General features: G+C 40.6%; 11 protein-coding genes and 4 long non-coding RNA genes across 23 annotated transcripts in view; 6 read left to right on the forward strand and 9 right to left on the reverse strand.

The window, feature by feature from the left end:
- Positions 1 to 18,196: 18,196 nt before the first annotated feature.
- On the forward strand, positions 18,197 to 125,722 carry LOC134224711 (transcriptional regulator ovo-like). Its single transcript, XM_062704241.1, is given in 10 exon segments — positions 18,197 to 19,140; positions 19,143 to 19,397; positions 117,738 to 118,258; positions 118,322 to 118,902; positions 123,397 to 123,616; positions 123,706 to 123,962; positions 124,020 to 124,181; positions 124,257 to 124,452; positions 124,599 to 124,685; positions 124,777 to 125,722. Coding segments are annotated over 10 exon segments (3,150 nt in total). The 5' UTR covers positions 18,197 to 18,461; the 3' UTR covers positions 124,969 to 125,722.
- A 13,388-nt stretch (positions 125,723 to 139,110) lies between these two features.
- LOC134227959 (zinc finger protein 436-like) lies at positions 139,111 to 141,169 on the reverse strand. Its single transcript, XM_062709675.1, has 3 exons — positions 140,912 to 141,169; positions 139,935 to 140,850; positions 139,111 to 139,443 (listed from the first exon to the last, which is right to left on the reverse strand). The coding sequence occupies exons 1-3, from the start codon at positions 141,020 to 141,022 to the stop codon at positions 139,145 to 139,147; spliced, it is 1,326 nt and encodes a 441-aa protein (XP_062565659.1). The 5' UTR covers positions 141,023 to 141,169; the 3' UTR covers positions 139,111 to 139,144.
- A 667-nt stretch (positions 141,170 to 141,836) lies between these two features.
- LOC134226154 (10 kDa heat shock protein, mitochondrial-like) lies at positions 141,837 to 143,441 on the forward strand. Its single transcript, XM_062706742.1, has 2 exons — positions 141,837 to 142,017; positions 142,502 to 143,441. The coding sequence occupies exons 1-2, from the start codon at positions 142,015 to 142,017 to the stop codon at positions 142,799 to 142,801; spliced, it is 303 nt and encodes a 100-aa protein (XP_062562726.1). The 5' UTR covers positions 141,837 to 142,014; the 3' UTR covers positions 142,802 to 143,441.
- Positions 143,442 to 156,945: 13,504 nt separating this feature from the next.
- On the reverse strand, positions 156,946 to 158,962 carry LOC134225379 (tyrosine--tRNA ligase, cytoplasmic-like). Its single transcript, XM_062705399.1, has 2 exons — positions 157,330 to 158,962; positions 156,946 to 157,262 (listed from the first exon to the last, which is right to left on the reverse strand). The coding sequence occupies exons 1-2, from the start codon at positions 158,773 to 158,775 to the stop codon at positions 157,134 to 157,136; spliced, it is 1,575 nt and encodes a 524-aa protein (XP_062561383.1). The 5' UTR covers positions 158,776 to 158,962; the 3' UTR covers positions 156,946 to 157,133.
- Positions 158,963 to 166,556: 7,594 nt separating this feature from the next.
- LOC134220367 (uncharacterized) lies at positions 166,557 to 167,027 on the reverse strand. Its single transcript, XR_009981876.1, has 3 exons — positions 166,978 to 167,027; positions 166,831 to 166,902; positions 166,557 to 166,761 (listed from the first exon to the last, which is right to left on the reverse strand). It is a non-coding gene; the product is annotated as an uncharacterized LOC134220367 (long non-coding RNA).
- A 3,765-nt stretch (positions 167,028 to 170,792) lies between these two features.
- LOC134219587 (uncharacterized) lies at positions 170,793 to 171,429 on the forward strand. The gene is made up of 3 exons (XR_009981615.1): positions 170,793 to 170,914; positions 170,973 to 171,051; positions 171,114 to 171,429. It is a non-coding gene; the product is annotated as an uncharacterized LOC134219587 (long non-coding RNA).
- Positions 171,430 to 171,508: 79 nt separating this feature from the next.
- Positions 171,509 to 176,518, forward strand: LOC134221566 (uncharacterized). The gene has a single exon (XM_062700757.1). It carries the CDS (start codon positions 171,509 to 171,511, stop codon positions 176,516 to 176,518), a length of 5,010 nt encoding a protein of 1,669 aa, XP_062556741.1.
- Positions 176,519 to 176,865: 347 nt separating this feature from the next.
- On the reverse strand, positions 176,866 to 179,752 carry LOC134226902 (regucalcin-like). Of its 4 annotated transcripts, none has more exons than XM_062708007.1 (4): positions 179,560 to 179,752; positions 177,814 to 177,979; positions 177,180 to 177,747; positions 176,866 to 177,114 (listed from the first exon to the last, which is right to left on the reverse strand). In XM_062708007.1, exons 1-4 carry the CDS (start codon positions 179,632 to 179,634, stop codon positions 176,916 to 176,918), a joined length of 1,008 nt encoding a protein of 335 aa, XP_062563991.1. In that variant the 5' UTR covers positions 179,635 to 179,752; the 3' UTR covers positions 176,866 to 176,915. The 4 variants fall into 4 exon arrangements, with proteins under 4 accessions (XP_062563991.1, XP_062563993.1, XP_062563992.1 ...); XM_062708009.1 differs by lacking the exon at positions 179,560 to 179,752 and adding an exon at positions 179,500 to 179,554; XM_062708008.1 differs by lacking the exon at positions 179,560 to 179,752 and adding an exon at positions 179,276 to 179,430.
- Positions 179,753 to 188,889: 9,137 nt separating this feature from the next.
- LOC134226896 (regucalcin-like) lies at positions 188,890 to 192,311 on the reverse strand. Of its 5 annotated transcripts, none has more exons than XM_062707991.1 (5): positions 192,199 to 192,311; positions 191,705 to 191,818; positions 190,695 to 190,860; positions 189,705 to 190,272; positions 188,890 to 189,191 (listed from the first exon to the last, which is right to left on the reverse strand). In XM_062707991.1, the coding sequence occupies exons 2-5, from the start codon at positions 191,771 to 191,773 to the stop codon at positions 188,993 to 188,995; spliced, it is 1,002 nt and encodes a 333-aa protein (XP_062563975.1). In that variant the 5' UTR covers positions 191,774 to 191,818; positions 192,199 to 192,311; the 3' UTR covers positions 188,890 to 188,992. The 5 variants fall into 5 exon arrangements, with proteins under 5 accessions (XP_062563975.1, XP_062563976.1, XP_062563978.1 ...); XM_062707992.1 differs by having other exon boundaries at positions 192,257 to 192,282; XM_062707994.1 differs by lacking the exon at positions 192,199 to 192,311 and having other exon boundaries at positions 191,666 to 191,803.
- Positions 192,312 to 210,031: 17,720 nt separating this feature from the next.
- Positions 210,032 to 211,900, reverse strand: LOC134220151 (uncharacterized). Its single transcript, XR_009981782.1, has 3 exons — positions 211,757 to 211,900; positions 210,953 to 211,698; positions 210,032 to 210,889 (listed from the first exon to the last, which is right to left on the reverse strand). It is a non-coding gene; the product is annotated as an uncharacterized LOC134220151 (long non-coding RNA).
- A 10,625-nt stretch (positions 211,901 to 222,525) lies between these two features.
- LOC134227724 (pre-rRNA 2'-O-ribose RNA methyltransferase FTSJ3-like) lies at positions 222,526 to 225,494 on the forward strand. The gene is made up of 3 exons (XM_062709378.1): positions 222,526 to 222,758; positions 222,816 to 225,057; positions 225,123 to 225,494. The coding sequence occupies exons 1-3, from the start codon at positions 222,692 to 222,694 to the stop codon at positions 225,364 to 225,366; spliced, it is 2,553 nt and encodes an 850-aa protein (XP_062565362.1). The 5' UTR covers positions 222,526 to 222,691; the 3' UTR covers positions 225,367 to 225,494.
- Positions 225,495 to 232,972: 7,478 nt separating this feature from the next.
- LOC134226210 (elongation factor-like GTPase 1) lies at positions 232,973 to 236,365 on the reverse strand. The gene is given in 6 exon segments (XM_062706824.1): positions 232,973 to 233,265; positions 233,318 to 233,704; positions 233,706 to 234,641; positions 234,746 to 235,404; positions 235,407 to 236,176; positions 236,255 to 236,365. Coding segments are annotated over 5 exon segments (2,937 nt in total). The 5' UTR covers positions 236,173 to 236,176; positions 236,255 to 236,365; the 3' UTR covers positions 232,973 to 233,076.
- A 3,438-nt stretch (positions 236,366 to 239,803) lies between these two features.
- LOC134219515 (uncharacterized) lies at positions 239,804 to 241,404 on the forward strand. Its single transcript, XM_062698261.1, has 2 exons — positions 239,804 to 240,435; positions 241,318 to 241,404. The coding sequence occupies exons 1-2, from the start codon at positions 239,893 to 239,895 to the stop codon at positions 241,333 to 241,335; spliced, it is 561 nt and encodes a 186-aa protein (XP_062554245.1). The 5' UTR covers positions 239,804 to 239,892; the 3' UTR covers positions 241,336 to 241,404.
- Positions 241,405 to 253,832: 12,428 nt separating this feature from the next.
- Positions 253,833 to 254,767, reverse strand: LOC134227989 (uncharacterized). The gene is made up of 3 exons (XR_009983813.1): positions 254,557 to 254,767; positions 254,020 to 254,132; positions 253,833 to 253,944 (listed from the first exon to the last, which is right to left on the reverse strand). It is a non-coding gene; the product is annotated as an uncharacterized LOC134227989 (long non-coding RNA).
- Positions 254,768 to 271,227: 16,460 nt separating this feature from the next.
- The window catches only part of LOC134220044 (uncharacterized), a 587,564-nt gene continuing 570,433 nt past the window's right edge, over positions 271,228 to 288,358 (reverse strand). For both annotated transcript variants that reach the window (XM_062698986.1, XM_062698987.1), the window contains 2 exons: positions 273,516 to 273,745; positions 271,228 to 273,370 (listed from right to left, as the gene is read on the reverse strand). In XM_062698986.1, coding sequence (XP_062554970.1) covers positions 273,141 to 273,370; positions 273,516 to 273,745 — 460 coding nt within the window. In that variant the 3' untranslated portion in view covers positions 271,228 to 273,140. The remainder of the gene's footprint in view (positions 273,371 to 273,515; positions 273,746 to 288,358) is intronic.

Consider the following 288,358-nt stretch of genomic DNA (forward strand, 5'->3'; position numbering starts at 1 on the left):
TGCTCCACGATGACTAACGGCGGCAGTTCATGGCTCTTCCTTTCCAATTTGCACGATGAACGATCTCGCACGGCGCCACACTGCAAATGGATCAGCAAAAGATGCCATTAGTGTGGTGTGGATTACAGTCAACCAAGACTGCGCGGCGCGCGGGAAATCGTTACGAATTGGAAATCCGATTACAATCTCTTCTGTACGAGTGAACCAGCATCTATCTGCCCTGTCAGGCATGAGATCTCTCACGCCCCCCAAAGGCTAGCAACAATTGGTGGCACCGGCAGAGCAGGTCACAATAGTGCTTAGTGCAACATTTCTACCGCGGATAGGAAGATGATCCACATCGGCTGAGGCCCCACTATACTCGATGTGACGGTAGCAATGACGACGGCGACAAAGAAAAGCGAAATCGGGTCAGCTCTACATATTTCTATTTTCTGTTGTTGCTGCTGTCGTTTCCATCACTGACTAGTTGGTTGGTTGGAAGTTGGGGTAAAGTGCTGCATTACTAATTTCAGTCACAAGTCGCGCACTCGTCGCGGTTTCGTCGTCACACTAACTGTACCAACGAAGCGAATCTAACTGAGCAGCTGCTGTGGGTCTGTGGACAACGACACTAGTATAGTAATAAAAAATACCAGGCGCCCAATCTGTTAGTCAAGAAACTCTTTCCTAGTGGGTTTATTGCCATAGTTGCAGTCGCCAGCCGGTAGCGTTGCCTACCGACCGGTGATGATGTTGATGGTGCCATACCAATTCGTATGCCGAGAAATGCAGCAAGGGTAACCTCGTTGTCATCACTGGAGCGTAGAGGAGAATTGCCCTTTGTTTCGTTCGCTGAGTTTCAACTGCGATCCGAGTCGCTGGGTTGGCAGGTTCGAAAGTGAAATCACTGGAGATGATCTTCGAACGAATTTATGTGTCCAAGATGAGCTAATCGGAGGTAACCTTGTTCTCGTTGCCGTTTTAAATACTTGAACATAAAGAAACATGGCGTAACTCAATATCGCATTAAATATGTCAACGTTTAAATTATTGAAATTCCACCACTTTTTTATAACTTGTCCGGCGAATGTAAAAATAAATTGCTACCAATAATAATTCATTTGTCCTCTTTTGTAAACGGCAGGATAAAGTCAACAAACAACAAATGATTTCCAAACTTGAAAACAATGTGGCAATGATCATCTGCCACGCATCCGATGCAATGCAACCTGATTTTTTATGATGTTATCCATAAAAATTAATTGCTTTTTCTATATTCAGATAAGAATACAGCCACTTGTTGGCTTTATTCCAATCTTATTTCCTTACAAATCATCGCAGTACGTTAAACAAACTAGGGCTGCGTTCTTCAGAAATACAACAATAATAAATTGCTTGGCTTAACATAATGAAGCAAGAACAATTTTTTATGTAATTTCTAAAAAATCTTTCCCTTTTGTACCAAGTGGTCGCAGGCGATACGGGATTCTCCTGCTATGGGGGTCTCATATACAAAAAACGGGAACTTCTGGAATAGAGTTAGTTTTGTTTTAAACTAGTAAAAACATTCTTGCTCAGTAGCTTCACAAATATTTCTACTAATTGATGTGCAATGGTTTCAGAGAGTATCTTCATGAGAACCGCACAAGGTATGCGTACTTCCATAATAAAATAGATCGACATGTCACTTTCCTTCACTTCCAAATTCATCACCATAAAAATTAGACCGAAACATGAGATATCACTCATCTAAGCGCGCGTTTAGCTTTATGATTGCTTCACGAAGTGATGGTCGATAGGTAATTATGAGCCAATCTTCTGCTATTTCATTGCGGCTCTGCTCGTCGGGTCGGTGCGATGCAACGCAGTTCCAAACAGACTGCTAGCTCCAACGACTCAATTTTACGAAGGAGGAAGCCGCCGCCGCCGCGACGACGATGACCGCCGCCGGCATGCGGTGCGTTGTGTATGGAAATCCAATTACCTTGTGCAACCCCGCGATCGGTTAATGAGTTTGATGGCCGAAACCCCCTCTCGGGTAATCACAGCAGACAGGCACGGTACGGCGGCACTGCGGTGTTCATGGGAGATATTGTTGTTGTTTTGGACGATGATAGAGGAGTTTGTGATTAGGATTCGATTGGGTTGTTTTATGATTCAAGCCACGTATGAATAATGGCCGTAGATCGTTACGTAGAAACTGCGTATATGGGCGGTAAATGCATTCGCAACGTTCATTTTAAGATTGAAGCGTCAAAAATCCTTCGCATTTCGATGCTATTCTTTGATTTCTCAAGAAATCATTTAATTCCATGATGATTGTAAAGATTACTGAGATTCAGAGAAAATTACTGCTATTCATTTATCTATTTTTTTTCTTACACATAGTGTTTACTTTCACAACGAAGATTGCTATCAGTGCATCTCCAGGCGAAAAAAAAAATATCATATTATAAGAAGTTAACAACACTTTTTTCTTTATTTATGTGTTTTTTCAATACTACATTAAGTTCAACATATCATTTAACAGTACTTAGCTCATTGCTCTTTTACAATATCAATGTCCATTATGTCGAATACCTCTCAAACGTTATCGACACACTTAATCTGATTTTTTTATTTAAAAAAAATCGTTTCCATCGTTAGGGTGTCTTATTTTCCGTGTAAATAACTAACTAATAACCTAAAATGATACCATTAAACCTTAAATTAAAATGTATAACGTTTTTGCATTTAATACTTACCTGGTTGGATACAGCGCAGCGTCGTTACACTTCTATCAAACGCGTTCTTAGGCGATCTATCCGATGTCATATTCGACATTTTTTGCCCACTCCTTCTTCCAACATTCATACTAAGTGACCAGCCCACAGTGTTTTCTAACCCAGGAATTCGTGATCGAAAATGTTTTGGCCATGAAAAGTTGATTTTAGAGGCTCAGTGACTTCAGAGAAAAGTTTCAGTATGTTAAGCCCCATATTTTGTAAAAAAAAAATTTTTGACTAATCCCCCTAAAAGTGAGATGGAAATTCCCTTTCCTCCAATTATAAAGATACATCATTGGTGTCTTCGAAAAAGTTGTAGAAAAAGTTTCTACGAGAAATTTTGCTATATAAACTTTATTTCTATCTGCTATAGAAGTCAAGATATGGGTCGTTATTTATGAACGACCACCAAAAAACAGGTTTTTCACAATACTTTCGTCAATATATTTTTTAGATTTTTCAAATGTTCTACAAAGATCTCCGTCGCGATAAAAAACATGAACCTTTCGAAGACAGTTTCTTCTTATTTTCAATATGGACGAAGTTATTGACGATTTTTTGTTCAAAAATGAGCATTTTGACATTAATTGCATACATGTAGGGGCAAAATGGGGCAGAATTTTAATTAGGAGAATGAACGTATAACTCATGCACTAACGGTTGCATTGCAACATATATGTGACTTAGCTTTCCGTAAGTACCGTATGGATATGTTTTCTTCTTCTTCTTCTTGTTATATAAAAAAAATGAATTGGTCTGTATTCCGCATAACTAAGAAACGGCTGGGTTCAAATGTCTTCATCACAATTTCCGATGGGCTTACATAATATTTTTTATGTAAAAGTCACGACTTAAACTGAAAAAATTTGAAAAATTCAAATTAGAATTTGTATGGGTATTTTGTATAGGCATATCACAACACGCATTCTCACCTACTGTGCAAGACAACGTCTGCCGGGTCATCTAGTTCATGATAATAACACTTACGCCAGACCTATGTCTTGCTTTAATGTCCAAATTTTGAAAATGATTATCGAATCGACGGATATTTTACAGAGAAATACCAATATATCGGTATATTAGTATTTCCAGAGAATTCTAAATGAAAAGAATTAAACTAAAATTTTTGGAACACTTTTCTGTTAACCTGTTTTGCAATATTGTGATGTTTTAGACGTAGCAAACCGGCTTTTTATTATTCCGGGATATTTCGAAAAGTAAATAGGTAAAACAAGTACCTTCGAATTGCTTTCATAAAATTATATTTAAACTTATGATGTTTGAGGCGTCGCTAACCATAGTTTCCATTCAATAAAGATTACTGATTTACCCGATACTGCATTTCCTCTCATCAGCATTCCTGGCTGTATGGTGAATTCTAAAATAATACAATTTGCCTAAATACATTGGGGTCGCTTTTCACGTGCCCTTTTGATTTTTTTTAAATACGCCTTGTTTCTTCCCGCGGACTTTGAAATTCATGTCAGTTCTGTAAAACATCCATCCATAATCATTTAGAAAATTTTGTATTTGGCTATATCATAGTTCTGGCGTAAGTGTAAAAACTAAAGATGACCCTGCAAACGTTGTCCTGCACAGTAGGCGAGAATGCGATCTACCTTTTTAAAATTTCCATACAAATTTTATTTTCAATTTTTCATATTTTTCCAATTTTGGTCGAGATTCTTACATGAGAAAATATTCTGTAAATCCGTCGGACATGTTGATAAACAAATTTGCTGAAGAAATGAAGAAAATCTATCCAGCCGTTTCTTAGTTATGCACAATACAGACCAATTCATTTTTTATATATAACAAGAAGAAGAAGAAAAAGATGTTCATACGGCACTTATGTCAAGCTATGTCACATATATGTTGCAATGCAACCATTAGAGCATGAGTTATACTTTCAATTACCTAAATAAAATTCTGCCCCATTTTGCCCCTACATGTATGCAGTTAATGTCAAAATGCTCATTTTTGAACAAAAAATCGTCAATAACTTCGTCAATATTGAAAATAAGAAGAAACTGTCTTCGAAAGGTTCATGTTTTTTATCGCGACGGACATCTTTGTAGAACATTTGAAAAATCTAAAAAATATATTGACGAAAGTATCGTGAAAACCCAGTTTTTGGTGGTCGTTCATAAATAACGACCCATATCTCAACTTCTATAGCAGATATAAATAAAGTTTATATAGCAAAATTTTTCGTAGAAACTTTTTCTACAACTTTCTCGAAAACACCAATGATGTATCTTCATAATTGAAGGAAAGAGAATTTCCATCTCACTTTTAGGGGGATTAGTCAAAAAAATTTTTTTTACAGAATATGGAGCTTAATATACTGAAACTTTTCTCCGAAGTCACTGAGACTCTAAAATTAACTTTTCATGGCCAAAACATTTTCGATCACGAATTCCTGGGTTAGAAAACACTGTGCAGCCCATCGAAGTTTGTAATATTTCATTAGATTTTACAACATTTTCTTCGTTGTATACTAGTGTTGTTGAAGACGAGCTACGAAGGATCTCATAACTATAAATGAGCTCGAAAAATATTTGGCTTTTGCTGTTGTGATTTGCACGTTAATTGATCGTATTTCTGTGGAGCGCGTTGGAACGATCAAAAGAGCGCGATCCTCTAGTATGCAAAAGCCACCGGGCGGGCGTCAGGAAGTATGGGTAGCACCGGTAGCAGCGGTTCCAGCGGAGAGAGCGATTCATTCAATGATTGACGACGCGTCGTCAACAGCAACAGCACTCAAGAGAAATTTCCACGCAATGTTCGGACCTTCTTTTGGTTGCTGTTAGTGATAAGAAAGGTGCATTGTGAAAAGAAAATTGATTCTTTTCAGGACAAAATGGTGTGGGTTGCGCTCCCCGGGGATCTGTGGCGGTACTAAAATAGTATTTTAAATGGTTGCGTCTTTGCGGAACATTATCGAGTGACTGTTGGCCAGCAGCAACAGTTAAGTGATTTTTTTACGAAAAGTTCGGACTAACGTTTGATTGCACTAACGTTTGGTTCTTTTCGGTTCTTTTCGGACTAACGTTTGGTTCTTTTCGGAATCTTTGTTTTACACAAGAAAATGTAGAGCCGAGACCAATTTTCTTCAAAATTCGAATCATAATCGGTAGAAAATCTTCGTTGGTAGTAGTGCAAGCGCTCGGCGGAAGGAGATGCTCCAAAAATGTATTCGCAAGGATGACGTCTCAAATCATCGAGTGGCTGACATTGCCATAAGTTTCAGTCAAGTGAAATTTTCGCTAGCTTCTGATTCAGGTTTTGTTGCTTTTTTGTGATTGGAAAGGCGCATTATGAAAAACCAATTGATTCATTTTAGAACCAAGAGAATGTTGAGTCGAAATAATTGTTTTTCAATGTGTAAATCATAATTGCTTGGCGACGGCAGAAATTTTCCGTCGGTTGCTGCTTTTAATTGGAAAGGCATATCGTTGAAAAAAAACATATTAATCCACCTAGCAGTGATGTCGCCTTTCTCGTGCGAATAAAAAAATAGTATTTTGGCCATAACTTCCGATCTCATAGTACAAACTGATCAATTTTCAATAGAAAACAATGTGATAGAAGTCTGCGTCGAATGCAACTTGTTGCGGGCAAATCGGTTGAGGATAAGTGCCCGAAAAATGAATGACACTTTTTTACGCGATTATTTCGTAAAAGAAAGTATTTTGGCCATAACGTCCGATCCCATAGTCCGATCTGGCCAATTTTCAATAGGAAACAATGGGAAAGAAGGGCGTCGAATGCAACTTCGAATGCAAATCGGTTGAGAATAAGTGTTGGTACGTGGGTGCGCGCACACACACACAGACATCACCTCAATTCGTTGAACTGAGTCGATCGGTATAAAACACTATGGGTCTCCGAGCCTTCTATAAAAAGTTTGTTTTTGGAGCGAACATATAGCCTTTACGTATACTTAGTATACGAGAAAGGCAAAACACATTTTGCACAAGGGAAGGTAACGATAACGATAACGAGTGGCTGATGTTGGCGTCAGTGACAGTCAGGTGAAATATTCTTTCAAGATTCAGATTTTGATTTGGTTGTTGTTAGTGATTGAAAAACCCAACTTAATTCACCGATACTGCCTTTCTCGCATTTAGCCAAGACACCAACCTTATATGACGCCAACACATTTCGATGTACTATTTTCTTTAAAACTTCTAAACGCAACGGTCGATCGTTTTCAAACTCATAGTGATCAACTAGGCTTTACCACCTTTCGAATGCAACTTGTTGCGAGAAAATCGGTTGAGGATTGCTATATGAAAAGTTGTCTAATATTTTTCTTAGCTTTTGTGCACACACATACACACACACACATACACACGGACAGACAGACAATTGCTCAGCTCGTCGAGCTGAGTCGATTGGTATATAACACTATGGGTCTCCGAGACTTATATAAAAAGTTCGTTTTTGGAGCAAAATGATAGCCTTTCGGTACAACTTTGTTGTACGAGAAAGGCAAAAAACATGATTGAGAATGAATCGGTTCTTTTCGAAGCCAACATTTTATACAATAGAAAGTTGATCCGAGGAGAATTTTCCTCAAAATGCAAACCACAATTACTTGATGACTGCTGTTTATTGCAACGATGGCATCGGTAAGGGTCACAGCTGCTTACCACCAGCTTTAGTAAACAATAAACAAATTGAATTGTACTTCTACTTTTTTTAACACGAGATGAATAAGCCAAGTTTTTTTTGCTTGATGGATCCATCGAAAGAGCGATTCTTCTTAGTATGCTGAGGCCACCGAGGGTGCATTGCGCTAAGTAATGCGATCGTGTTATCGCATATCAACCGAAGCACATAGAGTAACGCGTTGAATTGATTTTAAACACGGTTTTCGTCCTTAGGCTTTTGGAATAACTAAGCATAAAGCGATTAAACTCGTTGCAATTCATTTTTTAAATCGCTGAATTTGAAATATGCACTCAGAAGAAGTATCGTGAATGAACAAAATGATATTTCCAAAGAAATGCTATTTTCGAGATAATATCATTTTCGGAGAAATGTTATTTTCCGCGATATGCTGTTTTTGAGAAAATTTTCAATTTTGGGAATTGGTTTTCTGGAAATTGTACGTCATCTACACTCAACCAGAGATTGCAATATTTCTTGGAAGAATTTCTGAAGGAATTTCTTATAGATTTACAAGTGAAATTATGGAGCGAAATCGGAGAATTTCTGTCATAAATTTTTGAAGAAACTTCTGGTGGAATTTCGGGAGGAAATTCCGTATGTATTCTTGAAGGAACTCTTGAATACGTTCCAGAAGAAATGCCGGAGATTTTGCTGGAAGAATAGCCGAAGAAATGTCTAGAAATAAAACTTAGAAAGAAGTAAAAAATCTTCAAGGAATTTCCTCATGAATTCCCTAAAAAAAATTAGTGAGGGGTTTCTAGATAAAAAGGAATTACAATTACATGAGAAGGATTTTCGAACGATTTTCAAAAGGAATTTGTGGATAACTTCCCGGAGGAATTAAGAAGTTCCCAGGGGAGCTTCTAGAAGGATTTTAAGCAGAATTTATGACCCCGAAATGTTTCGAGTTGTTTTGAACTTTCATATGTATTATGGATCCTGGATACCCTAATAAGTTTTTGGGAATCTTTTAAATTTCAACCACCTATTTCTGAATATAATTGGATTGTAAAGTGCACATGTTAAGGCAATTTATTCCAGTCCCCGTTCATTATTACCATCATTTAGGAGGGGGCTACGCCTGTTATCGAACGACTAGTGGATTGTCCATAAAAAATTCTTGGGAAATTCCATTGGCCGAAAGCGACATACGGCCGAATTGGTAATTTGGCTGAAAAAGTCGTTTGCCCTAACAGGTCATTTGGCCGAAACGACCGTTTGACCGAAAAGGTCATCAGCTCTAAAATGCCGTTTGGTCGAAATAGTCGTTTGACAGAATGGGCTATTTGTCCGAAAATATCGTTTGGGCCAACAGGTCATACTGTCAAATGTCAATAACTTAACGGGTAATTTAGTCAAAAATATCCATCCGTTTGGCCTAATGACCCAAATTTCGTAACCTCTGTACTTTTTAAGTCGATACTAACCTTTAAGCCAAAAGTCATTTAACCATACCCATGAAGCCGAATTGAAGCAAACTGTTATCAGGTCGAAAATGGTTTGAAAGCGGCATATAGCTGAAAAAATCATTTTACCGAATAGATCATTTGACCAAAAATGCCGTTTGATAGGAATGGCCATTGATCATTTGGCCCGGAAATGTCCTTTCTGCAAACTATCCTTTCGTCCAAACAGCATTTTCTGTCAAATGGCCTATTCAGCTAAACGCCATTTTGGCAAAATGATAAATTCAGCCGGACGAAACTTTTCAAATAAGATTGCAAAAAGGACATTTTTGGGCCAAATGGCTCTTTCTGCCAAATGACAACCCAGAAGATCCCACAGCGCATAAGAATGCACGTTTAAAATCGTTTACCGATCCAAATTTCATCAAAATCGCATTGTGGTGCACAGATCATAAATATAATATTATAAATATAATATAATAAATTTTCCTGCACAGTAGGCTAGATTACGTGTTTATTCCAGTTTGTTTTGTTGACATCGCATATTCCAGCAAACAAACTCAAATGAAATCGGATTATCTGTCAAGCAGAGCTTGTTATCACAAATTATCTCGCAATGTATAACAAGCATTACCGTGCAACGTCGGATAAGAAATGTACATATGTCGTCTCCACTTTTGTACGTAAAAGGCGTTTTCGCGACTGGTATACGATTAAATTTGTGCACTTAGGCATCGCATAACAGAAAAACAATTCTGGGAATTCTTACCGAAAGACATTTTTGGTCAGATGATCTATTCGGTCAAATGACTTTTTCGGCCGAACGGCAATTGACCTGTTAGGGCAAACAACTTTTTACAAGTCCGGCCAAATGTTCCTTTTCGCTGTACGTCGCTTTCTAAACGAGTGGTTATTTTTGACAATGTTACCCGTTCAGTCATTGGCATTTGGTCGTATGACCAAATGTCCCATTCTGTCAAAAATCCTTTTCGGCTAAACGGCATTTTCGGCCAACGATCGTTTCGGCCAGACGACCTGTTAGGGTAAACGGCTTTTCGCCAAATTACCAGCTTGGCCGCCTGTCGCTTCCGGCCAATGGAATTTCCCAAGAATTTCTTATCGAAAATAGAAAGAATTTTCTGCAGAAATCCAAAAAACAAATTCTTCAAAATTCCAAGCAATTTTTTCGTTGTTTTTAAGCTGACTAGGCCAAACTAGCCGTCTAGTGATGAACTAATCCCTGCAAAAAAAAATCACTCTAATAAAGGATAAAAAAACTAGCGGTTTTAAACAATCTAGATTGAGGAAGTCAACGTTAAAGCATCCCTTTTACCAGTCACAATTTTCTGTGTAAATTTCAAAGAATGCTCAACAGAAACTCAATAGGAACTTTCTGTGGATATTCTGAATATTTTCCTGTAGAAATTTGGAACAGCTTCCCGTAAAACTCTGAAAAGATTCTCATGTAAATTCCAAACAATTTTCCTTGGTATATCCAAGGAGCTCCTCTTGGTGATTCCAAAGAGAAAATTGTAATTCACATGGAAAATGCGAAAATAATTTCCAAATAAATATTCTGGAAAAACTTGAAGAATTTTCTGATTTTCAAATAATGTTTAGGCCAAATTTGAGCCTAATTAATTTTAGAGAATCTCCCTAACAATAATAGAACACAACCTGCCGAAGCCGTCATTTCCTCTATTTTCTTATTTTTTTATTTCCATTAGGTATTCTCCGATGTAACCCTAATGCACGCACACGGATTTCCGGATTTTTTTTTAATCTTTCATTTATTTGGAAGGCTCATTTGCCGTGAAGGGTTACGGAGCCGGAATCAGGTTTACCAATACATTTCTTGATTCTTATACATAGTTTTAGTTTTGGGGAACCGAAAGACTCGCGGTTTAGTCGACGTTAGGGAATACAATCATACAGTAGGAAAGGAAAGGATTTTAGGGTACTTAAGTAATTACAATGCTGATGGATTTCCGGATGAACCGATAAGGTTGGCCAAGGTTGGATCTGGTGATATCCCCAGCAGCATAATCCAGACCGATTTGGTTGCAGCAACTCAAATGTGACTAAATTCGAGTACATATTTTACTTAGCTTATGGATCCTGTACACCTCCGGTAGTGCAAAGGGCCGACTTGAACGATCTCCATCCTGAGCGTTGCCCGGCTATCGCTTTAACCTGTTGCCAGGTTAGATTTCGGTCGACTTCTTTTATTTCTTTATTGAGGCTTCGCCGCCATGAGCCTCTGGGTCTGCCTCTGCTGCGATGTCCCGCTGGGTTCCAGTCTAATGCTTGTTTAAAGATTTTGTTTCCGCCCCTACGTAGAGTGTGGCCGACCCAGCCCCACTTCCGATCCCGAATATCTGTTGCTATCGGCCCGAATTATATACCGTAGTCAATGAATACCAAGTAAAGGGACTCTTGGAATTCGTTGATCTGCTCCAGAATGATGCGGAGCGTGACAATATGGTCCACACAGGATCTTCCGGCACGGAATCCGGCTTGCTGCCGCCGGAGAGTCGCATCGATCTTCTCCTGAATCCGGGCTAGGATAATTTTGCACAGAACTTTGAGAACGGTACACAGCAACATAATGCCTCGCCAGTTATCGCATACAGTCAGGTCACCCTTTTTGGGCAACTTCACTAAGATACCTTGCATCCAGTCGACCGGGAAAGTTGCGGTGTCCCAGATATTACGAAATAAACGATGCAGTAGTTGAGCGGATGGTCGACCCCTGGGGCTTTATTCGATTTCATGCTTTGGATGGCTGTTTGAATCTCTAGCAGTGATGGAGCTTCGGTATTGACGAGTGTTATACGTCGGATCCTAGGCAGATCATGCCGAGGTGGTGATGGCCTGGCTGGCACTTGAAAAAGTTGTTCGAAGTGCTCGAACCAGCGTTTCAGCTGGTCAGTTGGGTCGGTCAATAACTGATCATTCGCGTCTTTCACAGGCACCGTTGCATTCATCTTCGCCCCGCTTAAGCGTTGTGAGATATCCTAGAGGAGGCGAATGTCCCCGGTTGCGGCGGCTCTCTCTCCTTCGTCGGCCAGAGAGTCTCTTCGCTCCTCTATCTTTCTACAGGTCTCATCGGTGATCCATTGTTTTCTCTGGGTGCGTAGTTCGCCCAGATTGCTCTCGCTGGTGGTGATGAAGGCATTCTTGATGGCGGTCCATTGGTCTTCCACGCTGCCACCTTCCGGAATATCTGCAGTACGCTTCTCCAGTTCTCCAACGAAGGACCGTATCATCGTCGCATCTTCTAGTCGGCGTGTGTTGAATCGTCGTCCAACTCTTTCCTCCTGCCGACGAATACGCGCAATGCGCAGGCGTATTTCGCCGATGAGGAGGTGATGATCAGATGCGATATCGGCACTACGTTTATTCCGTACATCAAGTACATCTGTAAAGCCGTCACGGGAGACCCACGTGACCTTGTGAACCGGTCGATGAGGGAAGAGCGATCCCGCGATCACCATGTCGTTATTACCACAAAATTCTGCGAACAGCTCTCCGTTTTCGCTCATTTCTCCGAGACCATGGCGTCCCATAATGCGCTCATGGTTCGAGTTGTCGGATCCGATCTTCGCATTGAAGTCGCCCTAACAGATCTTGATATCACCCTTCGGAATTCTATCTACGACGGCATTGAGTTGACTGTAGAAGTTCTCTTTGTCTGACAGATCGGCAGCATCGGTTGGCGCTTAACATTGGATTATAGTAAGGTTTCGGACCCGTGTTCTAAATCTGGCAACGATTATCCTTTCACTTACAGGTTCCCATTTCATAAGCGCAGAGTGTGCCTGAGCGCTTAGTAGGAAGCCAACTCCGCGTTGCCGGGGAGCGTCTTCACCTCGTAAACCAGAGTATAGCAGAACTTGTCCCGACGGCGTTCTGTGTTCTCCAAAGTTTGGCCAACGGACTTCACTCAGTCTCAGGATCTCAAGCTTCATGCGGCGTGCCTCATTGGCAAGTTGTGCAAATTTACCCTGCTGGGCTAGGGTTAAAACGTTCCATGTTCCTATTCTTGTTCGTTGTTTCGCGCTAAGAGTCGTCGCCGTAAAATCAGTCCGTATTCTTTCATTATCAGATTCTCGAACAAATTGATGTTTCGGGAACAGTAGGTTGTTGGCCCAAGGTTCCCTATCCACCGGGATGGGGCTGCCATCTTAGGTATAGCTTCCGAGGAATAGCATTTCATACTCAGCCGCTGGATCCTTGGTGAACAGACGCTCGGTCAGTCGGGTCAATTTGTTTAAAGTCCCACCCAACACCAGGACTAGGCTAGTGCGCTTTGAGCGGCACACGGTCGCTTTGATAGGGCCTGCTTGGGGACACATGCAGCTTTTTATAGGAGTTCCACAGAGTCCACTGTCGAACCTCACCACATCCTAGACAGACCCCACAAGACGCACCCTCTCACTCTAGCTGATGTCAGAAGGACAACAGTGCCCAGGCTGCACTACCAGCTAAGTACGCAACCCTTAGCTGGCGGTCAATTGTCATCAGGTTCGGGACGGGAAAAGGGTATGTGTGTAGAAAGTGCAGATTACGAGTTCATGTATAAATGTGCTAGGCAAAAAATGTTAAGCATAAATCAAATTCCAGTCCCCCTAATCGTTTCTTAAAATAATTTATGCAGAACTATTATTCAGAAATTAACGTTGCTTTACTTTGCATTGCCTTATTTGGAACAAGTAATATTTCACATTGGAAGCAATTTGCAAGCTGAAAGTATATTTACGCACCGAGTTTTGTCTAACATCAGTGTTCGAAGAAATAAAAAAAAATGTTCCCACGGATTTATAACAAAAATATTTAGTTTAATATGTGTCGGCACGATAATTCTAGCCGAAGCGACGGAAAATCATTTCCAGTCATTATTTGTTTTCTTCCAGAATCCCATTTTCTGCCGTATGTTGTGTTGTGGATTCCGAGCCGGCCACCGTGTTTTGCTCAACGGTTGAACGGAATTGCTTTTTGAGCTTTGGTCATGATTCTTAGGACGACACTCCAAACAGACAGTATTTCAAATCCACTGCTTCTAATTTGAATCGCTAACGAGACTCTAACGCTAACCACCCATCCCACACTTATGACTTGCAACTTTGTAAAACTTCACTACAATCATCGAGGTCTCGTTTTCACATCTATTTTTAGCTGCCTAATTGTTCAAGGGATTTGCCACGAACAAGCCCAACGTATGAAAAAGTCCGATAGTTGAACTTAAAACTTTTTCTGAAAATCCATCATTTAATTTATCATTATACACATTAGAAGACAATTAATTAATTTAGGAGGCATAATAGATTTTTGAAAAACTTTTACTAAAAAGTTAAAAACCAAGCAAATCAGTCTCTAAAATACAATCTGTGAGAATACAAATAAAGAGCGTCATTATAAAAGATTTTTTTTGAAAACAAGACATTTCTGAATCGAAAGTATCCATCATACTTCAGATGAGCTCTAGTCCCGGTCTGCTGCTGAGTTTCTCCTACTGGCCTTCAAAAGCGGTAGCTTTTAAATAGGTAATTGTATACAGTTGAGCATGCCGCCTACGCGCACTGACCATAGATTCGGATCTGTTTATGATTGGACGTTCTCCTGTCTTCCGATCCCGTCTTTTCTTTTCGGTTTACTGAGTACCGGTAAATGCTTCAATAAATTACCGTGCAATGGGGGGAATAATTTGCCAATGAAAGGAAATTAAAGCAATTTAAGTCGAAATTAAGATTGCTTATAATTGATCTATAAATGAATCTTTTGTTTAAGAAACTGTGACATTTTTTTGGTATTCTGGCGAACAACTCATGCATACAATGCAGGTAATGAACAGTTTTTGTTTGTTTGAGAATTTTTTCATTCGCATGCGATTTAAAAATAGAGAAATTGTTTCATTGCAGACAAATTATTTTGTGTAAAACTGCTGATCTTCTTCTTCTTATTGGCATTACATTCCCCATTGGGACTTTACCGCCTCGTAGCTTAGTGTTCATTAAGCACTTCCACAGTTATTAACTGCGAGGTTTCTAAGCCAAATTATCATTTGTGCATTCGTAGATCATAAGGCTAACACGGTGATACTTTTATGACTAGGGAAGTCGAGAAAATCTCCATCACGAAAATTTCCTAGACCGAACCGGGAATCGAACCCAGCCACTTTCAGCATGGTCTTGCTTTGTAGCCGCGCATCTTACTGCATCAAGAAATCGAAAGATTTATTACCATTCCGTTTGTATTGTTTTCTTCCCCGAATTTGCAAGAAATGAATTTATGCTGCTTCGTAAACAAATAATTGAAACCGTATAATAGCATCAATTAGATGAGTTTCTGATTTGAGTTGTCTCTTGGCGTCAACGACATTCAATGACGACAATGGTTGAAAAAAAAAAAAACTTGGCATGACTCCCCATGATGAAGAAGCAGGAAGAAGTGTCAGTAAACGCATTCAAAGGTCGATCGAAGATCGCGACCCGGCGTGTGCGCGGTTGATGATCGATTCGTTGCCAGATGACAGTGAAGAGAAAACGATCGGTAGCGACGGGTGAATTGCGCTGATGTATTTATTTGATGGCGGTTGTTAATTACGCGAAGGATGAATGGTGCTTAACCAGCTTGGCACAAATAAAAAATTTACCCACGAACAGATATCTTAATGTTTCATTATTTTTAACATGCTGCTACATTTGCGATTAGTCTATTCAATGGCTACAGAACAGTTCTGTATTATTGATTTCAACTATTATCACGTGAGAAAAGCGTGCAATTTAAATGGGAGTTATCGACAATTCTCATTTCAGAATAAGCTTAATTATTCGTGTTCCACATTAACAGATAAAATGTCCGAACATGAGTATGAAGTATGGGTGGAACTTTGCAAATATTAGGGAACAATATGTCATACTTACATCGCAACATCGTTAGTTTATTAGCAAACAATAACTCACATCTCTGAGCAATAATGCGGCTTAGCCAGAAAGTGAGTCAAATGCATCCGGTCGTACCTAACCATATACAATCGGATTGAAACAATCATGCTAATCTCGGTGACTACACAACTAAATTCAATTGAATGAAACTTGAAAGTAATTATCGCAACAACGCGCAATCACCAGAACAAGCGCTTGCCGCAAACCAACGCATATCTTGTGGCGATACCAATCCCTCCCTTGTTGGCACAGCTCCTTCGATGCAGCGTAGGAGTATAATTGAATGGAATCATCTACTACGTACGTACCAACTATTAACGTCGTCTTCATTATGCGGTGTGAAGACCGCGCTGTTGTTGGCGCGTTCGTTCCTTAGAGGTTTTGTCCGTTTCCATTAGTCATCATCGCCGTTTCAAACTTCTACCGACGACGCAACCACTAACCTCCTAATGTGCGAAGCGGCCTGTTCTCAAGATAGGTTTGCGTTGGGAAGCCACGCTTCCAGCGACAGCACATTCAAATCAGCTGGCGGCATAACAGCTTCTAACACGACATAGAAGGGAAGAGGCGCTCCAGAAGCGACGCATCGTCGCCGTCTTGAAAAACTATGAGTAAGCGCAGTGTAGGGGAATAAGTCATGAAATCCAAATCATTTAAAAAATCCGAACTGCAAAAAATAAATACGTTACACATCATTTAAAACATAAAAAAGAGTTCTCTGGCAAAACCTTTCACAGTGTTTATTTTCTCACTTGGTATTATTTATTAGGTAGGGGAAATGACGGCTTTGGCAGGTTTGGTTCTATTATTGTCAGGAGGGTTTTTGTTGACCAAATTTTCTCTAATGTGCAACTACAATCTTGAAAACAAAATCGTTTCTGAAGAACCGCTAAGTCAGTCTTCGTTGTCTATGTGTTGTCCTTTATCCCCTATCGAAGAAAAGCTTCGTTATATAGGCACAGAACACACATGACTCCATTCTGAGCATTTGTTTTCACAGTTCGTCAAGCAGAAAATTAATGCCGCAACAACGACAGCGACAATGACGAGAAGAAGCAACACCGAGTTGCCATCAATCATCAATCGTATGCAGAATGCGAGCAAGTCGCAGTCGGTGAGCACTCAGTTTGCTCATTATTTCGCGAAAACAGAAGTGTTCTTCAGTAAATTGCACATTTTTTTTCTCTCTCCTGTATCGATTGTGAAAATAAACAAGGACTGGATGGAGAGGTCACATTGGTCGCAGTGAATTAAAATTATCACCTGGACAATGTTGATGACTCACCATACCCGCCAAAACTAACAAAGCTGACATATGTATGTCCAAAAACAACCTTTACTCAAGTGTCGCTCGTAACAAGGAAAAATATGCGGATGACGACCATCGGCTAGCAAGAGGATGACACACAGAATGAATTGATTATTTGGCTGTTAGATTTATTAGTCTTTCTGTACAAAACCGTCACTTTATGGGCTTTGGGTGAACACAACGGGGATGTGTCAAATGTGTGCCGGATTTATTGGCTTCCGTGATAGGTTGATGTGGTCATGTCAATCCTATCGTCACGCAGTTACGTCTGGATTAAAAGAAATCATTGTCCATTTATGACTATTCTGCTTATCTGTTTTAGTATATGGATATTGGATATGATAAATTTCGCAAATAAAGCCAATTTTAAACAAAAATTTGGAATATATTATTGGAAATACGATCGATTATTTCCGAGCTACAGGATTATTTTTTTTCGCGATTTTTGCTGATTTATAAGTAGATTCTTAGTCGTGTGCAGAAATAGAATTATGAGCGATTAGTTTCAACGTGTAAACATAATTTTTGACAACAAATTGTCTTGATTTCTATAAAATTTCACATTATGTTCGTCACGATTGTAATATAAGGCATTTTCTTTTTTTCCTTAAATTTTTCAATTCAATTTAGCCAAAATGTAATTTGTGTAAAATGGAATAATATCAACTCGTCTTACAGACTTGTAAGAACATTCGCTAAATAAGTTTATTTTTCAAATTTACTACGAATTTCAATCTAATTTCGATACTAAATTCTGATCCGATCAATTTGTGTCCATCACTATAACTATATTTTCACCATATTCGAGAGCCAGTTCCATCTGCATTTCACAGCTCAGCTAAAGCCCCAATCGTTAACATATGGTCATCACTCATCACTCTCAAGACTACATTTCGCAAACCGTCTACAATCCGACACCGCTAACCTCGATCACTGACGAGATCATCTTCACCGCTCTAGGCTTAGCGCAGCCCTCGACCGCGTGCAACGTGATCGCAGGCATTCCTCACTCGCTTCGTCGCGCTGCGATAATCACTCACGTCGTATTTTTGCATGTATTCACGTTCTGACTGACTGTTTCTAAAATGCAGTGCATACCTTTTCAAGTGTACATTATCTAGGTTCCAGGAGCACGCTGCAACAAATGGTGAAATATGACAAACACTAACAGATCGTGCAATTATTAGTGCGCCAGGAGTGCCAATTGTGTAAACAACAACCGTGATCACGTGTATTGTCGAATAATCATTATCCAAGTCGCAACGAAAAATAAAACAAACCGATTATTGATGAGTAATTATCCCCGTAGGCGAAAGAAGCTGCTCGACGGTGTCGACGCAGTAGTGGTGCAAGCGCGCGAGTGAATACTAATATGGTGACGACAATCAAGATCACCGGCGACGGAGTGTTTATCCAGTCCAATTCGTATCTGGCAAACGGCGGGGGCGGCGGCATCGGTGCACATCTCCACAGCCGCCAACAGTCAGCGTCGTCCGAACCGGGTGGCAATTCGTCCGGTAGCAATAGTAGTTCGCTATCCCGTGGTGGGGAATTCGGTGGACCGGGCAGTGATCACGGCAGCTCCTCGAGCGGTGCCCACGAGGATCATCAAATGAGTCGATCGTTTACAAATATTGTTAAAGACCGGGTGGATCGAGACAGAAATAACAACAATAGTTTGGATCCAAGAGTTGGTTTCAGTGATAGTAATAACAATTTTCCGAAAATTTCAAGAAGACGGTATCAATCGGAAGAAGTGCTCCCTCGGTTGCAAAAGTTCAGTGGAAGTTCGGATGGGTCGGATACAGTGGACGCTGCCGGTTCCACATATTATAACAGTAGTGCCGAATCGGATGATCAATTCACGATATCTTTTCTGAACACTCGCGGGCATAACGGTAAAAGTTTACTAAACCAAAAGTTCATAGTCTACAACAGCAAGAAACCAAGACAGTCCAGTATCCTAACGCAAAACGGTTACCATCACCCGGGCCAGTATCGGCAGTACCTGAATGGACGTCTCAAGCCGGCCTATTCAACGTCGGTTCTAACCTCCCTTCGTTGATAGCTGCCAGTATCGCCGAGAGTAGTCCGGATCGTCCGTCCACCGGGACGCCACCTCCAAGACTTACGGTCGCTAAGTCTACTTCGTACCTACAGCGGACGATATCGCCGGCTCCGTCCCCGTCGCTGTCCTCGCTGTCACCTTCTAGTGGATTTGCGTCGACTTCACCGACGCCGCCTTCGTCGGGATCGCTGCCCACGGCAGCAGCAGCATCACCGCCATCAGTCACCGACTTGTCATCGGGTCAGTAGGTTTTTGCTTTATTTATTTATTTACATTTTATTTACTTTATTGCATCTGAGGCACTACGTATTCTAATTAATTCACAATTTAATTTCGAAACCCAAGCACGCAGTACAGTTTGATTCGAGTTTATGGGAGCGTGATTTGTTTCCCCAAGATGTATCACAAAAGAATTATGCTAAAAATGTTTCTAGGCCAATGGTATTGATGATTTAAATCAACGCAAAACTCCCATCTTTTATTTTGTTGGGCAGAAAAATAGTTTTGTGGAAAATCAACTCAATAGCACCAAAGTATATCTTTGGTACAATCAACCTGATATTCCCAAAATGTTACTAAGGATTACCGCCGATTTCAAAATCTATAATTTGAAATTAACGAATCATTAAATTATCAATTCGTTTATTAACACGTCATTGAAAAACAAATAAATAATTTTAAGTTCACAAATTAACGAGAATAAACGAATCAACAATTAACACATTCAAAAATTAACAAATTAGAGAATTAACTAATAAAACAACGAAGTAACTAGCTATCTAATAAAGAATTGGCGTAATAACGAGTTACCCTCTCTAATAGAAAATTAAAATCTATTGCAGTTGTTTCTGGTTTTAAATTTTTTCAGCAGTGCGCCGCCCGCTTGTAAGCAAAAAGAATCGTCAAAAATGGTCTTTTATTGTTTTGTTTTATGGAAATTCTACCAATTTTAATATTTTGAATTATTTTCGAATCTATAATCCAAATCACAAATTCATAGATTCACACTTTCACTATTTTATGAATGAAAGATCTACACTGCAGTACAGAAAAAATACGTTTTAACCCTTTTTATGGTAATTATTACAAATTACCAAACTTTCAAAAATCCGATCACACTTCCAGGATTTCGAACGGAACTCTAGAAACTGATTTTGTATACAAAAGCTTCTCCTGTCGCTGGTGAGTTAATTTGTGCCCACTCACACAATCCAACCCCATTGATGGGAGCAGCGAATTCTATTTTTTCATTAAATTGGCCACAAATTGACCCAGTAGCGACGGAAGAAGCTTTTGTTTTCAAAAGCATTTTCGCCTTTTTGAAATTTTGGCGACAAAGTTTCCAAAATTCTTCTTTGGTACGCAATAATTTTCATGTACTTTTAATGACTTTGTACTTATTTATTTTTTTAGACTAAGGCTTTTAGACACTCAGCGCGGTCAATAGCAGTACGTTGCCAAACATGCAGGCTATGGAGGGTACGCAAATCTTTCTACAGCTAATCGATCCATTTTGCTTGCTGCGCACCTCGCCTTCTTGAGCCCGTCAAATCGGTTTTACAGGTGGCTTATTGGGCCGGCGCAAACCTCCTGTCTCGTCGGAGGGCCGTCATGTCAGGTCTGTTTCCCACCAAACACCAGGACAGGACTTAGACTAGTGCGCTTTGAGCGGCCGCTTTGAAGAGTCTGCTCTGCAGTTTTTAAAAATAATACCAAAAGTTTGCAAAATACTTCAGGCATAACATTAGGTATTTTAATAACAAGTGAATAATAAATTGTTATGCGGAAGTTCTTCCAGGAATTCCTCCGGAAGTTCCTACTGGAATTCCTCCGGAAGTTCCTCCAGGAATTAATCCAAGTATTCCTCCGGAAGTTCTTCCAGAAATTCCTCCAAAGGTTCTTCCAGGAATTCCCCCGGGAGTTCTTCCAGGAATTCCTCCAGAAATTCCTGTGGAAGTTCCTCCAGAAATTCCTTCGAAGTTCCTCGAGGAATTCCTCCGGAAGTTCCTCCAGGAATTCCTCCGAAAGTTCCTCTGGGAATTTCTCCGGGGATTCCTCCGGGAATTCTTACGGAAGTTCCTCCGGAAGTTTCCTCAGGAATTCCCCCGGAAGTTCCTCCAGGAATTCCCCCGGAAGTTCCTCCAGGAATTCCCCCGGAAGTTCCTCCAGGAATTCTTCCGGAAGTTTCCTCCAAGAATCCCTCCAGAAGTATCTTCAGTAATTCCTCCAGAGGCTCTCCAGTAATTCTTTCGGAAGTAACTCCAAGAATTCCTCCGGAAGCTCCTCCATGAAATCCTGCGAAAGTTCTTCCAGGAATTCCTCCGAAGGTTCTTCCAGGAATTCCTCCGGAAGTTCATCCAGGAATTCCTCCGGAAGTTCCTCCAGGAATTCCTCCGGAAGTTCCTCCAGATATTCCTCCGGAAGTTCCTCCAGGAATTCCTTCGAAGTTCCTCCAGAAATTCCTCCGGAAGTTCCTCCAGGAATTCCTCCGAAAGTTCCTCCAGGCATTCCTCCGGAAGTTCCTCCAGGAATTCCTCCGGAAGTTCCTCCAGGCATTCCTCCAGAAGTTCCACCCGGAATTCCTCCCGAAGTTCCTCCAGGAATTCCTCCGGAAATTCCTCCAGGAATTCCTCCGGAAGTTCCTCCAGGAATTCCTCCGGAAGTTCCTCCAGGAATTCCTCGGAAGTTCCTCCAGGAATTCCTCCGGAAGTTCCTCCAGGAATTCCTCCGAAGTTCCTCCAGGAATTCCTCCGGAAGTTCCTCCAGGAATTCCTCCGAAGTTCCTCCAGGAATTCCTCCGAAGTTCCTCCAGGAATTCCTCCGGAAGTTCCTCCAGGAATTCCTCCAAGCTCGTCCTGGAATTCCTCCGGAAGCTCCTCCAGGAATTCCTCCGAAGTTCCTCCAGGAATTCCTCCGAAGTTCCTCCAGGAATTCCTCCGAAGTTCCTCCAGGAATTCCTCCGGAAGTTCCTCCAGGAATTCCTCCGGAAGTTCCTCCAGGAATTCCTCCGGAAGTTCCTCCAGGAATTCCTCCGGAAGTTCCTCCAGGAATTCCTCCGAAGTTCCTCCAGGAATTCCTCCGGAAGTTCCTCCAGGAATTCCTCCGGAAGTTCCTCCAGGAATTCCTCGGAAGTTCCTCCAGGAATTCCTCCGGAAGTTCCTCCAGGAATTCCTCCGGAAGTTCCTCCAGGAATTCCTCCGGAAGTTCCTCCAGGAATTCCTCCGGAAGTTCCTCCAGGAATTCCTCCGAAGTTCCTCCAGGAATTCCTCCGGAAGTTCCTCCAGGAATTCCTCCGGAAGTTCCTCCAGGAATTCCTCCGAAGTTCCTCCAGAATTCCTCCGGAAGTTCCTCCAGGAATTCCTCCGGAAGTTCCTCCAGGAATTCCTCCGGAAGTTCCTCCAGGAATTCCTCCGGAAGTTCCTCCAGGAATTCCTCCGGAAGTTCCTCCAGGAATTCCTCCGGAAGTTCCTCCAGGAATTCCTCCGAAGTTCCTCCAGGAATTCCTCCGGAAGTTCCTCCAGGAATTCCTCCGAAGTTCCTCCAGGAATTCCTCCGGAAGTTCCTCCAGGAATTCCTCCGGAAGTTCCTCCAGGAATTCCTCCGGAAGTTCCTCCAGGAATTCCTCCGGAAGATCCCCCAGGAATTGCTCGTGAAGTCCCCCCAGGAATTCCCCCGGAAGTTCCTCCAGGAAGTTCCTCCGGTTCCTCCAGGAATTCCTCCGGAGGTTCCTCCAGGAATTCCTCCGGAGGTTCCTCCAGGAATTCCTCCGGAAGTTCCTCCAGGAATTCCTCTGCAAGTTCCTCCAGGAATTCGTCCGGGAGGTCCCCCAGAAATTCCTCCGGAAGTTCCTCCAGGAATTCCCCCGGAAGTTCCTCCAGGAATTCCCCCGGAAGTTCCTCCAGGAATTCCCCCGGAAGTTCCTCCAGGAATTCCCCCGGAAGTTCCTCCAAGAATCCCTCCAGAAGTATCTTCAGTAATTCCTCCAGAGGCTCTCCAGGAATTCTTTCGGAAGTACCTCCAAGAATTCCTCCGGAAGCTCCTCCATGAAATCTTGCGAAAGTTTCTCCAGGAATTTCTGCAGAAGTTTCTCCAGGAATTCCGCCGGAAGATCTTCCATGAATTTCCCCCGGAAGTTCCTCCAAGAATTCCTCCGGAAGTTCATCCAGGAATTCCTCCGGAAGTTCCTCCGGGAATTCCTCCGGAAGTTCCTCCGGGAATTCCTCCGGAAGTTCCTCCGGGAATTCCTCCGGAAGTTCCTCCGGGAATTCCTCCGGAAGTTCCTCCAGGAATTCTTCCGGAAGTTCCTCCAAGAATCCCTCCAGAAGTATCTTCAGTAATTCCTCCAGAGGCTCTCCAGTAATTATTTCGGAAGTACCTCCAAGAGTTCCTCCGGAAGCTCCTCCATGAAATCCTGCGAAAGTTCCTCCAGGAATTCCTCCAGAAGTTTCTCCAGGAATTCCGCCGGAAGATCTTCCATGAATTTCCCCCGGAATGTCCTCCAAGAATTCCTCCGGAGGTTGCTCCAAGAATTCCTCCAGGAATTCTTCCGAAAGTTCTTCCAGGAATCCCTCCAGAAATATCTTCAGTAATTCCTCCGAAAGTTCTCCAGTAATTCTTTCGGAAGTACCTCCAAGAATTCCTCCGGAAGCTCCTCCATGAAATCCTACGAAAGTTCCTCCAGGAATTCCTTCAGAAGTTTCTCCATGAATTCCGCCGGAAGATCATCCATGAATTTCACCGGAAGTTCATCCAAGAATTGTGCTAGAGGTTCCTCCGGAAGTTCCTACAGAAATTCCTCCAAAAGTTCATCCAGGAATTCCTCCGGAGGTTCTTCCGAGAATTCCTCCAAAAATTCCTCCAGGAATTCTTCCGGAAGTTCCTCCAGTAATTCCTCCAGAAGTTCCTCCGGAAATACCTCCAAGAATTCCTCCGGAAATACCTCCAAAAATTCCTCCGGAAGCTCCTCCATGATATCCTCCGAAAGTTCTTCCAGGAATTCTTCCGGAAGTTCCTCCAAGAATCCCTCCAGAAGTATCTTCAGTAATTCCTCCAGTAATTCTTTCGGAAGTACCGCCAAGAATTCTTCCGAGTGCTCCTCCATGAAATCCTACGAAAGTTCCTCCAGGAATTCCTCCAGAAGTTTCTCCAGGAATTCCGCCGGAAGATCTTCCATGAATTGTGCTAGAAGTTCCTCCGGAAGTTCCTGCAGGAATTCCTCCGAAAGTTCCTCCAGGAATTCCTCCGGAGGTTCTTCCGAGAATTCCTCCGGAGGTTCCTTCAAGGATTCCTTCAGGGATTCTTCCGGAAGTTCCTCCAGGAATTCCTCCGAAAGTTCCACCAGAAATTCCTCCGGAGGATCCTCCGGGAATTCTTTCGGATGTTCCTTTAAGAATTCATCAGGAGGTTTCTTGAAGAATTCTTCCGAAAATTCCTCCAGGAATTCTTCCGGAAGTTCCTCCAGGAATTCCTCCGGAATTTCCTCCAGAAGTTCCACCAGTAAATCCTCCGGAAATACCTCCAAGAAGCTCCTCTAGGAAATCCTCCGAAAGTTCTTCCAGGAATTCCTCCGGAAGTTTCCCCAGAAATTCCGCCGGAAGATCCTCCAGGAATGCCGTTGGAAGATCTTCCATGAATTTCACCGGAAGGTCATCCAAGAATTGTGCCGGAAGTTCCTCCAGGAATTCCACCGGAAGCTCCTCCGGGCATTCCATCGGAAGTTCCTCCAGGAATTCCGCCGGAAGTTCCTCCAGGCATTATCTGGAAGTTCCTTCAGGAATTCCTCTAGAAGCTCCTCCAGGAATTCCGTCGGAAATTCCTCCAGGCATTCTTTGGAAGTTCCCCCAGGAATTTTTCTAGAAATACCTCCAGAAATTGCACCGAAAGTTCCTCCACGAATTCCGGAAACCCAATGTAATCGTTCAAAAATTGATCTAGAATGCGGCATCGCAAACAATTCATTGCTTGCCATTTCGAGCTCCAAATTTAATCCGAGCCACGCAAGATTCGTTCTGCTAGTTCATTATAAACATTGGTGCCCTAGTATCATTAGCGGTAACAAAAAAACTTATCCAACAAAATACGTTGCCATGCCATTTGCCACATAACCGAAGACCCCGACCTATGAGAGCAAACCTGTTCTCTTTCAAACTGAAATCTTTTGTGCCCACTAACAATGCACATGTCTCGACGAGTCTCCAGGTCCGGTTCCGGCGTTGTTGCTTCATAATCCTTTTCGCGTGCGCTCGAAAGGCTGATTACTTTTATCTTTGATGTTTTTTTTCTCGCTTGCTATGAAAAAGCTCGGCGCGAGATCCCTATCCCGCCTGGTAACGCTTCCGCAACACTCATTTGGTTCGGTCAAAAAGAAAGCAACAGTAGTTCCAAAAGGAAAAGCTCACTCTAGTCTTGGGTGATGCTTCGTCGCGTTCCTCCGATACCTATTTCACTTTTGTTCAGCTAGACACTTACCTTACCTGCCTCAATACTGCCGTTGTAATCGAAAAACAAGGAACAGACGAGATGCAAAAGAGCAGCCTGAATATAAAACTCAACAGAGACTTGCTGTCTAATTCAACAAAGGTAACATGTGTTACATGCATTGGGGAGAGCGAAATAAATCGAACTATATGTGGATTGAACATTCACTGACGCAGGTAGCACAAGCAGAGTGATTTTATTAGGAAGTCATTAAATGATTTAGAGCGTTGTTTGCATTAGTTAATATACTAACGGATTGACTGATTGTGGTGAGTTGTAAAAAAGATAGTTTCGAAAAAAAATCATCAAGTTTGAGGAGTTTTATGAGTTAGGATTAGTCACGTTACTTATTTGAATCCCCAATGAGTGCATCTTAACCACACTCTTCTACATCGAATGAAGAGGTATGGAAATTGAACACTGCACCGCCACAAGCTTTGATATGATTGACCGAGAAAGGAAAATGCGCCCGGAACAATTCACGTTTTGTTTATGATCGGCGGAATCTGCTCCGATCCTAGAGATACATTCGAATCAATAGCAATTATTATTGCCGAACCACAAACAGATACATTGTAAAACACGGATGAATGTGTTGTATATGGTTATGGATCTTGTTTTGTAATTTCTTCGGATACTATTGAATGTTCACTCTTTCGTTGTCTCACGGTATGATCTAATCGATAATGGGTACTTTGAATGGGAAAGAGCTGACCTAATGATGGTTAATAGGTATGACAAATTGTGTCAGGTTGGAATGAGAATTGCCATATGAGAATAAGGTCATTAAAATTCATATCAATCGATCAGCCGTCTGTGTTATTAACATTGGCTGTACTTAGGAGAGCTCCATTAATTACGTAACGCAGAAATTGGTCATTTTCAACCCCGCTCCCCCCTACACTTTTTTATGAAACATCTGAAAATTCTGTATGGATCGTAACACTTCGCTCAACCCCCCTCCCCCCATGTTTTGAAGATGAACAAGTTGGGCGTTCACCATGTGTGAAAAAGCCATCTACTGCTCTTTTTTTCTAATTGAAAATTTTCCGGTTCCGAAAGCTTTATTGGCCCATTCATTTCATGTGTATTATTCGATACCAAAACAAGAATCGAAAAATAGCTCCGACTAACAAGCTATGATAAAACGTTTTGCTCCCGCTCATTTGCCATTGGGTATTAGTTTATTTTTGCCCAGATGTGTAAAATAAGTTGAAATGCATAATTAGCACTGCTGCCCCTCAAAGTCTGTCTCACGCGATATGCTAAATATCGAGAGTGTCTACAGGGATGAGAAATACGTTTGCGTGGCAGTTCGAATGTTGCGAAGTGTGACTTCAACGTATTCAATGGAAATTCGCAGGCAACAAACCACTAGATTGGATAATTCTAATTTTGTGACCAAATAATGTCGGACTTTTTCCAGTCAATTAATGAACACTAGTCGATTAATGGGGTCGTAAACTGCCATTGCAGCCCATGAGCATCACAATTTTCGAACAGGGCATAAATCGACAAATAAGTCACTCAATAAAATCTAAAAAAAAAAACAGGTAACGCTACCCATTTTCGATGTTTTCAATCCATGAAATTTGTTTACGCATCAATGTTCCAATAAAACCATTATTTTCATGGAACAACTCGGGTCGTTTGTTCTTTCCGAACTCTTATTACCGTCCCATCTGACTACGAAACGACTAATAAAACGTCAGATTCATTGCGTTCGCTTAGCAGCGTTCACCAGCAGCAATTTTCCCGGTTGTAAATCACTGGGAAAAACAAGACCGTTCGGCCATAATGAGCGAGAAGTTATTGGCTGCTGGAGTAAGCGCGTGTCTGCTTTCCGAACATAATAATAAGAACTATTTCGTCTACCAACGCGGAAGCTGTTGGCACGCGGCTTGTTATGGTAAGCAATGTGCAACAAAGGGCGTACATATGAGCGGTAGTGCAATACAACTTTGTTAGGAAAAGGGAAGCCGATTTTAGTACAACGAATGTGTAGATGATTGCATACCAGGTAGTGTGCGTGTATTTACCATAAAAAAATCCATAAATCGAAATTTTCTGCAAAGCCATTTTGCCGAAAGAGTCATTTGGCCGAACGCCATTTTGTCGAATAGTTGAAATACGTTTCCTTATTAAGTGTGTGAAGTGAGTTGTGGGAAGTGAGAAGTGCGAAGGGTTTGTAGTGGGGAGCAATAAGTGAGAAGTGACAACTGAGAAATGATTATTGTGAAGTTATTGGTAAGAAGTGAGATGTAATAGGTGAGGAGTGAGATGTGATAAGTGAGATAGCGAGTAGCAAGCAATACGAAGCAAGATCATGACTGAATGTAGAATAAACAAAGAAGAAGGAAGGAAAAAATAAGATAAAAGATAGAAGAAAGAAGAAGAAACGAGGAAGAAGGAAGAAATAAGGAAGAAGGGAAGAGGAAGAAAAAAGAAGGAAGAATAAAGCAGTTCTTTGTTCTCAGTTTACTTTTCTCTTTTCACTTTTTACTGCTCACTTCCTACTTCTTATTACTCACTATTAAATGGCGTTCGGCCAAATGGCGTGGATTCGTGGATTCTTTTTCGCAAATTTCATATCAATTTGTACATTTCGAAACATGTGCTGTGATTTTCGTACGGCTGAGTTACCGAATAATATGCAATTAATTCACTACTAGTGGCAGACGATGATGGAAGATTATCAGCGATATCACTTTATAGACGGCATTTAGAATGATGATCGCTCAGAAGTTCTCACTCCAATTTGTCGCCTTTCTTGTTAATAGGACATACGATGCCTTCCTTCCACTGCTCCGGTAGCTATTCTGCTTCCCAGATTATCAATTTGTATAGACAGGTTGCCAGAATTGCAATAAAGGCAATCGGTACAATTCCACAGAACATTGTACGATGAGTGAATGATCTTTCATTCAGTTTTCGGCTGATTTATTATTCGTTGGGTTGTGTAGTGTAGAATTCATTGATTGTCATGAAAAACGAGCACATATTATTAATATGTGTTGTGGCACGTTTACATTTACATATCTTTGAGCACGCGCGAAACCACACATCGTAGGCATCTCTGATTGAATGCGTATGTTCTTTATGGAAATCAATAAATTTCAAAGTACACAGCACAACTAAAATAATAAATCAGCCGAAAACTAATTAAAAGATTATATAATCATCGTACAATGTTCTGTGGATTTGTTCTTTGACACACCAATTGCCTTTGTTGCAATTGTGGGTCCAATCCGGCTTTCCGTGTTCCGAGGTGTATTTTCCTACATATGTTGTTTGAAACCGCATGGCAAATTTGAAATAAAATGCGCCAGATTATGTAACAAGGGACTGTGCTGAAATTTTTTGCGTCTTCTTTTTTCACCCTAAAGCACAATCCTGGGGAGGGGGTGCTCCGAATTCGACAATTTTTTGTTTCCTGGGCCAATCTATCGAGCATTATGACCGTACAATTCGTAGTTGCTCCTCGATAGATTAGAACTTGCGAAATTGCACAGAGAAGCAATTAAATGGGGCTTGGGCTGTCATATCCATTATCAATGTTGTACACGTTTCGGAAGTTCATACATTTTCAGTCAAAAACGGCACCGGATACCTCCTTACGATCATATAGGAAAAAAAAAGGAATCAGAAAAATTATTTAAGCTCTTTTAGTGGAAAGTACTAAACTCGTCATAGACAGTTAAAAAAAGGAATGTTAGTCCGACTTTCGTTGCTATTAGAGACCGAGAACACCTCTGCATCTCTACGATTGTCTTGGGAATAGATATTGTATTGGTTATATGTAAAGGATATTTTATCTGGATTCACTTCGGTAAGCGATGCGATCAATGGGATGAGATATATGAACGCGCATATAAAATATTCTATTCACGTTCCACAAAACCACTTACCGACCTCACAAAACAGAACAAAATGTTTCGGATGATCGCGTGATCGTTCTGCGTTCCGATTTGTCTCAAATGCCGAACATTACTCATATTCCGAGCACTCGCATTTAAATCACTATTTCAACCTAATACGCGTGGCGTGGTTCTATCCATAGGAATTCGTTTGTAACAAAACAGTAAAAATGACTCGGATCTGGAAAATGTTTCGTGTTGTCCATCGATTCTTCGCCGATTGTCCCGGTTTTTATTCTCTTATTGATTATTCGTTGCTTGTTTTCAAAAGGCTGGGCTGCGAAGCCTTATACGAACTCCTTAAATTTCCCGAGGACCTTATGCACAGTTTTGTGAGCTGCACCTCTTTGATGAACAGACGCTTGTCGCACCGTCACATAGGAGCAAACCCCCTTCCCTGTCAGTATACACCCAAAGTTTTCACCCGATCCTTCCTAAGTTTGCTCGTATCCAGGAGAGGTAGGAATAGAAGTTGCTGGGCAGAAGGCAGACCACACAATAGACTCCACTTTATTCCTTCAGATGCTCGAAGTACTAATGGTACGCCATGTTCAGCATTCACAGTACCCTGTTTTTCGTGTATGCTCTAAAGATTTTGCGCAACAACCTTTACAACCGCATTCAAGATAGATTCTTCTAGCGGGTCACTTTTTAGTGACTTGTTCATTTTTCGAGTAAGTCCTAATTTTTTTTTATTTCGAGTCGCTCTCAACTTAGTTATTAGCTTTCCAATAATGAATATATATATACTGTGATGAATGTTTATACTGTGAGGTAAGCAGAATGCGATCGAGAATCCAAACATATTCCTAAGCCAAACTGCAGACTTTATTAGTCTAATTTTTTTGAAAAAGCTATTAAACTCCATAATTAATGAATTATTAAAAATTGATTTTTTTAAATTCAACATGAACTTTCTGGTGTTTCAAAGAAACCAATAGTTAGCAGGGAACTGCTCAAATGACCTTAATAAGTTGTTTAGGCGTCCAAAATTCATTAAAAAGAAGTTTCTTCGGAGTATCAAATGGTAGTTCAAACTCAAAGTTTCAAAATATTTGAAATTTCACAATTATTTTATTTATCAGTTATTAATCAGAATTATTTTGTGAACTATTCAAAAATAAGAATACTGTGAAATTTAAAATATTTTGAAATTTTGAATTTGAACTACCATTTGATACTCCGAAGATACTTCTTTTTAAGGAATTTTCGGAAGCCTAAACAAACTATTTAGCTTGAGCTTGAGCTTGAGCTTGAGCTTGAGCTTGATTGACTGCTCGTAGTTGCTACTCCATTATGACCAGATCAGCTGTTCTTGCACAGGGAACCAACAGATGTTTGCTTGGGACTAGCACACATCTTCAATGTACAAGTACTGGTGATCTCATTTGTTAGGTCATACTGGCGCCTGCCACGTCAGAATGCAAGTCAATGTAGGGAAGGGGGAGGAAATGATGATGCAATCACTCGCCCACTGCAAGCCGAATATACCTCTGCACTTGCCACGAGTTCATGCGGAATTTGTTGGAATTTCTGGGTTAGGTTGGAGAGGCAAATGTCCGTCTTGGTTAACGAGCTGCCAATGTGATAGATAGGAGAAGGTAACTGATGGAATTTCTAATGGGATGTAGGAAACGAGCTCTATAAGTTCATTTCCAATTCTAGCAGATTACTGTTAGAATACTCAAATTGAAGGTATAGGAATAGTAATGGAAACGGTATGGAAGTCCATTTCCAGTTCTAGCGATTGCTAGAACATGAGAAATAAAGAGAAAGATACAAAGTAAGAGAATGGAACGGACCTAGGATTGACCCCACGACCTCCTGCGTATGAGGCAGATGCAGTAGCCATATGACTACCAAGCCCGCCTCGAAACAAGAGAGATCACGCACTGAACTGATTAATTTTATTACCGGCCGCGCAATGCAGAACACAATGATTCGGCCGACCGCGCGATCGTTCTGCTGTCCGAAACATGAGAGATCACGCACTGAACTGATTACTTTTACCACCGGCCGCGCCACGCAGACCACAATCGTCCCTCCGCCCACGCGATCGTTCTGCTGTCCGAAACATGAGAGATCACGCACTGAACTGATTAATTTTATTACCGGCCGCGCAATGCAGAACACAATAATTCGGCCAACCGCGCGATCGTTCTGCTGTCCGAAACAAGAGAGATCACGCACTCGGAAGCCTAAACAAACTATTTAGGTTTAAAAATGACTCTTTGGCCTCTGGTAAGAATCTGTGCTATGGTTAATTATGAATTAATGTAATCTGGAAGCAAATTTAATATATTTAAGTCGCTAATTTAGAAATGATTGTTTACTAAAATTCTTAGATTAAGTAGGGTTACTGCTCCTGGACTTTATCTCAAGGCTCTGATACTCATCCTTCTGGATTCCTGCTATACCAACCAGCAACCAACCGAACATTCCGACCTGATGAATTCCGCCCGGCAACTGCTTCCCACCTATTTGCTACCAACACCACACTATCTGGTATTCCAACAAATCTGTGTTACAATTTGTGACTCACTGCCTTTTTATTATCTTCATATAAAACTAAACTTTGATCACGTTTTCTATAATAGCAAGTGTTACTGGTTAAATCATTCCAAATCTTATTCATCAAGTTCTCACGCGCGAGTTAACTCAAAGGGGCAATTTTGAAGGAGCTTGAATTTTTCAAGGATAATCCTTTCGTTTCACTCATTTACCGAAAAATCAATCGAGGCAAAAATCATGCAAGATTTTATCATGATTCAAATCGTACATGAGTTTTGAGATATTGAGTTTCTCCTGACGCTGATTAAATGTCACTATTTGGACACTTTTTCTGCAAATAAAGGTCACTATTTGGTCTTTTTTTCGACATTGATCGCTACCAGCCCTGCATATACGATGGAACATTTACGCAACACCCTGTGGACTAGTGTAAAATTTACTATTTTACGGTTCACTTTACTAGGGGGAATCGAACCCGCACTCCAAAGCATGTAAATGAACAAACACGACTGAGGCGGCCACTTTTTGCATTTAACGTGGTTTTTATCAGTTTAGTTCTATTAAGAAAATTATTTTGAGATTTTAAGTCGAGTCAAGTACGAGACCCTGAGGACGACCCAACTGTTGAGGTGAAAAAAAGTATCTGTCAAGATACAAATAAGTGGTGGAATTAAATGGGATTGTACAAACTCGTTTTATGGCCAGTTTAGTTGATAAACCGCCAAAATTACTTCAGTTGAATGTTCCATTCTCTATGCTCAACTAAATTCCGGTCAATGTGTGCTAAACAAAGTCATTCGAACTTCAAATATCCACCACGCCAAAGTCAATACGTAATTCAATTTTAAAGTGAGCCTTATCCAAACAAATACCATCAACAAGCTTTACTAGACTGTATGAATTCACTTAGCAGGGCAGTTATGTGGTCGTAATCATAGATCATTGCTGGTAAAAATGATAGAACAGTTTATAACTATTGTTATTATTATTTATTCAGAGTAAGGCCGGAGTGGCCTCTGAACTACATAAAACTCGTCTCCTTTCAACTCGTTCCATGACAGTACATTTCCAACCATGGTCTGCAAATCCTTTTCCACTTTGCTCGCTACGTACCTCCTTCTTGAGCCCGTCGGATTGCTAAAGAAAACTATTTTCACCGGATTATTTTCCGACATTTTGGCTACCGTAGTCGTTCGAATTACGCGATAGATGGTTCTCCCGACAGTTAATTCCTGGTTCATTCATCACTCCGCAACACTACGAGGGCTACGGGTATGATGAAAGTTTTGTAGATAATCACTTTAAATACTTATTTTTGATAGGAATGTTGAAGGGTTTAGTATTGTATATTTATTCGACAAGTTTTACGAATCTGATTATGAATGTATAGCTGGCTGTTGCTTTCTCTAATAGATATATTTGATTATTTTTAGATGTGTTTAAACTTTGGTTAACCTGGCCTCAATTAAAAATATGTACAAAACTTCAAAATGTGCTATATATCTTGAGATGTTTTACATTCTTGAACAGTCACTTGTTATGTTGATTCTAACCGATCTCATAGCTGTTCAGTATTGACTATTCGCGAAAAAAGTAAACAGTGCTTGGTTCATTTCGTTTTCGTAACTTCGCACGACAGCTCCGCTCAATTTTGTTCATTTGTCACTTTTTGTCAGCTCCGATCCGACCAACTCAAGCAGGTATCCTGTGTGCATTTACGCCAACAGGAATTTGCGCTCCTCTAAAAGGAAGTTGGTGCAGGAAGGAGGGAATACCAAACAATTTCGACGTATTGAGCTGTCAATCAGTTCAATTGCTACATGCCCCGCTTCAGTTTCTGTACGCATATCATTAATGTTTGCCCGTACCGTAGGGTTACTCGAACTCGAACTGAAACCTCCAAAATTCACGAATCGTAACTTGACACAGCGATCAGTTCAACGCTTTTGACACGCATCGACAAATGTTATACATTTCGTGATCATTCAATGAAAAGCAGCAGGCGCTAAAAATTGAACCTAATCGAGGTGGTTACCGAGCGAACAGGCTTATAAGGCCGCATGCGGCCTAGCTTGACTAAATTAAACGATCGAAGAAATTACGTCAAGGTTGATGAAGTTAAGAGGTGCTTTGTTGCAACAACAGCTACTAGCTGCTAGAAAATACCCAAAAGTAGTCGACCAAAATGCAAGTTTATTGACATACGATATACTTGCGAAGCTCTCCTCCAGGTTTGTACGAACAAAAATTGTTTACGCTTCTTCATCGGCGCTCCATTGACGAGTTTATTGTGCGTTTCAGCACTTAGCTTTTGCATGTTTATATGCACATTCGCTGTTATTTGACCGGAGGAAGTCAGCGTAGGCGTAATAATTCCAATTTCTCGGTATCAGATAACCAATAACAGACTGGAGGCGGCAAATTGTGTGCCTGGTAGCATGGCGATGGTCATTATAAATAGGGATGTCCGATAATCCAATTATATTGGATTATTTTTTCTAATGACTTAGTAATGAAGAAGTCTTAGTTATCTCTGTAATCGAATCATCAAGATTAACACTTGAGTGAATGAGTAATCGTGCCGTATTAGGTGATTTTAATGGCTCCAAATTCACTCATGATATGAACTATAGAGTTGTTTCTCTATATCGTAAGAAATCAGATGTTTTCTACATTGCCGCTAATCACACATATTTGCTCGAATTCATTTTCCATTTTAATGCAGGGGAATTACTCATAGTTAAATGTAAACAGGACTTTTATAAATATGATTTGAAACAATGTGCAAGTACTCTTCTTGTAATCAAATGAGGAAAGATAAAAATGATTATTTGAATAAATAAAATAAATGAACAAAAAACCTCATCAAATTTGTTAAATATTATATTGATTTTTTAGGAAATTCCCTTGAAATTTAATAATGGCACCTCAAATTTGCACTTTCGGCCAAAAAAAATCGAAGCTAGACTACGAGACCCTGGGCCCTGGAAAGAAAGGGAGACATAATTTTAAAAAAATCTACAATTTCTTATCGATTCTGGAAGCAAGATTCGATAATAACGTTTCTATTTTTTCGACCAATGTTCAATCTGCGTTTCCTTATTCGATATTTTGTAATATTTTGTTTGAATCCATCATCCCTACATCCGTCATTTGCTCAGTGATTACTTCATACGAAAATCATGTTAAATTCAAGTATAAGCGGCACGGCCTGTCGAACGAACAAACGCGTCAATGAGGCATATTACAAGCGTGTAAACTACCCCATACGGAACTCGGATCTATTTTTTCGCGTCTTTTGACTCTCGCTCGATGGTGATTAAGCTACCAGGTTGGTTGGTACGATTTTGTTTCGCTGATGCTTATGGGCATAACATTCATTGCACACGAATCTAATTCAATGCCCCTCGAAAGATAGTGTTGCGGTAATCAACACATGCTGCCCGGTTGGTTTGTTCCCTTGAGGTGCGTGATTTTTTCTAATACAGCGATGTAAAACTAATTTGTACATGGGCGCCATTGAGCAGCATGTAAGGTTAAAGTGGTAGGGCAGGTTCGTTTTTTTTCTCTTGCTTACTGCAGTCAGAATTAAGGTTGATAAGTATGAAAGTGTGCACCGCAGACGTTTACCCAGAAACCTTCAAGAGTTAGACATGACGAAATTATAAAGGAAAAATGGTAATGGAAGGTTATGCGTTGAAAATATAGCGTTTACTGAACTGAACTGTGAAATGATTACAAAGTCACATAAATCGACGATATATTATACAGAAGTGTGTTTGTTTAAGTTGTTTCGGTTTTTTGGACCGATGCACTGAGGAGTATTTCATCCCAAATCCTGGCCAAAAGTCAAAAACATTTTTTTTAGCTATTCCCATATTATTTTTCGTTTTTGTACTCGCAAATAGTAATACTAACTTGCCATGGGAACTTTGAAACATTGTTGGTTAATTGTAAGCAATGCTGGCTGCCAAAACTACACCATAATTTTCATGCCAATTTTATCGCAATTGACCATAAAAAATGTTTTATCGTGTTTTTTGAATTTTTAATGATTTTCGAGATAAAAATCAATATAGGTACTAATAATGAGGGTATGTAAAACGTTTTCAAGCATGATTCGACCTAAAATTGTTTTTAGGTGATCTTTAATGATGATTTTAATTGGTAGCTTTTTTCTACCTTTTTTACAAAAATATGATAAAACTTTTGATTAGGTTCCAAACCCGATCAAGCAACAAAATTGTCAGCGTCGGAAAGATTGAAGTTTCCTTAATAAGCTCCACGAAAAACATTTCACGCATCCTCACGCAATCGTGACTTGTTTTTATTTGAATATAGTGAAGTTTGCTAGAAAAATTTAGATTTTTTTGAATATTTAATTTAAGTATTTATGATTTTGAGCGATCAAGTTCACACAAATGGTTGCTTCCAGAAGAGTTAGACTTCGATGAACGATCCATAAAAAGCATATGCATTTTTCGAATGTAAAAAGTTGTTGGGCGGTTGATTTGCACTTCGAATTTATTTGATCTGCTCCAGTGTAATATCGATGCATTATCCAGGGACTTTAACATTATCCGATGACAAATTTATATTTTCAAAGTGAATAAACAAAGTACATCTTTTCGGGAAATTTAGTGAGTAATAAATGATGAATGAAGATTATCATAAAAATCATACTCATTGGGGGAGTCAGAGGTAGGCACCCCTCGTCGCAAGCACGCTGTAGTTCTCAAAGGCAGCGTACTTGTGCCAAGTGGTGCTCTATCAAATAACAATAACTGACCCCGCCAGTGGTCATATATCACTGCTACATCAATACAAAGAGCACAAAAACAAAAAAGAATATGTTTTACTACTTATTGTAAGCATTTAAAGAGGACAAATGATTGACATAGTTTTGGCCACGCTTTTACACTACGTACTCCTATGTGCGATGTGTGAAATATTAATGTATTCATAGCACAGCACTGCAATGTACATTTGCAGCGATAAGCATAATACACGGTCATTGTAGATGATTCTGCCAATATCTACAATTAGGCGCACACGATTACCAATGCACTATTATCTGCTTGATAAAGCGTTCGGAAACAGCTTTCAAAGGTGAAGGAGATAATAAAACAGCAAAGAAGGTTATGCATTGAGTTTCAAACCCGTCCTGCCTAAGTCTGCAAAAAATAGATATTCCATTTCAATCTATGATTGATACTAGTTCTTCTACAATCGATCTGAACTGAGCAAAAAATTTCTCATTTTTACAGCGAATTAGGATGAATTGAGCTATGATGTGAAGTAATTTAATGCGTGCCATTTATTGATGTACGTCAGATGAAAAAAACTATTAAAAATGGCTTAGTTGTTGAAAAGGTGGCCAAGTTCCAGTTGGAATGTAGAGCCATTGAAGAAGAAGAAGATGGATTTCCGGATAAACTGATACGGTTGATCAAGGCGACAATGGAACGGTGATGTGCATAGTTAGAGTTTCAGGGGCATTGTCGAGTCCCTTTGAAACGCGCAGAGGGCCATCCACAAAGAACGTTACGCACCTAGGGGGATGTGGGTTCCGAGCAGCGTGACTACTCATACGAAAATTTTAGAGTTTTAATACAAAAAGTGTGACAAAGGGGGGTGATTGGGTGGTGTTGAAAATCGCCAATTCCTGTGTGACATACTTTATGGATCTTCCCAGATGGTTGCGGAAAGGTGATGGTCTTTCGTGCCTGCTATTTAACATCGCTTTGGAGGGAGTAATACGAAGATCAGGGATTGACACGAGTGGTACGATTTTCACTACTTTCATCCAGTTATTTGGTTTCGCCAACGACATTGATATTATGGTACGTAGCTTTGAGAGGATGGAGGAAGCCAACATCAGACTGAAAAGGGAAGCTAAACGGATTGGTCTAGTGATCAACAAGTCGAAGACGAAATACCTGATAGGAAGAGGCTCAAGAGATGATAATGTGAGCCACCCACCACGAGTTTGTATCGGTTGTGTCGAAATCGAGGTGGTTGAAGAATTTTTTCGTGTCACTGGTGTTCTCCGATAACGATACCAGCCTCTGCTCGGAGACGCTGACTATCTACAAAACTTTCTCTTTGTTTTGTCTTTATTAGCGAGACTTTCAGACCAAGGCTGGCTCGTCTCGTTGGGAAAAAACACTCATTAGAACGGTAGTCCTCTATGGACACGAAACCTGGACGATGCTCCTGGAGCACCAACGCGCACTTGGAGTTTTCGAAAAGAAAGTGATGCGTAACATCTATGGTGGGGTGCAGATGGCGGACGGTACGTGGAGAAGGCGAATGAACCACGAGTTGCATCAGCTGTTGGGAGAACCATCCATCGTTCCGACCGACCGCGAAAATCGGACGACTGAGGTGGGCCGGGCACGTAGTCAGAATGTCGAATAGTAATCCGATGAAAATGATTCTCGACAATAATTCGACGGGCATAAGAAGGCGAGGTGCGCAGCGAGCAACATAAGTCGATCAGGTGGAGGACGATTTGCGGACCCTCCGTAGATTGCGTGGTTGGCAACGTGGTTGAACCGAGCTGAATAGAGAAGACTTTTATGTACTACATAGGCCACTCCGCCCTTAGTCTGAGCAAATAATAATAATCATTCGCCATTTTCTCAAGTTTTAGTAATTGTTTGATAGGTCGTTTTAAATAAAACTGCTTTAATTGGCTTACCAAAAGTGTGATATGTTCACTTTTGTTTAACTCAAGTGAATTTAACGAAAGAGCTCAATCTTGCTAAGTGGCTCTGTTGACGACATTTTGATAATATGGCACGTATTTCTGAGACATAAAGGCAAGCATACAGCAGATTAAAAAAAATGATCTGAAATTAATGTGGCCATAAGCAGAGAAGGAATATTCGAAGTGGCAATGTCTATATGCTCAGAAAAAGTGTGCGGTTTTTTTCAACAGCATGCAGAACGGACTAGAAGCGTCCGTAAATGGTCTGAGTCCAGACGCAAACAAAAAGACGTTAAAAGTGGGACATCTTTAAATTGTGGCCAGGCACAGCGAAAATATATTTTTATATCAGTTCAATCAAAGGTAATTGCCTATTTCCGGGGATTAAACCACCCGACTTGGACGTTAATTTACAATGTTATGAAAACTCATATGTGAATATGTACGTTATGTGGAAGATATTGATTTGGAAAATGTATTGGAGGTAACCACTTTCCCTTCGATGGGACTCGAACCCATGACCCTACAGTACGCTAGACTGGTGCTTTAACCAACTAAGCTACGAAGCCGCCAGACATTCTAAATACTCACGCTCCTCTAATGTGGACGTGTACAATGCACATGTGGAAGTATTGGCTTGAGAAATGGATTGCGAGTGATTTGACTATGCGTCCACTTTGGGAATCTCGAGCTCGTTCAGTAGCCGCTAGGTTGCGAAGGCCGACGGAGGTCCTTCGTAGCTTAGTTGGTTAAAGCACCAGTCTAGCGTACTGTAGGGTCATGGGTTCGAGTCCCATCGAAGGGAAAGTGGTTACCTCCAATACATTTTCCAAATCAATATCTTCCACATAACGTACATATTCACATATGAGTTTTCATAACATTGTAAATCGGCTTGTAGTGGGCGTGGGTGGGTTTCCTTCCCCCATCCCTACATTGACTTGAATTCTGATGTGGCAGGCGCCAGTATGATCTAACAAATGAGATCACCAGTACTTGTTCATTGAAGATGAGTGCTAGAACAGCTGATCTGATCATAATGGAGTAGCAACTATTAGCTTAAGCTAAGCTAAGCTATCTTTCTTGTAATTAACCAAGACATCTACCTTTTTCGATTTGATATACCATTTAACTATCGAACACGATCGTGATCAAATTAAGTAGTAATCAACTAGGAAAATTTGTTCAGATACTATATGAAAAGCTGGTTAATGTTTTTCATTGCTTTTGTGTGCACACAAACACTCATACATATGGACAGCCAGACATTTGCTTGTTCAATTCGCCGAGCAGAGTGAATTACATTTTGGTGTGTGTTACGATTAACCCTGATGCCTGCTAAAAAAGATCATTTTTAAGTGATTCTATGTACGAGAAAGGGGAAAATAAACAAAATCACTATTAAGCATATAGAATCTAAGATTTCTTGACGTTTCATGTTTGGCATGTCTAGAATTGAACATTTAGGGTAATTCGACAAATGTTGAACATCTTGTTTCTTCGCTTATTATTCAACGCACGTGCATTTCTTATGAGTGTTCAACAATGGGCACGAATATTAGCCGTTCAACATTTGGCGATTTCCCTAATTTTAACTTTACTTCTAGATATGTATATCGTTGTACATAACAATAAAAACAGATAAGTAATTAATAACCTACGTTTTTTGTTTCTTTACAGGTACGTTCGCATTTGATGTGGAATGTTTGTAGTGTAAATTCGTGATGGTAATTATACATTTGATCAAAATCTTCTTGAACTTTTGGCGTCCAGGTATCCTTTATTTTTTATTATTTATTCAGACTAAGGCCGAAGTGGCCTGTGCGGTATATAAGAGTCTTCTCCATTCGACTCGGTCCATGGCTACACGTCGCCAACCACGCAGTCTACGGAGGGTCCGCAAGTCATCTTCTACCTGATCGATCCACCTTGCTCGCTGCGCACCTCGCCTTCTTGTGCCCGTCGGATCGTTGTCGAGAACCATTTTCACTGGGTTACTGTCCGACATTCTGGCTACGTACCCGGCCCACCGCAGTCGTCCGATTTTCGCAGTGTGAACGATGGATGGTTCTCCCAGGAGCTCATGCAACTCGTGGTTCATTCGCCTCCTCCACGTACCGTCCGTCATCTGCACCCCACCATAGATAGTACGCAGCACTTTCCTTTCGAAAACTCCAAGTGCGCGTTGGTCCTCCACGAGCATCGTCCAGGTCTCGTGTCCGTAGAGAACCACCGGTCTAATGAGCGTTTTCCCAAGCAGCACAACTTGTTTCACTACTGAACATTTCACTGTGTTGCAACTATTCGGAAAGAAACAATCTTTGCGTATGTGCCATCAAATATAACTCTCTTGCAATCTAAAAAGCGCAAGAGGTGGAGCCTACGGAAACATCCTTCGATTGCAATAAAATTTCAATAATGTTGCAAAATACTACAGCGGAAAAAAAATATATATAAAACTGGATTCGATTTATGAATCTTGTGATTGATGGTCCTTCACTCTACCACAGCACCATTCAACACTTCGAAGGGACTGCATGTTGACTCACCATAAAAACCATACGATTATGAAGTTTTGTACTCGGGTTTTCTGTTACTTGATTGCATCATCACCGGAAAAAATTGTGGGTTGTCAAAACGTTGAACGATGCTAAATTAAACATGAAGACACACTCAAATTTTCTGCAACTTAATTTAAACAAACAAATAAATTTTGAAAGACGCATTCATGTAATTTTCACATGGTAAAAAATATGCAACTTGATGATTTTGTTTCGTGTTTGCAACATAAAGTGCAGTATTCTTTGGTTGTTTGTTTCCAAATGTCAAACACGTACTGCATTGCAATGGTAATGAAACATTGATCACAACGACTACGTTTTTGACATCTTGATGCAACTTTTTTGTGCTTTGTTGTTTTTCCAATGCCTTTAATGTAACTGAATAGAAACATGGTGCTTGTTGGTAGATGTTGCGTGTGCTACTTGGGTTGTAGATTGTCAGTTTGGTACGGCGGCAAACTCTATTCGATCGGAGCGTCTTGTGGAGTCCAAAGTACGTACGATTTCCAGCCATTATGCGTCTCCGAATTGCTCTGCTGGTGTCATTTTCGGCAGTCACCAGTGAGCCCAAGTACACAAATTCTTCTACCACCTCGATTTCGTCACCACCGATGCAAACTCGCGGTGGGTGGCTCACAATGTCTCACAAACTTTTTCCTATCATGTACTTCATCTTCGACGTGTTGATGACTAGTCCGATCCGCTTAGCTTCCCTCTTCAGTCTGATGTAGGCTTCCTCCATCTTCTCAAAGTTACGTGCCATAATATCTATGTCGTCGGCGAAGCCAAATAACTGGACGGTCTTATTGAAAATTGTACCACTCGTGTTAATCCCTGCTCTTCGTATTACCCCTTCCAAAGCGATGTTGAATAGCAGACACGAAAGACCATCACCTTGCCGTAACCCTCTGCGGGTTTCGAAGGGACTCGAGAATGCCCCTGAAACTCGAACTACGCACATTACCCGATCCATCGTCGCTTTGATCAACCGTGTCAGTTTATCCGGAAAACCGTGTTCGTGCATTAGCTGCCATAGCAGGTCCCGATCGATTGTATCATATGCGGCTTTGAAGTCGATGAATAGATGATGTGTGGGCACGTTGTATTCGCGGCATTTCTGCAGTACTTGGCGAATGGCGAACACCTGGTCCGTGGTGGAGCGTTCTCCCATAAAACCCGCCTGGTACTGCCCCACGAACTCCCTTGCAGTTGGTGCTAGTCGACGGCATAACATTTGGGAAAGTACCTTGTAGGCGGCGTTCAACAATGTTATTGCGCGGTAGTTGCTACAATCCAGCTTATCGCCCTTTTTGTAGATGGGACACACGACACTTTCCATCCACTCCTGTGGCAAAACTTCCTCCTCCCAAATCTTGGTTATGACCCAGTGCAGCGCTCTAGCCAGTGCCTCACCACCGTGTTTAAATAGCTCTCCTGGTAGTTGGTCAACCCCAGGGGCTTTGTTGTTCTTCAGCCGGCCAATCTCCTCCTGGATTTCCTGGAGATCCGGAGCCGGTAGAATTTTGTCCTGCGCGCGTTCCCCCAGGTCCATCACCATACCGCCATCTTCGTCTGCCACATCGCCATTCAGGTGTTCTTCGTAGTGCTGCCGCCACCTTTGGATCACCTCACGCACGTTCGTAAGAAGGTTCCCGTTTATGTCCTTACACATAGCAGGCTGTGGCACGTGGCCCTTACGTGAACGGTTTAACGGTTTAACAGTTGCTCCGTTTCTTCACGGTCTCGATCTTCCTGCAGTCGCTTTTTCCTCCGGAAAACGAGTTTTGCCTGTTCCGCCCCTATTTATATCGTGCCTCGTTCGCCCTCGTGCGATGTTGCAGCAATCTCGCCCATGCTGCCTTTTTCTCTTCCACTAACTGCTCACATTCGCCGTCATACCAGTCGTTTCTCTGATCCGGGGGCACCGTGCCAAGTGCAGCGGTAGCAGTGCTACCAATGGCGGATCGAATATCTCTCCAGCGCCTAGCTGCTTTTCCGTTGGGAGTGCCACTTCCAGCTGCTGCGCGTATTCTTGGGCTAGTCTACCGTCTTGTAGCCGCCCAATGTTAAGCCGCGGCGTCCGACTTCGACGCGTGTTGTACACCGTCGAGAGTTTTGAGCGCAGGCATACTGCAACGAGGTAGTGGTCGGCTTCAATATTCGCACTGCGGTAAGTGCGGACGTTCGTGATGTCGGAGAAGAATTTACCGTCGATTAGAACGTGGTCGATTTGGTTTTCCGTTTCTTGGTTAGGTGATCTCCATGTGGCCTTGTGGATATTTTTGCGAGGAAAGAAGGTGCTTCGGACTACCATTCCGCGGGAGGCTGCGAAGTTTATGCATCGTTGGCCGTTGTCATTCGATACGGTGTGCAGACTATCCGGTCCGATGACCGGTCTATACATTTCCTCCCTTCCTACCTGAGCGTTCATGTCACCGATGACGATTTTGACGTCCCGCAGTGGGCATTCATCGTATGTCTGCTCCAGCTGCGCATAGAACGCTTCTTTCTCGTCGTCGGATCTCCCTTCGTGTGGGCAGTGCACGTTGATGATGCTATAGTTGAAGAAACGGCCTTTTATCCTCAGCTTGCACATCCTTGCGTTGATTGGCTGCCACCCAATCACGCGTTGGCGCATCTTTCCCAGCACTATGAAACCGGTTCCCAGCTCGTTGGTGGTGCCACAGCTTTGGTAGAAGGTAGCCGCTCGATGCCCGCTGTTCCACACTTTCTGTCCTGTCCAGCAGATTTCCTGCAGCGCTACGACATCGATGTTGCGGGGATGTAATTCATCGTAGATTATCGTTTTGCAACCTGCGAAGCCTAGCGACTTGCAGTTCCATGTTCCAAGCTTCCAATCGTGATCCTTTATTCGTCGCCTAGGTCGTTGCCGATTGTATCGAGTCGTATTATCTTCTATGTCATTCGTAATAGTTGTTTTTAAAGGCGGCTTATTGGGCCTGCGCAAACCTCCTGTCTCGTCGGAGGGCCGTCGTGTCAGGGCTGTTTAACGCCCCACCTAACACCAGGACTTGGGCTTGTGCGCTTTGAGCGGCACACGGTCGCTTTGGCGGAGCCTACTTGCGGATACATGCAGCTTTTTATAGAGGTTTAACAGGGCCCACTGTCAAACCCACCACATCCTAGGCAGTCGCCGATCTGCTTGCAACAAATTGCGTTTGATGGGAATTTTTAAAGTTATGTCCGTTTAGAATCCGGAATAATAAAACATCTATCTAGGTAACGGATTGACATGCAAATAAGGTTAATACATCAAAACAAAGGTAATATACTGTACTTTAAGGAAAAAATATAAATGCAAAGCATTTCTAGTTTTCTAGTGACAATTCGCACTTTCTTCTTTATTCCTCTCATTAAACGCTGCACACCTCCGGAGACAACTTCCTTGGCACATTTGTTCCACATTTTGGTCATCTGAGTCGTGTCCCGAGCTGTTTATCCGCTTTTCTTAAGTATCCACTTCATTATTGCCCAAAATGTCTCGATGGCCTAGAACTGCGGGCAGTTGGGTGTATTATGTTTTTATTGTTGAAATCTACGTTATTATCGCGGTACAACTGGATGATTTCCCGGCTGTAGTGGCAACTCGCCAAATCTGGCCAAAACTTCACGCAACCTTCATGGTCTTTCATGAAACTTAGTACGTGGTTTTGAGACATTCTTCCTTGTATAACTTAGAGTCCATTGTCTTATTCCTCACGAACACTTTGGTCTTTGCTCTACAGCTGCATATCCCTCGCTAAATCATCAGTTTTTTTTGGCAAATTTGTCCATAAAAGCGAACTTAATCTCGCAGGAACATCTCCTCGTGCCGCCGCCATGCAGAATTTTTAGCCAGGAAGCTCTCCTAAATCCATTTTGACGTAGGTTCCACCGTCGATGAGCAGGATTATCAACGGGGGTGTGCAGAATGTTTTCTCTCCTCTCGGCTTCCATCTGGAATAATACAATAATAATAAAATAATTTTTGCAGCGGTCTCTTTTCCGTGCCGCTACAATACAATAAATGATTCCGGATTCTAACTGGACAGAGCTTTACAATGAATTCAAATGAATGTAAATAAGGGGTCACATCCACCTACCAGAACCTATTTATACCATCAGCAGATTTTTTTTGCTAACTGAGTAGGACCACTCTGCTTATAGCTCACCGCTATGTGATGATGCCTTGCACACGTTTTACAAAATGTAATGAAAAAAAAAAACATATAAGTGAAGTGTATAGCACATTAGGGTTATAGATTTCATTTTTTTCATCAATTTGCATTTTTGCATTGCAGCAACTCTTGTAATTTTTGTTTATTCCAAAGAAAGACTTGGGAAGAAACAATGTTTTGTTAACTCCGGTTGGCTCAATTGCTTGCAATCTACCGCGTATGGATGAAGAAGAACGATAATCAAGTGATACCGGTCCATTCGAAAATAATGTAATGAGACAAATATCCTATAAAGTCGCATCATATAAATTATGCGAAAAGTACATTTTGAATATTCTGGTGAAACCACAACTTCCGAAAACAATTCAAAATCTCCAATTGGGAGCACGCTCCGATCCGATCTACCACATTACTGAACAATGGCTAGCCGCCTCGTTTTCACATAGCAGCATTGATGAAGGCGCGACGTCGCGGTTGGAATTTGTTTACCCGCAGACAATAAACCAAACGAACCCCCTTCACCACCATAACACGAACGAATCGGATGCGGTTGCAACAGTAATCCAAACAAACAAACGTGAACTACGAAAATACCCACCAGCCAGCCAACCGAGCACCGCGCCGCCGCGATGAACTCATTTGCAAATGAAAAGATGTGGTTTTTGACAGCCTCAGCTCAGACAACGAACCGCCGCCGCGCCGCGCCGGGCAGGTCGCCATGCCGCGCCAATTGACGGCGACGATGTTCTTTGTTGTGGCACCTTTTTGCACGCGCTGGCTGGTATTGGTGGTGCTGAATCGACGCTTTCGTTGCAGGTGTAGTAGGAAGAAAAACTCCTAATCCGGCGTCCCCGAATGACATTGACTTTTTTGGTGAATGGTTAGTATCTCCGTTTGACGAGGATGATTTTTTTTACAAATAAATTATTTAGAAAATCCACGAGATTGGTGCTGTATTTCTTTGTTTCGCGATGAGATGAATATACGTTCAGTGAGATGGAAAACGGGACAGTTCCTCTATATATTTTTATTTTCTCATTTAATATTTATGATGTCAATTCTTTTATGGACCATTTGCACCTGTTGAGAAGGTTTCACTTATGATGTATCAACTCGACCACAGAAAGTTAGCATACAATGTATTTATCATTGAGTATGTAGTACAAATTGAAGTCAGACATATTATTTTGTTTCCATGTGGATTGGGTAAATAAGATTTTTCAACCAGCTTCCAAAGTTAGTTCAAGTTTTGACCTTAACAGCGCAATTTTTCCCGGTTGAACAATGCTGTTTCATAAAATCCTCAATAACCTAATACTGTAAGTTGGTGTCGAGTTAATGTATGATGAATTTCAACAAATAGCTCTCAAGCCTTTCCATCTTAGTTTTTCTAAGAAAATAGCTTCAAACTGTAATTTTGTAATAAAGACAGTAATAATAATTAATATAACTATGCCTAACCTTTCTGTCACAATGAAATAACGTTAACAATTTCCGCTCATCGTTGAAGCTTCGGTGTCACGGACCTTCCGTAACTCAACGATAAAATGCGTGGCTAAAAGGAAGACAACGGTTGAGTCTGAATCTTGGTTTGATTTATTTAATATTTTTGATTTTTCAGAACATAGACTACCAGTATATTGGAGGTTTGACTCGGAAAAATTAAAGTTAAACCCAATTAGCGGATATCATAAAAACTTTGCCAAATTTGTGAAATACAACTTAGTTGTGGAACAACTTAAATCTAGATTCTTTTCCAATTAAATATTTAAACCCCTACAATTCTGCATGCTTTTTATACAATCCATATCTGTGCAAGAAGCTTACCTTTTTGTGTACAAGCTCTTTTGTATGTGCCGAGATTTAAAGCATGATTGTAGAGACGACTTAATCGCAAGCCTCCCACATAAGTGGCAATAATCATTATATTTCAGTGCAATTTCCGGAAGAAATTTTGATTCAGATAGTATTACTCTTTATATAAAAATATCGGTCTTTTGCTTGCATTGCCACTCCAATGTATCATCCAGTCGTGAGATCGATTGTCAACATTACGGTGTATGATGCGTCACTCAGCCATCGAATGAATGGATTGTTTGTGAATTAATTGGAACGTTCTACTCTATTTGGGTTACAGAGGCACGATCTGAATCCCAACAAAATTGTACAGAATTGATTTCGCCTCTCTACTGATCCGGGTCTGAGCGAAGACCTAGTGGTAGTGGGTACTGTTTCCAACAGAAACAAAAGATCGTGTGACTTCAACATATGGCCGGTTGGTTAGAAGCATGTGGCACGCACGGCGCGTGTTTTCTCTCGATTTTCCTCGTCTGCAACTCGTGAAGTATCGAACAATCGAGCCAACTGCAACTGCAGCCCAGTCATAATAATAAAATTCCTATTCAAACGAACTTTATGGGTTTGGAATTACCATTACAATGTGGGTTGGATGATTGCCCCCATCACTGGGTTAATTACTTACTATGAATGGATGACTATGGACGTAGCGAGGATTCGATGAAGGGCTTTGATGAAGGGCTTATTAGTAAGTTAGTTTTGGTTGCATAATTCAGGCTGATTTTGTTGCAGTAGCTTAATGCGTAACATAAACTTTAAAATGTGTGTCACTTGGGTCCCAACGATGGCAGTAAGATATGGAATCGCGTTAGCCAAAGTGTTGGTTCTACATTATTCAAATCAACCGTGGGTGAGGGGCAAAAATTGCCAATATAAATGTTATGCAATTTTCAGGAACGGTCAAGATCAGCAGTTTCCAACCTGTTGATAGTCTAACTAGTGAAACAGTTCAGCTACAGTCTTGACAAATTAAAGAGATGAGAATTTTGAAATCTTAGGAAGCTCGAGAATGTAATCCGAATTCAAATTGTTGGAATTTGCCTCTGCATAACGAACAATTCAGACACTTATTTGAATAAAAGGCAAATTTAAATCCAATGGTCATGTTTCCTGTGTTTTAACTAGAGCTCAAAGTCCAACATAGGTTTGCAGTTTTGTTTAAGATTAAATATGGACACAATCACACACAAAAATGCGATTGCGATTCAATAATCAATAATATAATAATATTCAATAATAATGAATTATGTTTTTATTGTTGAACTACATCTGCTGGCAGAAAATGCAATAAAAGCAATCCGTAAGGAAATGCTCTAACTGGGCCGACATAATGTCGTCTGTTTCATTGCTTCCCACATTAGCTACCTCTGAACGCCTCAACACCACACCAGTGATATATAATTGTCCCAGTATCTCATCTGACGCGACTTGCCTTCCCATTAGACCGCATCTGGCCGTGCTGTTGCTCATCACTGGCATACATATGTGATGAACGATAACCCTCTATACCATAGAGTCTATCTCTTTATATTAGATAGGCACACCGAATCGAGAAATTTCAAGTGGAACGGTGCACTTCCATTTCGTTATCCTCAAATATATAGCTCAAGGTCATCACCGGTCTACTGACTAACTAACACTATCGAACTAATGACAGGTTTTCCGTTTCGCCAATTCTTCGCACTGGATGGTTTTTGTCGCATTTGCTACGTTTGTCGCATCAACCGCATAAGATGCTATAGAAAATGGTGTGATTCCAACACCTTGAGAAAAGGCACAACACTATCTATCGACTTTTATGACCTAGGTTGAGCCAACGAACCGTAAAGCATCACCTCCTCGATCGATTGCCATGTGTAAGCCTCTATTTCGGCAGTGATGTTTCCGAATCTGATGTATTACTTTATGTTGCTTGTTTTCTGGCTAAACTTATATTTCTGAATGTGGAAGCCGGTATCTTAATTTACTTATCTTAATTGAAGAGTATATAAACGAAATGCTTTTTTATATCCGTCTTATAATAACATCTGTAATCCTTGTGCGCATTTGTGCGGGAGGTAGCTAACATATTACTGAAGAAGTAAAGTTTCCCAAACGTTAGGCTATAAAAACAATAAAAAAAATAGAAAATAAGAAAACAAACAGTACGTCCAGATATTAAGTAGCTCGAACATCAAAGCTAAAAGAAGCTCAAAACCAGTAAAGGAGTTGTACACTTATTACGTAAAAAAAATCTGGGTGTTTCAAAACCCATCTGCTCCCAAGTAAGATTTTTTTCAAACATTTTTTTTATTTATATGGAATGTAAGAAAATCCCTCCATAAGGCCTTACGTACATAATTGGTGTACGACCCCAAACATAGAAGTGTAATTAAACCATAATTACTGTTTAATTTAGAGACGAACCTGCATCGGACTGAAAGTCTCTAAAATGAAGAATAAAAAATACGAAAATACTTTAATCGATTATTCCCTACTAATGTTTCTGTAAATCTTCTTCCTCTATATATGTACATAAAAATGAATTTCTGTCTGTTCTGTCTGAACCTTATAGACTCCGAAACTACAGAACCGATCAACGTGAAAGTTTGTATGCAGGAGTTTTCGGGGCCGGGGAAGGTTCTTAAGATGGAGACCCTCCCCTCTTTGGAAAGGGGGCTCCTGTACAAACGAAACTCCAATTTCTTCAAAACTCGAGAATTAATCAAACAAATGGAGCCGAATCTGGCATATGGAGGTTTTGGAAGATAAGATATGTGGTGATTCTGGAAAGGAGGGCTCCCATACAAATGAAGCATAAATTTCTGCATAACTCGAGAACTAATCAGAGAATAAATCAATTTTAGGCGAAACAAAGTTCGTCAGGTCTGCTAGTACAAAATAAATGAACGCTAATGCTTATAATATCGATATTTTATTTTAAATATTTAGAAGCTGAACATGGAGTGTTGAACCGCCACCATCAGGCAGGTAATTAAAGCCATTAAAATATGCAAATGCAGTAAAAGTTTCCAGCCTAGAATAACATTGGTTGTTCATATCGGCAGCTTCTGCTGTCGTCACCCAGGCCAAACAGTTTAACAAACTGCGGTAGAAAATTTACATTATTTGTCCATTTGAATGAAGCTTTCTCCATCTCTACATGCACCGGATGTATTCTGGCGCTTTGGGTCGAGTTTATATGGGGCACAGCCTTAGCTCTGTTTCAACTCATGATTTTTAAAAGTGGTGGATTTCAATGATGCTGCTGGCGGGCGGCGGTGGGCGCTGAGTAGCCTCATTACAATGAGCCAATATTACTTCATCACGTTTCGATGTGGTATGGTTGTCTTTCACATGGGAGACGAGCTGAGTAAATGCGAAAGTTCAGTTTTATCGAAGTGGAGGAAAGTATACGCGATCGAAGGGATGATGAATATGGTTTGTTACTTTTGCACACCATGGCTGCTGTGCGAATGTAGTTAACCGAAACTGATCCGTCGATGCCGATTTTCTTGTACAATAAGTGTACCTAAAGTATAAAGCACAATTTCAAAATCTAAATATTTATGGGAGGTCAGAATATCCAGAATGTGATAAACCAATCGATTTAGTTCGACGAATTGAGGTGATGTCTGTATTTGTGTACAAAAAGGAACTTTTTCTCAACTTAGCGTTATCATAATTTTCGATTTAGTTCGACGAATTGAGGTGATGTCTGTATTTGCGTACAAAAAGGAAATTTTTCTCAACTTAGAGTTATAATTTTTTTTGCAATAAATTGAATATAGTTTTCTCACAATTCATTGTAGAGAATCTACGACAAAAGGTCGAAAGACAAAAAGTAGAAAGGACAAAAGGTCAAAAGACAAGGTCAAAAGGTCAAAGGCTTTTTGGCAAAACGTCTAAATGGACAAATGGTCGAAATGACGAAAGATCGAAAGGAACAAAAGGTTGAAAAGGAAAAAAGGTAAAATAATAATGAAGAAGCAAGAATGAATAGAGAAGAAGAAAGATGGCGGAAGAAGGAAGAAAGAATAATGAAGGTGGAAGAAGGAAGAGGAAAGAAAGGAAAAGAAACGAAGAAGAAGGAAACAATTATAAGGAGAACGGAGAAGGGAGAAGAAAGAAAAAAAAACTAGGAATTAGAAGTAAGGAAAGAAGAAGAAGAAATAGTGAAGGAAGAATAAAGAAGAAAGAAATAGCAAAGAAAGAATAAAGAAGAAAGAAGAAATTGTGAAGGAAGAATAAAGAAGAAAGAAGAAATATTGAAGGAAGAAGAAAGAAGAAATAGTGAGGGAAAAATAAAAAAGAAATAGTGAAGAAAGAAGACGGAAGAAGGAAAAGGGAAAAAGAAAGATGCTGCCAGAAGAAAGAAAGGGTAAGGAACAAGAAGAAAGAGGAAGGAAAAAATGAGGAGGAAAGAGAAAGAAGAGATAATATAAAATTAGGGGGTCAAACGCAAAAGGGTGTATGTATGACACATATTTTTTCGTTTCCTACAATTTGAATGAAAGCTAAAAAAATATTCATTTTCTGCGAATTTTCACACTTATTATAAACAACGTAACAAACTTTATCAATATATTGCCGCGAAGTTCGAAAACCAAAGCATTTTTTACTGTAGTCAACTCAAATTTGTTCAAATTGTCATGAGTGTAAATTTCCTAAAGAATCGAAGAAGAATGCTCCGGGATTGACAAAGAAATTTCCTGGATTCTCAAAGAATTCTCCGGAACTCCCAAAAAATCTCCCAAAACTCTTAATGATTCCTCAGTGGTTCCAAAAGAGCCCTCCGGGATCCTCAAAGAATCCTCCGAGACTCCCGTAGAATACTTCGGGACTCCTAAAGATTCTTTTGAGATTCCCGAAGAATCCTCTGGGAATCCCAAAGAATCCTCCGGAGCTCCAATAGAATCCTTCGGGATTCCCAAATATTTCTCTGGGATTCTCAAATAATCCTCCGGGACTCCTATAGAATCCTTATGGATTACCAAAAAAAAACCTTCGGGATTCTCAAGGAATCCTTCGGAACTCCCAAAGAATCCTCCAAGACTCCCAAAGAATCCTCCGATATTTTCAAAGAACCCTCCCATAGAATACTCCGTGACTCCTAAAGATTCCTCCGGGACTCCCATATAATCCTCCGGGATTGCCAAAGATTCCTCCGGGATTCTCAAATTATCATCTAGGACTCCCAAAGAAAACTCCGGGATTTGCAAAGAATCCTCCGAGACTGGCAAAGAATCCTCCTTGACTCCCAAAGATTCCTCCGAGACTTCCAAATACTCATTCGGGACTCCTAAACAACCCTCCGGGACTTCCAAAGAATCATCCGGAAGTCACAAAGAACCCTCTGGGAATCACAAAGGACCCTCCGGAACTCCCAAAGATTCGTCCGAGATCTCCAAAGATTCCTTCAAAATTCTGAAAGAATCCTCCGAGAATCCCAAAAAATCCTCCGGGATCCCCAAAGAAAATTCCGGGATTTCTAAAGAATTCTGTGGTATTCCCAATAAATCCTACTGGATTCTAAAAATTTCCTCTGAGACTTACAAATAATCTTCCCGGATTCTCAAGTTATAAAGGGAGAATCTTCCAAGAACTTCGATTTCGTAGGAATTCCTTAGAACTCCCAATAATTGAGGGGCCGTACATTAATTACGTAAGCATTTTTTTCTGGATTTTTCAACACCCCCTACCCCATGTAAGATTTTTCCCATACAAATCATTTTTTATTTATATGGAACGTAAGAAAATGGCAGACCTCCCTCCCCCGATAAGTGCTTACGTAATTAGTGTACGACCCCTGACCTTTCCCGTCAAAAAAATGTTTTCGCTCAATCGATTGTTTGGCTTATTTAAGTTCAACTTTCCCACAGAACCCATATTTCCTATGCCTCTAAGTATTTTTAAAATTTAAAACAAAAATCGAAAAAGTGTACAGTTGGTCTGTGGGATTAGAAATTCAGCAATCTTACAAATTTGTGATTGTAACATTTTCTAATAATTCTGTATAAGAACCTACCTAAACCTGTATATGAACTGGGCATATGCGAAAATGCTGGATTCATTACAATTTCGCAAGCTTTTGTATAAGATTGCAACAATTCCGCATATGCCCAATTGTTATACAGTTTTTAGTAGGTTCTTATACAGAATTGTTAGAAAATCTAACAGCCGCTGGTTGGGTGTACGATCATACCACGTGCTTAGAATGGATAGGACTGCCAATCAACGTTTCAAAAAAAACAAAGCGATGAAAAATGTGGTTCGATGAATTTTTTGAACAGTTCTAAATTGACACACCAGAGGATACTTTGGTAAAGATGAAGCATAAGAATATTTTGAAGAAAAATGTTCCTCATAAAATCGAATGATGAGCAAAACACTGAACTACCTGGAAAAGCTAGTTTTTTCTGACCCTTTTATGATAGTTTGCAAAATTATTGCACATAATTCTACTTTAATCAACATAAGGTCAAAAAAGTTCAAAAAACTAAGACATTCAGGCTTTCGTTCTGTGTGTTTCTACGACAAATGGTTATGAGATACATTAAGAAAATTTTGAACTGAAATTAAAACATAGAATTTTGAATAACTCACTTAGCAGTGATTTCCGGAACCAATTTTCCATGAGCACTTTTTCTTGTTTTAGGGTGCCCTAACTGCCCCCAAAATATGGACACTCAGGAAACAACACCCTAAATGTTCGCTCCAAAAACGAATATTTGTTGGGAGGCCCAGCGAGATAACTCAACATAACGGTCTGCATCACTAACTAACGTAGGGGATATGTGTCCTGTGAAACAAATTATTTGAATCTATTTGTAGAAGATTATGATTTTAGGATTGTTACTGCATTATAAACGAAACGAGATAAATTGAATGGTAACAAATCGCTGCACTATGTTGGTTCATTTGATAAGCATTGTTGTAACAGCTCTGCAAACTCAAAACAGTCAGTGCGAACGGTCAGGTTTTTTCCTCAATCTCGAGGCTTTTTTTGCGAGCTAATGCACTCTAGGCGAATTATCGGGCTGATTGAACAATATCCACTTTGTTTTCGTCGGCGAGGCCCCCAGCGAAGAGTAAATTATTGCTCATGTGAAGTAGTGCCATTTTTTTGAAGCCTATTTATCAAGATAATTGTGCACGTTTTGATTGGATGATGTCATACCAGTCATTCCGGTTTCGCTGCTGCTCATTATGAATTGTGAATTTGGTTGGATATGGACCAAACATACAAGAAATACATCAGCCTCGTTGCCGAGCTGCAACTGCACCGATTATGTTGGACGCAGACGGAAAGTCTTGCGTAACTGACTGTCGTTCCCAATAAATCATTTATGTGCGCTCCGACGGAGCTGACACGATCAGATAATATTCAAATTTCGGACCTGATTCGTGGTTCACAACGTGCGAAATGTTAGCTTCGAGTCGGTGAACCATACGCATGCGGTATGATTGGATTGGATCTCAAGTTTTTACTCGCATACCTACAGAGTAGCAAAAGTCACAACATAAAGAAGTGCTTCCTTTTCCCTGTGGCACTGCCTTCCGTTGGTCGCACCAAGTTCTTTGACCGTGACTTTAACGTTCAACTTCCTCACGAAGTACAACGGAGGACGATGACTGTTTGTGTAGCCGACCGACCTCGCCAAAGCAGCAGCGAATCAGAACTGACACTTTGTTTTCTTGCTGTGTCGCTAATAGAGGGAGGAATTCGTGATGTTGTATTTGGGGCTCCGGACAACGGCCGCTGCGATTCAATTCAGGTAGCTGACTTAAGCGATTAGTCTTGTTTGGGTCCCCGCTCCTCGCGACTGATTCCGTGATGCTTCCTTTTGAGTTCCTAAATGAGTCATTAGCAACGATCTCCTCCACTGCATGAGTCTGGTTTAGTTTTAAGACGTAGTGACATTAGCGGAAAAGATCATGTATGTGAAAGATCTACATCAAGAGCCTAGGATACGAGTTTGCCAGGCGAACTTTCACGATTATCGTAAAAAATTATGACCACACGATGTCATCTGATTTCGCGAAGGAATGCTATATTTGTGGCTCTCGTGTGATTTGCTTCAACGATGCACTATTTGCTGACGATGATAATAAGCTGACATAATGACATGAAAGCTCATTACTTCGATTATGGCCTTTTCTTGAGCGGTCAAAACGATTTGACAGCAAGTCAATATGGTGCGAAAAATTTAAACCCATATTTCAAAATGTCGCTAATTTAACCATGTCCAAGCCAAGACGGGGAATAACTTTATTATTTTTTTGTAACTTTGAATTGTAACAGATTAAAAAGTTATTGAAATTGATCAGAAATGTAAATTTCCCTGCGTTAAAAATTCTGCTAAGTTTTAAATAGATATTTATGCAACCAGTTGTTCAAGAACTATATTTTCTGCCATGAATTGCACATTTATGAAACAAAAATAGGCTTTTATTTGATTTTTTGGATTTGCAATGCTTCTGTTTAAAACACTTGATTGAAAATATACAGACAATAAACCCCATTCGATTTTGATAACATTCAGTTTTGACAACTTTCGATTTTGGCAACAAAGCCATTCGATTTTGACAACACAATTTATTTGTTTATTCTTGAAACTGTTTAATGCATAAAACTGGGTAAATCTCATAATCCACGTAAAAAAACTGGTTAAAAAACCGACCTCCCTAATGAACTGCACATTGTTAGATAGGGAGATGTAGGACCCTTCCTTTTCTATGCTGGTCTAGGAAATTTTCGGGTTGGAAATTATGTCGATTTCCCTGGGCATCATCGTGTTAGCCTCCTGTTATACGAATGCACAATAAGTCTAGACCAACATTTGAGAAGGGCGTAACAGCCAAAAATTATTCCTTCTGATTCTTTGTCTACTTATAAAGCTATGTATGTAGACGAAGGATCAGAAGGAATAAATTTTGGCTGTTACGCCCTTTTCAAATGTTGGTCTAGAAGTAACCTGACGTAGAAACCTCGCAGTTAATAACTGTGGAGTGCTTAACGAACACTGAACTGCAAGGCGGCAATGTTCCATAGGGAGATAGGGAGATCAAAAACAAGCCTCAGAACACAGGTGCGACATCCGACTAATTCGTTACGTTGTATGGATTGATCCAATTTGATATTCAATATAAATCGAGTAACATATCACGATTTAGCCAACACTGCATGTGCACATTCGTTTTTAAGCCAGGAATGGGAATTATAACCCGACTTTTTTGTTTTAATTACAGAGACTTGTAGCCGTGGGCTGGCTCATCAGTAACACACATAAGGCAAAACACCAATAAATGCATAAATCAAACACATATCCAAAAACAATTCATAAACAATGCACAGATTGTGTCCAACCTAGGTGCATTTAAGGCCCATAGAACAAATAACAGTTTGCCCCATTTCACAATTCGTGGTGCGTGCTCCAAGAGCAGCACAAGCCATCATTGTTTCCCTGCTTTAAACTTTATTATTATTTCAAATTCAAAACTCTAATTTTATTCAATTCCAAATTTTATTTATAATTCAAATATAATACATCAAAATTAGCAACGTAAAGCATCATCATTATGCATTGTAAACAAAAATGGCCAATAACAACGAGCAAACCCGGAAAACTATAGCGTCGCTTGAGGTCAACTGACAGGAAAAAAGACTCTCAAAGTGGAAATGTGAATGAATTCCATATCAACAACGGGGCCCATTTATCACCATAAAAATTACGACGGCTCTCTTAGTAGAAGCAACAGCCGCAACATAAACACATTAAAACAGTGGGCATCTGAACCGTGAGAGCATCCATCATCACTATTCGCTACTCTGCTGGACTATCAGATGAAGGCGGTTGCTGGTGCGGCCGCTTGAGATTGAAGTGCACAAAAAGTATAGTTCCCAAAATGATAAGTAGAAACGGCACGGTCTGGCTTCAGCCCGGGACTATATTGGAGATCAGAGTCAACGAACGTGCTGCTCGCTGTATCTGTAGTTGCAGGCAGCAGTGTGCGCACTTGCAAAGCAGGACCCACGGAAAAGATTATTTTTATTTACAAAAGTAATGATTCATCCAACAAATAACGTGGTGCCGCGCTATTTTCGATACTTTTTGGGCATGGCATGTTGATGTAATACTTGAAAGCTGTTGAGAGCTACAGAGGATGATGATTAATACATTATCTACTTGCGTTATAATCTTTAAGGTATACGAATCGTACGTAAATAAGGTTCGTTTTTTCATTATTGATATTTCACACCAGAGAATAGTGTTGAGTCGCAAGATGAATAAATATTGCCTTACAGTGTCTCCAACTATAATCAAGCGAGAACCTGGCAAGTCTGCTTCTCGTTTTTGTTTTGGTTGCACTTGTTTCAGGATGCGAAAGAGTTGTTTTCTTGATTTCAAAACGACTTATCCGCTTTTGTAAACGAAAATTCAAATGTCGATTTGACGAATCTGATAGCACTGGTTTATATTTGAAGTCGAGGATTTCATTTTTATTGTTGCGGATTTCGCGGCTTGGAATTTGATTAGTTTGTAACAGCCTTGCAAATCTCCTATCCTATGATTATTGTGGAGAAGGAGAGGTAAAGACGGTATTGTGAATAACAAAGATCACATACTAATATTCCTTTCATTTTCAAAACTGTCTGGAGGGTGCTGTCATAGATCTTTGTGATTATTGATTCACTGAGATCTGACTGAAGAATGAGAATAAGAATGACTGACCATGACCATTCCCAGTCAGCTATTCAATTGATCCATTGCGCAATTTCAATAGTTCTGTTCAAACACGGATTAGCAACTAGTGAAAGCTTAGCTGTTTAGTCAACAGGAATTTGGTAAAGTGACTATTTTGATTCCTAAAGAGTTCAAGAGATGCAAAGTTAAATTGATTAGCATCCAGAGCGATATTCGAAATATTCCACCATCAACTAAACATGTTGTAAAATTCCTACAATTTTTTTAAGAAGATTGTGTACACTGGCACAGTCTAGGACACGCTGAAACGTTTGATCACTCAGAAGATTTAAATGTCAAGAAAGAGTTGCACAGTTCACAATGTTTTTTTTTCGATGCCTAATGTCTTAAAAATGCATGAAACGTCGAGACAACACCAGATATCGACGTTTCATGCATTTCAAGTTCCAAAAATTTTTAAAGTCCCAAAAAGTTTTTTTTTTTTCAAAAAAAAAATTTCCAGATAATTCCAGATCTCGACGTTTCAAAAAGACATTGACATCAACATTTTTTTTTTGATTTCGAAAAAATTTCTAAGTTCCAAAAAATTTTTCCCATGAGGTTATATCTTTCCATTTTTTTTTATAACGAGGTAAGATCTCGACGTTCCATGTATTTCTAAGACATTTGGCATAAAAAAATTTACCGTACAAAGCCGCCCCTCCCCCCCTTGGGAAATTCTCGTGTTTCAAATCAGTCAAAGTTTGACTTCTTTGATTGAGCTGAAATTTTGCATAGGATTTTTTTTTCAAGGAGATGAAACTTTTGAGCACTACCTCTTTTATGAAATTCGAAAATTCAATTTTTATTGGCACCCTAGTGCACATGTACTGCAAAGGTTTGCTGCGGAACAAAAAAGGTCTTCGATCGATAATGTTTTTTCCTCGTCCGACTCGGTCAGCCGGTGTTAAATAACATTATTATGAGCCGATGATGATGGTGATTTTTCGTTGATGGTTTGGTGAGCATCCATCATGGGGATTGCAGTGGAAGCGCGTATTGTGTACGAATCACAAACTCCACAGTGCGCGGTCGGTCGTTGTTTTATGAGTCAATTGATGCCGCTGGTCTTATCTCATTGGTTTCTGCTGGTTGCACCAACCAACTTATTTGGAAGGTGAAACCGAGATGTTGTAGCCTATGGCGGTGTAGTTGCGATGCACTTTTTCTTTTACGTCTGCTGCCACTGCAGTTGGTGTCATTAGGAAGTGGATATTAATCGTCATCGGACTCTCACTTTTATCGTGGGCATTGCAGTTCGATCGTAGCAGCAGACCGAAGCTCACGATTGATGATGGTGTCAATTTCATCGCCTTCTCTTACCTCGTTACCCGTTGGGATCTTTCGCTATTAATAAACCTGTGTTGTTCACTACTTCCTCGAAAGTGATATGCCTTAATTCATGATCAAAATGATTGGGCAGCTTCTGATGATCTTTGGTTATCTGGTCATCTATCAAACCTGAATCTCACTGTTACCATCACAAACCTTCGTTATTCATTGCTTTGATGTGTTGTGGCATCAGTAGTAGCTTGGTTGATGACATTTCGCTTATTTTCAATATTTCAAATGAATAAAAGAAGTAATTCAAATGAATAAAAGAAGTAATTTTTCTTTTCTTTACAGGTATGCTTTGCCAACAAAATGAAAGAATGTAGGCAGTAAAGGTTCGATACTAGTTATTACTAACACGGAATTGTCTTACACTCAACCGATGATTGTTAGATTTCCTAACAATGCTGTATAAGAACTGTGCATATACGATCATGCTAGATTGTATGCAAATAATGTATGAGACCTTACAATTTTGCAAGCTTTTTTAACAATATTTGTTTGTGAGCTTTGTATAATAATCTAACAATCTTGCATATACCTAGTTCTTATACAGGTTTTGGTAGGTTCGTATACAGAATTGTTAGAAAATTTTACAGTCGCTGGTTGGGTGTACGAATAACCAGATATACAAATTAAAATGTTCCAATCCATAATAATTATGATAATAATAAAGCATTACACTGTGCGCAAGGTTTTCCACTGTTCTCTTTATTGTAATCGGGGATTGTATTCAGAATTTTTTCCTTTTCATTGGTTTGAATTGGTATAAGAATGATTAGATTCGGAGAGATGTACCGTTTTGATTCAAATTTCAAACGAAAACTCATCAAACTTTTGCAATTTGGCGGAGTCCAAAGTATGTACGATTTCCAGCCACTATGCGTCTCCGAATTTCTCTGCTGGTATCATTTTCATAAAATTAAATTTTATGAAATTTGGGATAAAATTTGGGAGAGTACCTTGTAGGTGGCGTTCAGCAATGTGATTGCGCGGTAGTTGCTACAATCCAGCTTATCGCCCTTTTGTAGATGGGACACACGACACCTTCCATCCACTCCTGCTGCAAAAGTTCCTCCTCCCAAATCTTGGTAATGACCCAGTTGGTAGTCGGTCAACCCAACGGGCTTTGTTGTTCTTCAGCCGGCCAATCTCCTCCTGGATTTCCTGGAGATCCGGAACCGGTAGAATTATGTCCTGCGCGCGTTCCCCCCAGGTCCATCACTATACCGCCATCTTCGTCTGCCACAGGTACTCTTCGTAGTACACCCGATTCTGTTTTTACACGGATTTTTTTTACACTTCTTCATTGGCATTGCATCCCCCACTGGGACATTGCCGCCTCGCAGCTTAGTGTTCATTAAGCTCTTCCACAGTTGATACTTTTATGCCCAGGGAAGTCGAGACAATTTCCAATCCGAAAATTGTCTAGACCGGCACCGGGAATCGAACCCAGCCACCCTCAGCATGGTCTTGCTTTGTAGCCGCGCATCTTACCGCACGGCTAAAGAGGGCCCCATATTTACACGGCCGTGTAAAAAACATCCCATACAAAATTTTTGCAAAGTTGCTCTGTTTTTCATGATGCGTAGAGAAATCATAAAACTTTTTTTACACGGATTTTCAAATTTTGAACTGAAAACTTTTTTTACACGGAACGCATCCCCCGTGTAAAAAAAGAATCGGGTGTACTGCCGCCACCTTTGGATCACCTCACGCTCGTTCGTAAGAAGGTTTCCGTTTATGTCCTTATACATATCAGGCTGTGGCACGTGGCCCTTGCGTGAACGGTTTATTTTCTCCTCCTCCTTTCAAGAGGCTCAGAAGCCTCCTTTCAAGAGGTTCGGAAGCCTCCTTTCAAGAGGCTCGGAAGCCTCCTTTCAAGAGGCTCGGAAGCCTCCTTTCAAGAGGCTCGGAAGCCTCCTTTCAAGAGGTTCGGAAGCCTCCTTTCAAGAGGCCCCGAAGCCTCCTTTCAAGAAGCTCGTAAGCCTCCTTGCAAGAAGCTCGTAAGCCTCCTTTCAAGAGGCTCGGAAGCCTCCTTTCAAGAGGCTCGGAAGCCTCCTTTCAAGAGGCTCGGAAGCCTCCTTGCAAGAGGCTCGGAAGCCTCATTTCAAGAGGCTCGGAAGCCTCCTTTCAAGAGGCTCGGAAGCCTCCTTTCAAGACAGTCGAAAACCTCCTTTCAAGAAGCTCGGCAGCCTCCTTTCAAGAAGCTCGGAAGCCTCCTTTAAAGAGGCTTGGAAGCCTCCTTTCAAGAGGCTCGGAAGCCTCCTTTCAAGAAGCTCGGAAGCCTCCTTTCAAGAGGCTTCAGAAGCCTCCTTTCAAGAGGCTCGGGAAGCCTCCTTTCAAGAGGCTCGGAAGCCTCCTTTCAAGAGGCTCGGAAGCCTCCTTTCAAGAGGCTCGGAAGCCTCCTTTCAAGAGGCTCGGAAGCCTCCTTTAAGAGGCTCAGAAGCCTCCTTTCAAGAGGCTCGGAAGCCTCCTTTCAAGAGGCTCGGAAGCCTCCTTTCAAGAGGCTCGGAAGCCTCCTTTCAAGAGGCTCGGAAGCCTCCTTTCAAGAGGCTCGGAAGCCTCCTTTCAAGAGTCTCGGAAGCCTCCTTTCAAGAGTCTCGGAAGCCTCCTTTCAAGAGGCTCGGAAGCCTCCTTTCAAGAGGCTCGGAAGCCTCCTTTCAAGAGGTACTTTCGTGTGTTATTAGCGCGGTACAGTTGCTCCGTCTCTTCACGGTCTCGATCTTCCTGCTGACGCTTTTTTCTCCGGAAAATCGAGTTTTGTCTGTTCCGCGCCTATTTATATCGTGCCTCGTTCGCCCTCGTGCGGTGTTGCAGCAATCTCGCCCATGCTGCTTTCTTCTCTTCTACTAACTGCTCACATTCGCCGTCATACCAGTCGTTTCTCTGATCCGGGGACACCGTGCCAAGTGCAGCGGTTGCGGTGCTACCAATGGCGGATCGAATATCTCTCCAGCCATCTTCAAGAGACGCTGCGCCTAGCTGCTCTTCCGTTGGGAGTGCCACTTCCAGCTGCTGCGAATGTTAAGCCGCAGCGTCCGACTTCGACACGTGTTGTACATCGTCGAGAGTTTTGAGCGCAGGCATACTGCAACGAGGTAGTGGTCGAATTCAATATTCGCACTGCGGTAAGTGCGGACGTTCGTGATGTCGGAGAAGAATTTATGCCTCATGTATTCGGCATATAAGTTTTTGGTATTATTTTTTGGTATTTTACCTCTTATGCAAGGCTAGTTGATACCAATTTCTGTTATCGAGGTCGTCGCTCCTGCTCGGGATTAGTCACAAAATTTATCTGTAAAAAAAATCCAATCTTGATAGTTACAATCAGTAGAATAGCCAAATTATCAAGTTCAGTCGTTTCGCCTTTGTATAGAAACAACCCGTCCATTGAAACTTTCCAATACACGTTCTTCATGAAATCGAAATTATGCTTAAGTTTGTGTATTATCAATTGCTATTCAGTAGAAAACCGAAATGGGCGACTAGCGAATTTGGATTATTCTCACAATCCATACGTTAAACCTAATTTCGGAATGGTGCGCTGTATAGCGCATCACCAAATGAAAACAGCGCACCACTGCTGAAGTTTGTTTTACCGTACAGACTGTAAGAAAAATCCAACTTCGCCAGTAGCCCATTTCGATTTTCTACTGAATTGATAATAAAATGATTCAAAACGGTACTTCACGGTAAAAACTCTTAAATAGAGATATTGTCTATTTAATTTCTTTTGTCTATTTATTTTCTACAAGATTTATTCCTAGGCTGACCAGATCATTCCGGTGAAAAAACCGGACAAACGCACTGGCAAAACGGGACTTGTCAAAAAAACCTTGTGATAAAATTAAATAAAAATAAAAACCCAGAATAATCCTTCCCAGGAGGTCCTTCGTAGCTTAGTTGGTTAAAAGCACCAGTCTAGCGTACTGTTGGGTCATGGGTTCGAGTTCCATCGAAGGGAAAGTGGTTACCTCCAATACATTTTCCAAATCAATATCTTCCACATAACGTACATATTCACATATGAGTTTTCATAACATTGTAAATTAACGTCCAAGTCGGGTGGTTTAATCCCCGGAAATAGGCAATTACCTTTGATTGAACCACCTAGCGGTGATAGTGCCTTTCTCGTGTATTGTAAAATGTAACAAGAAAAGCATATAAGAAAGGTCAAAATTGCACATTAGATTCAGTTATTTCCATCAATTCACATTCATTTGCGTTCATTTGAATGCATTACAGCAGTTTTTGATAGATTTTTTTTTAATTTTAATTTTTTGTTTGTTGTTTGTTTTTTGGGACCCTTGGGAAAAATGGAGAAAAAAACAATGTTTTTTAATAACTCAGGAACGCAATGTCTGATCGGTCTAATTTTCAATAGGGTCCAACTAGGCCACAATTGCGAGAAAATCGGATAATGCTAAGTACAAAAAAGTTTATCTCACATTTTTTGTACACATACAAACACACATACATACGCACATACAGACATAATCTAATTCGTCGAGCTGAGCCGATTGATATATAACACTATGGGTCTCCGAGCCTTCTATCAAAATGAAGTGATCCTATAGCCTTTACGTATACTTACTTAGTATACGCGAAAGGCAAAACTGTGAAAAAATGTGGAAATTTCAAAATGTATGGACTTAATTTCCATTTTTGTAAGAAATTAAAAATATTTTAGAGTGATTCAGTCATCATCATAACCTTCTATTATATTAAGTTAGTTGTGGGAAAACATCAAATCTAATCAATTCACAGTCCTTTTTATCGAAATTCATATAAATTACGCTAGAAGTAGCTTCACACCTCGGCAATCTCGTCCGTTGATTTTGTTCCCATGTTCTCCCAATAAAAGGATTTATGCAATTTCGTTGCGAAAAGTAAACGAATCATGGTCAATTTATAGTCTGGTTTACAGCTCGGACTCTCGGAGATTTCCGCCGGATTGTATTTTGAATCGGGCCGAATTGCTAATTTTTCGTAAAGGATTCCCATAGATCCCATAAAGTTCATGAGGCCTTAAGTCTAGCCTTTAAACTGATTAAATCTTCCCTCGGTTTGAAACTGCCTTAAACTCGATTTTGTTCATTATTTCTTCATGACGTCGTTTTTTACAGTGGATGATTTTGAAATATTCAGAATTATTCAGACGGACTTTGAATGATCCTTAATATTTCGAAAAGTATGAATTGATTGAAAAATATGTGGTAAAGCAGATTAGAAGAACAAATTGAATTACAACTTCAGGAGATTCAAAAACAATAAACGAAAATGAACTTAATCTTAAAATTAGAATGTCTATCCCTGCGCTTCATTTTATTGACGTTGAGGCATGACCTGAGATTCAAGAAATACTTGCGTACCCAAATCCGTTTAATCCACTGATGAAATTTGCCAAATTTTAATGCCTCCGGAATGAGCAGAAAAAAATCATTGAAATTAAACTACACGAAAAAATGTCCCGGAGACGCACATCTGTTAAACATCTTAAAAAAGTCGATCAATGGAAAATACAAAATGGCATAGATAGCATTCTAGGCAAGCAACACTAATAACATAACATCTCTCATTTTTTACGGGTTTCGTCCTCTTTCTTCGTTGAGACATGAGCCAGCCGAGGGCTGCAAATATTTCTTAACTTTCACTTTTTTTTTCACTTTCTTTGTATTTGATTTTAGATTTCTGACTAATTTTGAATTTGTTTTAATAATATGTTTGGGCTCTTTGGATGAATCAATGAAAAAACGGGACAAATTGAGGATTTTTTGGATTACGACGGGACAGCACAATAAGGTCTAAAAAACGGGACTGTCCCGTTAAATACGGTACGTATGGTCAGCCTATTTATTCCACCAAAGATTTGATGTTAAAGGTATATTATATGGACGAAGTACGTATGTCCAAACATCCGCGTTGATGCTGTCTAGTGACCACGCGGCTCTCGGATATGATACGACCACGCCATTTGTCAACACAGACGACGACAGCACAAAACTCGTTCCCCGAACCACGCATAACAATCGTCATCTGCCAATAAAGTCGTCGAGTTCGAGTACCCTGGTGAACTGGTTTGTAAGCGCAAAATTGTATAAGTCCAATAGAAGGTGAAATTTAAGATCCCCCCATAAGTGAATCTTGTCGCTTCTTATAATAGCAATGCCTCACAAACAACCGGAACCCGTTTTGTGCGGAGTTGAACCTGTTGGGTGCCGGTGAATGCATGATGCATGCGAGTGCGGCAGATGCAACGTTTACGCCTCTTCGTCACTCTGCGGTTTCACTTGTGTGCCCAAGCCCAGTTAGGATGATGGTTTCTCTACGGAATATAAAAGTCCTCACTATCAGGGCTCATTGATCAGTTGAAGCAGCTACTGCTGCTATAGCATGACGCGCAAATGACTGGCTAAGCGCGATGAGTTAATGGTCAAATAAGAGAGTAAAACCGGCTAATCTTTTCGTGGGCACTTGCTATAACGTCTTCGAAGCCTATAAACAGTGTACTTGCTTGCCGGATATTCCCGCCTTGCGCTACAGGGGCTTGCAGATAAACTTATAAACTTTAAGATCTTTAATCATAAAATTGTTCATGTGAATAGGGTAAAAAAAATTCGCATACCCGCGATTTTATCGAAAAATTTGAACAATTCGTAGATGTTCGTCTATATTTTCCAATAAATTGATTTATAATTATCCTTCTATGGAAAAGAATATAAAACTTTCTCATTTATACAATGCTATTATTGATAAACTGATAGAATTAAAAGCAAAACATGCTAGATGTCTACATAATTGAAGTAAGTGCAAGGAAGTTTGATATTCATTGATTGAGGAATTCGAATCAACACCACGGTGCACAACATGAAGACCCCTGTTCAACTGCTGCTTATTCCACTAACGATTGGCCAACACTAGAAACTTTAGCGTTGGACACATATTGTAGCTAGCAGATCGGCAGCGCACATATTGTAGATTTTCTGATTTTCCTTTCCGTTGGATCTAGTTTTGCGGAACGAGCTCTCCTCCACGACGATGATCCGCTGATGATCTTGCTGCACAGTTCCGTTCAGTTTCTCCGATTTAGTTTGTTTTGGAACGTAGGTACGGGTCGTCGTTCGTTTGCGTTCGCGTTTCACAATGGAGTCAGAACCTTTCGTGGAGATAGCCCGGAGGCCAGCTTCGTCGCGACTGGATTACCTCAATCTGGGTAGGTCCTCCCTTGAGAGTGCAAATTTGACATATTCGACCATGCAAAGGCCATACCGTCAAGTGCTACACAATGTGTCACTTTTGAAAAGTGCGAATCGGTCGATCAATCAATTCCGCCAACGCGCAATAAATTAGAATGATTTGCGTTCGCGGGTTATGTCGTGTTGATTAATGGGGCTCGTTATGACTTGATCGGGAGTGATTTGCAGTTTTGCATTTGCTAAATTTTCGACTGTTCCACTGACTGACTGACTGGTTCGATCGATTGTGCTGGAATGTGATTATGCCAACAGTTGTCGATTACTGTGCGCGGAACCGGTTCCCAACTGGTTCGTTTCATAAACGTCGATATTCGTGGTGTTTAGAGTGTAATCAAAGTGAACGAGAACCGAGATCAACATCACCAATTAGAGAACAAATCTGCTTTATCTGATCTTGTAGGTTGTGCACTTGATCAGACCAGCTCGATAGTTTGTTAATCCATGAGCATTCCACATAGTGATATTTAGAATGATGAAGTACAGGGATGAATCCATCTTCTGAACTACAGTTTAGGAATATATTTGATATCTTTGCGATTTGGGCGTAACTTATTTTGTAAACAAACATTGCTTCATGGATTTCGGAGAATGCAAGCGTTTTCATCCCAAGCTAACCGTGGTTTCCTCATAAAATGCTCGTTTTAGCAGGAATTCCCTTTCCAATGTTTGTTTACAAAATAATCCCGAATTATCCGATCCACTGACGAAATAACTCACTTATGTTCTCATTGAATTTAATTGAATTCCGTTCATTTTAATCACATTCTAAACAACAAATTCATATTTATATGTATTGAATAAGATGTTTACAATGGATCAATCGCCGCGAAATTGCTGGTGGGGATTCTCATCGATTTGTTTTCGGCGAAAAATGACAAAACAAAACTTTGCCAGACTGTCCGGACGTTTCGGTCGATTTACTGGCCTTCGACCATCTTCTGCGGACAAATCTTCCAGTCACTTATTTTCTAACAGACAGTAATGGTAGTAATGGCTGTCTGTTAGAAAATAAGTGACTGGAAGATTTGTCCGCAGAAGATGGTCGAAGGCCAGTAAATCGACCGAAACGTCCGGACAGTCTGGCAAAGTTTTGTTTTGTCATTTTTCGCCGAAAACAAATCGATGAGAATCCCCACCATGTATTGAATAAGTAGGTTACGAGCCATTAGCATACTACTCGATCGATATATAATTTATTAAAAAAGGTTGAAGCTTTTCACTTTGATCGCTTTCCTCTCAGCGATTTGCGATTACTCAATTGCACCAGGTTGTCTCTTTATGTTCGAATTAAAAATTAACTCATTTTTGGCTTTCTTAATGTTTGTTTTATTATTTATTCAAGTGAATTTTGGTAGGAAGCCAATTATTCACTAGTCAAATGAAATAGCTAGGAAACCAGACAGGCTCCTGAGCAATGGAGGAAAGGGGTCGAGACAAGACAACTCCAAGGCCCAACCGAGGTTAAAGGAGAATGACATGAAAATTAAGCCCAATGCTGAGCACAGAACATACTTTAACTACACTTTAAAATACTTTTCGGGACTCGTTAACAAAGTAAAATAACCGGGTCGAAAATAACCTGGTTTTCGTGTTATCAGGGCTGGTATTTGGCATCTAAGGGTTGTAGATGGACTTCGTTAGTTGCGCCGATGAAGACCTTCTTGGTCGACCGATAAGGAGTTTGGAAAGAAGTGACCTCTATCTATAAGTGGATCTCCTTCATGCACTGTTTTGTGGAGTAATTTGATTCGCAAATTCCTTCCTTTGTTTTGACCGGTCAGTTGTGGATAGGTAAAAAAGGGGGTTCAGAAATTCGGAACATTCTCATGTGAAATCGATCTCGATATCTTCAAAAACTTAAGAAGGAATCAAAAGTATACAATGATGTTAATTGTGTATCAATTCGAAATCGAATCGAACGATGGTACTAACCAAAAATTCCGGGTGAAGGTGGACATGAAGGCAGGTATTTGGGGAGGATGAAGACCTCCAGCTGACGGGCCTGGTTCCCTCACAGAAATTCGGGATCGGATGGCTGGGTCGGCCACACTCTACGTAGGGGCGGAAACAAAATATGTAAACAAGCATTAGACTGGAACCCAGCGGGACATCGCAGCAGAGGCAGACCCAGAGGCTCATGGCGGCGAAGCCTCAATAAAGAAATAAAAGAAGTCGACCGATATCTAACCTGGCAACACGTTAAAGCGATAGCTGGGCAACGCTCAGGGTGGAGATCTTTCAAATCGTCCCTTTGCACCACCGGAGGTGTACAGGATCCATAAGTAAGTAAAGTAAGGGCGTGGGATTTAGGAAGTTGGTGTAATCAAGCAAAGCCCGTTCTCTTTCAAGAAAAGGACTTAAAACCCGGTTTGGGATCCCCGAGATTTCCATGTTATTGGAATCCATTTTAGATTTGGGTGGACAGTCCTCCATGCTTCGGGAACTGGATGAGGGCTGCAAGAATGGTAGGATCGTCTCCTAGTGTAACGCTAATGCTACAAGGAACACGGAAAGGGCCACTTCCAAAGTTGTGGGAGGCTCTAGTGTGGTCGATACTAAGTCGGAAGGTGCTGATTTTTACCGACTGGCCAAGTCGCTCCAAGGTTGCCAAGTTCCTTTATTTTTCCACAGACTTTCCTAATCCTGGCTGAAGACTTTACTAGTCCATTTTTTCATATCAGGCAGGAAAACGGATGTGGCAAAAGGCCGACTTCGATACATGACTCCACTCAGTAGGTTCGCTGCGTTATTGCCAAGCATCCCGCAATGCTCCGGAATCTGCAGGAGGATGGATGCTCGCCTCTGATAGCAGCGATTACGCTGGCAGAGTCAGTGAGTACCGGTTGGTACTACGTCTCTGCAGAAAAAATACTGCATTTCTTTGAGAAACGGTTAGATTGGTCCTGTGTTAAAAAAAATCCTAATTGAGTGTGCAGAAGTGCTGTCACCGACCTACGGAATGCCTTTGTGATTTCTTCTCTGTTGAAACGTCTCGAAATAGTGCCGTTAGTGATTGTTGTGGGTGATTGCCAGCTCATCGCACCGTACCAGTGAAATCTAGTCACTAGGAGGAATCCGACGCTGATTATCGTGCGCAGTATTCGATCCCCTTGAATACAGAGAGGGATCTTGTGTTCACCGGATGTGGCTGCAGTAAACCTGGCGCCTTTGCGGCATATTGTCGCTTGCACACGATGACATGTTCAGTTGTGTGGAAGAAGCAGATCGGACGTATTGTTTGAATGTCGGCGGCAGAATATCTGTTAGAATCCTGTGGTCAAGGCAGGTGAGCTCAAGTTCGTACAGCAGGCCACAGAGTGGAATATTGACCTTATCAACGACAACCTTCCCACTGAAGTATTACCTGGACGCGCCTCCAGTTGGCTCATTGGGGGTGGGGACTGTATTCTATGCCCTTCGGCTGAAGGGCCTTCGAGTCCGTACGATAGCGACCAAAAAATTATTCCTTAACGCTTGTAGCCTAGAAAAAGGCTTTTGGTGTGGTTGGTTGTTCAGAAATAAGAAAGCGGTTCTGATTAAAAACAATGATGTATTCTACGTGATAGTTTACAACAAACTGAATGCTCTATGAGCGAATGCACATTTCTTCCAAGAGCTGAAAGCCTCTTTAATAAAGAAGAAAAAAATGCACATTTCTTATATACACAATTTTGGGTCATCTCTGCTTCCTGATTTTCCAACCAATCAGTACACGTCCTGTATTCCCGCTACTCTGATAACTAAAGCGTCATCATAATCGACTCGTTCTTGATGGACTTCTTCTTCACTCTCGCTGCTGGCGTCCAATTTCTAACGGAAACTTCTGCTAACGGGACTTTCCGCTAACGGGACTTCGTAGGCCAAACATGCAACTATCAATTGCCGTTTGGATGAGGAGTGCGTGTTCATATTCAAAGCATTGTTGTTAGTAGGAAGGGGACCGAAACAACCTGTTGTCGACTCGGGGTTAATATAATCGGATGTGGGGCTTCTGGTGATAAGTTAAAGGATTGATAACTCGGGACAAACATTCAATTACGTTCGCTTTGGGCGCAAGCAGTAGCCTCCTGAGCACTCGTAGGGTCTTCCTCCTTGCTTTCACTACTCGCCCTGTTTCCGCTGACCTTCGGAGAGCATTTCTTGGTTTGGGGTATGGCAGCTGTAGCGACATCGAAAACAGTTTGGGTGAAGTTGAAGAAAGAGGCCGGGGTTTAAGGTTTACAGCGAATTTCTCACCAGGCGATCTTATAACGCCCCCCCCCTTTGCGACGATATAACGCCAGCGAGGCCTTCTGGAAGTAGTGGATGGGGAGGCATGGGCGAATACCAAGATTAGAAAATGACGGCTCCCGCAAAAGGTCGGAACTGATTTCTCATTTCAACGCCGGAAAGACCCAAAGGACTTACTGTGGTAACGTCTATTATAGTAGCGAAGTAGCTGTTGAAGAAAGTCGATCAACTATCGGCCACCATGTCGACTGCTTCGAAGGCCTCTATGAGTACGGTACTTTGTTGTACCGGGCTTTCATGTCTCCCAGAAGGAGTTCACACACCTTGTGTTTGACTGAGGTTTTAGGTCGGCATGGGAGGTAGACGTTGACCACGGAGATTTTTGAACTATACCATAGAAGCGAACTCTCACAACCGGGAGATCCGCACTTAGCTGGTTGGTTTCGGATATTCCTCCCTACCTTACCTACCCATGCATACTTTCCTCCGAGGGGGCACTCCAAGAAAATTGTGGAGGCACGGTTTTTTCTTCTGTAAACAAAAAATCCAGGGATAGCTGTTGCTCCTGTAGCCGTTGATGATCCACTGAAGCCAAAATTCTGCTTCTAGTGGAAGAGAAGTTGGTAGGAAGGAAGATGTTGTAGGTAAGGAAGCAAGGTCTCTTTGAGGAATTATTTGCGACGAGTGGAAGTGGTTCTCATAAGAGTTCGCTCTTCGATCCCCGGAGCAGTGTTGGTAAAAACTCAAATTCTCAGATCTCATCCACGCTTCAAATCAAGCGCGAGGCAAACCCCACCCAACTCATGGCCCAGAGAATTGTTCATGATTCGACTCGCGATTTGCATCATTTGATGATTTTTGGGTGTTCTACTTCGTTAAATTCATCGGAATAACTTTCTTTACTTAAAACAATAGATAATAAACCCATGCGTAAACATAAAATATGCTTCGATTGGGTTTTGACACTTTTTGAAGCGAAATCATTTTTCGGCGAATGAGCGAAACGATGCGATTCTGCGTGAAAAACTCATGCGCGATGCTCTCCCTGCAAAATCGCAAGCTAGTCAGCTCGCGCATGAGGCTTCGGTGAGTGAGATTTGAGCATGATTCTAACAACACTGCCCCGGAGATTTTATTACCACTTCGACCAGTATTTAGATCTATTGTGACTTATCCGCTTTATCGTATGCCATGATACTGTTCTTTTAAATTATTATGATAATAACCTTTGTATCCTTCAATCATGTTTAGTTAGGCTAAGTAGTCGCAATGTACTGAAATCATTTAGACTAATAAATCGTTTTGATCGATAAACATTTATTTTGTATCTGTACCTTTCCCCAGCACCTCTTCTCCTTTTTGAAAGCACAAATTGTTCCCACTATTCCGCAATGACCAGAAACTCAATGTAAATTAACATTATTATGATAGGAAAGCAATAAAGCTTCGAGCGCTCCCACACAAGCATTAAACTATAAATTTTTGACTTGAATGCCTTCGATGCCGATTGGCGGTCCGAACATATGCATATATATTAGGGTGGCTCAAATCAGTATGGAAAAAAACTTTTTTGAAATTTTTCGATGGGCCGCCCTCTTATTCGGTTCTATTTGATGCCCTGATGCTCTGGACAAAATTTCAGCCAAATCGGTCAACGTTTGGGCGGTGCTAAATTCGTTGGAAGTTTATATGCAAAAATGTATGCAGAAACATCCAAAAACAGTGATTTGCAGTTAGACGGCACAATTTACAATAAAGAACTATGATACTCATTCAGATCCTGATGAATTTAAAACAGAATGTTATGCTGAAAACCGCAAAAAGATTAGTGTTTGCCCGGCCAAGTTATTAGCATTTATCTGCAGTGGGGTTCGAGCTGATTTCGTTTCTTTTACCTTTGAAAAGAAATAAATTCACCCATACAACACTCCAGTAAAATGCTAATATCTTTGCCTAATAAACTCTAATCTTCTCGTGGTTTTCAGCAAAACATTCTGTATTTAATTCTACGAGAACTGAATAAGTATCATAGTTCTTCATCGTAAATTGTACCGTCCAACTGCAAATCACTGTTTTTCGATGTTTCTGCATACATTTTTCCATATAAACTTCCAACGAGTTTAGCACCACCCAAATGTCAACCGATTTGGCTGAAATTTTGTCCAGAGCATCAGGGCATCAAAATACAGGGCTGTTACAACAGTCGCGGATTTCGCGATTTTCGCGTTTTTCGCGAATTTCGCGGATTTGTCGCGGATTTACCCTTCCAGTCGCGAAAATCGCGGTTCCTTCAAACATTGTCGTGAAAATCGCGGATTTATAACTACACTCTCGCGAAAATCGCGATTTTCCCAATTTAATTTTAGGATAAATTCAGCATGTCGATTATTTGGGCGTTTGCAGAATAAGCAATCCGTCAAAGATCCAAACACATGGTATTCGAATAACCTTTCAATAGTCGTATGGATGTTGGTTTAAGTGGACTAATAGAAAGTCTATCGAATTGCATTTATAGATCACTGAAATGCCGAGAATTATTTATTTTATTGCCCAGAACATTTGTGCCACTACTGTCGAAATTACAATTATGATTACTTGCGCTGCATAGAGGGTCGACGATAAAGTTGGATCAAACGCATTAATACTCCCACATGCAACTGACGGGACGGAACTGATAGCTGATCAAAGCTGTCTTTATTTATGTGTTTTTGATTTATAATTTTCGATTCAACACCAATGAGGAAAGGAATCAGAAGGATTCCTTTTGCGAGCCAACCTTGGGTCCCGCCAATAGCAAGGCACATATAATAACAATTTAAATTAAGAGGAAGGCCGGACCAGAAGGGTCGCCTTGTGAGCCAACCAAGGGCTTCGCCAGTTATTTTGAATTAAAATTGTCACATTAAAATTATTGTAAGGATAAAATTTGGTAGAGAAAAAACACAAAAACACTAATAAAATAGACAAAAAAATAGCATGATAGGGTTCCCGCGGTTCCGGCTTCTCCCTGAGGACTAGAATCCTGGGGATCCTGTCGCTTTGCATGACTCCTTATCCTAGGGTGGTGGGAACCTGGTTCATCTGCATCCTCGAGTGTCTCTTGCTGCTGAAGGATTGAGGTCTAGGTTGGGAATGCCACGCTTTGGTCATCCTCGGCAATATCAGCTGTCAAATAGAAAGTCCTTGTGGATTGTTCGACCTCTCTTTTTGTTGAGAAAGGATCAGATCGCATGTCAATGGTTGGGGCGATATTCAGAAATCCGAATATCGTCGGTGGAACGATAGATATAGGTTTTTTTTCATTGCTCGACCATCAGTTGCATCAAGTTTTGTACCATGCTTAATGACTCCCACTATTGCAGGCATCATTCAAACCATTCGATATTCGTCCTTTGTTTTATTATGTATTCCAATAACTTTGTGTAGGCTAGTTTTTTTTTTCAGTTCAATGTGTTTTTGTTCCATTACCTGTGCTTCAAAATTCATCGCTGTTCTTATATCCATTGAGAGTTTATTCGTGATTACTTAGTTGGAACCAGGCTTGGCATTGGTCATGACAGTCATTGGTATGCTTAGTTTTTTCTCCTACTGATCGTCGTCACCAAACCCAACGTTAGCAACCATATCTCATACCCAAAAGCCAGAACATCGCGACCAAGAAACCACTGGTAACCATAATAAGTTTTTTCCATTCCTTGACCTTCAGTGGCTCTGACCGTTGTTAGTTTGATGGTCGCGACCAATATGTTCTCCACCTTTTATCAATCTATTTATAGCTTATGTAAACACTTTTGCTAGAGCTCGCACTAGTTCAATTCGTCAAGAAACTATTCAATATAAACTAAAACAAATACCTATATATCAAAATAATGATCAATTAAAAATTAAAATGATTACAGCAAAAATATTGATTAAAAATTTACTGGAGGATCAAACTCAGAACCTCAAGATCTACTGGCTTCAATGCTAGCATTTGTGCCATTTCAGATCCGTGAAGGTTGTGCACTATAAAGCTATGATATGACAAATAAACCACAGATAAAGCCTTCATGCCATAAGTTACCTATTCACTGCATTGAGCTTCGCGACCATCCTTCATGTATCCAGAGAGGGTCATTCTCTGAAAAACATCGTTCTCGCCATCCATGGTAACGAGACGGGCTCATTCAGTGAAGTGTCTTATCACACATGGGCTGGGAGGTAACTAAACCAGAGACAAACAAATAATGTTCCCGTCCTGACAATGCGGATTTGTAATTAAATGAGCCTATTGCGATTGAATGATCCTGCAAGTGAAACGTTGGTATTTATTGTTTGACTATGACTATGGACGGTGATCAATGACAAGCCTGGTTGGAACAAACTGTCTGCCTGAACTTGAGCCTTGAGACTCCAAAAGACTCCTACGATGGATAGCACATACGGCGTTGTAATGCTCACAATAGATGGCTAATCGCTAGATCCTTTGTTTTATTATGTATTCCAATAACTTTGTGTAGGCTAGTTTTTTTTTCAGTTCAATGTGTTTTTGTTCCATTACCTGTGCTTCAAAATTCATCGCTGTTCTTATATCCATTGAGAGTTTATTCGTGATTACTTAGTTGGAACAAACTGTCTGACTGAACTTGAGCCTTGAGACTCCAAAAGACTCCTACGATGGATAGCACATACGGCGTTGTAATGCTCACAATAGATGGCTAATCGCTAGATCCTGGCAAGTCCCTCCTTCGTTTGGGAGACTACTCACTTACGAACTAGTTTGCACATGTGGGGGCAGAATCTAACTATTTCCGCTTACTAAGCTTCACTCCGATGTAGATTCATTAACTCTTACGTACTCAGTTAATCCTGGGCTAACTGCTAAAAAGCGCACTGAAGTGTAGTACCCTCACTGCCGTAATCTGGAAAAGTGACGTAACAGCCATTTTACAACATGCATGTTTTCCATTTTTCTGTTAAAGAGCTCGATGAGTAGTACTCGTTAACACCATTTTTGGAAAATGGCGTATACGTCACTTTTTCAGATTACGGCAGCTCAGGTCTACTTCAATTGCAAAACACCATCCTGTACGCGACCTACTATGAAGCCTACCTACTGTCTCTTTTGGTACCTCTAGTGTATGTTATCTTTGCTTGATGCTCTTCCGGCAAATGAACAACGTGTCGAGTCTGACGTGTTATATAAAATTAGCAATCCCCATCCATTATCTCATACGTAGTGGTAATGACATCATTTTTCAAATCGTGAACATTATCCAAGTTTTTAAAAATTCGTAGGTCTTAGAACCGTTCCTGTCCGCCTCTGGTATCATTTCGCCTGAGTGCTTTTTAATCAGATTTGTCAAGCTTTGTCGGGCCTCTGCAAAGCTATGTCGCTTGCTTTTGAAGAAATTGTCTTATTTCCTAACTGGCGGATTGATGGAAGTGCAAAATCCAATGACTGATCAATAAATAGCCGGACGGATTATTGGTGCGTCTATGCCCTTGTAAAACGATGGTAGATAAGGGGAAAGACGGCTTTGGCAGATTTTGTTCTATTATTGGCAGGTTTTTGTCGACCAAATTTTATGAAATTTGATATGCAAAGAATGTTTAGGCCAAATTTGAGCCTAGTCAGTCATAAAAAACCCCCTGCCAATAATAGAACAAAACCTGTCAAAGCCGTCATTCCCCCTATTAGAAAAAAAACTAGCGTACTAAAAAGTATAATTCAAATATAACCCTTGATCTAACAGGTGGTGACAACTGACTGCCATCTGTCCAACCAACTTATAACTAAATGTATCTATCGATTAGACATCGATTAAAATAGAGGGTTTCCCGGAAACATTAAAAAATGAATTTCCTCCGGGCATAGTTCAACACTGCACACTGCACTTTTCTGTGGCTCGTGATATGGTTGAAGCGTTGACTATGCAGTTTTGGGTATTACATAAATTAGCGAATGTTCTTTCGTTTTCTTTTCTATCGACGAATATGCCAATAGATTAGAAGCAAAAATATTAAACTTCGCATTTATAAAACGTGTTTTGTAGTAAGAAACTATATTTTTGTTTGTCGCGGATTTGTGTCTACAGTCGCGGTTTTCAATTTGCCAGTCGCGGATTTCGCGGGTTGGAATTCAACTAGTTTGTAACAGCCCTGCAGATAGAACTGAATAAGAAGGCGGCCCATCAAAAAATTTGGAAAAGTGTTTTTGAGCTACCCTAATATATATAGCCAGTTCTCGGCTTAAATATCCTTATTAAGGTAAGCCGTCGTCCTCTGCCAGGGATGACCGGGTCGTTCCGGTGGGGTTTTGGTACGTCTTGGCATCTGGTCTACCGGCGCCCCGGTTTTTCTGGGCATCACACTTTGTTTCTTCGTCCGCTGGTGTCGGAGTTCGGAGTGTCGGAGGGTTGGTTATGGCTTCCGGTTTTAAAGTTACCTGCATCAGGCGTAAGGTGGTCTAATCGGTAGGTCTAACATTCGTGTTGCTTCATTCTCTTAACCATCTGTCAAACTGCCAATGATTTTTTTCTTCAATAACCATTGTTTACATCGTTTTCCAGCTATATATGAAATTGTGAAAAAGGTACGTGTCGTAGTAGATTTCTTCCGGATATAACCTGTGAAAAATTATTTGCTGCTAAAATATGTCCGTTTTGAATTCGGGAAACAAATTGTTTTGGTGGCTGATACCCATACACGCTGGATTAGCATGTTATTCATGCTCAAATCTATTAGTTAAAGGGATCCGTTTAAAAAACTCCAGTGATGATGACTGTTTGTCGGTTGTGAAATAATTCAAGCCTTCGAATCTGTTCAATCAGCTGTCGAACCGTGAGTTCTGCCCTCATATGAAACCGACGTGGCACTTCAAATTATGTTTGATAAATTATCAAATCAAGCTACAGACATTTCCGCCAAATCATGCGATGCCCTTAAAAAATGAATCTAAGCAAGACGATCAGAATTCGCTAATCTTTTTGCTTGCTTTTTATTTTGGAATTTTCTTCAAGACATCCATTTTATTTATCGGATAAAGAACAACTCGTGAAGAGACTTCAGCAGAGCAAAACACTTGCGTTGCTGGTGGCAACTACGTTGACGCCAGGATCCTTGCAAACAATCCGTAAAAAATCCTTACTTAATTAACTTACTGGACACTAATTTTCGACACTCTTCGAATCATTCGTCCAACTTCGGTTGAACTAGAGAGGCCATTCTCAGCAGCTGGCAACATTGCCAACAAAATTCGATGCGGAATTCCTGAAATTTTCAGAAATACCGGTATTTGTCAAAAATGGCCAATACCGACCACCACAATTCAGGCATCAGCTCAAGAGGGATAGCAGCGTTATTTATAGTAGTGTTACTTTTTGGTACTTTGGAGGCATGACAATGAGATTGAAAACGATGTGGCAAGCGGGAATTGAATTCTTGTTGATCAACCGCAGTTTTAGGGGTAATAACGCAGGCGTATGATCTCTTCGGTCTTTGATTGTAGTCGATCTTGATTCGCTGCAACAAATTTTCTTTCTAGTAAAACGAACAAGATGTATGGCCGACTCTAGGCTGGTTTTGGTGGTTTTTTATATGTATGTATTGTTTTTAGGTCTTCAGGTCATTTAGTCCAGTTCAAATCAAAGCGGACCATGCTGAAGGTGGCTGAATTCAAATCCCAATCCCATCTAGGACATTTTTGGAATGAGAATTTTATTAATCGCCCTAAGCATAAGGTATTCGTACTATTCATTTGATACATATATACAAACATCCTGCAGTTAAAATTGTGGACAAATTTGTTGAATGCCTCAGCGAAGCGGCATTGTCCTATTTTGGGAAGCAATGCCCCTACTGAAAGATTTATCTTCATTCTACTCTTGTCATAAGACGAGTTTGTACAATCCCATTGAATTCCACCACTTAACAGGTCGAAATACGTATCTATCAAGATACAATTAAGTGGTGGAATTCAATGGGATTGTACAAACTCGTCTTATGACAAGTGAAGACATTCCACTAAAAAGCTCAAAATAATTTTCTTAACAAAATTCATTCTACTGTTTAAAAAATCCTAGACCTAATTAAAAATCAAACTAGCTTTTTTCGGATTGGTAATCGCCTTTATTCGGCTCAGTTTAATTCAATAAATTTCCGAAAGTTCCACATAGGTGTGATTTTTTAACATCGCTTCAGTTAATTTTTATTTTTTTCTTGTTCGAATACCTATCATGCTCTAGAACGGACGCATTACTTACATTAAATCCCAGCCAACATTTAGTCATCGCCTGATTGCCATACAAAACGTTCGACAATTATCTTTCCCTTGTGCAACCGCAGTTTAGCGCCTTGGCTTGCACCAAACAACTATGATTACACACGTCGACGGTCACCGACCGGTCCTGCCTAAACCTGAGCATCAGGTGCCAAGGTAAACCGCGGCACCAAGACACTGCTACGCTGAGCATACAGCGCTGGGCTTTCGACGCTCAGAGTCATGTGTCTGCGGGTCCATGTTCGTGCATCATACCAAAGATAGATTTAATGCAGAGCCTTAGACAAAATCTCTGCCAGTCAGTAGGTTGCGACGCGAGCGGTAGGTGCTAGCCCCTCGCTCGGAAAGCACAATCTACTAATTTCCCAGATACCTACTAGCTGCAACAGGTGGTAGGCTCCAACTATTAGCCCATGCTCAGGTGGTGCACCAATCGTCAAGCCATCGCAGAATGTGTGATCTTTCGCGGTGACCTCTCGAGGGGGTTTGCAAAACGCGATTTTTGTTGATTGTTGATTGCAATTACGTCAACTGTCTGTCCGTGTGTAGTAGAATGTACCGGTTGAGGGGTGCTATTAAAGGTTGACAAATATTTGCTTGGTTGCGGGTTAGTAGTGTTCATATTTTTTATTTTACTCGACGGCTTTATTTTCCAACCAGTTTCTTCCGATGCTGGACGGCTTAGTTCGTGTATGGTATGGTAGGTACTTGATATTGAGGCGCAGTGCAAGTTTTCTCTGAAAATAAAACATGGAGGCGATCTGGAATATTACTCAGTTGCTGCATGAAGACAGCCCCAACTATATTAGAAGTAAATTTACTATTTTATTAACTATTTTATTATTAAATTGTTAAAACGCTTCGTTTAGAATTAAGGTGCTTTTTTTTTAAATCACGTGTTTCACTCTTTGTTTCTGAAACTTGCCGCCAGGAACCTCTGGTTCTGCTTCTGCTGCCATGTTCTGCTGTGTTATCATCTATCGCTTGTTTGCAGATTTCGTTTCTGCTCTCAATTAAAGTAACAAACAAATCCATAATCAGTTGATAGCAGCCACTAATGAAACCAGCAATGCAGCTCGATATTTGAGATCGATGATGAGAACACCAGACACGAATTATGTACCGCAGGCTGGAACATGTGCATCCTACTGATACAAACCATAATTCATATATGGCAGCGTAAATTTCTCGTACGAATCAAAATTTCGTATTTTGGTGCGTTCACTTATCTGCCTGTGTTTCCGAATATTAAACTCGCAAGCCTTTGCCTTTTTGGTCCATGCACATATCTCGGGTACTTATTCAAAAGGACGTATGTGATTTTGTAAGCAAAGATTCAAACGTCGATTTTTTTTTTTTTAATCTTTCGTTTATTTTGGAGGCTCAATTGCCGTGAAGCGTTACGGAGCCGAAATCAAGTTTAACAATTCATTACTTAAATCTTATACATAATGTTAGTTTTGGGGAACCGAAAGACTCGCGGTTTGGTCGAGGTTAGGGAATACAATAATATAGTAGGAAAGGAAGGAAATTTAGGGTGCTTAAATAATTACGATGCTGATGTTCACATAGTTGACTTTCTTGGCGATGTTTCACATCTGTAACGGGACAAACATTTTTTTGGGAGACAACAATGAGAGGAAGACATACGAAAGGGGTTAACGACAGACATTGAAATGGACAAAAAGAGGAAGACATTCGATATGGGGTACGACAGAGAAGGGGGTGTGCAGACTAAGATCACAATCTCACATCAGCAACTTTCACAAATTGGTGGACGAGGGACATGTATTCGAGATCAAGGCCCGCCAACACTTCCCTAATAGGCTTTGGTTGTTTTCCTCGGACCCGGAGATGTTCAGTTAAAGCAGATCTGGGGCCACGATTCTCCTCGCACGCCCACACGACATGATCAATGTCCTGATAATCCTCGCCGCAAACACAGAGATTGCTTTCCGAAAGTCCCACTCTGAAAAGGTGTGCGTTTAAAGTGTAGTGATTGGACATTAGACGACACATGGTTCGAATGAAGTCTCGTCCAATATTCATTTTTTTTTAACCATGGACGCTTCGACACCTGCGGGCGAACTGAATACAGCCATCTACCCAGCTCCCTTTTGTCCATTTCTGCTGCCAGCTGATCAAGGTTTCCTGACGAACTAATGAGAAAAATTCATCGAAGGTGATTTGCCGATCGTAAATATCACCTTCCATAGCGCCCACCTTAGCCAAAGAGTCCGCTTTCTCATTTCCCGGGATCGAGCAATGAGAAGGGACCCAAGCCATGGTGATTGTAAATGACCGTTTCGATAGAGCACTCAAAGCTTTCCTTATCCCCTTTAGGAGATACGCTGAGTGCTTCACCGGTTTCATTGACCGAACAGCCTCCAATGAACTTAGACTGTCGGTGAAGATGAAAAAGTGGTCAGGAGGTAGGGATGCGATTTGTTCGAGTGAATAGTGTATAGCTGCTAGCTCAGCAGTATACACGGAACTAGGCTCTTTGAGCTTAAAGTAGGCGCTATGGAAAACGTTAAAAACACCGAAACCAGTGGAGTCATCCATTTTTGACCCGTCTGTGAAAAAGCTTCTCTCCTCACTGGCGTGCCCGTATTTGCTTGCAAATAATGGAGGTATGACCTCCGCACACAGAAAGTCTGGTATTCCATGAACCTCCTGCTTCATGGACAGATCAAAAGTAACAGAGGAACTGTAAGAGTCTAAGAAGTTAGCACGATTGGTGTCAACCGAAGACGGGCTTACCTCCAGCGTCATATACCAGTGGTAAATACTCATGAAACGAGATTGAGGGTTTTGTTCAAGCAGCTTCTCGAAGTTGTTAATGACCAATGGATTGAGAACCTCACAACGGATGAGGAACCGGAGCGATAATTCCGCGAAACGATCTGTCAGAGGCAGTACTCCCGCAAGCACTTCCAGACTCATCGTATGAGTCGAATTCATACAACCCAACGCGATACGGAGACAGCGGTACTGAATCCGTTGAAGCTTCAAGCATGTGTGTTTTAGCCGCGGACTGGAAGCAGAAACTACCGTATTCGAGAACCGACAGAATAGTTGTTTCGGTACAACATGATAAGATCTTCGGGATGCGCTCCCACCAAGTTCCCGTTATCGTTCGCATGAAGTTGATTCTTTTCTGGCATTTTGTGTCAGATACACAATGTGCCTCCTGAAGGTACATTTAGAGTCGAACCAGACCCCGAGGTATTTAGAAGACATACTATGAGTGATTGCCTTACCCACCAGTTGGAGCGGAAACTTTGCCGGCTTATGTTTTTTGAAAAGACAACCATCTCAGTTTTCTCCGGAGAGAATGTGATACCCAGCTTCAAAGCCCAAGTAGACAAATTGTCCAAAGTATTCAGCAATGGTCCTTGCAGATCAACCGCTGTTGGCCCCGTAACGGATACAACACAATCATCTGCAAGCTGTCTTAACGAGCAATTCGGCATGAGACATTCATCAATGTCTCTGACGTAAAAAATGTAAAGAAGAGGACTTAAACATGAGCCCTTAGGGAGACCCATGTAGCTAATTCGTGAAGTTGCCGAGTCACCATGAGAAAAACTCATACGCTTCTCTGACAACAAATTGTACTAATAGTTGTTCAAAATTGGTGAAAGTCCACACTCGTGGAGTTTATCGGATAAGACATCGACGCAAACTGAATCAAAAGCACCCTTAATGTCCTAACACATGTAAAACACTGACCCCATTTTTTAGCGAAGGTAAGCTGAATTTCTGAAGAAAGCAACGCAAGACAGTCGTTCGTTCCCTTACCCCTGCGGAAACCAAACTGTGTATCTGACAACAAACCATTCGATTCAATCCATTCGTCTAGCCGGAAGAGAATCATCTTCTCCAACAACTTCCGAAAACAGGACAACATCGCGATGGGGCGATACGAATTACAATCCGACGCGGGTTTTCCAGGCTTTTGGATGGCTATCACCCTCACTTGCCTCCAATCATCCGGAACAATGTTGCACTCCAGTAACTGGTTGAACAAGCTCAATAGGCGCCTCTTCGCGACGTCTGGGAGGTTTTTGAGCATATTGAACCTTATTCTATCCATCCCTGGAGCAGAATTGTTACATGAAAGGAGAGCAAGCGAGAATTCAATCATCGAAAAGGGCCGATCTATATCATCCCTGTCAGCAAAAGCATCACGTGACACTTGCTTCACCGGCACCGAATCCGGACAAACTTTCTTCGCAAAATCGAGTATCCACCGCGACGAGCTTTCACGATCTTCGTTTACGGACGACGCGTTGCGCATTCTTCTCCCGACGGTCCACAGAATTTTCATTGAGGTCTCGCGCGATAAACCTTCAACAAAAGTGCGCCAATATCCACGTTTCTTCACTTTGACCAGCTTCTTGAACTGGATCTCGAGCGCGATGTACCGTTTGTGAAGAACGATCGATCCGTGTTTCCGAAATTCCTTAAACGCGTTAGATTTCTCACGATAGAGCTGTGTGCACTCGGTGTCCCACCACGGACTATGTGGTTTCCTACGAACCGAAGCTCCTGGCACCGGCCGGCGTTGTGCATGGAGAGTGCTGTCAATAACCAACTGAGATAGAAACTGATACTCTTCCTGCGGTGGAAGTGTTTCTATCGACTGTATGCCATCGATGATGGCCTCCTCATATTTTCCCCAATTGATGTGCTTTGTGAGGTCATATGAGAGGTCGATTAAACCGGATTGATTATGTCCATTGGAAATTAAAACTTCAATCGGCAAATGATCACTACCATGGGGATCTTGGACCACCTTCCAAATACAGTCCAACGATAATGAGCTCGAACAAATGGAAAGATCTAGACGGCTATCTCTTGCTGGAGGTGCCACTCGTGTAACTTCTCCTGTATTCAAAATTGACATATTGAAGTCGTCGCAGAGGTCGTATATCATTGTTGAACGGTTGTCGTCGTACAGTTCCCCCCAGCCTGTTCCGTGGGAGTTAAAATCTCCCAAGAGCAACCGTGGCTCAGGCATAACCGAGCAGATGTGCGAGAGATCTCTACGAGATATCGCGGTGTTTGGAGGAAGATATATCGAGGCGATACTGAGGTCTTTTCCTCGAATAGTCACCTGACATGTGACAGCTTTGGTGCCTGACATCGGAGCAAAATCGACCCTATAGAAGGAGTGCTGTTTTTTGATCCCTAAAAGCACCCCTCCATATGGATTTGCCCGATCGCGGCGAATGATGTTAAAATCGGGAAAATGAAGGTTTACATCTGATGTTAGCCATGTTTCACATAAAGCAAAAACATCGCATTGTAATTGTTGAAAATATCTAATTTTGGAAGAATACTTCGACAGTTCCACTGTAGAATCGAAATCATATGAGCCTTATCGACGAAATTAGTCATCGATGGATACGAATGACTCGAGGAGGGGCATTTTTGAAGCCAGCTGCTTCAGGAGAGGAGTCAGAATAGGAAGAACAGTTTGACCATGTTCTTCACGGGGTTGGAAGCATCAAAGAAGTTGAAGATGAGCTCCACGATGCCAGAAAATGTGAACATTGGAACGCTCATAGGTTCTTCTGCTCGCTCTCTATGCTCTCTTTCTGGCTGAGAAATCGCAAAAAATGGGGCGTCTGGGGTTTTAGATGTCCCCGGAAGCGGTGGAAACTCTCGTTCATCCTGATGTGAAACCACAAAAGTCGAACGTTTTTGATTTCCACCTGCGTTTAATTTCGCCATGTTGGAATGGGCCTCTCTTTGAGGCTGTTTCCTAGGCTTTTCGAGGACGCTGGCTTTGTTTTACTCGTTTCTCGTTGAGCCTTTGAAAACAAAGGCCCCATTTCCAACTTCGGAGTCAGAGTTACCTTGATCGTCCAAAGGAAGAGACGAGTAGATGGTGTCAGAAACAACTGGTGAAGCGGCCTTCCTCAGCATTTTGGCGTAGCTACGTCGAGAACGCTGCTGAAGAGAACGCTTCTGGTGGATTCGGTGCTGTATGTACGTCGGGCAAGCTTCAAGAGCATGTGGAGGGCCTTCGTTGCAATAGACACATTTCGGTGGCGTTTTGCACGCGCCATCCACATGCTTCTCTCCGCACGATGCACAGCGAGGTTTATTGCAGCAGTACTGAGCGGTGTGGCCCAGCTGCTTGCAATTAACACAATTCATCACCTTCGGTACATACAGCCGAACAGGTAGACGAAGTTTGCCAATCACTACGTAGTCAGGCAGTGCGGACCCGGAGAAGGTGACGCAGAAAGAATCAGACGGCGAATAAATCCGCTTCTCCCTCTCCTGCGACACCGAATACATTTGCTTGCAATCCAGTATCGCAACAGGAGGCAAAAAAGCGTTCTTGAAACGACCGAAACCTTGTTTCAAATCGTCACCACGTCCGCGATCTCACAAACTGCTGACGGTAAATAGACCTTATATTCGAGAGTGAAAAGCTCACAGGTGGCAATCTCGTTGGCCTGTTTGCGATCACTGACCGTGACGCGAAGCTTACTGGACCCAACCAGGTCAATGGTCGTGACAGACGAGAATCGCTTTTCCAGATCTTTGCTGATCTGACTTATATTCAACCGCTTGCCTTTGGGTCGGAAGAAAACAACATACGGCCCACTAGAGTCGGGAGGGTAGGCCTTGAGGCGGGGGGTCGTGGGGGAAACATTGGTGTTGCTAGTGTCCATTTTATTTTGACGCAGAGCATCGGAAGCCAACAAGGCATTATTTGACGAGGAATACGATGTACCCCCGCCATCATCGCCTTCGCGCATTGCAGACTTTAAATGTCTCGCAGCAGCGAGGCACACACAATTAAACACTTATCACAGGGGAAAAATAACACAAAACTAATTAACAAACACACAGGGAAAACGGATTATCAAAGACAGACGTGGTTCAAATTATCAAAAGAGGGGAAGAAAGGGGTTACAACGAGAGAGAGAGAGAGAGAGAGAGAGAGAGATCAAAAATATACTTAGCTTAGCCTTCACACTACAGTGTCACCGGCTGGGGCTTGTAGCAGCACACACCGAACAGACGGCCTCTCGCTCGTGCCGCGATCGAGGCTACAGCTGCGGGTGTCGGGACAACAGCGCCTGTGTTGGTGGAGGCGCACGATCAGTGATGATGGTGGTGGAACTGTCGGCTTTGGGCGATGATGACTTCGCCTGCGTGACGATGGACGCCGATGAGTTTGCAAAAAGGTCTGTTTTTGCGAAAAACGATGGTGACTTTCGAAATGTTTGCTTCAAATAAGCACACTTTCACTCAAGCACTTCAGCTACGGTAAAAAAACCTGGCTTCGAGGAAAAAAACCGGAAGAATATTCGACCGTACGCGGACTATGGACTGTCTCGCCTGGATGCTCGACGTGGAATGAAAACGTCGATTTGTCCAAACTGAAAGCAGTCCCACGCAAACCAACTCCACCAACAGGTAGCCGAAGGCTTCCCCTACCTGCCTGTGGTGATGGTTTGCGTGGGAGTGCTATCAGATTGGATAAATCGTCGTTTGAATCTTTGTTTACAAAATCACATACGTCCTTTTGAATAAGTACCCGAGATATATCCTATCTTGGTACCGACGTGTGACGCCATTAGGCTGCCAAGATATGGGAAGTTTTCTCATTCTCCACTGACTGCCCGGCTACCGTGAATCTGGAAGGAGTTGCCAGTTTACACTGTGTTTCGAGGTCAATCGCACCTACCAGAATCAAGTGCGATGAGGAACAGTAGCGTTAACAGAATACATCCTTGCCTCACTGCAGCAAGACAAGACCTGCTATGCAGCACTCTGCACAAGAAGGCCTCCGCAAGTTCCTCCAGGAATTCGCCCGAAAGTTACTCCAGGAATTCCTCCGAAAGTTTCTCCAGGAATATTCCGCAAGTTCCACCAGGAAGTTCTTCGGAAGTTCCTCCAGGAATTCCTACGGAAGTTCCTCCATGAATTTCTTCAAAAGTTTCTGTGTTTCGAGGTCAATCGCACCTACCAGAATCAAGTCCGATGAGGAACAGTAGCGTTAATAGAATATATCCTTGCCTCACTGCAGCAAGACAAGACCTGCTATGCAGAAATCTGCACAAGAAGGCATCCGCAAGTTCCTTCAGAAATTCTACCATGGGCGTAGCCAGGATTTCGAGAAGGGGGGGGCCAACTTTTTTGGTCTTCTAAATCGTAGTTTTATAGTAGTTTTATAAAAACACATGAATATTAACACATGAAACCAAATCCAAACCAAATCGAAACAATAATGATTAAAACAATAATGGATTTAAAAATGTGTGATTTATTGCTCATCAGATATTTTTAAATAAAGTGAGAAAAATATTAACGAACTTAGTATTCAGAAAGAATATAAAATCGGCTATAACAATTATTATAAAAATCCTGCATTCTTCCATAAGTTTAAGAAAACTAGAACCATACATCTGAATTTCTAAACAAATCCTCTCTGAAATAATATTTATTATAAAATAGGCAGAAAAATCAATATGCAAGCTTTCTCCAGGAATTCCTTCGACAATTGCTCCTGGCATTCTATCCGAAATTCTATCAGGGACTTCGGCAGTGTCTTCAGGAATTCCACCATAAATTTTGCCGGGAATTGATCCGAAAATTCCACCATTATTTACTCCAAGAAAATCTTCGCGAACTTTTTTTATAAGGTCTGCAGAATTCCCTGCACCCAACCGGCGGTTGTTAGATTTTCTAACAATTCTGTATAAGAATCTACCCAAAACCTGTATAAGAACTGGGTATGTGCGAAATTGCTAGATTCTTATACAAATGAAATCCTGGAAGAATTCCGGTGGAAACTTCAAGATTTCCACTGGGAGATCCTCCAGGAGTTTCTCCGAAAATTCCTCCTGGAATTCTTCCAGGAGTTCCACCGGCATTTCCACTAAGAATTTCTCTAGGATTTCCTTCGAGAATTATTCCGGTAGTTCTATCGGCAGTTCCTCTGAAAATTCTTCCGGGAATTTCGGCAGAATTGGAATTTATTTAGGCTTTTTCAGGAATTTATACATATAGATTTTCCACCAGAAGCTCCTCCGAGAATTTCTCAAGAGCTCCTCAGGGAATTTTCCGGGAGGTCCTCTGATGATGATGATGGTCCAGCTACAAACTCCAACAAAGGTTTCAGCTAGACGAGATTTGTCTATAAGATGAATTCTCTTGTTTCCGAGAATGCTTCTGGTAGTTTCCCCGTGGTTCCTTTGAATATTCTCCCGGGAGTTTCTTCAGAAATTCTTCCAGAAAACTCCTTCGAGAGTTCCTCGGGGAATCCCACCCACCAACAATTCATCCGGGAGTTCCTTCGGAAATTCCTCCGGGAGTTCCACCAGAAGCTATTCCAGGAAATTATTCGGCTTTTTTCAGGAAATCATTTAGGCTTTCTTCAGAAATTAAGCTGGAAATTCCTCCTGAAGTTCTTCCGATAGTTTCTCTGGGAGCTCAACCGGGAGGTCCTCTAGGAATTCTTCTAGGAGTTCCTCCTGAAATTCCTCCGTGAGTTCTTACGGGAGATCTTACGGGAGCTCCTCCAGCAGTTCCTTCGGGAGTTCCTCCGGGAGATCCACCAGCAGTTTATACGAGAATCCCTCCGGGAGTTTCACCGGCAGTTTCTCCGGGTGTTTCTCTGAAAAGGAACTTCCGGAGGAACTCCCAGAGTAATTTCCGGAGGAACTCCCGGGGGATTTTCTATAGGAATTTCCGGAGAAATTATCAGAAGAATTCTCGGAGGAACTGCCGGTGGAACTTCTGGAGGAATTTATTGAAGAACTACAGGAAGAATTTCCGGAGGAAATCCTGGAGGAACTCTCGTAAGAATTCTAGGATGAACTCCCATAGGAACTTCCGTAAGAATTCCAGGAGGAACTCCTGGAAGAATTCTTAAAAGAATCTCCCGGAGGAATTCCCGTAAGAACTCCCAGAAAAATTTTCTGAAGAACTTCTGGAGGAATTTGTAGATAAATGCCTAAAGAAATGCTTAATGAATTCCTGGAAGAAAGCCTGATTGAATTCCCGAAGGAACTACTGGTGGAACTTCAGAGGAACATCCCTAGAGGAAAAGAAAAAATATTTCTGAAGGAACTTCCGAAATCCCATTTCTTGTGAAATTCCTGCCAAATATCGTCCAGGAATTCCCTGTGAAGTTCCTGGAAACTAGAACCATACATCTGAATTTCTAAACAAATCCTCTCTGAAATAATATTTATTATAAAATAGGCATTAAAATTAATATGCAAGCTTTCTCCAGGAATTCCTTCGACAATTGCTCCTGGAATTCTATCCGAAATTCTGAAGTTCCTGGAGGTATTACCGGAGAATTTATTGGAAAAACTTCTGGAAGAACTCCCGGAGGAACACCCACAAGCACTTCCGGAGCAGAGATGCATCTGAACACGAGAACGCGTGTTCGTGTTCAAAAAGTTCTGAACACTGCACACTGTTCAAGAGCACTGACCTAACTTAGCAACTTGTATCCTAGGAAAACAAACTCAAGCTACGGCATGCTACTCATTTTTTCGGCTAGTAATGGAACACGTGGGCATCTAACGGAGAGAAATCAAGCATGCCCGTATGTTTTTGCATAGTTCCAAATCTAAGGAATCTTAGTTTACGATGATCGTATTACTTGCGTACCCACCTAGTGCACACTGAACTGTGTTCAGAGTTCAAAATTTAGAACACCAAGGCACGCTCTTGGCTCATGTTCTGTTCAGGATGCATCTCTGTTCCGGAGGAATTCTCAAATGGAAGTCCTGAAATAATTCTTAGAGAAGTTCGTAAAGGAATTTGCGATAAAAAATCTGAAGAAATTCCTAGAAAAATACCAGGAGGAATTAATGCAGAAATTCCCAGATGAAATCCTGAAAGTATTCCCAGATGAATTGCTGAAGAAAATCCCTGCGGATTGTTCCGAAGAAATTTCTGGAACAACTCTTGGCAGATATCCGAGTAAATTCCGAGTGAAGTCCGGAAGGAATTCTAGTACACTTCCGCGGAAAATCTCCCGGAGAACTTCCTGAAGGAATTCCTGGAGAAGTACCTGAAGAAACTCCCGAAAAAATACCTGTAAGAATTTTTGGGGAAATACTTGGACGAATTCCATGAGAAATTCATGAAGATATTTCTAGAGGATTTCTTGAAGGATATTCTGAAGTAATTGCGAAAATAATTCCAGATTGGAATGCTAGATGCTTTCGCTATTGAATGTTTGGAGGTATTCACGGAAAATTTTCTGGAAGTAATCCCAGAGGAATTAAAGGAAGAGTTCCGAGAGGAATGCCCGGAGAAGTTCCTAGAAAAAATTCCGAAGGAATTTCTTATAGATTTACAAGTGAAATTATGGAGCGAAATCCGAGGATTTCCTTCATAAATTTTTGAAGAAACTTGTTCCTCCGAAAGTTCTTACATGAGTTCCTCTGGAAGGTCCTGCAGGAAATCCTCTGGAAATTCCTCCAGGAAATCCTCCGGGACATCCTCTGGAAGTTACTACCGCACTTTCTCCGGCAGTTGCTCCAGGAATTTCTCCGGACTTTCCTCCAGGAATTTCTCCGGAAGTTCCTCCAGGAATTCCTATGAAAGCTTCTCCAAGAGTTTCTTCAGAAGTTATTCCAGGATTTTCTCCGGAATTTTGTTCAGAAATTCCTCCGAAAGTTCGTCCAGAAGTTAATCCAAGATTTCCTCCAGAAGTTCGTCCAAGAATTCTTCCGGAAGTTCGTTCAGAAATTCAGCCTAAAGTTCATCCAAGAATTGCTCCGGAATTTCCTCCGGGAAATGTTACAGTAGTTTCGCCAGAAATTCCACTATTCTATAAATTCACAACAGAATTTCATTAATTTTTTTTCACAGATACAAGAACTTTTCATAAATTATTTTGCTCTACTGATTTTTTTTTTTCAATTCCTTTCGAAATTCACATGGTATTCGTCTAAACTCACCTCCCATTCAACTCCCGAGCATTCTAGCTTAAGATTTTTTTCAGAAGTTCCTTCAGATATTCTTACAGAAATTGATTCAAAAATTCATTCGAAATTTTCTTCAAAATCATCTCCAGAAATTTCTCAAATCAGAAACGATTCAATTTACTTGGAGTTAGCAGTCTTAATAAGTAGCAAATATGTTTATACTCCTACATTCGACTAACCGTTATGCTGGCGCAAAAAAAAACGTATTTGTTATTTATTAAAACTGCTATCGCCGAAAAGCTTCAATTCCAATAGTACAAATTTAGCCGTTAACCCCCATATAACTCCAGAAATTACTGCCGAAAGTCACCTTAAAAATTCTCCATATATTACCCCCAAGTTTTCGTCAAGAAATCACCCAGCAAACTCTTCTGGATTTTTTCTTCAAGAATTCCCCCAGAATATCCTATAGAATTTACCCTGGAAAGGAAATTTTCCCAATCTTTCTTAAACGAGATCCTCCACGAGCTCTCCCTCTCCCGAGCTCATCAAGAGTTTTCCGCGGAATTTACTTCAAGAGTTCTTCCAGAAATCCCTCTATAAATTCCCCCGATTTTTTCCGAAAATGTTTCGGGATTCCGCAGTAATTCCTCAAGGTGTTTCCCAGTAAATTACATGAATGGCGTCGGGATATTATTTTAGAAAAATTCAAGAAGTTTTGTAGAAAGAACGATTTTCTGAGACAATTTATGGGGCATTTTTTGAAGAAATTCTAGATGAAATTTCTTGTTTGAATCTCTGGAGGATTGTTTGGATAAATTCTTGATTGAACTTTCGATTTTTTTTATTGTGTGGATTTAATAATAGATTTACCACAAATCCCACATTTTCTGAAACATTGAATGTCAGGTGGTTTTCTACATAGGAAAAAAATATGTTTATGTATGTTCGTTGTATAGTTGGCCTTACAAAGACATTTTCTCACAACATTTTTAGCATTTATTCATCTTATTCAGAAATCAGCTCCATGTTAGCTACAGTTTTAGGTAGGTTTCCATTCAATATTTACGATTCATTCAATGTTTATGATGTGGCATCCAGCCCTGACAATGGTTATAGATGCTGCAAAAATCAGGGTGATACGCCGCACCTATCTACTATCAGCACTTGAATGAGATATTAGATGTTTTGAGACAATGTAGTGGTAGATCACCACAGTCGTCAGGCATAAAATGTACCCAAGGCATTTAATCGAAAACAGATTTCCCGAATGAAACAATTCTCGAAACAATTCCTTGAAAAGCAAATGTTAAGCCCACAGACTGTTTTTATATCTGCAGCTCAGCAAAAATCCGCACAGCCGTCTGCTCAGCAAAATAACAACTGATATCCCGGCAAAAATGACGTTTGTTATCTGATTTTCGAAAAATTATTTGCTTTCAGCAATTTTGACAAAAATCTCACCAAAAAAATATGTTTGCCCCGGGGTCTGGCTGTGCGATTCTCGGTAAAGGTTAAACAATTTGCTGAGATCCCGGTGAAAAAAAAGTGTGCAAGGTTTACTCTTAGTGACATATGGTCATAATGACAAATATTTGTCAAGTTCAATCATACGTACTTTGGACTCCGCACAACACTCCGATTGAAAATATTTCGCTCATTAGACCCTCTACAGCCACAAGACCTGGACACTGCTCGTGCAGGATCAACGCGCACTTGTCTCGAAAGGCAAGTGTTGCGTACCATCTACAATACAAGATTCTACATATGGCAGGGTGCATGGAGCTGTATCAGCTGTTGGGAGAACCATCCATCGTCGACATCGTCGAAGTCCGAAGTCGGTGGACCGAGCACCACGCCAGACTATCGGACAGTAACCCGATGCAAATGATTCTCGACAACGATCCGATGAGAACAGGAAGGCAAGGTGTGCAGAAAGCAAATTTCATTTCCCCACTCACAGATGAGGGGACATTTGGGGACATTAGGTTTGTGGGACCATTTTATAGCAAAGAATAAATATAATGATAGTTTTTCTTCTACAACTTTTTGATAATAATCTTTACGTGCAAAACAAACTAAACTATCGAAAAGCTGAGGTTTCAAGCTTGGAAATGGTATATAAAACCTAATTTTTGGAGAAAAGGTGTCTTTATAACATTCAAATTAAAGTTAGGAATGATTTTTTTTTTAATTTTTATCGGCTTTTTTCATATCTTTTGGCTGAATAAACATAACGCTTCAATATTTTCCGGTTCTCTTATCTAGGATATATGCTCTCATATGATATGTGAATTTGATAAATTGGATAGAGTTAATTTTTCGATTAACGGCCACCCTTTTCCCCACAGTGCAAAGGCGGTTCGAACATCTTAGCCAATATATACATACATAGGCATTCATGGCACATTGAACTTCGCGGCTAGATTATTTTCGGAACCTAATAATTTCCATCTGCTATCAGTAGCTGTCTGTGCTATTTTCAATTAGGTTTTGCACCAATCAAATGTCTGTCTGTCTGTATACAAAAAGAAACATTTATCTGTCGGGCGTCTGCTTGCTGGTAAAGTAAATATTTTGTTCAAATTTTGCACCGCACGTACATTTACGAAAGGCACCGAATAGCAACTGGAGGCATGACTCAGGGTTCAAAGTAAGTTGTGCTAGTTGCGAGTATACCAGTCGAATTATTTTTTTAAACTTACTCTGCATACGAGGGATCAAAGGGTTCAGCACATTTTTATCACACTCAAAAGCATCATGACATTTCCGCTGATGTGTACATCATAGTACAGGAATAATAATAGAATGTTAGTTCTCACGGTCTGTCTACGGTGGTCGGCGATCGCCCGCTTAGAGCATGTACCAGTGACTCACTCTTTTTCCTTTGAACCATAAACGCTGTACCGTGGTCATACTCGTCTTCTTCTGTTTGTGACTGACGTGATGATGGCCGAATTATTTACTAGTCAAGTCGTTCAACCTAGTTATGACTGGAGTTTTATTATTCGAGTTCTCTGTACTGGCAGATGAATGAAAGGTGCGGTCAATTTTTTTTTTTTTTTTCTAAAATTAGAAACTATGATTTAGTAGATCATATATGCATATAATGGAGTAATGCAGTTTGGTAAAAAAAATGATATGGTATTGAGATCCATTCGTTCTAGATCACGGGTGAATTATTTGCGTCCTAAGTTCAATCACAGACGTTTAGCAAAAATACCCTCCGTAAGCCGAAAGTAGCTTTCATTTTATTTTCCGTAGTAATTAACCTATTGATTGGTTGGGCAGCGAAAATGAACCAATGACTTAATGAATGAAGATAGTGGCACATGGCAGAAAACTCAAACAGAACGAAGACGTAAAACGTAAAGCTACCATTCAAAATCTATATGTATCAGAAAGTTGAAAAGCCCTGAGACGTCAATAAAATTATACGCAAATAAAATTATAGAGTCAGCTTGCCGCTGCATTAGCGTTGCATTTGTAAAAGTAATACCCATCGCACGAAGGTTTACAAAGTGTGGCGATGCTCCATGTAACAAAAAAAAACTACGTTGCGTGGCGTAAGCGAACGAATAATGTTTGGATAGATTTGTACGCAACAAAACGTCTGCGGAAGAGGTGCCCCAGACTTATTGCAATGCGCGATGGGGTTTGTTCCACACATAAAATGCTAATTATTGAGAGTAATCGGACGACTTTCACTCAGGACTTTGGCACGGTTTAGGCTTTTGTCTAGATAGATACAAGTTGATTTTAGCGCAGGTGTGGCGTTGTTATAATTGCAGGGCTGGTAGCAAATCACTTTTTAGTGACTTGGTCACTATTTTGAGGCTAGTCACTAAAAAGTCACTATTTGCATCCAAAAGTCACTAAAGTCACTATTTTTCGGAAAATGGTCACTAAAGTCACTATTTTTGCACCGCCTATTGGAAAAAGATCAAAATAAAAATCATTTGTACCTACTTTTATTATCAACCGAATCAAATGTAAATCTGGTAACAATGTATAAATTTGAAGTATTATGCTAAAAGCGCCAAGTGTACACCCAAAATGGGATGCCAAAAATGTCCTCAATTGAATCGCTAGAAATTAAGACTTTGATCCACAAACGTGCCCATTTTCTATGAACATCAGCGAATGCTTTATATTGTCGGCGTAGCACCAATTAAGAATTCGTAAGTCGGGACTTCCGAACCGAACTTTCTTCCGAAGTTTTATTTGTCAAACTAATTGATGCGTTGTTAAGCGCATCTTTAGGCGAATCCAGCGCACTACTTCCGAAGTTGGGAAAGTTGCCTGTATCTGGAGAAAAATCCAACTTCGGTATAAAGAGCGGTATAAATTTATTCCGGATGTTTCCGGAGGTATATTGTGAGAATCGCCAAGTTACTCTCGATTCAGGTCTTGCTCTTCACGAATGGAATTTGTTAAAATATGAATTTCAGACCTAGACTACAGAGTACAGAATTGAGTAGTGTAGAATCCAGTTTTTTTTTTTATTAAAAGATATTGAACACAGTTTTAGCTGCATCACATGACAACGCCGATGTCGAGCGAGGTTTCTCTATGTCAGGGAAAATAATGAGCGATAATATGACTTAAAGTACTTTAAAATTGTTTATGATTGTTGTCAAAAGTAATTCTGGAACAGGCCAGGCTAGACAGTGTTTTTACCGTAAGTAAAAAACAGGTTTTGCAAAATCGAGTTGCGGACCAAGCACAAAAGGTCATAGACAAAGATTAAATTTTGAAAATTCGTATTCTAGCATATTATGCACATAAAAGTATTTGTATATAGTCCCTGTTTTGTAAACGTATGTTGGAAGCATAGAGAGCAGTCACATTTGTCACGATATGCCTAAAAACTTATATAAGTGGTTAGGCATAAATCAATCAGAAATTTCCCTTAAATAACAAGGTACATGAAAACGTCCCTACAGATTTTTTACTGCACGAAGCCAAAATTATTGTATTGCAAACAAAAAATCAGTTAAGTTAAACGTTGTATGCTAGAAACAGAAATGTTAAATTCGTTGAAATATTAATCGATAAAGATTCTCAAACTTAAAGTAATTTAAATTTAGCAATACCGTTCTTCATGGGTACTTTTACCTCATACAACAGTTAAACAATATAGCTAGCCGACCCCATCTTTAAATTTTATAATATTTCAATTATATTGATAATAACATTTAAAAAAAATGGGCTATGTTACGTTGCCGGAAAACTCATGAGGCAAACCGCCTTTTAGTTGGCAGCTCTTAGGGAACAACGCAACACGCATCGGCGAATCAGCATTTTGGTATGAGCCGTGCATGGAGACGCGTATTGCATTGTCAACTTCTTCACCCACTTTAAGCTCCTACTGTTATTGGAAAAATCTACCTGTTGCTGGAAAAATCGAGTTCAATAAATTTCTTCTTTATTTTATTTTCTTTAAGTTTTTAACTACTAAAGATTTTCATTCTCTGTCTAGGAACCAATTAGATCATTGGAAAACTTCGAGCTCATATTATTATATGAAATTATTACCACAATGCTGTAGTAATTGCTTCAAAATCGTTGCTGAAATTATAAACTTGTAACTCACTACCTGTTTCCGTGACGGCTGATATATACTTTTTTGTGGTGTGACTAAATATGATTTATCATGGTCAAACTGCAAGCTTCTGGCTTAACCAACGAATACCTTCGCTAATATCCAACTCCGTGGTACTTATGAGGGTGTCGCTAAGGCGATGACCTCTTGCTAAGTTCTATCCTTTTCCTGGTTACCGTGAAGATAGGCGTAGTAGTAATCTTCATGCTCTTAATTTTTTTAGTTTTTGTCTTTTATTGATTTATGATAGTATTCTAGATAAGGATTAAGGATAAATATGAGTTTGTGAGTACATAGTTTTTAGTATATGAATTACACCGTAAAGCCCCAAACGCAATACAACAGAACGACAACGGAAACGGAAAATATGATAGTTAGCCCATATATTTTCTGTCAAATTTGCCGTTTCCATCGCCGTTCCGTTGTATTGTGTTTGGGGCTTAACAATGCTACTACCACTATTTGGTCACTTTTCCTGAAACTAAAAGTCACTATTTGGTCACTTTTTTAGTCATCGTTGGTCACTAAGTCACTATTTTGAATGGCATTCATTGCTACCAGGTCTGTAATTGTTATTCGTTTGTGACTACAATCAACTTAACCGATAAGGTTAAATTGGATTCACCATGTGATCATTTGTTAAGCACATTTTTGTTTGAAATGGGCTTTCCACAGATGCGCAGCAACAGTGCAGACCATGCTAGAACTCGATATGGTTGGCAGGAATAGACAATCCACAATTTATAACTTGCGCGAAAGTGACAACTCAGGAACTTGATTTAGTCTATTCTTAACAATGAAAATAGGAATGGTAGATGTTTTTTTTGGTTATCGCTAATTAAGCTTACTCAGTCTTTGGCAAAACTGTAGTTTGATTTCATGCAGTTTTTATGTAGAAGACCCAGAATTTATGGACGCTTCTTCGTAAATAGACCTTAAAATAGGTTCAAAGTTTCAGGTCAATGAAATGATCTTCAAATGTAAGCAAAATAGTCTACTTTCTAGCAGATTTATTTTTATTCCGAATGAACTACTACGTTCAAAGTTCAAAGCATTGAACTTTTGTAGAATTCCTGTTCCTTCGTTTAGTGCATGTCTTGCTACTCCATTGCTTTTGAAACGATTAGGATACCGCTAATATACCCTTTGAGCAGGGGCGTCTCGTGGACTTTTGCTACACCTGTTCTACCATGATGATAAAAAAAATTTCATCAAGCTGAGTGGTTTCGAATGAAAGTTGGGCATTTAATCTAATATTACAACCTTTTCTTGCACAACTTAACCAAATTTTAGAAGAAAAAAAACAATTTAAATAGAAAAGATTTACAAAACAATAAATTACTTATTTTTCTCTTTTGTTACAAAAATGTTTTGAATTTAGATGAACTTAAAATTTTGGACTCGGAAATCGTCTAAAATCTAACTTGGTAATAGTTGGGCAATAACTGGATATTGTTCAGAATAGAGATCTTTCATATCGGCTCATTCCACCATTCAGGGTACGCTGGTCCCATCGCCGCTAATATTTAAACTCTCACATATATTGTTGCTGTGAAAGAAATATTATTAACCATTATTAGTATAATAATTATAGTATATAATTATACAATTATTGTTTGATGCGACCCCAGATTGTGACGACCAATGAGTCACATTTAGAAGCTGAAATGTGTTCCAGTTATTTAATTTTTCAAATTTAGTGAAAACTATACCTTTTTCTCTATGTTGATTGATTTTGAGTATTCATAAAAAAGCATTATTTAAAGTCTCTTTTGAAAACGCAAACATTAATTTAATATTGTTCTTGATGTATTGCATATTCATCGCGAGAAAAAAGAAATACAAACTGTTTCTAATCATCGGCGCGAAAGCGTGCGCGGTGCGCCTTTCGGCAAAGCACAGCCCGACACTACGATCGAGTCTAACCGAAGGTGCGTAGCGTCGTTGATTGTTCTCGCAGCGCGTCGAACGGGTTTGACTCCTGCGCGCATAGCAGAACTTGCATCTAAACGTGCTTGCTTCGCGTTCGCATGCGAAAGAGGATGATGTGAGAAAACGGAGAAAGCTGGCAACGCTCACGCTCGTTCTCTGCGCGCGGAGAACGAGTGAGCATACCAAGGAGGAAATTATTTCAAAATTTAATTTAATCATTTGTCATGGCGCAAAAATTTAAATTTGACTTCTGGCAGCGCTGCTGTTGGTTCTTCATTATAGATCGCACGACTCGCAAAAGCTTTCTATGTGATGGGGTGTGGTTTTTCAAAGAAACACACATTTAGCTGCAATTTGACTGTACGCCAAGCATGTGGCGTTAACTTGATCTGCCTACGAAATATTTTGTTTCTTTAGATGTTTGGATGTTAAAATCATTGTAAATTATTTATATATTATAATTAATTGCCAAGACATTAAATTACTTCTTACCTAAAAATGGTTACCTGTTCCATGAACAGGTAGAACGTATGGACGAGTCGCCCCTGCCTTTGAGAGGTGGCTTTTCCAATAGAAGGGTGAGATAACATGCCTCGGTACTAAAGTTTAAACAAAATCTTATATTTACTCATGAGGTCCGAATTCATTTCTGTTTAAAAAGCCCCTCTCGGTGGTCTAGTTCTCTACACCTTTCTTAAGAAGGTTAGGTGGCTAACGAATACTCATTTCCGTTCTTCAGCATTCGCAAGGACGTGGCCAGGAGACATCTGGACTGTTGGATGGAGTGCTTTACTTCCATCTATTCTTAGCGATATAGTGTTTAATGCTAAATCAGTATATGTGGTAACGGATGAAAGTGATGCTACTCTCATACAATATTCTAAGAGCTTTTCTTCTTCTTCTTCATAATCTTCTTCTTCTTCTTCTATGGCTCTCAATTCCAACACAATTCCATTCCAACTCTCAATTGACCTGCTTTTCAACTTTTCAACTCAATTATTCTAGTAGTTTAGTGATAAGCTCTTCAAATGTTGAAAAATCACTTTAATAAAGATAAAAAAAATATAGTAGCATTTACTCAGGCATTAATTGAAAGCTTTTCTTTGCCTGCCATTGCACGAGTATGTATATTGTGTGGCAAGTACAATGGACACAATATGCCAGGGAGTCGAGAAAGCTTCCTACCTATTCTCGACCGAACCGAGAATCGAAATCTTTATCTCCGCCTTTGCTCGCAAGGTCTGCCCTAATGTTCGCATATATACCAGTGCTGCCAAACCTATTGGTTCCAATATAACATTGTCTGAAACATAGTGATTTTGACCCATCGAACAAATTTGTAGAAGACGAAAACTTTCAATTTCTTGTTTTTTTTTCTTCTTATTCAATGACTACATTCGAACTTGAGCTGGGTCTGCTTTAAATTTTAATGTTCTATTAGCATTTTTACAGTTACTGATTGAATACTTTTCTATGCCCACCAATTGCATAAATATGTATGTTGTGTGGCAAGTACTGTGAAATGCTCATGTTTGTCTTGTGCGCGGACATTCTCCCCCGGCGCAAAAGATGCGTTTTTGGTAGGGCTCTTGAAACAGTGCAAAGGAAATTGCGCATAACTTGTAGTTGACAAAACAGATTTTGGATTTTGAGGAATTGAAGGGTACCACTTTTCCTTCGATGGGACTCGAACCAATGACTCTACAGTACGCTAGACCAACTAAGCTACGAAGGACCTCCGTCGGCCTTCGCAACGAATGTGTATAGCCGCCAGACATTCTAAATACTCACGCTCCTGTAATGTGGACGTGTACTATATATGTGGAAGTGTTGGCTTGAGAAATGGATTGCGAATGATTTGACTATGCATCCAATTTGTGAATCTCGAGCTCGTTCAGTAGCCGCTAGGTTGCGAAGGCCGACGGAGGTCCTTCGTGGCTTAGTTGGTTAAAGAACCAGTCTAGCGTAGTGTAGAGTCATGGGTTCGAGTCCCATCGAAGGAAAAGTCGTTACCTCCAATACATTTTCCAAATCATATCTACCACATAACGTACATATTCACATATGATTGAAACATTCATTTATTCCGATGAACAAATAAACGGGTCCCGGAGTGTGGAACATTGGATCAGCCAACTGTATTCAGGAAGGAATTTTTCAATATTTAACATCAAATCGCCGAGAAGGCATGTCACTTGTAACGTAATCAGCAATCAAACAGTCAAGCTCTGTTTGAAAACTAGAGTATCGGGAAAACATTTGCAATTTCGCAGTACCAGACATAACAGATTTTGTGCGATTCGCACCAGTCAGCTCAACCTTGCATGGTGTTCTTTCCATATTTAATCTTTGCACAAACCATTTGGAGACAATATGAGTTTGAGATCCACAATCCAAACATGCTCGACATGGAATGTATTAGCCATTATTGTCAGTAATATTGACGATTGCTGTCATGAGCAAAGTATTCTCGAAACAAGGAGAAACATTTACGGAACATATAGTGGTTTGCATCGGAGAGGACACTTCCAAGTCAGAATCCTGTTCTTTATCAGATTCGCGATGGAGCAGAGTATGGTGTTTAGCATTACATTCAGTACATGTATATGGAGATGAACACGCACTACCTTGATGGCCCACCCGTAGACAATTGAAACATGCCTTGATATTCCTTACCTTGGCTTGACGTTGAGCGACGGTCATCTTTAGGAAGGTCTCGCACTTGTAGATCGGATGAGCTCCAGTACCACAGATTTCACATGTTCGTTCCGTGATGGTGGCAGCATAGATGTTCGATATGTTCATCGTTTGCTCGGAGTTCCTTATGGTCAACGAAAACTTCACTGCGGATGCAGGCTTCAGTAGCGATCCTCTCCAATACGGCGCAACGTTTCCTCAGGAAATCGATGGTGTGTTTGTACGTTGGCAACTGCTTGTGTGGAATAGTAGCTTCCCATTGAAGTCTTGTGTCCTTATCTAGTGCAGCTGCCAGTAGGTTGACAACCAACCGTTCAGAGAAACCCAACATCTCTTCGTTCATAATGGCTAACCCATCGACGTGTCGGGCGACCTCGTCGACAAGCTCTCTCAGCTCATTGGCGTTCTCTCGGTTCATCTTCCGCAATCCCAGTAGACCGTTCACATGGATGTCCACTATGGCACGCTTGTCTTCGAATCGGTCCTCCAAAATTTTCCAAGCATGCATATAGTTGTTCTGGCTCAGCGTCCGGGTGTCGATTATTCCAGCAGCTCTGCCGACCAGAGCTCTATCTAAATGGTAGAGCTTTATGGCGTCTGAATCGGTTGACGTGCTCATGATAAAGAACAACATAGCCTAGAAGCGTGGCCAGTTCTCGGGCTTTCCATCGAAGGAAGGGATTGGTCTCTAGAAGCAGCGGTTGACTGCATTATTGCCTCCAACAGCACGCATGCTTCTGTGTGCTGTGCTTCGAACGCGTCGTAGGCCTCCATCTGCTCCTCCAAGCGTTCTTCCCCTTCTGCAGTATTCGCTGTGTTTTTGTGCTGGGTGTTTCGGATCCAGCTCCGGCTACTTCATCAAGTGCCTTCCTGATCCTGGTGGTCTGGGCCTTCGCTTGGCCCCGCAAGGACACCAGAGTTTTAATGTCCTTAGCCCTATGCTTCTCGCCCTTCGCCGGTGTATGCTCTAGCGGCATGTTCACTCGTGCGCGATGGAAAATTCGAGTAAAAAATGTCGGACTCACAGAAACTTTTTTTCACTGTCACTCGCGCGCGTTTCACTTCGGTTTACAGTAATCTGTTCACGCACTGTGTCACTTGCTCTCAATGATGGACAGCCAAGAAAACTATTTTAATCAACCCGTCGCTATCGAATCGGAACAGGAACACAACGATCGGCTGATCGTCAACAGCAAACTAAACCTCGCCTTCGTGCGGGAACGTTCGGCTGGTCGCAATCGTCAGATTGCCAGCACTCAGCTTGTTGCGCGTGCAACACACAGGATGTGGATCGCTCGTGGATCCGGTTCGATTGAACCAAAATATCCGGTCACGGACGTTGAACGGGGATCTGTCGGAATATTGACCTTGACAGCGGCAACCATCCACCTGAAGTATTGCCTGGACGAGCCACCAGTTGGCTCGGTAGGGGATGTGGACTGTATCTATGCCCTTCGGCTGAAGGGCCTCCAAGTCCGTACGATAGCGACTGCAGGACAAATTATTCTTTAACTCTTATTAGCCTTGAGAAAGGCTGGTTATTTGGCTAGTCCAGAAAAGTAGCTGTTAGTTTCGTTCAAAAGTATATTTCACGTCAATGGTTTACAAAAAACTGAATGCTCTTGAGCGAATGCACATTTCTTATATACATGATGTTGAATCCTATCTGCCTTCTGATTGGTCGGCCAATCAGCGTGCGTCATGTATCCAAGGCGTCAATACTGTCGGTGTTCTCGTCTATGGCTTCTTCTTCTTCTTTCTCGCTGCTGGCGTCCAATTCATAACGGTTCTTTTTGCTCGGCACACACCAGCAAACCAAGAAAGCAAGTTCAACTATCATTCGAGTGGGTAGTAGTGCGTATTTATTGTTCAATGGTGAAATACGTAAACATACAATCTGAAATGCTCACTCATGTTCGCCTTGTGCGCGGACAAGTACAATGGGTACATTATGCATAGGGAGCCAAAAACTATGACAAATTTATCAAATTTGTATACAAGTGCGAAAAAAAAGAATCGGATAGGCAGTCCCCTCAGAAAAATGGTGATTCTCGCTTTGTTTTCGCTCCCTTCGTGTTGGTTACTGCACAGCTGTGTAGAACAAGTTGAAATGCATCATAAGAGCCAGTGCTCCCCGCATTTGGAGCTTTCTAAAAGAAATTTATCATGGGGTATAGCCTCCCGAATCAGTTCTCTATCATGACAGCTTGCGAAAAAAGTCTCTCGTGGTATGCTATATATCGTATATGTATACAGAGATGATAAGTGAGAGACTTGCTCATTCTCTTTAGGATTCAATCCCTGGCCAGCAGGAAGATCGAGACCGTGAAGAGTCGGAGCAACTGTACCGCGCTAATAACACACGAAAGTTCTTTGAGAAGTTGAACCATTCACGTAAGGGCCACGTGCCACAGCCTGATATGTGTAAGGACATAATTGGGATCCATCTTACGAACGAGTACGCACGCACGGTTGATGAAAGCGACGATGGATCGGTTGATGTGCGTAGTTCGAGTTTCAGGGGCATTCTCGAGTCCCTTCGAAACCCGCAGAGGGCAAAGTGATGGTCTTCCGGCTATTCAACATCGCTTTGGAAGGGGTAATACGAAGAGCAGGGATTAACACGAGTGGTACAATTTTCATTAAGACCGTCCAGCTATTTGGCTTCGCCGACGACACAGATATTATGGCACGTAACTTTGAGAAGATGGAGGAAGCCTACATCAGACTGAAGAGGGAAGCCACGCGGATCGGACTAGTCATCAACACGTACAAGACGAAGTACATGATTGGAAGAGGTTCAAGAGAAGACAATGTGAGCCACCCACCGCGAGTTGGCATCAGTGGTGACGAAATCGAAGTGGTAGAAGAATTTGTGTACTTGGGCTTACTGGTGACTGCCGAAAATGATACCAACAGAGAAATTGGACTCCGCAAGACGCTCCGATCGAATAGAGTTCGCCGCCGTACCAAACTGACAATCTACAAAACGCTCATTAGACCGGTAGTTCTCTACGGACACGAGACCTGGACGATGCTCGTGGAGGACCAACGCGCACTCGGAGTTTTCGAAAGGAAAGTGCTGCGTACCATCTATGGTGGGGTGCAGATGGCGGACGGTACGTAGAGGAGGCGAATGAACCACGAGCTGCATCAGTTGTTGGGAGAACCATCCATCGTTCACACCGCGAAAATCGGACGACTGCGGTGGGCCGGACACGTAGCCAGAATGTCGGACAATAACCCGGTGAAAATGGTTCTCGACAACGATCCGACGGGCACAAGAAGGCGAGGTGCGCAGCGGGCAAGGTGGATCGATCAGGTAGAAGATGACTTGCGGACCCTCCGTAGACTGCGTGGTTGGCGACGTGTAGCCATGGATCGAGCCGAATGGAGAAGACTCTTATATACCGCACAGGCCACTTCGGCCTTATTCTGAATAAATAAATAAATAAGACCACCACAGGCCCATAAACATAGTTATTCGGGATAGGTATTCGGGGTCGATAATAAAACACTGAATAAGTTTGCAAGTAGAAAACGAAATATGTATCTGTTGATACAAAAAAAGTTGTTTTATAGTGGAAGTAAATGGAAGAATTGTAAAGTCTTATAACTGTGTAACATCTCCCCTATGAAGCTCTAAAAAAATAATTAAAAACAAAATTTTGCCAAAAACTCTCGTCTGAAAACTGTGGTGTTTAAATTTTCGGACAAAGTGTATCATTGTAAACTTGGGTTGTGATCAACTCAGATATTTTTGGGATTGCTAAAACAATACAGAGATGTTAGGCTACAATGAACCACTTAAGGAATAAAATGGAAAGAATATAATTAAATTAAGCAAACAAAGTAAGTACCGCGGAGCGACCATCTGTCGACTAAGTTTAAACAATTCACGCCAACTATTGGGTGCTAGGAGCATTCAATTACTCTATTAGCTAAGAAATTAATCGCTCCGTTGCGGTTTTTGCGCTTGCATTGCAACAATTAGGTATATGTTCGTTTAGTTATCAGCCCTGCAATATTCCACCCATGCTACTGGTGCCCTATCCAGTCGAACAATGCGATCTGCGTTTGTCTGAAGTGAAGTTCATGCACGATGTGGAATTTACAATATTTTTTCAACTAGGGGTACATAAGTATGTTGGGTTCTCCATAGGAAGCAATTAGCGCGAATTTAGCATTCTTTTCGCACCACACTGTTCAATTACTCTTTTTGTTGGTTAGGCTAGGTTAGACTTATCCGTTAAAGTAAAACATTGATTATTGTGTCATGCAATTATTATTTTTTCATGTTACGTAGCGCTACATTAATACAAAACGTCAGTACCTTTTCGCCCAATCAATTCTGCGTCTTTGGACCTATGTACATTTTCCACCTTCGATCCCCATATTCTGTATTCCTTCGTGTTTATTTTCACTCGATTGGTTAACGTTCCATGAATTTTCGTTGTGTTATTGATATTCGAATATGTAGATGAGATTATTAAGAGATTCGACCTTCTGGGGCTTTGTATGATATGCATCGAGATCACAATAAAAGTGACTGTGTTCGAAACACGGCCTAGTTTTTTTTTAATTTTCTGTCCGTAGCAGTAAATGCCTTATGGGCACAAGTCTACGTAGTTTCAAGCAAAATATAAGGATAAAAGGTTTGCCAAAAACAGCTCACCCTAATTAAGTCTAATAAAAACAAATCGAAACGAATGGCAGACGAAACGTGAACACCTTTTTGCCTTTCTCGTGCACAACAAAGTTGTACCGAAAGGTTATCATTTCACTCCAAAATCGATCTTTTTATAGAACTAGAAGTCTCGGAGACCCATGATGTCATATACCAATCGACTCAGCTCGTCGAGCTAAACAAATGTCTGTCCTTCCGTGTGTCTGTGTGTCTGTGCGCTCGAAAACAGAAAAACACTGGCCATTTTTTCATATAGTAATTCTTAACCAATTCTTTCGCAAAAAGTTGCATTCGATGAGAGGGGAGGGGGAGGTCAAATTTCTCGTTGATCACTATTGAATAGTGATTATAATGACGATCGGTCATTGCGTTCAAAAGTTATGAAGAAAATGGTCTGTTGAACCATATATGGTTGGTTGGTTGATTCGCCTTACAGCATTTGCAAAAGATGTAATGTATACATTATTTATATAGGCCATTATTAATGATGTATATCACACTAGAACGAAACCAAACGATTGAATCAAGAAAGACATCGTCACCGCAAGGTGGATTAATCTGGGTTTTTAATAGCAATTTTTCCCGCCCACGTTGACAGGTGGAGACGGCGCCTGCTGATGCTCTGTTCACCTTGGTGTGAGTGCGGGTTCACCTACTTTTTATGCATGAGTTTTTTTTGCGCAAAAATAAGCGCTTGAAATTATTATGTCTGTTTACACCACGATTAGTTGGTGCCGCCTCTTGAGCAACAAAGATAGTACATTTTAATTATCACCCATGTGTCCAAAAAGTACCAAATTCAACCTTGTTTTTCCAGCCGATGTGTGTCTGATTTATTCAATTTATTTAATCAACGATTCTATAAAATAATTAACTCAGAAGTTGAAAAACAGGCGAAATTTCAGTTGGAATGTACATATAGCCTTTGAAGAAGAAGAAGAAAAAAATGTTAAATTTAGATACCTTGTATGTAATAACTGCTGCTCATCGATGATTTAAAATCTGAGATGATAAGTCTTGGAATGAAAACTTCAATAATAGAAATGTAGCAATAATTATTAAACAATTCCTAAGTCTCGTTCTACATTAATGTGTGGAAATAATTTGTGCTTTTTGTTTAAATTGAAGCTTTCGTGTTGTTTAACGTGACAATTTTTTTCTTCTCTCGTCTGTAACCGGCTGTATGTTAGTGGGATGTACAAGTTTTTTTGTCGAAAAAGTTCGTTGCGTTTTACCGAATGTAGGTGAATTGGCTGTTGATTGTCGGTAATCGGTTTGGTGTATTACGTTATTGGTCAGAGAGAGAGGTGATCACCTTCCTTTCTCTCACGCTTGCTACCACGTCTCCTTACATTGGGAGTGTTTTACGTAAACGCGTTTTGGAGGTCTTTTTCACATGCAGATATAAAGCTAACCGGTTACGGTTGAATGGGGCGTGCTTACTTATTATTTAGTTACAACCAATCAATCATCCAATGCGTTTTACCTTTTTCGTACAATTAAGTTGTAATCATTTCACTATATATGATGCTTTGATAAAACATGTTGTATTTGCTTTTGGAACAATAATTAAAACGTCGATTTTTCGATTATGTATAATATGATAGTACACTTTTTCCAAGGTCATTATTTAAATTATTCAAATTATTTATAATAACTAAATGGAATAGTAATAAACTCGTCTTATAACAGGTGAAATATTCTTATTTTTTTTGTTGGACATTTTTCATTTTCTTGTGGAAAATTTTGTAATTCTTTGTTGCTAAAAATGTTTTATTTATGGAACTTTGTATTTTCTCAATCGTAATTTTTGTTTTTTAAACGATATTATACTATATTTAAAATTTCAAAACTGCTACATAATATACTTATGTTTCTTGGAAAATTCTTTATTTTTTATGGGTAGTTTTCCATTATTTAGGAAAATATTATTTATATTATATTAAATTATTTTAAAATTATTTATTTATTATTTATTATTATTTATTATTTTTTCTTTCTACTCTTATATTTTTATGGGTAATTTCCTATTTTTTAAAGAAACAATGCTAATGCTTTAGGGGGAGTTTTTGTTTAGTCGGTTTTCAAGGATTTCGCTCAGGCCTGGTAGCGGGTCACTTTTTAGTGACTTGGTCACTTTTTTCGGCAAGTCACTAAAAAGTCTCTTTTTTCGAGCTCAAGTCACTAAAGTCACTTTTTCTCTACAATGTTCTGAAAACTCAGATTTTTTACATCTTTATTAACGAGACTTTTAGCCCAAGGAACTCAGATGTGAATATGTACATTATGTGGAAAATTTTGATTTGCAAAATGTATTCGAAGTAACAACTTTCCCTTCGATGGGACTCGTCACTTGAAAATAGTGACTTTTCTAGCAAACAGTCACTATTTTCAACTATTTTTTTTCTTTTTTGTATTTGTATTCTATTCATCGGACTGTGTTGTCTTCATGAAATTGTTAAATCTAATGGTGGTCATGAGCATGAGCATGAGCAGGATAACCGTACAATTCGTAGTTGCTACTCCGTGATTGACTAGAACTTGCGAAATTGCACAGGGAACCAATTGAATGGAGCTTGGGTTTAGCTATCATTCTCAATGTGCAAATTTCGGAAATTCAATGCATTTTACTAAGTCAATTACGGCGCCGGCCACGTCCTTACGGTCATCAAGGGAAGAAAGGATTATTAGTTCAACTCTCGTTGCTACTAGAGACCGAGTATACCTCTGCATCTCCACGATAGTCTTAGGATAGGATATTGTGTTAGTATGAAGGGATATATTATCTGGATTCACTTTGGTAAGTGATGCGATCTATGGGATAGGAATATATGAATGAGAATTAGAAGTACTAGAGTAATGAGAAAGTATTAAAGTGAATTCTAATGGGATTCATTTTTCCAATTAGAATTTGAATGCTATTGAATTTAAAACCACGCACACGTCTACCATTAACCATCGCTACCCGCACACTAACCTCACACATTCTTACTTGTATGAGGCCTGCGCGAGCATAGCGACCGTATATAGCATTCGTATGCGGGTACAAATGAATACCAATCTATTTTTACATTTTATTTACTGCTACTAAGTATGTAACAGGCAGCTTTTTATAGCAATTCTATATTTAGAATCATACTTGCTAGCAATGAGAATTTGATTTGCAAAGAGATTGAGTTATATGATTAACGAAATTATCTAATAGGAAATTGGAAAGGGCCAGGGATCAAACCCTTAATCTCCTGCTTATGAGGCAGAAGCAGTGACACAAGGCCACCAAGCACCCCTTGTTAAATCTAATGGTGGTCAAACAATAAAAACATTAAAGACGGCCCAGCAAGCGGCAGTGAAATCTGGATGTAGAGATGTTGAAATCAAATTCTTCGGACACTTCGTTGAAGCGATGAATCATGGCGACAATGGAACTGTATGCAGCATAGTTAGTAGCTTATGGCTCCTCGTGTAGCAGCGCTCGCGCTCGAAGCGTTCGGACAGGTGCATATAAACTGATCCTCGACAGCAACTCAGGAGCATCGTATTCAGATGATAAAAGCTTGGCAATAAAAACACACTGAGCCACATTCCTCCGCTTGGCTCGTGTATCCAACCCGAGTAGACGACAGCGATTAGCGTAAACAGGCAAGTTCAACGGGTGACCATGGAAGGTGACGCAAAGCATATCTGACGAATCTTCTTTGGACAGCTTCGAACCGCTAACTCCATACAGCCTGGTAGGGATTCCAAACAGCAGAGGCAAACTCTAGTATTTTTTTTTCTTCCTAAACAATGGAGGGGGAATCTGCTCAACAGACATCCTGGGTTGACCAGGAAGTGCGGGGTTAGGGATCACCGAGGGAGGCAGGACTATATTCCCGACCCGCTAAACCGTTTCCATTGCCGCCAAGCCCATAGTCCCTTCGGTACAACCAGAAAGTAATGCTTCAAAAGGGGGCCAGTGCACAACGCACCCTCGAGGTTAGCTGCGTGTCCTTGCAGCACCGAAAATCGTAACTCGCTTTTTTTAGAAGAACACCATGGTATCCTGCCAGCGCGTTGCCGGCTTTCCAGGTGGCCTTACCACGCTTTATGTCCCCGGAAGGTGGGAAGGGTCGACTTCGCGCCTGCTTCCCTCTGCACGACTGGTATCAAGAATGATGATGCCGCGTGCACCCCAAATTGACCTTTCTGCGATAGGGCCTATTCGCCAGCACACAGAGGGACTTGCCGACGCGGTGCCTACGCCTGTCCCAGCCTTGACGAGGACCCCTTTCCGTCCTCGGGCTCGGAACCCGCCTGGTTGACCAACGCCGCGAAAGCGGCGATACCGTGTTGTTCTTCGCGCGGCCACTTGTTCGGTAAAAGGATCGAGTTCGACCACAGAGCATGACAACCGGTATGACCCATGAAGCCGACTCCGATCCCTTGAACCACCTCTTATTTGCGCCTGAACTAGCCATCCTTGAGTCCACGCGCCACCTTCTACGTAGCTCCGAGACGATTTGGGCGATAGCCGATAAAACGGCGTTCCAGCCAACTTCATCTTTACACATCTTCCGAACTAGGTTGTCCGGGGTAGTGTCCAGACCACATGTGGCAAGCATGTGGTCACGCATTGCGCGAAAACGTGAGCACAGGAACAAAACGTGTTCCGCCGTTTCCTCCAAACCTGCAAACACCAAACACTCGGGCGAGGCCGAGCAAGCCAGCTGCGTTACCTGCACTGTGATTTTGCAGCACGCTCTAACGCCGGGCACATCGAACCCCCCATGGGGTGCTTGCTGTTCACAGCTTTGCTGGAACAAATCAAACAATTGGGAGGGTTCGTGCAGCATTGTGTCTTATGTCCCTCTAATCCGCAGCGTCGGCAGAGATTGCTTCTGTCAGGGCCTTTGCAGTCCCATTGCTTGTGCCCCGGTTCCAGGCACTTGAAGCAAACTTCGGGTTGCTCGTATATGCGCACAGGGCATACCGAACATCCCACTTTGACGCTCCCTAACTTGACTACCTTGGAGGCGTCCGCTGCAGATAGCCGAACCAATGCTACCTGCGTCCCTGCTGGACCCTTCCGTAGCCGAACGGCTGCGGTGGGCGTCTCCACTTCACACTGTCGCCGCAGTGCCGTGACGAGCTCTTCGACTTCGGTGATCTCGTCCAGGTCTTTAACCCTTAGATTCACCTCCGTCGTGAGTGCCTCACCTTGACCCTCGTCTCGCCCAGGACTTCCTCCGCCAATTTCTTGTAGGCGGCGCCCTTTGCGAGACGCCCCGCTTCAGCTCGAGGATCATCTCGCCCATCCGGGTACGTCTTATTCGACGTACGTCGGCGCCGAGTTCACCGAGCTTGACGTCACTCCTCATCGCCTTCAAGACGTCCGAGTACTTAGCCTCGTCCGTTTTGATGACTAGGGCATCGCCCCTGAAGTGATTGGCGCCTACCCTAGACTTCTTGCTACCCTCATTCGCCTGGGCCTTCTTTTCGGCCCTTGACGTCTTCGGTTTCCTCTTGTTCTTGACCAGGGTCCAGGAGGCGTCATCCCCCTCTATTTCCCTGGTCTAGTGCGGCTGAGAACTTTCAGCCTGCCGTAACCCCTTGCCACCGTCTTTCCTGAGTGGACGGACCTTTCCAGGTCCTTCATCCCCCGGTTTTGGAGGTACCTGGCCGGGGTTCAGCTTCCCAGCCCCACTACCCTTGTTCGGGGTAGTAACCCTCCGCGTTTTGGAGCGGCCCTCAGGGAGCTCATCCCTTGGAGACTGTCTCCCCCGTTTTTGTGTCTGCTCCGTTAAAACAGTCATCCCCGACGTACCCGCAAATACTTGAGCCTCAGTCTGGGTAGACTTTGGCACCACCGTCTTCGCTGGCACGCCTTCGGTCGATTCGACCATGCCCGAGTCCGCGAATCCTTGGGCCTCAGTCTGGGTAGACCTCGACTCCACCGATTTCACGGGTTTACACTTGGCCGTCCCGACCGCCCTCTTCAGCTTGGCGTCCAGCATCGACTTTCGAAGTTTCTGCAAGCTCCTCTTGAGGTCCTTGCTGACATTATGCTTCGATGACGCAAAGTCGATGATGGCGTCCAGCTGTTCCGTCGCCACCTCGAAGGCCGAAAGCCCATCGCGTTTGCGGTTCATCGTCTCCACAAGCCATGGGCCGTCAATAACCCCTACCGGCGTTTTTCTAGCCGAGAGGAAGGTTGAGTGACCCACGCTGGCGCTGCGCACTGAGCTGCCGACTATTGCCTCTGGCCTCCTAGGCGGAGACCTGAACAACCCACCTCTTGCGAAAGGGTTGTCGCCTACACTACTACCACTAATTGAAGAATTGACTTGGTTTTCCATTTTGGTCCCACGAGTTGCTCGGGAAAGGAGGTCCACCACGCCAGAGCCCAGCATGACGCGGTAAGGGACAATTACTGTGGAGGGTGCCCATGTACCCCACAGGCTCCGTTAAAGGCCTAGCTCATTATTTCACCCCCCTGACCATGCATCCCCTCGACACGGGTCGCTTGACGCCTTGGGATTAGGGGTTAGGGACGATGGTCCCGGTCTAACTCGCAGTGGCCATGGGGAGGGGTCGTCAAGCCCTTGGATAAAGTCCCTGCTGCCCCCAAACAAACTCTAGTATTGAGCGTACAAGAGAGCAGTACAGTGCTTTGAAACACAACGGATCTTAAAACTCATTGGAGATTTTAAACATGAACCCAAGCTGGCGATTGGCTCTATCGATGGTATTTGAGAAGTGGCGGCTGTAGGTAAGCTTTTCATCCAAAACAACTCCTAGGTCTTTAACATGATCAACCCGTTGAAGTTGAGAACCAGCAATACTATAGTCAAACTGGATGAAATTAGTCGCTCGTCGGAAACTTATGACACAGCACTTCAGAATGCTCAGAACCATCGTATTCCGAGTACACCAGTCATGGAAGATTTCGAGAAGGCTCTGTAGCTCATAGCAGTCAGTGAGGTCTCGAACGACTACATACATTTTAAGGTCATCGGCAAACAACAGCAGCATACCTCCACGTCGCAGAATAAGGGTTACATCGTTTATGTAAAGCGAGAATAGCAATGTTCCAAGGGTGTTAGCTTGTGGAACTCCAGAAAGGTTCAAGAAACAGTCGGACGAATTGTTTCCAATACTAACCGACATTTGGCGCCCAACTAGATATGATCTGAGCCAGGTGCAAAAAGCTGCATTTCTCCTCAGTATTCAGCGCAAAGTCGTTATCAAGAAAACCACTTGATGGCAGTCCAGTTTCCTTCCTTTTTGAATTCACGTAAGACCAAAACTTCTTAGGGTGACGTCGGAGATTTTGTTTCGTGAGATGAACATAATGTTTGTAGCGAAGTTTATTATACCGCCGATAATCATAGCTGGCAATGTTGAAGTTCTAAACGGAACTAAACGGAAGGCACACCGTCGATAGGTATAAGCGCGAAGAGCTCTAGCGCGCACTCTTTTCAGGTTGCGTAATAGAGCATTAGTTCACGGTGGTTTCGATACAGCGGCCGAAACGCAGTCACGTAGCAGACAGTTGAAGCGGTCTACAGCTGATTCGATGTCCAGGCGGTCTAAAACATTCCAGTCAATACGGGACTAGCATTTTCGGAGCTGTTGAAAATCGGTTTTGCGAAAATTGAGTCGGTCGGCTCATAGGTCCATCGACCTGTAGATTAAATCTGTTGTCAATTGATATATCCAACTCAAGATGATAGTTTTCAAGTGGCACAACAGCGTCCGGAGCCTCAAGGACATTGCATTCATGCAGTGAATAATCATTGATAAACACCAAGTCGAGCATGTTTGATTGAAAGTTGGGAATCCTGTTGATATGACTGAGTCCAAGAAAAGCAATTCCATCAACTAATTGGCGACTAGCAGGTGTAGTTGCAGACAAAAGCGGAACAGGATTTAGGAAACGTATATCCATGGTGGGAGAGAAACCAGACATCCTGGTTGATTGAAGTTTCCAAGCAGAAGAACCACATCCGATGATAAGGCCAAAACGGAGGCAAATTTTGTAGCACCAAGGTAAAGTTGTATTACACTGCAATCACTTCGTCGGTCGGGAGGAATGTATGAGGCACCGATGAAAATGCTGCGTCTAGAGAGACTTATTTTGGCCCAAACAGTCTCAATTGAATTAAGTTGTCCGGCGGCGATCTGGCAGGAAACAAGCTCATTGGAAACAGCAACTAGAACACGGTCACCACGCACGCGAAACTATTAAATAAATTTGAACAAGTCAATAGTTCTAGAATAGAAAAAAAAGTGTAAAGCTTTTCGTATCCGCTGAGTGATGCTCTGTTCATGTCGGAAATTAAATGATGGATCGGAAAAATGACCACTAAGTACTTTTTGGTCCGGAAGCTGCTCTTAATTTCTTTGTGACTTCATATTCGCTCTGAAACTTGGCCAACCATTTAACTTGGTGTTCTTATGAACTTTTCAACAGTAACTTATTGAAGGGGTATAATGTCATAGTTTATGAATTGGAATACGGTGATGCAAGCAGGATGCGCACCGAAATTTGCTGATTTTATAAGCTTTTCCAAAAACTGTCGAACTCTATACCGTATCAATTGAACTCTCGCTTAATCTTTTAAAAAGGACCTAAGTAACATTTTTTTCATGAGTTAATTTGAAAAGCGCAATAAAGAGAACGACATGAAAGCTATTGATTGCTGTATTCATATTAATTCATGAAAAAATGTTACTTAGGTCCTTTTGAAGATTTAAGCGAGAGCTGTTGAGGGTTCAGATCAATATTTTCAGGTTTATATACACTTCCCAGCGTTTCGAGGAAATCAATATTGATCGAGGGGTTGCTAAATGTTAATACATACAGTAAACATGAATGTTTTTCTTTTATTATTACATAAATACATCAATTTTGTAACATAAAATGAATCGAAATATTGAAATCTGCATCTGTGTTTGATAATGTTATACGATTCTGGGCGGTTTATTGATTACGTTTGATACGTGAATTTCCCAAAATATATTTAGATGATAATTTAAACATCTGAAACTGCATAAATTTTGGATACTCAAATATGAAAAATCGTGAATTTTGACACGCCGTTTGGTATTCCAAGCTGCTGGTTTAGACATGTTGGAGTGGTTAACAATTGTTTAAAATTTTCAAATGATATTTGGGTCTTCGGCAAGAATCTGTGCTGTGGTTAATTCTAAATTGACATAATTGCAAATATTGCAGTTCTGTGATGGGGGGGAGGTTGTGGTTAGAAATTATGATATTTTGTTTAATAAATTTAAATTTTCTCTTCTTGTACAAAGCTTTTGGAATGTATAAACAAGTTTTGTGATTGCTTGTTGTTGATTAGCGTTCAATTTCTTTTAAAATTGCAAACGTTACATGAAAAACAGTGAATAACATAAACCATTTTCAGTAATTTTGACCATGAATAAAAAAAAGTCTACAAGGATAAAATATGAATATTTTTCGGCATGATAAGATTTTTTCCCATTCCCATTTTTCTCATGGATTTTGTAATGAAGCTTATGAGTTTTCTTGATATTTTCTTAAAATCATAAGAGGGCGAAAAAACCGCGGAAAGCCATCCTGGTTTTATTTTATCGGAATTCCTAAATTTTCTTCGCCCGCTATGTTACTATGCTCACTACAGGGCCCATATTGTATAACATTTTTACATTTTTTATCAAAGGGTGTAGGGCAACATTGCTCGAAGGTTCATACATCATATTTCACCTGATCGATTTACCTTGCTCGCAACACACGCAATAACACATAAGTGTTATTATCATTTAGTATATTAAGTGATACTAGCGTTTCACGCTGTACATATTAGACATAGAGCAATGTACCCTCAGACAAAGTTGTAAAGGGAAGATTGCGCTAGAAGTTCGTCATACAACACTTTTCGAAAGTCCGCCTCTGAAATGAGTTATTGGCTGAATACTAAATGATAATGAAATGATAAGTTCAATCCCTGATCAAGACTAAAGGTTATTACTGTTTGCCTTAAGGCTTATTCTATGAGTAGAATGATGTGACTAGAATCAATTTCAGCTATTCTCACGTGAATGAACGACTATTCTAACTTCATTCGAGCAATTTCACGTCACTCTACTTGTAGAACAAGCAAACTTATCTCAAAACGGCCAATGGTACACAAGCTAGGTAAATTTCCCGCCTTCAATCAACAAATTTGTCAACAATTGAGTAGTTGATCTAGTTATTACCCAAATACATGACAACAAGCCCACCAGAAAATGTAGTTTAGGTTGCCCAGTGACTGGGGCGAGTTCATCATTCAGAATCGAGCGTAGCATCATTTCAAAGAATAAACAATACCCCCAATGCACTCCTCTCATATATTGTTCAAAACTGACTGCTGCTACCCGATGACCCGGTTCTCCACTTTCAACTGTGTGCCTATGCAATATTCATGACCACCTCCCAATGAAAGAGTTTTGAGTATTGTTCAAATCAAAACGTTCAGCTTCCAGTCGGCCGCATAACGTTAAACCAATTCCGGTATGTATCGATCCATCCACATCGTCGCGTCGTTCGTCGCGACGTGGGTGGCAAGTGGCAGCTCTTTGTACGTAGGCGTTTCAATCGACTCTGGTTTAGCTGGGCTACTGCATCCCTATCGACAGGACAGAATCGCCGCGAGCAAGATGAACAAACTTGCTTTGGAGGGCTATTCCGGTGTGAATTTTATTTGACAACAACGTTTAATATCCGTGAATCTATTCTATAACAAAAATAATTCTACCCTGAGAAAAATAAATAAAACCCTGAGCCATTAGTCCCACTATAGTTCTCTTAGGAATCAGTTTATAGACAAATTCCATGACATTTTTTTTTCTAAAAAGCCCTGCTACTGGAAAATATCAATGATTATATCACCGTGTGAAGGGGAAGTGGGATAAGATGATACGTTTATTAACTTTTTTTGGGCTTATATGGACAAACGTTCGGAGTAAGCCGACCAAGGACCATGCTGCTGGACCAACATAACACAAACATAACTTCTCCATATTGATATGGATTCAATATCAATATGGGACAGCTGTGCTTGGGGCGGTGCCGCGGTGGTGAACTTATTTGATCGAGTTGTTTTTTGTACTTCTTGAAATGATGATGCTATGCCATTTTTAGTTTGGTTTTGTTTCAAATCATTTCTATATCGGGCGAAACATATGTTTATGATTATTGCTTTATAAATAAGCATACAATAAAACAAATAATTCTAATGGAAGTCGAATTTCAAATGCGATTTTCAGTCACCCTTTCATTGCCATTCATCCCTCGCAATAAAAATGTTAATATGATACTCACTGATAGCATAATAAACGTTGGCTATACCGCCCTACAGAGCTATTTCAACCCACTATCCCCTATAAAACAAATTAGATTATAAGCTAATTCATCAGACTTGCTGCTCGTTTGAATGGGCTTGGCGGAATGAATGGAATACCTATGAAGTGGCACAGCACATGATCTCAATCATAATAATCGCTGACGTATTGGTATCGAACGATGATGCTGATGTGAGGATTGCAAGAACGGTGATTCATTACTGATGAGCGATGGCACTCTTTCGCTCAATCTCGGATCAAACTAGCGTAATCTAATTGATTCTACTGTGAACTGCTGATGATAATTCTGATGAACGATATTACATGAACTAGTATTTTGATATCAATCTTTGTTTCTTCTACAGATGTCGATGTGAGGACAGAGTCGCGAATCGATCGCAGAGGCATCGGAAGCCCGCACCAAATAGAGCAGCAGGGTTCCTATCAGCATCACCTTTATCAGAACACACTATCGCGTCGGAACTCCACCGGAAGTAGTGTGCTGAACAGCGGAATGAACAGCCATACGGCGGCCATCAATCTGCAGTCGTCCGGTCAAACAGCAGTCGTTGGTCATCATCGAGGTTTCTCGTCAACCGTCGTAGCCGCAGCCAATTCGGCCGCCTCGGGCGATTGTCCATGGTTCATGCCGCATCAGATGCCACCGACAGCACCGGCGCGGCAGCACAAAAGACCGGCGCCACAACCGGGGGTTGGTGTCCCCGGTGGTGGCGGCGGTGGCATGGGACACGTGGGAATGCAACCACCACAGTTCATTAATCCACCGCCGGCACCGCAGCAACAGAACCAACAACAACAACAACAACACTCGCCCCAGCAACATCAACACGTGGCACCACCGCAATTACCTCCTCACAGTGTTACTGTAAGTTACCTAAAATATATGTGACAATCGCCTATGAAAATAACTTATCTTACACTCTTACAGAGTAATCAAAATCTAAATTCCATCCTTCTGCCGCCGGCTCAGCAACAGCAGCAACATCACCAACAACCCCCACCAACAATGCACTCCGGAGGAATGATTCCTCCTGTGCATCACATACCAAAATCCCCCAACCAGCACAACATGCTAGGGCCCTCGGGTCTCCAGCAAGCGGCGCAACATCACCAGCCAACGGCACAACACGGTGCCCTGGGTAGCCATCAATCGAATCTCATGTCCACTTCTATGAACAGTGCCCAGCTACAGAATCACATCCTTACCGGCCAGCAGCAGCAGTCTGCGTCTACAGTTCAAGGAGCGGCGGCGGTAGTTATTCCACCGCATCCCGCTCAGCAGCAGCAGCAACCACAGGTGCCACCGGCACCACACGGGATGTCCAACTCGATGCATAGCCAAATTGGTTTGCCCCCGCCACCGTCGGCGGCGGCAGGTGGGACGGCATTCGACAGCAATGGAGTGAGTTGGGTTGGGCCCGGTGGCGTGGCTACGGCGTCCCTTTCGCCCACAGCGGCGGCGGCCGCTCAAAGGAGGGCGGAAGTCAATGCCAAGCTGAATGCGATGCCGTGAGTATTTTCTTTGGGTTACATATATTTAAATTGAGTTTAACTTTAATTCATTTCTTAATTTTGTACCGTGACTTATTTCGACGAAATATATATCTGTAAAGATTACAGGTGAAGACCAGAGTTGTGCTGAATCATTTTCAGACAATAATAATTGCAATTTTCGTGTAAAAACTTTTCACGTGAAAAAAGTAAGCGAGTTGTCGCCGATAAACACAGAATTTTCATTCAAACATTAATTTTTACTATCAACAACTAATTGTCAACAGTTCCGTTATATCTTCTATTTGGCGTTATGGTTTCAAGGTAGTAAGGAAAAAGAGTTCAAAATGTAACGGTAAATGCTTCAAATCAAGATTCGATTTTCAAACGATTCTTATTCGCTGGAGAGTTTTTAACACTTGATAATTTGAAAGTAAGATCACGGGTGAGTTTTGATCTAGAGATGGTCGGGTTTTACATTTTGCAAACCCGAACCCGACCCGAACCCGATTCATTAATTCCTTTCAAACCCGGACCCGACCCGAACCCGAATTAGTTCAACTATTTAAACCCGAGCTGGACCCGAACTATTTTGTTTTTGTTTGTCAAACTAGATATTTTATATTTCGCTTTACATCAAAAAGGATGTATGCCCAAATAACGAAAAATCCTCAAATTAACCAAAAAAAAAAAATCTCGAACCCGTACCCGACCCGAACCCGACATTGTACAAATTTCCCAAACCCGACTCGAACCCGTCGGGTTCGGGTTCAGGTCAGGTTTCGGGTTTGAAAACCCGAAACCCGACCATCTCTATTTTGATCATACTCGATTTTTTGAAAATTTGATTTTCCCATCTCTGGTGAAAACATTCTTCTAAAAGAGTCTAATAATTTTATTTCCTTTTTTTGTGCTTGCTAGAAACAATTTCTTCAATTTTTTAGATGAGCATATTGAGAAATTGTTTTTGATTCATAAAATATGAGCATAAGAATCGAAGTGCGAATACGAACACAGTTCAACCCAATTCAGTATAAATTCTTTTCAAGGTTTTGTAATAGGATGTAGACATACCTACTTTTCTATGCAAGTCGCTGTGCCCCGATAGTGTGATATAGTTAATTAAAGTTTTTGAATATGTTTAAATATCGAGCCGCAGTCAAAACTAGACTTGTTTTAGACTAGGTTTAGTCTAGGTTTTTTTTTTAAACTTGGACATCTATATCCTTAATCGCGTCAGCCCTTTGTTGACGATTTGTCGACACTTTTCTTTTATTTCCTAGTTGACTGACCTAGTCCTAGTTCTGAAAGTTTATCCCCAGAAGGCGCTCTTTCTGGTGAAACTCAGATTTCCTCATCACCAAGCCAAGCAGAATTTTTATCAGCCGATCAATCTTGATTCAAATGGTCGAATTTATCGCGGAGGAATATTTGGTTTGTTTGCTTTGTTGACCTTTGACCTACCATAGCTGAAGAATTAGAGGATCATCAATTTCTCCTCTCGAACGGCGAGCAGCGTGAGCTTTACAAGCAATTTGTGTTTCAGTGGTGAAGATTATCGGCTTTGTTGGAAGCCTCTGGAACTCCAGAAAATAACATACCGTTGACGCTTTGCCGAGCATTTTGTTTATTTTCTAATAGTCCTTCTGATCTACATAAGGTGCACCTTCTGATGGAACTCCGATACCTTCACCAGCAGGTCCAGCTTATTGAATGTTGGTTCAAAATTTATTAGACGGTGATCATTTCTCTTCCACGAAAACTAGCACGTGACTATTCAAATTTTGTATATTTCGTATATACTATATTTTGACGTGAACCTGGTCAATATTTTTCAAATGATATCTACTCGGGCAGTGTCCGGTTATTAGGCCAGTAAAGATGCAAAAAGCTCTCTTATTGAGCTTCAAGAACTTTTCGGTTTCCGTCAAATGGGGTGACTTACAACATTTTTTTTTTAATCTTTATGAAAGTGATTTTTGAGTTTAAACAAAGTTCATCACTCGACTTGCAACACTTCTTAGGTTTCTTTCACCATAATTCTAAAATAGGAGCATTTATTGTAATGAATGATATGAATATCGGCTTTATCGGTCAGTTCTACTCAAAGTATGAGGGAGTAGATAATTGAAAGATAATTTAAAATTGACAGATTGGAAGCGTGTTGATTAAATTCGATATTTGAGTTAGCCAGAGGAAGAGCTAAGAATTGCTCTGCATATTTTTCGCCCAATTAGTCAAAAACAAAATGTGTATAGTAATCAAGAGGCGTACCCTTTACTAACTTCGGAATAGGGGTGTGCACCGCTGTCGCCGTCGATATTTTTGCAACAACGTCGCATGTCTTATTTATTTTATTTATTACCAGACTAAGGCCGGAGTGGCCTGTGCAATACATAAAAGTATTCTCCATTCAGCTCGATCCATGGCTGCACTTCGCCAACCACGCAGTCTGCGGAGGGTCCGCAAATCGTCCTCCACCTGATTGATCCACCTTGCCCGCTGTGCACCTCGCCTTCTTGTTTCCGTCGGATCGTTGTCGAGAACCATTTTCACCGGATTACTGTCCGACATTCTGGCTACGTGCCCGGCCCACCAACAGCTGATGCAACTCGTGGTTCATTCGCCTTCTCCACGTACCGTCCGCTATCTGGACCCCACCATAGATGGTACGCAGCACTTTCCTTTCGAAAACTCCCTGTGCGCGTTGGTCCTCCACGAGCATCAACCAGGTCTCGTGTCCGTAGAAAATTACCGGTCTAATGAGCGTTTTGTAGATAGTTATGATGCGTCTCCGAATTTCTCTGCTGGTATCGTTATCGGCGGTCACCAGTGAGCCCAAGTACACGAATTCTTCGACCACCTCGATTTCGTCACCACCGATAGAAACTCGTGGTGGGTGGCTTACATTGACATCTCTTGAGCCTCTTCCTATCATGTACTTCGTCTTCGACGTGTTGATGACTAGTCCAATCCGTTTAGCTTCGCTTTTCAGTCTGATGTAGGCTTCCATCCTCTAAAAGTTACGTGCCATGATATCAATGTCGTCGGCGAAACCAAATAACTGAAGGACTTCGTGAAAATCGTACCACTCGTGTCAATCCCTGCCCTTCGTATTACTCCCTCCAAAGCGATGTTGAATATCAGACACGAAAGACCATCACCTTGCCGTAACCCTCTGCGCGTTTCGAAGGGACTCGAGAATGCCCCTGAAACTCGAATTACACACATCACCCGATCCATCGTCGCCTTGATCAACCGTATCAGTTTATCCGGAAATCCGTTTTCGTACATTAGCTGCCATAGCTGGTCCTGATCGATTGTATCATATGCGGCTTTGAAGTCGATAAATAGATGATGTGTGGGGACGTTGAATTCGCGGCATTTCTGCAATACCTGACGTACGGCGAACACATGGTCTGTGGTAAAGCGTTCAAACATACATCTCGCCTGGTACTGCCCCACGAACTCTCTTGCAATTGGTGTTAGTCGGCGGCATAAAATTTGGGAGAGTACCTTGTAGGCGGCGTTCAGCAATGTGATTGCGCGGTCGTTGCTACTATCCAGCTTATCGCTCTTTTTGTAGATGGGACACACGACACCTTCCATCCTCTCCTGCGACAGAACCTCATCCTCCCAAACCTTGGTAATTACCCAGTGCAGCGCTCTAGCCAGGGCATCATCACCGTGTTTAAACAGCTCTCCTGGTAGTTGGTCAACTCCAGGGGCTTGATTGAACTGTTTTCATTGTTAAATGGAAATTTACTTTCTACGCAGACTTTATTGAAGATGCCCTCCTTACGTAGACGAATGTAGACTTTCATAGCCCCCTCTCTTCTCATAAAAGGTTATTTTTTATTTATTCAGTTATAAGGCAGTAGTGGTTCATGGCTGTACGTCGCCAGCCACGCAGTCTGCGATAAGACTCTGCAAATCGTCTTCCACCTTATCGGTCCACCTTGCACGCTGTGTTCCCCTCCTTCTTATGTCCGTTGGATCGCTATCGAGAACCATTTTCATATTATAGTCCGATTATAGTCGGACATTCTAGCTACGTACTCGGCCCACCACCGCCTAGCTCTTACGGCTTCTTCAAGACAAATGTTCAGACATCTAAATCAACACCCGCACGCAGTGAGTAGCGGAAGAGACCCCAAAACGCCCCGCATCAGCTAGATATATTGTTTTACTGTTGCATGGGGTGCAAATACTCATGAAAAATCGTTACAGCTTGAGACAAAGAATGTAGTCTTTGCTAAGCTAGGGCATATTGCCCCCCTTTTACTAAGGAGTTAAAATGAATGCGGGGTTGATTCGCTGAAAGTTTAATTCAATTAATATGCAGCTGAACAGGAGCGCCAGAATACAGATTTAATAGATTTTTATAACCGTATGTTATTCGTAGGTAAAAATCTATCATATATCTTTTTTTTTTCAATGTTCAGAGCCCATTCTCTCCCTAATTTTAGCTACAGAAATCCAAACTTAACTCGTTTTCAATTTCAAAATTAGATGGTTCCACGGACGGATAAAGCGCGAGGAGGCGGAAAATCTGCTGAAACCCCGCGAGGACGGATTGTTCCTGGTGCGCGAGTCAACCAACTTCCCGGGCGATTACACGCTGTGCGTTTGCTTCAACGAGAAGGTCGAACACTACCGGATTAAATACGCCGAGAATAAGCTAACGATCGACGACGACGAATACTTTGACAATCTCGGCCAACTGGTGGAGGTGAGTGGAGAAGCTGAGCGCATCATTATCCAATTTGAGACTGAATTGATTCTGATTATCTGTCAATTGTGGCTTTTTGTTTCATTCAGCACTACACACTGGACTCGGACGGACTGTGCACGAAACTGATGAAAGCCTTACCTAAGGAGGAGTTTTGCGTCAAGGACTTCCAGGACAATGGCTGGGAGATCAAAATGGAAGACTTACAGTTGAAAGAGAACATCGGCAAGGGCGAGTTTGGCGATGTTATGCTCGGCATTCTGAAGGGTGAGAAAGTGGCCGTAAAAGTGTTGAAGGACGCCGGTAGGGCGTCCAATAAGTTCCTTGCCGAGGCGGGTGTTATGACGTGAGTGCAATGACATGTTGTTTAATATGTGTTGTGTAACTTTTTCGGATATTGCAGAACCCTCGAACATGAAAATCTCGTCAAATTCATCGGATTAGTGTTTCACGATAAGTACATATACCTGGTGACAGAATACATGAGTAAAGGTTCCCTAGTGGATTATCTTCGATCGCGAGGCAGACAGCACATCACTCGACGAGATCAAATCAATTTCGCTTTGTGAGTGATCTTCACACAGCACACACATGCTTGAAGAATACTTTAATGGATAATACTGTTTCTCCCCTAAAATAGTGACACCTGTGCCGGAATGGAGTATCTCGAGATGAAGAAAGTCATCCATCGAGATTTGGCAGCCCGGAATGTACTTATTTCGGAAGAGTGCGTCGCAAAGGTATCCGACTTTGGATTGGCACGGGACGAACGGTACACGGCTGACATCAGCAAGCTGCCTATCAAGTGGACGGCTCCGGAGGCGCTCAAAGAGGGAGTGAGTTATATAATATCGTGTTTTTTTATTAATTCATTTTATTAGTCTATTTAATCTAGAAAGCAAAACAATTTGAATTTTAAAGATAAATTATAGTTGTTTCATATTGTAATATCCAAAATTTAAAAAAATACTTTTTTTTTCAGAAATTCTCCAACAAAACCGACATGTGGAGTTTTGGAATTCTTCTGTGGGAAATCTACTCATTCGGTCGAGTACCCTATCCCAGAATCGTGAGTGTCTCTTTCTTTTATAATTCCAACATCTTGCTCAAATTCAACCTAATGGTATACCATTGAACCCCATCTTTCTTTACACGTGCAGCCTCTCGCGGATGTGGTTAAGCACGTTGGCAGCGGCTACAAGATGGAAGCCCCCGAAGGCTGCCCGCCGGAAATTTACGAAATGATGCGCCAGGCGTGGGATCTAGTCCCGGAGAAGCGACCCACCTTTGCCGAGTTGAAACGGCGGCTGGCCATCTGCAAGCGAGAAACGGCCAATAACTACGTGACGTAGAAAGGTAATATTGTCCCAGTTAGGTTTACACCGAGCTACTGCAGCATGGCTGCAGAAGTGCTGTTGTAGACGCCACTTATGTTTAAAACGAGTCTGAGCGAGTGCTTCTTCAGCCGTTTTCCCCATCCAAAACCACGCTGCGCAAGTAGTAAGTACTATTATATTATGATAGTGGATGACACAGGAAGAACATAGATGCCATTTAAGTAGGGAATACTATTTCTGGTAGCCTCTAAAGATACCTAAAATGACTGTAGCGGAATGTATTGGGGAACCTGTTGATTGAGGCAAAGGTTCGAGAGAATTGTACAGAATAAGTGTTTCTTGTTTTCGTTAAGATGGTCTTTCGTTCACGCTGGCTAGTTGCGCGTGTTTTATGTAAGGCCGGCATTTCTTTTTTATCCTTTGGAGGATCATACTTCCGTTCCCTAATCATATGCTAGGAAGCAAAAGTAACCGTAACACAATGTATATAATCAGCAGGAAGAGTCGTCTAATCTGTTAATAGACATGTTCAGAAAAGTGAAAAGATTTGGTGATTAAGAATTAACTTATTAGCCCCGGTCGGAATGAAAAGTTTTCTAATAGTGGCATATAAATAGTTTGCGTTTCCTGAAAAGTATGGATGAACGATTTCTTTGTTTGTTTGTGATAAGTTATGATTAAGCAAGGACAGGATAGTAACAAACAGTCAGTTAGTTCCACATATCATCAGTTTATTTTGAATGAAATCTAGTATTGGTTTTAAACATAATTTTTGTTTAGTATTTGGGCTTCTTGAGATGCAAGGAAGATTGGACGAAAGAAAGAAGAAAAATCCCCGATGTGTCGTTTATTTATTTCCATTGATCGCCCAATTATAATGGTGGTCATTCGAATAATAGCACAAACACTCACTCAAAAAATGTGATCGTGTGCAGCTGTTGATTACTAGTTTTCCTTCCCTCTCAAGTGTCCAATGTTTATTTTACATAGAAACCAGTGCAAAAACGTCTGCACAGAAAATAACCAAATCTGGACAATCAATCAAACTGCGCTAAACTCTAACCGTTTTATAATGCACAAATGCGTCACAGTATGGAGGATAGCTTTTCAACAGTGAGTTTTTCATCGGATTTTATAAACAAAGAGTTTTTGGTCAGCCAACCTGAATCATAGCACACATTTTTTATTTTTACAATAAATGCTTAGTACGGTAGGTCTTTGTTGCTATAATTTCTAGACCAACATTTGAAAAGGCCGTGGCAGCAACAATTCATTCTTTGAGGTTCCTCGTCTACATACATAACTATACACCTATGTCATAGACAAAGAATAAATTTAGGCTGTTATATCCTTTTCAAGATTAGACTTCTATTTCAGTTATCGTTGTCAGTGTAAGTGTGAATTTATTTTGAGAGGTGCTCTTTTTACCACCACCTTCATTTCCCATTCTGGACTTATTTCTCCCAGTTTGGTGAAAAGGCGCGAAAATCCAGCTAACAAACAACATGTAAACATTTTTGTACACAGGAATGAACGTTTCAGCAAGACTAGACTCAATCTAATGGAGTAAAAACATGCTGGAACTTTGTAGAGTTTCTTCTGACATTCGCACTAAGCGATCAGCTTACTGAACTCGGCCGTATTTTATACGATTCACTTAATTTTCTTCTTTGTACATTTGATACAACTTGATTCATACGTCTGCGTCACACACCATTTTCTAGTGTACTGCCCGTAATCGTATATCTGTTCCATATGAATAATGGGTTGTGAAAGATAGGAAAATATGGTACTACAGGCAGTATAGATATACGCAGCACTTTTCGCTTGAAAACCCCGAAAGCTTTCCGGTTTGCCTTCTTTAACGTCCACACTTCATGTCCGTAAATAATCACCGGTAAAATCAAAGATTTATACAGAGCAAATTTCGTTTCCGTCTGCATTTTGCGGGACATAAGTTGTTTGTGTAATCCATGAAAGGCGCTATTCGCAACCTCAATACGTCTTTTGATTTCACGGGAAACGTCATTGTCACATATTACAAGCGTTGCAAGGTAAACAAATTCATCAACAACTTCAAACACAACCCCATCCAACAGTACCACAGCACCAATACCACAAATTCTCCCTCTATCTCTACATCTCTACCCGCAACCATGTACTTTATCTTGGTACACTCTGAAAAATCTTCACGTCATATTTACCTGAAAACAAATGTGGTTCTCATCCACCATACTTTTCACGTAAGAGTGACCTGAATGACAAGTAACCTGAACAAATTTTAGTTTCCTTGAGTTACGTGATTTATCCGGTGACTCTGACTGGATCTTCCAGTACTAATGACGTGAAGCTTGAAAGTAGTTACGTGTTTGATCAGGTGAACCTGACGTGATTTGTACGTACCGGTTACGTGAAATTTTAGTGAAAGCTACAAGACAGCAGTTAACCACTACATGTTTTGAAATGTATTGCAATATAGTGATTTTGGAATGAATGCAAAAATGAACAGGGACTGCCCATAAAAGGGAATCTTTTTCGCGTTGTTGATGCATGATTTTGATTTTGATGATGATTTTGGAATGAATGCAAAAATGAACAGGGACTGCCCATAAAAGGGAATCTTTTTCGCGTTGTTGATGCATTGATACATTGAAATGCCGTCATTTGGTCATTGCGCTTTGGAGTTACCGCAGAAACAGTTTTGAAGAAAAAAAAAGTGATCGGCGGATGTTGAATGGAATTTATCAGATTTGTTGAGAAATGATGTCAATGAGAATCGCTGAGAATTTTAAAACCAGTTACTTGCTCGAAAATTGCTAATATTGCCGCTGTTTATTCACCAAAAAGTAGTGGCACCTAGACTACAAATTTTATACTAACGCGACCGGAAAACTGTATACAGTTAGCTATAGCTCTAGACTTCCATGCAGCTTCCTTTTCTTCCACATAATTTTTCAAAGAATCTAATAAATTTTATCCAACCTCCGTTGATTTTTTCCAAGGAGGAAAAATGCAGGCACGGAAAATATCCACCTAGATGCACCTGAAATATCACTTACCTCCGCGAAGCCTCATTATGTTTAGGTTATGTATCAGTCATTCTTGTTTACAATGCAGGTCTTCCGCAAATGCCGAAGCTGCAATCACACTAACACAATCTCACTTAAATTGTTTACGTGGGTATACAGTCATATTCGCCAAGATTTTTAGTAAAAGTTACGTGAATTTCAGGTGAGCGTTACTAACGTCACGTAACAATCGTCGTTTGTCCAAGACAGACGAGTTACGTGATTTTTCACGTGAATATGACGTGATGATTTTTTAGAGTGTAGAGTTAAAGGTTAGGCCTATCCCCTTTTCTGCGGGACAAAAGCATCCGCTACTGCAATGCGATCAATCCAAATCAGGTCGATGTCGTCCGCAAAGCTCAGGAGCATATGCGACCGTGAGATGATGGTGCCAGATCTACTAATCGCGCCATCGAGTGCAATGTTCAACAATGAATTCGAAAGTGCATCACCCTACTTCAATCCCTAAGCTCACAAACGAGGTTAATCCCGGATTCCAAAACTAAATGCACTCGCGTTTTCAAGGGCACTCCATTCAAAGCGGAAGTAACGTACAACTGTGATCCTGTCTTAAGTGATATCAATGAAAAACCAGTCTAACCAATGCTATATGCTTCGTTATACTGGAGGAATAGTGTTCATTATTGATGGTTATCCTAAATCGCGTAGGCGTATGCAGTAGTAGCCATGAAAGGGTATTGTGTCAATGTATTTACATTTTCCATAGATGTATTATTATTTAAATACATACTATGTATTATAGCTGCTGACAACGATAATTAAACTTTTGTGTAGATGTATCCATTCAGGCATATTTGCTACCCGTTCCGGTTCGAGAAGTTGGGTGGTAAAGAAAGTATCCTTCTGAATTCAACTAACCTAGAAGAGTCAACATGGAAATCGGCATCCAAAAATGGAACGAAAGGAAACAGCAAGCAAAAATTAGAAATCCATACAATAATTAACGATATGATATTCATATTTGTAATTTATTACCTTACACCCTATGCATTATTATACTTGGATTGCGCGAGCAGAAAAAAGGAAATATAGAGTAGAGGAAAAACTTCTCGAAAAGAGCAGCTGATGTGTTGAGTGTAAAAAATCAACTCTGTAGTTTGTATGCAACGGAAATGGAATACATGAAATCTATTCGATCAGTCATTTTCAAATAAATATGTTACAATAAAATTGGAACACAAAAATAAGCATCAAGTAATTCGTAATTCTTGTGAATTGAGTTCAAGTTACAATAATTACAGACTTTGAAATGAAACTAATTGTACTAGTTTCTTTTTTTGAGAGTGAATGTATTTCTGTGTGTCTTTGTGACAGTTGTGAAAAATGTAGGTGTACAGTTGTATGTGTGAGATGAATTTTGGTTGATTCGAGTGCATTGTTTTAGAGGAATTTTAATGTGTTTCATACAATGGAAATGGAAAAGGTTACTTGTTATACGATGTAAAAAGAAAATAGTTTCTCCTATTTCGACATTATTCCAACTGCGAATTTACAGAATTAGGCGGAAAAGGAAAATAACAATTTCAAAACATTTGATTTTGATCGATTTTTCTATTTGGTTGAATTCTCCATGATTGTTGTTTTCTTTTTATTTGTTTAGAGATTTTTATTGTTTTATTAATATATTTAAATCAAACTTCTACTACAGGAGGAACAACTAAGAAACGTGTAAAAGTGTTTGTGAATGTACATAAAAAGCAAAGATAAAAGCTAACGTTTTATTCAAAAATAACATAAAAGAACATAAATCTGTTTGAAAGTACTTAACTTTGGCTCATACACACAAAATAACAAAAAAATGAAAATAAATTACAAAATTACAGAACAACTGGAGAACAAGAAAAGTAAGTCGAACACTATCACAGCCTTTCTCGCTCGTTACCATTCCAGTAAACTGTTTCCTTCAATCGAAAGACGAATAAAATTAATCATTCTAAAAATGTTGAATTTATTGAAACAAACCGAAAGCTTTATGAACAGCTAGCCATTCCTATTTTTTTTTTCAAGCATCCAGTGAAGCCAAAATATTCTGATGAAACGTCATTTCTCTAGTTGTAGTTAAAATTTTGTTCTAGATACTGCTACTACTTTCAATAGGAGCAGCTATCTAACTCGAAAAATATCATTAAACAGAGAAAGCGATAGTCCAAACATAATTCCTAATTAGCAAAAAAAAAGGTAGTTTGTTTTAACTTTCATAGAAATATTGAAAAACAATCAACAAAGGAAAGAGTTAAAATTTGGAAGAAAATATCAGCTATGAAACAATGACAGTTCAAAACGAAACACTCAAATAATATAGCGAGAAAAACAAAATCAGCCAATTATAGAGGAAATAGTTATTCTGGAAATAAATTAAAATCAAAGGTTCATGCAAAAAGAAGCAACGTTTACAAAAGAAACAAAAACTACGAGCTCAACTAAAATGTAACACAAAGCAAACAAACCAATTAAAAATCATGCGGATAATGACGAGAGTGTAGAAAGAAAGAATGGCATACGTGCATATTTCCTTTACTTTTAAGTAATGCCAAATGCATACCGAAAAACAGATTGCAAACATGTTGACCATAGGCAGACAACAAGAAGAAGTGAAAAAGGAAACACACATAACTCGAAACTTAGAATAAAAAAATAAGCGAAACTGAATAAACGTCCCCGATGCTATAGGAAACGAGGGAAGAATGAAGCTGCAACAATTTCAACCAACCAACTACAACACAACTAGCATACAATCTATAAAATGAAGCATATGATTCAAAACTGAAAGGTGGAAAAAGCAAACATAATAAAACAGAAAATAAGAAAAATCAGCTGTAGTGTTTTTGAAAATAAAAAACATTTTCTAATTAATGGAATAGTGGAAAAGAACGTAGTCCCTTAAAATCAATGAGTCCACACTTCACCTAGTGGGCAGGGGTCTTATCCATGGGCGTAGCCAGGATTTCAAGTAGAGGGGGGGAGGGGGGCGGACAACTTTTTTAGGTCTTCTGAATTGTAGTTTTACGGGCCCTCCTTAGCCGTGCGGTAAGACGAGCGGCTACAAAGCAAGACTATGCTGAGGGTGGCTGGGTTCGATTCCCGGTGCCGGTGTTCGAAGAAGAAGAAGAAGAAGAATTGTAGTTTTATAGGAACACATGAATATTAGTGCATGGTACTATTTCCTTCTAAGTTCCAAAAACTTTGAAACCCCTAACCAACAGTAAAGGCTGGATCACATTAGCGCGTTGCGTCTAGAGATGGGCGCTCCGCTCAGGAGCTGTTCGAAAGATTCGCTTCCTTACATTGAGCTGATGAACCCTGGATCTTTTTTAAAGAACCCCAGCTCAGCAGCTCACTTTAAATTGATGAAATCATTGTCAAACACGTGCCTAGAGAAGCTCCCTCGAGCGTACGCACTCGAGTACGCGCGCTGTTGTATTTTGTACAACGCAAATGAAAATATCACGCTCGCGGTACACAACACAAGCGAGCTTGTATGAGCATTCCAGTCCCGTACCGCGCACGTGCTGATCGTTTATTATTTGCACCTCAAGCACTATCAAGCCAAGCGACAGCACCATCTTCATCTAGCCAAGCAACAGAAATCATTTCTGCTGCAGAAAGAAATAAGAAACACACAAGCAAAAATAATCTAGCTTGCCGTCTATTTCTAAACGCATACCCACATACTCGGCGTTACGAACGGACACACAAAAGATACCTAGTAGTGCGGTAGCGAACGAACCGTACCAAGCAAAAGATCCGAAGATCCGAACAACTCTCAGTTCCGCTCATGTCGTCGTCCAGCTCGAAATTGCTGTGACATGGAAGCGAGAGCTGCGCTACCAGCTCAGATCCGTGCGACACGGATCTCGATTCGGATCAGTCGCTACCGATTCTAGCGAATCGTGTGGTTCAAACGAACCGAACTGGGAGTTGTGTCTTGCACGGAGCGGATCTTTTGCTTGCGACGGGTTTTCCCGCTACACGCTTAAAATCAATAACACAGAGATATGTTTGCTTTACATAAAATGGACCTAATGCAGAACAGCACCTAGATGAGCGACAGTTACACAGCCACAAAAATAGCTCGTGTGATTTTATTGAAGATTGGATTTCAATATTTTCAACAGTATTTGGTTCCTCATGAAACAAGGACTCTGTACAAACGTTTACACGTTGTAAAGGATCGTTATAACGACCGTACGAGGCATTTTTGTGCCTGTGTAATTGTCGCTAATCTAGGTGATGTTCTGCATTAGGTCCGTTTTGTGAGAAGCAAACAATTATTAAAAAATCCTGCATTGTTCCATAAGTCTAAGAAAACTAGAACCGTACATCTGAATTTCTAAACAAATCCTCTCTGAAATAATATCTATATATATAAAAATGAAATGGTCTGTGTTCGTATCCGCATAACTCGAAAACGGCTGGATGAATTTTCTTCATTCCTTCAGCAAATATGTTCGTTATCGTTTCCGACGCGTTTATATGATATTTCCTCATGCGAAAATCGTGCATAGGGTTGAGCAAATAATGAAAAACTAAAATTAAGAATCGTATGGAAATTTCGCATGGGTAGTTCACAACGCGCATTTTCGCCTACTATGCAGGACAACGTCTGCAGGGTCGACTAGTTTATTAAAAAATAGGCATAAAAAACAATATGCAAGCTTTCTCAAGGAATTTCTTCGACAATTGCTCCAGGCCTTCTATCAGGGATTCTTCGGCAATGTCTTCAGGAATGCCACCATCAATTTTGCCATGAATTGATCCGAAAATTCCACCATTATTTACTTCAAGAAATCCTTCACGAACTCCACGAAGTTATAAAAAATTTACCGTGGAACTCCTAACAATATTCCGTGGAAATTCCGCAGAATTGCCAAGAAACATTCCTGAGAATTTCGCGAAAATCCTCGTTTCTTCAGAAAATGTTCCGGAATTTCTTCGAGAATTCCCCGAGAGTTCCTCCGGGAATACCACCGGCAATGCATCCTGGAGTTTCTCCGGGAATTCCTCCGGGAGTTCCACCAGTAGCTCTTCTAGCAAATCATTCAGGCTTTCAGGAAATTATTTAGGCTTTCTTCAGAAATTTGGCTGGAAATTCCTACCGAAGTTCTTCCGATAGTTTTTCTGGGAGTTACTCTGGGACTTCCTCCGGGAGGTCCTCTAGGAATTAAGGGAGATTCTCAGGCAGTTCAGATGAAGTGATGCGGTGGAAACCCATTAGCGAACGAATCTGTGTGTTGAGGATACGGGGCAAATTCTTCAATTACAGCCTGATCAACGTTTACGCACCGACAAACGATAAATCCGACGACGTGAAGGACACGTTTTATGAATGTCTTGATAAAGCCTATGGAGAGTGCCCAAAGCATGACGTGAAAATTGTTATCGGAGACGCCAACGCTCAGGTCGGTAGAGAGTCCCATAATCGGTAGGGAGAGCCTTCACTTCGCTACCAATGACAACGGCCTACGGCTAGTAAATTTTGCTGCTTTACATCCGAAAGCACACCTGGAGACACCCAAAATGGTGAAACTTGCAACCAGATAGACCATGTTCTGGTGGATGGGCGCCATTTCTCAGATGTTATCGATGTGCGGGCATTCAGAGGTCCGAACATTGACTCTGATCACTACCTCGTTGTCAGTAAAATTCGATCACGGTTGTCAACTGTATCGAACGAAAGATCACAGCGAACGATGCGTTACAATATCCAGCGATTGTCGGCGGAAAAAGTATCGGCTGAGTACCGCCAGAAGCTCGACGAACGGATAAGTGCAATCAACGTTAGCGACAACATCAACGATCTATGGGAGTCGATCCATGGAGCGGTGAGCACAACAGCACGAGAAGTGGTAGGCACTGCACAGAGGCGACCCAGGACGGGTTGGTTCGATGTGGAGTGTCAGAGAGTGACAGACGAGAAGAACGTTGCCAGAAGCCGGATGTTGGTGTCAGGTACCCGATCGAATAGAGATCGGTACAAGGAAGCAAGAGCAGCCGAAAAACGAACCCACCACAGGAAAAGAGTACGAAGAACAAGTTATTAGTGAGGCGCAGGAAAAATGGAGCAGAACGATATGCGGAGGTTTTATGAGTCTGTCAATGGCGTGCGGAGAAAGACAGCGCCATCCCCCGTCATGTGCAACGACCAACAAGGGAATTTGCTGACAGATAAAACTGAAGTGGCTGCCAGGTGGAAGCAACACTTCGAGACTTCGTTGAATGGAGGAAGTGACGGTGCATCGGTGAACAGAATAAATATTAGCGACGATGGACAAGCTGTGGAGTTACCTACACTAGATGAGGTTAAAAAAGCTGTCAAAGAGGTGAAAAACAATAAGGCTGCGGGGAAGGACCAGCTCCCGGCTGAACTTCTCAAACATGGCAGTGAGCAGCTTTATGAAGTTCTGCACCATATTATGTCGAAAATATGGGAAGACGAGGAAATGCCTGCTAGCTGGTTGGACGGCCTCATTTGCCCTCTCTTTAAGAAAGGGCACAGACTGGATTGCTCCAATTACCGAGGAATAACCCTCCTTAATTCGGCGTACAAAATTATGTCCCGTATTCTGTTCAACAGATTGAGACCGCTTGAAGAGTCCTTCGTCGGCGAATACCAAGCAGGTTTTCGTGAGGGCCGATCAACGACGGATCAAATGTTTACCCTGAGACAAATCCTTGATAAATTCCGGGAGTACAACTTGCAGACACATCATCTGTTTATTGATTTCAAGGCGGCGTACGATTCAGTGAAACGGAATGAATTATGGCAAATTATGCTTGAACATGGTTTTCCGGCGAAGCTGATACGGCTGATTCGTATAACGTTGGACGGATCGAAATCAAGTGTAAGGGTTGCGGATGAAATATCGACGTCATTTGTTACCTTAGATGGATTAAAGCAGGGTGATGCACTCTCGAATCTACTGTTCAATATAGCGCTCGAGGGAGCGATTAGGAGAGCTGGTGTGCAAAGAAGCGGTACCATTATCACAAAATCGCATATTCTCCTGGGATTTGCGGACGATATCGATATTATCGGGATTGATCGCCGTGCCGTGGAAGAGGCTTTTGTGCCTTTTAAGAGGGAGACAGCGAGGATTGGACTCACGATCAATGCCAGCAAAACGAAGTACATGGTCGCTGGCAATCAACGTGGGTTCATTAGTGGTTATTATTATTTATTCAGACTAAGGCCGAAGTGGCCTGTGCGGTATATAAGAGTCTTCTCCATTCGGCTCGGTCCATGGCAAGTCAGGGTCCGCAAGTCATCTTCCACCTGATCGATCCACCTTGCCCGCTGCGCACCTCGCCTTCTTGTGCCCGTCGGATCGTTGTCGAGAACCATTTTCACCGGGTTACTGTTCGACATTCTGGCTACGTGCCCGGCCCATCGCAGTCGTCCGATTTTCGCGGTGTGAACGATGGATGGTTCTCCCAACAGCTGATGCAATTCGTGGTTCATTCGCCTCCTCCACGTACCGTCCGCCATCTGCACCCCACCATAGATGGTACGCAGCACTTTCCTTTCGAAAACTCCAAGTGCGCGTTGGTCCTCCACGAGCATCGTCCAGGTCTCGTGTCCGTAGAGGACTACCGGTCTAATTAGCGTTTTGTAGATTGTCAATTTGGTACGGCGGCGAACTCTATTCGATCGGAGCGTCTTGCGGAGTCCAAAGTACGTACGATTTCTAGCCACTATGCGTCTCCGAATTTCTCTGCTGGTGTCATTTTCGGCAGTCACCAGTGAGCCCAAGTACACAAATTCTTCTACCACCTCGATTTCGTCACCACCGATGCAAACTCATTAGTGGTGGTGGTAGCGAAATAGTGCTGGATGGTGAAAAATTTGAAGTGGTAGAAGAATTTGTGTATCTTGGAACATTAGTGACGTGCGATAATGATGTTACCCGCGAGGTGAAAAGGCGTATTGCAGCTGCAAATAGGGCTTATTACGGACTTCGTAACCAGCTTAAGTCCCGTAGTCTGCAAACGAAAACAAAACTCGCGCTGTATACTACTCTGATTCTTCCGGTGGTTTTATACGGCCATGAGACATGGACGTTAAAGGAGGCTGATCGGAGAGCTCTCGGAGTGTTTGAGCGTAAGGTGCTGCGGACAATACTCGGCGGTAAACAGGAGAACGGTATCTGGCGTCGTCGCATGAATCACGAATTGTACCAGGTGTATAAAGGGCTGGATATTATTAAGCTTATACAACACGGCAGACTACGGTGGGCTGGTCACGTTGTTCGTATGCCGGAAGAACATCAAGCAAAGATAATATTTAGTAGAGAACCCGGAAGAGGCCGCAGGCTTCGTGGAAGGCCGCGTACACGATGGCTTTTTGCAGTTGAAGAGGACCTGAGGGCGCTCAATGTTCAGGGCGACTGGAAGCGATTGGCCCAGGATCGAGTCCAGTGGAGAAGGATACTCCATTCGGCGTAGGTTCATCGAAGAGCTGTAGCCCATCAAGTATCAAGTATCAAGTAAGTATTATGCGACACAAATTACTAGCAGGGAAACTGTACCAGTTTTGGTCAAGTTCCTAATTTGGCCAGTTTTTCGCATAGCTTAGCTTAGCTTAACTTAGCTTGATTGACAGTACCCATCATAGTTGCTAGTCGTGATTGGCCGAGAAACAACAAATAATGCACAGCTCACCAATTGAATAGTTTTCTCGGGACTAGAAAGCTATTCTCGCTGTTACATGCTTCGGAGTTTCTTTTGATTCAAGACCAATAAGCGCACTGGAAAAGAATAGTATGTTAGTTGGGAAAGAAATATATTGGGAATCGCCTTGGTAAGCGACTAATTATTTCTTTTGAACGACGCCATATTAAAAAAGAGGAATCCTTTGCATCTCCATGAGCACACTGGAAAGGAATAGTATGTTAGTTGGGAAGGAAATATTGGAAATCGCCTTGGTAAGCGACTAATTATTTCTTTTGTACGACGCCATATTCATGATGATACAAAAAAGGAAAAGAAACGCGTGTCTTACATATACCAAATTTGGTCACCTGTCAGTCGCGCTACTGTTATAGCAGCGCGTTTAGTAGCGACCGGTAATCTTGCTCTAACATACGCACTGCACAACGCTTGCTCGATGGCTGCTGCATTGATGATAGCGCTTATTTCGACCGGTGCAAAGCGCAATACATGCGCATGAACCACCGAAGACCAAAAAGATAGGTATTTTAATATTGTCCCGACGAACAAAACAAGCACTGCACTTACTTGCTCGATGGCTACTGCAAACTATTGAAGATCTCGCTTGTTCCGACCGGAGCAAAGCGCAATACATGCGCATTAGCCACCGAAGACCAAATAGATATTTCATTATTTTCCCGACGAACAAAAAACGCACTGCACTTACTTGCTCAATGGCTACTAGGGTGGTTCAAAAAAATGATTTTGCTCCACAGTGCTCATCTGATTCTTTATCATGTTCTGAGTATCCTCTGAAATTTGAGCTCATTTGGATTAAAACTGATTTAGCACAAGCGATTTCAAGTTAGCATGCAAATTAGTATGGGGAAATTTATTTTTTCATTATACTGTTGATGACGCTTCCCCATTAAGCGCAGGTTAAAAGAAAACCTACATAGCTAAAAGGAATACTCAACATCTTTCACTCAGTGAAAACCGCATCTTAATTGATCGTTCCAATAATTAGTAATCGAATTTGATCTATACCATAGTTTTCTGGAGCTAATTGCATAACTCCTCAACAGGCAACATTGCTGCTCGTGGCGCGAAAGATAGCACCAGAGCATAAAATATTCACTTTCATGAAGCATTTCGCTCCGAGTTTTGACAATCGTGTTTTGATTATTCAAAACATAGAATGACTTACTCAGTTTACTTCTTCATAGATTCATTCAATTGATTACCACTGAGTATGGTAACTGCGCGCGAAAAAAACATAATTAGCCTTGATTATACTGACATTTGCCGCTAAAAATGCCCCTTAATTGAACGTCGGGATTAGATCTATGCGTGTATTTATTGCATGTATCATGTGTTCAATTTTCCGATTATTTATTAATTTGTGGAATTCAAATCAATAATCACTGACACATATTCATTCCGAATATTAACGGTGCAGAGCCGAATATGAATATGTTTAGAAGTGAAGTGACAAAGAAGGCCGGTGGGCTTCATAAAAAATAATCGAATATTTAAAGCTCTGGATAGCACACACAAATTCAGGCTACTATGTTGCACTGCACGTTTCAGTAATGCCCTCAAAGAAGTTTAACGATCATGACTAAAGATTCGAAACCTGTATTAAAATCGATTACTCATTTACTGGGGCGATCAATCAACATGCGGTTTTTGTTGGTTGAAAGCTGTTGAGTATTCCTTTTAGCTATGTATAGGCTTTCTTTTAACCTGCGCTTAATGCGAAGCGTCATTTACAGTATACTGAAAAAATAAATTTCCCCATACTAATTTGCATGAAAACTTGAAATCGCTTGTGCTAAATCAGTTTTAATCCAAATGAGCTCAAATTTTCAGAGGACACTCAGAACATGATAAAGAATCAGATGAGCACTGTGGAGCAAAATCGATTTTTTGAAGCCGGAGACGAGCCAGCCTAACAAAGACAAAAAAAAAAGATTTATTGAACCACCCTAATGGCTACTCACTAATTTGGCTAGTTTCTCGCATAACCCAAAAAGTAAATCAATTTTTGATGCCTTTATTAGCTCTAACAGGAGATATCCCTTATTTCTTCACTGTTGAAACTGATCGATATTTTTTTTGAAAACATGCATTTTTCATGGTTGGCCGGTACACTTCCCCTACTTGTATTTTTTTTAACTTGTAACTTGTAGATAATATTATTAGTCTAATTATGCTACAGGGCCCTAGAGGGAGAGTCATGACTTGCTACTCGCCGATTGACACCCTGGGGGAGTGAAACTATAAACACACGCTAAAGGCATTTTAATCAAACGCCACAATTACCTGAGAGACGTGACCCATCGTCGTTTTTTTTTAAATCTTAGATGAAATGTGCTAACTAGTCTCAAAGCTTTCTTTCACAAAATATAACGCGTTCCAAATCAGATTCAAAACTATTTGAACTATTTATCTATTTAATGTGTTTTTGAATGGCGCTTCAGTCCACTGCTGTCGGCAAATTTGGCCGGACAGGAACTGCACTTGTACGGCTTCTCACCACTGTGGACACGCCGATGAATAATCAACTTACCGGACGAGTAGAATCCCTTGTCACATTCCGTACAGCGAAAAGGTCTTTCGTTGCTGTGTGCTCGATAGTGCACTGTTCGTGAATAGTGCGTCCGGAATCGTTTCGGACACTCCGAACACGCATAAGGTCGCTCGCCCGTATGGTACCGAATGTGGTTTTTTAGGTTGCCACTTTCGGCGAATCCTAAAATCAATTGCATTTGTTGTAATAAAATAAAATGAAAACTTGAATAGTATAATAGCTATGCCGCGACACCAATATTGTTTGAATGTCTCGTCCTTTGTCTAATGCTAGATGTAAGTCTGTGCGACCACCTGTCTTACATAAGGCTATGAGTATTCGAACATTCTATAAACAGTGTATGTACATTGTCTTCCTTAGATTAATAATTCAACATTTTTGCTGGCCAGTAAACTCCAGTGCCCAACCCTCGTTACAGTGTTAAAAAAGAGGTGTAGCTAAGGGGAATGACGGCTTTGGCAGGTTTTGTTCTATTATTTTCAGGGGGGTTTTTTATGACTGATTATGCTCAAATTTGGCATAAACATTCTTTGCATATCAAAGAATATTGTGGCAAAATTCATAAAATTTGGTCGACAAAACCCCCCCTGACAATAATAGAACAAAACCTGCCAAAGCCGTCTTTTCCCCTATGTAAATATTAATTCGATTACCTTTTCCACATTGAGGACATAAATATGGTTTGGCCCCGACGTGGGTTCTCTCGTGTGCTGTCAAATTTCCGCGCTGGTGAAATCTCATCTCACAGTATTGGCACTTGTAGCGTTTCACTGCCGAATGGATTCTTATGTGACTGCGCAAACCAACCTTGTCCTTGAATGTACCCTGACAATGCGGACACTTGTACGGTTTCGGCTCAGACATGTGCTGAGTTTCGTGTTCATACTTTGCAGCGGGAACGGTGAACTCCTGAAAGCAGTACTCGCACATGAGATTATGAACCGTTGGAAGTGTGGCCAATGCGCCTGGACTTTGCTGTTCGCCACACTCGTCGGTAGATTCAGCCGCCGGATGGCAAACTTTCATGTGTCTATGTAGAAACTGAAGCTTCTCGAATGTTTTACCACATACCTCGCAGCGGATTGATTGGGATTCATCCGACACGGAGCCAGCATCTTGTGTTCCATCAACCGCTTCATAAGAGCTAGGTTCAATATCATTTGTGCAATTCGCTACGTTTGGTTCACTTGATTGAACCGGTAGAATATCACGTAGCGTTACTTTCTTGTCGTTAATCTCGTCCTCTTCTAGTAACTCCGCGTCGCGATCTTGGTGCTCTTCTCTTTCAGCATCCGAAATATCTGGCCGAATAACCAAATGCTCCTCGAGAATGTCTGTGTCGGAAATTGTAGTGGAAATTTCTGAGTTCCGAACAATTTCCGTTTTCGGTGAAATAACTGTCTGTTGAACTAGCGCGTCTGATTTTTGGTCTTCGTCTTCGGATCGAGGCCTCAACGTTGAAGGTCGACTAACTCGAAGGATATTGTTCTGGATGCATTTTTGTTTAAAGAGATGAGCTGCTTTCATATCATCATAGCAGGGAATGCAGAGAAAGTCTCCATGTTCAACCTATTGGGAAACGTAATTGAGGATGTGTGTACAACAAGCTTTGGATTAATAGGACGTATACCTCGATTCCGGTGACGGAAGTGAACATTTGATCCAGCCCATTAGGGTGCTGATAGATGGCTACCATGCCGGAACCTCGAGTTCGGCATGCCACACACAACGCACTAGTCATGGAAAACAAATTTTTAATTCAACACGGCAAATAACGATAAAACTAATTAAAAATTTCCATTGAATAAAAAATATAAAATGTTTTTGCATACACGCAAGGTTTGTTTTGAATACATTTTGACAGTTTTTCTTCAAAATCATAACAGTCAGCTGCATGTACACCAGATTTAGGGTAACGGAATGATTTATTTTCTCCATTTTCTCACCTTTACCGACAAAAATGTTAACTATTTTTATTAGTTAAACTTATTTTGTAACTTTTAAAGGCTCTAACAATTTGAATATGGAAAACAAAACAGGGGCATGTGTGAACTGGCTTTTAATTTTTTTTCAAAAATGTTAAGGGTTTTTTTTTGGAAAGGTGCGGACTTAGTTAAATAATTTAAATTAGATGAAGCATTGATTGAGCAAATTTAAAAATTTGACGGGAAAATTTATTCTTTTTATTATGAGACTTGCTGGGTGACTGCGCTGGTTTATTTTTGACGGGAAAAAATAGTTCAGATTACGTTTTATGTATCACAAGAACTTGATATCGAAGTTTACCCATATATTATTTTTATTTATTATGACTTAAAGTAAGAAACCTCGTAATCTTAACATATGTCCATAACACACTGCAGTAAACTGAGATCCATTTTACTTTTAAACCCCAACCTTTTCAATTTGTATAAATAAGTTACGCCATTAATAAGTGCTTCGGCAAGCGAATGGACTGAAATGATGTACAGCCCTATCTTTCACTTCGCACGACACGCACACAACCGAGAATCCGCACAGTTGTTCACAAAACCTTTTTCTTCTCTTGCTTCTTTTATTTCATCATTCGCTGTCAGATCGTCTTTCTGGAAAGTCGCGTGGTAGACGACTCCAAGTTCCTCGTCAGTTCGCAATCTTCTGGTTCAGTGAAAATATTAATTAAAAACTGTCCTAGTGTGGATCATAGCATTTGTTAATCTAGCATCATCAATTTAGATCAAATTTCAATTGAAGATGGTAAGTTTGTTATATGTTTATTTTCTTTCTAAACGGGATGACGAAATTTGGAGTAATTCGTGATTATGATTTTATTTCGTGTTGAGAGCAAAAAAGATAGAACATGCTTTAAAATTTGCATGTTCAATCGTCCTGATTACGTAATAACACCGGCTCATGTTTCTCTTCACTATCATCATGTCTGACAAATTTCTAGAAGCAACCTACTTATGCTCTTGGCAACAGCATGGAATTTCGAGGTTATGTTAATGCAGGGCTGGAAGAGGATTATTAAAATGTTTTAAGCTACCACGCTTGACTGCAATAATAATTATTAATCGACTTTTTCTATCGCAAATGACAAAGTTGTAATCCAGAATCTTTCAAAAAGTACCGTTAAGGAAGGGCTTAAATAAGTAATTTTGATATTACGTAATTTTTGGACATTGTCCTTCTATGTTAGAAATTCGGTACATGTTTGTTATTTTTTTTTCTCTTTCCTCAGGCATCCAAGCGTTTGATTCCTCTTTTGGACCGTGTACTGGTGCAACGCGCTGAAGCCCTCACTAAAACCAAAGGCGGTATTGTGCTCCCGGAGAAAGCCCAATCGAAGGTGCTGGAAGGGACCATTGTAGCCGTCGGACCCGGTGCCCGTAATAGTCAAACCGGTCAGCATGTCCCATTGGCAGTGACGGTTGGCGAGAAGGTCCTGCTGCCAGAGTATGGGGGCACTAAGGTAGACTTAGGCGACAGCAAAGAGTACCATTTGTTCCGCGAGACGGACATTCTTGCCAAAATCGAATAGAACCAGGGGTACGACGGTGATTGTTGTCCTCGGAAGGGGATCAATTTCATCCGCATACGTCATCCGACGAGGAAGGGAGAGTTGGTCGAGGTACGACTTTGAAAGTTTTATTTGAATAATTCTAAGATTAAGGGCGATCGATGGCTTCTTTTGTTTTGAAAAGGACTCTGGAATGTGGTTTAGTGGTAATTGTTCCGTGTGTACATAGTAAACGAGAAATCAACTGAATGAATGTTTCCTTGGATTGAAGTGCGCGTTACCAGAGCATTTGCATTTAAATCGATTGGGCTTTGTTTGATGCTGTGCTTCAATACATATAAATCTCCGATAAGTTATCAGCCGTGTGGACCACCAAAGATTGCAGGACCATCTTTGCTGCTCCTTTCACGTTTGAGCTTTTTCTCTTTGAAATACGACACAAAAATCTCGAAGAGAAGACTTGGAGCCCCGTTTTCTTCTGTAGAGGTATCGATTGCTAGGTTACCGGTGCATTAGAACGAAAGTTGTCCCGTCTCGAAGATTTGGCTTCAGGGGTAGACTGCGCGCGCGAATAGAGATTGAATATCGAATAGATGAAACTAGGAGTACGATTCTATTAGTTTATTTTTCTGGTAAAAATAAAAGCTACACAAATTTACAAGATCGAAACTGCATACAGGAGATATCCGAAAGCCGATGCATTATCAAGCCTATGAAAAAATGTGATTCACTTCATGCTTTGTCCTTACTTTGGAGCCCCGCACTAGCCCAACACTAAAAGCGTAGGCTGCTCCATGGCGAAAAAATCTGAAACTGTATGTTTCAATCAACGATATTCTATAAGAAGCGATTGACCGTGATCCAAACCGTGAGCTGCTATGGCGGCCTTTAACCATGGACCACTGATGACGGTGCCTTGCTAGTCCAAAGAGGCACTCTGATATGCAGAGTAGGTACCCTCAATGACCTACTAGTATGACGGTTTCGATCAGCTGTCTTTGCCAGGCTAAAAATCACCAGTGAATGATGGTGTTGACAGAAACGACCAGAGAATTCAGAATAACGCTCCTTTGTGTGATGCTCATTTAAGCAGTTCCGGCACAGCAATTGGTTTCTGAGGACTCCTTTCCTTTCGAACGCTAGCATCGCTTGAAAAACACTGCACTCTAACGCAGCGTTCCGCAGTGGACAGGTATTACCAATTAACATAGTCCATCATCATTAGTCTTCACTCCAGCACATTTTAGGTAGGATCTTCTAAAACTGAAATAAGAGCTTGATATTCTTGGCTTCCTAGAACCGTATTTCTTGATCTGAATTGAAACTTGAGTGATCTCTTTTTAGGGGATCAGTACAAAAGGCCGAACCACAGAAGGCCGAATCACAAAAGGCCGAAAATGTTCTAGCATACCACAAAAGGCCGAAACCCCAAAAGGCCGAACCACGAAAGGCCGAATGATACAAAAGGCCGAATCTCAAAAGGCCGAATAACACAAAAGGCCGAATCATTATAAAAGCTACAATCTTTCAACCAAGAGAATTTAGAATACTCACAAATTTACGTTTACTTTTATTATGGTGCCCCATTAAGAAAAGCTTGTCCACGTGTTTTGCAACTAGGTACTAGCAGCGATCTAATCAATCTTATTCAGTTGAGGTATTTAACGTCAGTTCAACGTCGAAGCTCAATCTTTCAATTGAAAGAAGTTGTATGACGGTGTTTACAGAGTCAATTTAAATCCTTATTATATTCCATAATAGATCAATCTTCATTGCACTAATGAAAGGATGAACATAACTGAACACTGTATACGTATAAATATTAGCACTTTAAAGTAACGGAGTAATCCAAGAGCTCTCTTTTTTCTTCCTTTGGTGATGTAGTAATCATTATCAGTAGTATTGGGAAAAGTTAAATTCCTAAATCTAATGCAAGAGCCCAAGTTGAATTCCACCGGATTCATGGCTCACAGAATCGAATTGCCGATTTGCATTAGGGGAACTGTACCGGTTTTGGCCATGTTCCTAATTTGGCCAGTTTCTCGCATATCTCCGAAAATAAAGCAATTTCCAAGGGTTTATTTAGCTGTAACAGAAAATATAGGGGTAACGGCTCAAACCTTGGCCCATTATGCTACGGTTGAGCACATTTATCGTTATAAATCTTTATATATTGCATTTGCAATTAGAATTATTCCACCAGCCGGCTTGCTTACATTTGGTTTTGACGCCAAATAGCAAAAAACGACGATGAATGTCCGCAATATCTCATTAAAACCAGCGAAAGTCTCGAGAGAAATGGACATAATGTCGGCATCCTTGTCCCTATCAGGTGGATAATTTTTCAGCCCACTTGGAACGAGTGATTGTTGATTTCAAACATACGAGAGATAAAGATGGGTTGCTGTTTATAGTACCAGTCATTTTGCTTGCGTTGAATAAGGGCAGCATGCAAACAAATAGAGAAAATCAAATCATCTTATTGAGCGTGAATTCTAATTGGTTGCATGTAAAATACTACCACACTGATTGCGAGAGTGCGTTTCAGATTCTCCCAATAGCACGCTTACCAAGGACATGCTAACGAAAATACTATTATATGAATCATTTATTTCCCAAATATTTACCATATTTGCAAGTGAAGAAGTTTAGAAAAATGAAAACTGTATTAAAAACTGCAATTGCAAAAAGGCTACATGTTCTAGCCCTCATTTTGTGCCTTCAAACAAATTGCATACGTTAATTATTGGCTGCCGCATAATTTTGAGATTTACTGCTAGTTGAATTCATGGCAGTTGTGTTGCTCTCGCTCTCGCGATACTCTCAAAGAAACTTTTTTCCAAAACGTAAACAATGCTTTAGGTGGGGATGGTGCATAACGCACTATTGAAGAAAGCCAATTGTAAAACTTATTCTAGGCAATTCCTTGCTTTGTACTGTGCATAAACAGTTGTTCATAAATACAATTATTGGATGCTAGTTTTTAACTCTGCCTGCATTGAAATTTCATGATTGGTACGTGCGTTTGATTCCACTCCTCTCAATATCGATCAGCTGTTGTGAATCCTCTCAAAACTCTTACGTGTTTCAACTTCCCGAGTTGAAAGAATACTTTTTCGGTATCATTTTACAGATCAAAATACTTTTTGCAAGCATTTTAATTAATTATGATGAAGGTATTTGTCAAGTAATTTGACTTGAAATTATTCCCATGAAATGACATTGAAAGTTTATCTAATGAAACATACGATCCATTGTATCTTTCCATTATTAAATGAGAAAATGTTTGTAGGATTCGTGCGAAAGATGATAAAACTAAATATTCTTACACTAATTGAATCATTTATTTGCGAAATTATGAAGAAAATTGTCTATCGAACCACGAAAGGTTGATGCTTGAATCGCTTTTGCTTGAATCGTGTTTGGAAGCCGTAAGGTAGGCAATTATTTTTGGTATGTTCTGCGAATGAAAGCGATTATATCGTGATTCGAGAAAAGCATCATGAGGGCCCATTTACTACATGACGTTTTAGGTTGTGGGAAAGTTCTTGTCTGAGCGTTAAGGACTTTATAAATTTTAGAACCCTACCATATATGAAGCATTACTAGAGGCTTGGTGTTGGTTGAGTTTAGCGTTATGTAATTTGCGAATGAAACTTAACCTGTTTTTACAAAAAAATCTTGGCAACCTAATCGCAAGCATCGGATATTCTATCTGCAGCTTTCGGTTATTTTCTCCAGTACGGGTTATTGGTGAGAATGTTTTGATTTCAGAGTTTCACCTATACTAACGTAGTGCTACAAACCGAAAGCGCATGCCACCATTTGGCTACGGGTGTCCCCAGTATTGTCCAAAAAAGTTTTGGTTAATTATGTCGCTATACTAATGGAAATTGTGAAATAAAAATAATAGCTGACATAGTGTGGTTGTTATCCATTCATCTGATGTGCGAAAGCAGGTATGTTCATTCAGAAAACTCTTTTATGGGGCAAAAGAAAAACTCTAACATAGCCAGCCTGCATAAGCCAACGAAACATGGCTGCTAAAAAACCGAGTCAAAGTGATTTTTCACGCAAGATAATTGCTTTTAATAGTTTAAGAAGTGTATAAATCTAGAGTTGTGAAGCAGATATATGTTTGATACACTTTTCTAAAGAAGCAGTTGTTAATATCTCTCTACAAATCGACGTATTATCGCTGTAATATTGATTAATTTGCCAGGGCCAACATTACCGCCGGTTACCCTATCCCTTACGATTCTTCGCTGCGGAAAATAATCGATAGTTTTTAGAAAACATACATTTTCAGGGTTGGCCAAATTAGGCACTAAGGTGGCCAAAACCGGTACACTTCCCCTAATGTAGGAGTTGTGCGCTTCATGACGCATGGTTGTGCTAATGATGCGTACTACTCATGATCTAATTGCGACATCAGAAGCTAAACAAAATCAAAATTTCAAATTATTATGCTTTTAACTAAAAGCTGTATAACTTACGGTAACGCGGTGTTCTTAAATGTATTTCATTTTCTCCCAATTTAAGAGAAACTGCCTTCACAAGACTTTGGTGAGAAATCACAAAATAATCCGAATATTCTAAATTATATTAAGTATTTAAATAAAAAAAAGTTTGAATTAAATCAGCAGACCAACAAAGTGGACCGGAGCGAGCGCGCGCTCGCTCCGGTCCACTTTTGTTGGTCTGCTGATTTATTCGGCCTTTGTGATTCGGCCTTTCGTGGTTTCGGCCTTTTGTGATTCGGCCTTATGTGATTTCGGCCTTTTGTGGTTTCGGCCTTTTGTGCATTCGGCCTTTTTTGCTTTCGGCCTTTTGTAATTCGGCCATTCGTGATTCGGCCTTTTGTGATTCGGCCTTTCGTAGTAGACCCCTTTTTAGGACTACTGGCTGCTATTGCCTTAATCGGTTGCTAGGTTAGAATTTGGTCGACTTCTTTTATTTCTATGTCCTCTGTCCTCTAGTATCTGGTTCGGAGAGCAACTTTGTGACTGGAAACTCAGTCACCGGAAGAAGGTCAGTCACAGACAGATGGGAGCAAAGATTTATGGAATTGGCCAAGTTGGCTGCAGTTAAAGGTCACCTTTTGATTGAGCCTTATAGGAAGTTACCTTAGGTGACCGTATTATACCTCCCAACTTCATCGATCAACATCGAGGAGTAAAACGTGCATGTTAGAATCGAATTGGCCGATGTCCACGTAGCGTTTGCGTTAAAAAGACGCAGGAGTGCATCGGGAAAAAGCAGTAACGCAGCGTAGCCGTGCTGAAAAGACGGTAAGTGGGCATCGGGACTTAGTAGCCCGTTTTTGGTCCTGCGATGAGGTCAGAGTTACTGTAATCCATTCGCCGCTAAAAGTACGCTGTGACGTATTGTTCAAATGTTCCGCCGTGGGAAGGACGGCTTTTACACATTTTCGCTGCCAAACGCTGAAGGCGTTTTGGATCGAATTGGCGAGTCACAGCATCGCAGTTCGTCATCTTCAAAGTACGGAGTGCATGCTAGCGAAAAATGTAGAGCTCTATGGTCAATTCTGTTCTGTTATGGATGAGAATAATAAGTCATATGGCCAAGGCAAGGCCGAGGTTACCCAAATTCAATCGAAACGCTGCTATCTACCACACCACCCACCAAGTAATGCCGAGGCGGAAGTGAAAACATGTTTCGGCATGTTCTGGTCTGTGAGGATGATAGAGGAAAGGAGATAGGAAACGGCTTGAGAAGTTTCTCAAAAACAAATTATTCAAATGCAGGGCTGTTACAAACTGAGCAAATTTCATTCCGCGAAATCCGCGACTGCAAAACAACACCGCGATAAAGAGAAAATTAATGGCCTTAGTACTTAGAAACATATTTCAATATAAAACTACACCCGACCCGAATTAAAAAAGATTTTTTTACTGCTGAAATAATGTATGTATCAAGCAGGACTAATTTCATGATTTTAAAATAAATGGGTCCTTGCATTTCTAATAGCAAATTAACTGTGAAGAAGCCTGTACTGCCCCTATTCGCATAACAGTCCCATGTCGAAAAACTACGAACGGAAAAATTGCGATTCAAACAATGGAACACTTTTTGGTATATAATACAGTTGGACCGATGTGCGAATATATTTGGTTTCTATCGTGAACATATTCGCACACTAGTCCCACTGTGTTTCCCAGTGTTTGTTTGCAAGTCTGTCAAACTTATCGCGGTTTCGTAACGTAAGAAATTATTGAAAAAGTTTGTTTTACGGAGCGCCAGGCATGTCGGCATTGCAATATTACAAGTATACGGAAGTGCAAGTGAAGAGGAATCATCCAATGATGACTTTATCGGATTTGACAAAGATTTTACTGTTGATCGATTTCCAGTCAATACGCATTTTTTGGCGTATTCTGGACAAGCACTTGCTGTTTTCGAATCTAATACAACGGAGTGTGAGAATCGTAGCAGTAACCATAATCTGGATACCACTGGATGTTCATTGGATACAGGTTACAGCTAGAGTCCTATAAGAAGAGTAACGTCATGTGCCACGTTTGACAGGTCTCCTGCTCGTTTGGAACGCGCATTTGTATGGAACTGACAGACGATTCTGTTCCAATTCTGACACTTTACGACACTGTTATTATAGTCACTGTAGTTACAGCCAGAATATCGACGAGCTCAATAGCGAAGACGAAGAGCTGGGATCGGATGGAAGTTTTTTTGAGGTTACCAAAGAAAGCGGAAACGAACACAAAAAGAAAAACTACAGAAGAAACGCGAAAAGCAACGACGTCTGAGACACAGGTTGTTAATAGCAAGATGCGAATGCAAATTTGATTGTAATCATACTATTTCTAAAGATGAACGCCGTCATGTACATGATCATTTTTGGAAATTAAGTTTCAGCGAGCAAAGAGATTTCATAAGGAAAATGGTGCAACGTAGTTCGGCAAAAGCACGGCGCGTGAATAGATTCGTTGAAAATGAGCTGAAAAAGAATTTTTCATATGTTTTGCTTTTCTCGTATACAAAGTATACGTAAAGGCTATATGTTCGCTCCAAAAACGAACTTTTTATAGGAGTCCCGGAGACCCATAGTGTTATATACCGATCGACTCAGCTCGACGAATTGAAGTGATGTCTGTGTGTATGTGTGTGTGTATGTGTGTGCGCAAAATCATCTCACTCATTTTTTAGGCACTTATGCTTAACCGATTCGCTCGCAACAAGTTGCATTTGACGCGAAATCTTGTCCCATTGTTTCGTATTAAAAATTGGCCGAATCGGACTATGGGCTTCGGAGTTATGGCCAAAATATATTTTTTTACAACAAAAAATCTTAGTCACTTTTTAGACACTTACTCTTAGCTGATTTACTCGCAACAAGTTTCATTCAACGCAGAATCTTGTCCCATTGTTTCGTATTGCAAATTGGACAGATCGGACTATGGGTTTCGAAGTTATGGCCAAAATCCACTTTTTCACATGATAAACACGTACAAAATTCTCACTCATTTTTCAGGCACTTATCCTTAATCGATTTGCTCGCAACAAGTTTCGAAATTGAAAACAAGAAAATTGGTCGAATCGAACTATGGGATTCGAAGTAATGGCCAAAATACATTTGTTGACAAGAAAAATTCTCACTCATTTTTCAGGCACTTATCCTTAACCGATTTGCTCGCAACAAGTTGCGTTCGACGCAGAATCTTGTTCCATTGTTTCGTATTAAAAATTAAACAGATCGGTATTAAACAGATATGGCCAAAGCTTTTTTTTTGCCTTTTTGCCTTTCTCGTATACAAAGTATACGTAAAGGCCATATGTTCGCTCCAAAAACGAATTTTTTATAGGAGTCCCGGAGACCCATAGTGTTATATACCGATCGACTCAGCTCGACGAATTGAAGTGATATCTGTGTGTGCGTGTGTGTGTATGTGTGTGCGCAAAATAATCTCACTCATTTTTCAGGCACTTATCCTTAACCGATTTGCTCGCAACAAGTTTCATTCGACGTAGAATCTTGTCCCATTGTTTCGTATTGAAAATTGGCGGAATCGGACTATGAGATTCGGAGTTATGGCCAAAATTATTTTTTTTACATAAGAAACACGTACAAAATTCTCACTCATTTTTCAGGCACTTATCTTTAACGGATTTTCGCAACAAGTTGCATTCGACGCGAAATCTTGTCCCATTGTTTCGTATTGAAAATTGGCGGAATCGGACTATGGGATTCGGAGTTATGGCCAAAATATATTTTTTCATAAGAAAAATTCTCACTCACTTTTTAGGCACTTACTCTTAGCTGATTCACTCGCAACAAGTTTCATTCGACGTAGAATATTGTCCAATTATTTCGTATTGAAAATTGGCCCAATCGGACTATGGGTTTCGAAGTTATGGCTAAAATTATTTTTTTTACATAAGACACACGTACAAAATTCTGACTCATTTATCGGGCACTTATCTTTAACGGATTTTCACGCAACAAGTTGCATTCGACGCGGAATCTTGTCCCATTGTTTCGTATTGAAAATTGGAGAAATCGGACTATGGAGCTGTGGCCAAAATACATTTTTCAAAATCTCACTCATTTTAGTCACATATGTACCTTCAGCCGATTTGCTCGCAAGAAGTTGCATTCGATGCAGAATCCGGTCCCATTGTTTCCTGTTGAAAATTGGCCGGATCGGACTATAGGCTCAGAAGTTATGGTCAAAATACTTTTTTTCACCAAAAGTGCGTAGAAATTACTCACTCGAAAGAAACGAGAAAGGCACCATCACCGCTAGGTGGATTAATCTGGGTTTTTAAATTTACTTTAACAAACGGAGATGAAATACGGGTGAGCAGAATATTTTTTTTGAACACTATCGGCTATGGAAGCAACTGTGGGTAAGGTCTAACCGTACAACAGTAGAATATTAAAAAAAAATGTTTTTATCTTATCTTACAGTAACATTATTTACCGATGTCTCGACTCTGGAAACCCAATACCTTCAAAACGTGGCAAACACGAAAGAAGTAAGGCCAAAAGAGAAGCTGTGAAGTCTCACATCCTATCTCACAACCTGTCGATGTCCCACTATCGCAGAGCACATGCGCCAAACAGATTGTACCAAAATTATTTTTTTTACATAAGAAACACGTACAAAATTCTCACTCATTTTTCAGGCACTTATCTTTAACGGATTTTCGCAACAAGTTGCATTCGACGCGAAATCTTGTCCCATTGTTTCGTATTGAAAATTGGCGGAATCGGACTATGGGATTCGGAGTTATGGCCAAAATATATTTTTTCATAAGAAAAATTCTCACTCACTTTTTAGGCACTTACTCTTAGCTGATTCACTCGCAACAAGTTTCATTCGACGTAGAATATTGTCCAATTATTTCGTATTGAAAATTGGCCCAATCGGACTATGGGTTTCGAAGTTATGGCTAAAATTATTTTTTTTACATAAGACACACGTACAAAATTCTTACTCATTTATCGGGCACTTATCTTTAACGGATTTTCACGCAACAAGTTGCATTCGACGCGGAATCTTGTCCCATTGTTTCGTATTGAAAATTGGAGAAATCGGACTATGGAGTTGTGGCCAAAATACATTTTTCAAAATCTCACTCATTTTAGTCACATATGTACCTTCAGCCGATTTGCTCGCAAGAAGTTGCATTCGATGCAGAATCCGGTCCCATTGTTTCCTGTTGAAAATTGGCCGGATCGGACTATAGGCTCAGAAGTTATGGTCAAAATACTTTTTTTCACCAAAAGTGCGTAGAAATTACTCACTCGAAAGAAACGAGAAAGGCACCATCACCGCTAGGTGGATTAATCTGGGTTTTTAAACTTACTTTAACAAACGGAGATGAAATACGGGTGAGTAAAATATTTTTTGTGAACACTATCGGCTATGGAAGCAACTGTGGGTAAGGTCTAACCGTACAACAGTAGAATATTAAAAAAAAAAATTGTTTTTATCTTACAGTAACATTATTTACCGATGTCTCGACTCTGGAAACCCAATACCTTCAAAACGTGGCAAACACGAAAGAAGTAAGGCCAAAAGAGAAGCTGTGAAGTCTCACATCCTATCTCACAACCCGTCGATGTCCCACTATCGCAGAGCACATGCGCCAAACAGATTGTACCTTCCATCTGATCTGACGGAATCTTCGATGCATTAAAGTTATCAGGCGTCTGCCAACTCAACCTTAAAAGTCAGTTACTCTTTTTATTCAAGTTTAGTATCAAAGATGAACATATCGTTCGTTAAACTTGGTCACGAACAATGTGAAACTTGCGTTTGTGCAACTTTACATCAGGACACTTCAGGACACAAAGAAGAAGATCGTTTTATTGTGGAATGCTCCGTTTGTAGATCACACGTCGAACATATGCGGCTGGCAACAATTTCACGATCAGTTTACCGCAATGATGGAGATGAAGTTTGTCCAAAAGAAATCGTGCTTGCTGTGGACCTTCAGAAGGTAATTTTAAAATAAATTATTTTTCAAAAGCTTATTTAATTTGCTTTCGATATTATAGGTCATCCAGCTACCACGATTAGAAGGTTTAAAAACGGTTGTCTTCACTCAGCGTTTGATATCTTTTAATGAAACATTCCGACGGGTGGGTAAATACGCGAAGAATTTCCCAGTTATTGCATGTCTGTGGAACGAGTCAATTTCTGGTAGATCCGCGGCTGACATAACTAGCTGCTTCAGTAAGGTCATATTATGGTGCTGCACAAACGAAATTGAGAAGGTTACATTCTGGTTGGACAATTGTTCCAGCCAGAATAAAAATTGGAACTTATTTCTTTATTTGATCCTCTTGCTGAATAAAGAAGAGGTGAACGTGAAGGAAATTGTAAATATTTCGAAAGCGGACACACTTTTATGCCTGCCGACAGCTTTTATGCTGCAGTTGAAAAAGGCATGCGCCACAGTTGATCGGTTTCGACGTTTCCCGAATTTAAAAGTGTGGTTCAAAATGCAAAGGGGAATGTGTTGGCAATGGACCTGGCGGTAACGGATTTTTTTTATATGAAATTGTCAGTTTCTCAGTATTCATTGAGCCACTGTAATCCTCGCCCGTATATTGAAAAAAAATAGGAAAATCGTTCTGAAGAAGGGCAGCTACCAGATGATATACAACAGCGGATTGGATGATAATGACGAATGTTTATCTTGCTGCCTTCTTTCAAAGAAGCAATTAAAAACAGTGACCGCTGAAAATTTTGACGTCGAAAGGATTCTGAATAGACAGACAAGTCCTATTGGCATTTGTCCTGATCGGAAACAAGCGCTCCTGAAGGTGATTTTACCAGTTATCGAAGAGCATCAGAGGCGTTTTGGACAAATATGCCCGAAAGATTGGAGACATCAGCTGAACAATAATTTACAGAAATTCTTCAAACTTCTTACAATTCTATGAAATACAACTATGTTTAGAAATGAATGTATTTTTTGTTATTTGAAACTCGAAATTCCAGCCTTAAAATAAATCCATCAACACTTCAGGTTGTTATCAAATGATATATAATGACACAATTAAAAAAATACTATTTTAGTTTTTTTTATAATCGCCTGGATGAATTGATTACAACGTGACTGTTATGCGAATATATGTAAGGATGGGACAACTCAAGTGAGGTATGTTTTTGCAGATGTCAGGAATTAAGTCTTTTATTTTACCAGTTTTTCTTAAACTTCAGACGAAATTAAGCCGTTTACTGCAAAAAAACAGCTTTTCGCCAAAAATCGACATGGCATGCGAATAGCGGCAGGGTAGTTGACTTGATAAAAACTATTTGCGACTCCGAACTAACGAAATAAGTGAGAAGGCTTCCATTTGGATGTTACACGCTCGAACTTACATCGATGCGTTTGTTCAGATTTCTTGTGCGTTATGTCATATTATTCTTTTCTTTACTAACATTTTACAAAATCTTGAAGAGGTTTAAATTAAAATTCGTTGGCTAGTTACAAACTCAGGCGAAGAGATTTTTTAAGAACTCGACTTTTCTCAAGTGATTCTGAAGAGAGGTCCTCAAATTTTGCCCAACAAGACTTGAAGAACTCTATGTCAAAATGCTGTAGGGGCGGACATTAATGACTTTAAAAGGTCTGCCGTTTGGCTAACAAAGCGCTGTCGCTGGTATGAAGAATCGCTGTTCATTTTGGAGCAGAGGGGTATGCAGCAGTTGTACGATTCTACTCCCTATGAACAAACAAAAACCAAGTAGGAAAGATTGCATCGTCTGTTGGTCACCATCGTAACCAGAATGGCAGAAACTTTTTTCTTTATAAACGTGAATTTTTAGAGTTTATAGGCTCTTCACTCGTCAATAGTACCAAGGCCATGAGCACTTAGCAGGGGGAGGAGGCACCCTCAGGTCTAACCGTGGGACCTTCCATTGGCAAAATTTACTTAAATTGAACCTAATAATAACATTATACAACTTAATACTAATACATTAAAATTTGATAAATAGCAGTTAATGAGTAAAACTAGTTGTCGAATGGAAACTATGACGCAACAAAACAGGCGAGGCGACATTGATAAAGTAATTCCATTTTAGGAAACATAGTACGACAGAATCCAGATATTCTTTGGTGCCTAAGATGCGGATCCTGGTGCTTGGGTAGGCTTGGGACATGGAATTTACCACAGAAGTCGCAAACTAACTTCATATTTCCTTTGGTCATGAAATTTCCGAACGGCAGTGCATTCTGCGACTGTTTAGATAGAACCGACAGTAGTCTAAAGCAGCGGTTCTCAACCAGGGGTACATGTACCCTTGGGGGTACCTTCACTGACTCCAGATACCTAGAACAAAAATGCGTAATGGCGGATGCATTACAATTCCTGTAAAAACTTATTGATAAAGTTTCGATATTTTTTAATTTGAAAGCTTTGTAACTTTCAAAAAAAAGAAGTATGTAATTAAAAAAAATCTTCAATGTAATGTTATGTAAAATGTTCAATAATAATGTAAAATGTTTAATAATATAGTAAAAATATGCTTCTGAGTTAAAATTAGGTTTAGTTAAAATTAGGCTGAGGATTTAAAGGTTTGGAAGCTTCCCGAGCCTAAGCAGCCTGGGAGCCTCCTTCTAGCTGTCTCAGAAGCCTCCTTGTAGGTGTCTCAGTAACCTCCTTCCAAGTAGCTCGTAAGCCTCCTTTCAAGAGGCTCGAAAGCCTTTTTCAAGCGGCACGGAAAGCACTTTTCAATAGGCTCGGAAGCATCTTTCAAGCGTTCGGAAGCCGTCTCTCAAGAGGCTGGGAAGGCTCAGAAGCCTCCTGTCAAGAGGCTCAGAAGCCTCCATAAATTCTTAAAGTCTTGTTAGAAGTTTGATAAACACAAATATTAGCTGCTGGCAGCATCGTCGGATAGCTATTTGAAACGAAAAATAGTTAACCAATTTATGATGGGAATTGAGCTATGCCATTGCAAACAACTGAATAGCGACTAGTAAGAATAATTATTTTGCGTTTCTGTTTGATAAATAAAAATTAATTAGAGGATGTAAAGGAAGAAAATAGTCGTTTAACCGTGTAGTTAGAATGATTAGCGACTATTTAGAATGATCAATGCCTTTGATCCGGGTGATAACACCCTTGAAGAATAAAAGAGTCGTTCCCCAAAACGTAAAAATAATTCGCAATTGTCGCTAATTTTATAGGAATCACTGTAATAATATTGGAAACTAGGACTAAGTTCTGAAAACAAAACAATCAATACAGTACGATGTACAACGATGAGCACCCTCCTTAGCCGTGCGGTAAAATGCGCGGCTACAAAGCAAGACCATGCTGAGGGTGGCTGGGTTCGATTCCCGGTGCCGGTCTAGGCGATTTTCGGATTGGAAATTGTCTCGACTTCCCTGGGCATAAAAGTATCATCGTGCTAGCCTCATGATATACGAATGCAAAAATGGTAACCTGGCTTAGAAACCTCGCAGTTAATAACTGTGGAAGTGCTTAATGAACACTAAGCTGCGAGGCGGCTCTGTCCCAGTGTGGGGACGTAATGCCAATAAGAAGAAGAAGAAGACGATGTACAATAATAGAAATTCGCGATTTTCGCGACATTTCAAGGAATCGCAACTGGAGGAGCAAATCCGCGAAATCCGCGACTGTTGTAACAGCCCTGCAAATGTTTAGCTTCAACGATATGAAATTTATTTCTCTGATAACGAATGACAGTGTTTTATTAATGCGGAAATTGCATCAACGCGTAAACATAAATTATGCTGCGGCACAAAATATTAAATAAATTAAAATAACTATCGCGTGCTGAGTCCCGAAATGGATCAAATAGTTTCCTTTTGTCAATCCGATGTTTCTTCACTTGATGTTACATTCTTTTAGAGTGCTCGTGATCCTATCGCCATTCAATGTCAACATCGAAAAATCCTTCCACAGCGCTTCCCCATCGCCATTCGTTTTTAACTCCGCTTGAATTTTGTCCCAAACCTAGACGTAAATACAAACATCAGTCACGCTCATATCTCATATTAACAATTAGCATCCATAGAATTACCTTTTTCTTCGGATTCAGCTGCGGCACTTCTGCTTTAGTGTTGTCAAAACCTTCCACGATTATCCGCTCGCCCACTTTGGCGCCTTCCGGAACGACCAGCGGCTCGTACTTATCCTGATTGAAGGCACACAGCACCAAGCCTTCGCTTTCCACTCCACGAATTTTCGAGGACTTCATATTAGTCAGCGTCACGACCGAACGGCCCTTCAGCTCATCGAGGCCATAATGGGCCATCAGATTACTGACGATGGACTTCTTCGTTTCGTTACCAATATCCACTGTTAAAATGCACAGTGTGTCTGCGTCGGGATGTTTTATTGCTTCCACAATTTGACCAACCTTCAATTCCACTTTGTCGGGGGTATTCTCTCCAGTGGCCTGTGCCGCTGTGCTCTTTTTTCCTGATGCTCTAGTTGGGTAGGCTCGTTCCGTCAGTGCCCGATGAAAATCATCATTAAACACCTTTCTAATCGGTTCAAGTAACCGATTAATATAGACCTCAACAGCTGCCTTGAGATCTCCTGGGTGCAATTCCTGAGAAGCGAACATCGCTTCCAAGTCTTCATACTTTTCGAATTTTTTATCGCCACCGAATTCTTCTTTGCGCTTAATCTCGAAACCATCACCAGCCTTAAACATCGGATAAATAACGTGCTTTATAAACTTAAGTAATCCGTTGTCCTCGATATTACCCGGCTCGCAGAAAGCCTTCTTTATCTTAGATTTTACTTTTGCAGCGCTATCCAAAAGGTCTATTTTGGAATCCTCTTCACTTGAAGACATCTTTCCACCTGCCAAACCGGGAATCATAGGATTCATTAAGTGGATCCTTTTGGCATACCCTAATTGTGGCATGTACTTCTCCGCAAAAGTGAAAATCTTCCTCTGATCCACACCTCCAAACTGGGCGTCAACTTTGAGGTACTCTTCGTCTAATGCTTGCAGACCTGGGTATAAAATACCCGAAAGCAGCGGATGATCAACCTGTTTCACAACCTCTGCCCCGGCCTTCTTGGCATCGTGCTGGGTTACGACGGAGGACAACTTGTATACATCCAGTGTATAGTCTTTCGAGAGCTGGTAATCCGTGCCGCAGACAAATTTCAATTTATCCAATGGCACCCCCAGCGAAGTCAGCATCGCTTTGATGACCGCCTCGTAGTACTTAGTTCGCTCTTGCAGTAAACTCCAGGGTGCCTTCATATTATCCAAATAAGCGTGCAGGTCCGCAAACAGAATTGTCACCTCACAACCCGCTTTCAGGAAGTCGGCAATCTTGGACATGGGCACGAAGTAGGCAATATGTGGCTTACCAGTTGTGGCAGTTCCCCAGTACACTTTTAGGTCCCGTTCTTTTAAAATGGTCCGCATGCTGTCCTGCCCTAAAACCTCCTGCAGATTTCGGGTGATTAGTTGTTCTTTTTCTTCCCAAGTGAGTGCCGTCATTTTACACTTTTTAATTTATATACTATTACTTGGAAGCAAAATTTGAAATGCAGGTTGAAAAATTATTCAATTCTATCACTTTTTGTGAAATTTAACCGAGGAAAGAAAGTGAACAGGAATGTGCTGCACTGCACAGCGATCAGAGAGGATCTTTGCAGCTGTGTTGTTGATGAGTTGTATGCGGAGAGAGACAAAACTGTCAAAACTCGAGCACGCCGTGCTGGTCCATCGGAACGCATGGAACGTGAATCAATCGCGAGGGGCATATGAATGCGAATAGGTCTTTAGGCTTTGGTCCGATTCGCGAATTAGATCTGTCTCATTTGGAGATTTCTCGCTTAACTTTTCAAAAGGACCTAAGTAACATTTTTTTCATGAATTAATTTGAATAGCGCAATCAACAGAAAAACATGAAAGCTTTCGATTGCAGTACTCAAATTAATTCATGAAAAAAATGTTACTTAGGTCCTTTTGAAAAGTTAAGCGAGATTTAATCTTTTTTTTTTTTTTTCTTTATTTGAGCTATTTGAGAGGCTTTCAGCCCTTGGCTGGTTCACCTCAGACAGATATTGGAAAAAAAGGAAAGAGGAGAACCGTAGGGGCTCAACCTCATGTTTCAATTATTTTACAGATTTGGAATTTTTGTTTATCATGATGGCGGAAATGGTATTCTGATGCACGTCGAATATTGCGCATAAATCCCGAAATTTTATTCCCACCTTTGGATTTCCGCGCCGAGCACTCAGCGCAAGACTCGGCGACAAGGTGAAAGTTATAAAGTTGGTAACCCTGATTTTTGGCAATTAATGTCGATTGTTTGTGTGAGTGCACCGATGTCAATAAATAGAGCTTTTAGCTGATTTTTTCATTGTCAAATGCAAGTTTTGACAGTATTATTCATGTATGAGTGAAAAACATGTATAAAAGGTCTATCGGGGAAGCAGTCGCTGAAGACAAATGTCATTGTCTTCAACGACGAAACGAAAAGTTTCAATGCAAAAAGCAATATCTTTATTCCTTGTTCGTTTCGTTCATCCTGTGTGTTATATGGGGCACACACTTGTGGTATTCGTACCATGGTACAAAGCGACAAGAAAATAATTTCAAGGCTATCTTTAATGAAGACAATAATTGGTATGGCACTCATTTCAAGATTTTTGTACCATGGTACGAATACCACAAGTGTGTCCCCCATATTACAGCACTGTCATTTTGGCGTCTCCACAAAGTTCCACCGAGAGTAGTTCCCAAATTAGAAGGGCCGTTCATGTGAAAAATAGAAATTAGATTTTTGTGAATAACCCTGCGTCTTTCAAATAAGAAATCAGAACGGACTCACCTGCTTTGTCGTTGCTAAGAGCATTGCGGATGCTGCCTATATCATAGTGTTGCCTTAAATTCTCCAGTGCGGGACATTCGCAAATAAAGTGCTCCACCGTATTAAGGACCTTACATATTTCACAAGTTTTACGGAACGATGAGCCTCCGAAGTAATCATGTGAGACCTTCGTGTGTCCTGTACGGAGTCTAGATAACACAACCTGCTCCTTTCTATTTGCTCTGTCTTCCCAAGTCGCGATAGTACCTTTCACTTTTCGGATGAAGAGATGTCGACTGATCCCCCACTCTTCTGCCCAAGCGTCACGGATAGTATTTTTTACCCATAACTTGGCGTCTGATCCGGGGACTTTCCGTGTAAGGCGGCGGCCCGTTCGTCCGAGGTTGGCTAATTTGTCGGCATTTTCATTACCAGGTATTCCTATGTGGGCTGGAATCCACATGAAAGTGAGGTTTTTTGTTTCGTCGTCAATTAGATTTTGTGTGGCCTGGATCCAAGGATGCCGTGCTCTTGGAGATTCCAGCGCCAATAGTATACTAGCTGAGTCCGTGGCAATTACGATTGGTTTCTTGCTCGGTTTTGATGCTGCCGTAAATAGTGCCGCCGCCTCGGCTGTAAAAACAGAGCAGTGGTCGGATAGACTACGGTGATCCTGAAATTCCGTCCCGTGTACCCCGATTCCCACTCCTGCTGTGGCTTTCGAGCCGTCCGAGTATCGTACATCTGAGTTTGCATATCCTTTTCTTAAATATTCGAGGAAGGTCGTTCGCGTTATATTTGGGTTGCTATTTTTTCGGTGACAGTTTTTAATTTTGTTGTCGATATTAGGAGATCTAGCCCGCCAACTCCTTGGTCCATTGCGGTGGGGTCCAACCACCGGGGGGAGTGTGACATCGGCTATGGAAGCTAGGATTCGATTGGCCTCATTTTCGATGAAAGCCTCCGACCCATCGTCTCTAGTGCATTCCAAAAAGCTTATTGCTCGACTACAAATCGCTGAGGTACTCAAAGACTTGAAAGGGAGGACACCCGACTCCACAACGGCTGAGATGGCCGGTGTTGATGGGAGTAGGCCGGATATGGCTCTAATAGCATTGTTGTATACTGGTTCTAGCTGCTGGACTAGATTATCGAAGGCTTGGCAAGTAATTTCGATGCCTTAAAAGAGTCGGCTGCATATGATTGCATTCGCCACTCTAATTCGGGTTTGTCTATCGTTTAATGTGCACTTTTTAGAAATTACCTTTAGCAGATTTACACGATTTTTGCAGTTTTTCTTGGTAAGTTCGAAATGGGGTTTGAAACTTAGATTACGATCGAGAATAATGCCAAGAATTTTTAACGTTTTCTTAGTGGGGATGGGGATACCATGTACCGTAAGTGGGTTTCCAGGGGGTGTGTGTCTAATGGAACAGATGTGGATTCTTGCACATTTTTCAGAAGCAATTTCGAAGCCTGCAGTATCGGCCCATTTGGTGGTTGCGTTTATAGCGGTTTGGAGTTTTCTCTTTACTGCTTTTGGACTGGTTCCACAAACAACGAGCAAAATGTCATCTGCATAGACGAAAATATAAATTCCTTTTGGGAGTACACTAAAAACGCCGTTTATAGCCACCAAAAAGAGGGTAACAGCTATAACGGAGCCCTGAGGGACTCCTGTTTCCTCCGCAGTTGTTTTTGATTTATGGTTTCCTACCATTACCTGGAAGGTACGCTTCTGTAGGAAATTTTTAACAAATGTCAGTAAGTTGCCCGTGATGCCCCATTTAACCAGCTGTTTTAGCACTTCGGGGGTCCATGCTCGATTATAAGCTTTTGACAGGTCCAGTGATGCTATCTCGATGTGTTCGCCCTTAGAGTATGCGTCGTTCAGAACCTGTCCGAGTGTGGCAAGGTAAGTGCCGGTGCCTTGACCTGGTCTGAAGGCGTGTTGCCTTTGGTCCAATCGTCGGTTAGCTTCTAAATGTTCGATAAGCCGCCTGTTTACCATTCGTTCCATAAGTTTAGCGCAGCAGCTAGTGAGAACAATAGGACGATAATTTTGACATCATTAGCTAAACCTCCGTTTTTTGGTATGGGTACCACAAAACCGTGTCTCCACGTGTCTGGAATGGTGCCTTCCATCCACTCTTTGTTAATTGTATCTAGCAAACATCTTTTACCTCCGGTCGATAGGTTTTTAAGCATCGGGTATCCAACTTCGTCGGGACCAGCTGACTTCCCGGATGCTTTGTGAAGCGCAAATTCTAGTTCACTTATTGTGAAAGGTATGTTAAAATCTTGTCCCGATCCTGGTGGAACCACAAAGTTCGCCAGAGCTTTTTCAGGTGAAGGATGCTTTTGTAAGAACATTGTGGAATATCGCTGATAGGAGGAGATTTCGTAAAAATGGTCTGCCAGTGCGTTTGCAATCACGTTTGGGTCTCTTGTTGTTGTTCCATTTGTCTTGATTGCCATACCCTTTAAGCGTCTTTTTCTAAGAATCCTGTTAATACGGCTCCATAGTTCTGTCGCAGATTGATGTTCATTAATGCCGTTCAGAAAGTCTGTCCACATTTTATCCTTTGCGTCCCTTATCGTTTGTCGGCAATCGTTTCGGGCTAGGCAGTATGCCTGTTTCGCCGCTTCTCTCCCAGAGTGGTCGATTGGTAATTTCTTGACTGCTCTAAGGGCTTTTCTACGCGTTTTCACTGCTATTTTGGTTTCTTTCGACCACCAGTAAAGAGCACGGCGGCCAGGTATACAACTTGTTCTTGGTATTGTAGATGACGCAGCTTCAATAATCATTCCGGTGAGCTCATTTACCGAGCTAGGTGGGGTGTTTTCAATCGCGCAGTCAAGGGTGTTTTGGAAAACCTCCCAATTGGCTTGCTCATATAACCATCGGGGTCGTCGAGATATTTCCGGAGGTGTTGTGTTCAAGTGTACGGTAATGGGGATGTGGTCACTCCCCAAGGGGTCTGTACCGGCTGACCAAAACAGTCGATTAAGTAATGTGGGAGAAGTGAAAGTAATGTCGATCGCAGTTTCCACTTGTCCTCTGTTGAATGTAGGAGATCCATCGTTAAGAATGGTAAGTCCACAAGAACTTACCAGTTCAGCTACTAGAGAGCCACGAGCATTAGGGCGTGAGCTTCCCCATGCCGGGTGATGTCCATTACAGTCGCCTAACATGATTAACGGTTCTGGCATCGATTCTATCACTGTCTTTAAGCGATTTTTTAGGTTTATTACTTTACCATTCGGTAGGTAGAAAGATGCGACTGTTACAGGGAAAGGCCAAGTTAATCGAGCTGCAACAATTGGAAGGTCTGTATCCAGCTGGATTTCTGTGAAGGTGAGCTCTGATGAGATGCCTAAAGCAACTGAATGATATTGATTCTCCCCGTGTTTTGCTATCCAGCTGTAGGATTTTCCTAGGGTATTGTTCATTGCAGATGCTGTCACTTTGTGGATTTCTTGAAGAGCCAAAATGGTAGGCCACGAATTATATACCTGCATTTCCAGATCCAGTAGGTTCCCGCATAGTGAAAAACATTAGATCGAATTGTCACAACCAAATACAAAGTTTACTACATGAGCTCACCGTTAACATTATGATTGAGGAAATGTCTAACTTTAGGTTTTCTTCAGTGTTTCACTCTGTATAACAATGACTCTACATTATCTCTGATTATCAATTTATGTCTTATTGTCAACGAAAGATTTTTATGCTCCTCCCTTGATTCCACCTTTATTTTTTTAATCTAATGAATGATGTTATATTTTATATAGATTATCTAACAAGTTGTGATCTTTTGGTATGCAGTCTGAACATAATTACGTGTTTTCCATAGCCTCATACTGTTTCAAGTTAAAGCTACCACATCTGTTACAGTTATCAACATTTGTGTGCATGCAAGAACTTTCAGCCACTTTTTTCGCTTTATTCAACTGCCATCTTTGTTTACACAGACTAGCCGTGATGAAAAATGTGAGTTTGATTTGTTTGACTATTTTAGTTTGACTACTATTTACATGAAAATAAATTAATATTTTAATATTTTAGTATCACCATCATTGCACTAGCCGGGACCCTCATCCAGTGCCTCGTCCAGTGCATAATGTAGCACGATTCAAGGTAAGCAATTCAAATTTTAGCTTGATGTACATCATTACATTGATGTTCCATATACGAATTATTCTATAGAGTAGAGTGGGGTAAGAGTGCGCGTGGGGTAAGAGTACGTTTTCGATTTTTTGAAGTAATAAAAAAAGATAACCTAGCAGCACTGCATCAGTTTGACAGGTATTCTGGCCAACTATTATCATGTGTAATTGTAAACGATTTGAATTATCAACAAGGGAGATATGGAGTTAGATAACTTTTTGGTCATTTTGCTAAAAATAATTGGATTTCCGCAACTAGTATTTCATTACCATATATACGTTCAATCAGGTGAACATTATACCATTTCGATAACCTATTGTATAGAGTACTTTATGGTACAAAGCACCAATCCGGTTGGTTTTCCAAGAAGTCAAAACCATTACTTGAATATTTTTTGGGACTGTGGGGTAAAAGTACGCAGGAACCGGTGGGGCAAGAGTACGCATATGAATTTTAAAATTAGGATGTCAAACCCGTATCTCCGGTCGAAATAAGACTTCTTCCAAAGCGTAAAGATCCACAACTAAGAAAAAAGGGACAGAATTCGAAATTATCACAAGTTTTTACGATAAGTTGAAGCAATTCGGTGTTAGAAAAGACTTAGCGAACAAAGCACTGAAGCGAAATAATGAAATTGTATAAGGAATTGTTGTACACCTAAACATAGTACGAAAACACAATTTCATCTAAATGATAATTTCATTTAATCAAAAGAAACATTCATAAGTTACGCAACGTTTAACTGGGAGGGGTGTGACGATCCATATAATTTTTAGAGGATTCATACAAATAGTGTAAGATAGGGGGGTGATAGCCAAATTTTACGTTACGTGATTGGTGGACTTTCTTTAAGGAAAATGCCTTTGTATACGCCACGTGAAACCTGATATATATTTTTTACCTCTGTAGTTTTTTTGTATATATATAAAAAACAATGGTTTTTCGAATGAAAGTGCACCCCCTCCCCCTTAAGAGTTACGTAATCTTTAAACATTCCCTAATATATGCTCATTAAACATCAATTAAATATTATTAACTCTTTTTTGGGGTAAGAGTGCGCATTTATCCAATCATGTGCACATGATTGGATAAATGCGCACTCTTACCCCACCCGATGCGCACTTTTACCCCACCGGTGGGGTAAGAGTGCGTTTTTCACTTGTCTTGCAATAAGGGTTCTATTAAAACGAATCTCAATAATTTCAATATTTTTTACACTGGGTAACATAAATGAAGAGTATATGAATCATCGACACAGATTTGATATGCAGAAGCTTGCTTCATAAGGGCCACATGATCGATTGAAAACTAAGTGCGTACTCTTGCCCCACTCTACTCTAGGTGACTCTGCGGCAAGCAAAAAACATGAACGAGAGTCATCCACCTACATCCGTAAGATTTCGTCATGGATAGAAGTGGACGCGCTGGCGATTGGCAGTTCGAACAGCTGCGCATACTAAAGTGGACTCAAGAATTACGGGCATTTCGAGATGAATTAGATTGTTTTTTTTCAAGTAATTTATTGAAAATAAAATATAATGATGTATAAAATGATGCGCTTTTTTATTTTCTTCTGAGAAATATGTGTTTTTAATTTGTGCATAAACATATAAGATAAGGTGCAAACTATTTTTTCGTCATATTCTCCAAAATTGCATCACAGTATGTGTTGTAGTTCAGCTTCAAGAAAATGGATAGTACATCAACTTCTTGGTATAAAGTAAGGCGAAAATTTTGTTCGCGAAAATTGCCATTTTTTATGGTAACCTAACTTAACAACCCATTCAGCATATGGTGATTCGGCCAATAACCTTTTGTGATGTGGTCAAAATCATTCGATAGAATGTGGATATATGGTTATTTTACATTAACAGAAAATGTCGGCAACAGTGAGAGATACCCCGCATAACTCAAAACCATTCATAGACAGTATCTCTCACTGTTGCCGACATTTTCTGTTAATGTAAAATAACCATATATCCACATTCTATCGAATGATTTTGACTACATCACAAAAGGTTATTGGCCGAATCACCATATGCTGAATGGGTTGTTAAGTTAGGTTACCATAAAAAAATGGCAATTTTCGCGAACAAAATTTTCGCCTTACTTTATACCAAGAAGTTGATGTACTATCCATTTTCTTGAAGCTGAACTACAACACATACTGTGATGTTAGTTTTGGAGAATATGACGAAAAAAATAGTTTGCACCTTATCTTATATGTTTATGCACAAATTAAAAACACATATTTCTCAGAAGAAAAATAAAAAAGCGCATCATTTTATACATCATTATATTTTTATTTTCAATAAATTACTTGAAAAAAAAAAAACAATCTAATCCTTCTCGAAATGCCCGTAATTCTTGAGTCCACTTTAGTATGCGCAGCTGTTCGAACTGCCAATCGCCAGCGCGTCCACTTCTATCCATGACGAAATCTTACGGATGTAGGTGGATGACTCTCGTTCATGTTTTTTGCTTGCCGCAGAGTCACCTATAGAATAATTCGTATATGGAACATCAATGTAATGATGTACATCAAGCTAAAATTTGAATTGCTTACCTTGAATCGTGCTACATTATGCACTGGACGAGGCACTGGATGAGGGTCCCGGCTAGTGCAATGATGGTGATACTAAAATATTAAAATATTAATTTATTTTCATGTAAATAGTAGTCAAACTAAAATAGTCAAACAAATCAAACTCACATTTTTCATCACGGCTAGTCTGTGTAAACAAAGATGGCAGTTGAATAAAGCGAAAAAGTGGCTGAAAGTTCTTGCATGCACACAAATGTTGATAACTGTAACAGATGTGGTAGCTTTAACTTGAAACAGTATGAGGCTATGGAAAACACGTAATTATGTTCAGACTGCATACCAAAAGATCACAACTTGTTAGATAATCTATATAAAATATAACATCATTCATTAGATTAAAAAAATAAAGGTGGAATCAAGGGAGGAACATAAAAATCTTTCGTTGACAATAAGACATAAATTGATAATCAGAGATAATGTAGAGTCATTGTTATACAGAGTGAAACACTGAAGAAAACCTAAAGTTAGACATTTCCTCAATCATAATGTTAACGGTGAGCTCATGTAGTAAACTTTGTATTTGGTTGTGACAATTCGATCTAATGTTTTTCACTATGCGGGCTGTCTATGAATGGTTTAGAATTATGCGGGTTGTTAAGAAACCCATTCATGTTCCATTGTAGAGCGAAGGCATGCTGATTACGATTATCTGTGTTGCGTGGGATTGGGGTGTGCCGTTGATTGTTTGCGGATTTCGACCAAGCTTCGCCAAGCACAGGCCTCGTTACGAAATCAGCAGCTGGCACATATGAAGGAGTTTCAGGAATAATGAGGGATGCAGCCTTCCCTGGAGCCCTATCCGTTGCGTGTCCCGCCATGAAACTCGCAGCAGGCAAGGAAGAAAAAGAGCTTAGGCTTCTCCTGATAAAATTTGATGTACCTGGTCTGATGGGTGCTGATTGTTTGTCACGTGCACGGAGAAGGGCATCGTAAACGGCTGCATTAGTGGCTTCGGCTTCCGTGAGAGGTGGCCGTGCTGTTATATTACTTACGTATTTGGCAACGGTAGGTTTATGGCAGCTACGTATTGGATTTTTCCGAAGGATCATATTATTTCTCTCGTTGTTTTTAGGGGTGTTATGTGCCCCGATTTTCATCTGCAGTAGCGCTGAAGGTGGGGGTTCAGATTCAGCGGAACCATTATTTATGATTCCCGCGTCGTCTGCCGGGTAAGATGTTGTTACGATCCTGGGATGAGTAGTGAGTATACAGGTTTGCTCAGTTGACTCATTAACTTCGTTATTATCGATGTGTTTGACATAGTCGAAGGTGATTGTTAATTGTAGGGTTTGCATTTATTATTGTACAGTTTATTAGGAGACTGAGCATATCTGGTTTTATTTCTTTTTATTGTTCCCTTTAGCATTGGCCTTTCGAGGTTTGTTGCTTCGCTTGGCTTCTGGAGGAAAAGTAGGGGATTCACCACCGGAGGAGAAATCCTCGTGGTTTCGTTTTTGTGGGCTCGACAGGTGAGTTTCAGCTGACTCCATTGTGTGGTTAGATTGGTGTGATTTCATACTGGTGTCCGTGCAGTATCCGTCTACGGTTAACTCGTTTTTTGTTGATCTTTTTTTTGTATTTTTCTTGATTAGTTCTGTTTTTTTTAAAGTGACTGCTTTTGTTGGCCTAAGCCAGCGCGCGCATCTATCATCATAGTATCTACATCGTTCGCAACCCTGCGATCGAGAAGACATTACGTATGACGTGAAATGAAATGACAGGTATATGACCTGGTATTGGGTGAGTAGACAGAAAACAGATAGAAAACGGTTTATATAAAACGTATATCGATAGGAATTTTGATGTTGATATTCCTCTCGATACCAAAAGTGATATTGATAATGCTCTCGTATCTTTGACAAATTTAATTGTCGAAGCCAGAGGCATTGCAATTCCTAAATGTGAAATTAAATTCAACTCCATTATTATTGACGACGATCTTCAGCTACTGATCCGTCTTAAAAATGTGAGAAGAAGGCAATACCAAAGAACTCGCGATCCCGCGTTGAAAGTTATTTGGCGAGATTTGCAAAATGAAATTAAAAAAAGTTTCGCTATTCTGAGAAATACTAATTTTGAGAATAATGTCTCGAAGTTGGATCCTAGTTCGAAACCTTTTTGAAGATTAACAAATAATCTTAAAAAAAAACCTCTAAAGCCAATTCCAGCGCTTGAGGGAAATAAAATTTTATTAACAAATGGCGAAAAGGCTCAAAAACTTGCTCAGCATTTCGAGAGTGCCCATAATTTAGTCTAGGTCTCACTAGTCCAATAGAGGATCAGGTTACACGGAGCTTCGAAGACATTCTCAATCAAGAGAATGTTTTTGACCCTTCGTTGGAAACTATTTTGGATGAACTGAGATCTATTACTAGAAAATTTAAAATATGAAAGCCCCGGGTGATGATGGTATTTTCTACATACTTATCAAAAAACTTCCTGAAAGCTCTTTATCCTTGTTAGTTAATTTATTTAACAAATGTTTTCAATTGGCATACTTTCCAGATAAATGGAAAAACGCCAAAGTTGTTCCAATTTTGAAGCCGGACAAAAATCCAGCTGATGCTTCTAGTTATCGCCCAATCAGTTTGCTTTCTTCAATAAGCAAACTGTTTGAAAAGATTATTTTAAATAGAATGATGGTTCATATTAATGACAATTCTATTTTTGCTGATGAACAATTTGGTTTTCGCCATGGGCATTCAACCACCCATCAGTTATTAAGAGTAACGAATTTAATTCGGCTCAACAAATCTGAAGGATATTCGACTGGAGTTGCTCTTCTTGATATAGAGAAAGCATTTGACAGTGTTTGGCATGAAGGTTTGATTGTAAAATTGATGAATTTTAATTTTCCTCTGTACATCATTAAACTGATCCAAAATTATTTATCAGATCGCTCGCTGCAGGTAAACTATCAGAATACTAAATCTGATAGATTACCTGTAAGGGCTGGTGTTCCCAAAGGCAGCATACTGGGGCCAAATTGTATAACATTTGTACTTCTGACTTACCTGATTTACCACCAGGATGTCAAAAATCTTTGTTTGCAGATGACACGGGCCTTTCCGCCAAAGGGCGAAGCCTTCGTGTCATTTGTAGTAGATTGCAAAAATATAAAATTTCCCTCAATGCTTCCAAAACTCAGCTTATAATTTTTACACATAAGCCGAGAGCTTCTTATTTGAAACCTTCTAGCAGACATATTGTCACTATGAATGGGGTTCCAATTAATTGGTCTAGCGAAGCTAAATATTTAGGACTTCTGCTTTAACTTTTAAAAATCACATTGAAGGCCTTCAAGCCAAATGTAACAAATATATTAAGTGTCTATATCCACTTATAAACAGAAAATCAAAACTTTGTCTTAAGAACAAACTTTTGATTTACAAACAAATTTTTAGACCTGCCATGTTGTATGCTGTGCCAATATGGACTAGTTGCTGCAATACCAGAAAGAAGGCACTTCAGAGGATTCAAAATAAAATTTTGAAAATGATTCTGAAGTTGCCTCCGTGGTATAGTACCAATGAACTTCATAGAATTTCTAATATTGAGACATTGCAACAAATGTCCGACAAAATAATTTCCAATTTTAGACAAAAATCGTTGCAATCTTCTATTGCAACGATTAACTCCTTGTACCCTTAGTATAAAATAGGTTAAGTTTAGTTTAAGTTGAAAACATTGTAATTCCTACATGGTTCAATTCAACCAGAGGAAAAATTCTAACTGCCAGAGGCAATTGAAATGTATTAATAATAACTAAAAAGTAACATAGCAAATAAGGATGATAGTGTTAAGAAAACACGGAACACCTAGCCTAAGAGATGAATGCATGTATTAGATAATTAGCAAATAAAATTAGTTAAAAAAAAAAAAAAAAAAAAGATAGAAAACGACGAACAAATAGAAAGGTAGACAAACGTTGCACTCTGAGCTTTGTATTTGCTTAGACTAAATAGATAAATCTAGCTTAATTCTAGTTTTATTAGTTGCTAGTGGGTATAATTAGTTGCTTGTGTACAACATTGTTTCGCAACCGGTAAGCCTAATTTACTTAAATATCACTTAAAAGTACTTAGAAACTATTCTTACACTAGGTAACCTAAACTTATTCCGCAACCTATTGTCCACTCGCCATACATGCTACTCTATGAACTAGGTGAGGTGAAGTAATCGGTAAGAGTAAAGCTAAAGTAAAATGAATTCCAAACCAAACTAACTTAAAATCAACCTAATAGGACTTACGACTACCGTTTATTTACTTGAACTGTGTTAAACTACGTGGAATTGTACAAAGGGAACTAAACGTAAGTTTTTATAAACTATATGTACATTTAGGCATTAAAATTAATCGAGAACGATGCTCTATACATGTATATGTTCACGAAATAATAATTATTCAGAATCAAGGCAACTTAAATCTATACGATTGCCAGAATTACTTTATGAAACCTATTTGAATTTAACTGAATATGTTATGTTTATGTGACAGGAAATTATATTCTCGCTATCACCGGATTATACGTGTTTCATTTCGCTTCCGGCCGAGAATCATAAGATCGGAAACATCCCGTTGAAACTTTACTTCAACATTATATAATTTCGTTTATCGTCGAAATACCAGTTCACGAGAATGTCAAGTCGTTCAAAATCTGATGGTAAAAGTGGTAAAACAAGTGGTAAAGGTGATCGGCAGAAGGCCAAAAATGATGTGGTTGATGAAGTGATTGGTGGTAAGGAAAGTGAAGTGGTGGTGGTGGTGGATGAATCAGAGAAGACCGTCGATGGACAAAGCTGCAAGTGCTGTGGAAGGCCTGATACAAATGAAATGGTGCAGTGCGACAAGTGCGATGGATGGCATCACTACGAATGCGTTGGAGTTAGTGAGGAAGTCGTCGACCAAAGCTGGAGTTGTGCCAACTGCAAGACTGCAACATGGAACCAGCGAACAACGTCAACATCCAACAGGGATCTAGCGTCGAAGTGTACCAGCAACGAGCACTCACCCAAAAGTGTTTCATCCAAAAGGAATGTTTCTATAGCTGCAGCGATTATACCATCAAGCGGAAATCCGGAACTGATAAAGCCATCAGATCCTGCCGGAACTCACACTATGAATGAATGGAGTCAATCACGTCAAACGGATGGAGCAATACCGCAGAAGAGCAGAGGGACAGGAAGGAAGCTATTTGTTCCATCGCTGGAAGGTTTACCAGTTATTCAACTGGATGAAGCATCGGAAGTCTCATGTTCGTCATCACAGAAGTCTGCTAGAAACCGTGCAAAATTGAAGTTACAGCGGCTGGAAGAAGAAATGGCTTTCGAAGAGCAGCAAGCAGAAAGACGTCGGATAGCTGAACAGCAAGAAGCGGAGAAGCATAGAGTATTCATCGAGAAGAAGTACAGAATCTTAGAAGAACTAGCTAGCGAAAGAGGATCTAGTCGAGTTTCCGGTAGTGACTACTCTCGGAATCGTGTAGCGGATTGGATAGAGAAGGACTGTCATTCGGATGCGGCGCAACAATCCCATGGACAACCAGCACAGCAGGGGCTAGGTCAAGAAGATCTGCTACCAGCGCAGCAGGGGTTCGGACAACGTCAACAAAAATCCGTCAGAATGTCGAAGTACTTCAATCCCAACATCCAACCTCAATCGACTCGAATTCAAACTGGCCAGCTTGGGGTGCCGGGTCGGGTTCCTCGATCCCTGGTGAATTCAACGCTCCTAGAACATCCGACGGAAGCAGAGCAACCAGACGAACACGATCCATTCCAACTCTCGCGCTCCCAAATCGCAGCAAGGCAAGCAGTGTCGAAAGATTTGCCAACATTTGCCGGCAACCCGGAGGAATGGCCAATTTTCTTTTCTATGTACAATAGTACAACCGCAATGTGTGGATTCACTGAAGAAGAAAATCTTGTGCGGTTGCAAAGAAGCTTAAAAGGGAAAGCTTACGAATCGGTTAAATGCAGGTTGATGCATCCGGGAAACGTTCAGGGCATAATAAACACACTGAAGATGCTGTACGGCCAACCAGAGATCATCGTACACTCGTTGATTTGTAAGATCAGCTCTCTACCGCCCATCCGCGAAGATCGCCTCGAGACATTGGTGGACTTCGCCGTGAGTGTGCAGAATTTCTGTGCGACGGTGGAATCGTGCGGCCTAGACGACTACATGTACAATGTAACTCTTCTGCACCAGCTTATTGGAAAACTACCTCCATCGATTAAGCTGAACTGGGCTCAGCATCGTAAAGCTCAACCGGCAGTCAACTTGGCGACTTTCAGTAAGTGGATCTACTCTTTGGCGGAAGCAGCAAGCACGGTTACGTTTCCAATGGAATCTTTGCAGGCGAAACTAACTCGAAACGATGTTCGACGCAACCGAAAAGGTGAAGCATATCTCAATGCGCATACAGAAACACAGGAAAAGTATGATGTGACCCCTAAATCGTCTTCCAAAGCACCTGAAACATTTGCTGCGCCGGTGGTGAAAGAAAACTGTCTGGTGTGCCAAGGAACGTGTAAGTCAGTGGACAAATGCAAACGGTTCTTGGAGCTTTCCAGAGACTCCAAATGGGCGGTCATTCGTGAGTTTGGTCTTTGTCGAACATGTCTCCGTCGGCATAAAGGATCTTGTAGAGCAAAACCGTGCGGCAAGGACGGGTGTTACTTCAGACACCACGAGCTATTACACAACGAGCAGAAGAGAAAGTTTCACAGTAACAGTGCAAAGACCGGAAATTCCCAATCTCCCCAATCAACAGCAAGCGGCGCTGAGCTTGGGTGTAACACACACCAAACGGCATCTAGTCCAGTCCTTTTCCGCTACCTTCCAGTTGCGTTATCAGCGCCGAGCACGACGATCTACACTTATGCCTTCCTTGATGAAGGCTCAGGAGCAACGCTGATCGATCAAGATCTTGCCGACGAGCTACAACTGGATGGAACACCGAGCCCAATATGTCTACGCTGGACGGGTGGCACTGAGCGGTGTGAGAAGAACTCGTGCATCGTTCGTCTACAAGTTGCCGGACGGCAGAAAGGAGCAGAGAAGTTCACATTGGAGGACGTGCAAACGGTCAGCGAGCTGCTGCTGCCGTTACAGAACCTAGACATAGATGAACTGAGGCGATCGTACCGTTTCCTGGAAGGATTGCCCATCGCATCATATCGCAATGCACGTCCTCGCATTCTGATCGGAACAAAGCATGCGCAGCTGGGTTTAACTCTCAAGAGTCGCGAAGGAGAATTCGGTGAACCGATTGCAACCAAAACTCGTCTAGGCTGGACCGTGTGTGGCAATCTAGGATCCGGAGATGCTTCGAGCATGTTTCATTACAGCTTCCACGTGTGTTCGTTAAACGAACGGCCGAACGACAATCTGCATCAGACGATGAAGGATTATTTCTCCCTTGACAGCCTGGGAATTAGTTCATCAAAACCGCTTCTGTCGGCCGAAGATGAGCGAGCCGAAATGCTTTTGAGGTCTCTCACACGCTTCTCAGAAGGCCGCTATGAGACTGGTCTGCTCTGGCGCTATGACAACGTCCGTCTGCCAGATAGCCGACCGATGGCTCTGCGTCGCCACAGATGCTTGGAGAAACGAATGGCGAAGGATCCCAATCTCGCAGAAATATTACATCAGAAGATCGTCGACTACGCCGTCAAGGGATACATTCGTAAACTTTCCGAAGAGGAAGTGCAGCAGCAATCCACCGACATTTGGTTCCTGCCCGTCTTCCCGGTAACAAATATCAATAAACCCGGAAAAGTTCGCATAGTATGGGATGGTGCGGCCGAGGTCCATGGAGTCTCGTTAAATTCTGTCCTCTTGAAGGGTCCCGATCTGCTATGTTCTCTGCTTGGCATACTGTTACGCTTCCGACTGCATCCTGTTGCGGTAACGGGAGATATTCGCGAGATGTTCCATCAAGTGAACATTCGGCAGGAAGATCAGCAATACCAATGCTTTTACTGGACGGGTGAAACCGGCGAACTGGCGGTGTATGTCATGACGGTGATGACCTTCGGAGCGTGCTGCTCTCCTAGCAGTGCGCAGTATGTCAAGAATGTTAACGCGGAGCGTTTCAAAATGAAGTATCCAGCAGCATGTGCAGCAATTATCAAGTCGCATTACGTCGACGATATGCTGATCAGCTTTGCGACGGAAGAAGAAGCGATCCAGGTAGCCAAGGATGTTCGACATGTGCACGCGCAGGGCGGATTTGAGATCCGCAATTGGATTAGTAATTCCAGAGAAGTTGTAGATGCGCTGCAAGAACACAATGCCGATGAAGAGAAGAGCCTAGACCTATCAGCAGAATTGGCCACTGAGAAGGTTCTAGGAATGTGGTGGAATACGGTAGCTGATGCTTTCACCTACAAGATCGGCTGGAAGCGCTTTGATGGCTTATTACTTGAGGGTGGACGACGTCCTACAAAGCGGGAACTACTACGGATTCTGATGACCATATTCGACCCGCTTGGACTTATCGCTCACTTTCTCGCCTATCTGAAATTTCTGCTGCAGGATGTCTGGCGATCCGGAATAACATGGGATGAAGGAATCGACGACGACGTGTTTGAAAAATGGCGGAAGTGGCTCAGCGTTCTGCCGCATGTAGAAGAAGTCAAGATTCCTAGATGTTTCTGGCCAGGACATCCTATCAATGAAGCCGACGAGACTCAGCTTCACACCTTTGTCGACGCTGGTAAATGTGGGATGGCAGCGACATGCTTCCTACGGTTCATGAAGAACGGAGAGACCTATTGTTCACTCGTCACCGCCAAAGCTAGAGTGGCTCCTCTGAAATTAACATCGATCCCTCGGTTGGAGCTACAAGCAGCGGTCATTGGCACACGACTATCGAAAACGGTGCTTGATACGTTGTCTATCCGGAACATGAAGAGGTTCTACTGGTCCGACTCACAAGACGTCTTATGCTGGATCAACTCCGACCACCGGCGTTACAGCCAATTCGTCGGTTTCCGCATTACTGAGATACTGGAGTCCACCGAACCTCACGAATGGCGATATATACCTAGCAAACTGAACGTAGCCGACGATGCTACCAAGTGGGACGGGCTTCCTGATCTTTCTATTAGAAGCAGATGGTTTCGAGGCCCGAATTTTTTGTGGGAAGACGAAGAGAAATGGCCATCATCTACCAAACGCGATAATTCGACGAACACCGAGCTGCTGACAACTCTGTTGGTTCATCACACGTCTCCGGAACCGATCATTTGCCTTCAAAACTTTTCCAACTGGAAGCGTTTGCTGCACGTAATGGGACTGGTGCTGCGGTTCATCACGAACTGTCGTCTGAAATTACAACAAAGAACCATCAACAGAGAACCTTTGAACAACGGTGAACTCCGTACAGCTGAAGCACAACTGATACGAATCGCACAAGAAGACGGATACCCGGAAGAGTTTCATATACTACACAGTAACTTAGAACGCCCCACAGAGCCAGCTAAACTACTTCCTAGATCAAGCCTGTTGTACAAGCTTACGCCGTGGATCGATGATCGCGGCATTATGCGAATGAAGACGCGTATCGCTGCGTGTCAGTTCGCCACCGAAGATGCGTATTCTTGCCCCACTCTACTCTATAGGTCTCCGGTCCTCCTATGAAAAGTTTGGTTTTGAGCGAACATATAGGCTTTACGTATACTTTATATACGAGAAAGGCAAAAAATCCTTTCAAAAATCCATTAGAATAGAGTGGGGCAAGAGTGCGCGTGGGGTAAGAGTTTTCGATTTTTTGAAGTAATAAAAATAGATAAAGTAGCAGCAAAACATCAGTTTGATAGATATTCTGGCCAACTATTATCATACACATAACACATTTAAAAATAGCTTTTGGAATGAGTTATTGGCAAATGAGTCAAGCCCTGCCTAATTGATTGAAACGAACCTCAATTTGGACAATGCTTTTTAAAACAGAAAGGAATCGATGGAAACAATAAAAATAGTTCATGGAATAGCTCAATGTCGTATATTACCAAGCAAGGATAAAACGAACATATTTTTAATTCTGCAAAAGCATCTTCGTCATCGGTTTACCTCGAACACCTAAGCCGGTGACTTTGAAAAGTGCTCCTGCCGGTGGACTTTGATTGTCTAATCGAGCCGTAGCGACAAACAGTTCATCCAGTTTTGGACCACCAAACGCTACTGTAGTAACGAATTTAGCAGGAATGTCAATCTCAAGTTCTACCGCCTTTGTTCTGAAACAGAAAAAAAAAATGAATATTAATGCTTGTAGATTAGAAAATTCAGGGATCATACGTACCTTGGATTGATCTTCTGTACTTTTGATCCACCCCACGTGGCTACATACAGATTTCCTTCTTCATCGTTCGTCATTCCATCTCCGAAGTAACCTGGACCTTCCCCATTGACTCGCCAGTCGTACAAAATGGTTTCATTTTGTAGATCACCATTCTCTAATACGTCAAACTCTTTAATGTCTAAGGCAGCGGTATCGATGTAGTACAATTTCTTAGAACTCTCATTCCATGCCAGCCCATTTGATATGCTGATTCTGTCTTTCACCATCTTGAATTCTCCGCCAGCTTTACCATCGAATCGGTACAATTTCCCTTCATGTTGCTGGAACGGATCACCTAAAGATTCGAGCTGCATTGTCCCGGCGTACAGCCGTCCCTTGGGATCTACTTTGCCCTCATTGAAGCGGACGTGTTTCTCTGATTCACCCAAATCGTACAATGTTTTAACGAGTGTTCCTTTCTCCGAACGACCATCCCATGTAACCAGAAGTAACTTGTTGCCGGATCCCACTACGTAGTTATTTGGTTTTCCTTTTACCAGAATGACCGGGGCTATAGGGTTGACGCCATCTTTTGTGATAAGAAATACATATTGAATTACATGAACAAGTCAACATGGCTATGGCATGTATCTACCTATTGTGCAGCTATAGGTTTTGTTCTCTGCGTAATCGTAACGTCTAATAGCGGCCACATTGATGTCCACGTAAAACAGACTTTGACTGTCTACATCCCAGACAGTTTTCGTACCAATAGTGGAAAGTGGCCCGGGCAGTTGGTGTAATGTGTATTCTGCGGACATCTACAATCAAAAGCACGCAGTTTAGAAATAGTTAGCTAAATGGAATAGGTTAATAGAAGAAAAGATAAAAGATTGTCAATAGAATACCATCAAGAAAGGAAAATGGAGAAATTGAGAGAACAGAAAGGAAATTCAGAGGAGCCAGAGTTTTAGCTCGACAGGGATACTCGGCTGTTTTAGTCCAAGAATAATACGAAGGGCTCTCTGATCGACGAAAGAGAGCAAGCTGCAGCAATCAGGACACCAGACGATGTATGAGTATGCGCGACTCGTCAGCTATTGGCTGTAATGCTGCGCAAGGATGGAAATACTCGTTTACGAGTATAAAAATTACTCTCTTCTGCCTACCAAAATCATCCCATTGCATTGTCGTGAAAGTTTGGAAAAAGCCTGTATTATATCCCATGTCCGAGTTACATGGGAACATTTCCGGAGGCCTGGTTGAAATTTCCAGAACCCCACTCGGGTCTCCAGTTAGCCTTGCCAGCAAAGCCAATCCGGCGATGGCGAGTTTGATTCTCGGTCCGGTCTAGGATGTTTTCGGGTGGGAAACATTCTCGACTCCCTGGGCATAGTGTATCCATTGTACTTGCCAAACAAGATACATACTCAATGAGTATTACTCATGCAATGGCTGGCATAGAAAAGCTTTCAATTAATAACCGAGGAAATGCTAATACATAGAATACTAAGTTGAAAAGCAGGCTAAGTTCCAGTAAGAATGTAGAGCCATAGAAGAAGAAGATGACAGTCAGTGCCTTAAGTGCTAAAAGTGGAACCAAAAACTTGGATGCTAAATCAATTTTTGTCATTTTTGTAGAAGCCATTTTTTTCAAACAATCAATTTTATTATTTTTTTAAGGTCAACTTTTTCAAAGAAGCCCATATCTTTTGGCATACTGAGGGTCACGGGTTCGAGTCCCATCGAAGTAAAGTGGTAACCTCCAATACATTTTTCAAATCAAATAGATAGTGACGTGTTGATCACTAACCAGGACATTACTGTATTACATCAATTGCTACAATTTTAAGTTTGCTGTTTGGCCAAGATTTTTCGTTAATACTGGCATCTTACCATGTTAGAACATCGTTTTGACAATGATTCTGAACCATAATTTGCACGCCACTGCTGATCTGAGTATTTGCTCTTAGCTTCTATAGAAGACGCTGAGTATGTCCACATATTTCGAAGGAAGGTGGAAAGGCAACTACTAATGGGTGATTTAATCGCTCCATGAGAAACACAAAAAATGCCTTTTAACCGCAATAATTTACGAACACATTTTTCAGGCATACCTCAAATCGAATTTTCACTAGAATAACATTCAACTTCAACACCCTATTGCAACTACCACTCTGTAAGCAATAACTCTTAATTTTCAATCCAGCCAGACGGCTTAACTAAACAATCATCACTGGACGCGAGTGTCTCGTCTGCAGCTTTTAATGAGCCATTATCGCGCCAGCTCTTGGAGTCTAATTGGGTAACCTTTGACTGCGGTTTGGAACTGATAGGGTACCTAATGATTAAAATGCTGCTTTCCTTACTAATTGTTATTAATGCAGACGATGTTACTTACTGTGTCTATCAACGACAAAAGTGCAACTAAAGTGATTGCGGTAGTTGTGGCTCTATTTTTGTAGTGTACTGGCATCTCGTTACCTCTTTATTTACTTGATGCGTTTATCTAACAACAAACACATTTATAGCACATCAAATAGAGTAACAACGAGAGAAGAGCAAACACTTGAAACTCAATTTGGAAGCTACAAACGATAACAGCTAAATGCTTATTCACCGTAGGCTGATATGAGAATGAACGATTGGGCATCATCGATCGATGGTCGATCGGATGAGCAATTGAACATCTGTGCCAATCGTCCCACGTATGTGTAGGTCACGTGTTCATCTCAAAGATCAGCCAAGCTTAGATTTCTTCTTATCAATGTCGTGCAATAAAAATAATAGCCATTAAAAGATGAGCTGAGATTCAAATAAAGACGCGATATTCGCACGGTGTCTTTATTCGAAGAGACTTATTTTCAAAAAATCAGTGTCTCTAAGACACCCACTATACGAAAGTATAGGCTCTCCTCTTTCACGCAGGTACATTTTTAAAATATCCTATCGGGGGTCATTTTTCCATATATTTTTATTAAATCGGCTATCATCGGCTAGATTTCTATGGAGCTTGCACCAAAAATTGTGAAAAAAAAAATTGTTGTAGATCCCCCGATATAACATTTAAGTTTACCAACGATATGAAAGAGAAGATCATATACTCTCGCATGGTGGGTGCTTCAAAGATACTCATTTTTGAAAAATAATATTTCAACATAAAGACCGTGTTCATGATTTCATTTCGGGTTTCATGAAGTTTTAATCTGCACACGTTGCGCGAAAAAAAAATGAATAAGGTAAAAACCCAGATTAATCCACCTAGCGTTGGTGGTGCCTTTCTCGCGCATTAAAAAAATAAGAAAAACACATAAGAGAGGTCGAAATGGCACTTCAGCGGGATAGATTTTACTTTCTCCATCAATTCATATCCATTTGCAGTCATTTGAATGCATTGCTGCAATGTTTGATTTTTTTTTCCTTTTTGATTTTTTTTACCAAGGACCCTTGGCAAAAAACAATGTTTTGCCTTTCTCGTATACAAAGTATACGTAAAGGCTATATGTTGGCTCCAAAAACAAACTTTTTATAGGAGGCTCGGAGACCCATAGTGTTATATACCAATCGACTCAGCTCGACAAATCGAGGTGATGTCTGTATGTGTGTATGTGTGTGTGTATGTGTGTGTAAGTGCGCAAAAGTCTAGCCAACTTTTCAGGCACTTAGCCCTAACCGATTTGCTCGCAACAAGTTGCATTCGACGCAGAATCCTGTCCCATTGTTTTCTATTGGCAATTGGCCGGATCGGACTATGGGCCCAGAAGTTATGGTCAAAATACTTTTTTTTAGACAACAACGAGTAGAAAAGTCTAGCCCATTTTTCAGGCACTTAGCCCTAACCGATTTGCTCGCAACAAGTTGCATTCGACGCAGAATCGTGTCTCATTGTTTCCTATTGAAAATTGGCCGGATAGGACTATGGGCTCAGAAGTTATGGTCGAAATACTTTTTTTTCATACAAAAAGTGCGTAGAAATTAGTCACTCGAAAAAAAAACGAGAAAGGCATCATCACCGCTAGGTGGATTAATCTGGTTTTTTTAAATAACTTTGGAACGCAATGACCGATCGGGCCAATTTTCAATAGGAAACAACAAGACCGCAATCCGCGTCGATTGCAACTTGTTGCGAGCAATTGGATAATGCTAAGTACCAAAAAGTGTGTCTCACATTTTTGTGCACACACACATACATCTGGGAAGGAACGACCTACACAGCTCTGGTCCTCACAAGTTCCAATCTCATGCTTCCACGGGTCTTCCGATGACAATCGACCGCCAGCTAAGGGTTTTGTACTTAGCTGGTAGTGCAGCCTGGGCACTGTTGTCCTTCTGACATCAGCTAGAGTGAGGGGGTGCGACCAAAGGGACCATCGTCCCTAACCCCTAATCCCAAGGCGTTAAGCGACCCGTGCCGAGGGGATGCATGGCCAGAGGGGTGAAATAATGAGCTAGGCCTCTAACGGAGCCTGTGGGGTACCTGGGCACCCTCCACAGTAATTCGGCGTGGTGGACCTCTTTTCCCGAGCAACTCGTGGGACCAAAATTGAAAACCTAGTCAATTCTTCAATTAGTGGTAGTAGTGTAGGCGACAACCCCTTCGCAAGAGGTGGGTTGTTCAGGTCTCCGCCTAGGAGGCCAGAGGCAATAGTCGGCAGCTTAGTGCGCAGCACCAGCGTGGGTCACTTAACCATCTCCCAGGCAACGCCGGTAGAGGTTATGGACGGCCCATGGCTTGTGAAGGTGATGAGCCGCAAACGAGATGGGCTTTCGGCCTTCGAGGTGGCGACAGAACAGCTGGACGTCATCATCTACTTTGCGTCATTCATTCATTTATTTAGTTAACATCTAGACAGATAACACTGAATCAACAATTTGACGCCACAATGCACAGTTCGAGGCCGCATCTCTCCATCTTCGGATACGCCCCACGCTCGCCAAGTCGTTCTGCACCTGGTCTGCCCATCTCGCTCGCTGCGCTCCACGCCGTCTCGTACCTGCCGGATCGGAAGCGAACACCATCTTTGCAGGGTTGCTGTCCGGCATTCTTGCAACATGTCCTGCCCATCGTACCCTTCCGGCTTTAGCTACCTTCTGGATACTGGGTTCGCCGTAGAGTTGGGCGAGCTCATGGTTCATTCTTCGCCGCCACACACCGTCTTCTTGCACACCGCCAAAGATGGTCCTAAGCACCCGTCTCTCGAATACTCCGAGTGCTTGCAAGTCCTCCTCGAGCATTGTCCATGTTTCATGTCCGTAGAGGACAACCGGTCTTATAAGCGTCTTGTACATGACACATTTGGTGCGGTGGCGAATCTTTTTCGACCGCAGTTTCTTCTGGAGCCCGTAGTAGGCCCGACTTCCACAGATGATGCGCCTTCGTATTTCACGACTAACGTTGTTGTCAGCCGTTAGCAAGGATCCGAGGTAGACGAATTCCTCGACCACCTCGAAGGTATCCCCGTCTATCGTAACACTGCTTCCCAGGCGGGCCCTGTCGCGCTCGGTTCCGCCCACAAGCATGTACTTTGTCTTTGACGCATTCACCACCAGTCCAACTTTTGTTGCTTCACGGGTGTACAGTTCTGCCACCTTTGCAAATGTTCGGCCGACAATGTCCATGTCATCCGCGAAGCAAATAAATTGACTGGATCTGTTGAAAATCGTACCCCGGCTGTTACACCCGGCTCTCCGCATGACACCTTCTAGCGCAATGTTGAACAACAGGCACGAAAGTCCATCACCTTGTCTTAGTCCCCGGCGCGATTCTAACGAACTGGAGTGTTCGCCCGAAATCTTCACACAGTTTTGCACACCATCCACCGTTGCTTTGATCAGTCTGGTAAGCTTCCCAGGGAAGCTGTTCTCATCCATAATTTTCCATAGCTCTACGCGGTCTATACTGTCGTATGCCGCCTTGAAATCAACGAACAGATTGTGCGTTGGGACCTGGTATACACGGCATTTTTGAAGGATTTGCCGTACAGTAAAGATCTGGTCCGTTGTCGAGCGGCCGTCAACGAAGCCGGCTTGATAACTTCCCACAAACTCGTTCACTAATGGTGACAGACGACGGAAGATGATCTGGGATATCACTTTGTAGGCGGCATTAAGGATGGTGATCGCTCGAAAGTTCTCACACTCCAGTTTGTCGCCTTTCTTGTAGATGGGGCATATAACCCCTTCCTTCCACTTCTCCAGTAGCTGTTCGGTTTCCCAGATTCTGACTATCAGTTTGTGCAGGCAAATGGCCAGCTTTTCCGGGCCCATCTTGATGAGCTCAGCTCCGATACCATCCTTAACAGCGGCTTTGTTGGTCTTTAGCTGTTGAATGGCATCCTTAACTTCCCTCAAGGTGGGGGCTGGTTGGCTTCCATCGTCCGCTGAACTGACGTAGTCATCTCCTCCGCTGCCTTGACTTTCACTGCCTGTACTCTCAGCGCCATTCAGATGTTCCTCGTAGTGCTGCTTCCACCTTTCGATCACCACACGTTCGTCCGTCAAGATGCTCCCATCCTTATCCCGGCACATTTCGGCTCGCGGCACGAAGCCTTTGCGGGATGCGTTGAGCTTCTGGTAGAACTTGCGTGTTTCTTGAGAACGGCACAGCTGTTCCATCTCCTCGCACTCCGCTTCTTCCAGGCGGCGTTTCTTCTCCTGAAAAAGGCGGGTTTGCTGTCTCCGCTTCCGTCTATAACGTTCCACGTTCTGCCGGGTACCTTGCGACCGCCCGCGCTGCGTCCTTCTCCTCCAGAATCTGTCTGCACTCTTCGTCGAACCAATCGTTCCGTCGACTTCGACCCATATACCCGACGTTGTTCTCCGCTGCGTCGTTAATGGCTGCTTTGACTGTATTCCAGCAGTCCTCAAGAGGGGCCCCATCGAGCTCACCCTCTTCCGGCAACGCTGCCTCGAGATGCTGCGCGTATGCAGTGGCGACATCAGGTTGCTTCAGTCGCTCTAGGTCGTACCGCGGCGGTCGTCGGTACCGAACATTGTTGATTACGGATAGTTTTGGGCGCAGTTTAACCATCACCAGATAGCGGTCAGAGTCGATGTTAGCGCCACGATATGTCCTGACGTCGATAATGTCGGAGAAGTGCCGTCTATCAATCAGAACGTGGTCGATTTGTGATTCTGTCTGCAGTGGTGATCTCCAGGTGTACCGATACGGGAGGCTGTGTTGGAAGTAGGTGCTGCGAATGGCCATATTCTTGGAGGCGGCGAAATCAATTAGTCGTAGGCCGTTTTCGTTCGTCAGCCGGTGAGCGCTGAACTTTCCAATAGTCGGTCTAAACTCCTCCTCTTGGCCAACCTGAGCGTTCAAATCTCCTATGATGATTTTGACGTCGTGGCTTGGGCAGCTGTCGTACTCACGTTCCAGCTGCGCGTAGAATGCGTCCTTATCATCATCAGTGCTTCCGGAGTGTGGGCTATGGACGTTGATTATGCTGAAGTTGAAGAACCGGCCTTTGATCCTCAACCTGCACATTCTTTCATTGATCGGCCACCATCCGATCACGAGCCTTTGCATATCGCCCATCACTATGAAAGCTGTTCCCAGCTCGTGTGTGTTGCCGCAGCTCTGGTAGATGGTATGATTACCTCTAAACGTTCGCACCATTGATCCCTTCCAACAAACCTCCTGCAGCGCTACGATGCCGAATCCACGGTCCTTGAGCACATCGGCGAGTATGCGTGTGCTCCCGATGAAGTTGAGAGATTTGCAGTTCCACGAACCGAGTTTCCAATCGCTAGTCCCTTTTCGTCGCAGTGGTCTTCGCCGATGGTTCCGGTACGTACTCTCTTGTTGATTGTTCGTTGCTTATGATTTTTAAAGGCTGGCTTGCAGGGCCTGACACCAAACTCCCTAAATTTCCGGAGGACCATTCCTCCTTATTTCCGGTGGACCATGGTGCACAGTTTCATAGAGTCCCTCGCTGGCACTCGGACGATGATCAGCCGCCCTAACATGGAGAACAGACGCTGTTGTGAGCCGATCTTGACATGGAGAACAGACGCTCAATAAGATTTGCACCTCCTGAGAGAATCAAACACCCCCCTTCCCTGTCAGCATACGACCATAGTTCCCACCGGGGTTGGTTACCTGATCTTCCCTAAGGTTGCTCGTATCCCGGCCAGCACCGTGGGGAGGTAGGGATAGGAGTTGCTGGGTAAGAGGCTAAGGACCGCGAGATGGGGTCTATTTTATGCCTTCAGGTACGCGAAGTACCAATGGTACGCTTTACCCAGCATTTGCCGTGCCGTACTTTGCGTCATAGAAGCATAATATCAGTAAGGACCTCGAGAGGAGCTTGCTGAAACTTCGAAAGTCGATGTTGGACGCCAAGCTGGAGAGGGCGGTCGGGACGGCCAAGTCTAAACCCGTGAAATCCGTGGAGTCGAGGTCTACCCAGACTGAGGCCCAAGGATTCGCGGACTCGGGCAAGGTTGAATCGACCGAGGGCGTGCCAGCGAAGACAATGGTGCCAAAGTGTACCCAGACTGAGGCTCAAGTATTCACGGGCACGTCGGGGGTGACTGCTCCAACGGAGTCTTCACGGGATGAGCTCCCTCCAAAACGCGGAGAGTTACTACCCCGAACAAGGGGGCTGGGATGCTGAACCCCGGCCAGGTACCTCCAAAACCTGGGGAGGAAGGACCTGGAAAGGTTCGTTCACCCAGGAAAGACGGTGGTAAGGGGTTACGGCAGGCTGAGAGCTCTCAGCCGCCCCAGACCAGAGAAATAGAGGGGGATGACGCCTCCTGGACCCTGGTCAAGAACAAGAGGAAACCGAAGACGTCAATGGTCGAAAAGAAGGCCCAGGCGAATGAGGGTAGCAAGAAGTCTAGGGTAGGCGCCAATCGCTCCAGGGGCGATGCCCTAGTCATCACGACGGATGAGGCCAAGTACTCGGACGTCTTGAAGGCGATGATGAATGACGTCAAGCTCGGTGAACTCGGCGCCGACGTACGTCGAATAAAACGTACCCGGATGGGCGAGATGATCCTTGAGCTGAAGCGGGGCGTCTCGCAAAAGGGCGCCGCCTACAAGAAGTTGGCGGAGGAAGTCCTAGGCGAGACGGTCAAGGTGGGGGGGGCACTCACGACGGAGGTGAATCTAAGAGTTAAAGACCTGGACGAGATCATCGAAGTCGAAAAGCTCGTCACGGCACTGCGGCGACAGTGTGAAGTGGAGACGCCCACCGCAGTCGTTCGGCTACGGAAAGGTCCGGCAGGGACGCAGGTAGCATTGGTTCGGCTATCTGCAGCGGACGCCTCCAAGGGAGTCAAGTTAGGGAGCGTCAAGGTGGGATGGTCGGTGTGCCCTGTGACCATATACGAGCAACCCGAAGTTTGCTTCAAGTGCCTGGAACCAGGGCACAAGCAATGGGACTGCAAAGGGGACATAAAGCACAATGCTGCACGAACCCTCCCAATTGTTTGATTTGTTCCAGCTGTGAAGCTGTGAACAGCAAGCACCATGGGGGTCTGAAGTGCCCGGCGTTTAAGCGTGCTGCTGCAAATTCACAGTGCAGGTAACGCAGCTGGCTTGCTCGGCCTCGCCCGAGTGTTTGGTGTGCGCAGGTTTAGAGGAAACGGCGGAACACGTGTTGTTCGTGTGCCCACGTTTTCGCGCAATGCGTGACCACATGCTTGCCACATATGGTCTGGACACTACCCCGGACAACCTGGTTCGGAGGATGTGTAAAGATGAAGTTGGCTGGAACGCCGTTTTATCGGCTATCGTCCAAATCGTCTCGGAGTTACACAGAAGTTGGCGCGTGGACTCAAGGATGGCTAGTTCAGGCGCAAATAAGAGGTGGTCCAAGGGATCGGAGTCGGCTTCATGGGTCATACCGGTGGTCATGCCCTGTGGTCGAACTCGATTTTTATCAAGTGGCCGCGCGAAGAACAACATGGTATCGTCGCTCTCGCGGCGTCGGTCAACCGGGTGGGTTCCGAGCCCGAGGACGGAAAGGGGTCCCCGTCAAGGCAGGGGCAGGCGTAGGCACCGCGTCGGCAAGAACCTCTGTGTGTTGGCGAATAGACCGTGTCGCAGAGAGGTCAATTTGGGGTGCACGCGGCATCATCATTCTTGATACCAGTCGTGCAGAGGGAAGCATGCGCGAAGTCGACCCTTCCCACCTTTCGAGGACATAGGGCGTGGTAAGGCCACCTGGAAAGCCGGCAATGCGCTGGCACGATACCATGGTGTTCTTCTAAAAAAGCGAGTCACGATGTTCGGTGCTGCAAGGACACGTAGCTAACCTCGAGGGTGCGTTGTGCACTGCCCCCCTTTGAAGCATTACTTTCTGGTTGTACCGAAGGGACGATGGGCTTGGCGGCAATGGAAACGGTTTAGCGGGTCGGGGATGTAGTCCTGCCTCCCTCGTTTGCTGTTGGAGGTGGACCCTAACCCCGCACTTCCTGGACAACCCAGGATGTCTGTTGAGCAGATTCCCCCTCCATTGCTTATGAAGAAAAAAAAATCATACATACACACGGACAGACAGACATGTGCTCAGTTCGTCGAGCTGAGTCGATTGGTATATAACACTATGGATCTCAGAGGCTTCTATAAAAAGTTCGTTTTCGAAGTGAAATGATAGCCTTTTGGTACAACTTCGTTGTACGAGAAAGGCAAAAACTCATCGGATTGCAAACATCATCTATGTGCCAAAATGTGTTGGTTGATGACAAAGCCTTAATTTCGGAGAAAATCCGCTTTGTTATTATGTTAAAAGGAACTCTCAAAGTACCTACACAAGCCCCTTGTTATTAAACATGCTCATTACGTGCAATTGTATCATAACTGTCTGTCTTTGATCCAATTATTATACAACCAACAACCAATTATTATACTTGGTCGAGTCAAGTACGAGACACTGAAGACGACCACACTGTTGTGGTCGAAATACGTATCTGCAAAGATATCGAAAATAATTGGTGGAATTAAATGGAGAGTATTTAATTTGTCTTAGACGGTTGATCATAACTGTTAAGATAGAAAATCAAGGTTTTTCATCATTTTTTTCAAAATTCAATATCCGCCATTAGGCATTTTTGTTTCAGGTACCCCCTTGAACCAGTAAAGGTATCCCCATGTACCCCTGGTTGAGAACCGCTGTCATACAACGTAGATTGGCCACGGCCCGGGGATGCGTTGAGTATAGCAAGAATAACAACAAGAATAAGTTAACATGCAGTCCCTTCGAAGTGTTGAATGGGGCTGTGGTAGAGTCAAGGACTATCAATCACAAGATCAATACATTGAATCCAGTTTTGTATTTTTTTTTAAATTAGTTTAGTTTAATTTTTTAATTTAGTTTTCGCAACATTATTGCAATTTTATTGCATTCGAAGGATGTTTCCATAGGCTCCACCCCTTGCGCTTTTTAGATTGCAAGAGAGTTATATTTGATGGCACATAAGCAACGATTGCTTTTTCTGGAAAGTTGCAGCACAGTGAATTGTTCAGTAGTGAAACAAGTTGTGCTGCTTGGGTATGTATCTTGTGTGGCAAACCCCATGCCCAGGGAGTCGAGAATGTTTCCCACCCGAAAACATTCTAGAATCGAGAATCGAACTCACGATCTCCGGTTTGGCAATCCTACGACTTGCTCGCAAAGCTACTGCAGATCGCTAGTGCGAGCAGGTTTATTCCATAATTATTGAAATGCCACTTTCAAGTTTAATTTTACAAATGAGACAGACCCTAAGCACATTATAATTAACGGCAAGTTCATTTATTTTGACAACATGTTTGAGAGTGAGAAAGAAAGATTAATCTGATTTTGAACAGTAATTATTTCATTACCGGAAACTTGTCTAACTCAATTCGTTAATATCATTTTGTCCATTGGTTTTCCTCTGGCACCTAATCCAGTGATTTTGAAAAGAGCTCCGGCTGGCGGATCCTGGTTGCCAGTGTGGGCAGTTGTAACGAACAGTTCGTCCATGTTTGGGCCACCAAAGGCTGCGGAAGTAACTTGTTTAGCCGGAATTGCAATCTCCTGTTCGATTTTTTTCGTCCTAGAAATATAGAATCGATTTGTAAAATAATTTCTATTTTTTATTGCGACTACGTTAATTTTTCCATCCTATTTAAAAACAAAAGAATTTTCAAAGGTAATCAACATGCAGTACTCAACTGAAGCTAATTTATTGGCCGTACACATATTACGTAAGCACTTATGGGGGGAGGGGGGGTCGGTCAATATCTTACGCTCCATATAAATAAAAAATATTTTGCATGAGAAAAATCTTACAAGAGGGGAGGGGGGGGGGTCGAAAAACCCAGAAAAATTGCTTACGTAATAAGTGTACGACCCCTGTAGGTATTTCGTCTGAATGTGTGTGAAACATGCTAGATGCTATCGTCTTTCACTTCTTACACAATGAGTTGAAATCTTATCAACATCTGTCGGTGAGTTAAGAAATTAGCTTCGTAATCGTGACGTGAAAAATAAACCAATCATTTTTTAATTTTTTTTTGTTTTTGATGGGGTGAAAATGGAAGCTTTGTAATGAAGAACCTATACATACTTTAGATTAATCTTCAATAGTTTTGAACCGCCCCATGTAGCAACGTACAAATTGCCATCAGTATCGTGGGTCATGCCGTCGGCCACAAATCCCGAGTTTTTGCCTCCCACTTGTAGATCGTAGAAAACGGTTTCATTCTGCAAATCTCCATTCTCCAGTACATCAAACTCCTTTATGTTCAAAGCAGCGGAGTCAATGTAGTAGAATTTGTTACTTTTCTCCGGCCATGTTAAACCGTTGGAAATGCTGATACCAGCTTTCAGTTGATGAAACTTCCCTCCGGCCTTACCATCGAATCGGTACAGTTTGCCTTCTTTCTGTTGCATGATATCACCAAGGCTTTCCAGTTGCATTGTGCCGGCGTACAAGCGGCCCTGAGGATCAACCTTACCATCGTTGAAGCGCACATGTTTCTGAGAGTCGCCCAAATCATACAGGGTTTTCAGAAGCGTTCCTTTATCCGATCGGCCGTCCCAGCTGACGAGGACAATTTTGTTGCCCGTGCCTAATACGTATTCACTGGGCTTCCCCTGGACCAGGATAATAGGAGAAATCGGGTCGACTCCATCTAGAAAACGGATTTTCAGCGCAATTTATTCCTAATGCTAATAAGACACTGGTAGTGGTCGTAACATGGCACAATACTCTTGAGTGTTATTCCAATTATTGTTTTTTTTTATCTTAAATAGCTTTGAAATTATTTTCTTGTCGCCTTTTACAATGGTACAAATACCACATGTCTGTATAATGTATAACTCGAGACCGACTTGCTATTTGGACGTAACTTATTTTGCAAACAAACATTGAAATGCAAATTTCTGAAAAAAAACACGATATGTATCCAAAATGATGAGCTTTTCTTTATCATACAAATGAATTAGTTAAGAAAAAACCGTTTGCATTCTACGGAATTCATAAAACGATATTTGATAACAAAATAAGCGACACTCAAATCCCAATGCGGTCCCAAATTAATATATGTATATTTACCAATTTTTGCACTGTACGTTTTGTTTTCAGCATAGTCGTACCGAAGAATTTCAGCTCCGTTGATATCTACGTAATACAGACTTTGGCTGTCTACATCCCAAACTGGCCCCTCACCTAAGTAGGAGAGAGGACCTGGAAGTTGTTGAACTCCGCATTCCGCAGCCATCTATAGAACAAGAAATTTAAAAATTAGATTTACTTAAATTAATTCAAAACTGTTCCTTTCATATTGTCGTTAAACAAAGAAAGTTTTTCTCCGGATTGTTTCTCTCCCAAAAACTTTCTAGGAAGGATCGAGAATATGAGGTTTTTTGGATTGCAATTAATTTTTGTTTTTTAATTGAAAAGTGGTTAAAATGGGAAAAAGTTGCCCTTAAAATTATTTGATAACCGTAACATAAAATATAACGCTATACGTGGCTATACCTTACATCGAAATAACGATTCTGACCATATAACATGCTGTTTTTCATGCGGGTTGGTATGTTAGAAAGTAAAGAAAGAAAAACAAATTCAACCTCAGTACATTCAAAGTTAATTGCCTATATGCCGGGTATTAAGCCACCCGGAGTGGAAATTAATTACTATTTTACTAAATTACTAAATTCAACCTAATAACATCATTTTTCCACTCTTGCACTGAATATATTTTTAAGATCCGTAGTAACTTTCAATAGATTAGCAAAGTTTGAATAATTACACTGTTGCACTACAAATTATGTGCTACTCTTCTCATGTATGAAATTGAATAAATATCATCACTAACAAGTGGAAATCCAATCTTATGTCGAGCAATCAATCATTATGACTTTCAGCAGATTGAAACATTCAACTATTTCCATGTCTTCATTTGCATTTAACATCTCATCCACTAAGCTGTCTTATCTTGCTGACAATAACCTTTACTACCTATGCGGAGATAAACCTTTAAATAACACAAGCGTTAATAGGTCCGTCTGTCTACTAGGTACCTTTGAAATAAATCACACCGCATGCAACACGCCACTTACACTGCCTATCAGGGTGAACAGCCACAATGCAACTGATACTACGGTCATGGCATATGGCAGCAGCGACATTGCGTTGTATCGTGTTCTACGTATCGTATCACAAACAATCAGCGACTAAAAAGCGAACATACCTTATGTTAATGTACTAGTCTTCTTTGAAAACACTAAATTAATATATCTGAGGCTATTTGTGAACTGGACACATAATTGAAAAAGAAAACTGTGTGATCAAAATTATAAAAATATCCATGCAACATTTTTTTCTTCAATTAATCAATAGAGCATGTTACTTAAGATGAAACAATCATTTGTTTTTTTTTTCTATAAAAGTTTTGATATATTTGATTATTATTCTTGATATTTTTTGCTAGTTTTATTCTAACTTCTGATTTTTATTGTTATTTCAGAACAGATTGTCTTTATCATGTAACATTTAATTTGCTGCCCAAAATATCAGCCTTTGTCACTGATAAATGTACAGCGCGCGAACCCACACAACGAGAATGGATGTCGAATACCACAGATTAATCAATGATCGCGAAGTCGCTTTACCGAATTAAGCACTTAGGTACGTATACACAGATCGCCGATCAAGAAAGTACTGAATCGCTCGATCAGCGTGCAAACGTTTGTATATCTTCGACGATGGAAAGAAATACGGTTCTGTTCTTGATTCGAGACGACCTTGATTGGATGCTTGTTTGCAAGAGTTTTTCTTATTCTTGTCTGTATGCTTCGATATCGTGAACGTGATGAATTTGATCACCGCAAAAAAACTAGATTATGACACAACAAATAAGAAGGCGTTGCACGTGAATGAAGTTATTATACTTACTTGGATTGATAGACAGGAAAAGATTCAACCCAACAGGGCCTGTTTGGTAATGCTCTAATCAGGTTTGCATTTTTTTTAATTTTGGCAAAAATAGCGTTAAGTCTTATAATAATATGTTTCGCTTTTTTCGTACGTTGGTTCAAAGTTAAATAATCTTAGAATGATGACTTGATGACTTGATCAAACTAGATTGAGGAAAGAACCGCAATCGTTTATGGTGAAACTGAAAGCAAGCACCCAACAAACAATTTAAGCTGAATAAGTTAGTTTTTAGCTGAAGAAGTTGTTTCAGCACCATTCAAACTAAAATTCCATCGTTCATATACTGAATCGTAAAATGGTATGAACGACCAGCGAAATTGGATTGTATCTTGCAATCCGTATTTAAAAGCAGATGATTATAAGATCGTTTGTATGTCAATTTAGAGTCACTGCTCATGGAATACATCTCATAGCGCCTATGTCCAATTCAAATCAGATTTAATCAAAATCCAATCCAAATCCATCCAATCCAAATCCAATCTAAATCCAATCCAAATTCAATCCAAATCCAATCCAAATCCACTACAGATCGAATCCAAATCCAATCCAATCCAAATCCAATCCAAATCCAATTCAAATCCAATCCAAATCCAATCCAAATCGAATCCAAATCCAATCCAATCCAAATCCAATCCAAATCCAATCCAAATCCAATCCAAATCTAATCCAAATCCAATCCAAATCCAATCCAAATCCAATCCAAATCCAATCCAAATCCAATCCAAATCCAATCCAACCAACCAAACCAATCCAAACCAATCCAAACCAATCCAAACCAACCAAACCAATCCAATTCCAACCAAACCAATCCAAACCAATCCAAACCAATCCAAACCAATCCAAACCAATCCAAACCAATCCAAACCAATCAAACCAATCCAAACCAATCCAAACCAATCCAAATCCAATCCAAATCAACCAACCAATCCAAATCCAATCAAAACCAATCCAAATCCAATCCAAACCAATCCAAATCCAGTCCAACCAATCCAAACCAATCCAAACCAATCCAACCAATCCAAACCAATCCAACCAATCCAAACCAATCCAAACCAATCCAAACCAATCCAACCAATCCAACCAATCCAAACCAATCCAAACCAATCCAAACCAATCCAAACCAATCCAAATCCAATCCAAACCAATCAAACCAACCAAACCAACCAACCAATCCAAACCAACCAAACCAATCCAAACCAATCCAAACCAACCAAACCAATCCAAATCCAATCCAAACCAATCCAAACCAATCCAAACCAATCCAAACCAACCAAACCAATCCAAACCAATCCAAATCCAATCCAAACCAATCGAACCAATCCAAACCAATCCAAACCAATCCAAACCAATCCAAACCAATCCAAACCAATCCAAACCAATCCAAACCAATCCAAACCAATCCAAACCAATCCAAACCAACCAAACCAATCCAACCAATCCCAACCAATCCAAACCAATCCAAACCAATCCAAACCAATCCAACCAATCCAAATCCAATCCAACCAATCCAAACCAATCCAAACCAATCCAAATCCAATCCAAACCAATCCAAACCAATCCAACCAATCCAAACCAATCCAAATCCAATCCAAATCCAATCCAAATCAACACAACCAATCCAACCAATCCAAATCCAATCCAACCAATCCAACCAATCCAATCAATCAACCAATCCAACCATCCAATCAATCCAACCAATCCAAATCCAATCCAAATCCAATCCAAATCCAATCCAAATCCAATCCAAATCCAATCCAAATCCAATCCAAATCCAGTCCAATCCATTCATTCATTTATGTCAGAGGTTCCCAAACTTTTGGATATGCGACCCACCCAGCAGAATCCTATATTGCTTGCGACCCACCAGGTACCAAATTTATTGATTTTGGGAAATTAGATAAAAATGAGTTCGCGTTAGATTGGTCAAATTATAATAAATTGCTTTATGCCCCATCATTGTATTTGTCAAAATTCGTCAATTTTTTGGATTGGATTTGGATAGAATTTGAATTGAATTTGGGTTGGATTGAATTTGAAATTCATTCAGATTGATTTTGAATTGGATTTCGGATTTAGATTGGATTTGAATAAGACTTGGATTGGATTTGAACTAGATTTGTATTTCAAATAGATTTGGATTTGATTCAGATCGGATTCGAATTGGCTAGAATTGGATTGGGATCGGGGTTTACAATTTTTTATAGGACTTCTTTCTACTTGCCAAATTATCGTATAACAAAAACAAAAGGCCGTTGACTTCGTCAGGTTTGTAATTCTTTAATCATCCAATCATTTATTAGATCCTTATTCAAAATATGGAATAGATTTGTGGGACAAAATAGTAACAAAATTATGAATTGACATTTGTCTTTCGCGACCCACCACTGAACAGCACACGACCCCCCTGGGGGTCGCGACCCACAGTTTGGGAACCTCTGATTTATGTATTTAGTTTACATCTAAACAGATAACACTGAACAACAATTTGACGCCACAATACACGGTTCGAGGCTGCATCTCTCCATTCTCGAATGCTCCCCACACTCGCCAAGTCGTTTTGTACCTGGTCTGCCCACCTCACTCGCTGCGCTCCACGCCGTTTCGTACTAGCCGAATTGGAAGCGAACACCATCTTTGCAGGGTTGCTGTCCGGCATACTTGCAACAAGTCCATCGTACCCTTTCGGCTTTAGCTACTGTGGGGAATGAAGTGAGCCTGACAAAAGCATTTGCAGTTTTTGGTTACACTAATAAATAAAATAGAATTTAAATAAAATAAAATGATAACAAATTTGAAATTCTATCGTAGTAGGCATTTGAAACGCCAGCATACTAAGAAGTTAATGAGGATTCTTTACCGATCGCTTGAAGTAGCCGGATGTGAATGTCCGTGTCTCCATCCCAGGCAGTTCGACACAGTTGTTTCATAAGGGCCAATGTCGCAATGAGCTCGAATGGAGAAAAATGGGTTGGAATGTTCCATGACATGTTTTCAATTATATTTCAAAGAGTAGATGTTATTTTAAATGTTAATAGTTTGCATGAAGTTCATCCATATCTAATAATTGAATCCACATATAAATCAAATTTACTTCGGGTTTATTTCGATTTGAAAATATGATTAAAGAATTAGTCGTCCTTTTTTTCTAACAGTGTACACTTGCGCCCTTCAGAAATACACCATAATGTTTTTGACAACATCCTTTTCGCCCAAATTCCACGCCCGGCTGTCAAGCTATTTGTCAGTATCGCCTGTTTGCATCGCCCCGTTGTGTTTTCAAAGTACCGTTTAGCCCTTTTGCTCACATGTGTTTTTGATGCAAGAACGAAGTGTCATAATGCAAAAATGAAACACAGTTTAGCCCTTTTGCTGCCATGGAGAAAACGGGGCGCAATCGCACCGAGAAAAAAATTCCAACGGAAATGTAATATCGCCCTTCTGTATTTCTCTGTTTTTACAGCAAAAAAACAACATTTTGTACCATTTTGAATATGCTACATATAGTACATTTCCAGGAGGTTCGATCTATGACATAAACTCGATTTGTTTACATTTGCGACTTCGGCCCTTATGAAACAACTATGTCGAGTTATTTTTTCATATCAGTGGAGTTTTTTCTCACAAAAAGTGAGTTTATTATATCTTTTTTTTTTTTTTATTAATTTTATTTGCTAATTATCTAATACATGCATTCATCTCTTAGACTAGGTGTTCCGTGTTTTCTTAACACTATCATCCTTATTTGCTATGTTACGCTTTTAGTTATTATTAATACATTTCAATTGCCTCTGGCAGTTAGAATTTTTTCCTCTGGTTGAATTGAACCATGTAGGAATTACAATGTTTTCAACTTAAACTAAACTTAACCTATTTTATACTAAGGGTACAAGGAGTTAATCGTTGCAATAGAAGATTGCAACGATTTTTGTCTTAAATTGGAAATTATTTTGTTGGACATTTGTTGCAATGTCTCAATATTAGAAATTCTATGAAGTTCATTGGTACTATACCACGGAGGCAACTTCAGAATCATTTTCAAAATTTTATTTTGAATCCTCTGGAGTGCCTTCTTTCTGGTATTGCAGCAACTAGCCCATATTGGCACAGCATACAACATGGTATTAAATCCGGTGATTAAGCTTGGGGATGGTTTCGGGAGCGAGAATGATTAAAGATGCGGAGTCGTCGAGTGTTGAAACAGAAAGACCTTCTGGTCTGTTTTATAAGGCAATCCATAAGACAGCTGCGAACAGCTGACGATTTTTGTTTACCTTGATTTTTTGACAGATTCTGACCGGACTGACAGAACAATTCAAAAGAAATTGTTAAGCGCTGTTTACACCAGAAGTGAGTTACGTTCAACTGCATACACACTTTGTTTTGATTTCGATTGTCAGTCCCATCGCTGAATGTCCTCATGGATAGCCTAATTGTTTTTATGAAATTGACAGCAGTGTAGCGCACAGCGCACACTGCTGTCATGCACTCTTATAATAATCTTTTCAGATTTGCTTTTGCAGTACACAATAGCTCTTCCCCCTTCGGAAAGATGAACAATAATTCATCAAATAAAAATATTCGAAATTATTATCTATTCTTGTTACAATAGCTGTCTCAGAACGCCAAGGTATGCCAGAAAGCACTACCAACTCTGAAGGAAATTTTCTCTTCCTATATCTATTTCCACTTAACACATTATTTTCAGACTGCGTCGAACTTCTCCGATCTGGTAACTGCCAGACATCGTTCTCGATCATGGGTACGGGTGCCATCGCGCTCATATCTGGTAAATGCCAGATAGTGCTGTCTTCTACAAATGCCATCATGGATACTGCGGTAGTCAGTAACGGCCGACCAGCCACGAATGTGTCGTCATAATCATCAGTCAGTACCGGCCGACCAGTCTCGACAACACGCATCGATCGCCTTGGCATGCCGCGTCCATCGTTAACGACTCTGAGTTGAATTGGATGGACGGTGGTTATCTCCTTGTGTTCAACCATGATCTGTAATGAGCGTTTAGAGACATGTTTTAAGAAAAATGCTTTACTCAGCTTTTCGCGTACATGCTGCACGTCATGCCTCTTATAGTTAATCAAATAGACTAACACACACTTCACGTGATAATATGCTTTTTCTGAAGGAAAGTTGTCCTTCAATGTCAAGTTATTAGGAAACAAACATACATTTGTTAGGTCTTCAAAGCATCCTATGTATAGAAGACCTTTGTCAATCACTGTAACGTCTGGCAATCCAAAACTAGCAATAAATTGAATTAACTTTGCCAAAATCACTAAGCAGTTGTAAATTTTCATCAACCACTTTACCTCCACCCTTTTGAAGAAATTATTCACTGCCAAAAAATTTGTAGCAGGTTTACGTTTTAAAATTTTAATAATAATGTGTTGTTTTGGATTAATTGCCACACTTGCATAGACATCACAAGAATTAATAAAATTTGTGTTTATTCCAACAAAGTGCACCGCGTGTTTTACTGATCGTTTTATTCTAAAGACATCAAACTTGCTGCCATGTAAAAGTTTTAAAAAATTTTGAATTGTCTGCGGTATATTCACTTTGTCATGGAACAAAGAACACACGTCAAAAAGTCTTAAAATTTGTCGATTTTCCAAAATTCTCACATTATCAGTTTTCCCAAGCCAATCAGAATAGATCACTTCTTGCACAATATTATTACTCATGTTTTCCCTGGCATTGACCAAAGATTTGGCAGGTATGTTATTTATTTCACTATCCAAATATTCATCATATTCTGTGGGAGCTGACATATTTACATTAATTCTCGAAAAAAAATTCGCAAAATAAATCCACAACGAAAGTCTATTCTGAATTTTGGAATCAAACACCGACAATTTAAAATGTTCTCCTCCAGCTGTAGGGAATGTCATAATTCTTATTGTTATTTGGAAAATTACTATTCAAAGCCATTTTGCTTCACAATCATCATTAAACACAGGTTTACTAAAATAATTGACAAATACATCAACAAGTCTAATCTGATCAACTGCAACTAGTGCTCTAATTTGTTTTCCAAAAATGTTGTTTAATGCCCTTGAAGCCCCAAAAATATTAGTCCAGTTGAAAAAAAAATCATCCAACCACGTTCTACCCATCAAAGAAATAAACTGGTAATCACAGTCAAGCGCTAACAAATTTAAAATGATTTTTCTCCCATTAAATTCAACCGTAACATCAACTTCATCAGAAAATTTGACCCTGGAATCATTTGTCACAATCAGTTCATTTGAACTATTACATAAAGGTTGGTTAAATTCAGAAGCAAATAATTTTTTGTTCGTCACTGTTACCAAAGAGTCACTATTAATCTCCATCTGAAAAGCACTACGTTCAACAGATACGTCAAACAAACAAGACTCGCTGGACTTATTGATGAGAGAAATATGCATACACTCCAATTCGAAGTCATTTGGATTATTGTTATCCGAGTCACCATCCATTTCCCTCAAACTGTCCAGTTGCTCGGACAAGCTATCCGGAATCGGGCTAGGTTTTTTGATGTCAACATGATTAACTTCATCGTTTCTCTCTTGTTTAAGTTTGTAGCATCTTCTTCGCACGTGTCCTCGCTGTCCGCAGTAATCACAGATACGCTGGTTCCCAGTCCATTGGTTTCCATCCATTATGCTTCCTCGATGAGACGATGAATGAGCAGACGAATCACGGCACCTAAACTTCTGAGAATACCTATAATCCTCATTATTCGAATCACAAAATGAATATTTGGCACTTATTGAAGCCGCAAAGTCAACATTATTGTTAGCCAACAGGTTTGTATTATAAGTCGCCAATTCCCAAGAAGCGATAATCCTGTTCTAATGTTAAGTTATTTTTAGTCAAAAGGCGATGTTTAAGTGAGCCATCCTTGTGAACTCAACAAGAATGCGATCCAATATAAGGTAATCCTCTTGATCACCGGAACTCACACAATTTGCCGCAAGAATTTTCAGCGAAAATATGTATTCACCGGCTGATTCACCAGGTTGTTGCACCATTCTACCGAAATTATATCTGTGGAGTAAGACTGAATCATTATTGTCAAGTCTCTCCTTAAGCTTTTGAACTAACACTTCATAGGAAACTTTTTCCAACAATTCATCTGTAGGAAAGAGTTGATCTGCCATATTGAACAGAAAATCTCCTCCCAAAATAACATATGGTATTTTTTGTCATTTTCTTCAACTTTATTCACTCGGAAATGGCATGATAAACGTTTAGTCCAAGAAGCAAAAGATTGACCCTTACGGTAAGGTTCAATATTGGGAGCTACCATGTAAGACATATTTGTCAAAATGTTTGCAAAAAGACGATACACACAATGCTTTAAACCAATACACAACAAAAATTGCAAATAAAACAATACAATGGTTCAATAATTTCAATACCTTCACTGACAATCAATCAAAATAATGATTACATTCAATGCTTTCACTGACAAACAATCAGGATTATTATTATATTGTTTTCCTATTGTGTTCTTTTTTTTCTAGTAAATAAAGCCAAAAAGCATCACTGTTCACTGCGCTTCGAATTGATAAATGCGCTAAATGACCAATTTAGTTTAATTAATTTTAATTAATTACACAGCTTTTTCTTAAAATAAGCGAAAAATAAAATCACCACAGAGTATTTATCAAGTTTTTACATTTAACACGCCACTTTGCTTGTGCAATGTTTTGTTTCAATCAATTATGCTAAAGCGCCTTTTCTTTGGAAGCAGTGCAAATAAAGTTGTACACCAAAACGCCAATAAATCACAAATTTTAGATACTCACTCGGTACATGCAACACTCACCACGACTCTTAACTCGATGCCAACAAATAAGCACCACAAAACCTCCCGGTGGAACGGAATTGCACTCCCTGCTGCAAAGCCGATTGTTGCAGCGCAAACCTGCACAGTCTGATGCCACTAAACTCCCAAAATAAGAGAAAAACACTATTATTATCTGGTCAAAAAACTTTTGTAAACCACCAAGAGCACTATTTTGAAGAATATAATTTTCAATTAGTTGTCTAATTAATCACTCTATTGTTGCCCAAAAACCGACGCTACCAAAGTAAATGGCGTTTCGGTTGACAAAGTCGCTTCGTCACTACCGAAATAATATAGCCAATCAAATGCCGAAAAATGATAATTATCACAAACGATTTTTTTTTCACTGCACTGTTACCTCGTTTTTTTTATTTTTGTTGAATTCTGGTGCCGAGGTAGTCCAGAGCTGATTTCCTTCGCTGCGGTCAGTTGAAACCTTCTGCACCGCTACCGATTGTCCTCGTCGCCACTATTAAATCCGGTGATTAAGCTTGGGGATGGTTTCGGGAGCGAGAATGATTAAAGATGCGGAGTCGTCGAGTGTTGAAACAGAAAGACCTTCTGGTCTGTTTTATTGTTTTTATGAAATTGACAGCAGTGTAGCGCACAGCGCACACTGCTGTCATGCACTCTTATAATAATCTTTTCAGATTTGCTTTTGCAGTACACAATACATGGCAGGTCTAAAAATTTGTTTGTAAATCAAAAGTTTGTTCTTAAGACAAAGTTTTGATTTTCTGTTTATAAGTGGATATAGGCACTTAATATATTTGTTACATTTGGCTTGAAGGCAAGTAAGTGGAGAAAATATCCAAACTTTTTTGCAATCTACTACAAATGACACGAAGGCTTCGCCCTTAAGGCCCGTGTCATCTGCAAACAAAGATTTTTGACACCCTGGTGGTAAATTATCTGAAGTAAAAATATTATACAATATGGGCCCCAGTATGCTGCCTTGGGGGACATCAGCCCTTACAGGAAATCTATCAGATTTAGTATTCTGATAGTTTACCTGCAGCGAGCGATCTGATAAATAATTTTGGATCAGTTTAATGATGTACAGAGGAAAATTAAAATTCTCGCTTAACTTTTCAAAAGGACCTAAGTAACATTTTTTTCATGAATTAATTTGAGTACTGCAATCGAAAGCTTTCATGTTTTTCTGTTGATTGCGCTATTCAAATTAATTCATGAAAAAATGTTACTTAGGTCCTTTTGAAAAGTTAAGCGAGAATTCATCAATTTTACAATTAAACCTTCATGCCAAACACTGTCAAATGCTTTCTCTATATCAAGAAGAGCAACTCCAGTCGAATATCCTTCAGATTTGTTGAGCCGAATTAAGTTCGTAACTCTTAATAACTGATGAGTGGTTGAATGCCCATGGCGAAAACCAAATTGCTCATCAGCAAAAATAGAATGGTCATTAATATGAACCATCATTCTATTTAAAATAATCTTTTCAAACAGTTTGCTTATTGAAGAAAGCAAACTGATTGGGCGATAACTAGAAGCCTCAGCTGGATTTTTGTCCGGCTTCAAAATTGGAGCAACTTTGGCGTTTTTCCATTTATCTGGAAAGTATGCCAATTGAAAACATTTGTTAAATAAATTAACCAAAAAGGATAAAGAGCATTGGCGTAAATAAGGGGGGCCGGGGGGGGCCTGGCCCCCTCCAGACCTACTTGTGCCCCCCCCCAGAAAATTTTGAAAAGTGATTCCAACTTAGTCAGTTTTTATTTCATTTACATATTTTCTACATATTTCTTAATTTTGATTATGAATTCTATAAACATATTTTTTGTTGCGTTATCACATCTATGACCATTTGTTCAGCAAAGCATCGAAATATTTAAGTTGGACCCCCGGGAACATTTTCTCGATTTTTAAGCTAAAATCAATGCCGCTTCTAATTCAGTTGCTAGTTTAAAATAATAAATTTGTTCTGCATTTGTTTGACTAGTATCCTGGTCGCAGAAACATAAAAACATAATTGTATTAAGATATAAATATTTCTGTTCTATTAAACTACCATCTGCTTTAAAAATGACTGAAGCAACTACATCAAAATGAGCACATGTATACAAATCCGGTCAATGAAATTTCGAACGACCATTCTTTCGAAAATCTTCGAGTTAATCGCAAGGTATGCCGCAAAACAATTGATCAAATTCCTATGGAGCATTTTTTGCTCTCGCTATATAATTCTGGCACAGAAAAATATAAAATTATAAAACTTAAGAATCTTTTGTTACAGTGACAGAAAAATCAACAACGCATTCCATTGAAAGTATTAGGACAAAACTTAGGGTCTGTCTCAATTGGATAATTAAACTCAAATTAAACTTAGAAGTGACAGTTCAATAATTATCGAATAACCCTGCTGGATGAGCAGGATTACTTTTGACACATATCGAATCATTCTTGATCGATGTCTTATTGGATTTGCTGGGTAGCACGCAGCCATTCTTATGGCCGGGTGATTTTTTAATTTTTGAACTGTCAGTTTTAAGTAAAATTAAATTTAATTCGGGAAATGAGACAGAGCCTTAGGCAACCTTCGCACTCACAACAGAGATTGCATTAAAGAAATATTTAAAAAAAAACATTTCTTTTGCAGCACAATTCAGATCGATTTGGTTGCTTCTCGAGTCTCTTTGATTTTTGCAGAGAAATCGCTCACCTATTCAGAAAACCATAATAAAGCCTCTTCCTAACGTCAGTAACTACAAAAACCCTATGTTATTCTGGAGTTTGATTTATGACTCATAATTTTATGACTCATGGAATTTATGACTCATAAAAAACAAATTATGATTCCAAATTTGTGTTCATCGGTACTTAACTATTTCAGCACATAGCATACATTTTGGAATTGCATGAATACTTATATTGATTATGACAAAATTTCGTGGAATTTATTCCACATCTAAAGAGTTTCAAAAATTTCAAGTTTCAAAAAAATCGAGATCTTTATGCATTAAGTAATCATGGAAATGCTTGAAAACTTTCAGAAATATACTCATATCGAATTTCATTTATAGATAATTCGAAGAAGATTCTTGAATCTTAGATTACACACTTATCCACATTTAGTAACATGGAGAAGACAAGTTGACACAGACACAGCGTTTTGAAGCAATCACAGCATCATTGGAAATCAATTGTATTATTCGCGATTTTTTTATGTTAGTTCTAGGACGAATGAGCGATTAAGTTAGTCAAACAATTTCTATTGCAATCCATGCGCACAGTGCTTTAAATCGCCTTTGAAAATTACATCCCACCAGCTGGTGCCATGGCCCCCCCTAGACCGAGACTCTAGTTACGCCTATGATAAAGTGCTCTCAGGAAGTTTTTTGATAAGTATGTAGAAAATACCATCATCATCCGGGGCTTTCATATTTTTAAATTTTCTAGTAATAGATCTCACTTCATCCAAATTGGTTCCCAACGAAGGGTCAAAAACATTCTCTTGATTGAGAATGTCTTCGAAGCTCCGTGTAACCTGATCCTCAATTGGACTAGTGAGACCTAGACTAAAATTATGGGCACTCTCGAACTGCTGAGCAAGTTTTTGAGCCTTTTCGCCATTTGTTAATAAAATTTTATTTCCCTCTTTAAGCGCTGGAATTGGCTTTTGAGGTTTTTTAAGAATTTTGTTAATTTCAAAGGGTTTCGAACTGGGATCCAACTTCGAGACATTATTCTCAAAGTTGGTATTTCTCAGAATAGCGAAACGTTTTTTAATTTCATTTTGCAAATCTCGCCAATAACTTTCAACGCGGGATCGCGAGTTCTTTGGTATTGCCTTCTTCTCACATTTTTAAGACGGATCAGTAGCTGAAGATCGTCGTCAATAATAATGGAGTTGAATTTAACTTCACATTTCGGAATTGCAATGCCTCTGGCTTCGACAATTAAATTTGTCAAAGATACGAGAGCATTATCAATATCACTTTTGGTATCGAGAGGAATATCAACATCAAAATTCCTATCGATATACGTTTTGAGAGAATCCCAATCAGCTCTATGATAATTAAAAGTAGAGCTGATTGGATTATAAATGGCTTCTTGTGAGATTTCAAATGTCACAGGAAGGTGATCAGAGTCAAAGTCAGCATGAGTTACCAATTGGCCACACAGCTGACTTGAATCCGTTAAAACTAAATCAATTGTAGAAGGATTTCGACTGGAAGAAAAACAAGTTGTCCATTGGGATATTGAATAGTATAATATCCCGCAGAACAATCCTCAAATAAAATTTTACCATTGGAATTGCTTTGAGCATTATTCCATGAACGGTGTTTGGCATTGAAGTCACCAATTACGAAGAATTTTGATTTATTGCGAGTCAGAATTTGAAGATCAGCTTTCAACAAATTCTTTTGCTGCCCATTGCATTGAAAAGGCAAGTAGGCTGCCATGAAGGAAAATTGTCCAAAATTTGTTTCAACAGAAACTCCCAAGGTTTCAAAAACTTTGGTTTCAAACGAAGAAAATAATTTATGTTTGATACGTCTATTAATGACAATGGCGACCCCACCACAGGCGCTGTCAAGACGATCATTTCTGTAGATAAAATAGTTTGGATCTCTTTTAATGGAGAATCCTGGTTTGAAATACGTTTCAGTTATAATGGCAATATGCACATTATGAACTGAAAGGAAGTTGAATAATTCATCTTCCTTACCCTTTAGAGTGCGAGCATTCCAATTTAGAACTTTCACACAATTATTTGGATCCATTGAAACGGAGTCCGATAACAATTTTTTGTGTGTACTTTATACCAACCTGAACAGCTTCACTGCCGTTCTACGCATAATTGTCCCATGTTACCTTTGATGAAAAATCTCAAACTCGAGTCAATTTGTCCCACTGAAAAAAATAAGTTGTTGTTTGATGATAATAAAGACTAAAAACCGGTTAAATAAATAGTGATTCGGTACATGTCCTGGAAAAGTGTTGCCTATGCTTATAATATTCCAAAAATATTTGTTAAATTTTAAGATCCAATCGATTCTGAAATCAGTGGGACAATTTGACTTGAGTTTGTTTTTTTTTCATCAAAGGTAACATGGGACAATTATGCGTAGAACGGCAGTTCAGTTTTGGTATTTGTTTTGGACATTGCATCAATCATGTGATGCAATTGTTCAGTTAAAAAATCAAAATCGGAAGCAGTCATGCTACCTGAATCGGCAACATGTCCGTTATTTTCCGTTGGGACATGGGTATAAACCTCATTTTGAGGTTTAGTAGGTACATTGGAAAAATTGGAATTTACTGAAGTGCTTGCTACCCGTTGACGAGCGGCAAAATTTGTTTGTGAATTGTGGTGGGTATGAATTGCTCGACCGGTAACCGGTTTCGAAATTTGAGCGTTTGAAAATTTTACCCGTCGAATCTGGGATCCGATTGGAATTTCCCGTCATCAATTTTGCACGGAATTCAAAACTTTTGCGTGAAGGGCATTCCCAGAAATTGGATTTATGATTGCCCCCACAGTTTGCGCACTTAAATTTATTGGAATCTTCTCTCACAGGACATGCGTCCTTGGCGTGAGAGGTTCCACCACAAATCATGCATTTAGCATCCATGTGACAATGTTTGGTTCCATGACCCCACTTTTGGCACTTACGGCACTGGGTAGGGTTTTGGAAATTTCCCCCAGGCCTGCGGAAATGTTCCCATGTAACACGGACATGAGACATAATACAGGCCTTTTCCAAACTTTTCATATTATTTAGTTCAGTTTTGTTAAAATGAACTAAATAAACTTCTTGAGAAATGCCCCTCTGGGAAATACCAGAATGGGATTTCTTTTTCATCTTAATTACTTGGACTGGTGAAAATCCAAGTAATTGAGAAATTTCAATTTTAATCTCATCCAGTGAGACCTCTGGGGGATCACTGGGGAGACCTTTCAAGACGACTTTGAACAATCGCTCAGTTTTGTCGTCGTATGTGAAGAATTTATGGCGCTTCTCAGTTAAATAGTGAAGAAGACGTTTGCGATCGTCAAAGGATCCCGGCAAAACGCGGCAGTCACCCTTCCTAGCAATCTGAAATGAAACCTTGATCCCCTGAAGGTTACTCAAAATCTCATTCCGGAAGCCAGAAAACTCGGCAACAGATACCACAATTGGCGGAATCCTTTGCTTTTTCGCATGAATCGAATCACCTGGGCTAGAGGTATATTCGATTTGCTCAATTTCATCATTAATTAAATCGAACTGATTGCTCAGTTCGATTGGAGAAGAAATATTTCCGATATTAGAGTTAGAAGGAATATCTGAATTCTCCAGCTTCCTTCTATTTTTTCCGCGCTTTGGCAGGACGGTCTTGAAACCTTGTTTCTTTGAAGGAAGTGGAGAATTCAGAGACTCCCCCTTCCTCTTGTTTTTATTAATGCTCATTGCTGAGCGTGGAGACGTGACCTTCTAAGAGGTTTTTTCCCAGAACGGTGTCCCTGCAGGATTACCACCGCTTGTCGGAATTTTACTTCCGCAAACGGGTCCAACGTAAAACGAAGGCACGGGTCCTTGCAAAGATCGTAACGGGATCAGTGGGTACAAATAGCGCTAAGAAGCACCGTTGAAATTAAAATAGCTTCGGGTAGTATTAAAAACTTCCTTCCGCAAAGAGAGAAAGAACCGCACAGCACGAAAGCACGATGCGGTCTGAGTTTTTTATATCATTCCGCGTCATCCCACTGTGGATTAAGTGACTGTCTAAGACGATTCGTGATCGTCGAAGAAGGTGCTCGCGTAGCTAAAGGGTTACGCGTGCATTTAATACAGTGATTTTATTCGGTCCGCATCCAAACATAAGTGGCCGAAAAGCATCAGCATCTACCAACCTGAACGGGAACGGATAAGTATACATATAACAAAGTGTATTGTTCTATAACCGTCCGTTCTGATTGCAATCGATTTGCACTCACCACACAACAGTGGTCGAACTGTTGTCTGTCTGTCGTTCACCATATTAGGCTATCCATGAGGACATTCAGCGATGGGACTGACAATCAATATCAAAACAAAGTGTGTATGCAGTTGAAGGTAACTCACTGCTGGTGTTAACCGGGCTTTACATTTTCCTTTGAATCGTTGTGTCAGTTCGGTCTATAGATGTCAAAAAAATCAAGTAAACAAAAATCGTCAGCTGATCGCAGCTGTCTTATGGATTGCCTTATAGTTACCGTCGGCTTGCTTAGGATAAAATTAGCAGTGATTCAAATCGTTCGGGGCTGTCAGTTTGAATCTGTTCTAGATTCATTTTTTATACCAGTCAAATGTCAAAAAAATAAAACTGGTATAACGCTCCGTTCTATTTTCTGCAGATTTGAACCACGATTGAATCACGAGATTCAAATATTTTCCAATTGTTTTGGTGTATGAATGCGTCATTTTATCTACGGATCAATCCACTTGCAATTACGACGCCTTTCTTGATGCCAACATGATGATTTCATTTAATTGAAAATTTGAAAAACATGAATAGAACACTGTTGGGGAAACCAGCGAGTTTGTTCTATTTGGCTCCAGATTCAAACTAGAATAGTGGTCGAAAATTTGGAATGAAACTGAATCACTCCTGATTTCACTCTTAGAGTATACGACAAAACCAGGGTGACGCGAAAAAATAAAATTGGAATTTTGTAATTAAAGTTATTATTTTTCTTTTAAGTTTTTTTTTCTTCAAACATTAACTAGTTAATTTATTTCTTTTTCTTATTTTTTTTCTTGGTTTTTTTTAATCGATTTTGAATTCATTCCACAACTGATGGATGAAGAGAACGGAGGCGATACGCCTCCCAAAGATAATGTTGTCCGCACGCGATTTCACCAGGCTGGTCCCTGGTTGTTTACTTTCGGCAGAAAGTAAAAAGTATTGATTTTCTAGGAATCAAACGTGATTTGACGCGTCGTTTTCCGAAAACTGATTTTCATCAGATCAATCGGAACAAACTACGTGTAACCGCACCTACATATCAGGATGCAAATGCTATTGCAAAAGACCAACTGTATAATGTAGAATATTTGGTTTATGTGCCCTCACGGGAGGTCGAGATTGAAGGCGTGATAAACGCAGCGAGCCTGACTTGCAAGGATGTACTTGCGGGAAAAGGCCGCTTGAAGAATGCAATAAAGTCTACCGTGGATATTCTGGATTGCAAGGAGTTGAATTCAGCTGCCACGGTAGATGGCAAAAAAGTGTATTCAAAGTCAGGCTCACTTCGAGTGACGTTCGCCGGTTCGATACTCCCAAAATATGTAGATATCGAAAATATGTTGTTTCCGGTGCGTCTTTTTGTACCCAGGGTTTTTAATTGTACCAACTGCAAATAGTTGGGGCATACTGCCGAGTTTTGCGACAATAAGCCCCGTTGTGGTAAATGTTTTGAAAGACATCGGGAGGAGACCTGTCAACAACAAGTAACAAAGTGTGCTTATTGTGGGTTGGATCCTCCCCATGGTTTGCAAGAATGCCCGATGTACAAAAAGCGCACCCAAAAAGTGAAGCGTTCGTTGGTACAGCACTCCAAGCAGTCGTATGCGGAAATGGTGAAGTCGCAAGATACATCCGCAACTGCCAACGCAACGGCCGCTATTTCAGCTGCCGTTCAAGTTAGTGACTTTTATGATGTCATTTCCATTGACGAATTGGACTCTGACATAGCCGATATGGATGATTCTGCGGAGGTACACGTGCCCGAAAAGAGGAAGAAACCGTCTTCCCTGGGATTGCGCCGTAAGAAAACAAAAATCATCCATAAAGGATTGCCAAAATCTGATGGTAATGGGGGGTTATTTAAAATCCCGAAGTCTGTCTATACTGCCCCTTTTGACCCAGGTTGTAGTAAGACTTTCCCGCCATTGCCTAAAACTGATGTTTCTAAAAAAACATCAGCCTAGGGTTATCAATGAAAAAAAGAATATTACTCGCTTTTCCAGAAGAAGAATTCCGTCCAAGCGAGGATTGATATCATTTAAGGACCTTGTGGACCGTTTTTTGAAATTATTCAATATACCAAATTCAATGAGGGCAATCATTGACCTCTTTATACCAACAGTAGAAACATCCCGGATAAAAAATATCATTGAAGAATCATACATTTTACTGTTACTACACCATTTGGAACAAAATATTTACCACTGAATGTAATGGAAATTTTACTATAAAATTGCATAAGAATGAATGGTTTTGCACGATAAAATCAATGGTAAATGGGACTTTTACAATAAAAAAATGGGGGTTGTTATGTATCTTTACAATAAAATTTTTGAAAATTTTCCATACAAAATTCAGAGCAAAACAATTGATTTTACGGTTCTTCAATGGGATGATTTCTACGAATGAAACAATAGAAAACATTGTGTTTTAAATGTTTTTCCTTACTTTTTTTATTGCTTTCCAATAGAAGTACAATCGGATTAAGAATAAATTTCACTCTGTTATTACAATAGAAATCCAGTACAATCTAATATTTTACAATTTATTTAAATAACATCTTTACAAAACATCATTACATTTTATAATATATGATATCATATTATAAAATGTAATGATATTTTGTAATGGTATAAATCATTTTTTGCATCTCACAGGAAATGTGGATTTTTTTCCTATAATACAATATATCATAGAACAAAAAATCATACTGTAAAATTAATTTGAATTTAATTCAAATTTAATCTTCTTCACTTTTGGTTTAATTTTGATTTATCCCTATTAATTTTAATTCAATTAAATTTTAATAGATTGTATAGCGCATGAATAGTGCATGAAAAGACACTGAGTTTAGTACGAGGCACTGAAGACGGTGTTAATGTTGAAGTTACAATCAAGTGGTGGAAATGGATGAGATAGTTCTAACTCGTCTTATGAAATGTTAAATTTAATTTCAATTTAATATTTTTTTTTTCTAAATTAAGTTTTAATTTAATTTAATTAATCTATCTTAACGGTGCGCCTTCCATTCATTGACGTAGATTTGTGCACACTCGGGGTGTCGTTGAAAGTAAGATACTGCTAGATACACATAATCACTTAATGTCTGAATTATTTCATTCGAGAAAAAGGCTTTATCTACAGCTGGTACGTATTGAAAAAATTAAGAATACTGTTTTCGAATGGCTTCCAAAGTCAGCTGAAAAGTTATGCACGTTGACTGGGAACTGCTGAAACTGTCTAACGCATCCATTTAACTTTGGCACGAAGACAATGAACGATGCACGGTTAATGGTCACGTCACATAGCACGAGAAGTTAGCATCCAGCGGAAGGTTGGCAAAGACCTTGTAGCTCAACATGACACGCATCAAACCGTAGGGGTTTGCCATTTCGTCTGCCTTTGAAGTCACTTTCGATCGTATCTTGAAGCTCTTTCTGAGCTGACATGCAGTTACTCTGGTTTTCATCTAGCTTTTTATCTCTTTTCATGAACGCTGTAAGAACAAAAACTTTATAGAGTAAACAAAAAATAATAACGGATGTAGTACCTCACTTACCCGTCTACTTGGATAGAATCGAACAAGCCGGATGTTCCGCACTACTTGTTGCCGCAACGCCATCCGTCGAGTAACGATTGACGAAGGTGATGCGATTCACTGACTTGTCTTTTCTCGGTTAACAGCAGCAATTACTGTTGTCAGAATTAGACTGACTCTTAGCCAATGCATTTGAACCGTCCTTCGCAAAGGATGAATTCAAATAGTGCGACGGAGAAGATGACGACTGGTGTCCCCATCGGCCGGGATTCAGTGAAGCCAAGAAGGATGTCATTTTGGATAAAGCCCCAGAAAATCGAGATCGGGAACTGGATGATGGCGTCACATGGGGTGTTTCTGCCAGAAGACGATCCTTGCGTTTTCGCATTATAAATCAGGTATACATGGCCGACGATGTTGTTGAAGAACCGAACGGGGTTCAATCCACTAGCGACTGACTGCAATCCACTTTCGAAAGCAGTGCTTTTGGCAGCATTTGAACTATGCGTTGTTTGGGGTTTTTGCTTTGGGGAACCATGCGCTTAAATATAAGGATGTCGGACACCTTCAGCTGTCTGGAACTGTGGAAGCTTGTATCGTTATGGGATGCACACTCAGTTGTGGTCAGTTGTGATCCGGATCAGTCAGATCCGGAAACCTAGCGTATCCGAGAAATGGTGTGCCTGATTGCTCCATCGGTAAATCGTTCACATCAACAATGTTTTGAACAGCAATACCCAAATTATGAATTGCTTCAGCAAGATAAGCTGTAATATTGAGCTACAAAAAGATTACAGAGAATATTTCGAATTACATGCAACATACCTGTAATATCACCAGGTACCGTGTGTCGAGTAGGAAGAGGCCAAGAGGTTGCCGACCACGGTGTACGTTTTACTTTAAAGAGCACAAACGGGAAGATTTTCTGTTTTTTAATTTTAGCAGTAACCATAAAATAAAAACACAAAAATTCACACAAATACGATTCAAAGTGATACGTCATAGAGGTTGACAATTACACGCTCAAATGGAACTAGTTATGTTTCGAGTAAAAATGATAAATCAAATTTAAAAACTTTTTTTTTCAGTTTGTAAAATATTTATGGGTTCATTCCCAAATTACATAACGCTAAAATAGACCATTTTCAACCCCCACCCACCCCCTCGTAACGTGTTTTGTATGGAAGGGTTTTAAAATTTGTATGGGCCGTAACGCTCGGACAGACACCCTCCCACCCCCTAAAGCGTTATGTAATTTGTGAATGGGCCCTATTAATAGTAACATTTTAGGATTTATAATACTATGATGATACTGAAAATAAAAAAAAGTCAACAATGAAAGTTATTGTTATTTTATAGTTTTCAACTGTTGCTTCAATATAATATATATTTTAAAAATCATATAATTTTTAACATCAAACATGTTTTTCTTACCAACAAAATAGAATAATTTTAAATTTTGATCAAACTTTCATTAACATTGGCGGACAATAAAAATATTATAGAATGCATTGGTAACATTAGGGTTTATTGTGGTTTTAAAGTATATACAATATATGTGTTTTTCCACCGGTAACAATCTACAATAAATGTACAGTAGAATGTTTTGTTTCCCATACAATCTACAGTATTCTATTAGTTCAAACCACACAAGGTACTGTAAATTTTTATCCGGGATATCTGAAGCAATTGACTGTTTCATGGCCCCTTCTTGCAGAAATTGTATCTTTCGATGGATAATACGGCCATTACACAAGATACAATCACTGTGCTGCAGTGGAACTGTCATAGTCTTAAAAATAAATTAGACGTGTTCAAGTTTTTGATTCGCAATTCCGATTGCGACATATTTGCACTCTGTGAAACATGGCTTTCTTCTGAAGATGAAATCAACTTCCACGATTTTAATATTATTCGCCAAGATCGGGATGATAACTATGGTGGCATTCTTCTGGGGATCAAAAAATGTCACCCCTTTTACAGAGTTCCCATCCCAATTGTAAATGGCTTGGAAATCGTCGCTTGCCAAGTAAATGTAAAGAATAAAGACCTTTGCATAGCTTCAGTTTATATTCCTCCAAATGCCTCGCTTAGTCGTCGACATCTTTGGAGCGCAGTCTCTCCAAGGGCCTCATACGCCTGTCACTGGCGAACAAAGCTCGTGTACTCTGCATCGAAGCTTAGAACCGGTGTTAGGGCGCAATCGTTAATGCGAACATTTTTATATTCGGTTAGTTACTGCAAATAAATTCTTTTTCGAGTCCCTATAATCAAGCAGGTATTCCAAGCATACCATATCGTTATATTGCTGCATGATTGAGTGTTTAATTTTGATAAAATATCGAAAACAAAAGTGTGCATAAAAATTGCCTCGCCATAACAAAAAGGTGGTAGAGAATTAACACTGTTGTTTACAGTTTAGAACCAAATCCAGATGTCGCACATGTTGGGGTAGGGATTCAGTGCTCCGCCTTCTCCCCCTGAGTCACTCTTCTATCATCCCCAGTTTTAATATTGGGCGATATGAATGCGCATGGTATTGCATGGGGCGAAACTAGAGACGATAACAGAGCGCCTTTTTTCTATGATTTGTGCGACGATTTCAACTTGAATATCTTGAACACAGGTGAAGTAACTCGAATAGGACCTCAAGGTCAAGAAAGTCGAATAGATATGTCTTTATGCTCAAATTCACTATCATTAGATCGTACGTGGAATGTAATCCAAGATCCCCATGGTAGTGACCACATGCCGATAGTCACCACAATCAAAAATGGCTATCAACGATTAGAGCCAGTTCAGGTCCCATTCGATCTCACGAGGAATTAAATCACGGTAATAAATCAACTGATATTCTGCCACCACTGGATGAATATCGATTCCTTACCGAGTTGATTAAAAAAAGCGCACTAGAAGCTCAGAAACGACGCGTTCCAAGTACATCCGTCATAAGAAGGCCAGCCACTCCTGGATGGGATGATGAATGTACTAAGTTGTATTCTGAGAAATCTGATGCCTTCAAGGCTTTCCGTAAACACGGAAGGTCTGAGCTTTTCAAAGAGTATTTGAGGCTTGAACGAAAGCTCAAAAATCTTCTCAAGGCTAAAAAACGTAGCTACTGGCGACGTTTTGTCGAGGGACTATCACGAGAAACCTCAATGACAACACTTTGGAAAACGGCTCGCAACATGCGGAACCGTATTTCCACCAACGAGAGTGAAGAATACTCCAATCGATGGATATTCAACTTCGCAAAAAAAGTCTGTCCAGATTCCGTACCAGCAGAACCGCTATTTCGAGAATCAGTCACTGATCCCGGTTCATTGGATAACCATTCTCAATGCTGGAACTATCTATGTCTCTTCTTTCATCGAATAACTCTGCTCCGGGATGCGATAACATCAAATTCAATCTTCTAAAAAATCTCCCAGATATCGCAAAAAGACGGTTACTGGACCTGTACAACTGTTTCATGGAGTACAACATCGTACCACCAGAATGGCGACAGGTCAAAGTAATAGCTATTCAAAAGCCTGGGAAACCAGCGTCTGATCACAATTCATACCGACCGATTGCCATGCTATCCTGCATGAGAAAATTATTTTTTTTTTATCTTTATTTAGGTGTTTTTTTAATTCTAGATTAAGTTCAACACCGGAGAGAAAATTATTGGAAAAAATGATCCTTTCAAGAATCGAGCAAAATGCATTACTGTCAAATACTCAGTTCGGTTTTCGAAAAGGTAAAGGAACAAATGATTGTCTAGCGTTGCTCTCTTCAGATATACAGCTGGCCTATGTGCACAAGGAGCAACTGGCTTCAGTTTTCTTGGATATTACGGGGGTCTGATGTTTTGGTTGTGTTTTCGTAGTGTAGATGCAGTCTCCTTTCTTCTGCTTGTCGTTTATGGAACTGTCAGTGTGGAACGCACCTATCTCTTTCTTTCCCATGATTCTTCTTATGGCTGTCAGTGCGGAATTTTCTATGTTGGCTACGAAATGAACTGTGGTAGAGGTATACAAGTGTCAGTCCCGTGGGATATTAAGGGCGCTTTTAATTCTGTTTCCATAGAAGTACTGTCGGAAAATCTGCACAGTAGTGGATTACCCGTTATTTTGAATAATTCTTGTACAATTTGTTGTCAGTAAAACTTATGAACTTTACTCTCGGCACTCTGACAACTTCCAGAAATAGCTACATGGGCCTTCCCCAAGGTTCATGTTTAAGTCCCTTGCTTTACAATTTCTATGTTAAAGATATTGACAATTGTTTGGAAGGACAATGCACGCTTAGACAACTTGCAGATGATGCCGTGATCTCCCTAATGCTACGTTTAGAAAAGGCAAGTGAATTGAGCAAGTCGCTTGAATCGAACGCGAACTGAAAGTGTAAACACCTTAATTCAATTCACTTGAACGAAAAGAAAGTTGAATATGTTCAACTTTTGGCAAGTCAATTGAATTCAACTGAGTTGTTCAATTCACTTGCCCTGTCAAAACGTAGCATAAGAGGTCCATGTACAGCTGTCTTGCAAGGATCATTGCAAAGTACCCTAAATAATCTGACTGTTTGGGCCAAGCATTTAGGGATCGAATTTTCACCGCAAAAAACTCAATTGGTTGTGTTTACTAAGAAGCGGAATCCAGCTCAACTGAAACTAAAGCTGTTGAAAGATGACATCAACCAATCTTTATCTCCTAAATACCTTGGGGTCTGGTTTGATTCCAAATGTACCTGGAAAACCCATATTGATTATTTGTTAGAGAAATGCCGAAAAAGGATCCATTTTCTCCGTTCTATCTCCGGAACTTGGTGGGGCGCTCACCCGGAAGACCTCATCAAACTATATAAAACGACTATTCTATCTGTTTTAGAGTATGGCTCTTTCTGCTTCCTCTCAGCAGCTGAGTTGCACCTAATCAAATTGGAACGAATTCAATATCGTTGTTTGCGTATTGCTCTTGGCTGTATGCATTCAACGCATAACATGAGCCTGGAGGTGCTTGCTGGAGTCACTCCTTTAAAGCACCGTTACTGGGAGCTCCCACTTAGAATACTGATCAAATGTGGAACAAGTAACACGCTTGTCTTAGAAAATTTCGATAATATGCTTGAACTGATTCGTCAGTCAAGATTCCTAAGGGTCTACCTCAACTACATATCGTCAGATCTATGTCTCCCGTGTTATAATCCACCCCGAGTTAACTTCACCAACGACAGTTTCTCAATTGAATACGATCTGGCCATGAAACATGCTATTCAAGGAATACCAGATCATCTTCGACAAATATCTATTCCCTCCCTTTTTTCAGAAAAATATGAACATGTCAATTGCAACAACAGATATTTCACTGATGGTTCTCGCATTAACGGATCCACTGGCTTCGGTGTTTTTAATGAAAATTCAACCACCTTCCGAAAACTTCAGGAACCGTGTTCGGTTTATGTTGCTGAGCTGGCAGCAATTAACTTCGCTTTGGGGATAATTTCCGATCAGCCCGTAGACCATTATTTCATCTTCTCGGATAGTCTTAGTTCTATCGAGGCACTCCGGTCGATGAAACCTGTTAAGCACGCATCTTACTTTCTTGCAAACATAAGAGAGCAGATGTGTGATTTGGTCGAAAGATCATTCAAGATTACCTTTGTATGGGTCCCGTCCCATTGCCTAATCTATGGCAATGAGAAGGCGGACTCGCTAGCAAAGGTGGGCGCACAGGAAGGTGAAGTTTATGATAAACAAATCTCGAACATCGAGTTTTTCCCATTAGTCCGTCAGAGTACTCTTCAAAATTGGCAAATGAATTGGTCACACAATGAACTTGGACGGTGGCTATTTTCCATAGTTCCTAAAGTTTCTGCGCGAGCGTGGTTCAGAGGTGAGGACTTAAGCCGAGGCTTCATTCGCACGATGTCGAGGCTTATGTCCAATCACTATTCACTAAACGCACATCTCTATAGAATTAACCTGGTCGATAGCAATCTATGTAGGTGTGGAGCCGGTTACGATGACAGCACGTAGTTTGGTATTGCACGGAAAATGGCGCCTCAAGAGAGCAACTATTGGATACCCTTGTGGCCCGAGGTAAACAACCCTTCCGGGAACTAAGAGGTGTTTTGGGAGATCGCGATGTGGTTTATATGCAGGCCATTTATGCCTTTCTTTGCTTGTCTGACATCAAAGTCTAATACTTCAATTTTTCATTCTCAGTTTTTTAATCTTATCTCTGTCTTATTGTTCTGTGTACCATGAAGCTCTGGCCATCCGGAAGATGCTTCCTGAAGAACCATATCCCGAGCACGACGCTACGCCAAACCAGACATGACGTCAAATACCCGGATGAGCAGCTGAAATACCTCAAACCTAAATCCCAACCCCGTCCATCAACAAATTACGCAATCTAACCTTGAGTCGCCACGAGTATCTTGGTCTTTGTCCCTTTCCCTTACTAACTGTTGATAATAAGATGATATCGATTGTAAATATCATTAAGAGTCTCGGCTCCGTTAAGTGTTATACACGTCTGAGCCTGTCAAATAAATACAATACAGCTTTCCACGTTCGCCATAATGGCGGCTGCTATACATAAATGTGACAGTAAAGGCTCCGTCAGACATTGCAAGCAAATCACTCGTGCGAGCGAATGATTTTTGAGAGCACTCGCAATTGCAGTCACACGTAGCAGTTTTTTACTTTAAGCAAATGACAGATTTACTCTCATGCCAATATAAACAAAAAACGAAAAACTTGTTTTTCGGCCACAAAATCTAATTTCATTCCTATTTTTGCAGTGCAACACTGCCACCTGAAAACGTTTTCACTTTTGCGAGCGAAAAATTTGCAAGTGCTGCACTAGCAAGCGCAATTTCGTTTCTGCGACTTGAAGATTTTTAACGCTTAGCAGTCACACATTGCAAGCGAGCGTTTGCTTACGAGTTGTCATTTGTTTGCATGCAATCACTTTCAGTGTAGTCAGACAGGCAAATTTTTGACAGTTGTCACTTTCTGCGAGCAAAATGCTCGTTGCGAGTGATTTGCTTGCAACGTCTGACGGCACCTTAACTGCTTCCGACGCTAAACTGTATTCGACGCTGGTTGTTGTCTTAGTAACCATTTTCACATTGTTTATTTATTGTTTTCAGAAAAGGCCAAACACGAGGAAAATGGAGAAAAAATTGTTGCAGCTAGTTGTAAACTAATTATTGCCTGAATTATTGTTGTTTCAAATCTAATTCGTATTTTTATTTTAGGTAGAATTCTGTCCGTTTGGTCGTTGACGTCGATATTAACTTTAAGAAGATTCCAAACCTTCTTCTTCTTCTTCTTATTGGCATTACATCCCAACACTGGGACAGAGCCGCCTCGCAGCTTAGTGTTCATTAAGCACTTCCACAGTTATTAACTGCGAGGTTTCAAAGCCAAGTTACCATTTTTGCATTCGTATATCATGAGGCTAACAAATAGAGGTAATAAACTATAGAGGAAGATTGTCGCTGTCGTCACTGGCGAAACATGTTTTGCTGGCGAGGATAGGGCACTAAATGTCAACGAAGGAAATATCAGTACGTTTTGACAGATAGATGCCCAACATGTTTGGGAACGATAACAAAGGGAACCGCAGCGACAATCGTCCTCTATAGTTTATTACCTCTATTGGCTAACACGATGATACTTTAATGCCCAGGGAAGTCGAGACAATTTCCAATCCGAAAATTGCCTAGACCGGCACCGGGAATCGAACCCAGCCACCCTCAGCATGGTCTTGCTTTGTAGCCGTGCGTCTTACCGCACGGCTAAGGAGGGCCCCAATTCCAAACCTAGGCATGTCTATATGCAGCAACTCTCATGCAAACATCAACTCCGACGAGATGTTCTGCATATTCAGATGCGAGAAGCTGTAATGTGTTCCGATTAAAATCAGATGTGTGGATGATTGCAGATGTTAATCCATATCAAGAAACAGCTATAATGCTAAGATCCATGAAACAAAAGCTGCCGTTGTTTCATTTATTTCGTTGCGTAGGGCATGGTGTACCTATGTGCTGATTCAAGCTTAATAGCCATCACCCACCCATCATCAGCAAAATTCGATATTTGAGGTGTTGTTAAAGTATGAAGGTGGATTTTTTTTTAAATTAAACGCAGATGTTCGTGCTAGATCCAAAATTTAATAAGCATAACCTTTAGCTTAAGATTATCTTTTCTTGGGTTAATTGATTTCCGCAAGGTCAACGATTGCTCATTCACCATCAGGACCTTTGCCAAATCATAGATCGATGTTATCGTCTGAATACATCCTTCAAATTTAACTTTTTCACCGATCCCAGTTGTGCAAATCGCGGAGTTGATTTGCTAAACTATCGGCCGAATTGACGTAGGGCCCTTTGAGTGCCATAATAAACAAACGGTTCTCTCAGCTCCAGAAGTACAAAAATCGTAAGCTCAGAACTAAGTAAAAGAATTTAAAAAGTCGAGCAATGATTCGTTCATAGTATTTGTTTTATCATCTAGCTTGAACCTAAAAGAAAAATGCGTAAGGCCGGTCCCAATGCTGAAGTTGCAGTTTCAGTTTGGTACTGCTTGATGTTATAAAATTTATAACTGTCAAAATAAAACTACAACTTGGTGCCCGCAACGCAGAGTTGTAAACGAAATGCAACTTGGTTTTATTTTTTCATAAAACAAAAATAAAACAAACTAACATTTTTCGCGGTAGTTTTTACCTCGCATACGAACATCAATGAGTTTGTCCATCATCTCAAACAAATAAACACAATTAAATAAATTTGAAACTCAGTTTCATTCAAGTTTCAAATCAGGTTTTATTTGCAACAAACCAGTCGAGCAGTTGCAAATCAGTTTCAAAAAGTGCTCGAAAAATGACGGTAAGGCCTAAGGCCGGTCCCAATGCTGAAGTTGCAGTTTCAGTTTGGTACTGCTGGAAGTTATAATATTTATAGCTGTCAAAATAAAACTACAACTTGGTGCCCGCAACGCACAGTTGTAAACAAAATAAAACTTGGTTTTATTTTTCCAAAACGCAAAAAACAAAACAAACATTTTACGCGGTAGTTTTTCTCTCGCAAACAAACTACAATGAGTTTGTCTATCATCTGAGACACACAAACACTATTAAATAAATTTAAAACTCAGTTCCATTCCAGTTTCAAATCAGGTCGTATTTACAACAAACCAGTCGGGCAGTTGCAAATCAGTTTCAAAAAGTACTCGAAAAATAAAACTACAACTCTGCGGTGCGAACTGGTAGTTTCAGTTTCAGTTTGATTTCCATACACGCCATACAAAACCCAACAGCATTGCGACCGGCCTAAGTATTATAAAAATATAAGTATTATAAAAATATATATATTCTGAGAACAATAAATAAACAATGTGAAAATGGTTTCTAAGATACATGGAGCGTCGATTACAGTTTAGCGTCGGAAGCAGTTACCGTCACATTTATTTATAGCAGTCGCCATTATGGCTAGCGTGGAAAGCTGTATAGATAAAAAAAATGTTTAGGTGTACAACTAGTCCTAAAACAATTTCATTATTTCGCTTCAGTGCTTTGTTCGCTAAATCCTTTCTATAACACCGAATTACTTCAACTTATCATAAAAACTTATAATTTCGAATTATGTCCCTTTTTCTTTGTTGTGGATTTTTACGCTTTGGAAGAAGTCTTATTTCGGCCGGAGATACGGGTTTGACATCAGAACTTGAAGATTTATATGCGTACTCTTGCCCCACCGGTTCCTGCGTACTTTTACCCCACAGTCCCAAAAATTATTCAAGTAGGTACAAGATAAAGATTGTTTCTTCGGTTCCCTTCATACTCACCCGAATAAAAAATACAGTAGAATAACAATACAATTTATTATAACACTACTATTAATACCATTAAATTGACAATAGATTATATTGTAAATGAAACCATAGAAATACATTAGAATGCATTGTTATGAACCATTTACTCAAATGTAAATGAAGTTTTCGCAATAGAATGTACGGGTTGTTAAGTATCGTAACTATACACACTTAAAATAAATCGCAGAATTCGGTAGAATTTTACCGAAATCTCAACAGCAGAACTGTTCGGTAAATAATTTAACTGATTTTCGGTGATTTTGACAGTTGAACAATGAAAAAAATTACAAAAAAATTGTAAAATGAATTACCGAATAGTTCTGCTGTTGAGATTTCGGTAAAATTTACCGAACATGGTGAAATGATTTAAGTGTGTACAAAATCTGAGATTTTTCCATAAATTTTTTTCGTCACACAATAGAGTGTATGGTTAATATATTGTTGAAATATCCAAACAAAACTGTTCAAAATACAATGGATTGTATTGTATTTGTATAGTAAAACAAAACGATCTTCGATTTCTCAGTTGTGACAGCTTTACTGTTCAACAATGCAATTCCAAAATGACCAAATTTAGTGTTACGTACTATTAGAAAGAACCCTTATTTGCTATGGTTTTCTCAGGCTACTGTCATGCTATTGTTTAGCCCATCGCCAAATCGCAGCCAGGATGTCCCGGGCACATTTTCTTTTCATACTACTTGTCAATGATGACAGCGGTCTATGTATATTGATGATAATGTCACCGCGCTGGTCACAGGCTCGGGTTTTCTGCAACTTTGACAGATATCTCAGCGAAAAACATGTTTACTGGGCCACGGCTGTGCTATAGATAGTAGAATCTAAATATCTTTTTTAAGAGCAAGATTACCGGGTGCGAGTATTAGCCGTTTGACAGCGCAGTATCATTACTTGACACTTTACCGATCGCTACTAAACGCGCTGCTATAACAGTAGCGCAACTGACAGGTGACCAAATTTGGAAGCGCGGTAGGCTCGGCGATAGGAGCGCTGCTATTTGATAAACTGTCAACTGTCATACGTCACCATACAGCAGCCAAATTGGGTCCTAAAATGAAGAATCGATATTCGATTTTCTTTCAGGGAACGATGAAGGTAATCATTCTAAACGTGGCAGTTTTTCTTTAGACTCAAAAATCGAAAAGAACATTGTTTAATTTGAAATTGAAAAATAGATGAAAAATGCTTCCTCGACATTTTCGGTCTTGTTTGACGTACGGATTCAAACGCACTAGCAAAACACCGCAGGGCACTTGACTCAACCTTTGACAGTTAATATATGGGGCTGACGTTTTGGGCTGATGGTTCATTCGTTCTGAAATGTTGCATAGCCCAAAATTTGCCTTAAAATGTCTTAAACACAAAAATATTATTTTTACTGATTTAGAATTTTACCAGAATTTTTATAACAACGGTACAAGTATTCTTGACCGATGCACTATCGTTTGCAGCCATAAACAAGGAAGGGTTTTAGGACCCAATTGAGAGCCGAAAATAGTGACCGATATGGAAACGAGTGACGAAACTAAAATGACAGCGCTGCGCGGGTGATTAAAATGCGCACGATCGATAATGATGCTCTAAAAACCCAAATATTTTAATAAAAAAATGAGTAACATCCGATGGACGTGTTCGATTAAAAAGGCTTTTCTCGTTTCACTTTCTTCCTGTTTCACGTTTGTTTTCTTTTTTTTTTGACATTGACACATGCAGTGTGTGGTTTTGTTTTGTTTGGTGGTGTTGCGAGCGTTGCGAGCACATGTTTTTCCATCAGCCATTCAGTTCAGATAATTGAAAAGGTATCGAAAATTTTGCGGAATTTATCAAATTTACGTCCTCAACTGTGCTGAAATTTATCTCCGTTCACAATGGGTAAAAAAGGAAAAGTAGGAAAGGATCGGAAGGATAAGTTCTACAAATTAGCTAAGGAAACCGGTAAGTAAACAGTGCGGTCTTTCGAATGATATTTGTGACTAGTGGTCTTTCTTTCAGGGTACCGTTCCCGTGCCGCATTCAAACTTATCCAGCTGAATCGTCGTTTCGGATTTCTTCAACAATCGCAGGTTTGCATCGATCTTTGCGCAGCGCCAGGAGGATGGATGCAAGTGGCAAAGCAGAACATGCCCGTATCCAGCGTCGTAGTCGGAATCGATTTGTTTCCTATCAAGAATGTTCCTGGTTGTATCAGTTTGGTCGGGGATATTACGAGTGACAAGACGAAATCGGACTTGGCCAAAGAATTAAAAACGTGGAAGGCCGATGTGGTGCTGAATGACGGTGCACCAAATGTGGGTCGAAACTGGCTGTTCGATGCTTACCAGCAGGTTTGTTTGACGCTAAGCGCAGTAAAGTTGGCGACTCAGTTTCTGCGACCCGGTGGATGGTTTGTGACGAAGGTTTTCCGTTCGAAAGACTATAATGCCCTCATCTGGGTACTGAAGCAGCTATTCAAGAAAGTTCACGCCACTAAACCATCGGCATCAAGAAACGAATCTGCGGAAATTTTTGTCGTTTGTCAGCATTATCGGGCGCCAGACAAAATTGATCCACGTTTTCTGGATGCAAAATATGTGTTTGAAGAGTTGGATGTGGAACCTCAAGTTAAGGTAAATTTACTAAAGGAGGTGGAGAAGACTAAAAAGCCCAAGGTTGAAGGATATGATGGAACGGATGTTCGAAAAATTATTACTATTACGGAATTCCTAAAGGATGATAAACCTCTGGCTTTGTTGGGACGAATAACTGAGATTCAATTCAATGATAAGGCTATTTCGAATCATCCTCGAACAACAGCGGAAATCAAAGAATGCTGTAAAGATATCAAAGTATTGGGAAGGAAAGATTTACGGGATTTACTTAAATGGCACAAGATGATGAGCAGCGAACTATTTCCAAATGAAAACAAATCCGAGGAAGTGAAGGGAAAAGGCAAGAAAATAAATACATTGAATGGGCATCCCGACAAGGAGCAAGAAGACGAAGATAATGAGGAAACTGTGGAGCTGAAGTCTATGGAAAAGGAAATCGCCGAATTAAGGAAAGAAGAGGAACAAGATGCCAAGCGAAAACGAAAGAAGGCTAATAAGGAGCGAGCCAAATTGAACGAGAAGCTGAGCTTGAAAATGGTTATCAAAGGTGATCAGGGCCCAACTGAGCAAGAAGATGCAATGATGTTCAGTTTGAATGTGGTACGTAGTAAAAAGCAAATGGATGATTTGTTGGATGCTGATCCAGATGTCCTGATGGAGCAAGATTATCATGATGACGATGATGGTTTGCCCAAGAAGAAGCAGAAATACGTCAAGTACGACAAAGAAACGAAGGGCGATCTGTTCGAGGATGATAAAATACTGGCCCAGAAAGCGGATGAAGACAGTGATGCGGGCTTAGATCGGGAAGGACTTGGCTTGGACGATACAGATGAGCTTCAATTCGAAAAAGATGGTGAAGCCGAGGAAGACGTTGATAGTGATAATCCTGATGCACAAAATCCGTTAATAACAGATTTGGATTACCGGGATAAAGACGAAAAACGTCGTCAGAAGGCTCAGCTTTGGTTCGAAAAGGATACATTTAAAAACGTGCTATCTGGTGAGGATCAAGCCGTTGATTACGATCTAGATCGGCTGACCGAGATGTACAGAAAATCAGGTGCTAAAATAGTCGGAGATGACGATAAAGATCGACCTCTAGGCAAGAAAGCTCGACAGAGAGCAAAACACGATGTCGCCAAGGAAGATTCATCTTCGGACGATTCGGATTCGGAAGCGGAGGAAGAAAATGAACAAAGTTATGAGCATAAAACTGTGGAGAAAGTTGGAGGAAAGGACGGGTTTGAAGTTGTTTCCACAGAAAAACGTGAGAAGAAAGTCAAATTGAACGAACAGGAACTGGCCCTCGGACAGCTGTTAGTCAGTGGCAAGAAGACTCGTCGAGATTTGATCGATGCCGCGTGGAATCGATACATGTTCAACGACAGTAATCTACCCGATTGGTTCGTAAAGGACGAGGAGAAAACTATGAAGAAGCAAGCTCCAGTTCCGCACGAAGTTGCTGAAACTTATAAGAAAAACTTGGAAGAAATGAACGTTCGCTCCATCAAGAAGGTAATGGAAGCGAAGGCTCGCAAGAAGAAGCATGCTACCAAACGACTGGAGAAGATCAAGAAGAAAGCCGAAACCATCATGGAAAACGTCGATAATACGAATCAGGAGAAGATCCGGCTGTTGAAGAAGTATGTTTTTGGTTTTGTTGGATTGATTGTCATAACTTTGAGTATTAAACATTGCATTTTTCCAGGCTGTATAAGAAAACTGATGCCAAGAAGAAGGACATTACTTACGTGGTTGCCAAGAAGTCCGGAACTAGCGGCAAAAAGGTTCGCCGACCGAAGGGTGTCGAGGGTCGATTCAAGGTGGTTGATCCGCGTATGAAGAAGGATAGGCGAGGAATGGACGCCAAGGAGCGACGTTCGGTCAAGAAGGGTGGAAAGAAGGGCGGAAAAGCTAAGACGGGAAAAGCCGGAAAAGGCAAGAAAAAGTAAAGTAGTGCGACACGTGCCACATGGTAAGTCTACGTTTATTAGTCCTTGTTGAAGTATTGGTTTTTACTTCTGATAAGGTTTGTTAGGATTTAAAAGAACATTTAGAATAAATATCTATAATATTGAAATGATGTTTGCATGCCTGAAACATATCCTTCATGTAGACTTCAAATAGGCTAATTATTGTGCAAATTTTCTTCTTTCTTTTTGTCGACATTAACGGGTGGCCACTGAATAGGTGGTGGCTGGCCCCTGGCCCATGATTACTTCCGGTCTTTTACTATACTTAGCATAGTAACAAAGACGAATTTCGGGCCAACTCGATCAGCGGTTGGCAGCACCTACTCAGAATCGAATGAAACTTGGTGGGCATACAGATATGGTATTCCTAAGCCACTCTGCATACTTAGTTTTTCAAAAGATGTCAAGAGTAACATTTGATGAGGGCCTAAACTTTTATCATTGATTTAAAAAAAATCGATGTATCTCTAAAATTACAAGACTTCTCAAAAAGGGTTGTATGGCGGACTGTCGTGAAATTCCCTGAAGTTTTTTGAAAAAAATATCCAAACAATAAAAAACTGATTTCTACACTGAAAAAAAAGTCGATATAACAAAAAACCTACTTTCCGAAATCAATGTTTTTTTCTGCAGATAAGTAGGGAAACCTTGAGGGAAACGGTTCGGCACTTCATCTCATAGCTCCCATCAAAAACAAAGCAATGAAAAGGTATTTGATTTGTTATTTATTTTTGTGATTTTTTTCAGGAGCACACATGTTAGCAAAAAGAAGCGACAAGATTAGTGCTGTATTTCTCTATTTTGCGATGAGATGAATATATGTTCACTGAGATGAAAAACGGAACAGTTCCCCTATTTCAATTTTCTGTGACATATTTAAGGAAAACAAGTTTTTCTAACAAAACCTTTTTTCATGTCTATATTGAGTGAAAATTTATCAGCGTGTTTTATGACTACAGCGCCAAATATAGGCTCAGCAACATGTTACACACAAATGAACAGATTGTGATGTTTGATGGACTATTGTAAATTTGTCTAAACTGTAAAATCTTAAACATAAAAGAGAGTTTCGTTCACTGAGAAAATAAATCAATGAATGTAAAAATTAAAATTGGCTTAGCAAAAAAAATTGGTGGTCGATTTTTTTATCAGATAAACATTCCGATTCCAAACGATGAAGCTTGGTAGATAGTTTCATCAGAAGGGTTTCGGATAAAAGCACATTCATAAAATAATAACTTTTTCGTATTTTTTTTTAATTTTTCTTCATTTTTATTTGTTACTACATTTAATTCTTATTTCTCTTTGAATACTCATTGATTTGTTAATTTACTCGAACAATTTGAAAACTTTTGGGTCTTCATCTGAGTTGGAATATTTTTTAGCCAGGATTTTATTATGAGCTATTGGTATAAAAGAATGAAACTTTTGCCTTTGCTTTGCCACTTCCGAGTTCATTGGGTTTCCTCCATTTTGCGCCGCAAACGCTGAGTGCTTGTCCGTTTTCTTCTTTTGCTTCTGAGATTCTGTTGGAAGATCCATATCCCTCTTGCATTCAGACGCATTATTGCCCATCTGTCAGCACCGATAACATTTTACCTTTCATTTGTCCGGTTTCGAATTTACATTTATCTTCTTATTCTGACCACCATAAAATGCTCTCTCCGTTTCACATCCTGACGTTTCATCTGGCCATTTCACATCTTGAAGTATCTTGGCTTTGACCATATCTGCCATTAACTTTCATTCAGAAGCTTCAAGGCCCATTATCGTGGGATCATATGTCTATACGTCTTCGGTAAACCCATTAGCAAGATACTGGACATTCAGCGATCTTTGACATCAAATCCAACTGAAGTCAACTTGTGCCGTGTAGACATCAACAGATTAGGTGTTAGGCCATTTGGCCGAAGGTCATTAGGCCGAATGGTCATTAGGCCGAATGGCCATTTGGCCGAATTACAGTGACCGGCATAATAAAAAGCCCACTAGCCGTTTTTCCTACAAAATGGTCAACTTTGGAGATCTAGATCTCGATTGCGTGTGAACCAATTTTGCTGAAAATTTGAGCAGAGCTCAGATATAACTTGAATTTTATCACATCTGAGTTTCGACCATATTGATTCATAGGGTAAAAATTATTGCGGTAATACCAAAATAAATTTATTGGCAATTTTTTTTTTAATATCTTGAATTCTATGGGCGAAGCCAGAGTAAACGCGACGTGCGACGCGACAGTGCAATTTTTATCCTTTCTTCCTTCTTCCTCCCTCCTTCTCCCTTGCTTCTTCCTTCTTCGTCCTTCTCCTTTCTTCCTTCTTCCTTCTTCTTTCTTGCTTCTTCCTTCTTCTTTCTTCTTTCTTCCTTCTTCCTTCTTTCTTCTTCCTTCTTTTCTTCTTCCTTTTCCTTCTTCTTCCTTCTTCCTCTTTCCCTCATTCCTCTTCCTTCTTCCGTCTTCCTTCTTCCCTCCTCCTTCCTTCTTCCTTCTTCCCTCCTCCTTCTTTCTTCCTTCTTTCTTCTTCCTTCTTGCTTCTCTCTTATTCTTTCTTCTGTTTTCTTCCATCTTTGTCCCGTCTTCCTTCTTTTTTCTTCTGTTTTCTTTTTCCTTCTTCTTTCTTCCTTCTTTACTTCCTTCTTCCTTATTTCTTCTTTCTTCATTCTTCCTTATTTTTTCTTTATTCTTACTGCTTCCTTCTTACTTCTTTTTCCTTTTTTCTTCTTCCTTCTAACTTCTTCCTCCTTTTTCTTTTTTTCTTCTTTCGTTCTATTTCTTCCTCACTTCATACTAGTCACTTCTCACTCCCCAGTTCTCATTCGGCCTAATGGCCATTCTGTCTAATGACCGTTCGGCCTAATGACCCAGCATCAACAGATCAACATATTCTTCGACAGATGCACACTCCACAAGCTTTACTCCGGTTAACTGACGAAGTAATCCAAATTCACGGATATAGCCACTATCTTGAAAGGCCGCTTCAAACTATTCCATGCTTTCTTTGCGGTCGTCGCAGGCTGCACCAAGCTGTAGTTTACAGGATCAATGCTTAAACATATTGTCGCAAGAGCGGTGGATCGTTTGCGGTGATGGCTTTCCAGCTCCTTTCCCGAATAAGCACCATTGTTGTGAAACGACCTCTGTCGGAACTGAATGGACATCGGTCGGCCGGCTAAGCAACAATAAACGCCACAAAATTGATTACGTGTACAAGTATGTTTTATTTTTTGAACCGCAACATCACTACTCAGGTACTATCTTGCTCCCTACTCTCCTATTCTTCATCACCTGCATGCATTATTCTTTTTTCTTTCTGCTGCTACTCTTTTAATTCTTCTTCGTGGCCTTCGGCCCATACACAGGGTACTCACGTCCAACGTACGCTGACCAGAATGTTGTGTCGACAGCCGTACCCGTTACTCGTCTGATCCGCGTGTCTCCCCAACAGCAGACCCCACTGGGCATGGATGCAAGCACCTCTTGTAGTCTGCGAAGCACTCCCTTGGGACCGTCCCGATGTTGTCGTCCCAGTCGCGTATTGGGATCATGGTAGGGATATCGCTCCCCTCGATTGCACCGGGAACTGGAAATCAAAACCAAGTAGAAAAGAAAAGCCCTGAGGCATTCCTCAGGTTAGGCTCTGATAGTCCATTGTGTGGTCATCAACAACTCACTTCCTTCCGAAGGCTTTTCTTCTCGGTGCTACCTGTGGTGTAGTGCCAAAGCTGCCTGTTGGTGTGGTACCAGACGTGAGCTGATCAATCTGCAGCGAAATCCTGTGGTGAAATTTTCACATTCATTTTTAATTAGCTCTGCTGTAGCTCACCTGTCACCGTTTTACGGAATCACGCTACCGACTCGTGCGCGCCGACTAGAGAACCACCGGTAAATCGTCCGTACACCTCTGAACGCTCAACCTCTATGTAGCCTATGACATGTCAACCTCTATGATTAGCGAGCAATCTGGGTTGAAACAAAATAGCGAGTTCCATTATTTGGCATCAATGCGATATATTTGATTTCACGTACCTCCGGCGCAGGACCAAGTGGATGAGCGGCCGCTGCGGTTCCAAATTCTCGCTAATGAAAGCTCTCCCGGACTCCGTAGTTTGGCGTTCAAGCAAACGTTGGCACGGGGCTTCCCGTTATCAGAACGACGACGTAGAAATAACCTGAGCCTTTTCTGGTGAAGGTATAATCTGGTCGAGTGAAATTGAGTTCAAATACTTTCACGGGCAATGTTCCGAGATTTCACTCACCTTCAACTGAACCGTTTGTTTGAGAAACTGTATATGTAACATTTTTGGCCAAAATTAGATTTTTATATATTCTGAATCCTCGTCCAGGTTGGCCAAGAGGAGGAGTTTAGACCGACTATTGGAAAGTTCAGCGCTCACCGGCTGACGAACGAAAACGGCCTACGACTAATTGATTTCGCCGCCTCCAAGAATATGGCCATTCGCAGCACCTACTTCCAACACAGCCTCCCGTATCGGTACACCTGGAGATCACCACTGCAAACAGAATCACAAATCGACCACGTTCTGATTGATGGACGGCACTTCTCCGACATTATCGACATTATCAGGACATATCGTGGCGCTAACATCGACTCTGACCACTATCTGGTGATGGTTAAACTGCGCCCAAAACTATCCGTCATCAACAATGTTCGGTACCGACGACCGCCGCGGTACGACCTAGAGCGACTGAAGCAACCTGATGTCGCCACTGCATACGCGCAGCATCTCGATGCAGCGTTGCCGGAAGAGGGTGAGCTCGATGGGGCCCCTATTGAGGACTGCTGGAATACAGTCAAAGCAGCCATTAACGACGCAGCGGAGAACAACGTCGGGTATATGGGTCGAAGTCGACGGAACGATTGGTTCGACGAAGAGTGCAGACAGATTCTGGAGGAGAAGAACGCAGCGCGGGCGGTCGCGCTGCAGCAAGGTACCCGGCAGAACGTGGAACGTTATAGACGGAAGCGGAGACAGCAGACCCGCCTTTTTCAGGAGAAGAAACGCCGCCTGGAAGAAGCGGAGTGCGAGGAGATGGAACAGCTGTGCCGTTCTCAAGATACACGCAAGTTCTATCAGAAGCTCAACGCATCCCGCAAAGGCTTCGTGCCGCGAGGCGAAATGTGCCGGGATAAGGATGGGAGTATCTTGACGGACGAACGTGTGGTGATCGAAAGGTGGAAGCAGCACTACGAGGAACATTTGAATGGCGCTGAGAGTACAGGCAGTGAAAGTCAAGACAGCGGAGGAGATGACTACGTCAGTTCAGCGGACGATGGAAGCCAACCAGCCCCCACCTTGAGGGAAGTTAAAGATGCCATTCAAAGACCAATAAAGCAGCTGGTAAGGATGGTATCGGAGCTGAGCTCATCAAGATGGCCCCGGAAAAGCTGGCCACTTGCCTGCACAAACTGATAGTCAGAATCTGGGAAACCGAACAGCTACCGGAGGAGTGGAAGGAAGGGGTTATATGCCCCATCTACAAGAAAGGCGACAAACTGGAGTGTGAGAACTTTCGAGCGATCACCATCCTTAATGCCGCCTACAAAGTGATATCCCAGATCATCTTCCGTCGTCTGTCACCATTAGTGAACGAGTTCGTGGGAAGTTATCAAGCCGGCTTCGTTGATGCCCGCTCGACAACGGACCAGATTTTTACTGTACGGCAAATCCTTCAAAAATGCCGTGAATACCAGGTCCCAACGCACCATCTGTTCGTTGATTTCAAGGCGGCATACGACAGTATAGACCGCGTAGAGCTATGGAAAATTATGGACGAGAACAGCTTCCCTGGGAAGCTTACCAGACTGATCAAAGCAACGGTGGATGGTGTGCAAAACTGTGTGAAGATTTCGGGCGAACACTCCAGTTCGTTCGAATCGCGCCGGGGCTAAGACAAGGTGATGGACTTTCGTGCCTGTTGTTCAACATTGCGCTAGAAGGTGTCATGCGGAGAGCCGGGTGTAACAGCCGGGGTACGATTTTCAACAGATCCAGTCAATTTATTTGTTTCGCGGATGACATGGACATTGTCGGTCGAACATTTGCCAAGGTGGCAGAACTGTACACTCGCCTGAAACGTGAAGCAACAAAAGTTGGACTGGTGGTGAATGCGTCAAAGACAAAGTACATGCTTGTGGGCGGAACCGAGCGCGACAGGGCCCGCCTGGGAAGCAGTGTTACGATAGACGGGGATACCTTCGAGGTGGTCGAGGAATTCGTCTACCTAGGATCCTTGCTAACGGCTGACAACAACGTTAGTCGTGAAATACGAAGGCGCATCATCTGTGGAAGTCGGGCCTACTACGGGCTCCAGAAGAAACTGCGGTCGAAAAAGATTCGCCACCGCACCAAATGTGGCATGTACAAGACGCTTATAAGACCGGTTGTCCTCTACGGACATGAAACATGGACAATGCTCGAGGAGGACTTGCAAGCACTCGGAGTATTCGAGAGACGGGTGCTTAGGACCATCTTTGGCGGTGTGCAAGAAGATGGTGTGTGGCGGCGAAGAATGAACCATGAGCTCGCAAAACTCTACGGCGAACCCGGTAGCTAAAGCCGGAAGGGTACGATGGGCAGGACATGTTGCAAGAATGCCGGACAGCAACCTTGCAAAGATGGTGTTCGCTTCCGATCCGGCAGGTACGAGACGACGTGGAGCGCAGCGACGACATAGATATTATGGCACGTAACTTTAAGAAGATGGAGGAAGCCTACATCAGACTGAAGCGGGAAGCTAAGCGGATCGGGATCGGATGTACGTCGAAGTACATGATAGGAAGAGGTTCAAGAGAAGACAATGTGAGCCACCCACCGCGAGTTTACATCGGTAGTGACGAAATCGAGGTGGTAGAAGAATTTGTGTACTTGGGCTCACTGGTGATTGCCGAAAATGATACCAGCAGAAAAATTCGGAGACGCATAGTGGCTGGAAATCGTACGTACTTTGGACTCCGCAAGACGCTCCGATCGAATAGAGTTCGCCGCTGTACTAAACTGACAATCTACAAAACGCTCATTAGACCGGTAGTCCTCTACGGACACGAGACCTGGACGATGCTCGTGGAGGACCAACGCGCACTTGGAGTTTTCGAAAGAAAAGTGTTGCGTACCATCTATGGTGGGGTGCAGATAGCGGACGGTACGTGGAGGAGACGAATGAACCACGAGTTGCATGAGCTGCTGGGAAAACCATCCATCGTTCACACCGGTGAAAATGGTTCTTGACAACGATCCGACGGGCACAAGAAGGCGAGGTGCGCAGCGGGCAAGGTGGATCGATCAAGTGGACGATGACTTGCGGACCCTCCGTAGGCTGCGTGGTTGGCGACGTGTACCCATGGACCGAGCCGAATGGAGAAGACTCTTATATACCGCTCAGGCCACTTCGGTCTTAGTTTGAATAAATAATAATAACAAAAGTAATACGATTTGGTGGAATTAAAAGGAATTGTTGTTAGTGTTTGTTCCATGTGGTGTGTCTGTAAGTGCTATCAGCCTTGCCATTGATCTGGAAACTGACGACTGGTTTTCTTCGTTCTTCTAAAACAACAAATAGTATATTGAATCGGTGATAAAAATTTACATTCTTATTAATTTAAATATAAATACTACCACTTGCTAATTATTTACATTTAATACATAAAGCATCAGGAGGAAACATCAACAACATCATTTATTTTTTGAAAGGGTCCGTTGTTTCTCGGCGTGCTCCACAGTTTTCTTCTCCACTGACAGTCCCTTCCGTTCTCGAATCGAATCCATATAAACCTTGGCAATGTTGGTGAAATCCGCCTTCTCGCCGTACTGTTCGTATTCTTCTTCCGTGCTCGGCACCCAGTAGGGATCAATGTTCACGATCTGAAAAGGTGATGTCAATAACCGTACTGAAAATGTTTTATCCAGAAATTACCTCCCAATGGCTGAACACCAGTTGTGGCATTGCCAAACCCGACGTCTGCTTGCGAATTTCGGTGGCGAAATTGAACGACTCGATCACCGGAATCAGAGCACTAACGTCGAACTGTCCGCTTCCTTCGATCAGATCAGCCGAAACGATTCGGCCCTGTCTCCGACCGATCACTGCATACAGTTTGCCTAGAACGTCCGAATTGACGGTGATGTTGCAGCTGTACATCGGATGAACCAACCGTTGGGGCTGACTCTGGAATGCCTTCTTGCAGCCTTCTTTGACGATGGACATTATTTGACCAGAAAGGGGTCCATGTGATAAAACAGTGGAACTTGATTCATCGGCTTCCGTATCAGGAGCGGCAATATTCCATTCCTGCACAATAAAAACAAACACCCTGCATTGGTTCGTCTGCCAACGGTCCTGCCAAACTAGCCAACTGAAATCCATTAACGAAGGATGATTCCAAACTCTGCCGTATGTCGGTTACTTGCTCAGTGGAGCTTTGTCGTAAACTCCACACCGAGGGATGGCAGAAAGAGGAATAATTCATCAGTATGTTGGTGCCACTTTTCTTCGGACCAAAACTCCAAATTTTATCCACTGAAGTTGATTGCAGATCTTCAGTTTCGCATTCGGTAAAAATGTTACTAAGCCGAACTTTGAGTTCTTCCAGAGATTCTTTAAGATTGTGCGAAATCTCCTTCGCCTCATGAGCCTTGGCTAATGCCTTCAAAAGGGAATTACATCGTTCTAGAAGCTCAGTCGCTTCGTCTGGTAGAGGAATTGCGATCAGTTTGATAAAGCTTTGTTTGTTAGGTGTGTAGATCGTCACAGTTTTATCTCGTTCTCTTTCTTTCGCAATTTCTTCCTCTGGGTTTTCCTCGGAAGTAGGAACAAATTTAACAATCGTCTCCTTGAACGGAACAATCGGCTTGGATACATTGAGTTTGACTTTGGCGTAGGTATCTTCCAGATCCTTGATACATCGTTCCAAGTGGACCTCCCCTAGAGTTAAGAGCACGTGCTCCCCGCTCTCCTGGATGCGGACTTCTACGCAAGCATCCGCTTGATTCAAAAGTTTCAATCCTCGGACCAACTTTGGCATGTGTTGAATGTCCTTGGATTCGACTGCAACTCTAAGAATCGGAGTAGCTATCGCTGGCAGGTCCACAAATGGAGGACAGTAGGGAGTATTACTGAGGGTTGCCGTTTTCAATACGTGATTCTGGAGACCAGCAATTCCTGCTATGCTTCCCGCCGGGACGGACGGGATCATCTCCAATTGTCGACCCATCAACATAAATAGATGATCTACATTTACCTGTAAAATGCATATACAGTTGAAATGAGTTAAAATGTAATCAATTGTCTTCTGATATTTGGTAATCGAGAATAATATTTTCTAGCACATAGTTGCTTACCTACCTGTGTTATGTGTGGCGATGCTTCCAAATCGTAATTCTCCGACAACAGATTTCTAGGATCGTGCTTTGGACCTATCACGTACACCTTATCACCTTGCTTTAGTGTTCCGCTGTAGACTCGTGCAAAAGCAAGAAAGGCTTCCTCACAATCATCCTGCTCAACGCAGTCCTCCAACAACGTCATTTTAGATAAACTATCTGCCACGGATTGTGGCAACGTTTTCCTATCTACAGGAAACATTTTCGAAATGAACACAATCAATGTTTCACTTCCAGCATCACAGTTCAGAATATCTTCCCTTAGTCGTTGCGTTCGATCCGGGAATGAATGAAAGTCTTCCATCCTAGAGCAGAGCAACTTCTCAGCTTTCATCTGCGGAATCATACGCGGATGTGGTACAATGCTCACGACCATCTCTAGAAGAGATTTCTCCATCGGCAGCCATTGAGATAGCAAATTTTTAATCGGTATTCGAATATCCGCATGTTTCATATCGCTCGCGGTTTGTTTTATTCCAAGTTTCTCAGATATCGCTTTTAGCTTATCCAAATCTCGGTGATCAATCAAGTCATAGATGTTCCACAAATTAGCCAAATCGAGTTGAACAAATAACGGTTTTCGTCCTTTTTCTAGTGCGCCCTTTTCGATGCTTTTCTTTTGGGACTGTAGAAATAATCACCCCACATTGCTTCTTCGAGTTGCGCCAACGGAACTCCCAACTTCTCTTGATACAGTTTAGCGAATGCCCTTAGCGTGAATCCCCAGCCATCTAACGCTGAACCGAAGAGAACATTTCCATTCGAGGGTGTGTAATAGATCCTCGAATCGTCTGTATCTTCTAGAGCCGATATCTGGTGATTAGCACTCAGATCTTCCTTTGCCAGCACATCGGACGCAAATATATTACCAACCACAGCATTGACCTGCTCCAGAACCCGTGTCAAGTGCCTGTACGCTTCCACTGGATCCATCTTTTTCTCCAACACCAACCGATCCACTTTGTTAAGTAACAGAACAGTCCTCAAATTCTCACTGTAGGCCTGCTTCAGGCAAATTCTTGTCTGGGGACACACTCCCTCTACGACGTCTACCACAACGATCGCTCCGTCGCAAAGCCTCACTGCTGTGGATACTTCACTACTAAAGTCCACATGCCCTGGGGAATCAATCAGGTTTACCAAATGTCCCTCGTAGTACAAAGCTATGCTACTGCTTTTCATCGTGATCTGTCGTTCTTGTTCATCTGGCCTGCTGTCCATGTAACGCAGCTTCCCAGCCAAGCGCTGCGAGATAATTCCATTACTGGCAATGAGCGAATCAGCTAATGTCGTCTTACCATGATCTACATGCGCCAGAATGCAGATGTTGCGTATTCGCTCAGGTAGTGATTGCAGTTCTACCAGCTGGGAAAAGTCCACCCGCACCATGGTTCTGTTGGTAGGATAATCAGAAACTCGATCCTGTTAGACATTTGTAAGTAGGAGATATGCAGACTATATTAAAACCTACCTTGTGGATGATATCGAAGATAGATCTGCGCTCGTATCTGCGTAGGTACGCGGAATATTCTCAGCGCGAAATCAACACACGTGCCAGTGCGGTGTTTGTTTTTAAATTCTGAAGGGACGGATTGAAAGTGGAATATGTACAAAAGTGACACAACGATTTTTTTTAAATTACGAGGGGTCCATATATTGTATAAACACGCACGCTCAGAATAGGCCTTTTTATGTGATTGCAATTGACCCACAGATAACAGACATGAACCATGCATCATGACGTCATACGTCCATTTTTTTACCCGTTTTTAAATGGAGAGTGAAGTTTCATGAGGGCAATGTTTATCTTTTTTTCATATGGAGTTTTTCGCCCGTGCAATCGTCTATACACACAGATGCACACTCGTTTCAAATCACTCAGAGACTGAGTGAAATTGTATTGCCGTCTCTTTTTTTCTCAAGGAAATCTCACTCAATTAGCTAACCAGCTTTCCACGCTCGGTAATGGCGGCTTACCGGTGTGTAAAAATCAATCGGTCGCTGTACTGTTTGACACTCGCTGGAGGAACGCCCACTGGCGTTCCTTGGTGAGGGGAAGGGAAAAAAGGCCTTTTCGACAGTGAGTTTTCCTCCAGCTAGTGTCAAACAGTACAGCGACCGATTGATTTTTACACTCCGACAAGCCCCCATTACTGAGCGTGGAAAGCTGGAATGCAGTGTGGTACAGTCGCGATTCGCTGATTGGGCCACGACCTCGGCCCAACTAACGAATTCGGTTTTTTAGTTGGGCCAACTAACAGCCATTTGAACACGTGTATTTCGACTTGAACATCACAAATGATGTCCAGTGACGCCCAATCACGTTTTCCGTGTTTACATTGAATTTTGACGTACGGTTGCTTTTTAGTTGGGCCATGGCCCAACCAGCGGAGGCCCAACTAAAAAGTGACCCAAGTATTAAAATCCCAACCAGCGAATCCCGACTGTATATCCAGCTTTCCACGCTCGGTAATGGCGGCTTGTCGGTATGTAAAAATCAATCGGTCACTGTACTTTTTGACACTAGCTGGAGGAAAACTCACTGGCGAAAAGGCCTTTTTTCCCTTCCCCTCACCCACACAGAAAAAATAAAGAACCTAAAAAAAAAGTTTAAAGAACTCAACTTTAAGTACGAAGTTCGAATTTTTAACTCAATAGTATGTAGTTTTCTCACTCTCTCTTTTGAATGTTATTATAAATAAAGAGAGCTGCATCGACCCAACGTGTGCTGTTCCGTGGAAGAAGCCAAATTTGAGTTGTTTTCACTGTAGTCCCGGGTGAGTGAAAATAACATAAATTTGAGTTGGTGGAACTTCATAGTGGGTGAAAATTCAACACGGGAGTAAAGGCAAAGTACTCACCGGATTTTTTCGCATTTTACTTATTTTTGGCTTCTTCCACGCAAGGGCGGTTTTCAGTGAAAGGAACTAGAGATGGGCAAAATGGTTCACCTTATTGAGCGATCCGGAATAGTTCCGCTCAATGAAGTGAACTAGCTCATTTGAACGGTTCATCCGCTCACTACATTTTATGAAATATATTTGATAAAGCGAAATATAATGGATTTTTTTTAGTTCAGTCCAGTGGTTATTTACTTTGGTATTAAGGGTCTGTTTAAATATTACGTAACGCAATAGGGGGTGGGGGTTATTTTTTTTTGTTACGTTTTGTTACGAAAAATAGAGGGGGTGGGGGTCCTTCGAGAAATTGTTACGCGTAACTATTGAGAAAAAAATATATAAATTTTTCTAAGAATAGTTATTGTCTTCAAAATGGCATAAAATACACAAAAAATAATAATTTATTGTGTCGTGGTCCAAATTCTACCAAAAACAAGATTTAAAAAAAAAATGTATTTGTTACGCGTTACGCATAGGGGTGGGGGTAGTTCTAAATTTTGTTACAGATTGTTACGAGGGGGTGGGGAGTTCTTAAAAACAACGTTTTTTGCGTTACGTAATATTTGAACAGACCCTAATACAATATGAGATATAGATTCTTTTCGTTAATACTTCGCTTCTATCGTACCAACGCATGTTTTTTAATTACCCTAATAAAATTATAATATTTTACCGCATAGGGTAAATCACTAAAGCACTACATGACTACCTACTAAATAAGCTGCAGTGCACCAGAACTTCTTTTCATAACGCCTGTCTGTCTTACTTTCACACATATAGACTTTCACCCATATATAAATTAGACAGATTAAATAAACATGAAATATAATGATGGACATATTTATCAATCAATAATCATTGACGGAAGGTTATTTTTACAAAATGCATTCTTGTTATTCGCTGTCATAAATCACAATAATTTATGCTACGATTTGACAGGGCAAGTCAATTGAACAATTCAGTCGAATTCAATTGACTTGCCATAAGTTGAACTTGTTCAACTTTCTTTTCGTTCAAGTGAGTTGAATGAAGGCGTTTAGACGTTCAATTCAAGCGACTTGTTCTTCACTTCATTGCCTTGTCTAAACATAGCATTAGTCTGATATACTCGCACAGCACACGCTGGCTACGACGACTTGGAATTGCGCGCATTTCGCTGTTTCCCATTGAGGCATTCCACGGGGGCATGTCAGTCGATCCTGAGCGACCATTTCGAAAATATTTAAAACTCTGCACAGTTTTTCAATTTCATCTAAATCGTCATTTTTCGATATCAAATCTTCATATTGAGTCACGACTAACTTTTCAAAAGGGTGTATGTGAAAATGGTTCAAAAATATTTAAAAAGCTGCACAGCAAAAACGGAATGTTCGATTGTTATGATTTTTTCAGCAAAGTTAGACAACTAAATGTTGATTCTTAAGAAAATGTGCACAGTAAAAAAAAAATTTTTTTGCCTTTAAAAATATCATTTTTGTCACAAAACTCAAATATCTCAAAACCCTATCTTTTTCGAACGTAATTTTTTTCAGGGAAAACGGTCCATTATATTAGCTATCTACCATAAAAATTTGGTGATGGTAAAATAATAAACAAAAAAGTTATGACATTTCAAACATTTCATAATTTTCACATTTAGTAAAAAAAATTTTTTTGTGTGTAAGTTATTTCGAGAATTGCAGTTTGATGCAGATTTTATTGTTAAGGGACGTGATTTAAACAAGTTGTTTTCATGATATTTTGATTTAATTATTCATAGCATCTATAAGAAACTTAGACACGATCCAGTGTTGTGATCAAAAGTATTGATAGTGTCATAATTTTCATTGCACGTGACTGGCGAAAAATTCTTTTAATAGTGTTGAAACCTGTTGATAATAACGTTGATAGAAACATATCAGAAATGTTATTTTTAAGACAAAAGCTGCAAAATCAAAGATTTATATACACGTGTACGTCTATAGTTTACCTGCAAAAATATACCTCTTAGAGAATAGACTTTATGATCGGGAGGAAACAGGTATCTTCAACAACAACAAATGCATGATAGGTACATACCATGACAATGCTCACGAAAAAGCAAAAAAATACTACTACTAAGGTTGTTAAAAGATCTTATAGTAATTTTTTTCTTCAGTCAAACAAATGACACCAAACTAGTCAGTAAAAACTTAAAAGTGATTTTGTTTATTGAAATATTACGAACAACATGAGTAGCCGCTTTCTCAACTGTTGTAGGCCGTTTGATGGAAAAAAGTGTTCAAAAGAGTTACGAAATCTCACCGAAAGCACCATAGATAAACTGAAAGCGACTGGTTATGCTCCAATGTCCACATTGAATACAAATTTACGCATTTGCACGTCCTGCCGTCTAAACGTTGACAAAAGAGCAATCTGTATATCATCGGTTGAGCAGAGCGCAGGAAGTTCGAAAACGACAGCAACTGAGGAATTGCCAGATGTATCGACAACAACTGAGGAATTACCAGAAGTATTAAGTGCTGAGAGCCTTGCCACCGTACCATCAGCGAAATCTGTTTCAACAAATCAATCGGAAGATGAGTGTATCCAAAAGGTCAACATCGAACGCTTTAACGAGGGCATAGCTGGGATAAAAGTGACTCCGATTAAATGGAGTAAGATGGACTACGTTTATTACCCGGAGAAAAATTACCGTGAAATAAACGAAGCTGTACGAAGAAACCTCTTCAAATTAGGACCTGATGATGTGGAAAATACAGACTACGATGAGGTAATTATAAATATGAAGGAAAGGTTCTCGAATGCAGCCACGACAAGGAAAGAAAAATTATTGATTTTGTCGATGCTGCCAAGTTCGTGGTCTATTCAGGATGCCATTGATGAGTTCAAAACCAATAGAAATACAGTAAAAGAGGCAAAACATAACTGTCTTTCAACCAAAAATACTAGGTCTAGTACTGCATTAACAGATGAGACAAAAGAAATAGTAGTTCAATATTTTGAAGATGATGAAGTAAGTCGAGCTATGCCTGGTCAAAAAGATTATGTATCAGTTAAAAAAGATGGAAAGCGTCAAGCAATCCAAAAACGATTAATGATGACGACTTTGAAAGAAGCGTACACACGCTTCAAGGAAATTCACGATAATATTAAAATAGGTTTTTCCTCATTTGCAAGCCTTCGGCCAAGGCAATGTAAGCTTCTTTCCAATTCAGGAACACATAATGTGTGTGTGTGCACAACCCATGAGAATATTAATCTTATTTTACATAGTTTGAAAAGAATCAATTTAACAAAGGATATTAAAATGTTAACTGGTAGTCTTTTGTGTGAAAATACAACATCAAATTGCTATCTACGATCTTGTTCGGATTGTCCAGATTCTTCATCATTGGAAAATACTTTATTCGCTGAGTTTTAAGAAAAATATATTGATCAGTTATCATTTGAGCAATGGGTGACCACGGATAGGTGTGACATAGAAACTATTGTAAAACCTGTAGATGAGTTTGTGTCATATTTTTGCTTGAAATTAGAAAGTTTAATCCCTCACGATTTCATTAAAACAGAACAATCCAGCTTTTTAAAAATACGAAAAATACATTACAAAATGGTGAATTTTAGTCATTTGTGATTTTTCTGAAAATTACAGCTTTATATTGCAAGATGAAGTGCAGTCCCATCACTGGAACGTACAACGAGCTACAATTCATCCATTCGTTATTTATTTTAATGGAAGTACGCAAATTGAACACTTAAGTTTTATTATAATTTCCGAAGATTTAAGACACGATTCAGTATCCGTAAACTTGTTCATTGAAAAATGATTAACTTTTTACGCGTTGATAAGCATAAAGAAGTCAAAAGATATATTTCATGTCTGATGGAGCAGCGTCGCAGTACAAAAATCGTAAGAATTTTTCGAGCCTATGTCAATTTAAATCAATGTACGGAATTGATGCAGAATGGCATTTTTTTGCTACATCACATGGCAAAGGTCCTTGTGATGCTATTGGAGGAACAATAAAGCGCATGGCCACAAGAGCAAGTTTAGCCAAAGAACGTGGGCATCCAATTAAAACTGCGAAAGAACTTTTTGATTGGGCAAATCGTAGAAAAGAAAAAGATTTAACCAAATTATCATTTTGTTTTACTACTACTGAAGAGTACGAAATAAAGGCTTCAGATCTCAGCGAGCAATTTAATAACGCGAAAACGATCCAAGGAACCCAAAAATTTCACTGTTTCATTCCATTGTCGAAAAATAAAATTAAAGCAAAACTATACTTAAACTGTGCTGATAATAATTCAAAAGTGTACGATATTTTAAAAATTTGAATAAAAATAAATAAAAATAAGTATTAATAAACTGTTTTCATGATATCATAACCCATACCAAAATTCAAACCCAAAACTCTTAGAGTTTCTATAACAACATTGTGTAACTGCCACATTTAATTTAATACTTAGGATAATATTAATTCATTTTTATTTATTTATACATATAATATTTATACATATAATATACATAATATCGATGAATACATAAATATGGAATATCATACAAACAACTTGTTTAACTCACGCAAGGCCCTTAACAATAAAATCAGCATCAAACTGCGATTCTTGAAAAAAAAAAAATACACGGAATTTTTTTTTTGTTTCTCCTATGTGAAAATTGTGAAATGTTTGAAATGTCATAACTTTTTTGTTTATTAGTTTACCATCACCAAATTTTTATGGTAGATAGCTAATATAATGGACCGTTTTCCCTAAAAAAATTACGTTCGAAAAAAGATAGGGTTTTGAGATATTTGAGTTTTTGTGACAAAAATGATATTTTTAAAGGCAAAAAAAATTTTTACTGTGCACATTTTCTTAAGAATCACCATTTAGTTGTCTAACTTTGCTGAAAAAATCATAACAATCAAACATTCCGTTTTTGCTGTGCAGCTTTTTAAATATTTTTGAACCATTTTCACATACACCCTTTTGAAAAGTTAGTCGTGACTCAATATGAAGATTTGATATCGAAAAATGACGATTTAGATGAAATTGAAAAACTGTGCAAAGTTTCAACTCAATAGAAAATCATGAATTAAAAATTTTCTTAAATTTTGATGCTGTTGCTTGGAATCGCTCCATTCGACTTTGCAGCCCGTTCATTTGTTTCCGTTTCCATCGTTGCCGCTCTCGAACTGTTTGCCGATACGAAACAGAAACGCGCATACACTCACATACACGTTCAAGCTACCGCTAAGCAACCAACGCCAGGGTTGTTACGACTACGCGGATTTCGCGATTTTCGCGGATTTGGCGCGGATTTACATAACGATTTTAGGGTTTCGCGCGGATTTGACGCGGATTTAGTTTTAGGAAAAAATTTAATAAATAAAATGCTAGATCTAAGGATATTTATTTGAAAATTAGTTTTATGTCTATCTAGATGGACTTTATTTTAATTAGCAAATGTTGTTGAGAACAAAACTTACGTTTGAAAGCTATTAATTTTATTTTTCGAATATGTCCAAGCCCTTATCGCAAGGTATGTATTAAACTCTTGAGCGTTATGAAGAGAATGACGCCACTTGTTGCCATATTTAATTCATACTGAAACATCGCAAAACATTGAAGGACATGAAAACCCATTTTCGCCTTGTCAATTTCTTTGTAATTCCAAGTTATTTGTTAGTTTCTGATTGATTATTTCTTTTACGATGAACCACTTAGCATGATATATCTTATCATTTATCAAAAGTTTTTTCGTCAGGAATTCCTTAATAGTGTTAGAACATTTTATATTGTTTTCATGACATTCATCTAGAACGAATAAGGGTTTATACAATAATGGAAAACACAAAAATGTTCTTCGATTGTTTGATTTGATGCAGATGTCTCCTTTCAATAGGTGCGTCATTTTTGAACGTCAGAAAGACGTTCAAAAATTAGAAGATGATTCTCAAAAGTTATTTCTGAAGGTTTTTGGCGATATTTTTGGATAACTCCGATGGCATTTTTACAGGACTATCAACAAAAAACGAAGAAACATCCTAAAAAAAAATTTCTCAAGCACTCTATGAGAATCCTTGTAAATAAATTTCCACAACCTAAGATTATTTATGCAGCATTTAAAATCCAAAAATTCATAAAGATTTTTTTGGAGGAACTTCCGCGGAATTTCTTCAATTTCTGCAAGCATTTTCAAAGCGATATTCGCACTTTCGCAGGAATTCATGAAGAGATTTCCGCACATAGGCTCTGAAGATTTTCCGCAGGTTATTATTAAAGAATTTACTTGAACTTACGAAAAAAATCCCAGATGAATTTTCGAAAAATTTCCCAGGGGAGCTTTTGTACAATTATGGAGCAACTTCTGCGGCAGATCCGAGAGCAGTTGAGTTTCCGCAAACATTTCCAAGAAAATGTTTGAGCAAACTACCGGAAGATTATCCTAGGATGAATCTGCACACGAATGATGAATTTCTAGAGGAATACTCGGAGTAGTTTTCGCAGATATTCTCGGAGATTTTGGCTGAAATTCCGGTATGGTCAAAAAATTGCAAATTAATTTCCACTAAAAATGTTGTCGGAATTTATGCTTGAACTCTTAGAGAAACTTGTTGCAAGAATTAAAGGACAATAAGCACAAATAACGTACTATTTTTTTCTAAAGTTCACGCAAATTATTCTACCGAATTCCCAAAGTAATTTGTGCTGAAAATTCTGAAAAAAAAATCTCAGAAATTTCCGAAGGAATTTACGCTTGAAACTCAGTATTCTGACTGGAAAATCAACGGAGTTTGAGCAACCGCGGTAGATTTTGTATCATTTGTTTCTTGAAACGAATTCAAATAATTGTTTTACAGACGTTTTGTTTAAAACCGGAGCTGCATTGTCAAATTCCTTAATCTGTACGCACGTTTGTCTTGTGATCAATAATACACCAAAGTTGCATAATTCAGAAAAAATACGGTTTCGGCAGATTTTCTATTGTTTGCCAAATTTATCTATAATCAATCATGATCAAATGTGACCTGAACATTCTTTGTATATCAATGTGTCTTGTGCCGAATTTTACAAAGTTCGATCAACAAAAAATCAACTGACAATAATGGAACAAAACATGCCAAAACCATCATCTCATTAAATAAAATTTTGAAAAGCGGTGCTTATTGAAATAGCTTCGGCTGTTTAGTTCTTGTTCACTTAGCTTCAGTACTTCTAGTAATGAATAGGGCCATCTAGAGTGGTTGTAATACCCCGGGTAGAAGCTGTAATATTGATATTAATACATGATATGAACTTGTTTGAAATAAGAGTAAAAATAACAAGCGAAAATATAAAAAAAATGCACCGAAATATCATAAAAATATCAGGTTTTGCCATTAACAAGAACTTATCAATATCTTGAGCTATTAGTTTGCTCTTGTTAATGGCAAAGCCTGATATTTTTATGATATTTTGGTGCATTTTTTTGTTACTTTCGTTTGTTATTTTTACTCTTATTTCAAACAAGTTCATATCATTTCTCTCCCCGAACAGCCAAGATAGCTGTGTGGTGTCGGCAGCCAGTTATCTGGCTAAGAATAACGCTACGGATTGCCTGTTCCGGTGGTAGAAGTCCACCATACAGGTGACCCCAAATTCTTGGTGTGATGCGGCTTTATGCTTACCGTGCCTACGAATGAATGGTTAGGGGGTCTAAAAGAACCTAACCGCTAACGGAGCCTGTGAAGCACCAGGGCACCCTTCACAGTATCTAGCCCTTACTGCGCTAACCGGAGCTATGGCGTAGTTGACTTTTTGCTTCTCCGAAATAATCGGCTACTCTTATTCAATCTCAACTTGAGGTCAAATAAGGGTGGGATTATGAGCATGTTTTTATTTAGTTTTTCAACAAATTGTCACCTATATGGATTCGCTTTATGCGTTATACACATTGTACTCTGTGTTTCGTCTTTGACTTTCCTGATAAGATACCAATTTGGTTTCATCGTTGCTGTTCATATTAATGCTGAAGTTGTGGAGTGCATTATCTTAATTTGCAATGGCTTCAGTTAAGATAGCTCAAATCAATCTTCAGCATAAAAGAACAGCAACGATTAATCTTTGTAGACTCATGCAAAATGGCAAATCCCAAGTGGCTTTGGTGCAGGAACCCTATTTTCGCAAGGGTAGCTTCTACCTAGGTAACCTAGTGAACCCGGTCTTTGCTGCTTTCAGTAAAGAAATGGCAAACTCTCGATCAATGCCGCGTGCATGTGTGCTTGTTAACAATGCTATTGTTGCTACACTTATCGCTGAACTAACAACCAGAGATGTATGTGCTGTCACAATAGTTGCAACTAGCGGAACCCCGTCAGGAAATACGTCTATTGTTCGGTTTATCTACCACATGATGAACCATCCCCTACGGATGCTTTCAAACGAGTTGTCATATATTGCACTTCAAAAGGCCTTCCGCTAATTGTCGGCAGTGATGCTAATGCTCATCACATCATCTGGGGTAGCTCGGATATCAATCTGAGAGGCTCCAGCTTGATGGAATACTTAAGTAGTACCGAACTTAGTTTACTTAACATAGGCAATCGCCCAACCTTTATGGTATCTAATAGAGCAGAAGTGTTAGACATAACCCTTTGCTCCAATAGAATCAGTCACGAATTGACGAATTGGCATGTGTCAGATGAGGAATCGATATCTGACCATCGCTACATCTACTTTGATCATTTGAATGTTACTTCGCAGACCTTGCGTTTTAGAAATCCCCGTTCAACAAACTGGGATCTTTACACAGAGTTGCTCTCTACCAAATTTCATGGATATCTACCTTCTATAGAAACTCCTACCGACTTGGATGATGCAGTTGATACTACAACGTTGCACATTGTGGAAGCTTTCGAAGAAGCTTGCCCTTTACGTTCTGTAAAAACCTCAAGAGGAACCCCTTGGTGGAATTCAGATTTGGCTAAGCTAAGGAAGCAGTGCAGAAGGAGTTGGAACAGACGCCATTCAGCAGGGACGGATTCTTTCAAGTTGGCTCGCAAAGCTTACAAGAAGGCTCTACGATCTGCTGAACGATCCGGCTGGAAAAACCTTTGTGCAAATGTTTCCAATTTGAGTGAAGCCAGTCGATTGAATAAAATTCTTGCGAGATCCAAGGATTTCCAAGTTGGCGAAATTCGCAAGCCAAATGGCGACTACACTTCTTCTGATGAAGAATCGTTAGAGCACTTATTTGATACGCACTTCCCTGGATGTGTCGATATAACATCTTCGGATGATCCTGATGTCTTTTCATGTAGCTATGGGTCTTGGGCTCAAGCACGTAGAATCATAACTACTGAATCGATTCAATGGGCACTTAACAGTTTTGCTCCCTACAAATCTCCAGGGGAGGATGGGATTTATCCCGTTCTACTTCAGAAAGGTTTTGAACATATCAAACATGTTTTGAAAAAGCTTTTAGTATGCAGTTTTGCTACTGGGTATATTCCCAAATCCTGGCGGGATGTCACTGTAAAGTTTATCCCAAAAGGAGGACGTGCTTCGTATGAAGAAGCGAAGAGTTTTAGACCCATCAGTCTGACCTCATTTCTTCTGAAATGCTTAGAACGTATTATCGATCATCACATTCGTGATGACTGTTTGTAAACATGCCTCTCCATGTTAATCAACATGCTTACCAATCTGGAAAGTCCACCGTGACTCTTCTACACAAGGTTGTGTACGATATCGAGAAAGCATTCGCTCAAAAGCAATCGTGCTTGGGTGCTTTCTTAGATATTGAAGGTGCTTTCGACAACGTGTCTTTCGATGCAATATTGGAAGCCGCACGTTGTCATGGGCTACCTAATATTATTACCAAATGGATTCACCAGATGCTTAAAACCGACATCTCTACTCGACATTACGTCAAGCAGCGATTAGGAAATTAAGTGTCTGCGGATGCCCTCAAGGGGAGTATTATCTCCACTTTTGTGGAATCTCGTTGCAGATACGCTATTGAGGTTACTCAATAATGGCGGTTTTCCTACCTATGGATTTGCCGACGACTATCTTACATTGATAGTGGGTTTGTGCATTACTACCTTATTCGACCTGATGCAAAATGCCCTTCAGGTAGTTGAAAGTTGGTGTCGCCAATATGGGCTTTCGGTCAATCCGAATAAAACATCTATTGTTCTTTTCACGGAAAACGTAATCGTAATGGTATTCGTCCATTACATCTTTTAGATTCTGAAATCAATGTAACTAATTTTGGATTCAAAGCTTTCCTGGACTCCTAACATTGAGTTCAGAATCAAAAAGGCGTGTATGACTTTCGGCCAATGCCGACGAACCTTTGGTAAAACTTGGGGTCTTAAACACAAATATATCAAATGGATTTACACAACAGTTGTACGACCAATTTTGGCTTATGGATGTCTTGTGTGGTGGCAAAAGGGGAAGTGAGGACAATTCAGTCTAAATTAGGCCATCTTCAAAGGATGTGCCTAATGGCAATGACTGGTGCGTTCTCTTCAACTCCCACGGCTGCTCTCGAAGTTCTCTTCGACGTGGCCCCACTACACATACATCTCAAACAAGAAGCATTTTCTTGTACTTACCGACTATGGGTTCTCGGTTTTATGGAAGAGAATCCTGTAAACCGCAGTTCTACACACACTTCGTTGTTACCGCTTATGGTTAATTGGGACAAAATTTTCCTTGCTCCAAGTGATCTCACACACGTTAGTAGTTTTCCTTATAGGACATTTTCAACACAACTCCCCTCGCGGGATGAGTGGACATCTGGCTATTTGGAGAGAAGTATGTCGGACAGCATTGTTTGTTACACTGACGGCTCCCTCCTCGAAGGTAGAGCAGGTGCAGGCGTCTATTCGCGTGAGCTGAGATTGGAACAGTCACACTCACTGGGTACACACTGCACTGTCTTTCAGGCGGAAATATTTGCCATCATGTGTGGAGTGCAATCTGCACTGCAGCAACGCATTATGGGCAAAGTAATATACTTCTGTTCAGATAGCCAAGCAGCTATTAAAGCTCTCGCCTCGGCCAACTCAAGGTCGAAGTTAGTAATCGCATGTCGAACTCAAATTGAGGAACTGAATTCAGTTAATACTTTACACCTTATATGGGTACCTGGCCATTCTTCCATAGCTGGAAACGAATTGGCTGATGAGTTAGCTCGTAATGGAGCATCGCATGACTTTATTGGTCCTGAGCCAGCTATTCCAATATCCAAGTGTTGGGTGAAGCTTTTGATCAACTCTTGGGCTGTCACTCAGCACAAATGGCATTGGAGTAGTCTGGATTCATGTCATCAAACAAAATTGTACATCCGGGAGCCATCTCCGGTAGTAGCAAGCTATTTAGCTAATCTGTCTAAACAGAATTGCAGTGTCTTAGTCAAGGCCTTGACAGGTCACTGCCGACTGAACTATCACATGGCAAATATTCAACGCGTTGAATCATCTGTTTGTGATAGTTGTGAATCCGATTATGGAACTTCTTATCATCTAATATGTAACTGCCCAGTCTATGCACAATTGCGCTTCCAAATATTTGGTAAACACTTACTTAGTGAAATTGACTTCAGAAACCTGAACCTTCAGAGTATTTTGTTGTTCATAACCCGTTGTGGTAAGGAGCTATAAGCTCTTGTACGCTAATGCGTTGTATGCCCTCTTCAAGGGCCCTTTTCCAAACATTCCCTTTGTTCTCCCATCCACATTCCTTTCCTTTTGTTCACTTCCTTTTCCGTCAGGTGTGTGATGAAAAAGGCTGTGAAGGCGATGGGACAAATCTCCCAAATTGAGGTGAACGTGCCCCTGGAGCCGACGTTCTGATACCTGATACCTGATTGCTCTTGTGAATGGCAAAACCTGATATTTTTATGATATTTTGGTGCAATTTTTTGTTACTTTCGCTTGTTATTTTTACTCTTATTTCAAACAAGTTCATATCATTTTTTGTTATCAATATCATTGTTTTACTGTTGATGAGCTATTATCGTCTACCCGGGACTAACTGCAGGTTACTTAGTATGTAGAGGAAATGCTAATAGAATGCTAAATTGAATAGCAGGCCAAGTTCCTGCTGGAATGTATAATCATTGAAGAATAAGAATTATAAAAAACGAACTTCAAAAGAAGACGTTCAGTAAATTTTGATAAAAAAAATTGATATTTTACGCGTATTTGCTTAGAATTTAGTTCTAAGTCGCGCGTAAGGGCCTGTTCAAATATTACGTAACGCGAAAATCGTTGTTTTCGAGATCCCCCCACCCCCTAGTAACAATCTGCGTAACGCGTAACAAATGCTTTGTTTTTTTGGGAAAAATCTTAATATTGGTACAATTTGTAGCACAATACAATACTATATTATTTATTATATAGTTCATGCTATTTTAAAGACAACAAAATATTTTTCAAAAAAAATATTAGTGATTTTCTTTATTGTTACGCGTAACAAAATTTCGAGAGACCCCCACCCCCCATATTTTGCGTAACAAAAAGTAAATAACCCCCCACCCCCTATTGCGTTACGTAATATTTGAACAGACCCTAATTGTCGCGAAATGGATTTCATGTAGCGCGGAAATGGCGCGGATTTGATTTTAGTCGGCGCGGATTTGGCGCGGAAAATATTTCAGGATCTCCGTAACAACCCTGCAACGCGCTGTGGGAAAAGATATTTTAGTTACTAGATAAAGATTGTCGCTGTCGTCGCTGTCCGGAACATCTTTTGCTGGCGAGGATAGGGGAGCTAAATGTCAAAGAAGGAAAATCCATACGATTTGACAGGTATGTACCACACATGTTTCGGACAGCAGAACAAAGGGAACCGAAGCGACAATCTTTATCTAGTAACTAAAATATCTTTTGCTGTGGGCAACACCGATATTCTGGAACACATCAACTGCACGCTCGCACTCCACTTTTTTTTCGTGTGAACCTATGGGCTCATTCACAAATTACATAACGCATCAAGGGGTGGGTGGGTACACACTATTGCGTTACAAAATGTTACGGTTTGTCTAGGGGGTGGGTGGGTTTGTTTAGTTCTGTTACGAGTAACATTAATAATTAATATAATAAAATAATATAAAAAACGTAATTTCTAATTAAATTCAAATTTTACAGTATCATTGAAGGAAGTTAAGGAAGAGTTCACTAAAAATACCAATTTATCATTTTTGTCAAATTTTAGTAAGACGTTATGCGTCACAGATGGGGGTGGGTGGGTATGAAGGAAATGTTACAAACAAATCACGGAGGGGTGGGTGGGGGTTCATATATGTGTTTTTTTGCGTTATGTAATTTGTGAATGAGCCCTATTTCTGTTGATTGGTTCGTTCATTCAAAGAACCATTTCTTCAGCACAGTCATATCTGCACCAGTGGTGCAATTTATCAACAATGCCTGCTGAGTGTGATTCTTTTGTTTTGTATTTTTCTCTGCTCCTCTTCGCCTATGACGGTTTCTTTCAGTCAGTAAGACAAAGCAGGAGTAGATTAGCTTGCTCGGTTCGCCAACAGCGGGCTGAAGCTGATGATCATTCGGCACAAATCTCCTGTCATTGTCTTTCAAGTGATAGTATTCACCCATGCATTTATATAGGGCCGTCGCATTCACGCAGCAGCGAGTGAACTGACTGGACTGTCACTGCGGGCTGCGTGTGCAATGAGAAGAGAGGTCTTTTGTTTACTCTTTCTTTGATTGTTGCTGCTAACCATTTTCAGTTTTCACTGTTAGGAAGTGAGTGTGAAGAGGATATGGTATCAATTTCAACAAATTTCAGTCACTGAGATTGAGAATTCGCACCACTGATCTGCACTGTGTAAAAAGCGCGCTCCCGCTCCACGCTCTTTTGTTTTGGTTCGTTCGTTCGTTCGTTCAAAAAACCCTTTCCTCGGCTCAGCCAGACTGCGCTGGGTAAGTAGCTCTTTTTGCGCTCCCGCTCAACGCTCATTCATTCGTTCGTTAGTGTGGCGCAATGAATAAACTACCAGCAGTAAGCAGTTTCAAGCGTTTGTGTGGAAAGAGCGAAAGAACTACCGTTCGTTAAAAAGGAGCGAGCGCTTTCTCAGTCGCGTAGAAGAACTAGTTCTTTTGAACCGTTCACGAGCGGGCTGCCCACCTCTAAAAGGAACCGTAAAGTAAGTTGTTTCGCGGTTCCGTGCAGGAACGCCAGTGAGCTTTCCTCCAGCTAGTGTCAAACAGTACAGTGACCGATTGATTTTTGCACACCGACAAGCCGCCATTACCAAGCGTGGAAAGCTGGATAGGCAATACTATAAAGCAATTTTAGGAAGAGTTTCTATTAGAAACTTTCTAATGGTAATTTCAAAGAAATTTCCGAAAGAACTCTTATTGTTATTTCCGAATGATTATTGTGATAACCGAGGTGATAACGGTAGTCTAGTAAGCACCGATGTTGCGAGAAGACTGCCCGCTCTAGAAGTGCTGTCTTCGATCGTGCGTTAGATATGTTACTCCCGTATGTCAGTGTTAGTAGTATTAGCATCTAATAGGGGGTTTGTCTCAGTTGGTATAATAGACTGTTATCCCCTTTTTTAACGGAATTTTAATTTATTTTAATGAACAACAATATAAATTGTAGCATAGTCATGAATAGGCTAATTGATCATATAGCGTCGTGTCAATACTTATCTTGATGGGCTAAATCGGTCCTTAGATCTGATGGTACGATTCGATCGCCGAAGAGTAGGTGTTGGAATATGGGATGATGATGGTTCGAGTACTACGTCCTTTGGAGAATCCAGAGAGTTATCTTCGTTGTCCGGTGTGCTTGTTGAATCCGAGTTCGAGACTTGGGCTGGGCGAATCAACTTCCTCAAATGAGATATGTTTCGATCATATTTCTTTCCTGTATCGTTCGACTAAACTGTGACATTGGATCCATTTCTGGTCAACACGATGAACGTTTCTTTTAAGAAGTTTGTTGACAGTTTATTCGTTGGGAGCAAATTCTTCATCAGAACAACATCGCCAGCTGAGATGTCACTTGGTTTAGCTCTACGTTTAGCATCTCTCTCCTTCTGTAGCATCTTTGCATCATCTGACAAACTGTACGGAAGTGTCCAACTTTGCCACAACGGAGGCAGGTTTTATTTACAGCAGGGCACCGCTCTCCTTGACGATGTTGGTTGAAGCCACACCGCTGGCATCGAGGTTTCCTATCCGTACCAGTGCTGCTTGATGAAAGATGATTTACAGAGTGCTCAAATTTTGGATCTACTCCTTTGTGGTTCATTCTTGCAGATTGGTATCTAACCGAGTGATGCGCATTAACAATCTTGGTCGTGTCATCTAAAGTAAGCCTTTCCTTTTCCAATAACTTTTGTCTAAGATCGTCAGGGGTGTATTGTATTATTTTGTCCATTATGGCGATGTGCCTACTTTCTGTTTCCGATTTTCCGAAGCAAATCTTCTCGGCTTTTTGCTGCACACGCGAAGCAAACTTTTCAATAGGGCACTGCACGGAAAGATCTCTTTCTCTTTCGTTCTTCATAAATTTTGACGTTTACTGGCCTTGTTGTTTTCTAATTTCTTTGCAGCAAAAAAGAGACAAAGCAGTCCGTGCAGTGCCCTATAGACTCATCGCTGTCCGGAGCCATGGACCAGAAAAGAAAGCGCTCGAAGCTATCATGGTGTTTGGGTGAAAAGTACTCAGTAAGTTTTTCCTTAGCCGTTTCCCGGATAAAAAATATCATTAAAATATCATAAATTTTATTGTTACAACACCTTTTAAAACATAATTTTTACCATTGAATATAATGGAATTTTGACAATAAAATCACATGAGAAATAATGGTTTTCCACGATAAAATGAATGGTAAATGGGACTTTTACAATTAAAAGGGGGTTGTTATGTATCTTTACAATAAAAAATCGAAAATTTTCCATACAAAATTCGGAACAAAACAATTGATTTTACGGTTCTTCAATGGGATGATTTCGAGCGACAAAACGATAGAAAACATTGTGTTTTAAATGTTTTCAATTACTGTTTCTATTGTTTTTACAATAGGAATACAACAGGATTTAGAATACATTATACTCCAATATTACAATAAAAATACAATACAATTAATTGTTTTACATATCATTTTATTTTCCTCCGGATGTTTAACATATCTTTAGACGAATCCAGCGCACTACTTCCAAAGTTAAGTGGGTTGCCTGTATCTGGAGAAAAATCCAACATCGGTTTAAAAACTGTACTAACTTTGCTCCGAATCGATATAAACCTGTGAAAAATGTAAATTATAGAAGAATGTCAGTTTTATTAGAAAAAATACGTCGAGAAGAAAATAAAAAATTACCTGCATCAGTTCTTATTATATCCCGTTGGTGAGATTGGCCAATGGTAGCCACTGAACGATCTTCAATCAGTGACCAGCAAGCAGCAGTATTTTATTTATCATAAGCTTCATTTCTGTAAAGGAACAAGGATACATGTTACCAGGCATGTCATCAGGTACTATGATGAAAAAATTTTCATTTATTTTTTGTTCGGGATGAACCACTGCGTTCATTATGTACATTGAACTTTTGCAGTATAATATTACGATTACCGGTGGTGAGTATAAGCCGTTTGTGAGCGCAGTATCATTACTTGACACTTTACCGGTCGCTACTAAACGCGCTGCTAAAACAGTAGCGCAGCTGACAGGTGACCAAATTGACCAAATAACAGCGCTACTATTTGATGAACTATCAAACGTCGAACGTCACCGATACGCAGCCACCGAAATGATAACCGAAAATACCGAAAATAGTGACCGATGCGAAAAAGAGTGACTAATCTAAAATGGCCCAGTAATGATGCTCTAACGCGCTTCAACACTTTAGATACTCACCACGGTACAGAAGCCATAGTGATCTACCGCTTTCCCAGCAGCAGAAACTGCAATGAAAAAAACACTTTCTGCACCATACAGTTTCATTATTTTCATCTCTTCACTAATTATAAACAAAACTGTACACGGTCAAATGAATCCAGCCATTCTCCGAGTAAATTATAAGCAAAAGTTTTTGTTCCCTTTCATTTTTTTGAAATCAAATTTTTATTGCAAAACATTTTTAGACCTGCAACAAGACCTGCAATATGAAAATAAATACTTGAGAACCGGTATAACATTTTTATTCATTTAACAAACAAAGCTATTGTAATTTTATTGTTTTCAATTGTTATTTCATCAATATAATAAATCCATGAAATATTTCAAAATTATATTAATTCAATAACATTAGACGGATTTCCAGATCATCCAAACCGATTACTTTTAAAAATTGTTTAGTTTTTGGATGAGCAATACTAAACATAAGCGAACAATAAAAATATAATAGAATATATCGGAAACATTTAAATATATTGTGATTTTAATGTACGTACAATAAAGATCTTTTACAACCGTGAACATTTTACAATAAGCATACAATAGTTTGTATTGTTTGCCACACAATCTATTGTATTTCAATGGGTTATGTCATACAAGTTACTGTGAATTTTTATCCGGGTTTGTAGGGATCCGGGTCGATACCTGTTGTATCTTCCTCTACACCTGGTAGACCGAAATAGGCACTTTGGAGTTCGAGACCACCCATAGCCATAAGCTGGACTTTTCGACTGGCATGATCATTTCTGATTTCTGATTTCTTTTACTTCTGTTTCACTGTTATCGGCCGTAATTTAATCGGCATCTTTTATTTTCAAACATTTTATTTGTTGTAGCCGTAATTAAATCGGCAACACTGCATTTTTCGTAACAACCGTAATTGAATCGGTTTCTTGATTCATTCTCGAGTCCATTGAAAATATTGTTTTTCCTCTTCTTCATTAACACATGGCACCGCTCCTCACTCAAACATTTTTCCGTGTTTCCGCTTTGAAATCATTATTATTTCACCAACACATTCCCAACTTCTCTCTTTTTCTAGAGAGTATCCATCAAAACGGCAGCCGGCCAAAAAGGTTTTTTTTATTATACACCGTTCCGTTTACCGTTATCACTAATACAGCCCCTCTTTGTAACTTCCCGGTGAGCACTCAACAAAGTATTTGTTTTTTTTTTCTGCTGGACCGTTGCCATTTTCCTAATACACCGCTTTGTTTCAATTCACCAACAAAATCTTTCACTTCCAGTCCCATAGACGCAATTTTCCATCAATGAGATGATGTTCAACAGAGTGCATCATATATGCGCACACACACAAGTAAGGTGCTGTCTACACTTCTCTATAGGCATCACTCCATCTTTCCAGCGCCGCAATTAACATTTTCACTATCGAGAACAAAATGGCGTCCGAATTCAACTTATTTTTTTTTCTTTTTACGAAGCACTTGTAGATCTTCAAATAGTAACTTCCCTTTATTTTCAAGAGCCATAATGCCAAGCATTCATGAAATCCTATTTAAAAAAATCAAACGATAATATCCACCTCTGCTACTTCAGCACTAAAAACTAACATGGCGCCCATTGCAGATTTAACCTTTTCCGGGCATCATTTTCTCAAATTTCTTTTATTCTGCATCAATAGGTAATCCACATATTTCTTCCTACGTATTACATACCTCGACTAATAGCACGCAATTTCTTTAAACTGAATCACAAGTTTTCAAAAAAAAATTATGAACTTTCCGCTCGATTTTTCACTCGTCGCCACGATTTGTGATAACCGAGGTGATAACGGTAGTCTAGTAAGCACCGATGTTGCGAGAAGACTGCCCGCTCTAGAAGTGCTGTCTTCGATTGTGCGTTGGATGTGTTACTCCCGTGTGTCAGTGTTAGTAGTATTAGCATCTAATAGGGGGTTTGTCTCAGTTGGTATATTTAATAGACTGTTATAAATGGATCTGAGACGAGACCTGCAAAGAGGAAAAAATGTAACTTCAGCTGCTGCCAGTCAACTGCTGTCACGAACTGTCAGGTGCAACCAGCAGCTTTTTGAGTGAAAGTATTGGTATCCCAAATAAAATATTCCACATCATTTTTGTTTTACCAAGACTTTTCTACTTTAACGAGTATTCCAAACCTTCCGTTTAGCTTGTTAATAATCAGTAATAAACCTGTGTTTTGTTCCCGGTATAAAAATCCTTATGAAAATGAATTAACTATTTCGTGAATTAGATACACTTTTATTGTGCTCAGAAGGGTCCACCTGGGGCTTAGGTGAAACAGTCAAGTAAACAGTTGAAACTCGATGGTCAACTGTGATGAAAAGAAGAACAAGTGTCAAAACAAGAGAAAAGAAGCAGCGTCTTTGCAGGTCTCGTCTCAGAAATGGATGTCTACCACAATTATTAAAAGAAATATCCGGAGGTTTGAGACCAATACAATTTCCGGAGGAATGTACGAGTTTGAAGTAGCCATGGAGCAAGTGAAGTGCGTGTTTAAGTCGTCGCGAAAAGAACTGTATCTACCGCTCATAAAAATTCTACACCTCCGCTTATTTTTAGCCGCAACGTAAATTAAGCACCAGATAGTTACCTACACAGAAAAAAATTCAATGGTAACGGTTACTATTTTGTAGACTACGCCATGTTTTTAAAACAACCACAAATTTTCAGTTAAATTAACCACGCATTCGGACAAATTCACCACTGATTCAGTTCATGCAACAACATTCCACCAGGACCACAGTTGATTTTTACTGCGCGCATGGTTAAATCAAACGGGTTTGTTGTCTGCTGAAAATCGTCGGTGCGTATTCTTAAAATAACCCTCGGAATGGTAGTTTCGACCGCAACATTTTTTTGCGTGTAATAAAAACTCACCTACAGAAAAGAGCTACTTTGATATTTTTGAAAATTTTGCCGCCACGTGCTGGATTCTGGCAGTGCTTTGCTTTGGAATGCTTTGATACCTCGTGTTTCTTGTACTGTGGATACATATTTTACATTTTACACATCTATGAGAGCCTTGGAAAATTATCATGAAAGTTGTGATTTTGAGGTTTTCTTAATTTAAGGAATTTTTGAAGGAATGATGCATTTCCAAAAAAAAATCTGAATCTATCTCCTTAGTAATTTCCTGAACTGTGCCGAAAGAATCCCTGGAAGAAACTTCGAAGGAATTCCTCTAGGAATGTACAGCAGAGCAATTCAAGAATTTTGGAACTACCTTCAGGAGCTCTTTCGGAAATTCCTAAACACATTCGTTCGGAAATTCTTGAAAGGAATTTTGGTGGAATTAACGGGAGTCGAGGGAATGAAACACGTGGAAGAATTTCTGAATTTCTGAAAATTTGCTGAAGAAAATTCCGGAGGAGTTTCCAATAGAATTATTAGTTATTTTTTAAAGCCATTTCCGGAAGAATTCCTAAAGGAATTTCTGTAGATATTTTTAGATTTATTTGTGAAGGTTTTTTGAAGAAACTCCTTGAGGAATCTGCGATGTATTAGTTGGAGAAAATTACGATGGAATTCCTGGTGGATCTTTTGAGTGTATATGTAGCGCTTTACAGTTACTCATCAAAACAACCTCTGTTTTGTGATGGGTCAACGTTCTGCAAATAACAGATACTAGCCATCCAGTTTTCGATTATATCGAAAGACTGCCAATATTCCTACCTCCTCTAGATTCTCTCCAGTTAGTTATCGACAGGACTACGTCGTCAGCCAATCTAACGATCACGATTCCTTTGGGCAACTTCAGCGATAATACACCCGCATTCTAAAGGATTGGTCCGTGTATGGCACCTTGAGGCACTCCTGCGATAGAATCGCGGCGACTACTTGTCGCCGTCGCGGCGATGAAATCGCTTAGGTCTGGGGGAGTCTTAATACTTGTTACCGTATAGGATAACAATACTTATCGATACATTTGCCTGACCCAATTTTATGCTGTGAGACTTCGCATGCAGTACCTTAAGTAGGCTAGATAGTAATACAATGTGCTTAGTTTACTTTCACTGTGTAAGAAATAACTACCCCCCCCCCCCTTTCCACGATTCGCTCGGGAGCGAACCTTGTATGGTCAGAAATTTGTATGGTGAAAGACATCTAACGCGGGTTTTCTCGAAAATAGAAACTTCTCATGAAAAACTATTTGGTACCGGTTATGTAGGAAGGTGTCTGCTACTACGCCTACCAAATATTTTTTCGATGAAGGTGCTTAATTTTGAGAAATCGATCCTTAGATGCCTTTCGCCATACTGATTTCAGAAAGTTAACTCTTAGTGTGCCGCTGTAAGCACGCTCAAAGTGGGCGATTCATTAACTTCGAATGTAGGGGAAGGTGGGTAGACTTGATCCCCGGGGAGACTTGATCACCCCCTGTTTTATCGAGAACTAAAGTAGTTTTGTTCTAGCGTATATTTTAGTATAGATCCTCTAGACAAATGAACTTTATGTGGTGAGTTATTTTTTGGATTGACAACCTTATTTATTCTGCAGGGTGGTTTGTATGTTTTGACCTTCCTAAAGATTTTTTTATTGGCCACGCAAAATTTGAATAACTTTTCATAACAATGACCAAATACTTTCGTTTTTTTACAGCACAAAGCCATAAATGTGCTTAATGATTTGTACTGATGAAAATGTCAACATTCCATCAAAGTTTTAGGATATTTGGATTTAAAGTTATTACCTCAATATGGGGACATTTGATCCCCATTAGTCACCCATACAAAATTTGGGAAAAAATTCAAAAAAATATAAATCTGTTCACAGGCTTCTAATTTTTTGTAGATTTGACAGATTTGATGAAGGGCTGTCAGGAAAAATTATTTATTGCATAGATATCATAGAAAGCGGATCAAGTCTCCCCAAATTTTAAAATTGCATGTGCTGTAGAATTCAATAACAAAAATCGTTCATATATACGCACAGCAATTCGAAAATTCCGCGTATTTTGAAGGAAAAATATTTAAAAAATCTGTGGGCACTTTTCTAATTTTATCAAAGCAAGTTCTTGGAGAGGGATCAATTTCCCCCGAATATTTTAAAAGTAGATTTTGACAGCACTCTAAAAAATCGATTGTGTATCAATAACAACAATAATTTAAGGACTGTCATACATCAGTAAAGTTAAATACTATATTTCTTAGAGCGTGTGGAAATCGCGTGTGTTTTTTTTTGGCTGTGATACATCGGAAATTAGAAAAGGGGATCAAGTCTACCCAGTCTCCCCTACTGATCTCGAGTGGCGATCTCTCTTCGCTTGTGTGGTCGTGTTGGGATCTGACGACCAAACTGGCACAACCTCACACAACCCTACTTCATTGAGCGCCGTTGCTGATGAAGCAAGTGTGTAGGAGCCGGACAATACTAAATACTCATCCTACTTGGTTGACATGTGTACAAAAATACATTTGAGAGAGTTAGTTCTGAAAATGTATTGCGAGAGATCGGCTGGTACCTGGTGCTGGGAATTTGGTTTCATCAGTACCCGCTAAGCTGCGGTGGACGACGGAGGTCCTTCGTAGCTTAGTAGGGAAAGCACCTGTCATGCGAACTGGGGTCGTGGGATCAAACCCCACCGAAGGGGCAGTTACCCTCCAATACCTTTTCCGAACTAAATCTATCACATGTTGTACATATGCATAATCAAGTTTCAGACATAGTAATTAATTTCCACTCCGGGTGGCTTAATACCCGGCATATAGGCAATTAACTTTGAATGTACTATAATCTGGGAGTTTTACTCCGTAAGTGCCATCCGTGAAGAATTCCAGACCGCCAGTGAGGTGCAGAGGCCAGAAGGCATCCCTGTCACTCAATCGAATGTGTGCGACGCAAATCTACCAGAGGCCAGAAAGCTTCCCTGCCACCCAATCCCATGTGTGCGATGCAAATCCATCAGCAAATCGTTTTCTAGTTGAGCGGGGGGTCCAATTCCCACTAATACCCTGCGAGGATCGAAAGAGATCCGCTACGATGCAAGTATCTCGGCCTAAGTTTCGGAACCCTCCAGAAGGTGGACCTGCGGTGATCATAACCTCAACCGATCAACCGGAGAAGTATCTCGCTCAAGCACAACAAGCAGGTCTTTCCGGTGAACCACTGCCGGCCGTAAACGAGGTGAGCCCCAGACATCATAGCCAAGATCTCCAGATAGGCAAGCAACTCGTGCATCCAGAATCTTGTTGGTCGTCGAGCCCCAAAAACCATAACCAGCAAGGGGCCATCCAGAAACCACGTAGTCATATTTTTGAAGATTTTTAACCCCCTCCCCCCATGTGGCTTATCGTGGTCATTTGGCAGACCCCCCCCCTTTGACCACGTGATTTTTTTCAAGTAAATTTTTTTTAAAAAAAAACCTTATATAACTAAAACATACACACTTAACTCATTTCACCGTATTCGGTAAATTTTACCGAAATCTCAACAGCAGAACTGTTCGGTAATTTATTTTACAGATTTTTTGTAATTTTTTCCATTGCTCAACTGTCAAAATTACCGAAAATCAGTTAAATTATTTACCGAACAGTTCTGCTGTTGAGATTTCGGTAAAATTTTACCGAATTCGGCGATTTATTTTAAGTGTGTATGGTTAATCCGATCAATTTTGAAGATGGACAATTTCAATTGATTCAAAATCAAACTAAACCCAGCATGGAAATTATAAAATTTCATGAATTCGAAAATTTTGATTATGTTATCAAGTTGTAATGTGTATCATGTATTAGTATATCTAGAACTCGCACACCTTCGATGCATCAGGAGGAAACAAAATAAAAGTGGACTCGCGAATATGTTATAAAAATTTGTAATGGTTTAGAAATATTCCAAAATATCCCTATATTTTTTTTTATTTCTTTATTGGTGATTTTTTTAAAATAATTATGAAGTTCACCACTGAATATCCCTATAGATTCCAAAGAGTATTTGGGATATTCCGTAGCTCTGGAGGTACTGGAAATTCTTAAGATATATGAACCTCAGTGAAGCATCTGAACTGAACTGAAGGTTTTTCTAAGGGCATACAAGTTTTATTCGGAATCTCAAAACTCTCTTCATTATGCCAAGATTCTATGATTCTAATCAGAACCGTAACACAATGTCCTTAATATTCCTTTGCCTGAATTATACAGTTTTGGCTTGAAATGCAAGTTTTCATTTTAAATCTACAGTCTTTAATATCTTTGGGTTCCTTTTGGTATTCTAGAATTTATTGTTATATTTTGGTATTTAACCCTCTCAGGACGATTTTTTTACATGGATTTAACGTACATATTTAGGGGTTTCCACTCGATCTTGCCAAAACTAGTATAGAAAGAACTAAAAAGTCGTACTTTTTTCGGGTGTCATAGGCCAAACTGCTCTGAAGTACATATCCTCGAAAGTATCAAAACAGACACCCTGTTCTGTTTGTGTCCCTCATCTGCAAAAACGAAATTCCCTGATTTTTCCAGGTTTTTTCCAGGTGATTTACATTAATTTCCAGGTAAAAACAAACGTGCCATATATAGATTTTACCAACAAAATAATCAATTCAAAAAAGTAAATATTGCGAAAAATATTTTTTTAAAGAATTTTTTGGTAGCCTCACATAAACAATGCGGTAAATTACTTAAGAAACTCCTCTAGGAATTTCTTCGCAAGTTCACCCAGAAATTGCTTCAGCCATTCAATCGAAATTCCTTCAGGAATCACATAGGAAATTCCTCCAGGTATTCCTCTGAAAATTTATTCATAGAATCCATCGGAAAATCCTCCGGATTTTAAGAATTACTTCAGAACTGTTCAGCTGTTTTCTAAAGAAAACGGAAATATGTTTGGGAATTTCTTCAGGAAATCCTTCAGAACTTCTTACGAAAACTCCTTCAGGAAATGTGTTGATGCAAAAATATGAGATTGCCGCGTCCACGACGTTAGGTTCAAGGAATTTAGGCATAATACCTGTGAGCTGTTTTTGGGGCATTTTATGCTTAACACCCTTTATGCCTAACGTACTCATGCCTAACGTCCTTATACCTGTTCGGGTGACCAACATCTAGTTTGTTTGGACCTAGCAGCCAAGCTACCGGTACTATAAGTGTCAAACGGCCAAGTTATAGCCTATTCAGATTACGCCATTTATGATCATAAATATCATGATATACAACAACCTGGTGTCATCCCCATACATTCAATTTCCTTTCTAAGCTTTAACATGATATTTATTACGATAAATAATCTAAATGTAATCTGAATAGGCTTTTAAGCTTCCGGATATTTTGCTTTTAAGAATTCTTTGGAAATTCTTCGAGAATACTCCTTTAAAAAGTCCATTCGGGATTCCTTCGTCTATTCTTCCAATAATTCCTTTAGCAAAAACCCTTCACTAATCATTTTTGAAAATCCCTTCAGGTTCCCTTTCGCGAATTTCTTACAGACACCATACGAAAAATTGTTCGGAAATTCGTTTTGAAATTTCTCCGGGAATTCTTTTCCGTTTTTATCATGGAAATTCCTCCAGAAATAATTTAGAAAATTGCTAATCATTCTTATAGACATTTTTTTAGTGATTTCTTGAAAAATTCCTTGGAAAACTGATCCCGAAATTCCTTCGGAAGTTCCTCCAGGAATTGCTTTGAAAAATCAGATTAAGTATTTTTTAATATATTTATAAAGAATTTCCGAGGGAATACACAAAAGAATTTACAAAGTAATCCCTTATTGATTTCCCGGATAAATTCCAAGATTTCACCAAGAATGGCTCAAAAATTCTCCAGGAATTCTTTCGAAGATGGCAAAACGTTTTTTGCGGAACAACGATTCATTATCGTTCACTACATTTTCGATGATTTTTCATCTTTTGAAAGAATTTCATTCATTGAAATTTCCCTGATTATGTCAGGAATTTCCTGATAATTCCACACAGTAAAATATTATGAAAATTAGACACGACGGAACTCATAATTTAATGTAAAATTCGGTAACAGAATTTGTACTACACCATAATTTTAAGTTCTGTGATGGAAACGATAAAAAAATTGAAATTTCAATTCAGTTTATCTTAATTTTACATTATTCTACCAGAAACCTTGATGAGCCAGCACGTGGCTGTCAAAACAAATCAAAACAAACTTCATTGCGTTTCATTCAAACCGCAGCTGGCATCGATTTTATTCATATAAGCATCAACCAAAATGGATATCAACACATATAAAAACAAAGCAGCTTTTATTGCGCTGCATTTCATCACTATAATTTTTTGTTTGTTGCCTATTCCGACGAGAAATCTGTGATGCTTTCAGCAAACCCAATCTCCAACAGTTCCGTTTTGGAAGAGATTCCGTGTCGTGTAAATTTAAGCTATCGTTTAGTCTGCTAGAGAGTAGTTGAATCGCCAGAACGCATAACCTGTTCTATTTGGATCTGCTCGTTTTCAAGAAGTGGAAATACTCGAGTGGCTATCGAGATAGGCTCTCATTCTACGGATCGAAGTTCGATTCCCCATGTTGCCACAATTTTTTTTCCAATAAAAATATAAACAAATAAATTACAGCACGTGTAAATTTAAAAGAACCTATAACTTTATGTTGTTAAACACGGAGGTCAATTTGTTACATCTACTTGAACGGAAATTTACAGGTTTTGTTCGAACTGTGCAGGTATTTTCCAGGTGGGGAGAAATTCCCTGATAATTCCAGGTTTTCCAGGTTTTTTCCAGGTAGTAGACACCCTGCAAAATCATGTGAAGAAACAAAATGTCCTAAGACATGATATTACGGAGTTTTGAAACGACCCGATCAACCAAGTCCTGAACGATGTATCCGTGCATCGCTAAGCATCCAAGCAGGTCCATTGAGCCAATGCGATTTCATTTATTGCTTTCAAGACCTTCCATGAGCCCACGGTATACAGAAAACAAGGTAGGCTCGTTAGAAGAATGACACTTCGAATGTGACGCATGTTTTATCGCCACATGTTGGAGTACAAAAGTAAGCATGCTGCGACCATAGGGGTTGTTCAACAATGACGTCACAGCTTTCAGGGGGGGAGGGGGTCTAAGATTTTGTGACACTACATATACTAGGTATACACAAAAGCGTGACAGAGGGGGGAGGGGGTGTCTAGAAATCTCAAAAAGTAGTGGACGTCATATTTGAATCTCCCCATAGAGCATCGTCTCGGTCCAGCTTGTGCGAAGATAGCAGTGACGTCACATGTTTACATTCAAACTGAATGTTTACATACGTGATGAGCCTGCCTTGTTTTTTGTATGCCGTGCATGAGTCGATGTTCTAAGATACGATATCGACTGAAATGAAAACTCAGCCTAAAAAATTTAAAAAAGTTTCCATAACAATTATGAAATTTCCAATAAAGAAATCATGGAATTAGCAATAAAAAATATCAAATTTTCTACAAATAATGAAAAAAATTCCATAAACAATCAAGAATTTTCCACAAAACAAAAATAAATTAACACTTTTAAATCCAAAAATTACAAACATAAAAGAAGAATTTTCCATAAAGAAATCAAAATGTTCCACGGAAAAATACAAACATTCCATAAATAAATCAATATTAGAAAAAAAAACATTACAAAATTTTCAACAAAATAAATATGTTTTTAACCAAAAATTAAAACCTTTCCATGAAAAAATCAATAATGAGCATTAAAAAAAGGAAATTTTCTATCAAAGAATATAAAAAAGCTATAAAATTAAGCATTTTTCCATAGATTACCCCTTCTTTAAAAGCGTTTGAAGTTCATGGAAAATTTTATCAATTTAGTTGCTTTTCTTGCTTATTTTCTTATTTTTTATTGCTCTTTATTGATGTGAAAGAAACCCAGCATTGCCCAGGTGTTGCAAATGTCACAATGAACTATTTGCAGCACCGCACTCTAGATCAATTTCCGTGCGTTTGTTTTCTTTTCCTCAACAGCTGACCAAAAATTGTATTTTAATGACTTTTACATTTCCCCGTTAAATTCACTAACTTTTTGTGTCCTACAAACATTGCGGATCGCAAAACGAATCGATTAGGGGAAAATCTTGCAAATCGGTCAACCCGTTCGCGAGTTAAATCGTCAGGAAGGAAATCTCAACTCATTTTTATTATATAGAGATTATGTGTAGAAAAAATATTTATTTTGTGAAAATTTTTGTAATTGTTTATTGCTAATATTGATTTATTCATGAAAATTTTGTATTTTTTTCGTGGAACATTTTGATTTCTTTATGGAAAATTCTTATTTTACAATTGCGGTTTTTGCTTTCAAAAGTGCTACTTTATTATTGTTGAAATTTTTTTCGGAAATTACGCTGGAGTTGTTTTGTTTTTTTTTTCATTAACAATTTGTAGCAAAATTTCCAAGCAAAATTTTTCACAGAGAATTGTTCAAAAACCATTCGGAATGCCAGCACTTTATCAGGATTGTATGAAGTAAAGTCAAAGTTTTTACAGGCAATTTCTTTACTGGATTTTTCCTGAATATCCACAAGAAATTCTTTTGAAGTTTTTCTCTTGGATTATTGTAAAAACATGAACATTTTTCAAAATTGTAGCTGCAGTCCGCTAATACAAAAGTGTCAGCGGCGTGATGCCAAAAACCATCTGCGGCGGTGGCGCAGCGAATTTTTTCTTTATATTTTCCCATTTTTCCTTTCCAATTTTTTTTGTGGAAATTGAGGCTGAATCGCAATCTGTTTTTTCGTTTATTTTTTTATGGAAATGGGCTAAGGCTAAGATGGTCAAATAACGCAGATACGCATCGACGTTGCGACCGACGCTGCGTTACCGGTTATTTTCGATGCACACCTACCTACGTCTTTTCAACGCTGAGTTGAAAAGACGCTACGTGGGCATCGGTTCTAAGATGCGCTTTGCGTTTAATGATTTGTATTTTTTACACCGCTATTGTTATTCACCAAAAACTTTTCGTATAAAAAAAGACCACGTGGTTCGAGAGCAACACCCCCCCCCCCCCCATGTGGCTTTTCGTTATCATTTTGCAACAATCATCCCCCCCCTAATATGACCACGAGGTTTCTGGAAAGCCCCCAAGGCCCAGTCAAGCTACACGTGGCAGTCAAACGGCCGCACCGGCCGTACCCTGCAAGTCGGAACCCTTCAAATCTCAAGGCGGATATCCAGATCCAGTGGCTCATACCCCCGGGTAACAGGTATGTTACCGTCAGCCAGCATGTCCGCTAAAGGGCCCTGTGGTGATCTATACTATGTAGAAGATCATTGAGATTGGGAGTTGTTGTAGTGTTAGTTGTCTCATCCGCGACCACTGGTCCAACACAGAGCAGAACGAGATCACAGGTCATTCAAATATACGGACTCGAGTTGACCGGTCGATATCACACGTGGCGACGAGGTAAAACGGAAAAACGCGGATTTCAATAGTGTCGAAGGATAGTGAAAATTTGGAGAAAAAAAGGTAACGATACGGAAAAAGAATTTCATAATGAGAAATGTGTACTGAAGTGAATAAATTTTGTTTTTAATAAAAAAAAAATAAAATAGAAGCGCTGCGCTGTTGGGCTTGGATCAGTACTGATCCAGCAGAAAAACAATATATCCCGCGTTATAAGTTTTGCATCAAGAAGTCTATCAGAAACTAAGCAACGATATCCACCAAATGAGAAGAAAGCACTGGGAAAAATCTGGGCTGTTGAGAGGTTCAGAGATTACCATCTCGGAATATCTTTCACTCTCGAGACAGATCACCGTCCACTTGAAGTTTTGTTTACATCAAATTCGCGCTCAACAGCTCGCATAGAAAGGTGAATGTTGCGCTTGCAGGCGATCAAATTTACTGTTGTCTATAAAAAAGGGTTTAACCAATATCACTGATTCGCTCTCCCGAATGGCATCACACGTTGACGATAAATGGAAAGAAGAATCGGAAGTCTACATTCGTCGAATTGCCGCATCGACTTTAGCTACGCTTGTGAACGATTCAGCCGAAGATGATTTTGACGAAGATACGGAAATTTCAATTAAAGCGATTCAAGAGACGGCCGCAATTGATATTTTAGAAGTCGTCGATGCTACGGAAAAAGACGAAGAAATGCAGGCTATCAAACGAGCGGTGATGGAGGACAATTGGACGTCAGAAATACTGAAAGCGTACTCAGCATTCCGAAATGAATTATCATTTGTAAACGGGCTTGTAATGCGAGGATCAAAACTGGTGATTCCATCAGCGTTACGGGGCAGAATGTTGGTTCTAGCCCATGAGGGACACCCGGGACAGACAGTTATGAAACGAAGATTAAGAGGCTGCTGGTGGCCCAAAAAAGATACGAAAGCTGTGAAGACATGCGACAGTTGTTAAGGATGCAGATTAGTGCAGACGGCTGATCTTCCGCAGCCTATGCAAAGACGACCGTTCCCGGAAAAACCATGGCTAGACATAGCCATCGAATTTTTGGGCCCTTTACCGACCGAAGAGCACGTATTGGTGGTAGTTGACTATTTTAGCAGGTATTTGTGCTTGGAGATCATGACTGCTATTACGGAGAAAGAAATCATAAAACGGTTGGTTAAAATATTCAGCACTTGGGATGTACCACGTTCAACTACGCTTGACAATGCCAACCAATTTTGTAGTTCAAAAGGAATTCATCTGAATCACACTTCACCCTATTGGCCTCAAGCAAACGGTGAAGTAGAGAGGCAGAATCGTTCCCTTCTCAAACGTTTAAAGATAGCCAATGCTATCTACGGAGACTGGAAGGCTGAAATGAATCAGTATCTTGAAATGTACAATAATACTGCACATACAACAACAGGAAAGGCTCCGAGTGAGCTGCTACAGAATCGGAAACTGAGGTATAAGTTCCCAAATCCAGAAGATCTAAGTTCATCCGTTGTACCATCAGACTATGCAGACAGAGATGCCGTTCAAAATGGAAAGGAAAGGAAGGAGAAGATGCGAAAAGAAAGGCGAAGACCAGTGACATCGGTACAGGAGACCTAGTTCTTATGAAGAACTTACACCCCACGAACAAACTCTCGACTAGTTTCTTATCTGAGAAATTCTTAGTAGACGAGCGACAGGGATCAAAAGTTCGGGTCCATTCAAAGGATAGTGGAAAAAGCTATGAGCGAAACGTGGCTCATCTAAAGAAGGTTTCCGCTCCTAGTCAGATGGGAGAGTCTAGTGAAACAGCAGAACACCTTGAACCAACTGTAGCTGAACGTCGCTGTTCGAAGCGTATTCGTAAGTTAACAGCCCTGTATAAGGCTTAGGTAAGGATCCTCAATTGAAACTGATGACACAAGCATCGAAGGTAAGATACATTCGATAATAAATAGTTATTTATACAACTTATAATACATGTAATATTCTCATGTAAAGAAAGGGGGATGTGGTGATCTATACTATGTAGAAGATCATTGAGATTGGGAGTTGTTGTAGTGTTAGTTGTCTCATCCGCGACCACTGGTCCAACACAGAGCAGAACGAGATCACAGGTCATTCAAATATACGGACTCGAGTTGACCGGTCGATATCACAGGCCCCAACGCATCGATTGGCCACAACAATTACTAACCCATACCCAGAGCCGTAGCGTGGACTCCCAGCGCCCTTGGCGAAACCGTTATTGGGCGCCCCTTACTTTCATGCATGTTCAAAACAAATGGCATGATAGGAGCTGTTTTTATTTCATTATCAACATTTTTTGCGTGGTGGATTTAATAAATGCTTGCTTTATGAATTCCTTAAGTCTCTATAACTTCCATGTGTCCCAATAGGTGTAAGGATTATAAAAATGGCCAGAACATTTCTAAAAATCCTTTCCATAGAAATTTCAACGATTTTCTTAAAGATTAAATAAACCCACGCAAATAAAAAACTAGATCCAGTAGTGCGTGTGTTACGGACACAAAATCCAGACTTCCTTGTTGTGAATTCACGCACTAGTGGATCTAGCTAGGCCAATAAAATCCATCTCAATTGTGCCGATCAGTGGTTGGATCACTTTCGGACGTAGTCGCAACAAGAAGAACCCTACTTTGGAGTGGATTGAAAGACCTTCGGGATCGCCATTAGACCTTGGTCGGTGGTTTGAAAGAACTACTCTACTGGACTTACAGTGTTAGGGCAGGATATGTTTCGACTGGATAAGATGTAATGCTCGGAAGTTGACTTTCTCAGTCTAAAGAATCAGGACGATATTCTTCTTACGTGCCCGACGTTTCGGCCGATTGAATTCGGCCATTTTGAAGGTTAGTATAGTCTGTCGTCTATCGTAAATAATTGTAAATCACATTCGATCAGTGGTAGAGAGGGTGCTTTCATGCTAGCTTTCTGTAAAATTTTGAAAAGTAATTTAAAGATTGGGTTTTGTTTTTCTAACATACATCAGCTGCAACGTCGGACAAGTAAAAAAAACATCGTCCTGATTCTTCAGACTGAGATAGATAATTCAACTTGGAGAGAATTAGTGTAAGGTAAGAATAGCGATTTGACCAAGTCGTATAAAAAAGACAACTTCGGGCCTATTCGGATCAAAATATATCAATTCCTAGAGTGGGCCTATCGGTAGTTTGGTGGCATTGGTTGAATTGGTTAGGCCAATAAATTTTCACCCTCATACAATTGTCTGTTTAAATGAATCGAAAATTTCACAGGATCAAATGTGATCGTTATGATCCGAATTTTTCTCAAATTAAACAAACTCCCTGTCACTACATCCGAGTATCTGTTACTTGGAAACGGCTTAGATTTCCTAATCAAAATTATACTCTATGTTTTGCCTTTGGCGTGTTGAAGTCCTCATATAGGGCTTCTTCCCCATAAACTTGTTCCAATCTTCTTTTAATTTATATTTCCTGTTCCTTTCTATTTTCACTTCCTTTTTCATCAAGTAAATTATAAAAAAAGTAGTCAGTGAAGATGCTCCCCGAGCCTACGTTCTGTTACCTGTATCAATTATTGACGGAAAAAGTCCTTTCGAAAATAAGTCAATCGGTTGATTGCGGATGTAGTCCCCGAGGAAAATGTCTGTTAAAAGCTTGAATCTGAAACACTTTGAACCGATAAATTAGAGAATTTATCAAGGTTTTTTACACGGTTTGATTTTAGATTGAGACCCTCAGCATCAATAAAACAATGAATTACCCTCACCAAACAAATTACAAACAAATCGAAGAAAATTCAAGTGGTATCCATCCAACCGCGTAAAAAAAACCTTGATGAGATTTGTCATCATTTCCTATAGTTCAATTCTGGATTTCGGCGCCCCCTAAAGGCCTGGCGCCCTTGGCGGGGGCCAACCTGGCCAACCACACGCTACGGCGCTGCCCATACCACTAACACAAGAAAATGAAAAAAAAAATTAAAATAAAATAAAATGTAACTATATCCATTTCTTAATCACTCGCTTTCCTTTTGGCTAGGCATGCAATTGCGTCGATATTATATTGTTTTGTCCACCCTTCTTCGTCTTTTGTGTCGTTGAGTCCTCAAGCAGGTAGATGGCGAACCCTGAGTATCTCAAGCTTAGAGAGCTAGTTAGGGACGTGCGGATGTCCACTACATAGACGTATGGACGTCGGCAGTAGTTACATACTCCAGCAGGAGATTCCTGGTAGGAAAGGGCTTGTGATTTGATGTGAAACTCTGGTTGGGTTGGATTTTATTTTTCAAATTGTACACATTTTTTTGTGTATGGTTTATTCATCTCAACTACTTCATAATTGTCCCTCTTTTAGCGTTAGTGATTTTGTGTTTCACTTTTATTGTAATAGTATGCAAAAGTGCGCGGTCTGGCTAGAAAAGTCATTTATTATCGCTATCTATAGCATTACACTATCTAATGTCAGTGTTTTGGTTAAAACTAAGAATCTTTTTAAAATTGTTATTATCGTGGATGCTGCTTGCCGCTTATTTCGCGGATTCATGGAATATATCAAAAGGAAAATCAAGCGAGGAACTTAGTGGTGAAGCATATTTACAACAGTGTTTCCTCCTCTCATCATTTCCTCCTCTATAAATTGTGTTTTAGCTATAATAATGATTCCGCAATCGTAGTTTCTGTTGCGGATCGTTGCGGAAATTTCAAACGGTAATGCATACGTACTCTTGTAGGCTTGATTTTTGGGATATATGTTAAAAGAGAAATCCAAGAAAAAATAAACTTAATTTGGCGCTCATTTGAGCAGTTTACCGACTTTTCACATTGCCGGTTCGAGTGAAAAATAAAATTTTCTCTCTGGTTTTGACATGCGTCACCATCATATTGTCTCCTTTGATTTGTATTTGAAAAATTGATGTTAGCTTTTCATTTCCTTTCTGCTTTTATGCACTCTAATGACGGTCTTGACGGTTTAAAATGAAACTAAACTCTTTTGCCCTTGGAGTAATAAAGTAATAACCTGCGCGTAGCTCCCACTAAACCTATTATTATCATTATTATGCTCGTGCGTGTGCGCAAGATTGAAGTGAGTAAAAACGATGACTCTCGTTTTCTGCATTGTTTACTATTAGTTTTTTTTTCGCCTGCTGTGATGCCTTGTTTTCTTTCCACCTCCATCGACTCATCGTATGCGCGGGAGATCAAGCCAATTTTCCTGAAAGCGATATGCCTATTATGTTGCTGTTTTTACCAGATTTACTTTCATTGACATCTGAGTTTACTCTCTTCAACGAAGGTTCGGGTTACATACCTTTGAATGCTGATTATGATGCTACGAAGGGAATGCGTATTTCACTTGACGAGCGCGACAAAAACGAAGTAGGGAAAATAATTGGCTCTATTCTGCGAGTCAGTTGATGCAAGCGAAGCGTGAGACGCTATTTTTTAAATGAAAGAAGACAACTTGCGTCACTCGAGTCGTAGAACAAAGGTGATTTATGTGTGTTGGCGGCATCTGAAGGCTTGATCAGCGCGTGAGGCCTTCTATAATTTTAGGATTCACCTTCAGTGATGGAAGTGGAAAGAAGTGATATGAGCATAATTATTCATGTGCATTCATTTTTGCTCATTGTATGTCGAACTTTCGTTTGTTTCTATTTTCACATGTACATGTGAGATAACGTTTCTTTTAAAATCTAATAACAGTGCTATTTTCGTGTCATTAAAATGGGTTGCGTTAATTAATCATCATCTTGCGTTTCAGTTCTACGTGGTGAATAATGAAAGTAGGCTTCCGACCAAGAAGATGACTAATTAAGATCGTTATTAAAATAATAAATGTAGTCATTTCAATTGATTTGGAGTTGTTGAAGCAATTGTTTGAAGCATTCTTAGTATTTCCTACAGGGAGCCGACCTTGCGTCCTCCGAACAATATCATTCTGCGGTGAATGACTGACCCTGATATGCCCAAATCTCCATACCGATCGATAAACAATAGTGTTCTTCCAAGTGGAAGCTACTCTGAATAAAATAAATACTCTTCATGTAATAAATACAATAATATATGTAATAAATACTATTCACGAAGACTAATCGGTTTGGCTGTCGAGAATGAAGCATACTCTTCGTCTCTTTCTCTCATTTCTCAGTGGTTGAAGCCTCTCGCTCGAATTTTATGTCCTGGCTCATTCCGTAGCGGCAGCCGCAATGGTCTCATTCTGGAACGATCGGTACTCGGTATCGCGATAGGACGAAACTGGCGCTGGGCGGACCTTCCACTTGTTGTAGATCGACTGGGAACTGGGCGTTTTGAGGGGCTTTGGGGCGTAGGATTCTGGTGGAACGCACAGCATACCGTACACGTTGATTCCGGGCAAACCGGCATACGTGGGCTGATCGTGGGCAAGTGGTCCCTCTGCGAATGAAAGCAACGGAAAAATCGTCATAAATAGAAACAATTCTAAGAACATAGCTTTGAACACATGCAATCTATGGGGAAAACGATCAAACTCAAACATTTATGAATAACAGAATTCATAATATGCCGGACATAAACTCACCAAGTCGGTAGTGAGCTGGGCACTTGCAGATCACCAGGTAGTGCGACTTGCCGGTTCGGGAGTTTTGCAGCGCCAGGATGGACCAGTCCTTGGGGGCACGGCATTCGCGCAGTTCGTTGGTGTTCTCGCACGTCTTGGCCAAGGTGACGGCCTTCCGCTGGGCATTTCCAACCAGCTTGATGGTGTGATTGTCGTCCTCGTTTAGGCTGGCTGAACAGGGGTCGCGGTAGCTGTTGGGATAAAAATTGTGAACGGTGTTACTATTATTGCTGCAAGTGATGTCGAGGAAGGAGAAATGATATCTAGAACGGTTCTTGGTGTAAAGTTATTTGGGGTTGTAAATACCATTTATGAATACATAGTTTTTTTTAATCTTTTTTCTCATAAAACTGATCGTGTTGACTTGTGGGCTGGTAGCGATTGATGCCGTTCAAAATAGTGACTTTAGTTACCAACAATAACGAAAAAGTGACGAAATAGTGACTTTTGTATGAAGTTTTTAATCGCGTATTGAGCTACAAGTTGCATTGATTGGAAACCAGTGTTCTATTTTTTAAATCCTTATCAGGAATTGAGAAAATGCTAAATAACAAAACGATGAGGATTACTGCTACTGGCCACGCCCATCTACGCCGTTAGTAGGGAGAGGATGGAAGCAAGAGGCCAGTGACTTTGCGACACCCTCATAAGTACCACGGAGTAGATATGAGCTCAAAGTTTTCTGTAAAACTTAGACCGAGAATTATTTGGACTCACAAAGCTTATAAGTAGGATCATTTGTTTGAAAACCAGAAAGTAATTGAAATCATGAAAAAAATTATAAAATACGATTTGTCCAGTAAAACTACGGTTGAATAACAAATGTATATGAAGTTTTTGAGATTTAAAACTCGACGCCGTGGCATTTCGAGGAAAATTTTGAAGCAATTAGACCGAGGACTCTTATTACTAATATTACATCATAGTAAACTATAATTTCTGTAACCGTTGGTCCCAATTTTGTAGCTTGTTAGCTCCTCTACAAGCATCCCCATGTCTCGTCCCCCACGCCAGTAAGAACCAAACGCCCAGTCCGTCCCTAATAAAAGTAGTAGGACAGCCTTACTGGTGGCGATCCCAGCTGTCCGAAATAAAAAGATTCGGCACTACCGTGAAAGACATACAGCCCTCGTTTCATTCATGCCCACCCTCACTGTACTTTCCGCGGTTTGAGTCTGGACAACAACCCGTAACGGTGTTGACCCAATCAATACCCTGCGCGGAAGTGATGCCAACCATTACGAAAAATTGGAGAATGACTCTTCAGTTTTTGGTAAGATAGTAAGAAAAGGAAAACGAAATAGGACCAAAAGAAAGTTAGAAAAAAACTCAGGTAAATAGACCGTCGAGGGTGAGTCGGGTCTTCTTTCTGTCTGAACTACGAAGACAGTAGTAGTGCGCGCCGTAAAGTTAAATTAAAATTAAATTACAGAATAAAATTTGCATGCTTATGCAGTGAACTGGTGCTCTCTTAAGGATAAATAGCGTGCTATTGTGAAAGTAGTGTAAAACCTTAAATCTATAGTACGGTTAGTTGAAGAAAATAGTACGGAGTGATTTTATTGTAAACTATTGTATCTTTTGTTAGCATAGTGATTACAACAATAGCACCTCTAAGAAAGTCCACCTTCAATAGGTGTGAATTATTAGAAGAAAAGGTAAATTGTTTGTTGAAGATAGATGGAGAGAGTGGTGTGAAACGCGCTATGGAGAGACAATTTGGTGTATTAATTGCTGCGGGACAGGCCCGAGTCTGCTTCCAGGCCTTTTCTTTTCCTTTCTTTTCGAGTCCTCGGGTAAGACCCGACGGATATTATACTCCGCAGTGCCATCCATCAAGCCGGAAGAAAGCCAGTGGCGTGTATAGTGCCAGTTCGGAGGTAAGGCAAGGTGAATCCGGGACTGGAATCGTGACCTGCTCGTAGATTCGATCACCTCGATATACATTGCTGGGGCAACCGCCGTCACCATCCGCCGTCGTGCCCATTGTGGTTGCAGGCCCTCCCAAACGAAGATCCTTTGGGACCGCCGACACCATCCGCCATCGAGCCAATTTAGGTCGCAGGCAGGGCCGGAAATTGGGGGTGGTTTGCGTGGCCCCGGGCCCCCACAAATCTTGTGTACCAAAACCAACCTTTTTTGTACATTTTTGGGCCCCCACATACCGTCGGCCCCGGGGCCCCCTTCCTGCTAAATCCGGCCCTGGTCGCAGGCCTACATACTCCGACGAAAAGGCAACCACCCACTTCAATTCCCGGCCCCCATCACGCGGATTGGATCGTAGCCGCAAGCCTCCCGTCGCCGAGCAATCGGCCACCTCCAGCGGCCGCCACCACGGTGAAGTTTCGTGTCTACCCATCGCCACCAAGCCAACCACAAATCTCCGAGACGGTCCGAAGCACTCCCGGTACCCCATCGGAAACATCCAAGCCCGAAAGCAGCATGATCGCGCCGGATTGTGACCGGAAATCCTCGTCATCGTCAGCGTCATCGCCGCCACCAATGCTAGCCAACGAGATCATCGCCGCCGACCACCATCTGCAGTAAAAAGCGCAAGTACACCATTGTCTCTCCATTGAAAATGCCCAAGGGGCGAATAAATTAATAATGTTAAGATGAAAACTGGTGGTCAGGTTATTTAAGAGCTGCACTCCCTCATTGCATATGTATTGCTTGTTCCGCTTCCGTACCTGAAAGGGGTATTCAAGCCTTGGTCTTGGTAGTCCACTTTGAGAAGACACCTTTTCCTCGATTTTAGTCCACCTTGGTCAAGAGAACCGGTTGGCTTCCCCTTCTCCGCAAGGTTTTTCAGCTTCCATTACTCCTGCTGAACTGTTGAACGGAGGTGAAGAAATTGGACTTTAGTACAGTAAAAATGACCTTCATTAGCAAAAATGAGCAGTGCCGGATCAATTTCAGATTTTTTTTGTGAAGAAGCCAATAATCAAAAAAAATTTCCTTCGCGACCTCTGCACTTGATTCGCAACTCATTTTTATGCAAAACCTGTTTTTTACGCATGGTCAAAACGCATTTAGCCTGGCTTGTGCCAGAATTACTTCTGACATAACTTCCTTTACAATTTCTTTTTCGAGACTATTATCCTGAAGGATCGTAAGGCGGATTTAACAATCATAAACAACTTTCTGTAATCGTTGTCCTTATCGCACATTATTCACCCTGACGACGTTGAGAAGCATCGCTCGACATCGATGTTATCGTGTCATAAAACTAAAGCTGTTCACTATCATAGTCACCGGAGGGTATTGGGGCTCACCAACAGATATAGTTCAATATTCCTCAACTCTGTACTCTATATACTCGAGGTCAGCACTTAATAATTTTTTATAATTTCATATAGTGGACATGAATCGGAAGTACCTAATCTTATGATTTTCACAACATGCTTGGCACCAAGGAGCATATTTCCCAAATTTTATATTTTGCCACCAAATTCACATTTTGTTGATGATAATAAGTAGGTAGTACCTAGATACAAATGATCAGTCACATATCATGAAAAAAAAAAACAGAAAAATGTTCCCATTTCTTGTCTTGTCTTGTCTTATCTTGTCTTAGTACATGCACAGCCAGTATGTTCCCATTTCTGTTTGTGTAAATTTGGAAAAAAAAGTAGGAGGAAGTTGATCGAATGGTTTGTTTAATCTAAACCAAACGTTCGTTGGCTTAACTCATCCCGTGTCGCATCTATCGGTTCAGCCACAAACAGAAGAAAATAAATACCATCTTTCACCAAGTGTTAATTTTCACCGTATGACTGATGATGGATGTGAAAATGTAAAAGAATTTCACATTTCTCCTCGTTAGCCAACCGTACTCACTTGTGACCTCCGATAAAGATCAACACCGAGATGCAGCTCTAGAGGTAGCCAATAATTTAGGGATGGTTGCGTGGCTCTTTTTGGTGTCATCTCTTTGGCGCGACATTACCGTTTCGTGATGCATGGAGTTAATAGGATTGGATCATGCATACCAGGACCCGTCGTTATAAGTTCAGTTAGATGCAAACTTGATTGCACTTCGAAGGGCGAAACACATGGCAATCATCGGTAGCCTTTCACCACTTGCAGGTATTTACGGTTCTCTACAATGTTTCCTGACATGGAAGGAGAACGTGACACACCTGATCACACATTCAATGTGACAAAATGTAATAGAGATTACGCTGAGCTTTTTTTTCGTATTCTGGGCACACACACAATTTGGGGAAAATTCTCGAAATTTGGTGGAGAACTTCCCCCAAATTGGTACAATCTACAATGGGGTGAGATTTTTAATTATTCCTGCAAAAAATAATGATTTTTGACATTTGAAAAGACGTGAGGGCAACCGTCGAAATCTTTCCGTCTTCCTCGTATGCCGTAAACACGCACGCAATGATCTGCCGTAATCTGAAATACTGACGTATGCGCCAAATTACAACCTACATGTTTTCTATTTTTCTGTTAAAGAGCTCATTTTTGGAACATGGCGTATACGTTACTTTTTTAGATTACGGCAGTGATGGGGCCGTCGCACAGTCGTCCTTTTAGATCCGGTGCAAAAGTGATTTATTACGCATATAAAAGTCTACTACGATCGACTATGTACATATATTACAGCCTACTAAATCTCTCCTTTACGTTGAAAATATTTTTATAACATTTTAATAATTAAACACACACCTACGTACGCTTGCATTTATGAAGAACATAATCTTTCAAGTATTACGGCTTCCGATTTTTCGGGTACACATGTGCTTCTGATCCGATACTTCATGTTCTTGTGGTATTGGTTTGTGATTGTTCAAATGGGTTATCGTCGTGCGAGGCTTCTTCTGACAAATCAGGGGCTACTTTTCCCAAATTGGACGCATAGTCAAATCACTCAAAATTCATATTTTGTCAAGCCAACCTTTCCACATGTGAATAGTACACGTTCACATTGGAGGAGCGTGAGTATGTAGAATGGTCGGTTCGGGTCTGAGCCATACGACCGACTGGCAAATAGCACACACAACCTCACTTGTTCAGTACAATTGCTGATGAAGAATGTGTGCAACCGCCAGACATTATAAATAGTCACGCTACTCTAATGTGAACGTGTAATATCCACAGGAAGTGTTGGCTTGACAAATGGATTGTGAGTGATTTGACTATGCGTCCAATTTGGGAATTTCGGGCTCATTCAATAGCCGCTAAGTTGCGGATAGGCCGACGGAGGTCCTTCGTAGCTCAGTTGGTTAAAACCCCAGTCTAGCGTACTGAGGGTCGTGGGTTCGAGTCCCATCGAAGGGAAAGTGGTTACCTCCAACACATTTTTCAAATCGTAATCTTCCACATAATGTACATATTCACATCTGAGTTTTCAGAACATGGTAAATTAATGTCCAAGTTGGGTGGTTTAATACCCGGAACATAGGAAAAAAATGTGATTGAACTGAACTCAAGTCAAACACTGATCTCGGAATGTAGTCACGGATAGAGCTTACCAGGCACTAGAACATCGATCTCTCATCAAAATCAGAAAAAAAAAATCATTAACAAACATTCTGTGCAACTCTTTGCTTACTCATTCTTACACTTTGTTAACATTTTCTAACACTGAACTCAAGTCAAACACTGATCTCGGAATGCAGTCACGGATAGAGCTTATCAGGCTCTAGAACATCAATCTCTCATCAAAATCACAAGCAAAAAAACATCTACAACATTCTACGCAACTCTTTTCTTACTTATTCTTATACTTTGTTTGCATTTTCTAACAATAAACTCAAGTCAAACACTGATCTCGGAATGCAGTCATGGATAGAGCTTACCAGGCTCTAGAACATCAATCTTGCCATCAAATCATAAATTATTCTCTACGCATCTCTTTGTTTACATATTCTTACTCTGAATTCAAGTCAACCGCTGATCTCAAATATGCCGTCATGGAAAGAGCTTATTAAGCTCAGTGATACCCTCTCGGGGGAATGATAGTTTCCCTATCAGTGATACCCATCTCCAGCTGCTACTCGATCCGCAGCAGCTCGGAAGCACTCTCCTACTTACCGCGAAATACATCACAAAACTGAAGGCCAACTCCGCTCATCTGTCATCCTCACATTTGGCACTCATGACCAATGTATATGCCCTCTTATTCAGTTTATATATATTTTATCATACCCGTCTCAATCCCTACATGTTTGTTTACATGTTTAGTTTCCGCCCCTACGTAAGATCGATCGAGCCCTACTTTCGTTCCCGAATTTCAGTTACATACTATCGGCCTTTGGTGACAACGACGATGGAACTCGTTGTTTGAGATCCAGTTGTGAGGCCCAGGCCACCAGGCCCGAATTATATACCGCAGGCATCTGTTGATGAACATCTGCAGCCGCGTTGAGTGTTCTCCACCAGGAGCAGATAAAATTTAATGTTAATCTCAGTAAAATGTCTGTATTTGTCTGTATGGGGCTTCAGAGGTATACTGGAAATAGAAAATTACTCAAAACCAAATTTTTGATATCATTGAATATCAAGGCTTCAATAATCTGAAATTCGAAATAAGTTTTCGTTCCATGGAATAATCAATAATGTATAATAAAACTAATTGTAATTCATTTAGTTTCCGTTAGCGATTATCCAGCTGAGATTCAGCGCACACTCTACACTAGACTGGCCCAGATTACTATGGGGAGAAAAAAATGTTGTCGAATTCCACGGGGCACCCCCCAGAATTGTGTCTTTGGGTGAGAAAATCAATCTCTGAAAATTTCAGCTCAATCGCTTGTTGCATAAGCTGGCGTATTTGATTTGAAGTTTGTATGGGGATTTCAGCCAAAATGTATAGGAAAATACACCTCCGACACTCATTCGATCTGGAAATTGGTTCTGATTGCTCGATCGACCTCAAAATTGCGAAAAGGGCAGTTGGTATGTTAAAGAAAAATTTCACAAAACATTGTATGATGATTAAATAAACTTTTATATAATTTTTGGCTGAATTATTAGGAGCTGATTTGTGTATTTTTGGGTTTTTTGATCGAATCGCATCAGTCGAAACCCATATAAAAGTTCATTTAATCATCATACAATGTTCTGTGAAATTGTTCTGTAGCATACCAACTGCCGTTTTTGCAATTCTGAGGTCAATCGAGCAATCAGAACCAATTTCCAGATCGAATGAGTGACGGAGGTGTATTTTCCTATACATTTTGGCTGAAATCCCCATACAAACTTCAAATCAAATGCGCCAGCTCATGCAACAAGCGATTGAGCTGAAATTTTCAGAGATTAATTTTCTCACCTAAAGACACAATCCTGGGGGGTGCCCCGTGGAATTAGACAGCTTTTTGTTTCCTGGGCCAGTCTACTCTACACACCAAATTTTCTTTAAGTCACCCAGCAAAATGATTTGCTGGAATCACACCAGCAAAGTAATGTTTTGCTGTTTTACAGCATTTCCTTTATAAGTTTACTGAATTTCAGCACTTGGTTCAACAAGTGTCAGCAACAACCTTGTGTTTGCTGAAAACCAGCAAACCTATCAAAACGTCAGTTGAAAATGTCATTTGATATCCATGTACAATTTTCAATACCTCGTGTTTGATTTTCAACCTACAAGGACAGTGAGATTCAAACGTTCAGTGAATGATTTTATTTTAGAACTTGCTTGGTAAGTATGTTTAATTTCAACAAAAACCAACTTAAAATGGCAGAAAGTGGCAGAAAATAGTTGTGATTATGATGAATATAGACCATTATTTTCTTTCTTGATTTCAGGCGGGTTGATATTGTGGATTGTGGACCAGAAAAAAGAAGTCTCGGTGCTACAAAATGTTGAATATAAATAAATAAAAATTACTAAGTGATTATTGAAAAATATACATATAATAAAAGATAGACATGTAATGAAAGAGCACTTAATTTATTTTCAAGGCTAAGAACTACCGATTTTTTGCAAATATTTTTTTTCAATTCTAATTTATTTATAATCCTGGAAATTGCTGAAAATACAGCTAAAAATGAACGTTAATCTTTTGCTGGTTAACCAGCAATATGATTTTTCAATTTGCTGAATATCAGCATTTGAACTGTCATTTCCGTTAAAATTAATTTTGCTGGTTAAACAGCAATTTATTTTGCTGAGTGAATTGCTGGATGAACAGCACAAAAAAAATCAGCAAAATTTTGCTGGTTTCCAGCGAAATAAAATTAGTGTGTAAGTTCACCTTCGAATTACTTATAAAATCTTTATGAGGTTTGTACAATCATTCTAAAGAATATACATTTAAGCATATTCCAGGCTAAAACTCCGGGGTCCTCAGAAAAATTGATTCGATTTTCTTTGGTTTTGTTCTCTCAGGATTCCCTACGTAATGTTTTCAAAAGCAACATTAGGTTTTAATTTATACTGGAATCATCATCGGAGATTCTCAGGTTTTCATGATTTTTTCTGCTTTGGGTTTTCTCCAAAGATAACAAATGTCTGTAAAAGTCTGTAACATCATTCAAAAGTCTGTATAATGTCTGTAATCTGCATGATGTCTGTATGTAAGACCAAAAGTCTGTATAAATACAGACATGTCTGTATATCTGGCATCCCTGTTCTCCACTGATACATGCTAGCGTTTAACAGCACAGATTTCACGTTAGAGTTGAAAATTCTTATTTTGGTGCGTTCACTTATCTGTCTGTATTATCTGACGCCATTTGGCTACCAAGATATTGGAAGCTTTTAACATTATCCACTGATTGTCCGGCTACTGTAAAACGATTTGGTTTTGTTGACGTTGATGACTAAACCTGCCGAAGAGGAGCGCTCGGCAACGTTGATGAGCTTACTCTACATATATTATGGGGCAGAATGGACTATGTTCAAGGGCTTTATGACCCCTCTTCAGCTGACAGCGAGTAAGGGGGTCTGCCTAGGACATGGTGGGGTTTAGCAGTGGGCTCTGCTGAATCCCTCCCAAAAAACCACAAGTGTCCGTTAGCAGACTTTTTCAAAGCGACTGTGTACCGCTTACAAAGCATAAGCCCAGGGAGTGCCATCGGCACATCATGGTTGTTACCAGTAAGATCCTGAGATATTTGACTATGTTTTTGAATATTGCAATATTGTGAAGTAAGGGCTGGTAGTCTGGACATTCTATTCTATTAGTAAGGCTGGGTGGCACCGACCTGGAACGGCGAATGGGCTAATGGTCAGGCTGTCTTCCGTCCCATAAAACCGTAGTGAGCCTTGCAGCACGCGGTACAATCCTGTCACACAGTTGTAAAACTGTTCCCCAAAGGTCGCCGGGAGGAGGCGAAGGTGATGGCAGTCAGGTGGCAGGTCAGATGAGGTGCCGGTCGACGTAAAAATGGACGGTTCCACTCTGACCAAGGTCATAAACTCGGTGATGACCAACCACGAGGATAGCGGAGGTCAGACAATGGATGTTACTATTATTATTAGCTTTATTTTTGAGATTTTCAGCCTTTGACTGGTTCATCTCTGAACAATGGAGGTGGTTACTGACGTTTCAGATGTAATCATGTCCTTTATGGATACCCACGTAAACTATAGTAAGGATCTGAAACAGGCCGTACTGACCCTCTGCGCTTTAATAGTGGAGGCGAAGTCGGAGTGGTCCAGTAAGAAAGCTGAGCACTAAATCCGCATTCCTACTGAGGAGAAGAAGTCGGCGGTAAAGGTCAGGAAGGAGGCTGAATCGGGTTTCGTCTCCTTACTGAGGACAAGCGGCTGGCGGAGAGCTAGGCTGCGGAACTCCAAAAGCGGATGGCCATCAGCAGTGCAACTCCGAATCTAAGTAAGGTCACTCAGTCGGCGGACCTGAATGAAGCTAACTGAAAGGGTTACAGCCAAAGGAAAACCTCCACCAAAGAGGGTAACTGAGGATCGCCGGGAGGAGGACCTGCCGTGGACGGAGGTCGTGAATCCCAAAAAGGCGAAGCGGAGTCGTCAACAAGCCGCAAGGAGTGCGGCAAATGGAGCGGAGCAGGCCACTGCTAAGAAGGGTAGAGCCCGTGAGAAAAAGGGTGCGCCTTCCAATGGCAGTGGCAAGCGAAAAGACAGAGGTGAGGCGATTATCGTCAAGACTGACGATAAAAGCTACGCCGACGTCTTGAAGACTATGATATGCAACGAAAAGCTCTCTAGCTCAGGGAATCAATTTTTCTTGGATGCGCTTGCGAAACAAGCGACAAAGCTTTGTTTTTGTCGAAGATAATAATGACAAAGATCCGAAAATTTTTGTCAGAAACAAAAAAGAAGGCAATTTTGTTGCTTACTTTTCATACCGTTATTTTGCATTATCTCGACATCAAATTTCATTTTTATGCTATCGTAGTTTCTGCTTTTATGGAAATATTCGAAAATCTAACTTTGATTACGAAAATAGCATCGTATTCTCGGAAATATCAGGGCATGCAAGGGAAATAATTCTTGTCATATTGTGTTCGGGTTCTGATAAAGGCTTGTTGCGAAGTGTGTTTGTCAGTAACAAACTCTGTTGATGACAAAAGGTATATTTTTAGGCGTTGCTCGAATATTGATTCCCTGCTCTAGCTTAAGAGGAGATGTTAACTGCATCCGTCGAACGCGAAAAGGCGAGATGATTCTCATCTTGAAGTGGGATGCTGCTCAAAAGAGTTCTGAGTTTAAAAAGTTGACAAAGGAGGTCCTGGCTCCTGGGAAATGAGGTTCAAGTTAGTGCCATATGCCCAGTTTCAAACATCCAGTGCAAGGGCCTGGAAGAGATAACCGAGGCCGAAGACCTGGTAGACGCACTGAGAGATCAGTGCAATGTCGAGATCCAGGGATCCGCGATTCGGTTACGCAAAGTGACAGTGTGACAAAGTGTGACAGTTGCCTTGACCACGGTCATAAATCCTATGACTGCAAGGGGCCTGACCGCAGTAAGCTATGCCGTAGGTGTGGAGCTGAAAACCACCAAGCTCGCACCTGTCAGGCTGCACCAAGATGTGTGATCTGTCCTCTGGGCACTACGTTTTACGAGGACGACGGAGGTCCTTCGTAGCTTAGAAGGAAAGCACCTGTCTAGCGTACTGGTTTCGGAGGATTAAACCCCACCGAAGGAAGTGGTTACCCTTTAATACATTTATCGAATTAAATCTATCACATGTTGTGTGCATATGCATGAATCGAATTTCAGACATAGTAATTAGGACCAGTTGATTTTTGAACCATAATTATCATATTTATCTTATACCATAGAATGACTCGAACATGTAGGAAAATAGTTATTTTACAATATCAAATATCTGATGAGGATACAACGAGATACAAAAACCACTTGTAATAGAATGCTTTGTTCGTTTCAATAGATAGACCCGTGGTGTCTATGAAGAAGTTTTTCTGTGCATTATTTCTAATAACTTTTCCAATGACGCCATTTTGTTTCAACAAATTTTGAAAAAAATAAAGTTTCTATCTCACTTTTAGGTGAATTCATCAAAAATAAAATTCTCTCAAATGATACCCCTTGATGTATGCAACATACTTGCTGAACATACTTTGCCATTTAAAACACGATTTCAAAAAGCTGACGATCACGTTTTACGGGATTTTAACCACTGTGCATTTTCTACTAGATGGAAGTCTTCTTTATGCCATAGAAATTTGGATTGGACATCAATTGTTGATAAAATGTTGAAAATTTAAACATTGTGAAATGAGAATATACATATGTACCATGAGAATCCGAAATCCGTACACCACCGAAGTCCGTCCACTTCATGAGATATTAACGAGTTGAAAAGGGTTTAGGATAATTAGCTTATGAATAATTTATGTAATCCCGTTCATATACTTGACAGTAAGCTTTCATGTCAATGAGTTGAACGGCTTTGAAATTAAAACAACATTTATCAAAAACAAATCGCCACCCACCAAACGCGGGGTTTCTGCCGCCATTTGTTTTCGTGTTGGACGTAATACCACCAAAAGTAACTGTGTTTTAATTTCAACATGCGAATCATAAACTAAGATAAGCGATATACAAATCTAAGGGATATCTGCTCAAGGTGCGTATTGAACTATTTACAGTGGCAGTTTAGTCAATCAGACTGTTTTAATTCAAATATTTAGTTAAAAGTTAGCTGTACGGATTTTGATCCATTGATTCGAAATTACGATGGACGGATTTTGATTCAGGAGGTGCTTATTTAGTTCATTACTTTATCATGTTTTTCATATCTTCTAATTTTTAATTATTGAACACTTTAAAAGAAGAGGCCTTCGAGAATATGTATCAATGAAAAAAGTATGATTTGCATTCGATTCCAATTTTGTAAAGAATTTTTCATATACTGGGGTGCCTAAGAGTAAAATCAGCAATGATTCAAATCGTTCGGGGCTGTCAGTTTGAATATGAATCTGAAACATTAATTTTCCCAGTAGCTGTTCTAGATAGACTAAAGCTATCAGTATACTGTTTGTCATAATGACAAATATTTGTCAAGTCAGCCTGATATCCATGTCGATTTCTAATCGGTTTGGTAGATGTCCGGATCAGCTTGACAAATATTTGTCATTATGACAAACAGTGGACTGAGGGCTTAACGCAAAATGAACTCCCCCAAGAAATTATGACGTTTGAGCGGGTCGCATAATGAACGCAAAATGAACATTTGTTCGAGTGGACGACCCGCTCAAATGTCAAAATCCATCGGGTGAGTGAATTCGATGAACCCCTGCATAAGTCTATTCATTTTTATACAAGTCAACTGTCAAAAAAATAAAACTGGTATAACGCTCAGTTCTATTTTCTGCAGATTTGAACCACGAATGAATCACGAGATTAAAATAGTTGTCAATTGTTTTGGTGTATGAATGCGTCATTTTATTTACGGATCAATCCACTTTTCAATTATGGTGCCTTTCATGGCAGCAACATAATGATTTCTTTTAATTGAAAATTTGAAAAACATGAATGGAACACTGCTGGGGAAACCAGTTCTATTTTGCTCCAGATTCAAACTAGAATAGTGGTCGAAAATTTGGAATGAAACTGAATCACTACTGATTTCACTCTAAGTGAACGGATTTTGATGCCCCATGGTACTTCGTTTTGGATCATGCAACATATTTAGGACCCCCGAATGTAATCATTTTGGACACCCCCAGTTCAGCCTATTCAAAGTCGAACCTTCAATATTTCGCTGTTCAATGGAACCAGAACAGTCTAATCTTTTGATTGGCATGCTTCAAAAGGAAGCTTCTTGCGTTTAAAATGCACGATTTTTATTCAAACTTATTGTGGGTACCTATATTCTCAGATTTTCAGCGATGTAATTTGAAGCGTAATGCATTGTAATGCTCACCTTCTTAGACAAACTAATATTATAAAAAAATAATCCAAATATCGTAAATTTGGCACAGACCAAACAAATGTAGAACAGTCTTGTTCACTTGAAGCAGCGGCATGGATTTAAGTTCACAAATCGAGAAAATGTCGCAAAAAGAGCTCAAAATATGTTGGGGTCCGAATCAAGTTGGTTACCCTAGTTTGTGCAGGTTGTCGTACACGTGGAAAACAAATTATTTTTTACGATGTTGACTAAATTGGATCGGAACTATTCTATTGTTGGAATTGCATGATTCATTCAAATCTGATGTTATTGTTGGTTTCTTGAATAGCCTAATTATCGCTATTCTTCTAATATCCCGCTTATAAATGTACGCACAATTTTATTATCGTTTATTATTGTGACATAGCAGGAAGCTACACCAGGTCTTGAGCAGTATGGTACCAATGCTGGTAGTACTGACGATTGTGTTCTGTTCCTTGGCTACAGCTATGGCCGGTTCATGCAGCAACGTGCCAATATCTAAGGAAATGTGTACGAGCAATGCGAGCTATGAAAAGTTTCTTACTGTTGCCATGTGGCTAAATTCTGATACCGGCGTCAGTCCTTTCAGTGTTCCGGAAGAGCTGCACAGCCACAGCCTCTTGAAACGCCACTGCTGGAAGCTGTATTTAACGTGCACCGAGGATTTGATCAACATTACCGTCAGATGCTGGTGTGATTCAACTTCCGAATTTCTGCCATTGTTCACTGCTCCTGAATCGAACCGACCAAAATGGTCACTTGGGCAAGTAGATATGGCACTGAATCTATCGGATGGTGCGATTAAAATTCGTGGCTGCTATGCGCACGGAAATGGAACGGACCAACTAGCGCTGTTGTACGGCCATGATGTACCAAAACTCACGACATGTCCGGAAGATAGGAAATTTGATTGTAATTTTATAAATGAGAATATCTATTCCAGGAACATTTCCGTCGAGAAATCGAGTTTGCTCCAAATCGTGATGGCTATTGTACTGGTCGTCTGTTTGGGTGTGGCCTTAGTGTACTTTATTCTTCAATAAATGGGTACGATATCGAATTCAAAATATCGACAACTACCGAGAAACTGAACAGTCGGTAGGCAATCCGAAAGCGTCCATCCTCGTCACGCACCCGACCCAGCGACCTGATGATCCACTTTGCTTCACCGGCCTATTCCTTCGCAACGAAATCGTGTGCCTGTGGGCCGTCCGGGGGAGTACTTGCATTGTAACCGATCCGAAACATATCGCAGAAAGCACCACGACAACGCTTTTCAATTAAAAATCTAATTACAATATTTTACCGCGTCCGTGTCCCGATGCCTATTTGCGTTGTGGCAGCCACAGCAACAGATCTGTGCTAATGCCAATGGCACAGACAGGGGAATTGAGGGGATGGCCAATTCAGGCAATTGATACCACACCGCACAGTGACTGATGTTTGAATAAAAGTAGGATATT

The sequence above is a fragment of the Armigeres subalbatus genome, chromosome 3 (genome assembly GCF_024139115.2).
Source record: "Armigeres subalbatus isolate Guangzhou_Male chromosome 3, GZ_Asu_2, whole genome shotgun sequence".
Taxonomy (NCBI): domain Eukaryota; kingdom Metazoa; phylum Arthropoda; class Insecta; order Diptera; family Culicidae; genus Armigeres; species Armigeres subalbatus.

Bases quoted from the DNA above. Each gene is read 5' to 3' on its own strand.
- LOC134226896 (XM_062707991.1), bottom strand. From the start codon at position 191,773: ATGTCGCTGCTGCCATATGCCATGACCGTAGTATCAGTTGCATTGTGG. The intron at 190,273-190,694 runs GTAAATATACAT...TCCGTTTTCTAG, and splicing joins AACGTACAGTGCAAAAATTG to ATGGAGTCGACCCGATTTCT. The intron at 189,192-189,704 runs GTATGTATAGGT...CTATATTTCTAG, and splicing joins CTATTGAAGATTAATCTAAA to GACGAAAAAAATCGAACAGG.
- LOC134225379 (XM_062705399.1), bottom strand. From the start codon at position 158,775: ATGACGGCACTCACTTGGGAAGAAAAAGAACAACTAATCACCCGAAAT. The intron at 157,263-157,329 runs GTAATTCTATGG...ATTTACGTCTAG, and splicing joins AGCTGAATCCGAAGAAAAAG to GTTTGGGACAAAATTCAAGC.
- LOC134226902 (XM_062708006.1), bottom strand. From the start codon at position 179,162: ATGTGGACATACTCAGCGTCTTCTATAGAAGCTAAGAGCAAATACTCA. The intron at 177,980-179,054 runs GTAAGATGCCAG...TTTTGATTGTAG, and splicing joins CAAAACGATGTTCTAACATG to ATGTCCGCAGAATACACATT. The intron at 177,115-177,179 runs GTACGTATGATC...TTTCTGTTTCAG, and splicing joins GTACAGAAGATCAATCCAAG to AACAAAGGCGGTAGAACTTG.
- LOC134219515 (XM_062698261.1), top strand. From the start codon at position 239,893: ATGAGTAGCCGCTTTCTCAACTGTTGTAGGCCGTTTGATGGAAAAAAG.
- LOC134227959 (XM_062709675.1), bottom strand. From the start codon at position 141,022: ATGACTAGTGCGTTGTGTGTGGCATGCCGAACTCGAGGTTCCGGCATG. The intron at 140,851-140,911 runs GTATACGTCCTA...GTTTCCCAATAG, and splicing joins CTTCCGTCACCGGAATCGAG to GTTGAACATGGAGACTTTCT. The intron at 139,444-139,934 runs GTAATCGAATTA...AATTGATTTTAG, and splicing joins ATGTCCTCAATGTGGAAAAG to GATTCGCCGAAAGTGGCAAC.
- LOC134221566 (XM_062700757.1), top strand. From the start codon at position 171,509: ATGTCAAGTCGTTCAAAATCTGATGGTAAAAGTGGTAAAACAAGTGGT.
- LOC134227724 (XM_062709378.1), top strand. From the start codon at position 222,692: ATGGGTAAAAAAGGAAAAGTAGGAAAGGATCGGAAGGATAAGTTCTAC. The intron at 222,759-222,815 runs GTAAGTAAACAG...TCTTTCTTTCAG, and splicing joins CAAATTAGCTAAGGAAACCG to GGTACCGTTCCCGTGCCGCA. The intron at 225,058-225,122 runs GTATGTTTTTGG...GCATTTTTCCAG, and splicing joins AAGATCCGGCTGTTGAAGAA to GCTGTATAAGAAAACTGATG.